The 288,358-nt window shown below is 42.3% G+C and overlaps 1 protein-coding gene across 1 annotated transcript; it reads left to right on the forward strand.

Annotated features, from left to right (window-relative positions):
- Window positions 1–35,872: 35,872 nt before the first annotated feature.
- LOC117046977 (uncharacterized protein K02A2.6-like) lies at window positions 35,873–40,396 on the forward strand. Its single transcript, XM_033149619.1, has 3 exons — window positions 35,873–37,154; window positions 37,239–39,092; window positions 40,376–40,396. The coding sequence occupies exons 1-3, from the start codon at window positions 35,898–35,900 to the stop codon at window positions 40,394–40,396; spliced, it is 3,132 nt and encodes a 1,043-aa protein (XP_033005510.1). The 5' UTR covers window positions 35,873–35,897.
- The last annotated feature ends 247,962 nt before the right edge of the window (window positions 40,397–288,358 follow it).

Below are 288,358 nucleotides of genomic sequence, written 5' to 3' on the forward strand. Positions count from 1 at the left end.
CACCCACAATAATGTAATTGTGGGGGCCGGGCACCCACAAAGTCAATGAAACAAAGCCAGCAGGCAGCAGCAGCCCTGCGTCTGAGAGAGAAGCATTTCAGCTCCACCCTCCTCAGCCAGCGTGTGAAGCACCCTTTTCCGTGGGGAGGGGCTCAGACTTGGAGGTAGTATCTCTCTATAAATAATACAGGTCCGGTGGATTCAACTTTGGCCTCTGCCTGTCCAGTGTTAAAGTACAGCCTGAGGATGTGTACAGGGTGTTCTTGGTGGCTGCCCCCAGACTCTGGAACTCTCTCCCTGGAGTAGCTAGTCTGACTCCCTCCTTGTTGTCCTGCTGGCAGGTGAAGACCTTCTGGTTCCAACAGCCTTTGGGGAATTGACTTCTTTTAATGAAAGGGCTGTCACTGTACTGTTTTTACTGTTTTTATTGTAACTGTTTGTATGTTTTAAGCAGATTTTATAGATGTATATACGTAGTTTTAATTCTATTAATATGTGATTGTCTTTAATGATAATTTTTCTTTATTTTTAGCAATGATTGCTTCCTTCAAGGAAAATGGCAGGGTATCTGCTGCTGCTGCTGCTGCTGTGAGTGTCTGGGAAGATCGCTCCCTCCTCTGGCCAACTCCATCGGGCCTAGGAGGCGGGCCTACACTCAACCGCCACAGCTTAAGAGGCTCCAGAGAACCCTCCGGAACACTTCTGCTGTTGCTGCTGCTGTGAGTGCCTGGGAAGACCGCTCCCTCCTCTGGCCAACTCCATCAGGCCTAGGAGGTGGGCCTACACTCAACCGCCACAGCTTAAGAGGCTCCAGAGAAGCCTCCGGAATACTTCTGCTGTTGCTGCTGCTGTGAGTGTCTGGGAAGATCGCTCCCTCCTCTGGCCAACTCCATCGGGCCTAGGAGGCGGGCCTACACTCACCAACACAGCTTAAGAGGCGCCGAGTAGGGCAGCCTCGGCTCTTGCTCTGTAAATTACTATTGTTTGTATAATGTATTTTACATTGTAATGTAGCCAAAGCAAATTCCGAGTATATTGAAAAATGTACTTGGCCAATAAATTATTATTCTATTCTATTCTATTCTATTCTATTCTATTCTATTCTATTCTATTCTATTCTAAATAACTATATAATAAAAATAACTTTTTCCAAAACCTGGGACTACCCCCCCCCCCAATATCTACATTGTGGTAGAGCTGCTCTTGCAAACCCTCCTGGATCAGCCTGTGACACAGTAGTGGATCCTGATTCACTAACCTATGGCTTAAGTTCATCTCCAAGGTCTCTAGTGGGGGTCTCTCTCCTTCTTACCTGGGGGTTTGAACCCATGACCTTTTGCATGCAAAGCAGATGCTCTACCACTGAGCTTACAGTACTTACCCAGGCAGGAACACAGGGTGTGACTATGAGGAGGAGGAAGAGAGCAGCAGGGCCAAGAAGTCCTGGAGATGGGGAGGGAGTTGGAATGTGAGCCATGGCAGGTACTCAGCAGCACCTATCCCTGAGCATTGAGCGCTACAGATTTTGGCATCACAGCTAGATTTTGCACACCCCTCAAAGAACGCTGAGAATGTGGAGCATGGTTACAGGAATGTTGAATTCTCTGTCCCCCCACCCCCTTCTCATATATTTCTCATTAGCCAAGGCTTCTTTTTCTGCCTGGAGCTATCTGGAATGTGTCTGACCCTCACAATCCACTTAAACGATAAAGAATCGCTTAACATTTACTGCCCTCAACTGTGTTGCTGCTCCAGGCAACTACCTGCATGGTCTCTCTGGAAGAATCAGCCTTCCCCCTTTGGGAACAAATAAGGTTGACTTTAGCCACCCCACCTCACCCCACATTTAGCATAATGTTTCATTTAAAAAAACAACCTATTACCTGATTTCTGTTTCCTCAGATTTTCTCATAAAGGCTGTGAAAATCCCTGCTGAAAATAATTTAACAAAGAGCATAGCCTTTACAATGTATTGAATGTACGTAAGACTGGAAGAAGGCGGGTAGAAAGTTAGTTTACTGGCTCACATTTTTACTCCTAAGGATGCATTTTGGGCAGAGTCTACTGTATTTACTTGAGTCTATATTTTAAAAAATGGCATTAGTGGTACTGGTGGAACACCCCCCTCCCCTTAGGTGGGGTCACAATCCAGTTGTGCATTACAACCCACAGCTGTTGTCTTCAGTACAATAGGCACCTGGCTAATGTTTTTGCGTTTATATTGTTACACTACTTTTGTTGCCTTTTTGTTTTTGCTTTTTGCGGGGAGCAAATTCATCTCTCCTCCCACTATTAGTTTATTCCTAGTCTTACCTGTCTGAAACCAAGTACACAAGAAGCAGAGGCTTGGGACGGGTGGGACTGCTAGGGAGAGTAATTCCTGTGTGATTTTTGCTGTGCTAGTTTCTGGAATGGAATGTTAACTGTTTTGTAAGTTACATTCTTTGTACATCTCTATAAAAAAGAGAGAGCTAAAGAAACAACCATAAAAAGGAAACATATTAGATGTGAGAGGAGAGGTGAGTGGCAGAGGTTTCCTGCATCAGAGACGTGGATAAGTCCATCATCACAGCTGAAGCCTAAAAAGCAAAACAAGCATTGGGTGCATCTTGAATTAAGGCAATGAAAGCATGTTGATTTACAGTGCAATCTCATGTCTACTAAAAACAGAAGTAAGTCCCATTGTGTTCAATGGGGATCATTCCTGGATACAATTAACAGCAGCCAAGTATTATTGGGTAAACATATTTAGAATTGCACTGATAATGGTCAATGTGTTAGAAAACAATAAGGCAAGGGAAAATGGTAGTTGGCTATTGCCAGAGGAGAAAAAAAAGCTAAACCATTTCCTGTTGTTGTTGTCCATGTTGTTCTGTTCTTGTTGTCACGTAAAATCTGTTGCGGAAAGGCACTTATTTGCCTGACAAGATTGTATATGCATGAAGATTCTAGTAGTGATTTTGGGGCAAAGCAGAAAATATAACTTTGGTGGTCTGTGCACATTGATTTGGCAAAATTGAATAAGAATAATAATAAAGTCTGAATGCAACCCCCTCCCCCAAACTACCCCCCCCCCGTAGTAGTATACTGGAATCTTTGGTCTGGCAATAAATTGCATACCTCATATTTTGGACCCTGTATCTGTGATTCAGTCAGAGTAGTTCAACACGTGCATGCATTTGGGACTTAACCTTGTGAATGTGATATTTCATCTGTAAGGTTTCAGCACTTTGCCTTCATAACTGTTTTCTGTGGTTTTCAATGTGGTCCCAAGCTCTTTTTCATGAAAGTGTATTGCATACTGCTTGCCTATAACCTTCAAACAGATTTACAAAGGGATGGAGGGTGGTTCAGTTGATGATGAATGATGAAAGTAGGCTGGCAACCCTGACATTCTCACCCCAGTTTGTCTGGGGCACTTGATTCTGATTTACTACAGAAAGCAATCTCTGGAAGCTTTTATTGGCCATCTACCACACCTCAAGCTGAGACATATAAACTGCTTCAGAAAGTTTGTTTCGCTTTCCTTAAAATGGCAGCCCCTGCTGTGCTCTGCCTTGGCGATAATCTCAACTAACAGTATGCACTTGGTAGCATGCTTGAGCTTTGTGCCTGACGTGGTGATGTTTTCTTGAAAAACAAATGTCCCCTTTTGTCAAGAGAAGTCAGGGGACGGGGAGAAAGTTTTTGGGACCTGTTGGGTTAGCTGGCATATATGAATAGCCCTTCTTATTTTTTATTTTTTAAATCACTCCTGAAATCTTGTGGCTTTGTGCAGGGCAGGCTCTCCCTATTGGAATCTCATTGAATAATGCAAGCAAGCCCAAGTTGGGCATTGAAGTGAATGTGTGAGGACTTAAACTGGGGAGGAGGAAGTTCAAGCTCAGCCCTCAATGTCTTCAGATGCATTGGTTCCACTTAGATCTTTGAATATGATCACAAGTTTCTGATGGTTGGCGCTTTTAAGGGAGGCTGGCTAGCAAATTCACCTGAATACATTTAGTAGAAGCCTCCTCTGAATTAGGGATGAATCTGCTTTGGTTTCTCACAGTTTCTAGTTTTTCCAGTCTTAAGTTCATTTCCTCATTGGTTTGCATTAAAAAAATTCTCATTGGTTTGCATTAAAAAAATTCTCAAGAAAATTCATCGGCAAGTTAGTGTGAATTTCTAATAGACACATGTCTGTATGCAATTTCGCAAAGGAAGTTTCTATAATGTACAATGGACCCTCTGGATACGAATTTAATTCATTCCGGCCAGGAGTCCGTACTTACCCTGAAAAGTCCGTAACTGGAGGTGCCGCTTCTGAACATGCGTGTGCGGCGAAACCCAGAATTATGCACTTCCAGGTTTGCGGGGTTTGTAACCTGAAAGTTATGTATCCAGAGTGGTACGTAACTGGAGGGTCCACTGTAATGCATTTTTGTATGTTATTTTCAAAAATATATGTATTTTTATTCACATTTGATGCCAGTATATTCATTTTTGTATGCAGTGCTTTGCTAGGGAACTGCGTTGCACAATTTGTAGAAGTGTGAATTTTGAAGGATGACTCTGTTTTGGTCCTTGAATTGGTCCTTGAATTGTAAAACATGAACTAAATCCTTGATCTGGTCCTTGAATTGTAAAGCGTGAAGTAAATCAAATTTCTCCCCAGCCCCTACTCTGCATGCGGAAAGGTCAGAAATAAACTTACTGTGGAGCCATTTGGGGCAGTGCTTCTGTACATGCTCACATCCACTCCCTGGTTAGACTCACACATTTGCTCAAATGCTTGAATGGGTCTTCACATTTATTTTATAAAACCAGATCTTGGATACAGTAACTTCTTGATTACAGTTCAGGAGATGTGGAGTCATGGTCTGGACAAAGCCAACTGAGACCTATTTAACAGAGAAGTTAATTCTCATTTTGATGTCAAAGTATGTGAAATGTGTAGGCCCTCAAAATAATCTACTGCACAGGAGTGTCATGTAGACAAAATAGAGCTCATGTACTTAGCTCTGAGCTCCAAGGAGGCAAGATACAAATGTGAGTTGATAACAATAGGAGGAGTAGAAATATTCTAACACAGGCATAGGCAAACTCAGCCCTCCAGATGTTTTGGGACTACAACTCCCATCATCCCTAGCTAACAGGACCAGTGGTCAGGGATGATGGGAATTGTAGTCCCAAAACATCTGGAGGGCCGAGTTTGCCTATGCCTGTTCTAACAATATATTTGGTAGTAAACAGAACAGAGAATAATATTGAATAACTTGAGTCAATGGGTTGTATCCAGTGCTAGTCATCCTCAAATAGAGTTAGTCAAGTCCATTAATTTCAGTAGGTCTGAGTAGCATTGGATACAACCCAACTATTTTGTATGTATTTGTTCACATCCTTGTATTATATCTATAGGGAATCTTATATTATATTTGATAAAGATATTATATGCATAACAAAATCTAATGAAAAAATAAAATTGTGAATAAAAAAGCAATAATGGGAGTCTGCAACTATTTTCTTTACTCTCTGCTCTTCAACACTCCTTTATGTGATGCAAACCAACTTGAGTCTCTCTCGCTACAGAAAGTATGGGATATAAACTATCCAAATAAAATAGCTCATCCTTTGATATCCTATTTATCCCTTCCCCATCAGAAACATAATTTTGAATTGCAGGAACCCAGTTTTAGTGGAAGGCTATATATATATATATATATATATATATATATATATATATATATATATATATATGGTTTCTCAGTCTTCTCAATTCTGATGATATTTTCTGAATTTTCTCATACTTTCCTGTTCATACAATGTGTCAATTAGGGGCAGAGAATCCCAGCCCTTCCCATAGCTCCGGCCAATGCTGCAGCTACCCAGACAAGAGCTACAATATAACTAAAATGCATGGTGGCCGATTCATTTGTCATGTCAGTTAATTTGCAATAGGGTGCTAGAGAGAGAGAGAGAGAGAGGAGGTGCAAAAGTCCTTGGTTATTTAAAGAAATGTTAATTATCACAACTTACAACACTCTCTCCTACTCACGAGATCTTGTCTGAAGGTGATACCTGACATGCTGAAAATTCTTCTGCAGATTTTTATTTCTTTTGAAAGACTAATACCAGTGATTTTTGAGGAAGTTTAGAAAGCCAGGTTTCAGAGAAGTCTGAATCCATGATGGTGTTTCCTGCTGGCATTGCAGAATATTAATGAAGCATCAGACATTACAGTGACATTGCTTAGGCACTGAGGGATCATTCTGGTACTCAGCATGCACTGTATCAGAAAACTTTATTATTATTATTGACATCTGTAGGAGGGCCTGACACTTGTGAAACTTAATCAGGATCATAGAGATGGCTTTTGTCTGTCTTTTGTGGTAGTGGAAAGCTTGTGGGCCGTACATTGTGTTTGACAACACATTAAATAGAGGAAGATGCATCGTGGGGATCATCTGTCAGCTTTCTGGCAGCTGAGCTGAATATATGATGGCCAAGGGGAAGTCGTTTTCGTTGGTACTCTGCAGAACTTGGGTGTGTGGAGTTTTGTTGGAATGGAATTGTTATTAATTATTGGGTTGCATCCAATTGTGTCCTTCTGTTGATCAAAGGCTCTTTGATCCAGCAGAAGCTTTTGCGAGCTGAAAGGGGGAAGGGAGGAGACTCTCACAAATTCCTCCTTTCTCCTGTGATCCCCTGCACCGCCTTTCACACTTTCCCAAAGCCCCGCTCTGAACCTTCTGGAACAGATTTTGAGGGACTGCAGAGAGAGTAGTTGAAAATCACCTTTACTCTTTCTGTGGTCGGAAGCATCTCCTGAATCCAAGAGTCTTTTCGTCAGCAGAAAGGTCAGTTGGATGCATAAAAAAGAGGCAACCTTAGTTTTTTAAAAAGTTTATGCATTCTGCCTTGGGTCTTGGAAAAGCAGTACACAAATGTTTTAGATTAATGGTGTGCAGTTTATATTCTCTCTAAACAATATTTACAAGAATAGTAAGCTATGGTACTAGGGAGGCAAGGTGAGGCAGCTACCTGAGGTTGCAGCTTGCTAGAGGGTAGCAGCCTCTTTGCTGTTTTTCCTATGTTTTGGCCATTCCTCTTGGTGAAGGACAGAACTCTGTATGTTATATGACATGACATGTTCTTGGCCCCATAAACTGGCCTGCTTCCTCAGGTGTGAGAGAAGATACTACCTCATCACCAGTGTTGAATTAAGATTCAACTGCCAATATAGTCGGTTTCTGAGGAGGGGCTTCAGGCAGCAAAATGTACTAGGCTGGCCCTCTTTGGAGGCCTGGCAAAACAAATCCTTTGAATTAAAAAGGGGAGAATTGTGAGGTGAGAATGTTGTGCGGTGAGAAAGTTGGTGGAGCAAATTATTTTAAAGAAAGCATTTTTATATTGTTAAGCTCACTATGAGGAAAAGGGGACTGTAGAGGCAAATGAGATTGTATGCACAAGCCCAGCATTGCTTCCCTGGGGAACAGAGCCTGCTGTGACAGGGCTACAACAGCCTCCCACCCCAAGACTGGGTAAGCAGCCATTTCCACATATATAACAAAAAGATCTAAAAAACCGTGCAACAACTCCCACAGCAAACTCCTCCAAACACCCCAGCCCAAAATGTGCAGCCGCTGGGATGGAACCAGCAAGTTTGAGCCTCCTCTCCATCCATGCATTCATCATATACACACGGGAAAGGCAAAAACAGGGCCAAACTGACCTAGGTGTGTCGGTGCCATAGCAGAAGAGAGGAGGGAACAATAGGAGTTTGACTGGTAGGAACTTATAATGGCAAACTGCTCAGTTCTTATCTGGCCACGAAATGTCACAAATGCCCTTAATATTCTATCTAATTCTAGCTTGTATTTTGTTTCAATCCGCCTCTAGGTACATTTCTTCTTTTTTGTAGAGAAAATAGATTGTGAAGGGTTTTCTTTTTTCTTTTTTAATAAAGAGGTAATGATATTTAAAACGAGCACTTTTCACACACCCTGTTTCAATATTTCCTTTGAGAAGCTATGCTGCTTTTATCCTACAAATGTCAAGATTCCTCTCAGGTGTTTTGAGCTGTACAGATGAGTTCCCTTATGACCTTCTAGCAGGAGGTAATGATTTTCAGTTTTGCGGTGGACAAGGTTGCTAATATTAAAAAATTGCTTGGGTAAGATCAAATTGCTATGCCAGGGAAGTGATAAATTGATTATCCATATTACTACTGATGACTGGTTTGCTTAATGCTATTTGAAGTCAACATTAACTTACTAAAAGTGTTGAGATCAAACCAGAACATTCCATGTGTTTTACTCATCACAGTTTTGTTATGTGATAGGGTTATCTACTTACTGGAATCTAGATCAGGTGTGGAGAACCTTTAGCTTTCCAGATGTTGCTGAACTACATCTCCTATCACCCTTGGCTGTTGGCCATGCTTGCTGGGGCAGGTAGGAGCGGTAGTTCAGCTACATCGGGGGGAGGGTCAAATGATCTAGACATCTGATCTAGACTTTCCTCCATTGAAATACTATTGTATGTAATAGTTTATAAACTACAGGCTGGCTAAAATGTGTATAATCTAAAATCTGTGCAGTCCAAAACAGAGCTGAAATGCTCATGGTTAGCAAAGCCTTCCTCAACCCAGTGCCCTACAGATGTTTTTCTCTACAACTCCTACCAAGGAGGATGCTAGGAGTTGTAGTCCAAAACATCTGGAGGGCACTAGGTTGGGGAAGATTTGTAGATAGCTTAATTTTTTTCTTTCTTTGTTATTTATGCTAAGAATGCAACTTACTTTTCTGGGAACAAATATAATTTACACTATGAATATGCCCAGCTGTATTGAACATTGTACCGTCTGCTAATGGAATACTGCTGTTTCTTGTCCATAAAAGGCAGAGGGGGTGAAATCGACCAAGCAATTGCAGTGTGTCACTTGTGCCATCAAGTAGCTTTCTTTATTGGCAGTTTAATGTGCTGAAATTATGCATGGATTATGTTGCTCTCTGCAAACAATTTATGCCTGAGTGACCACATTGGTTTCTGCCATTGGATGGAGTTAGATGGTGTGGCCTTTTGTTTTATTAAGACCACTGGAGCCTTGAACATTGCAGATGATGATGCTATGGGTTGGCATAACTTTGTATTGATTGTCAAATAATAAATTGGTTGAGGAGAAAGCCATTATTTAATTGAAGATTTCCTATTTTTGCTTCTTTAGAAAGAAATGGAAGCAGTGAATGTGTCTAAAACTATAGTTGCTGTTTGGCTGTTTTTTTTTACAACATTCTTCTGGGGGGTGTAAAACTCAATGAGGGGAGCTGTCAAGATCCACAGCCATTACAATTTATTTCTCCTACAGAACAGGAAATTTAAATTTGATTTGTAACATTCTGATTGGAAATTGTCATGAGAGTAATACCATGTTTGCTGCTACTTCTCCACTTTGAAAATAAGAGCATTTCAAATGGGTGACTTAAAATGGGCTGTGAGCCAGTCGAGTGGATAAAAGCATGAAATGATGAAATTCAGTGACCACCACTACTACAAAAAATCTCATTTGAAGTTGGTTCTCCTTAATTAAATTCTTAACCGTAGGCATGCACAGCACATTTCATTAGGGTGTGCACCCAGGAATTTTTTTAAGGCAAACATTTATTAAACACATAATCATAAAGAAAATTGTTTTTATCCATCAAACAAACAAGGGAAACTAAAACTAAACAACTAAACTTTCCTTAAAAAATACAAACTTTAAAAAAATGAGACACAAAATACCTATCCTCCCCCTGTAGAGATAACTAGGCTAATCCAAAAATACAGTTAGTTTTAATGATCTTTATCTTCAACCAGATAATGAACTAACCCAAACTGACCAAAGCATATTCAGGTTTTTTCATCTTCCTGTCCTAGAGAATGAGACATCGCTCATTAGGTATGAGCAAAAGTTGGTGATCCAAGCTTGGATGGAAACAGAGCCATGAGACAGAGACAGGCAGATGAAAAAGGCTGCAATGGATCTGCAGCTTTTGGCTGCGTTGCTTCCAGAAATAGACACAGGTGGAAGGTGCAGATGCATTCCAGCCTTTTTATGCTGCCTGCATCTGTCTCGGTTTGGTCCCCTCCTTCTCCCTTCCCATCTTGTATCTCCCTCACGAGTTCTGGCAGCTGAGGGAGCTGACTTGCTGATCTGTACTCTCCTCCTGACCACAATCCTCATATTTTAGAAAAGCATTATGGTGTGCCTGGGCATACCGGACACACCCTGTGCACATGCCTATGTTTTTAACCTAACAAGGTTATATGTTCTGCAACCTTGTTTTCTCAAATGCTTTTAATGACTCCTGATGATTATTTATCAGCACATACTATGCATATCTACTTATAACTAAGCTCCATTGATTTTAATACAGATCCTGAAGCTGAGGCTCCAATAATTTGGCCACCTCATGAGAAGAGAAGACTCCCTGGAAAAGACCCTGGTGTTGGGAAAGATTGAGGGCACAAGGAGAAGGGGACGACAGAGGACGAGATGGTTGGACGGTGTTCTCGAGGCTACCAACATGAGTCTGACCAAACTGCGGGAGGCAGTGGAATGCAGGAGTGCCTGGCATGCTCTGGTCCATGGGGTCGCAAAGAGTCGGACACGACTAAACGACTAAACAACAACAACTCATGAAAAAAAAATCTAGATTGGCTAGATTTTAATAATAAACCCTATTGTGGGCAGGTTCTTTTTTGCTTTGGAGCCATCCAGACATGGTTGTAGATGAGAGATACTTTATTTTTTTAAAAACCCAAAATAATTTCAAAGTGTTCTGGTATCATTGTCTATATGAACTTCATTGACCTACTATTTTACATAGGCATGCCTTTTATATTAATGGAAACTTCGTGATTCTAGGACAACTGCATATATGAGAAACTCTACAATTTGAACAAATACAAAGTTATTTAATTTTCAATAATAATTATAAACTGCATTTGTTCTTTGATTTTTTTTGTCTTAAAGTGCATTAAGCTGCAGATGGTTTTTTGTGGTTTAACATTAAAACCAGCAGCAGAAATGGATCTAGGATGTAGGCACACCCTCACGTTATATAAATATAGTGTGTGTGTGTGTGTGTGTGTGTGTGGAGTGATTTTCTAACCATCTTCAGATATCCCCCTCCCTGTAATTGCACATTTGTAAAATTAAATATTGGATTGGCTGCCAAGAGTAATCAGTGTGCTTACAGTGTTGCAGAACTGGGAATCTTTTGGTTGCAAGAAGCAGTCTTGTATAGATTTTCAAAATGGATCATTTTGCTCTAGAGCATGTATTCAACTGTCACAAAGCAATAGAGCTATCTGCAGTATCTGAAGGAAATTGCATGGTCCCTGCCAAGAAGATGATTTATTATCCCAGAATAAAAATTCTTACGTAGTTAAAGAAACATCTGGGCAAATGAAAATAGAGATTAAGGGACAGTATAATGATGAGATTAGACAGGTTTTATAGTGGGCTTTTGAGCCTCTCTCACCTCTCCCCTCCCCACAATTATGCCCCCCATGTGACTTTTCAATCAAGTGGCTATAAAAGCCTGATGATAAAGGAAAGGTTTAAGATGGAGTACAAGTCATGGGAGGCTTGCCTCCTGGAATAAGCAGACTCCAATATTTGCATATACACCTGAAAATTGCCACAGCTTGTTTCCCCTCATTGTTTTGTTAAGTTTCCCCAAATACAGCAGAGCACCCTCCTACCTTGCTTTTCTCTTTGAACCTCTAGCATCCATAGACAGCCAAGCCAGGCTGGACTGATCAGTAGGTTTATGAGCTCTGCAGAAAAGGGCCCAAATGAAACTGCATTCAGCTAAATGGTAAAATAAGCTGCTCACCAATATTTCCAGAAAAGCACTCCCTAGTTGAAAGCTCTGAAAAAAATACTTGTCTTCAGTACTGGAGAACTGCATTGAGGCCACACTGCCAACCATGGTTTACAGACCTAGGTAGACTTTTGGTATGACTCAAGCCCCTTTTCTGGGGGGTTTCATGGGAATATGTTTTAGTTGAGCAGTTACTGTAAAAACCATTAAAAACATCTAAGCACAATGAATACACATCTAAAGCAAATTCAAGAACAGAATATATGCATGTGGATTGAAACAGGTGATGCTCCTTCAGTCCTACCCATATGGTGCACTTGGACAAGAGATTTGTGACATTCTTCTTCCTTTGCTCTGTGATGTTCCTTGATTCACTTAAGGAATGATCTTTATCAGTTGGCTCTCCATTGCTCCCTTCTGGGGAACAATGGAGCTTTCGCCATATAGGTGGGTCCACCTGTAGGTGGTTCATGTATGGTAGTTCTTTGTAGGAGTGACTGGGAGGATATGGGAAGCAGTGAGAACATAAGAACAGTCTGCTAGATCAGGCCAATGGTCCATCTAATCCAGCATCCTGTCTTCACAGTGGCCAACCAGATGCCTGTGGAAAACCAGTGGGCAGAACATGAGGACCCTCCTGTGGTTTCTAGCAACTGGTACTCAGAAGCATTGCTTCCTCCAACTGTGGAAGTAGAGTATAGGCATCATGGCCAGTAGCCATCAATATCCCTCTCCTTCATGAATATGTCTAATCATCTTTTAAAGCTATCCATGTTGGTGGCCATCATCGCCTCCTGGGGGAGCAACTTCCATAGTTTGACTATGCACTGCATGAAGAAGTGGTATCTTTCACCTCTCCTAAATTTTCCAACATTCACCTTCATTGGATGTCCACAAATTCTAGTCTTAGTAGAGGAGAAAACTTTTCTCTACCCAATTTCTCCATGTCATGCATATTTTTTATAAAGTTATAAGTCCCAAATGATACACTCTTTCTTCATAGGGGAGTTCCTCTACCCACTGGTGGAGGAAGAGGAGTGCGGTGGGAGCACACCGCCCCCGCAGTGCGATTCCGGTGAGGTGCCATCGCGGCTGTCCCCCGCACGTGCTGAGCGCCATGTCCCTGCAGGCAGCATGCCATGACCCCAGGACACATGCCACGCCCCCAGGACGCACGCCATGCCCCTGCGGGCGGGTGGCACACCACGCCCCTGTGGGCGGCACGCCATGCCCCCAGGATGGATGCCACCGTCTGCGGGCCATGCCCCATGCCCTGGGACATGCGTCAGCCCCACCTGCTCTCTGCCCCCTGGTGCTGGAGCATGAAGCTCCACCACTGCATCGACCCCCTTGATCATTTTGGTCCCCTTGCTTGCCTTTGTCCCCTTTCAGCTTTTATGGATGCTAAATGACAGTACTTTGCCTCACTTGCAACTTTTCATTCTTTGTTGGGACCCTGCAATAACAGTTGCAACTTTCTATCCTTTCTCAGTGCAGCTCTTTTTGCCTGTGTCAATGACAGCCACGTGCGGTCTCACTTTCTGTTCCTCATCTCAGCCCCCCCCCCCCGTGTGTTTGTTGACATTTGGTATTAAAACTTAACCACACAGCACATAGTACAGGCATACTTCAGTTTATTGCAATTTGCTTTATTGTACTTCACAAATAAAGGGACCCAGGTGGCGCTGTGGGTTAAACCACAGAGTCTAGGGCTAGCTGATCAGAAGGTCGGCGGTTCGAATCCCTGCCACAGGGTGAGCTCCCGTTGCTCGGTCCCAGCTCCTGCCCACCTAGCAGTTCGAAAGCACGTCAAAGTGCAAGTAGATAAATAGGGACCGCTCCGGCGTGAAGGTAAACGGCGTTTCCGTGTGCTGCTCTGGTTTGCCAGAAGTGGCTTTGTCATGCTGGCCACATGACCCGGAAGCTGTCTGCGGACAAACGCCGGCTCCCTCGGCCTATAGAGCGAGATGAGCGCCGCAACCCAGAGTCGGACACGACTGGACCTGATGGTCAGGGGTCCCTTTACCTTTACCTTTTACTTCACAAATATTGCTCCTTATGAGGATGCAGGTGAAGCTGTAGGCAGCCCAGATGCTTCCAGAGGAAGGACGTCTCCCACCACTGCTCTTCCTCTGGCCATGGGAGTTGAGCTAGCTAGGGTTGGAGCTGGGTATAACATAGTGCAAACATAACTTATATGCACTGGGAAGCAAAAAATAAAATAAAATTTGTGACTCGCTTTATTGCAATATCCACTTTATTGTGGTGGTCTGGAACTGAACCCATGATACATCAGAAGTAGGCCTGTACTTAATGGCATCCTGATAACGAATATACTCTCTGGGGAGGTGCTAGATTAAAGTAGGTGAGCTGACGATATTCCACGTGGAACTAATTATTATCAACACGATGTCCAGTAGAGACATGGGGGCCTCACAGGTTGCCGTAGCAAACAAGATGATAACATCTCGCTCTCTGTTCACTGTTTTTTCATGCATACTCTCTTTTGACAGGCATCATGAGAATCACCAAGGCAGCAGATGGTCTATGCACAGTTCCCTCAAGCATAAAACAACATTTCTGTACTTGTTGTCAGGACCTTAAATTGCACACTGTTCTATTTGATTATTTTCAAACTCTAGGATTGGCCGTAGGGGCTCAGATGAGAACTATTTGCATATCATGGAGAGGGAGCAAAAGCTGAATTGAAGTGGCAAGCAACTGGGCTGAAACAAAATCCTAGGTAAAAGCCACAAAAAATTAATTCTTCACCTCAGTTTTGACTGTGGCGCATTTCCACAAAAGCGATGACCCCAGTACAGTCCCATGAAATCTGATTAGGTTGAGCTGTTTTCAACAAAATTTGAATAATTAAGGGATTTCTATAACATACGGACATCTTTTAAAAAACAAATAAAAAACGCTTCTATGAAGGTTTGAGTTCAATTGTGGGCTAAACAGTATAAATAGCAAATGCATTCATTATGCACAGCGTTACTGCATTGAATAGCAAATGAATGTAATATATTAGTTCCTTACAGAAAATGCTGTTTTCATTTTTTTTAAATTCCATTTGCTATGCAAGAAATTTTCCAAGACACAATTGATAATGTCAAGTTCAAATCTGCATTCAAGTATGGAGTAAACACTGTTCAGCTGGATCCACGCAATCCTTAAAAAGAAAGAAAGAAAAGATTTATAAACCCAGCGGGCTAACATATTTGTTTAATTTTGTATTTTCCCCTAAGCTTCACATTTCCACTGCTTACATATTCAGAGTTGCTGAGGGTAAAAGGGAACACACACACACACACACACACACACACAATGTTAAACATAAAGGAATTAGAATTACAGCTGGAACAAAAGGGGCCATCGTTTCCAGGGCGAAAGAAAATTGAGAAGAAAATGTTTTTAGGGGCGATGGCATCCAGTGTGTAATAGTGTTGTGAAAAACTAACGCACGACTTCTCATTACCACATGAATTTTAATCTTGCTCAGAATGGTTTTCCTCTGAGCGCTAATCCATACTCAATCAAAGTGCACAGCTTTTTCTGAGTCATCACCCCCGTACTGTAGCATGTGGGAATTACAGCAATAAAACATGCCATTTTATGCCCCTGGTTCAGTTTCCCTGCATCATAAGCAAGTTGAATGTCAGCACCAAACTTTCTAATTGCATTGCAGGAAGGAGCTAAAGATTTTGACTTCAGATAATACTTGGGATTTTATAGGGCACAGTTGTATTATTGACCACTGGTGGGAGTGTTAGTGGGTGTAAAGGGAAGTCCCTCTATAATTTTGGGTGGTAATTATCCTTAATTTAGAATTTAATGAGGATATTTAGAAGCTGCTTTGGCTGGGGCCTGTTGGGTATCTGCAGTTAATCATTAACACACATTAACTGCTTTTGATTTCCCCATCACCACCATTATTACCTTTTGTACATTTCTATTACCACAACCATAGAGAGCTTTCCAGGATCACAGAATAAATGTATTTGTGGGTGTACAAAGTAGCATCCAGGGAAGTCATGTAACAAACACAGACCAAAAGGAAAACAAAAACCCTCAATTAATGCTAGAGATCACAAAGGCCCTAAATTCTTCACGGAGGTCAAGTTTATGCTATCTGTTGTTATAAAGGGAATATTTACTCGTATTGCAGCAAAATGATGACTGAAACTGACAGGACTTTTGTCCGTCAGATTTTTAAAAGCATTCCTTTAGAAATGAATTAAAATGGCTTGCAGCCTCTGGTCAAGGATATTCGTACGCTGTGACTCTTCACATGAAGGCTTTTGCAAATAATCTGTAACTTCATATCTGTATGTCTTGGTGTATACATATAGCCCTTTGGCTTTGATGGTGTTGTTGCTGTCACATAATACTTGCTTTCAGGCACTTTACAATATGCAGGCTACATGGGCATGTCAAAAAGGAGAACATTTTCTCCAATTTTGATGTTAAAGAAGTTTACTCAGAAGTAAGACCCGCTGATTTCTGTTACTGATTTATTGGAGTCATTGCCCCACCTTTCCTCCAAATACATCATGGTTCTCTCCCCCATTTCTCTCTCGCAACAAGTCCGTGAGGGAAGTTGGACAGAAAGATAGTGGGTGACTGTTTCCCCATTTTCAGAGTGTAAGACGGGATTTAGTAACTTGCAATGATACTGTGGCAGGAACAGCTGGGGTGTGTGTGTGTGGATCGGTCACCTCCCAGCAGTGGTGTCACTGCAGCTTACCGGGGTTGGGGTGATGAGGTGGCAGGGAGCTTGGTGCTGTGCTGTGCTGTGCTGTGCTGTGCTGTGCGGACACACCAGTGGGAGCTGACCTCCACACCACACCTTTCTAGAGACTTACTTTTTTCAAAAGAAAAGAAAAAGCTAAGAGTTGGGGTCCCCTGTCTGGGGGCACCAGTGAAGGCCTTCACACACACTGGGCTGGCAACTCTTGGTATGTGGTACATATCAAAATATAAATGCATTTAATATCCAGTGTGTTTCATATATTTACTCCCTCACATTTGGCTAGAGGGTTAGCTACCAAGACACCTGTTGTTTATACACGGGAATACACTAAGCTACTTTATTATTGGTTGTCAAAACTACCATAATAGTAGAGGTCTCTTTTGTTTTTGTTATTCCTTAATAACAAAACTGGTTGCTCATCCAGTGTCTTTTGAGCTGTAGCCAGGACCTCCATGGGCATTTTGACACACGAAGCTTCATACTGTGCATGCTTACCTGTACCACCTTTCCACTTCATTCAAGGAGTACAGCTATGAGCTGTGTCATTACTGGACATTTCACTAAATGGTTCTGTTATTCCCACCTTTAGCTGACAAATTCACCCTTTACGTAAGCAAGAATGAGATATGCAGTGCAATGCAACAAATTTATTAAATATATACAGCAAACAAGGGTTTCAATATAACTTTGTGGACATAAACAAATGGCTTCTGTATTCTAGCACCTTATTTATTACTTTGCAGTTCCCATAATGCTAATCTAAGCAACCCTGCTTCACAACCCACTTTCCACAACTCTCCACAGTCAACGCTTTCTACCAAACTCCCAACTCAAATTGACCTTCAGCTGTCTCGCCACTACACATTCAAAAGCACCCGCTTTCATATTGTCAACCAATAACCTCTCCCATCAACATTTCAAATTCACTCCCTTCCCCTTCCAAATTCTCATTGCTTTAATTCTACTATTATACTTACCTTTATTACGTTATACCTTAAATACCTTAATACATGCGTATATAACTTAAATACAAAACACAGAACATCCCATGCACTTCTATGTCTCTCCTGCATATAATGGCCAAGCTACTGCAAATGTCTGGCTAATTTTCAGCCTTGCAATTTATATGGTTTTGTAGTATTGAAGCTATGGATTAAAGGGGCTGGGAACTGAGAGGGGCTTATTACAATTACTTGAATAACCAGCCCCAGCATGTGTTTCAATTTTACCGCATAAAGGAGAAAAGAAGTAGGCAAACAAATGAGCCCATTCAAATAGACTGTATTTTGCTTTGGGGCTGTTTTGCAAGTACTCAGAGGTGTTTGGAGAGATGACTTTTGAAGAAGCTAGCAATTTTGAAATGACTTTCTTATGTGGTGCTATGTACATTGTTGCCAGATTAGATATGATTTAATTGCTGCATTTTACCTTAGCAATTCCTAGATTCCCACCAGGAAGAAAGAAACCTCAGGGATATTGCACACCATATTCTTTCTTAATGTTGCAGGTAGCATGGTTAGCCTGTGGAAGCATTGTTTATCATATCTATTTTTCCTTCAACTTGCCACCTACAGAGCCCAATAGGACCTGTGGGCAGAGTACAAATAAACTATTGTTATTTATTTTATCTATGAACCACTTCCTAAGAGGCATCTCAAAGTGATTTACAATACAATAAAAACATATATAAGACAATTACGTTTATAAAAATAAAAATGAGAGACAATAAGGTATCGAACAAAGGAGCAAATGCATAGGTTGGAAATTGCATTTGAAATAGATTAAATCAATCTCTACTTAGAAAGCTTGTTGAAGGCAGACGTTTTCAACAAGCACCTAAAGAACAACAGTTGCCTGATTACACTTGGAGGGGAGTTCCAGATGGTTGGGTGCCACCACCCTAAAGGCCTGACTCTGACAATTTGCAGAATGGATCTCCTGATGATGTGGTATCTGATAGAGGCCCTCAGTGCTGAACACATTGATCAATTAGGTGTATAGGAAGTGAGGCAATATTTTAGGTAACTAGATAGAAGCAAATCATTAAAAGTTTAATCAAAACATACAAATGTTGTCTTGCAGGACAAACTGATGAATTGGAACAAGCTATTGAGCTAAAGCCTGATCCAAGGTGGGTTACAAAAGGGGCACTACCCACCATGCAAATATATGGTAAATAGATTGAGAAATTGGTATCCGAATGCATGTTTTGGTTAAAAGCGGATACCGTGGAAAAGATTGAAGATACCTACTACAAATACAACTTGTTAATTAAAGAATGAACCCAGTGTGCTTTGTTTTCCTACCAAAATCCCTTAGCAGAACATCTGGCCACTTCAGTGTATCATAGGCACTTTCTGCCCATGTGGTCCAAAAGTCAATTAGGATCCAGGGAGGAAAAAAAATCCTGTGCAGCTCCAAATTGAAAGGTAATCAATACAACCCCTTCTGAAGTAAAGGCAGCCCAATGTGACTGGAGGGAGGGATGGTGGAAATAGGCAGTATAGATGGCTCCCTCGCCAAACAACAAACCACCACACCCACATTGGCCCCATTTTGATGTCTCTTTAAATGAAGGAGTGGGAGAGAAAAAGCCTACCTTTGCAGTGGGAAAACTATCCAATTAACTGTGTGGTTGCAAGTTAGTTGCTGCTTTTATTATGTAAATAGCAGGAAAGCCTGCGCAGCATCAGGAGCTAGAGGATGGGGGAATGGAAGTGTGACTCCATCTTTCTCTGTCTTGGTCCTGAAGGGGAACCCCACCCCCTCTGAAGTTGCTTTATTTGCATTTCAAGGGATGCTCCCCTCCTGATTTACCAAAGTCCTGAGGCTGCTCAGCCTTTCCTGCAGTTGCTATCTGCATAACAAAAACATGCATTTTAATTGCAATCCTGAAATTAACATTGTCTGTAGTTTGGTCTAAGAGAGACAGAATTGGGGTTTCATAAATGATGTTTCCTCTCTTCACAAATGGGAGGGAGATGATGCAGGTTTGTCTTTTTTTTTTTAAATGATTTTTTATTATTATACTATACTACAACAAGAAAATCAAACATACATTCACATACATTTTCCAGTTTTGGCTAACATAGCCGTGACTTCCCTCAGACCTTCCACATGGCTTTCAGAATTATATCTTAGTATTATACTTCTTTAATCTACCATTGCTTACATTATCATAAATCTCATGCATACTCTAACTACCATACTTACAATAATATTTCTACACATTAACTACAAAACTTCTTGAAGTCCTATTAGCGTATTCAATTGCAAATTGTCTTTCAAATAGTTCGTAAACTTAAACCAGTCTTTGATGAATTTCTGGTCCCGCTGTTCCCGGATTCTTCCCGTCATTTTATCCAGTTCTGCATATTCCATCAGTTTCACTGTCCATTCTTCTTTTCGATGCAGGTTGTGTCTTAATACTTGCTCACTTGAAACATATTGGGTGAGATCCAGCTCTGCACATGACTACATAATATCACCTAAGGAAAGCTAAACCAAAAGGGAACAGTGTCTTAACATATTGATTAAAGTACCTTCACTGAAAAAACACAAAATGCCAAGATAGCTTTGGAGAGTCATAGAATGCTTCCTCAGGCTGGTTGTCAGACAACTACAACAAACCAGATAAGGATTCTAAAACATGCAAGGAGCCTCCACAAATCCTGCTGCTGTCGGCGGTCATGCTACAACATTCACTAATGGCAGCCTCCAGATCAGTGCAAGGGAAGCTCCACATAGAGCACATTGAAGTAATTGGTTTTTGCATGGCTGGGAATCTAGCCTACTGTACAAAAGTAAGAGTAATGTCTGTTGTCCCATTTTACTTCTAACCTCCCGCACCACTGGCATGTTTTTCTAGGAAGGAATGTAGCCCCCAGAGTAAAAAAGTTCCCTCACCCCATTTCTCCCTTTTGTTTCACAACTTACTTAGTATTTTCACTGCTTTTTATTTTATCAATGTTAGCCAACTAGACTAGAGAACTTCATGCTGTGGGATAGCAAACAAATGCCACAAAGGAAACAAATGTTATTGTTTTAAGAAGATAATGATTGCAGAGTTTGTTCCCTGTGGAAAATACTGTAAGTTATATACCCCAAATTACTGGGGTTACGGCTTCATATAATAAAATTATTATTGTCACTGCAAGAAATGACGTTACAGAGAACCAGGCAGAGGGCCTCCTCAGTAGTGGCTCCCACCTTGTTGAATGCCATTTCATTAGATGCCAAAGAGATAAACAACTATACAACTTTTAGAAGACATCTGAAGACAGCCCTGTATAGGGAAATTTTAATATTTGATGCTGCATTGTGTTTTTCTATTATGTTGGAAGCCGCCCAGAATGGCTGGGGCAACCGAGACAGATGGGTGGGGTAACAACCACCACCACCACCACCACCAGGGAACCTCATAAGCATAAGTTTATTTGCTGAGGAAACGGTTGCTGCAGGGAATATATCCCAGAATGCACCCAGCATGTTTTGAGAGAAGGCTAAATGATATTTATACACAGCTTAATATTTAGAAAATCTCTTGAGTGGTGATGATAAGCAAGCTGCCTTTGAGGAAGCTTGGCCCACCATTTACTGAAGTTGTCATGGTAGAGTCCTTGTTGCACTTTTGAGAGAATCCAAAGCTCCTTGCCGTTATACAGTTTGAAAAGCAAGGCAAAGATGATGATTGTGTTTCAACCTCAATTAACATAAATGTGTAGAAATAGCTCAGCTGTTATTTTCTACACTTAAAAAAACAACCTAGACCATTATTTGCAGGGTCTTAATGCATATCCCGAGACGAGGTGGTGCTGTGGTCTAAAATCACAGAGCCTAGGGCTTGCCGCTCAGAGGGTGGGCAGTTCGAATCCCTGCGACGAGGTGAGCTCCCGTTGCTCGGTCCCTGCTCCTGCCAACCTAGCACGTCAAAGAGCAAGTAGATAAATAGGTACTGCTCTGGCGGGAAGGTAAACGGTGTTTCCATGCACTGCTCTGGTTCGCCAGAAGCGGCTTAGTCATGCTGGACACATGCCGGCTCCCTTGGCCAGTAAAGCGAGATGAGCGCCGCAACCCTAGAGTCATCCGCGACTGGACCTAATGGTCAGGGGTCCCTTTACCTTTACCTTTAATGCATATCCCAGTGTACATCTTGGTACATGATTCTTCATTTGGGTGCTATAATTCCTGCAATGAACCATTCATCATCAGTGACTGCCACTTTATTTTGGTCACAGACCAGCATAAAATAGAACCATTCAGTATTATATGAAAAAATGAGCATTTATTGAGAATTATAATCCATCTTTGTACTGGAAGCTGAAACAACAGCAAAGAACAATGTTTCATGGAGTCCCCTGCATTATCTCATTGTGCTTTGATATTTTCTTCCTTGCATGCTGTTACCATGAGCAGTCTTGTGACGTCATTGTGTCCAGCTGTTTAGGAGATAAGCTGGTTGTCCACCATTAAAGCATTTTAGGAAAAGTCATTTTACTGGTTTGACTTTTAATATTGTATTTCTACAATGTACAAGGCTTTGTGCTTAGCACACAGTGAGGTAGTCTGTTGTCCCAAACTTGTTTCTGTTCGATTGTTTGAAAATAGATAAGTGTTTCTATTACTTTTTCATGGGAACACAGATACTGTGGAATCTCTCCCCCCTGTTTCATGTGCTCAAACAATGTTTTAAAATGCCTTAACAAGAGCTTGCCTGAAAAGCTTGGAACAAGCTTTTGCAACCGAAATAATGAAAGCTTAGCTTGTAGAGCACAGTTCAAGGCTTGGAAACTTCTAAAGGACACAGAAAGCAACTCCCTAAAAAGAATGGACTATCTGAAAAAAAATCTATATTTAGCTTCTAGTTCCCAGATCAGTGATTCTGTGGTCTCCAAATGACAGCCAAATCAATAAATGCCTCTTAAGACTTCCAAGAAATAAACTTTGAAATGAAAAAGTACAAAAATAATCTCCTTCAAGAACAGAAGTGACCCACATGGGGTAGACTGAGCCCAAGCTCTGGCATAAAATAAAATTATTTGTTAGCACCCGAGGCATTTGGTTTCTGGTGCTTGCTTATACACAGTAAATTCCCAGAGGGGGAGTATTTGCACAATTTTTTTGTTCATGTCCTGCAGTGAATGCATATCAATCATATACTCTATTTCCAAACTTCAAAGGAGAGTGCCTGCAGTTATGTAGCTAAGATGGCAGTTGCCACATGTAAGAGGAAGGGACTGGTGCACTCTAGAGAAACCTAAGCTTTGTAGAAGTACACAGAATTTTTAGAATGAAATGGGACATTGAGAGACCGATAAAGAAAAAAAAAGCTGACCAGTTAGGAGGGAGGAATTGAGGGTGGAGTGTAGCTGTAAAGAAGGAGTAAGGAGGAGGCAGAAAGCGATAAAAAGGAGAAAAACATATCATTTTCCGAATAGGTCATTTCCTGGTTCACACTTTTTTTGCAAATGTAAAAGGAATCAAGGGTGGACTTTGGTCTCCCACATTTCAGTGCTGCCCTGTGCGAGCCCAAAACCTGGCACCCCCTGCCTCTTGCCTTCTGTTCTGCTCAGTTCACTATATCATAGTTCTGACACTCTGCAGCACCCCCTAGGCTTGGCACCCAGTGCAGCAGAAATCCACTCCACTTAAATGTGGGGAGGAGTTGCGGTGGACCACGTGGCTACCCACTCCCCTCCGGGGGCGGGGGATGGAGTCTTGTGTTGCTTGGAGGATCCCGGCCACGTCATCGGCAAGCCAGCCAATCCGCTGGCTGGGAAGGTGTGGCCATTTAAATGGAGGCATGAGCCGGATGCCAATCCCATTGTCAAATGTAGCATCTAGGCTGGCTCCAAATATTGTTGGACTACTCATCTCTCACCATTGGCCAAGCTCACTGGGGTTAATGGAGTCCAATAACATCTGGAAGGCCACAGGTCTGCTGTGTAAGATAAAATGCTCTTATAATGGTTGTTCAGAAAGTGTTTCTGTGTGAATGTGATGTAAGTCCTATTGTATTTAAGTGAAGTTACGTTTTTGATAGTTTGACAAAGAAATACACTGGTATTTAAAGCTTATTGTCTGTCCCCCCTGCAGCAAGATAATTTCTTGGAAATTGCTATGTATACGTCACATCAAAGAAAGGAATCTATGTAATTATGCAGAGAAATGGTGGAGATGGCAGTCTAATTTTGGCAAAAAGTACTATACAAATGATTTTTTTAACAATGCTTTTTATGGTAGTCTTTAGTCCTAATTACTTATTTATCTTCTATGAAATAATTACAAAAAATTTAAGTAGCTAGTTAAGTGTTTGTCCTGTAATTACTTAAATCTTATATAATTATATGTTTTGAATTGTGCAGCATTGCTGAGTGGATGATTCTCTATTGTTGGAGGGAAATAACTCCACCATACAAAGAGAGCTCCCATGATTGTGAGATCTGATGTGGGGAAATTATCTTCAAAAAGTTAAATATATATATATATGCAAAGCAGGCTTGCTGTTCTGTTTTTTTTAAAAAAAATTACATATGCAAGGGACAGTGGTTTTTTAAAAATAATAATAATAATAATTATATGTTCAATATTGTACCTTTGTTCAAATTTCAATATGTTTTCCTACTTGGCTGGCAAATCTATTTCTTATTACATAGCTTTACCAATATGCAAGAGCCAAGTATGGGGTGGTGGTTAAGAGTGCTGGAATGGGACTGGTTGGACCATATCCCCCACTTCCCTGACAGCAGGGAAGCTTGCCATGTGACCTTGGGCCAGACCTTGGCAAGTACAAAATGGGGAGTAAGGGAAACCCTGCCCTGGACTCTGAAGGAATGCAAATGTAGTAATAAATAAATGGAATACAAATGTAGTAATATAATAAATAATGATAGAAGTGCAGTCTTACAGGTAGTTCTTCCTCAAAGGGTAGTGATGGACAACAACTTGGATGGCATTTGAAGAGGGTTAGACAAATTAACGGAGGACAAGCTATCAGTGTCTGCGAACCACGATGGTTGTGTTCTTTCTCCATTGTCAGAGTATGGCTCTGTGTATCAGTGGTCCCGCTGTAGTAGCACATCTCCTGCAGTGTACAAAACATGGCTTAATGCAAATTTTGAACTTTGTGGCTTAGAAGTGCCATGGAAAGCGATTTGGTGTACAGATGGTGTACTGAAATAGGGAGGGAAATGATTAAGTAGCCCTCGCCTTCCACAACTCTGCCAAAAATTCTTTCTCAAAGCTGACCTACCTTCCTTCCTTCCTTCCTTCCTTCCTTCCTTCCTTCCTTCCTTCCTTCCTTCCTTAGCAATATCCCTTAGAATACATCAGTGTTATGTGACACATTTGCTCAAAATGCATAGTTAGCCCCTACTAATGATGTGAACGCATGAAGGAAGGGTGAAAGAGCTGTCCCTTGGCCTTATTTCTAGAGACCGTATGGAAATGTCTGATTGCTGCAGTTAAATCCAGAGCAGTCCAAAGACAGTGAGCTTGAGCAACCTGGGTGTAGAATTCAACTTAGGAAATGTGCATACAGTATCTGCACTAAGCAATTAGCCTGCAGTAGTAAGTTTCTGCAGTGCATTGAGCAACAGCTCCAAGATATATGGGAGGAAATTACTGCTTAGACTGCAAAATCTCTTCAGAGCTCCTGTTAAGAGGGAGAGAAATCTCCTCCTTGCAGAGAGTCCTGTTTGTTAATGGGCTGACTTGCATACCATTATTTAACTGTGAGGCTTGCAAACTGCATAAGGGATCTGGGAGAGCCTTTTGGCAGCCAGCATATAGGATGAAATAAAGCAAGTGCTTTATCTTATTAAGACCCTTTTGTAAGGGTTCATTTGAAACAATTTAGATTGTCTAACATAATTAAGTGACTAAACAGCATAGTGCAGGGCACAGCAATACCTTAACAAGCAAGGATTTACAATGTCTCTAATCCATTTAGAAACATTGCAAGTCCTTGTTTGTTAAGGTGGCATAAGGTGCAAGGCGCTATGTGGCAACCCAAAGTGATGAATTATGATGGATGATGGATGATTTGCCCCAAGAGATAAGACTTCTGCGTCTTGGTAACCGGGATGACACCAAAATTGGTACCTTCATCTTCATAGCTCATTGAGGTGCACAAAATGTTTTTTAACAGTTTGATGCCTCCCCCCAACCATTTACCCATAATAGATTGTGACTAAAATAAGGAGGAGTCTGAGCTCTCAAAATAGCTTAAAGTCAGGTAGCACTGCAGCACCCATAGTAACAACATAGTCTAGAAATGATGTATCTTTCAGATTTTTCTACTGTGTTGAACAAAATCTCAACCCAGTTAAGATGTTGCTGTGTTGTAAGGATAGGTAGATCCATCGGCATAGCCAGGATTTATGTTGGGGGGGGGGGCTTTTTTACGGGGGGCAGAACCTCAGTTCATAAATATTTTTTATTGATGGGGGGCAGCTGCCCCCTGCCCCCTCTTATCTATGCCCATCAGTGGATCCATCTTAATTTGGTTCATGTCTATTTGCACATAGCCGAAAGAAAGTACATTCTATGCTGTTTTGCAGTGCTTGTATGTTTTTCTTTCTTAAAAAAAAAAAAAGTCTGGGCAAAATTTGCACGAATAGGTTGGAATTCAACGCCATGCTGTTTCAATCATTGCATTTGTGCAAGTCTTGCAGCTTGTCAGACGGAATGAGTCCCCCTGTCCCCTCACTATACACTGTTCTGGGGCTTCATTTGACTCCCCAGAACCAATTTGGGGGGAATAGGGGGGAGAGGGAGGAAAGCCCTGTTACACAAGTTGAATTCCACCATTGGTTTACAAATGTACAAGGACTGTCTTTCATTTCTTTCTTTCTTTATGCAGCTGTGTGAGGGCAGGCATAATCCTATGTATGTTTGTATGCACACACAACTTTCTAACTATTTTGAACAGCTACAAAATGCCGTACATGGGGGCATTCATTATTTTTCTATGCAATTACTCAGAAAGTGACAGCACATCATGGTGTGCAAGTACAGGAGGAGCCAAACTTTGTAGCTGCTTCAAACAGCAAGTAACAATGGGCAAATCTATCCATTTCAGTTTCTCATATTCCCAGCCTTAAATTCATTTTTCCGTGTTTCCACATCAGTTTGTGATTTATTTATTTTCAAAGCCCGCATAAAAACCAGCCAGTGTTTTGGTGTGAATTCCTCCTAATATAATTTTGTATGTTGTTTTCACTTGTATGTGCATTTTTAATGCACACACCATTGCAATATATGCACACAATATTTGGCTGGAGAACTTCATTGCAAAATTCTGGGAAGTGTGAATTTGCAGAGTGAACTAATCCATCAAGTGTCCCTACCTGCTGGTGGAGAGTTGATGAGTTCAACATGTTCTGGATAGGGATTGCACTCCCATTGGCATCTCATCATCTTTAGATAGAGTGGCCTTGCTTCTATATTCCTCACACAGATAATGCCCAAGTTAGACTACTGTATTGAGTTGTATGGGTGGGTGCCTTTGAAGATGGCATGGGAACTAAATATAAGAACCCTTGCTGGATTGGACAACACGTCTAACTAGTCCAGTGGCCAGCAAGATGTTTATGGGAAAACCACAGTTCAGGCATGAGGACAGTAGCCCACTTGCACAATTGTTCCTCTTCGAAGACAAGATGCATGTGATCCTCGAGGCACACAAACACACACTTCCACCCAGAGAAGCTCAGGGCAGCAGCAAGAAATAATAAAGCAATAAATACATATTAAAAACAATTCCAATGCAGATGTAGACTGGGAAAGATTTCAACAGGGTTGTAGAACCATCATGAAAATTAGCCATTGTGATTAGCTCAGAATATAGCTGCAAAGTGGGTATTTGGATTGGGTTTGTGTTTCCCTGGTGATTAAACAGTTGCACTGGGTCCTGGTCTAATTCTAAGCTCAATTCAAAGTACTGGTGATACCAAAAAACAGTTGCACTAGCAATAAAATGTAGCTTCTAAGGGATAGCACCACTTAGCTTCTTCTGATCACCTATAGTGAAACCTTTCCAGTAAACTTTCACAGATCTCAACATGTCTTGAAATAAGGAAAATTGAATGGGTATCTGACACTACATGTTGCCATTTGGGAATCCATGTGGCTTTGGAGTTATTCTTGAAACTATTTTTGTCTTAAATGAGATCAAAGGATACTGCACCAGGGAAAATCAGTTTTATTTAACACAGAAGTAGAGAAGTAGCTGTACCATAAACCCAATCCAAACCCCCCCCCCCCATCCTACCTAGAGACTGGGTGTGAAGATGTGACATTATATTTGTCTAAGCAAAGCAACTCAACTTGCAAATGATCACATTTAATTGCTTCCAAGACTACCAGGACCAAAAAATCATAAACGACACATTCATCGGAGGAAACTGCAATTTATTTTTCCACAAAGGACAAGAACCTGGAGAATATATATTTTAGTGCTGCTAAGCAACAAGGATCTGGCTAGCAGCTTCAGAAGAAATTGGTAATTTAAGCCTGCAGCCAGAAAACATGAAAAGAATAAAGTAATCAGTGTATCACTCACTGGAGAAAGATGTTTTAAATCTCACCTAATCTGTCTTAAGTAACCAGAGAGAGTTTACTCTTTTGGTTTGGCTTAGTTTTCCACCCAGGAATGGAATGAAGACCACAGATGTTGTTTTTCAATGTGTTTTTGGCTTAGACGGCTGTTAAAATGTCTCTTCATATTGTCTCTGTCACAGCAAATTTAATATTGCATCAAGGCAGTGTTAATGATGGAACTCTGCTGAATGTCTTTCAGCGACAAACTCCCAAACTTACAGCAATTGCCTTTTTGGCAGATGTGCTTAGAGGCAGAGCCAGGTAAAGGGCAACAGGAGTGTGTTTCAGCTGATGATACATCTATTTCACAGTAAGCAGTAAACTTTTGTTGTCCTTTTTGGATCGTGAGTGCAGCAGAATGAGAATTTATTCTGCAACAACACCATTCTCTTTGCCTCTCTTGCTACACAGGTTGTTTTTTTTTTAAAGACATGCAATTTCATGGGTTTTTGTGCTTTATTTTGTGGCACTTTCATTTATTTTGAAGCCCTGCTTTATCTGCCAGTCTCAGGTTTGCTTGTGTTATTGCTTAATATCATAATAGGTGGGAATGTTTATTCACAACAATGCAAAAACATGCAGAAATTGGGGAACCCAGGAAAGAAAACAGACATTTTTGTTTTTGGATGCATTCTGATGCCCTTAACATATCCAGATTTGAAGGTGTACTTAAAGATTGCTGAAGAAGAAACACATCACCCACAAAATATGACACAAATTTGCATAAAATATGGTATGCATAACAAATTTGTATGTGTTGATGCTCATTTAGAAATAATTATTATAAATTAAATAGAAATACAGTGCATCTCACCAAAGGGAGGAAGGATGAATTTTGTCAATTTTGGCTAATCTCAGTTTCTTATTTTTGCAACAAACAAACAAACAATTCTGCATAAACATTTCAGCAACAGAGAATAAACCAACACAGAAGAAAAAACAGTGCACCACCCCAGAGCCACCCACAACATCTTACTTTGTGGAGGCTCTGTAACATGGTCAAATTGTTCTGTCTCAGTTAACATTATTTCTGGCCTATTTTGGATGAACCAAAACTTCTGGAACTTTCTCAGAGAGCCCAATGAACAAATGTAAAGGAATAGGTATTCTAACATTTTGTGTTTTGTTTTTGGTTATAAAAATGGTTGCATACCCATCAACTGCCCCAGAAAAACTGGGACATCCCATCCCCCACCCCCAATGAGAGTGCGGCAGCCATTTTGGGCGCCTTGCTCTCGTGATTTTGGATCGAGGTATTGCCCTGAAAAAAACAATTTTTCCAGGTCCATGATCTGGTGCTGGTCACATTATTTGTATGGGAATGTGGAAGCTGGTGTCCCAGTTTGAAGGGTATGTGGTGGTTGTTTAGATGAGGGAGACAGGGGAAAAAAACACAAGATAGCCACTGGGTGGTAGCCAAACAAATTAAGAAAGATGAAGGGGTGGTTGACTGGTTTTGTTGCCTCTCTACTTTCTCACAGACACAGTGCATGCTGTAGCCCACAATAGCATGTTGCACTAATTTTATAGCAGCCCCTCCCTACTCCCAGTACTCCAACCCATATTTTCACTTGTGTTGTAAAGCATTACATTGGGAACATGGGAAGCTGAGTTAATACGAACATGTCACTGCTGATCTGGGTGCATTTCAAATAGTATAGTTCTTCTATTTTGATACCAAAAGACTCACTTCTCCCAGGCATTTCATTGTTAACATCTCTGTTATCTCTGACGCAGTTTAAGCGGTCTGATTTCCTGGTGATTGTGGTCATGTTCCTGCCTGTTGTGTTTAGAATTTATCTATTTTATTTTTCAGTGTTTATTGCTAATTTTAATCTTTTCCATATTTTGTATTGTCGTGTGCTTTTCTGTATTTTCTGTAATTTTGATACTCTTTTGTGGTAGGCACCTAACAAATGAAGATGGTGATATTATTTGTGCCTCTTCTACATATACTACAGTAGGCAAATCAAGGGAAAGGCAGGGCTCAATTTGTCAAGCACAGGACTTCGTTTGTTCTGTCCTTTTCAGCTGAGGCAGACACATTTCCCCTCCAGCCATTTGCATTTTTTTAAAAAAGGAAAACTTGTGAAATCTCCCCCCTCCCTGGCACAAAATTATCAGTGAAACATCAGCAAGAGCTGTCGCTTAACAAAACTGCCAGTTATATTTTGATTTGTCCTCAACTGTCCTCATTGCCTTGAAAGCAGATGATTCGTTCCTGTGGCTTGCAAACAGAAGACGCTAATGAACAGATGAAAAGCAATTTATGCAGAAAAGCCTGTCCTCTTTCTCTTGATCTCATATCCAACAACTTGTTTTCTCAACACGTAACTTTGAGGCTTTGTGGTTATCAGTCAGATGGAAGCCTCTAACGATATTTGTGATATTTGTGTTTGCCTCCTTGACCTTAGAGTGACCCTAATGTGTAGTGCACTGTGGTTTCCTGCATAAAACAATTGGATTCCTAATGGAGAGCATGATCATGAATGGGAAAAGGTGGTAGTTCAGCGATGAAACATCTGCTTTGCCTGCAGAAGATTCCAGGTTCAATCCCAGGCACCTCCAGGTAGGACAGGGAAAAATTCCCTACCTGAAACCCTGGAGAGCTACTGTCAGTCATTGTCGGCAGTACTGCACTAGATGGACCAGTGGTCTGACTCAGTATAAGGCAACTTACTGTTTTCCTAACTGTGCTCTTACTGTCTTATGCCCTGGTAAAATTGGCTAAACCCCACCATTGATAGTTGTGTGTGTTGGTTCATATGTACAGGCAGAGGGGCAGGATGCATCAGAAGGGGAAGCAAAATCTTTAATTTGCAAGTCACAGAGTTTCACTCTTTACAGTTCTACAGTATTAAGTATAATGGTTTAATTCACACAGAAATGAAAAATGTATATGTATCAATGAAGGCTTAAAATTGAAAATGACTAAATGTGTATTGCTAACACTGGGGTTTTTCCACGAGGACTCTGAGCTCTTGCTGAGTTAATGATTAACTAACTGTTGTTTTCTGGAAACTAACACGTGAGGGCTGTAAACCTGGGGTCATGTGAGAGGCATCAGGTTGCAGGCTCCATTTTGAAAAGAGTTGTCTTTGAGTTCTTTGCCTCCCAAACTCAGTTTAGTGAAGATGCAAGGAGTCATCTCTCTAAATGCCACAGGGAGAATAATGAAAGCAGGATGGAGAGAGAGGGAGAGAGAGACCTTTGCTTATGGGTCTGTTTTGATTATTTCATATTTTGTAAGATGCTGAGCCTGTGCTGGACAGCACAAGACATTGTATGTATATTTTTGATGCTTTAAGTCTGTTTTGAAGAAAGTTCTGCTAGTAAAAGTTTGAATAATATTTCTATGGGTCTGGACAATGCTTTCTTTCCAAAGGAGTCAGTTCTTATGCTTCTAGCGGCTTCAAAAAGTGCAATATTGAATATCTGAACATACAATCTATCCCAATACTTGACACAAGCACCAGCAGATACCAACAGTAGCTGCTTAGTGAAAGCGGAGAGAGAGGCCTGATTCAGAAGGCAGTATGGGGCAGGGGATAGAGGAAAACAGGAAAATTGGTGTCTGAATATTGTAGTAAGAAGACCCGCCCAGACTGGACATTTATAAGCGGGTGCATTCTGCAACATGTCATTGATACAACTGTACAGTAGTGCATTAGTGGTGGATTTACTGTATACTGGACCATAATAATAATAATAATAATAATAATAATAATAATAATAATAATATATTTATTTATTTATACCCCACCCATCTGGCTGGGTTTCCCCAGCCATTCTGGGCAGCTTCCAACAGAACATTAAAATGCAATAATCTATTAAAAATTAAAAGCCTCCCTAAACAGGGCTGCCTTCAGATGTCTTCTAAAAGTCTGGTAGTTGGTTTTCTCTTTGACATCTGGTGGGAGGGCATTCCACAGGGCAGGTGCCACTACCAAGAAGGCCCTCTGCCCGGTTCCCTGTAACTTGGCTTCTCATAGTGAGGGAACTGCCAGAAGGCCCTCGGCACTGGACCTCAGTGTCCGGGCAGAACAATGGGGGTGGAGACGCTCCTTCAGGTATACTGGACCGAGGCTGTTCAGGGCTTTAAAGGTCAGCACCAACACTTTGAATTCTGCTTGGAAATGTACTGGGAGCCAATGTAGGTCTTTCAAGGCTGGTGTTATGTGGTCTTGGCAGCTGCTCCCAGACCATCCACACACCATCCCACTTTCTTAGTTGTTCTTCAATGCTTCCCCAATGTTATTGCATTATTGTCATATGGAGCTGCACTCTTGAGCTATAGCACAACAAAAGCAGGACAACACCCACCCCCACATCAGAAAACCCCCAAACAAACCAGAACATTTATGGTGTAAAAAGATACAATTACGAGAACAAATAGTCATGAATGCATAATATAAAAGATGGCTGGAAGGGACCAAAGTGTTGGCCCTTCAGAGGGGAGAGGTATTGCTACTTGGGCTCTGCTTCAGCCAGCAAAATGTGCAGGGCTGGCTTTGATGCTCCTTCCAGAAAGTTAAAGGGACCCCTGACCATTAGGTCCAGTCGCGAATGACTCTGGGGTTGCGGTGCTCATCTCGCTTTACTGGCCGAGGGAGCCGGTGTACAGCTTCTGGGTCATGTGGCCAGCATGACTAAGCCGCTTCTGGCGAACCAGAGCAGTGCATGAAATCGCCGTTTACCTTCCTGCTGGAGCGGTACCTATTTATCTACTTGCACTTTGACGTGCTTTTGAACTGCTAGGTGGACAGGAGCAGGGACTGAGCAACGGGAGCTCACCCTGTCGCAGGGATTCGAACTGCCAACCTTCTGATCGGCAAGCCCTAGGCTCTGTGATTTAACCCACAGCGCCACCCGCGTCTCCCCTTTACCTTAATAAAGCTGTGCCCCATTTGATCCCAGCTATTAGTGTCTGCCTGTTTTATTTCCTTCCTCCAGCAAGCAACCAATTTTCTGCATTCAGTCTCATTTGAGAGGTGGATTAAACAAGGTTCTTCACTTCGTTGTACCCATTTTGTATTCAGTGTCAGCTGCAAAAAACCAAAGTCCTCCTTTGCATTAAGTGCTGTCCATGGTCCTTTTTTTTTTTTAAAGCACAATTTATATTGTGCTCCACCATTTAGCCTTTACCATATGGGATTGGTTTCATTTGTTGCCATTTGTTATGCTAGAAGAGTTTTAAAAGTTGTTGGATATTGATTCACCACAGAAAGTGCCTGAAAACCAGGCTGCTTCCAACACCAGCATTGATCAAATATCAATTATTTTTCCTCCGAGCCTACAGAACATCTTAAATTGATTCTGGATTTATCTGCTACGTGCTAAAGGCTTTGACCCCAATCTTTCTGTTGGGGGCATTTTATCTTGGGCCTTCAGAGTTATTTTGTTTGTTCCAAAATGTGCTGCTTTTCTGCCGCAAACATGCCCTCCCTTTCTAAAGACTGGGCTTATTTGCTGGGAAGTCTTATTTCAATGCTTTGGGTCCACACTATATTTAATGGACCTCAATGAGACAATTAAATATATACTTCTTCAAAATAATTTTAAGTGCTACCCGTAAACATGTATCAAGAACCTTTGTGTTTATTTTGGGGATACACTTTTGCTGTAGTAGGCTTTGTTCTTCAAAATGCAATGTTACTTATAATTAAGGGAAACTAAGCTGTTGGCAGAAATAGTTGTAAAGTTGAATTAATTTTTATCCAAGTCTTTTAGGCGGCAGGTTTTGAAATATTTCATCATGCCAGACCTCTCCCACATTTGAATCTATAGGTTGTATGCATCCACTCTCTTCTGGGGATTCCCCCAACCCCCTAGAGCAGATTTTTCTGGGGGAGGGCAGGGTCAGACAGAGAGAAGGGAAGGAGGGGAACTCAACCCAATATATTTTCTTGATTGGGAAGATATTATTGGGGGAGAGCTTACCTAGATTTTCAGGGGTGTAAAATTGTCTGCATTTATCACAATTTAGTAGCGTTGTCACTTTTCCCTAGGAAAACCCGCTGTTTACCATGGAATCAGAACAAACTTCAATCACTTTTTCTGTGGATTGATGTTTGCTCCAATTCATATAATAATTTATAATAATTTATTATTTATACCCCGCCCATCTGGCTGGTTTCCCCAGCCACTCTGGGCAGCTTCAGTAGTAAAGGATAGTAGATTCAGTAGTAAAGATTGTTTTTTTCCGGGGAAAGCGGTATGACAAATGAAAAACTGAAAACTGAAAAGCAAAAAACCTCTTGCACCTGTGCTTTCTAGCTGGAAGTTTGGACAATGCTGAATTTGATGGATCAGTGGTTTGATTTGGTATACGGCAGATTCCTGTATTTCAGTGTAAGATGACTGCCACTTTAAATCAGCTGCAAGGCTATAAATATACAATTGTATATATGACAGTTTAATTCTATGTATATTTATTCAGAAGTACGTACCACTTATGGTGTATGCTAATTTCTATCAAATATTCAATGGGTTTTGTTGTGTATTGAAGTGTAGGCACAACACAGGAGTGAGTAGTCAGCAATGGGTTAATGGGAGTGATTATTTTAAATTAGCTGCACCTGGGTTGGCTTGGAGCCCAGGTGCTTATATATAGCTGGAGAGCTGGGCTTTTCAGCGTCTTCTGTTAGTTACCTGATGAAATGAATAAAGATACTTTCGTACCACTGCTGGCTGGACGCACTATTTAACATTGGCGACGAAGGTTGGGATCCAGCCAGTGAAGTGCAGTCATGACGGAGGCCAGTAGCAGCAGCACCCGGGAGGGATCGGCTAGCGCTATGGCAACACGTGGCTCGATTGAGGAATTTAATATCAAAGAGCCAGAGGAATGGAGTGATTACAGAGATAGACTTAACTTTTATCTCCGTGCTAATAGGATTACCAGCACTGAGGAGAGACGGGGTACACTCCTCAGTGTGTGTGAAAAGGCTACTTTTAAACTTGTCATGAACCTTATTGCTCCAGCCACGCTTGAGTCAAAGACTTTTGAGGAGTTGACTGAGGTGCTTGGCAGCCATTTTGAGCCAGCGCCTTCACAATTGGCCCGCAGAGAGATGTTTTACCGACGGGACCAGCAGAGGGGAGAATCGGCGTCAGCGTTTGTGGCTGCCTTGAGGGAGCTCACTTGGTATTGTGAGTTCCATGACTTGGAAGAGATGCTGAGGGACCGTTTTGTGTGTGGCCTGCGTGATGAAAGGGTGCAGCGGGAACTGGTTGCAAAGAAGTCTTTGACTTTCCAGGAAGCTTATGATTATGTTATATCCCGGGAAGGGGCAGACCGCACAGTGTGAGAGCTCCATGGGGGACAGATGGCCGGTGCGCATGCAGTGGAGATCGACGACGCAGAGGAGGGCTCATTGGACGAAGTGGCGTTGAAGGTTTCTCAGTCCTCCTGGCAGCCCTCCCGTCGGCAGCAAGAGAGTCGACAGCTAACTGACCACCGATCGCTGGCCCAGTCAGCCCCCAGGAATTGTGACAGCTGCAGAAAGGCACACGATCGGCGGGGTTGCAGGTTCCGCGATGTCCAGTGTTGGAAGTGTAAGAGGATGGGTCATATTGCCTGAGTCTGTCGAGCCGGGGATCGAGCGCTGCGAGATGGAGAGAGGAGAGATCGAGGAACTGGAGATTGTTCAAGAGAGAGGCTGGGGCATTGGGGCTCAGAGACTGAGATGGTGGGTCAGTGTTCTTCGACCTGTGTCCAGCCCCAAAGTGAGAGAGTATGGCCACCACCAAGAATCACGAGAGTGGTTCATATAGAGGGGGTGCCCTGTGAGCTGGAAGTGGACTCTGGGTCAGGGTTCACGATCGTTTCAGAGGGCACTTTCCGTAGTTTTTGCCCCCAAGTGGGCCGTGATTGTCTTCGTCCCCTTGATTTCATCTTAAGAGACTTTAATCAGAACCCGGTGCCCATCCTAGGTGTTGGGAATTTCCGTATTCAGCACAGAAAATTTAAAGGCAAATTGCTAATTGTGGTTGCTGGGGGCCGGCGGCCAGACTTACTGGGGCGCGATTGGTTTGAGGCTTTCGGCATCCGCCTGGAGGGGGCCTACAAGATAGAGTCGGCACCGTCATCTTTTGATGCGCTGTGTCAGGAGTTCGCAGTTGTTTTTGACGGACAGTTGGGACGATACACAGGACCTCCAGTATCCTTTGATCTGGACCCGGCTGTTTGCCCTATCCGACTGAAGCCACGTCGTGTGCCCTTTGCATTGAAACCAAAAATTGATGAGGAGTTGGACAAACTCGTAGAGCAGGGGGTGCTGGAGCCCGTCTCGCATGCCCGCTGGGAGACCCCAATCGTGTGCCCTTTGAAGGCAAACGGCGCAGTACGGATCTGCACGGATTATAAGTGTACTTTGAACAAGGTGCTGCAGCAAAATGCCTACCCAGTGCCAGTGGTAAGTCATGTGCTCGCGTCCCTGGCAGGGGGGCAGATTTTGGCGAAATTAGACTTGCCGCAGGCCTACCAACAGCTCCCAGTAGATGACACCACAGCAGATGCGCAGACAATTATTACTCACCGGGGAGCATTTCGGGTTAAGCGTTTGCAATTTGGGGTCAGTGTGGCCCCAGGAATATTTCAGGGACTGGTGGAGCGGCTACTGAAGGGAGTTCCGGAGGTAATTCCCTATTTTGATGATATACTAGTAGCCGGAGCGTCCTCAGAGGAACTGATTTCCCACCTTCGTGAAGTGCTGGCCCGCCTTGCAAAGGCTGGTCTTAAGGTTAAGCGGGAGAAGTGTTTCTTGGGTGTTCCCCAAGTAGAGTTCCTGGGGTTCCTGGTGGATGCTAAGGGTATCCATCCTACTCCTGCGAAAGTGACTGCCATCAGGAGTGCACCGGCCCCACAGTCAAAGAAAGAGCTGCAGTCGTTTTTGGGGCTCCTCAATTTTTATCATGCCTTCCTCCCACATAAGGCGTCCATCGCAGAACCACTGCATCGGCTGCTGGAGGATCGGAGAACCTGGAAGTGGGGACAGAGGGAAGCCGCTGCTTTCTCCGCAGTAAAGGACTTACTATCGTCCGATAGTGTACTTACCCATTTCCGGGAAGATCTGCCCGTGTCGCTGGCTTGCGATGCATCTCCCTATGGGATTGGAGCCGTGCTGAGCCACTGGTTACCAGATGGATGGGAGGCTCCCATTGCTTATTTTTCTCGCACTTTGTCGTCGGCTGAAAGGAATTATGCTCAAATCGACCGAGAGGCCCTGGCGTTAGTCGCAGGAGTAAAAAAGTTTCATGATTATGTTTATGGGCGGCCGTTTGAGCTCGTGACTGATCACAAGCCATTGCTGGGATTGTTTGCACCGGGCCGTCAGACACCCCAGATCTTATCAGCCCGCATGTTGCGATGGGCCGTGTTTTTGTCAGCCTACACGTATGAACTGGTGCATCGAGCAGGTAAAGCTCTGGGCCATGCCGATGCCCTTAGTCGACTGCCGTTGCCAGAGCCGGCTGAGGATCCCTCGCCGGCGTATGGTGTGATGTCGTTGGAAGATCTGCCGCAACCCCCTGTTAGTGTTGCAGATGTGGCCACTTCTTCAGCAAAAGATCGCACTTTAGTGCGTGTTCTAGACTGGGTGTGGAAGGGGTGGCCGGAGGGCAGAGTTACAGAAGAATTCCGGCCATATGTGTCCCGACGAGATGAATTGTCAGCTCATAAAGGATGTCTATTGTGGGGGAGCCGAGTTGTGGTTCCTCCCAATTTGCGACAGCGAGTGTTGGAAGCGTTGCATGAGGGTCATCCGGGAATTGTGAGAATGAAGGCATTGGCTCGCAGCTATGTGTGGTGGCCGAAAATGGATGAGGCCATCGAAGAATGGGTGCGGAAATGCCATCCGTGCCAGGAATCAAGGCCGGCAATGCCTCAAGCCCCGGTACAGCCATGGGAAGTTACCAAGGAGCCATGGTCACGTTTACATGTGGATTTTGCGGGACCCTTCCAGGGACAGACATTCCTGATTGTGGTAGACTCACACTCCAAATGGTTGGAGGTTATACCGGTGACCCGCATGACTTCGGGTGTTGTTATACGGAATCTGCGAGCCTTGTTTGTGACCCATGGACTGCCCGATGTTGTTGTGTCAGATAATGGAGCACAGTTCACATCAATGGAGTTCAAGGATTTTATGAACGTTAATGGAATTCGCCATGTTACCTCGGCCCCGTTCCACCCATCTACAAATGGTCAAGCAGAAAGGATGGTGCGCACCACTAAAGATGCACTGCGGCGGATAGTCTATGGAGATTGGCATCAGCGACTATCATCGTTCCTACTATCACAGCATGTAACACCACACTCGACAACTGGGAGGAGCCCAGCAGAGCTATTGATGAGGAGGCGCCTGACGACCCGTTTAGACAGATTGCATCCGGATCGTGCGCTGGATCGGCCGCAGCCGCAGGAGGCTACAAAGGCACCTCGGATATTCCAACAGGGGGACCCTGTTTATACTAAGAACTATGGGGCAGGCCCTGTGTGGATTCCAGCCACAGTTTCCAGACCAACGGGCCCCGTTTCGTATGAGGTTGAGGGAGACGGCACAGGTAGCCTTCGCCGCCATGTCGACCAATTACGGCAGCGGTGGCCTGTCCGAGAGGACGGGTCGGCCACAAGGGAAGTGGAGCAATCGTCTGGGTTGGTCAGCAGAGAACTGGCAGCCACCCGTCCCCCTGAGGCAGTTGAGGTTCAAATGGAAGACAGTGAGGCCAGGCCGGTAGAGGTTGAGAGTGGAACCGAGCAACGGCTAGAAGTGGAAGAGACCCAGGTAGGGGGCAGCCCCCTGGAGTCTGAGCTGAGACGGTCCCAGAGGGTGCGAACCCGTCCACGATATCTGAAGGACTTTGACTGCGGGCTGGTACGGGTAAATGGGGGTCAGGTGTGTCAGTGTGTGTGTCACACTTGATGTTGTTTTATTTATAATTGGGGAGTACTTGTCTAAGAGGGGAGGGGTGTTGTGTATTGAAGTGTAGGCACAACACAGGAGTGAGTAGTCAGCAATGGGTTAATGGGAGTGATTATTTTTAATTAGTTGCACCTGGGTTGGCTTGGAGCCCAGGTGCTTATATATAGCTGGAGAGCTGGGCTTTTCGGCGTTTTCTGTTACTTACCTGATGAGATGAATAAAGATACTTTCGTACCACTGCTGGCTGGACGCACTATTTAACAGGTTTAGTTCCTAATAAGTGTGCTTAGCATTACAGAGATTTTAATTTTAACAGTGAAGAAAAAGCAAGACTCTTATTGTTTGGGGTCCCTGTTTGCAATTATATATACAGAGAGACACAATTTTATAAAAAGGAAAAATATGGGTTAGAGATCCTCAGACAAGAAGAATTAATGGACTGATGGGAACAGGAGGACTGGGGAAATGTAACCTGATTTTTAACCAGGGCAATAATGTTTAGGAAATGATTATAGGCTTGTAAGTGTCCATTTTAATTTCCATTTTTGTTGTGTTGGTATTGTCTACAGTACAGCGTCAGACTGAGGAGACAGAAACCAAATTATATAAAATGAGAAGGGGCTTTGACTGTATGAAGAAGTTTTTACTGCTTACTATATAACTTTGAGATAGGGTGGGGGCACCTGGAAAGGCATGGATACTGTTAATCTTTGCAAATTAAACCCATCAGAGTAAAACCAACTCTGGAAAATATTGTTTAACCTTGGCTTGGGTCGTTTTGCTCAGCAATAGCTGCAACCATTTAAAGCAAATTGTCCATTAAAGCACCATTCTGCCTTTTGACAAATTGCATCAAACCATTTTATTCCTCCAGGGAAACACAAACTTTACTGCTATTGTGTTTTTCTGCCTGACATACAGGCTGACTGAACCTGAGGTTTCAAATGCTTTTAGGCATGGTGCAGGAATGCCCATAGGGGCTAGGTATGGACAAGCTGAATTGAAGTCATGTCATCAAAAGCAAGTTGCTGCCTTTCTCTGATGAAAAGAAATTCAGATTGCTCCTTCACCCACATAATTCATTGTTTTAGAAACAAACCCCAGTCTTTGGAAAAAACAAGGCAAAAAGCTGCTAAAAGCTAGTCAAATATATTGGCAATTGATTGTAAATCTTCCGTTTGGTTAGAGAAGTGGTGAACTGTATACATGTATGATGATTCTGGTGAATTATTGATTCACAGAGAAGTGACATGGTAGAATAAAGCAGCCGCTGTCAACTGCATCAACATTCAGTAGGCAATATTTCACACAGGAAGAGATCAAGGTCTACACAGGGGTGGGAAACTTGTGCCCTGAAAGCTGCAAGTGGCCATATGGGTGGATGGAGCCCAAATGGAGAGAAGGAGGGCAGGTGGAGGAAAATGGAAGAAGGGGAAGCTGAACAAATGCCGTGGAAAGAGGAGGAGGAGAAGGGGAAAAAGCCCTCTGCATGCAATCCGTTCAGACCTGTGGCTAGAGCAGCCTGCCTTTGGTCACATGGCTCACCATTAATTTAAAGCACCATGATACCACTTTTAAAGCCGTGGCTTCCCCAAAAGAATCCTGGGAAGGAGGGGTGCACTTTGGTCTTTCAAATTAGAGTGTTGCCCTGTGTGAACCCAAAATTCAGTGCCCCCCACTTCTCGCCTTCTGTTCTGCTCAATTGTCATGAACCTAGCTGGATGCAGAGGAATGGTGGGAGGCACCAGCTGGGGAACCTCGAAGGCTCAGAGCCAGGGGATTGGTGGTGGGGTGACGATGAGTGTAAGAGGGAGAAGAGGGAGCACACTGGGAGGATAAAGTGTTGGAAGATGAAGACATAACAGGGTTTAGTGAGCAGGAAGAGTCTGTGGCAGAGAGCAGTCCAGAATTGGAGGCAGAAGTGGAGGCCGGAGAGAAGCAAGGCCAAGAGGCAGTGATGAGTAAGGCTGCTGAGGATGCCAAGCTGTCTCTCCCTCCTGCAGCGATCAGCTCCCCTCCCCATAGGTCTCCCAGAACCTGAAGAAGTATGAAGCAAGTGGAACAAAGACAGGCAAGATCAGGCATAGGCAAACTCGGCCCTCCAGATGTTTTGGGACTACAACTCCCATCATCCCTGACCACTGGTCCTGTTAGCTAGGGATGATGGGAGTTGTTGTCCAAAACATCTGGAGGGCCGAGTTTGCCTATGCCTGGGCAAGATGAAGGAGCCTCAGTTTCTTTGGGAAGGAACTGGGGGAGGAGACTTAGAGACCTGGGGGAAGGCAGAGACTTTAAGTCCTCACAACTTCCTCATTGGGGCAAGAGCTACCAGGAAGAAGAAGAAGAAGAGGAGGAGGAGGAGTTTGGATTTGATATCCCGCTTTTCACTACCCGAAGGAGTCTCAAAGCGGCTAACATTCTCCTTTCCCTTCCTCCCCCACAATAAACACTCTGTGAGGTGAGTGGGGCTGAGAGACTTCAAAGAAGTGTGACTAGCTCAAGGTCACCCAGCAGCTTCATGTGGAGGAGCGGGGACGCGAACCCGGTTCCCCAGATTACGAGTCTACCGCTCTTAACCACTACACCACACTGGCTTTCAAGAGTTGGTGCACTTAATAGGTCTGGCCTCCTGAGCTGTTTGTTTCTTTGAGCAAGGAGTTAACTTCACTGAGACTATGTGAGTTGATGCCCTGCGGCATCCCCTAGGATTGGCACCCAGTGCTGTGGAACTGGCTGTGCTCTCCTAAATCCTCCTCTGCTGGGAAGTGTAGTTTGTTAAGGGGGTAGGGAATTGTAGGTTTGTGTGGCATAAAGTACAGTTTGAAGGAAGCCATGACTGTAAAAGTGGTAGAAATGTGATTTAAATGGTGGGGATGATTCCTCTCTCTGTATCTCTCAGCAGCCCACTAGATCAGAGGAAAGAGGAAGAAAGGAGGAGGTTAAAGAGAGAGGGGCTGAGTTACAGTTTGTATATTGTTTGTGAAAGTGCAAATTAGATAAGTTCATGTTAAAATGTGAAATGAATTGAATTTCCAGCTGGAGTTAACTGAAGCGGGTAGGGAGAGTAGACAGCAGACTCGGGAGGGGAGAACCACTTGGGATTTCTCTCTGGGACTCAGACACAGGCTGCTTAGAGGAGTGCATATGCCACCACTATTCTCTGCTTGTATGTTTCTGAATAAAGTAAACCTTACCAAGGCACTGTAAGCCTCTTGTGCTCTCTCTCATCCAGAAGGAGCTAAATCTGATAGTGCTATTCCTAGAACTTTCACCACTCTGAGGAGTTGTAACAGCATTGCATTTCTACTGCACTTGGAACCCAGGCTCTCCTATCATGTGATAATAAGGGAACAGCCAGCAATTCATGAAATATTTACCCCTAGATCCAATTATTATACCATTGGGATATTTAAAAGAAATAACCTCTGGCTCTCCGACATATGTGATTCTGAATTGCTTACTTGCTGCAAAAATTCTGAATTACCAAGCTATTCACAGGTGGCTGGGGAAGGGTTGGAAGGTAGCCAAAATGTACAAACTGGCAATGTTTGTAAGATAAAGAGAAGGAGGTTTCATTTCAAAAAACTTTTGGCAAGATTTTTTTCCAGTGTGTGTTTGTGGGGGGAGGGGGAGGGGAGGGATATGTTCCGTATTCTGTGACTCCAGTTATAAATATTCAGTGGACAGCCTCCTTTTGAGATACAGAACTGATGCAGAAGCTTGAGAAGTTTATAGAATGTTATATGATATTAAAGTAGCAAAGGAAAATTGTGATTTAAATAATCTGCAGCAAGTGTGTGTGTGTGTGTGTGTGTGTGTGTGTGTGTATGTATGTACATGTATGTGCATGCATACACATGGTGGAATTCAATGTAGAACTGAGGTGAATATTCCACCTATGCAATAATTTCTGTTTGCACAATGGAATGCTGTCTCCACTTCCCCCTATAAATGTGTTCTAGAGGTTCTATTCTCATGTGTGCAGTGGGAGAAGAAAAGAGAAAGCCCCATTAAAGTGAAAATCTTTGTGCTACTGATAGTAGAATACCAGTCACACACACACATATGACTTCACATTCTGAGGATAAAGGTGCTCAACTTCAGAGTGACCATGGAGTCAGCTACATTAGTTTTGTTTTTTTTATAAATGCATTTAAATGCATTATACCACTGCCACACCAGATTGCGCTGTAGAGTTCGGTCTTTTGGCAATGTGATTTCCTATTATGAGGTTTACAACTTATTTTCATGAAACAGTTTTTTGAGCCAGCCCCTAACTCTACAGTTATTGCAGTTCCAGATGAAGCATCCAATGCCATAGTCAGTAATGTACTGTGGGAATGATTTTAGCTTATGCAGTCAAAGCAGACAAGGTGCAGGTGGCTATTTGCCTGACCACATGCCTTCTTGATCCCTTTCCGCCCTGGCTTATTAAATGTGGTGGAGAGGATGGCGGTTGGTTGGTTGATTAGGTCCAGACTGAGCTGGCCCAGACATTAGGGATGATGAGGCTGCTGCTGCAGGCAGCAGAAGACCCCCCCCCCCCCGGTGGCATGCTCACAGATGGCCCGGCCGCTGCCTCTGTTTTTGCACTTGAAGGATTTTTTTATTATTATTATGTTGGCCTAGACTTTCTGGTATGTTTTCATTTGGTATTGTTGATTGTAGTTATACTCACTGGAAATTGAGTATAAAGTCTATATACAAAATAAGGGGGTATGTTTTGCTGCTAGCAAAGGGGTGTGACTATACCACATTAAGCATTTATCCAGTATTTATCATGGATGCCTAAGGAATCTGCAAAGGATTAATGCTATTATCAATACTGAGAAGCCATACTGACTTAGTAGGTGGTTCTAGAGCCAAATGGTGCACATATGGGAGATTTCCAAGCTTGATGGATGAAGGAAACATGCTTCAGGGATGCTGTCATGTCTCTGGTGAAAGGCTGACCTGTGCCTCAACTTGATGCAAATCGCAGGAGATGGTTGGGGTGACATAAATGTGATTCTCTCTGAAGCAGGTCAGTAAGAGCCACTGTAGATTGGTGGCTATGAGCTGTGAACCGTAGTCTTCATTTCAGAGATTTCTTCTGTCATGGACTCATCGGGTGGCCTTAGGCTAGCCACTGTCTCTCAGCCTTAGTATTCCGTTTATAATACAGTGATAAAAATAACACTGAGGGACCAGGCATATGGGCTGCAATGAGACCTAAAACATGTGCCCTTAAATGGACTTAATATTAGCTCCTGGTCCATTTCTGGGTTCAGTTCAAAGTGCCTGGTTTAGTTACTAAAGGCAGTGGTAAAGAGGTCTGCAAGAGATGGGGTTTGCCTGATGTCCCGCGGAATCACAGCTGTTGGGTCACTGCAAAATTCATACTATCTATTTAAAAGTGAGAGGGGGGCTAGCAGGGGGGAACCAATGCCAGGCAAGTTTTTTTTTTTTTTAATTCACCCACTGGGCTTTTTTCAGCTGTTCACATGACTCGGGCAAACCTGTATTTATAGATGCAGGTCTGTTGACATCACATATCGCTGGGCCCCAGGTGAGCATCACAAAAGGAGGATCATGATTTCAGGAAATCAGAGGGCAGAAGACCCTAGCTACTGGATGAGAACCAAGGCCCATCTGATTCATCATTCCGTTCTAACCTCAGTTAGCTAATGCCTATGGGAAGCCTGCAAGCAGGACCTAAATTCAATGGCATTCTCGCTAGCTCTTGCTAGTTTTTGCATTGCACTTTCTTCTCCTCTTTCTGATGCTGGTTATGGGAGGTCAGGTAAGTAGTACCCCCATGTCTTATTGACAGCTACTGCATTGATAGCCTTATCCTCCATGAACTGCCACCCACCTATCGGTGTGTTTTAATGGCTATCACTAGCTGGATGCTAACAGGGGTGAAAACACTGTGAAATCCTTGCATTACATTGATGGATGGATTGGAATGAAAGCAGCTCAACAGTAAGCAATACAAATTCTTCACCAGGGTGAGATGCCCCATGTTAACAGTGGCTTATAAAATATTAAAATATTTGCCTGGTATAATATCTCTAGAGTGCAGAGAAAGTGTTTTACCCTGAGTGACAACATGGGGCCTCCTAACAAATTACACAAATAATGCACTTGTCTTCTGCAGGGATAGGAGCAAAAAATAATACTAATGCTTCTGCCAGGTTGTTTGTTTAAATACAGATTTTTTATGCTTCTCTGGGGAGGTTTTGGGTGGCTTTTTTTTTTTTTTTGCTCTGAACGAAATAATTTGTGTAACAGTGTTCAATCCATTGCATTGTACCAATTTGGCTATCGCATACTTGATTGATGAAATAAAACTTCCAGCATGCTGTAATCATTTGTTAGAGCTATCTTTTGAAAGGCCTTGGGGGTTTACTTGGAGTATGCTTGCCTCATTCTTTTTTAAAATAGCAATTAACATGTGCAGCAAGTATTCAGGCACCGCCTAGAGCAGTGTTTTTCAACCTTTTTTGGGCAAAGGCACACTTGTTTCATGAAAAAAATCACGAGGCACACCACCATTAGAAAATGTTAAAAAATTTAACTCTGTGCCTATATTGACTATATATAAAGTAATTCTCTTGAATTTTTCAATTTTTCTCACGGCACACCAGGCAACATCTCGCGGCACACTAGTGTGCCGCGGAACAGTGGTTGAAAAACACTGGCCTAGAGTGAGGAAAGTATATATGACAATGTATCTTCCTTTCATTCAACCAAAATGTGACCCTCCCCCCAGTTCCAATCCATTATGACTGACCTGTATTTGTGATCCTGCTGATGAATTTCGCACTCTCTCATTTCTTTTAATTTATTACCGAAGTGGCTTTTTCCGGTGACTTTTTGCCTCATGCAGAAAACCCAACATTTTTCTAATAATGCTTGTTAGTGAACTACACGAAACAGCTGTAAACCACTCTGTTAACACTGATGGAAACAGAGCTAATTACAACCTTTTCCATCACTAGGACCTTCTTTGTGATCTAGCATGAGTTCCATTCATTCCAGTGAGTCTTACTTGAGAGATGCTGCAAGGATCTTTGCCTTGGGAAATATACCAGCAACTACATCATCTCACATACTCACTGGGATAATACTGTGTCTGTGTCCAAAATCTTGCTGGGAGAATATGGTGTCTGTCCTCCTGTTGCTCGCTACTTTCAAGTGCACTGCGATAAATCCAGGTTAGATTTCAGACTTTGCTAATAATAATAATAATAATAATAATAATAATAATAATAATAATAATAATAATAATATACCACCCTTCATTCAAAGACCACAGAGAGGTTTAAAAAACAACAACCAATAACTTCCTCCCACTTTGCAAGGCCAAGCCATCCTGATTAATATGTAGGCCCCATAACTTCTCAGGAAGTGGCATCAGAGGCTATGCTAACATATCTGAACTGACTACTTGGTGAGGCACTAGGTAGGGAAGAAGCATTTCTTGGCTAAGCTATAAAAGAAAACTGATTTCTCCCAAGTGTTTCAATGGATGCTATGAGTTGGGAAAGAGATTTCGGCTCCTTTAAACCTGTTTTACAGCTCTCTTTTTGGAAAGGCAGCTGAAAGAAAGACAAACACAACATAAATTGGGGATAAAAATCCACAGCTTTATTAAGGGGAAGAGGCAAAACTGAGAAACTGGTGTGTGCAAGTCTCAATCGCCATCACCCTATTATAACTTCATATCATGAAGGCCAACACATGAATTGCATCAATGGATGGCTTCACAGTCTTCCAACCATAGCACATGTAACATTCGGTCCCTGGGGCCCAGCAGCCATTCTTGTTTAAATTGCCACAGCAGTAAGCTGTTTATCAAGTTAGTATATTGTCCAAAGAGCTTGTGACTGGTGGTTTTGGTGTACTGGCTTAAGACTGAGCTGTGACCCAGAGTGTCTGCCCAGTTCAAATCTCACCTCTTTGTTTCTTTTCCTTTGTTAAATCTGGCAAAAGAATATAGCCTTTGTGACTGTTTGCCTTATGCTCTGTGAATTTGTCTAATGCTCTTTTTAAAATGTTTGACGAAAGTGTTGATAATCTAATGGTGATGCTGAGTTTTGATGTATGGTTTTGTGTACACATCTGTATCCTACCCTTACTTTCAGTATGGTACAGTTTCACATCTTTAACAAATTATTAATAATAACTTCCCTTTCCTTAACTTAAGGGTTTTACATGGCTTATTTCATTAATATTTATAAACTCACTAGAAATCCTCTTAAAGAAAGCATTAAGAAAACACCAAGTATTATTATTGTTTTATTACTTTATCTATCTTCAAGAAACATTTAGGATTAGTGGATTAACTCACCCTTTTCTTGCAAACACAGCACCCAGTGCTTTCACTGTTTGAGGGTAAAAAAAGTGATATGAAATGTGTGTGTGGTATATTTTTCTTTTTCATTATCAAACAGAAACAGAACACAAATCCTTTGCCAATCATTGAACATATTTGAGGTAGTTATATAAGAATGTGATTCTTCTGAAACTGCAGGTGTGTTCAGCTAGGGAAGGTGGGAGGGGCATGCACTCACACTCTTCAGATCTTTGAGCAATTAGCCTGTAGATCTGGAGGAGTTCTTTAAGAGTTCTTGATAGAACACACGTAGAAGTTGTCCCTGCAATCGGAAGCTCCAGTTAGCCAAGCTTCCACACATAGGGAGGTTATGAAACATGTGCAGTTGAACATGCTTTTTTTAAAATTAAAAAAGTCATTCATACTTCATGCTAATCATGTGGAGATATTATAAGCATCTCACATGTCTGGGGATGTTATGGGTGGGGTTTGCATGTGCCCCCTTCCCCCCCGGTTTAATCCTTCATATGTTTAGGCAAACAGGTGAACACAGTTCGAGACTTTAACCACCACCCCTTATGCGTGTCTAGATCACTTCATTTTCATGTCTCCTCTAATTTGACTTATACTGATATCCAAGAGTAAGAAACTGTTGAGCAACTGTGTTGGCTATAAAATCTGTGCTGCTTGTTATCATCACCACCATCATTTTTATGCTAAGGGACAGCCAACTCCAAAGAGTGGTGATGTCAGCCATTTGCGTGGACAGGCGGAGTCCCCCAAACCCCAGGTGACCCCTAAGCAGAATAAAGACTCAAGACAACATGCTACGGGATTAAAATTGGCCACAACTTTATTAAGATTCAGATGTAGGGAGACCTTGGCTCAGGCTTTGGGCTTTTATCCTTCCCAGTCCCCAGCCAGGGATCTGGGAAACTTCAGGGTTATCCAGAATGTGTGGGGATTGGGCTGGCTCTGGAGAACATATGTTCAAGCAGAGAGCCCGCCCCCCGTTCGCCGCCGCTGGAGGGGGAGAGCGATGACAACCTATAGGCGTTTGGCCAATGCCTCCCCCCAAGACCCCTTTAATGGGGAACCCTGGTATCACCACCACAAAGGGGGTGTGGGTCACCACCTCACGCCCCACCCATTTAGGAAGATAGACTAAAGGATTCCTCCCAAGGCTTGAAACCACCAAAGTTGTGACATATTGCTATGGGAAAGGCGAAACCTGCCAATGCAGAAAAATTCCTTCCCGGCCCTTCAACAGTGGCCTTGACTTAGCAGCACCTGCATACCTGTGGAGAAGAGGTTAACCTGCAAAATAAGACTTAATTGAGGGAGTGGAGGGTAGGAGAAGCTCTGGAAGCCAACTGCTGCTTCACAGGTAAGCTACACCTTCTATTGTGTGGGCAGGGTGGTCCCTCCCCCTACCTGGCCAATCCCCTGGCAACGCCTCCCCAGGTGGGAGTTGGGCAGTTTTCTGGGGTAGGCAGAGACCCCAGGTATCCAGCATGGGGAGGATGAAGCCAGCCTGAACTACCAGGAGCCACTCTGGGATCCAGGGGGCTGCCCGTGACCACACAAAAGTCGCCACCCCATTTAATGTGGGGAGAGGTCATTGTTGGGGACAGGACAGCAGATGCTTGAGGAATTAATTCATAGAATTGTAGAGCTGGAAGGGATTCTGAGGGTCATCTACAACAGCCCCCTGCTATGCAGGAATCTGAACTAAAGCATCCATGACAGATGGCCAGCCAATCTCTGCTTAAAAACTGTCAATGAAAGAGAGTCTACCACCTTCCAAGGATGTCCATTCATTGCCAATGTTGATACAAACTGACTCAACCTGCACCTTCAAAACTAATTTATGACTCAGAACACATTTCACACTTCGGAATGTAAGCCTATTGGGGAATGTTACTTAGTTCTATTTGATCTTCTGCCTTGTTATTGTAATGCAATTATCCCCAAAGTTCATGATTACACAGATTAACAGAAATATGAGTAGATTACTAGAACACAAATCCAACATCCTAAAGGTTGCACATTACATCCCAAACTTAGATATGAATCATGCTACAAAATGCTTATCAGCAGCCATGAAAATCCCCTTAGGCCTTGCTCATAACTTTATGTAATCATTGTTGTTGTTGTTTAGTCGTTTAGTCATGTATGACTCTTCATGACCCCGTGGACCAGAGCACACCAGGCACTCCTGTCTTCCACTGCCTCCCGCAGTTTGGTGAGACTCATGTTGGTAGCTTTGAGAACACTGTCCAACCATCTCATCCTCTGTCGTCCCCTTCTCCTTATGCCCTCAATCTTTCCCAACACTAGGGTCTTTTCTAGGGAGTCTTCTCTTCTCATGAGGTGGCCAAAGTATTGGAGCCTCAGCTTCAGGATCTGTATTAAAATCAATGGAGCTTAGTTCTGAGTAGATATGCATAGGATGTGCTGATAAATAATCATCAGGAGTCATTAAAAGCATTGGAGAAAACAAGGTTGCAGAACATATAACCCTGTTAGGTTAAAAACATAGGCATGTGCACAGGGTGTGTCCAGTATGCCCAGGCACACCATAATGCTTTTCTAAAATATGAGGATTTTGGTCAGGAGGAAATTACAGATCAGCAAGTCAGCTCCCTCAGCTGCCAGAACTCATGAGGGAGATACAAGATAGGAAGGGAGAAGGAGGGGACCAAACTGAGACAGATGCAGGCAGAATAAAAAGGCTGGAATGGATCTGCACCTTCTACCTGTGTCTATTTCTGGAAGCAGTGCAGCCGAAAGCTGCAAATCCATTGCAGCCTTTTTCATCTGCCTGTCTCTGTCTCATTGCTCTGTTTCCATCCAAGCTTGGATCGCCAACTTTTGCTCATACCTGATGAGTGATGTCTCATTCTCTAGCACAGGAAGATGAAGAAACCTGAATCTGCTTTGGTCTGCAGCCTCAGCTTCAGGATCCGTCCTTCCAGTGAGCACTCAGGGCTGATTTCCTTAAGAATGGATAGGTTTGATTTTCTTGCAGTCCATGGGACTCACAAGAATCTCCTCCATAATTCAAAAGCATCAATTCTTCGGCAATCAGCTTTCTTTATGGTCCAGCTCTCACTTCCATACATCACTACTGGGAAAACCTTAGCTTTAACTATAGGGCTTTGTTGGCAAGGTGATATCTCTGCTTTTTAAGATGCTGTCTAGGTTTGTCATTGCGTTTCTCCCAAGAATTTTGTGACTGCTGTCACCATCTGCAGTGATCATGGAACCCAAGAAAGTAAAATCTCTCACTGCCTCCAGTGGCCATGATCTTAGTTTTTTTGATGTTGAGCTTCAGACCATATTTTGCACTCTCCTTTTTCATCCCCATTAAAAGGTTCTTTAATTCCTCCTCACTTTCTGCCATCAAGGTTGTATCATCAGCATATCTGAGGTTGTTGATATTTCTTCCGGCAATCTTAATTCTGGCTTGTGATTCATCCATTCCAGCCTTTCGCATGATGAATTCTGCATATAAGTTAAATAAGCAGGGAGACAATATACAACCTTGTCGTACTCCTTTCCCAATTTTGAACCAATCAGTTATTCCATATCCAGTTCTAATTGTAGCTTCTTGTCTCACATAGAGATTTCTCAGGAGACAGATGAGGTGATCAGGCACTCCCATTTCTTTAAGAACTTGCCATAGTTTGCTGTGGTCGACACAGTCAAATGCTTTTGCTTAGTCAATGAAGCAGAAGTAGATGTTTTTCTGGAACTCTCTAGCTTTCTGCATAATCCAGCGCATGTTTGCAATTTGGTCTCTGGTTCCTCTGCCCCTTCGAAATCCAGCTTGCACTTCTGGGAGTTCTCGGTCCACATACTACTTAAGCCTGCCTTGTAGAATTTTAAGCATAACCTTGCTAGTGTGTGAAATGAGCTCAATTGTGCGGTAGTTGGAGCATTCTTTGGCACTGCCCTTCTTTGGGATTGGGATGTAGACTGATCTTCTCCAATCCTCTGGCCACTGCTGAGTTTTCCAAACTTGCTGGCATATTGAGTGTAGCACCTTAGCAGCAGCATCTTTTAAAATTTTAAATAGTTCAGCTGGAATATCATCACTTCCACTGGCCTTGTTATTAGCAGTGCTTTCTAAGGCCCATTTGACTTCACTCTCCAGGATGTCTGGCTCAAGGTCAGCAACCACACTACCTGGGGTGTACGAGACCTTCATATCTTTCTGGTTTAATTCCTCTGTGTATTCTTGCCACCGCTTCTTGATGTCTTCTGCTTCTGTTAGGTCCTTTCCACTTTTGTCCTTAATTGTGGTAATCTTTGTATGAAATATTCCTTTCATATCTCCAATTTTCTTGAACCGATTTCTGGTTTTTCCCATTCTGTTGTTTCCCTCTATTTCTTTGCATTGCTCGTTTAAGAAGGCCCTCTTGTCTCTCCTTGCTATTTTTTGGAAATCTGCATTCAATTTCCTGTATCTTTCACTATCCCTCTCGCATTTTGCTTGTCTTCTCTCCCCCGATATTTGTAAGGCCTCATTGGACAGCCACTTTGCTTTCTTGCATTTCCTTTTCATTGGGATGGTTTTTGTTGCTGCCTCCTGTATAATGTTACGAACCTCCATCCATAGTTCTTCAGGCACTCTGTCCACCAAATCTAAATCCTTAAACTTGTTCCTCACTTCTACTGTGTATTCATAAGGGATTTGATTTAGATTGTGTCTTACTGGCCCAGTGGTTTTTCCTACTTTCTTCAGTTTAAGCTGGAATTTTGCTATAAGAAGCTGATGATCTGAGCCACAGTTAGCTCCAGGTCTTGTTTTTGCTGACTGTATAGAGCTTCTCCATCTTTGGCTGCAGAGAATATACCTGTACTTGTACTTGTTCCCTGCTCTTCCTCAGTAGTATGTTGGATGCCTTCCAACCTGAGGGGCTCATCTTCCAGCGTCATAACTTTTATATGCCTGTTGTCGTTGTCCATGGAGTTTTCTTGGCAGGGATACTGGAGCGGCTTGCCAGTTTCTGCTCCAGGTGGATCATGTTGAGTCAAAACTCTCTACTATGACCTGTCCATCTTTGGTGGCCCTGCATGGCATAGCTCATAGCTTCTCTGAGTTGTTTGGTGATGTCCCGACCCCCCCGCGACTCCGGGCTATGCAGGGGTCCTCTGCAGCAAACGGATTTGTGAAGTGCGAGGCTCCACAAAGGGGCCGGTACTGCAGCATGCAAACACTGGGCAGGCTCCCAAATGGGAGAGACGCTCCGTCACTCTTACCTGACCAGAGAGCGGCAGGGGTTGAGCATGGCATTGGAAATGCTGCAAGCGAAAAACCAGTGATAGTGATTTCAGCTCTGAGGAGACCTACGTCTCCAAAAGTAATACAGCTCAAAAGTAAAGCCAAAAATAAAACGAAGATCTGCAAAGTGATGATCCTAAAGTGTCTATAACCGGAGCAGCTGGAAGCAGGGAACAGAAAGATCTCCCGACTGCGCCCTGCCTTGGTCGGCCTGGTGAGTGATGCAGCTGGGATTCCCCCTATCACGCAGGGGCTGGGCACCCACCCCCGTGCATGTGGAGAGGTCATGAGAGCCAGTGTGGTGTAGTGGTTAAGAGCGGTAGACTCGTAATCTGGGGAACCGGGTTCGTGTCTCCACTCCTCCACATGCAGCTGCTGGGTGACCTTGGGCTAGTCACACTTCTTTGAAGTCTCTCAGCCCCACTTACCTCACAGAGTGTTTGTTGTGGGGGAGGAAGGAAAAGGAGAATGTTAACCACTTTGAGACTCCTTCGGGTAGTGATAAAGCGGGATATCAAATCCAAACTCCTCCTCCTCCTCCTCCTCCTCCTCCTCCTCCTCCTCCTCCTCCTCTTCTTCTTCTTCTGCAACAACACCTGCTCCTTAAGGCGGAAGTGGCTTTCTTCAAGCCCCTTCACCATGACAAGGCAGTGATCCATGAAGGAGATGTAATCATTACATCAAGCCAAAGTTTCCTTAGGCCAGAATCTTACCCCAAGTGGCCATTATATCAAATTATTGTGTAATAATTGTCAAGTCATTTTATTATTGACTCAAGCATTTAGTAGCCAATCTGTTATTATCACTACTAATAGAATTTATTTGGTGGATAGATGAACACAGATAGTATCCACAGGGCAGTCCATTGGGCCACTCTAGAGCCAATCATGGCAACCCAAGAGTAACCTGGACATCACAGGTGAATTGCAATCATTCCCTTAGGTGGCTGCTTTGTACACTCTGCAAACAGTGCTTTAAGAAACACAAAAGCATAACGAACAAGGTCTTCCTAGCCCATTGCACTTGAACGTGAACATTATAATTATCTTCCTTTTAATTAAGATCATTGATATTCCTGCTTCCTTTCAAAAATACTTATTTGCTGTTATGAAACCCTTTATTTTTAATTGCTTGCTAATTATGGTGGAAATGAGAGATGGAAGGTAAGAACACTGAGGCTAAAAATAGGCAATTTCCCTTGAAATCCCACTCTAACAAAAGCTTTCCAGTTAATATATTCAGTTCCCTCCTTTCCTCCCCCCACCTGCCACCCCATGTATAGTACCCAGCCTTTGAAGAGAAAATGTTCTTTCAGATTCTCCTTTTTATCTCAACTTAAGCTGGCTGGCGTGTTCCTCTGTGCAAAACAATTTTCTCACGAACAGTATTTCAAAAGTCCTGTAATGCCTGTAAATCACAGGGACCCCGTTATGCGAGACTCTTATTTTCTTGTTCTTTTTAATTCCTCCTCCAAACCATCATAGGATTTAAAGCACCTACAGAGAATTCTTATCTAATATTATCTGTGATCTCTTAAGTGTCACTAGTTCATCCTCTTGATGTTTTGCCGTTGAGGTATTATGGGTCCTCACCATGGGGCCTGCTGGCAGAAGCCAGTCATGTTGTTTGCTGTTGTGGATCATGGGTCAAAAAGAGAAATTTCCATAACCATTGTCAACAGAAAGAGATGTTTTATCAGAAGAGCTGGGCTTTATATAACGGGTAAGTGAATACTTTAAAAAAAAAAATCATTTGCAGTTCTTTAGTTTTTACTAACCCACAAGATACAGTGTCTAAATATGCATATAATAAATACTATGGTGAAACACTACCATTCCTTAAAATCACGTTAGAGAGAGTATATGTGAAGCTATATTCTTTGTTTTTTTTAAAAAACTTCTTGAATTTTACTGCTCCCTGTGAAGGTTGCATGTCTAATCTGCGCCAGTTCACACACAAACTTCTCTTCATATCTCTAGCATTTCTTTGTATAATTTTGTTACAGCTTCTTTTTCACAAAACAACCCTATGAGGGCGGTTTGTCAGAAAGCTGGATCACCAAGGGGTAGGGGTCAAGTCCATTGTTTCCTTCAACTACATTAAAATAATATTGTTACATGCAAACCCATGCTGTGAGTTCCTGTATTCTTGGGTTCCTGTATCTGTCAACCATTGTCTAGGCAATGGTTGTGGTTGGTTGGTTAAGCACCATGATTAGCATAACCAAAGAAGTTGCTCTGTAGAACAAATGAGTGTGCCTCCTCACATCTAGCTGCTAGGTAGAAGAACAATAGTGAGTGTGAGAGAGTTGAGCAGAAAGCAGACTAGATACCGGATCCAAAGCTGTGACTAATGGTGAAGCAAGATCTGTTGGATGTTAATGCTGTGAGCCCCTCCGTCTTGTGCTCAGGTTGCATGAATGTGCAAATTAAACCATATATCCTAAAGACAACTCAATCTTTGAGTGATGAGAGCATTCAGTGGTTCCAGGCACTTACCCAGGGTTCTTTTTCCTTGGAATGCAGGCCAATGGAGACTGTGTAGAAGTAGGAAGTAATTTTCTGAATGTTGCTGAACGCTGGAAGATTCAGGATAGGTACCTATTCACCCAGTGCATAGTTGAACTACAGGATTTGCTTCCGTGAGATGTAGTGATGGCCACCAACTTGGGTGGCTTTAAAAGAAGGTTGCATAAATTCATAAAGGATAAGGCTATCAAGCAGTTATGAACCTCCACTGTTGGATGCAGTATACTTTTGAATATCTGTTACTCAAAACCACAGGAGAGGGAGGTGCTGTTGCACTCAGGTTGTGGGTTTCTGACAGGTATCTTGCTATCCACTGTGAGAACACGATGCTAAACTAGACGAGCCATTGGCCTGTCCCAGTGGGCTCTTCTTATAGTTTCCCTTCCCCTTCCTCTCATAACACTAGAACTTGAGTCGTCTTATGAATCTGATGGGCAGTATAGTTAGGACAGGCAAAATAATGTCCTTCTTTGCACTACACAGAATTAAGTCACAGAATTCATTGACACCAAATGTGGTGGTGGTGGTGACATTACGGTGTTGCATTTTCTCTTCTGTTCAAAGAACCAACTAAATAGGGGGGTTTTCAGCCGCCTGCTAATCAGGTTGATTGATGCTGGATGAAATCAGTCTTTCCAGTTTAGCCTCCTGACTTGAGCATTACACAGAGCGATTGCTTTTTTTTTTTTTTTACTCTCATTTAGGATCCCTAATTGGAAGAAAGTCAGGATGACACATATTATCTAAGTCTGGTTGTACAAATAAGATGTCTCTTACCAGCTAATATCCTTCACTCTTTAAAGTCTGGTAATTATATTAGGCTAAGATGTGGCTTGCATGGTATAGCTGATTGTCCCTAATTGTCTTACTGGAGCTGTGTTGAAGAAGAAACATAGGTTAGTTAATCTTGACGAAATAATAATCTCAATAGAGTAATGGGTGTGAGAAGCAACAGTTTTGCAGACTCGAGCCTATTAAAATAATCGACCATGCACGGCAAAATGTCCCTCCCATCTGATAGAGCTCATTTGCCTTTAACTCCCTCCTTTCACAAACACCACCCACTTGGGGAATGGTGTTATATCTATTTTTTTTTAAATCAAGGTTATTACGGAAAAAAAAACAAAGCTCAGGCTTGGGTGTGCTCCTAGATATAATGGATAGCTGGTGGCAATGGTAATCCCTCCCCACTGGCTGCTCCTAGGTTACTGTTGTGTGCTCCATGTGGGTCAACTATAATGGCTTCAGAATGCTTCTACCAGGCTGGACAGGCATGGGCCATTTGGATTGTGCTAATTCAACCCACTTTCCTGGCTCCCGGTTGGTTTTGGAGTCCCATTCAAGGTGATGATCCTGACCTTTGAAGCCCCAAGTAGTGTGGGACAACCTCCTACCACATGATCCTACCCCACTAAGATCTGCTTTGGAGGCTCCACTTCTTACCAGCATGTGAACTGCAGTAGGTAATAATGTGATGTGAGGCAGAGACTTTTCAATCATGTCATCAAAATGACTCGCTAGTGAGACTCAGTTGGTTTATTCCTTGTTGGAGTTGAAGCATCTAGTACAAATGGTTATTTTTCAGGGAGCCCCTGTTTTAGTCAGTCGGCCAATCATGTAGCCTCCCAGTGTTCTCCATTCTGTTCCCACTCTCACTATGCGTTCTCTCAAAATTCTATTTCTATCACATTTAAATATTTTCCTTTAAAACTTAATTTCTCTCAAAATATACATTTTGATACATGTTCAACTCCAGAACTTCACCAGAACATTCAGGAAGTGCAAAAAGTTTCAATTTGCATATTTGTCTGGGTAGACTAGCTAAATTTATATTGAAATTTTTGAATATTAAATTCCTTCAGCGCCTCTAAATAAAACAGATAAAAATTCAAAACATTCCCTCCCTGCATACCTTCAGTCTAAGAAAACAAAAATGTATTTGCTATTTAAATATATGTGGATGGTTTTATTTAAGTGGTTCCCCATGTTCTGTATTAAAAATACTGCTTGAATTGAGACAGACTGTACTGGGCTGCAGAGCTGAAGTCTTTTTTAGCATCCCCACTCTAACAAAAAAAATACCCCTCCACCCGTTATTGTTATTTTCAATCAAGAACATAAAAATAGGGAATTGCATGTGTAAGAACATTGCTGTGTCTGAGTATGTTACATAGTAAAATCTAGAAACAAGAATGCATATTGAGCCCTGTAATAATGTGCTCCTGACAGTTCAGCTCTGCTAGAAAGTGACCTTCCCTGCTCTGTAACCATCTTGAAGTTATGAACACACACCGATCCTGATAGAATCTAAAACTGATCTGTTTTGGATTTTACTTTCTGTCTTAACAAAATAACAATTTCTTTCCAGTAGCACCTTAGAGACCAACTAAGTTTGTTCTTGGTATGAGCTTTCGTGTGCATGCACACTTGCTCATACCAAGAACAAACTTAGTTGGTCTCTAAGGTGCTACTGGAAAGAAATTGTTATTTTGTTTTGACTATGGCAGACCAACACGGCTACCCACCTGTAACTTTCTGTCTTTTTCATGTCAAATAATTTAAAAATGCACATAGCTTCCTGTTGGATGCTAGTCCAACTCAAGCTGTGCCCAATGCCCATATGGTTCCATTTAAAGTTGTCCATAATCAATGGAACTTTATAATGTTTTATTAATGTCATATTGGTGGCTACCATTTAATTCAGTGTAAAATGATCCACTGCAGTTACCTAGAATTTACATTAGCGTTGTTCAATTGATAATAAATCATGGGGACTCTTCTGCTTTATGATCTTAACATTTAAGAAGCTAACCTCTCTCTCAAACCAATTTGCTCTATTCTGAACATTGTAAAACTTTCGCATTAACCTTCCATTATATCCTTCCTCTCACAGAGCCATTTTGTTAATTTCTTTCATCACTCTGAACTTTTTCTTGTGCGTTTGCCACTGGGGAGCACTGAACGGCTGATTAGTCAGCTCAAGCTCCTCTGCTACCATACCTGGAGCTGTATATTTAGTTTTTGTGTCTGAATTAAATCACAGACTCTCCTTTCAGCCAAAAGGCAGATGATGACAATGTGTTATGCACAAGGTTTTCAACTGTAAGAAAACATGGGTGCAATCTTTTTTTTCCCCACTGGAAAAGAGAATAACCCACAACCCAACCCCAAGTATCACACCAAGGGAAGTCTCTTCTCTCCACAGCCGCTAATTCCTACTGAGGAAATGCTTCTCTCCTGACATCCATTAACTCCATAGATAAAACAGAAAAGTTAATGATCCGTGGAGGTAAGCTCCCCTCCAGCTAGGTTAAAAATGTACAGAGCTTCTTTTCCGCCAAAAATGCCACGTACTGTTTTGCCAGGTGCAGACTCTGCCTTCCGAATACCACATCTAATCAAGCAGGACTTGTAGGGTTGCCACCTGCCCTGTATAATACAGGATTGTCCCATATTTCAGTGTAAAATCCTACATTGATATTGATATAGTTTTGTCCTGTATTTCAGGCCTTCTCTCTCTACCAAGTTAGGGATCCTCTCCAAATGCATGTGTTTGAAAGGGTGTGTGACCACTTCAGTGCCAGATGAAAAATAATAATTTTCCCAACCACCCTGCCCCATGCTTTTGCCAGAACAAAGGTGGCAACCCTAACTTTGTGCCAAAAATCTCTGTTGGAATATTAACATGTCTGAAACAATAAATCAATAGCAAGCGACTGGCAAGCAGTACAAGAGCCCCGTAGGCAATAGTTTCCAATGTCGTGGGGCAGAACTGCCCTCTAAACATTAGCATCACCACAGCTTACCTGAAACAAAATAAAAATAAAAAAATTCCTTCCAGTAGCACCTTAGAGACCAACTAAGTTTGTTCTTAGTATGAGCTTTCGTGTGCATGCACACTTCTTCAGATACCTCATACCAAGAACAAACTTAGTTGGTCTCTAAGGTGCTACTGGAAATTTTTTTTATTTTATTTTGTTTTGACTATGGCAGACCAACACGGCTACCCACCTGTTACCGGAAAAGCTCTGTTGAACAGCACAGTGAGGATGCAATGGAGGAAGCAAAGTATGTTTTCTTTGCTGCCTTCACTGCCACTAGGTAGGCTCAATGATGAACCCTCTCCAGTGTTCAATTGCATTCATCTGGAGTTTTCCTCCACTCATGTTTGAGCTGTCTCCCAGCTTGTTTCCTCACCCTAATCTCTGGAGTATACTAGGGAGCCAAATGGGCTCCACAAAGTGGGAGAAGGTGCTTGGGGGCAGTCATGTCAACGGCCTGAGCTATTCGGGTGTTCCAGAGGTCAGTCAGTCATATCGGCTGGAAAATCCCTCAGAGACATCTGGAAACTGATGGGATCCATCAGCCTCCAAGGGTGGACCATCTTAATAGGTCCCCTGCCTCTGCAGAGGGGGAAAGGTGCTGAAAGCCTGAATCGGAACAGGGAAGTGATCTGAACCATGTCAATAGCCCCCACTTTCAGATCACTCTTAGAAGGAACAAAATAAAAAATAAAAAAAATTCCTTCCAGTAGCACCTTAGAGACCAACTAAGTTTGTTCTTGGTATGAGCTTTCGTGTGCATGGAGGTTATCTGAGGAAGTGTGCATGCACACGAAAGCTCATACCAAGAACAAACTTAGTTGGTCTCTAAGGTGCTACTGGAAGGAATTTTTTTTATTTTTTATTTTGTTTCGACCACAGCAGACCAACACGGCTACCTACCTGTAACCACAGCTCACCTGGATTGGGACAGGGCAGTATAGTGGTGAGGTCAGGGCTGAGTGGATGTACTGGCGGTGTCAATCCAGCATTCCTGTTGGTACATCTGCACAGCCCCGACCTTGCCACTGCTCGGCCATGTCCCAGCCTCATGCAGGTAAGTTGTAGCAATGCCAAAGCTGGTTGGATGACTCTGTTTCTCCCTCTGCTCTGCCACACTGGCTTGCTACTGAATATGAAACTAGGCGCCGAGTTGGGGGAAATGCTGCTTGGCTGAAAATATGATTTGGAAAGGCCCTCGTGAACTCCCGTGACTGTCAGCACTCGCAAAGGCTTTGCAAGGTCTGTTCTTTTGCCTGTTCAATTTGATTTTGAACCCATGACCCGTGGGGGGTGGGGTGGGGGAACATTTGCCCTGCCTACTGGATCCAGTTCCCCAACCATGTTGTAGCTGAATAAAAAGGTGAATAGTCAGTGCTTGATTGATGAGCTATTTATGTAAAAGCATTTCAGTATAAGAAGCATTATTGGGTATAAAACTTTAAATTCAGGATCATTTCCACTCCATTTCCTTGCTTGGGAGACAAGTTGGTCATTACCTTATGCTGTTGAGCCTATAGCAATTCAGTTGGATGTGCCCATCACTATCCAAATGATTTGGCTTTTGACACATCACTGATATGTGCCCAGCCACATTTAGGTTTGTTTGCAGTGGTGTACGCAAGCGACCATTTACTCTGTGGTTTGACTAGTTTGCCACAGGTTGGAAGCACTCTATATCTATTTAGACAGGCTTTCTTACATGCCTGGATGAACAGAAGAATATGTGAACATGGGTGTTTTCTTCTGTGATTCCTGCACTGAATGTTGCAAGATGGAGTATTAATCAGAAAATGTTGTCAGGTAGAAGACATCCTATCCAAGTTTTTATTTTATTTTAATCATTTTAGTGTTTACATAAACTGTGTTGAGAATTAATCTAATCAACAAAATTTGGTGTGTAAATTTAACTGACTATACAATGCATATGGACGGCTCCATAGTTGTCCCAACTCTATATCAAGTTGACTTGGAAAAGCAACTTGGTTTCTGTCTCTCTTGCAAAGACATTCGACAAATGGAAGAGAAATTATCTGCTCAGATTTCACTGAAGAGCCTCCTCTGTTTAATATGATCCCTGCTTTCTTGTATTTTCTGTCAGTTCTTTATGCATGACACCTGCATAAATATATTTCCTAGCTATTACAGCATCCCCATGCCGCTGAACAATTATCTCCTTTGTGGATGTTTGCTAGGAGGGAAGGTGGCTGATTTTATTGTCTAATGTTTCTTTCATCTTCTCATATAGAGTTCCAGGTGCGTGAAGACTCCACGAAATGCTTCAGAGCATTTCTGTTACCTCTGAATCAGGTTAAAGTATAGTCATTCAACACCACCCTCTGAAACTGACCATGCAGGTAGGAGTGGGAAGCCTGTTCTACAGTAATCTCCCCTCCCAACCCATGGAGCAGTCAAGCAAGCTACGATGGTTACTGGTGTCGAAAGCTACTGAGAGACTGAGCAAAAGTCCTAGGATTTCATTTCTTCTATACTTCCATGTGTTCCAGGAAATATATATCATTTCACCTTCTTTTGCATTTTAACCTTTATTTCAGAATCTCCCCTCTCTTGCATTTCCTAAGAAAAAGAATTAATTTGCAGTTTGCAGCCATTAGCAAGTCAACAACTTGGTTGCTGTGCCAAGATGGTAGCAATGAATAAATATCTCCTCACAACAGTATCTCCCTCCACCGCAACACAGTGAAAAATTACATTGTGAGAGAACATTACGTTAAGTGGTACATTGAAACTAAGTACTGTTGTACTCAGCATAGTCTCAGTAGCATGTGATTAAACCTAAGCTGTATCCACTGGCTAATTGTCATTGATAAAATATACATTACTCAGAACTTTAAAAACATTGGATCCAGATTTTTAAAATATATATGTATATTTAGGTGTTCCTTTATGTAGACTATATAAAGTGTTTCATTCGAGAAGTACATCTATACAAGTGGGAAAGTGCAAGGAATTGAGAGTGGGAATGAAAGGAGGTGAAATATTATTTTTATTCCTTTGACCCCTTCCTTTTAAATAGATCCTTGCCATCTTTCCTTGGTCATTTATGAAATGCTTTCCAGACAAGTAAATGAAAGAATGCTCACAATGGAAGCAGATCTGAGAATGACAATATCTATGGACACCCCCTCCCCCACGTATACCTAAATGGTTTATATTTTAGTGCTAATGTAAGTTGAGAAGTTAATATGATCTTTGTGCACATTCACCATTCCTCAATGAAATGGCCACCTCATCATCATCATCATCATCATCATCATCATCATCATTATAGTCATACCTTGGTTTTTGAACACGTTTTGGCTCCTGAACGCTGCAAATCCAGAAGTGACTGTTCCGGTTTGCAAACTATTTTTGGAAGCCGAATGTCCAACGGGGCTTCCGTGACTTCCGAACATACAAGTTTTCATGACCTTCTGTTATGTGTGTACTTTCCCACCATCCCTTCCTGGTCTCCTAATTTGTCCTTATCTTGCTGCATATGACTCTTAACCATCCTCTTCCACCTATTTTCACTATTCCAACTGTTTGCCACTGCTGCTTAGATTTTGGGCCTACCTGCAAATTAATCTGACTGTTATGCTTCTTCAAATAGACCCAGAGTTAGTGGGATGAAACTTCCATCTACATACCAGTGAATTACAGTTCCACACAATTGATTACATCACAGGGGGAATAAAGTGCAACTGTTCTGGCGTGATTAGTAGGTAGAAGCTCAAAATTCAACCTAGTGTGTTTTTGTAGCAACCTTTCCCAACCTGGTGCCCTCCAGACCTTGCTGGACTACAACACTCATCATCCATGACCATTGGCCATGCTGGGCACCAGGTTGGAGAACGCTGTTGGATATCAGCAGTGAGATCTGACAGGCACATACTACTTTCCCCAATTCCCCGAAACTCAATCAATTTAGTTTGGCAACATCTAGAATATGGTGGCATTAATTTTCTTCAGCAAGACATAAAGATTATGGGATAAACCTGCAGCTTGGCTCACTGGTGGAGGAAGGCGGGTGCAGTAGGTGTGGTCCGCCCCGGGTGTCATCCCTGAGGGGCGCTGACATTGCTGCGACGACCCCTGGGCCGCTCGCTGTGGGCAGCACCCCAGGACGCTCGCCCCGCCCCCACGGCCAGCTAGCACCACCCCTGGGTGCCGGAGCAACTAGCTCCGCCTCTGGCTTGGCCCCATGTTATCTGTGTCTGAGTGAGCCATATAATATGATGGTGTTCATATTTGATTGTCTACCATTGTGGATACAGAAGTTGTTCTGAGCAACAGCTAAAATGGGATTTCTTTTGTCTGTTTCTGTATCTGAAAAGCAGTGGCAATCACTTTTCATGTTACATAAAGGTTTTAATACATTAGATAATTGACCCCCCCATTGCTTTCCTGCTCTTTCGATCAGAGAAAGTCTAGTGTGAAATATTCTCTGGGAATGGCAGGCAAAAACGGTGTTCTGTACATCTCTATTAAAAATGATCATCCCATTTTTATAGCTGAATTGATGTCCAGAGGTCACTAAGCATTTTGCAGAAATGAAAGCATCACAATCTTAGCCATCTCCACTAACTGTTGTTTGAATTCCCACTCCTTGCTGAGAACTGAGATGTCCCTTTCTGGATTGGCACATCACAGAGAGTATTTGTATGGAGATCAAGTTTTCTCTCTCACACTCTCTCCAGGTAAAGCTCTTTTAAAAAAAATCAATCAAAATGATCTGTGTATAAAATATTAATTGAGTGTGACATTAGAAAAAGGCAGTTTCTTTCTTTAATAGATATTTTTGGCCTTGCCTTAGCAACTTTCAAGCTAAAAAAATCCAAGTAAAAGCATTGACTGCAAAACAGAAGAGCATTGATGATAATCTGAATTAGTGTTCATAACTGTTAGTCTTTCCTTTACAAACACTTGTTCTATTCTTTTTATATTCTATGGCCTTTTAGAGATTGCACTGCACATTGTTACTATGTGGATCACAAAGTAAAGAGGCCTGCTAATACACTTAATGTCAAGTCAGGTTCACTCTCACAGACCCATGTTTGGATATGTCTTACAGGACCTGCCCTACCATTAGGTAGAGTGGTAGAGTGAGGCGGGATTGTGGGAAATGTCACATTTTGGGTGAATAAAAAGAAGATACATTGGCAGAGTATAGTCATGACAGTCCAGAGCACCTGGATGGCACAACATTGGCTACCCCTGTTTTCTAGTTTAATATGACTTTAGGAGTCAATGTAGATCCAAACCTTTCTGACAACATGCATTAGAAATGCAATAATATTATTTGTGCATATTTTTGTATTACATATAAACTATGTATAACAAGTCTATTATATGGGATTTATAAGCCTATAAACTTTATTTTATGCACAATTATTGCATATAAAGTTTATAGGCCTATAATCCTACAGACTACATATTTCCATTATCGTTAATGATATCCTATGCATGTATACTTGGAAGTAACTCCAACTGTGTTCAGTGGGGCTTACTCCTAGGTAAATGTGTATGGTTGAGGCCTTAGAGGCTCCCCCCTCCCCTGCAAACGAAAAGAGATATTCTCAGATTCATCATCTATTTAGAGGTTAGCCATGTCACCTAAGATTGCCCTTCAGTGCCGGCTATAAAGTAGCAGATGTTCCCACTGTGAGGACATGTGGTTCCCCATTTATTTGCTTCCCTTCCAAAAGCCTATAAGGGGGGGGGGGCTGGGATTGTCCAAACACAAGAGTAGCCTCCAGAATGTAACCTTTCTTTTTGACAGTGCTTTCAATCTTTCTTCCATGCTGAGAATGCTGCAATGGGTCTCTTTAGTACTCCCGTGTTTACTTCAAACTCCTGCGGTTCATAAAATTAATTTCTGCTGGAATCAAAATGTCGTGATGAGACTGGTTATTTGATGGAAGCTTCTACCTTTTCCTTCACGGAAAGCCAAAGCCTGCTCTCTCTCTCTCCCCCTCCTGCTAATTATGTATCAACTACAGAGAATTCTCATGGTGTGTAGTCTGCGGAGGATTTTGCCATTAAAGACTCTCTGTTTTATTTTTTATTTTTTTATCTCTGCTGAAAAGGTGAACTTAATGCTCTTGTAAAATGCACAGTGGAAGGGAATGTACTAAATTTTAGCTAAGTACACTGCAGAAACTTCTGTTGTTGATGTTTTGTTTTTCACACTAGTACAGACAAGTTCAATCAACTCATGTTCCTCCTTATCCAATTATCAGCATTTCTACACAGAAGACTAATTTTCTGTTCTCTTCCTGGTGAGGCAAGAATCAGGAAACTGACCTAGAGGACTAGTTTATTGAACCATGAAAGATTGTTTAAAATTGCTTTCCTTTATGGCTTTGAATGTTAAGCAGGCATTTCACCAACTTTTATCTCAAAGGCTTTACACCACCAATGTACTTCTTAGGGCAGAGGTGGGCAGTTCTTTTAGCCCCAATGACCACATGTGAGTGCTGGAGTTCCCAGCCTTTGAGATTTTACCACGCTGGTGCACTTTGAGGTAGAAAGAAAAAGAAAGAAAGAAAGAAAGAAAGAAAGAAAGAAAGAAAGAAAGAAAGAAGGACAACTTTGTCAATTTCAGTTTCTCTCAGTTTCTCAATTTTCCAACATTAAATACAGTTCTGTACATTTCCATAGCTATTTGAGATTTTTTTAACAAGGCCTTATGAAAATTCATTAGCATTTTAGTGCAAATTTCTGCTAATCATCTTTTTCTATGGACTTAATGATACATATCTGCAAGCAATTTTCTCCCCAATAGAATGGATTTTGTATGTTGTTTTCGCGAATATATTCCTTTTCATGCACACTCTCCCTTTGAATATGCATTTTTGTACACAGTGTCTGGTGGAAGAACTGCATTGCGAAATTTGGAGTAGTGCATATTTTGAAGGATAGTTGAGTTTCAGTTTGCATATTGGTTTCAAGGACTGCAAATGAGTTTCTCATTGCAGACAAAATCAAGTCTTCAATTTCTGTGAATATGAAGTGTTAATTGTTCTTGCATAGCTAACTGTTGACCCCAAAGGGCTCTTTTGTTGCTGACTGCCGGAAAGCTAATGGGAGGTGTGTTGTGATTGTTGAAGGCTCATGCTGGCAAGTAAGCCAGGTGAGCCTGATTAGCCTCTGTCAGAAATGTAATAGATGGAGCATTTATACAATAAAGGGCCAACAGGAAGGGAGGTGCTTGCCACAAGGAGAAATTGCTAATCGCTGTTATTTTTTTTGTAAATGACTCTCTCAGTAGGACCTTTCGAGAATAGAAAGGTGTGCCATTTCAAGGTGCGCTTTCACAGGGAGGGTGGGATGGGGGTGGGGGGAGAGGAAGGAAGGAACTGGGTTATACTAAAAGACATTTACAGAGAAGCACCTAGTTGAAAGCCAGGCTACCTTTCCTTGCTGGTGCTTGAGTGATTATTACCACCATTGAATTATATTATTGACTTAATCATCTGTTTTCACTACTGCCAGGTTTTTACAAGCTGACGTGATTTCAGGTTTCTATGTTAGGGACAAAAACACCCTTCAGGTCAACAGATGGAAAATTAATGGAGTGTTGTCAAAGTGGTGATGGGAAGAAACATAGAATCACAGACAATGACTGGGAGGCCCCCAGGACCAAATAACACCAGTCTTAAAAGAACTACATTAGCTCCCAGTATGTTACTGAGGAAAATTCAAAGTGACCTTTAATCCCATTATCCAACCCAGAAACTGAGATCCAGCTCCAACGGCCTTCTGGTGGTTCCCTTATTGTGAGAGGTGAGATTACAGGGAACCAGGCAGAGGGCCTTTTTGGCAGTGGCGCCAGCATGGTGGAATGCCCTCCCATCAGAAGATAAACAGTGGTGAGATTTTTAAAAGACATCTGAAGGCAGCCCTGTTCAGGGAAGTTTTTAGTGTGTGTTGTATTTTGTTTTTACTATTTTTTGTTGGGAGCCACCCATAGTGGCTGGGACAACCCAGTCAGGTGGACAGCATATAAATATAAAAAGTATTATTTATTTATTTATTTGAAATGGAAATGATGATTCAAATAGTTCTGTACTGAAAGTGGTATCCTAATTTCTTAAAAGTTTTCTTCTTGTGCAAGAAAAAAGCTTCATTTTTTCTGCTGTATGCAAAATGAATTTCTGTGGGTGTGGGGTTTTGAGCTTACCTTATTGTTGCCTTACACTAAACATTTCTCAAGCACACTGCAGCCTTCCTGACAGCCTGAACTTCTTGATGTGGAAAAGGTCCATGGGGAGTATTTCACCAAAAAATTATATTCTCTTTGATAATTATCAAATCCAATTTCTTTTCTCATTAACTGATGGAGAATGGTCAGATAGATGCAGGATAAATGTTCAGCATGGTCCTAGATCTAACAAAGAATACTCTGAAAGCATGCTGAAAGGCTGGTGGAGTCTACTGGTCCAAAGGGAAAGCCAAGCAGGAATACGGTTAGAACCAAGGAACTTAGAATTCACCCTTCTACCTCAGTTCTCTGATGTTAACCACAATGGATGATGATTGGTGTGCTACATATTTAATGAAATCTGCATTGGCCCTTCTGCTTCAGCTTCCTGGACCTGGAAACAGGGATGGGATGGGATTTATTTCAAATGCAGGGCCAATTCTGTACAAGGGTTGCCGCTTGGCTAGAACATTTTCAAGCTGGTTGTCAGAATGGGAAGATCTAATAAGTTTGTATGCTCAAAAAATGAATGTTGATACTCTAACTTTCTATAAGACACATGTTTTTTTAAGAGAAGTAGATGGTACCATTGTGTGTGAGGAACTCTCTTCACATACTCTAAAGTCCCCTTCTCCTTGCCTTGATTTTCTAGAAATGAAAGGTAGCAGCCCTTCAGTGAAAGTTGGCATAACATCATCCTTTGAAGAGCATAACTTTGAAGAGCATCCTTGGCAAGGAACTGCATTGCCCCCCATCACTTTCTTGCAATAGCTGCATTAGAAATCACTACATTTTATGCTCAAAGTGTCTGGAGTGAGGGTGAGGTAAGGAGGAATGGCGGGGGGGGGGGGAAATCTCACAACTTTGGAATGCTTCTCCTGCATTTGGTCTTGCCATGACAGTGCTGGTGCAGTACCCCCCCCCCCAAATATGTCATACATTCCCCGGGCCTGCACCCCCAGTGTGGACTGTTTTGACCAACCCCTAGGTACGCCTCTGCTTCCACTAATAATACTCAGTGTACAGTAGAGCAGCCTGGGAAATTAATGTCAAGCATGTCTGTCTGTCTCTAAGCATATATGTATGTGTGTATGTGTGTTTGTATTCCTCACATATCACTTTGCAATGTCTATAGACATATTTTCTTCCCCCTCTGCCATAAAATGGGTGTGGGGGTTGAAATGGTCTTCAGTGCTAGTGAAAGATGTTGATTGAAGATCATGTTAGTGGAAGATGTGTATAATCTACCTGTATTGATGGCTCTGCAGCTGTAACCTAATCACGGTCTTCGGTTAACATCATAAAGGTTTCTTGGGTTTCCTCTGTGTGTGCTTCAGTTATATTAATGGAGCAGCAGTAGCCACCACACAATGCCTTTCAGAATGATATTAAACATTTTGCACTAAGCACAAACTGAGACGTCTATCCGGTTCTGGTTCTTTCTGTGGCAACTCTGGAAGGAACCCCTTCCAGCGATAAAGTTCAGGGTATGTGAGGGTAGTCTGAGAAATTAATGTCAAGTCTGCCTTGTCTGCCTTGTCTGTCTGTCTGCCTTGTCTGCCTTGTCTGTCTGTCTGCCTGTCTGCCTGCCTGCCTGCCTGAACACCGTACTTCAGAGATCACATTGCAATGTTTGTTGACATTGTTTCCTCTTTCTCTGCCATAGAGTGGATGTGGGGTTTGAGGTGCTCTTCAGTGCTAGGATTATGGCCATTAGATGTAGCCATTAGATACATTGTGATATCTCAGTGTTTGAAAGACATCACACATTACAATACCCAGTGTACTAACTTCTGTGAGGGGACTTCTTGTGGAACTCGGTATTGATGGCCCCATACATTTTGCTGTCTGAAGCAGAACCCAAATCCCTACCCCCCCCGGGGAACACAAGAAAACGTTTTGTTGCACCATTCAGATACCCATTTCTGTGTTTATTTCATGATGCTTCACCCTGCTGCATGGAAGTGGGCTGGTCCTGGAGATGGGCTTTCCTGCCTTTTCTTACCCACAACAGCTCCTTGTAACACACACACACACACACACACACACACACACACACCTCTGCTGTTATGAAAGGTTTGGTAACACTCTGGAATGGTATGGAATGTACTATGGTGGGCTGCAGTGAGGGGGGAAATAGATGAAAATTGGGTGCTCCCTTCATTCATGAGTGGAAAGGACAACTTCTCATGCTATTTTCATTGCATACAGTGCTGTTTCCATTCTGCTGCAGTTTGACTAAACATCAAGTGTGTTGTTTGTCTGGCTGTTCATTGTGGTGAACTTCTGCATCATCTATTACATAATTTATCATGTTGTTATTACATTATTCTGCACCATCTCAATGCAAAGGAAATGCAAAGCAAATTAGAAAAACAAACAAATCTATCATCAATTATGTATTGTTTGCTGGATTGATTTCTGTTATGGACATGGGACAAATAAGCGAACACCTGCAATTTCGTCTTTCATTTCAGTCAGAATTCTCTGACATTCCTAACTACAACTCCTATCACCTCTGGCAATTGACCATGCTGGCAGGGGCTGATGGGAGTTGTAGTTCAGCAACATATTGAAGGGCCACCAGTTAACTACAAGTTAACTTATGCTGTGGATCCTTTGGATCGAAGCCATTTTTTTGTTTTATTTTTTTGCTTATTCCTTTGAAGATGGGCATGGAGTTGAGCTGGTTTTTGAACCTGAAACATAAATCCTTTCATAGAATCCTTTCATAGAATCATAGAACTGGAAGGAGCCCTGAGGATCATCTATTCCAACGCCATGCAATGCAGGAATATGCAGCTGTCCCATATGAGGATCAAACCTGCAACCTTGGTGTCATCAGCACCACACACTAACCAACTGAGCTATCCAGGCCTTTCATAAATAATGCATTTGATTTCATTCCTCTAGCATAATGTTCAATGGTGTCCTTGCAATACAAACAGGCTCGCAAACTGGGAAGTATGAAATAGGTGAGTTAAACCATAGGCCTCATTTTCCTTGGCCAACAAAATTATAGGTATCTAGAGTGGTAGGTTGTTTTTTCATCTTAAACCCAAACTTACTTCAAAGGTTATGATTTACTGAGCTCAGTAAAATCAAGGCGTTAGCATCCCTGTAGTCTTTAATTATGATGCATTTCAAAGGGCAATGAAACCTGAATAAAATAGATTTAGCTCAAGTGTCTGATCAGCTTATAAGCTTTGGGTAAACTGGAACATATATGCACATTCCAGTAATCAGCACTGCTTTTGATCTGTTGCTTTATTTATAGTTATCATAAAAATATAATCTCAAAACCCACTTGTGTACCAATAAATGGAAAATCCACACTAGTTTGCAACTACAGGGAAAGCTAAACTATGTTGATTTATCAATATCAGCAAAGAGTCTGCTCTTATTAAGGGAGCTAGCAGTATCATTTACTAATAATATGCAACCAGGAATACTGACTTTATTTAATGTGGCGTAGAGGTGCTTTGGAAACAAATGCATGTTTTGGAAATTGAAATATTAAATTAGCACTGTAGAGCTAGACAGATCACTCTGTCTGTTGCTATGTGGTTTTATGTTCAGATATTTGCTGGCCATTGTTAGTGGAAGATGTGTATAATCTACCTGTATTGATGGGTCTGTGGTTGTAACATAATAATAGTCTTGTCTTAACATCATAAAAGTTTCTTGGGTTTCCTCAGTGTATGCTCCAATCACATTACCATATATGGATCAGCAATAGCCACAACATAGTGCCTTCTAGAATAGTACTAAACATTTTGTACTAAGCATTTTGTATTATGTGAATGTCTATTTCTGGTTCCATTTGTGCCAGCTCTGGAAGGACGCTATTTTACGCTGGATGGACTTAGACCAGGGATGGCGAGCCTGTGGCCCTCCAGATATTGTTGGACTCTCACCCCTCTCCAGTTTTTGGTGGGTAGGGATTTCTTTTCCTCCCTACTACAGATGGTTGAGAGAGAGAGAGAGAGAGAGAGAGAGAGAGAGAGAGAGAGAGAGAGAGAGAGAATAGGTTGGAAATATTAATTCAGTGGGGCAAACGGGAGTTTTCAGACTTGCAAAAAAGGTTGACAGTTGACTACTGCCAATGTGTAATATGCATAGTTAAAAAACAGCCTTTTGCTCATAATTCATTCCAGTATTTTTATTGCTATTCCACCTATCATAATTGTGGAAGTACATACACACAATACTTTTAATGGCTTGAATCACCCAGAATGCTGTAGGCCAGTGGTTTGATCAGTTCAAACACCACAATGATGATTTCACTTATGGTCTAACTATTCAGTCCCCAGAGTGCTGATTAAAAAGACCTTTTTAAGGTTCTGTAAGACTTATTCCTTTGCTCTTCTTTGGAGTCTTATCAGAATAATTAGACTTTCAGTCCTCAAGAGATACTGAAGCTATAAATGGTTACATTTCTGCTTTTTCTTCTGATCTTGTCAGAAAACAGCAGCCACTCTGCACTACAAGAACTCATAACTACTTAACGTGTTCATGCTATTGAAGATGGGAATGTGTTTCAAATTCTAAATGAATTCTGCTCCTATAAATGCTATACGTTTTGCAGCAAATTGCTTTCTTGGAGAAATGTCATTTCAAACCTGTTGCACTGCTAGTTGAATCATGATACATTAATTAATTTTATTATAAATTTATTATTCTCTGTTTCATGCTACATGAAGCTGCCTTTTAAATGTCTCAACCACCCAGTGTAAAATTATTTTGGGGAGTATCCATCTACTTTTGAATGATATGCATCAAATTAGTTGAATTGTCTAATGTTCTTGATTTCTTGTTAACTTTCTAATTTTATTAGGAATCTGTTCATCACTCTATTATTTTTAGCAATAATAACATTGAAAATTTAAACATTTGTTTAAGCTTAAGCATGATTCCACTATTGCAGCATGGCTGCATTGTTGGTCATAGTGTCGATCATGAATGCATCCAAAGGGTCCATCAGAAGACAGAGGTGTGTATGCATATACATACATATGCCTTGAATGCATATAAATAACTTCTTGATGGTTTTAATGTTTTTAGCAATGGGCTCCTTAAATTCTATTTTAGCATCCCTTACTGTCTGTTTGCACTGCCCCCATGAAGCTGGTGTTCCTTCCCCCCCCCTTCATTTGTAAAAGACCTGGTTTTTTAAAAAAAATAATACTGGAATAATTCAATGATTAGTAACATAAAGACCAATTATGAAACTATACCACCATTATAAGACAAGCATATCCCATATGAAAGTGGTTGGTAGAATTCCCACATGTTGATGTCCCCTGCTTTTGAAATAAATATACGAATTGGTTCAAAGAAATTAGGGCAAAGACTGACTGGCAGATGGCTACTAATGATAAGATAATGATAACAATAAGAAATCCCAGGATTTCTCTGTATGTTCCTGTATTTTACACTGCCTTAAAAACAAATTCTCCTCTTCCACTTTAGAAATCTCTCTTCCATTTGAACTGACTATAATTACCATGATGATCTGTCAGCTCCTTTTGTAGTTGGTTTATCACCGTCTCTTGCAAGTGTTGTCTAATTTGCTTTCAAATATATTTGTAATGGTGGATAAAACGATGTTACTCCATGGTTTGAACTTCCATTTGCAAGCTTATTTGTGCAGAGCAAATCCCCTCCCCAGATTTGAGATCCAGGCCTTTGACAAAGAGCTAGGAAGTCTTTGTATGCTATGAACTAGCCCTGTAGAACTACATTGACTTACTGCAACCCCATTGACTTCAGTGGGAGCTTGTTGTTGTTGTTCAGTCGTTCAGTTGTGTCCGACTCTTCGTTACCCCATGGACCAGAGCACGCCAGGCACGCCTATCCTTCACTGCCAAAAACTGCAGCAAAGATCTCTAAGGTCTGTTCAGTTCTTGCAGTGGCAGCCTCAGAACTTACAGGAGCCATGTACAATGTGAAAAAGAGATACGATGTGCATCTGTGTTCTCGGTAGTATGCTGAGAGTCTGTGCTGCTGAGAGGCATCTAGGATGGTTATATCTGTAAAGCTGAGGGTGGTGGGAAGGATGGGATATTTGAACCTGGACCATAAGCATGCTCATAGAATCATAGAGTTGGAAGAGACCACAAGGGCCATCCAGTCCAACCCCCTGCCAAGCAGGAAACACCATCAAAGCATTCCTGACAGATGGCTGTCAAGCCTCATGCTTTCTAGAGGGTGGTACCACACTCAGCACAGTGAACATGTTGAAAGGAATGACTGAAGCTTGCTTATCCCCTTTGAATCATCACCAAGTGGTGCTTCCTAAAATGAATTAATGCTATGATGCACTAGAAGGCACTGGGAAAATCTGAGTACCCACAACCCTTAGAGAAATATCAAGGCTCCCCCCCCATACCAGTATGATGCCCCTCATATGTTATTGACAACATCTGGAGGGCACCAATTTGGCTTCCCCTGATATACAGCTTATGTTGTATAAGCACATGCAGAGGCACAGCATGAAAATATTTTAATTTCTTTTACAGCCAGATTCCTGCAAATTAGTGCTCAAGGGGGCAACATCCATTGCCTTTTGTAAAGAAACCCACTTACCTAAGAGTTACCATCATTGAACTCAGCTGGACTTATTTCCATGTTGATATGTCTAGGACTGCAGTGTTAATGTTTTGGAAGGCACTTGGGGACATGATTTGGCCCAAACTGGGTGGTAGAACCACTAGGGAAAAGGGCCCTGTAAGCATTCTTACACATTCAGATTACTCTGATGCTTCACTGAGTCAGTATGTTCAGTACCTCAGCCAGTAGAGCCCATAGGAGCTGTCCAAGGTCCTGATATTCATTGACCTGGCTTTCCATGACTTGGCCTGATTGGAAAAGACTGTGATGATTGCTGCCACTTCCTCTACAAGCCTTAAGCTAAGAGCTAGCAGAAAAAAGATAGTGGGACATTATGTAAGTACAGCCATGCCACTGCAATAATATCCCAGTTGGATTTATTGATATGTGGTGAAAATCCAGGATCTGGATGGTGGGTCACCTCATCTGAACATTGTGCTGTTTGGAGTTGCTTCTAATCAGTTTTACACTGAGCATCCACTATCCAAACTGGATCTCTCTCCCCCTTCCTCGCCTTCCCCTCGTATTACAGTCAAAATGTTCAATACCTCAGTAGGGATGGACAGACCAATCTGTTTCATGTCAGTTTCACAACTGTTTCAATCAGAAGTCCTTTCCTTTCTGTCGCCACATAAATCTGCAAATTATCTGCATGAAAATTCATATATAAATGTTTATTTTATCCTAAAATACATATTTAAATATTTTATCTCAATATATTCACATTTTATCATAAGATACATGGTTAAAAAAATGAGTTTTGGTACAGGTGTACAAAGATCCAGTCAGTTCACACTGTAATTCATAGAAAATGAATTTCCCAAGCATGACTATATTTAAAGCATCTCTAGAAACTGAAAAACAAGGAAATGAACCCTTCTCTCATTGATGATCCTCCAGCACTGAAAAAATGGAATGCATTCACACCCTGCAGGCTTTTGCTTGCAGTATGGGAAAAGTATAATATAAAGCATTCGTTTTTCAAAACGTGGTGGCTGCAAGAAAGACAGTCTTTAATTCTGAGCTGGCAAAGGAGGAGTTGCCACAGTGGCGACAATCAGATTTCAATTGTTAGCAAATGAACTTCCTGCAGCTATTCTGGCAATCTTGATGGCCTAGCAAATTTAAATTCAATGACACGGAGCTGGCAGGACAAACTATAAAAGGGCTGCCAGGATGTAACAAAAAGAAAAAGGGAGAAAAGAACCCTTTAGGATGTTGCTTTGGATAGGGATGCAGATGACTGGATTAAAAGCTCTCCAAAGAGCAATTGAATAGCTCATGGTAGGAGGAGCTTGATGGACTGTTTATTCATTTTTAAAAGTGTAGTTTATGATAGTCACATATGGTGAATTTTAAAACACATCCTTTTGCAACCATAATTCAGTTGCACTTCAAAAATAAAAAGGATGTCCATGGTACACCCTAACATTATAGGGTCCATGGAAGCATCTTATTTTAATTATTATTTGCATTAAATATTTATAGTTATGTAAGTCCATGAGTGTGGTATATAGGCTGTTTGATTCTTCATTTCATTGTGAGTCGTCTACTTTGATGTGAGCTCCTCTTGTTCTTAGCAAGTGATTGACTGAATAAATGAACATATTCAGATGCTCTACTGCAATCAAGATTTGTGTCAGTCAACTAGTGCCGGCAAATTCTCAGACTGTAGATGGGATACAGTAGAATCCCACACAAAGTATGCAGTTCTGGTGAGGAGACTGGACTGAAGCATAGGTTATTGTATAGCCAAATCCAGTCTTAGTTTATCCCCAATTCTAACCTCCCCCCCTTTTTGCACTTGTGGCCATCCTCACATGGCAGAGGAGAGAATTCATCTCCACCCCATCAAATGGGACAAGGCCTTTTCAGTGGTAATACCAGCCCTGTGAAACTCACTTCCCAGGAAAAGCCTGCTCTCTTGGGCTGTGTGGGCATTTTTGTTCAGTTGAGAAAATTGAGAAAGGTTTCCTTTTAATGATACAGGTGGGTAGCCGTGTTGGTCTGCCATAGTCAAAACAAAACAGGAAATTCTTTCCAGTAGCACCTTAGAGACCAACTGAGTTTGTTCTTGGTATGAGCTTTCGTGTGCATGCACACTTCTAATCACCAAAACGTAAAACTAATCACCAAACTTAAAACCATGGAGAAACCTGGTTTGAACAAAGACATTGGATTCTTATCTCATTATACATAACTAAGCTATCTTTAGCCATCTCACCCCTTGCCTTTCCCTGCAAGACTAATTGCAGCCATTAAGAGTTGTCAACAGGTTTTCCACACCTATCAGCTGATCACCCATTCCCACCACCCCTCTGAGTAATACCCCTCCCCACTCCCTCACTATATTTAAGGATCTGGTGACTTCTGTTTCAGTGTATCTGAAGAAGTGTGCATGCACACGAAAGCTCATACCAAGAACAAACTCAGTTGGTCTCTAAGGTGCTACTGGAAAGAATTTCCTATTTTGTTCCTTTTAATGAGAGAGGCTTCTTTTCTATTACCACTTAAAAGACCGTCCCAATGCTATTGACTAGGGTTTCACTCTCCCTCTGCTGGGCAAGCCTTCATATGCTCTTTGCATCTCCCCATCTGCCAAGTGTCAAAAAGAAAAAGGAAAAAAAATGAGTCGATAAGTTTGCTCTACTCTCCTTAAGAGTGAGAAATGTTACAATCTCTTTTGACTTGTACTCATGCATATATTTATTCTTTTGACATTGCAATAAATGTCAAAATTACTGGGCAGGAGTTAAGAGCTGTGTGAATGGGCCCCTAAACACTTATGTTTCTCTTTGCCATTACTTGTCTGGGGCTGGACTCATTCAAAATGTATTTTATTATGAAGGTCATACCTTATTTATGAAGGTCATATCTTCAGCTGATGTAAATCTGTTGCTTTCCAGGGTAGCCAAAGGAGTTGTGCCAGTTTACAGTGGCTGTGAAACTGTCATATAAAGATATATGGACACACACACAGTCCTGAATTCAATAAATTTAGAATTCAGGTTCTTTTTCTTCTTCTTTCTTTCTTTTTTTGCTGGAGGAGCAATAACACAGAAATAGTTAGCTATTACCCTATAGGTGGCGCTGTTGTAACTAGAGACAGATTTAGAGTTCGGAAAGGCTGCAAAGTTTTATTTTGTGTTTCAACTTTTATTGTTCCTGAACTGATCAATTTTGTTGGTATTGCTAGATTATTTTAGTGTTCAGTTATGCTTTTTTGAAATGCGACCGGCTGGCTCGATATCCATGTCTAATTCTGAAGCATGTTTCTAGGTGACAATGTGCTTTTCCGTTCCCTTAATCATTTTGTTTGTCTTTCGAATGGCAGCTACTCGGCATTCAAAGCATTCCCAGTCATACAAATCATGTTTCAAAGACAACCTTATATGTATTTTCAGATGTATGTGCCTTTATGAAGGCTTCTGCAAATGAAGAGACACAGACTTGGAAGGAATTTGATGATAAATGAAGGATAAAGCTATTTGTTTTGAAATTGAATACTATTCTATAGCATCTGTTTCATCAGAGGCTATGGGTGGGATCCATCTAACCCTCTTCCACTGCCTCACCCACCATTCCCTCTGCAATTGGCTCTTGGAGGTTTGGGAGAATCTCCGGAAGAGTACACAGAGGGAGGAAAGGGAGATGGTTTCATTTGCCAAGATGATATGCTTGCAGAGATTGAATATTTTTAATAGCATGACATTTGAATTCTACCCATTGCGTTTTAAAAGATTCACAATGGATCACTTAAAAGGACAAATGGGATGATATGATTGGTGCAGGTGCCTAATCTGACCTGCCCACTTCCCCCTCCAAACCATCAACTTGGAGGGGAAGATAGTTGGCAAAGGCAGCCATGAGAGGGCTTCCTTGAGAATCAAGGAAGTGATGCCCAGAGCACCAAAAATAATGGGGCAGCAGCCAGTCATGTACCACTCTTAAGGGCACTCTTTCAAAATGGCTGATGAGACAGTATATGGAGTGAGGATCCAGGCGGGGGTGGAGGCAGTGGTAAGAAACATCCCATTGTCCAATCAATGTAAAACCTCAAAGGATAGAAGCAGTGCTATGTCAGATGAACACACACATGCCAGATAAGTGACTGATGGTAACTTCCAGGACTTCTACGTGTTGGTCATTTCTGCATGTCCCATTTCTGCATCCCTGCAGTACCTTTCATATTTGGAAGCCACATATTTTCCTACACATATGTGTGTTCAGCTTACTCCAGATCTAGCAGGTCTTTCTCTCAAGGGGAGAAGAGAAAGAGAAGAAGGACAGCTAGAGAGAAGAAACAATTGGCATTGAGTGTCAGACAAATGGGAAGTAGAGGTCAGATGCAGCCGGGGGGGGGGGGCATGATTGAAGAAAGGGACAGAACATCAGTAGATGAGCTGGGGAGTGTGGCAATGTGAGCAGCTTCACATATGCCCACATCAGCCAGATAAGGGCTTTGGAGAAAGTGGTGATGAAGCTTGCATCTCCCACTCCAAACATGTTGGGCCAGAGCAGCTAGCTGAATTCAGGGGAGTCTCTTTTATTTTTTTTTATAAGGAACAGAACAGTTTCCTTTCTAGTTCTTAACCTCTCATTTTTGATTTTCCATTTTTTATTCCCCCTGCCTTATGGTTAACACTTGGGTATCCTTAGTAAACCTGACTACTATGAGCGTTCATAAAGCAAGCGTTACAATTTGTGCTCTTAGCTATTTAAAACCAAGAGTTGTGGGTTCTTTTTAAAAAAAACAAAACAAAAACAAAAACAAAAAACAAAACAAAACAAAAAAAACATTTCTGCACCAAGCAGCTCAAAGGAAAGTTTCAGAATTGCTGTTTATATATACAATCGGTTAATTTTTTTTAATTAACATTGAATACTGCCAAGGCTAATATATATATAGCTCTCCCTCCACATGGGATTTTAAACTACTGAGAACTTTAAGATGCCAATTATAAAATGATGCTTGTACAATTCCTGTCATTTTAAAAAGGTTTTTTTTAAAATAAAAATACTAACACAACAATGAGCTTTATTTTCTTACATAAGCAAAAGGAAACACAGCATAAGGAACACTTTGCAAGTTTTCAAGCATTAAGTTCAGTATTAATAAACCTCCAGCATAGTTAGCCTATTTCCCCTAACCCATCTTTCATTTTTCTCTCAGTACAATAACTGCCCAATAAATATACATCATCCAATTTTAAGTGACTTTCTTAAAACAATTGGTTGACATTTGGTCTTACGTAGTTTCTTCAGTGTAGTTCAAGGTTCAAAAGATGCCAAAAACAGAACATGAAATTTATATAATGGAGTCTTGTTTATTAAGAACACAGCTCTGAACATTGCAAACACTATGAGCATCTAATTGAAAACTCCCATGCTTTTGGTGAATCCATTGCAGTGTTCATTCTGAATCATAATGTTTTTATTATGACCAAGATTACTACAATGAGCGTTAAACATTTTCAGGGTATCTGCACTCTTGAAATATGGAAATGTTACTAAACCATTATGTGATGGATCTATAACTATCTCCCTTTTGAACGTTACTGTTTTCTGTGATCAGGTGTGGCCAAGAATAAACTAGATATGCACAAGAAACAGCCTTAAGATCAAAAACTTGTAAGAATTGCTGTGGGTTATATCCAAATATATCTTTGTGCTTGCCTACCGTAAGTGCTTCTATAAAGTAGGGCAGCTGTTTTTTGTTGTTGTTGTTGTTCAGTCGTTCAGTCGTGTCCGACTCTTCGTGACCCCATGGACCAGAGCACGCCAGGCACGCCTATCCTTCACTGCCTCTCGCAGTTTGGCCATTTTTACTGACCCCCTAACCAGTGTACGCTCCCACCCACCACCCAAAAAATTCTGAGGACTGGGAAATTCTCTGGAACAGTATGGGATATGACATAGCATGCTGAAATTGGTAGGATGGTAGCTGAAAATGGGGTGTCTTGCCTTGGGCAAGTGTAAGCCCCTTCTGATACCGCAATGCCACTGTTAAATAAAAAGCTGTATGATTATGTAGCTTTAATACTATATAATGCATTGTACCCTTGCATGAAAATGTATGTATGAAAATATGTAAGGCCTTGAATTATACAGTTTATAAAATACTGAGCCAGGGAAAACATGACTAGAACTAGTGAAACTTGAGTCAACAGATGAACTGTGTACATGGAAAGGAAACAGAATTGGAAGTTGAATTACTTCCATGGAATTTACATATATGAATACAAGAAGCTGCCTAAAAGAAGAAGTGGCACAGGTCCGTCTTGCTTTGTATTGTCTATACACTCCCAAGCCCACATTCCCAGCATATTTGTACTCTTGTCTCAGTGACATCTACGCTGGCTTAGTCTTGTCTACAGAATGGAAGATGGCAAGATCCCCAAGGACATGCTCTAAGTTGGCTTCAGGCACCAGGCCCATTGGCCTTCCAACTCTTTGTTACAAAGATGTATGCAAATGAGGCATGAAGGCTGGCATAACAACCCCGCTCTGTGGGAATCCTTTGCAGATGACTACAGTGCCTGAAGACAGACAGTCAGGTCGTGTACTCATGGTAGTGACTAGAGGAGGAATGACCACTGGGAGGAGTGCAGAGAGAAGAAATTGTTAGAGATTTCAGAGTTGCCTACATGCAGAAATGCAGCTCTCTATCTTCAAGCAATTAGCAGTTGGCAGAAAGCCCAGATCTGCTCTCTCTAGACCCTTAGCAACGACCTGTGATTGGTCAATGAGTTCCTAAAGAGTGAGCTCTGTGTGAGAGCTTGTGGTTAGTGTTAGGTTGGTGTGGAGAAAGTGGTCAGTGTAGAGAGAGAGACAGAGAGGAAAGATTTTATGTTTTGTTTCTTTTATTTGTAAAGTCTGTAAATAGTAACTTATGGATACTAGTTGCTTCAATAAATACTGTATATAGTTATCCAAGGAGTTGCTGAGTTCCTGCGTTGTGCTGTCCAGTTAATTACACAACAGCCAGAAGCTTCCAGAAAAAGTCTGTGGTTAACTCTGCTGTGTCCAGGAATACGTTATACTCCTGACACTAAATCTTAAGAGAAATGCCATGGTGTATGTGTAGCAGCACAACTGGATGCCTTCATCTGCTCCAGCTGCAACAAAACATGTCTCTTCCGTATTGGTCTTTGCAGCCACTGCAGGTGCTTTAACTCTCCAATGGTTCAACTTCACCTCCAAAGGCGCACTCCTCCGTTGTTTCCCGAGACAGCTGCCAACATCAGGCAAACTTCACAAAGTAGTTAACATTTTAAAAAAATAACACGCACACCCAGTATTAAACATCAAAAAGTTGTGATGGACCAGTCCATGGTGGCCCATCACAAATATATATGAATGAATGATAGATTGTGTCTCTTTTCCCGGCAGTCCTGAATAGTTCTCTGGTGGCACGTGTGGAAGGAAGAACATTGCAGTTCACCAGGCTATTTGTATCACAGTCCTATGCATGTCTACTCAGAATCATGTTTAATGGAATGTACTCCCAGGCAAGGACAGAAGAAGAGCCTACTGGATCAAGCTAGTGGCCTATCTAGTCCAGCATCCTGGTTTCACAGTGGCCAATCAGATGTCAACAGAAAGCCCAATAGCAGGACCTGAATGCAGTAGCAGTTCTGTGGTTTTCAGTAACTGGTATTCTGAATCCTACTTCCCCTGACAGTGGAGATACATGTGTATGAGATTGCTTTACCCATTTCCTTTCTGCTTCCTGCAGGACAAGATGGTACTCAAGTTGCAAGTTTAAAGTGCATAAAGTGTTTAGTATATTTTCTATGGTGTTACTCAATGAAAAGTGTTATGAAATCTGTGCTAAATATAGCTGGAATTTGTTTTCCTGTGACATGAGAATATAGTGAACAAATGAGCCCCTCCCCTTCTCAGAAAAATGTACTACTTTCAGAAAACAAATTACATACAGCAACATTTCAAGATATTTAAAGATGCTGCTGCTGCTGACATTGAAATGTGTGCAACATCTGTGGAGGAAGAATGCAGAATAAGGAAAATCTTTTTACAAACTTGGGTGAGAAAGAAATTGCAGCTCCACGTTACTCTTTTCATAATGCATTAACAATGGAGTATTTGACTGTAGCAGTTATATTGCTGGCCCATTGAGTTGGAAGTTAAATATTTACCGGTAATGGAGCATCTAGTTCAATGTCTTACACCAAAGAAGCATACCCTGTACTTAAATCTGTCAATGTAGGTTTCTCTTAAACTTTTCAAAAGATATTATATAGAAACATAGGGAATTGCTTAATATGGAGTCAGAAAATAGGTCTATCTAGTTCAATGTTGTCTACTCTGACTGGCAGCGTCTCTCCAGGAAATCAGACAGACTTCTCTCCCAACCAGAACTGGAACTATTCAAGGTATAACACTAAATCACAAAGCTCACAATAATGTGTTATTTCTCACCCATAGGAATGCCAAGGAAAATTGGCTGTGTCTGGTAAGGTTTCAAGATTTTTAATTATTAGAAGTCCAACATTCCTGGCGGGAAGAAACATTTCGAGAATAATTGGCCATCTTGAAGGACCTCCTCTTTAATCCTTTCACAATAGGGACCTCACAACTTGTACTAGAATTCCAGACCCCCCACTGGAAAATGGCAGTGTTCCATTAATCAATGGGAGGGCCCAGTACCACCTACCTGTTTCCCACAATAAGGGTTTTTGCCTTTGTGGTGGTGGTGGGACTGCTAGAGAGGAATGAAATAGGATCTGGGTGGGGGCCTGCTTGTGTGCCTGCCTGGACTCTGCACATGGTCATTCAAGCAGAAGTCCTTCCATATTTAGGCACCCCTGCTTTAAATGTTCACCATATTCCTATTGGTGGCAATTAACCGGAAATCTGTAATCTTGCTGGCATTGTCATCTTGGACAATAAGATCTCAGATCATGTCACCATAAAGAAGGTTGCACAGCAATCAATACAAGTCAAAATATACGTTTTATGGGATTTATTGAGATGGAAACTCTCTGATCCTGCCCTTGGTACAACACAATAAAAATCTATTCATCCTTTTGATTGTACCATCCATAATATTTACCTTGTCATTGTTGAATTCCAACTTATATTTGCACAATGTTTCCCTTCTTTCCTTACCCTTTCCCCTTTAGTCCACCTCTCCCTGCTACTCGCTACGTTGTTATTTCCAGCTATGTATAAAACTGCAATAAGAAATCTTCTTCTAATCCAAGATAGCTTAAAAATAGAATGGGAAAAGCAAGCACACAGAGAATTCTTCCCAGCTCTTTTCTAATTTTGGATTCTTATTATCAGTTTCATTACAGGTGATATGCACTGTCTGTCTAACTAGCCTTCTGGTTTTTTTTGATCATTCAAAAACATACTAACCACAGCAGAAAAATTAGGTCTCTCATTCTAGAACATCAGATGGGCTTTTTGTAGATTCAAAAGACTCTTTGTTGCTTGACGATTGAAGCTATCAGAAATTCCACATAGGTCAATGATACAATTTGCAGCCGACTTTTCATGTGTCTCTTCATCTTGATTATAAGGGGCTTCACCATCAACATCAAGAGCTGTTTAAAATAAACCTGTAGGGACTTAAAAATGTGAACAAACATCAATTCCTAGCCCATTTTCGTATATTAGACTGTTTTCTTTATTAGTGCTGATTTCATGCACTTCTTTTAAGAGTGTAACATCAATGCAAACTCAAGCTATATATAGTTTGGGAGGTTTTTGCTGGTGTGTGTGTATGAATTTTTAGTACAGCTGGTTTTTTTGCCTTGGTGCTTATGTTACCGCTTGACAATAATGTATGTTAATTGCTATAGTTTAAATTTACTAAATCATTTCTGCTACACCAATGAAATTATTTTTATTTTTTGAAGTCTGTCAAACATATTTCAAAGAGTGATGTGGGTTGATTTCAACACTCAGTTTGTTTTAATGTATGGAACTGATCACTGACTTTGATTGAGCACTTTTTCAGAGAAACCTTTGCCGTTCTGAAGGTTAGACATGACAATTATATGGCCAGTATACTACTCCAAATATATTGCAGGAAATATTTTGATGTTTTCAATTGTGGGAATGGTGAGAACTCATAAGATGGCTTTATTATTTGTTTCTCTGACAGTTTATAGCTGTAACTAAGGACGTCCCTTTATAATATTAGAGATTTCAAAGAATAAAGAAAAACCGGAACAGCTTATATTGGTCTACTTCACTATTATTGTTATGTTTGGCTGTTTTTATATTGGTGCATGTCTGTATGCATCCACCGTGAAATCTATTTCAAGAGTGGATATAAGCTTAAGAATAGATAAAGCAAATAAATACTATTTACTCCATATGTCAAATAAGATTAATTGTGCTATCTCGCATGTCTACTCAGACGTTAGTCCCAGGTAACGTATCTGAAGAAGTGTACATGCACACAAAAGCTCCTACCAAGAACAAACTTAGTTGGTCTCTAAGGTGCTACTGGAAGGAATTTTTTATTTTGTTTTGACTATGGCAGATTTACCTGTAACTGGAACTATGGAAGGCACAACATTGAGCCGCATGAAATGGAAGTCCATCAACCTCACCAAGATATATAAGGGTCTGGTGACTTCTGTTTCAGTGTATCTAAAGAAGTGTGCATGCACACGAAAGCTCATACCAAGAACAAACTTAGTTGGTCTCTAAGGTGCTACGGGAAGGAATTTTTTATTTTGTTTTGACTATGGCAGACCGACACAGCTACCTACCTGTAACTAATCCCAGGTAAGTGTGTGTCAGGGACTGGTTGGATGCAGAGGAATGGTGGGAGGAACCAGCTGAGAAACATCCAAGGGAAGAAGGCTCAGAGCCTGGGGATTGGTGGTGGGACAATGGTGAGTGGTCAGAGGGAGAAGACTGGGAGGAGAAGGAGTTGGAAGCTGAAGAGGTAGCAGGGCTTAATGAGTGGGGAGAGTCTGTGGCAGAGAGAAGTCCAGAAACAGAAGCTGCAGCAGAGGAGTGGGAAGAGGGAGGCCAAGAGACAGAGATAAGTCAGGCTGGTGAAGAGGCACAGGTGCGCTCCCCTCCTACTGTGACAAACTCCCCCCCCCAATCTCCCAGAACCAGGAGAGGCATGAAGCGGGAGAAGCAATGACACATGCGGGCACAGTCTCAGGTTGCTTGGAAAAAATGCTGGAGAGGAGGGGACTTAGGCAGCTGTGCGGAGGTGGGACTTTCAGTCTCTACAAGTGCTTCATAGGGGCAAGACCTACCAAAGAAGAGTTGCTGTGCTCATTAGGCCGGATATTCATGTGCAGATCCTGTTTTCTTCTAATAAAAGTTAACTCCACTTTGTGTGATTTACTGCTATCTCATTCCTGACCGTTTATATAACAGGGATGGGGAAACTGGCTTTCCAGCTATTGCTGAACTCCCATCCCTGTCCATTGGCCATGCTGGCTGGAGCTGAAAATATCTGGAGAGCTACAGTTTCCCTACCATGCTGAAAAAGGTATCAGCTACCTGAGAAATATATATATATTTAGACCAGGAGCAGCCAACGTGTTTTCTCCAGGTAACTCTGCATTACCACCCCCATTATCCTTCACTATTGGCCTTACTGCCTGGGGCTCATGGAAGTTGGGTGTCTGGCAACATCCAGAAGACACTACAATGGCTGCCTGTGTCTAAGACTGGCATATGAATGCATTGTTTTGTGTCTCTTAAGGGATGTGGATACCCAGGTGTCTTTAGAGGAATAAGTCTGATTTGTATGCCTTCTGGCTGAAAGCCCATGCTACTTGTAGGTTCCAAGACTAGAATGCAATTGGAGCTACACTAAAATGTTAAGTAGTAGTTCTTAATTTCACAATGCTGTCTCATTCTTTGGTAGACTCTTCCCCTCCCCGGTTCCATAGGCACATGCTCAGTTTGACAACCTTCTAAAGCTAAGCGTGATGTATTTAGGATATATGAAAGATGGACATTCTTAATTAGAGGGCTATTACTTGGAAAGAGTGGGAGGACGTGTGGCTTTTAAACCTGTCAGCTGCCATTCACAGTGCCATTCTAAAGCCAAGAGCTATCGCTCAAGCAGAAAAGGGGAAGGTGGGCATAAGAAATGAGTGCTGAAAATAATCTGATCTGTCCTCTCATTTCTTATTGTTTTTAGTCCATGAACTGCCTTCATTTTTTCTCCCTGATCTCATTGAATGGCAGGTGTCACTCAATACCTCCCCCCACCCTTTTTGTTGTGTGCTGTTATTGGTACTATTGCTGCTGCCCCTCTCTCAGTAATCTGCAGCATCATTCAGTAAGGTTCATTTAAACAGCAAGCACATATGGTTATAGTCACACATAATCTGTGCTTTTAGTCTGTGGTTTTTAGCAAATGTTGAGGTAGAACTATTTATCAGAGTAAATGCTTCAATGGAAATGCCAAGGTCAGCTATTTCTAATATTGATCACGTGCCACGCCAATTTAATTATTCCCTGTATTCTGCATTATAGCACAAAACATTTCTAGTACAATCCTATACATGTCTGCTCAAAAGCAATTCACACTGAACTCAATGGGGCTTACTCCCAAGTAGGTGGATATAGGAAAAGTGAAAAAAAACCAACACCTTAATTACTTGGAAAAAATGGCCAGGTTTTAGGCACTTAAGCATTTTGAAATCTCAATGAGTACATGTCAAGGATTTCAAGCTAAAATCAGCAGGACTCAACATGCTTAAATCCCATTGATTTCAATGAGAAACTTATGCTTGTCCTAAAAACTGTCTCTCGTTCAAATCAATGAGACTTCAGAGAGTCTGACTTGAGTTTTATCAAAGCGCATTTGAAAAAGAATCTAGTTCAAATGCAACTCTAATATAAAAATAACTAATTCCAGTTCATATGCATTCCTTTACAAAACAAACTGGTTTGGTTCATGTTCAGCTCACAGTTCAGTTCAAGTTCATCCAAATGAGCCCCTGGGGGGGGGGGAAAATCAGCATTCAAAATATTATAAGTTGCTGTGCTGACATATAAAATATATTTAAGACCAGGGCATTTCCCCCAGCTGGAATTCACTGGAACTCAGTTCCTGCACCTCTCAGGTGGGTGTCATTGCCATTATAAGAGAACAAGGGAGGCATTCATGGTGACTTCTGATAATTCTTTTTCTAGAAAAATAGCACTGTTTACGACTAAGTGAACATCAAAACACACACATAGTGGAATGTGAATTGTTTAATTGACCCCCCCCCCCAATTTTTTGTGAAGTCCAAAGGTTCCCAAGAGTAGGGGGGGGGAATCCCATGTGTAGGAGAATGAAGATAAAATGGATTTCCCCCCTCCAAAATTCAACCCCCAAAGGAACGGAACTAACGTTCAGTTTACCCAGCAATTTTTTCAGGTGTAGTTTAGCGATTTTTGAACTACTTTAGTGAACTTTGTTAAAATGAACTAAATCATTTCAAGCGCTGTGTCAGAATAAGCTAGTCAGGACTAACGTCCATTCATTTCAGTGGCTTGGAAGCAAATGCTTGTATCTTTACCTATCTTCTGCCCAGTTGAATATTACTCCTCCTCCTCCTCAGAAAATGTAGGTGCATATTCATGTTAGCTAAATATTGCACCTCCTAACCTGATTGTATTGTGCTGTCTGAAGTGTACGAAGAGGATCCTGCCCATTTGTACTGGGAAGCTGTGCCAAGGGGATGGAGGGAGTCTTTACTGGAACTCTAAAACCCAGTTCCAAATTGTACTAATGGAGATGATGGCTTGGATCCTCAGCACTGATGCTAAGAAGTTCCCTGGCATGAAAGAAGAACTGTCCGTCTATCCAGAGGAGAAGTTTCTCTAAAACAAAGAGACTTAAGAAATGACCCATTAATAAACACACACAGGGACTCGGTTCTGTTGTCCGTTTCTTTTCTCGAGCAGCTGATACAAATTCCCAGAACTTTCAGTCCTGCAACTCATCGGTTCTTTTAATTTTTTGTCTTTGGGGAAAGAAAAAGCTCAGATCTATAATGTTCTTTAATATTACTTACAATGGGCTTGGGGAAGAAATGAGGATTTAATGGGCAGGGACTCAAACAGGCCAATACATCAACTCTGTATGAAAGGTTTTGGCTCCAGCACATCTGAAAGTGACGCCCTCCTGCAGCTTTCAATACAAAGGTTAGCATTAAAAAGCTTACTTGAAATGCATCAATTTCTGCAAAGGGATTAAGCTTGCAAGCTTTACCAAATGGGAATTGAAATTTAGGGCAGATTTATATCCTTTTTCTCTGCCTTCCCCCCCCCCCATACCTTTTTCTAAGTTTAGCACTGCTTCAACTTGGAAAGTTTGAATTAATCTTTCTGCCTTGGTACATTTAGGGATTTCCAGCTGTTTATTTATGACTGTATGATTCTACTGAAAAGGTTTTGCATCATGTCATATGAAGGATCCTCCCATTCCACCAATCTGGAATCTAACCCACTATGTACATTCTTAGGGCATTTTCAACTGCCAGTCATATATTATATCTCTCTTCCTCTTTATTTTCACCCATTGTTCTTCAAATTAGACACGGAATACCTTTTGAATAAAACAAGAAGAGTTAATGAGATGCCATCCAAATGTTGTGAAACTACAGTTTCCATTATCCCTTCCTCTGGCCATTGTAGACGAGGCTGAAAGGTATTGTAGCCCACCACCACTTGGGTAGCACTATGTTGGCCACCCCTGCCACAAAATGTTCCAAATTGCTATTCCTAACAGTTAGTTCATCCAGAAAACTTAATTTCATGAAGGGAGAGGGGAAACTATGAGTTGGCCTGAATGTTTTTGAAATATGCTTTCATTAAAAAAAAATCTGCCAGAAACAAAAAAACCAACCAACAAAAAAAGTGTGCATCATTTCATTATAATTAAGGAACCCACACTTTGCATTTAAAGCGTGGTTAAATTGTATAGGGCCTTTCTGATCAACAGCGTTTGCAATTTACATTGGGCGCATCGTAAGGAAGGCTACACTGGGTGCACTAACCTAACACAAGCAACCTTTACTCGTTCTGGCATAGTGATATTGACGTGATTAAGTGTACACTCTAGCATGAATAATTTAAGAACCACAGTTCAGCCCTCGGTTCGTAAGGTCTGAGAAGTTACAGTAAAAGTAATCAATGTTTCAATTCTCTGCAAATACATGTGTGGAAAAAGTGCATCTGAAAGCAATAAGGAAATTAAGGTCAGAAATGGATGCTAGTCCCCCACCCCCTGAGTGCTAAAGGCTTACTTAAAGTGTGCATGCCCAATCCACTGGCATCTCTGCTCATTGGCATTTCTGGGTTTGTTTGACCAAACAGAACACTAGCATATCAATGGCAAAATCTCTTTGAATGTTTGCCTTTCTCTAGACTCTGCTAGTAAGATAAGTTATTAATGCTTGCAGCATATATCGAGGTGGGTTGACTTACGTTTTGCATAGGCTCCTTTTTCGTTTTTCCATAATTTGTATGGTTGAGGTATGGGTCTAATTTACTTATCTGTGATCCTGAGCAAATGTTTTTCTTGAGAATCTTTTCATCTTGTTGGATGCAAGCAAATTCCATGTGGTTCAGCTTTCTTCACAAGAATTCAAGCACTAGGTGGTCCACCAGTGGTCTGTATTGTTGCTTGTGCCCATGCTAATTCTGGGTGGTGAAAGTGTATATGGATTACCTAAGACAACCACAGTGGAATGAAAAAAATGCCCATGTGTTTATTGTACTTATGTAAAAAGGTAATGTACATCTGTTTATTCCAAAGCAATATGAAAATTATCTCAAAGAGTCTCGGTAGTCTGTAGCTGAGAGGTGATTCCTTGCCCTTACTCAGGTTAAGTGTAGTGATGGCTCTTTGAGGACTTCTCAAACTCCAGTGCAGAATTACTAATAGAGAACCATTTGGCTTGTGTGTGTTAGGGATGGCCAAGTATGTCAGCTCCAGTTCTTCTTATAAGGTTTCTCATTTTCCAGTCTTAAAATCAGTTTGCATTTTTTAGAAAGTCTGTAGGAAAAGCTGTACGTGTTCGTGTGCATTTCTCCTAATGTACGCATTTTTGCAAGTGATCTCTCCCAAAAGAATGCAATTTGTATGCCATTTCCCCGCTATTTTGCACATTTTGTGAGTGTGTGTGCTCCCCTAACAGACACATTTTTGTAAGCATTGTTTGGAGAACCACATCACAAAACTCAGAAAGCTGTGAATTTCAAAGGATGGCTTTGTTTCAGTTCACATATTGGTTCTAGAAGTGCAAATTAGATAACTAAATTTCTTTCCCCTCTTGTGTGAGGGAGCTTGGCTGAAATAGAGAGCTGTTCTTGCCAAAGAAGTAAAACAGGTAATATGTGTACATAAGCAGCTCCACTTGAGTTTCCACTGTCATTGGACTAGAATATGCAATACTGTAGCCGGGTTCAGATACACCATTTCTTTCCCAAAAGTAACGGAATTAGAAAGTTGTTCAATGGGGTTTATTCCCCACTCCCTTTTGTCCTGTCAATACCAGAGTAAGAAAATAGGATAATTTGTAAATCAGAAGTACTAGTTATTTCACTAAGTTACTGGTACTTTAGACATTTCCAAGTTGATTTGCAAGTTTCTACATTGAGTGGTTTCTTGCATCAGTACTTGCAACATTTTGAGTGTGCACTTCCTATAGAAAATTAGCTCCTACAGCTGGTAATTTCAGCCACCTTTTCCTGAATTTGGCCTCATCTAATTTTCAGCTCTAGCAGCGAAGCTTTTGAGAGCAATACTGTTAATTGCTCAGAATGAATTAATGAGCATTAGATCTATCAGCCACCAGTAAATATTTCTGGCAGTTAAATGTGGTAGGTTCTGTGATTTAATTTCACTTCAGCAGATGCTTGAAAACTTTTCTTTCTTTTTTTAAAGCTGTTGGCTTGCATACCTCAAATCTGCTGTCTTCCCTGATTTCCATGGGTCAAATTGCCATCATTTTACAATTTAGGAGCATACGGGATCAAGATAGGCATGCAGTTTGCACAAACACAAACCTCCCCTAAATCACAAGGGTCTTGAGATGAAGTACACATTTCAAATACTATGAGAAAACAGAAAATTAAGAGAAACCAAACATTAGGGTGAGAGGAGATATGAATGACTAAAACTAAAGTGTCAGCTTACCAAAGTGTGTGATGAATGTTTATGAGGGTCCACTCCCCCAATTCACAAATTGATGTGGAAATTGGAAGAACTGAACTTAAAATTGTAAAAATGAGAAACAGAGACACAACAAAATTCACACATTCAGGCACCCCTGGGGGCTCTCGTCAGGCCCATTGCAATGGCCTTCTGTGTGCCATTCCCAGCCCCTCCTTCTGCCTGACCTTCATGAGTTCAGCACAAAGGTGTGTTGAGATGCAGTTAGAACCATCCCTTTGATCTGAAATATTTTGGTTTTCCATACATGAGGAGGATTCTAACTGTGTTCAGCTGAAAATGGTTAGAATCTACTAGGAGATCTTCATGCCTAAAAATTAAAGTTTGCGAGAGAAGGGAGCAGAAACAATGTGAATGCCCTCATGCCCCCCCTTCCTCTGAATGCTAGTACCATATTTTTCTGTCTATAAGACGCCCCCATGTATAAGACACCCCCTATTTTGGGGGACTCCAATTTAAGAAAATGGGGGGGGGGGTCTATCTGTGTATAAGATGCCCCCAAATTTTGGACATTATTTTTAGGGGGGGAAACTAGTCTTATTCACAGAAAAATTTGATATTTTATCTGAAGGATAACACTGCTGATTTATATGTGATTTAGGATCAAAGGCAATTCACAGAAAAGGAACTTGCAGTATAGAGAGCACTTGGATGTCACCCTCCTTTTCATGCCCACACAATGACTGGTGGTTTCATTTTATGCCTTCCATTTATTAAACTTACAGTAGTTATGAAATAAAATTGAAAGAGATTGGTGGGACCTCTTAGATTAGTTAATTCCTCTGTTCACACAGAGCTGATCTTGTAACATATTTTTAGCTGAATCTGGCTTCAAATGTAATGCGTTAATAACGGCAATTATGACTTAGACTTTTATGGACGTGAACTGTATGAAGGAAGACGGGGTGGGGGAGAAGAAAGGGATGTTAAGTGGGGGAGGTGGAGAAGAACTATAGTCAAATTAAGCTTTCAGTCATTCCACTTGCAATGTTTAACTGGTAATATCTGGAAATATTTAGGTGGTGTAACTGGTAAGATTAACCCATTATTCTTATATTATGCTCAGCAGACCAGCTGTGGAAGGAAGGCATGGACTGCTCATGCAAGATCTCATGGGAATTTGGATTGCTGCACAAGATCTTGTGAGAGGATCCCAGAGCTGGTGCACTGAGGGGGCTTTGTCCCACTCCCAAGCAAGGCAGACAGCTTAAAAGGAGTAACGCCAAGGAGACCTGGTGCAATAAGAGTTTTTAAGCTCTCTGCCTTGCTTGGATTTAACTTGCACAGTTTCAACCAGCCTGCCTTGAACCCTGCATAGTTGAAATTGTGCACATTAGATACACATAAGATGTGATCGTGTTGTATCTCTTCATGTTGTCCACCTTTATGACTCTGTGATCTGATTATTGTGGGAGACCCGGCCAGATGGGCGGGGTATAAATAATAAATAATAATAATAATAATAATAATAATAATAATAATAATAATAATAATAAGTATTCCATATTGGAGTGAGCTATCATACCTCCATGCTTCTCCCAGGTAGTGGCTAAAACCAGCAGCAAGAAGGAGTTCAGAATAGCCTTTTCATGACACAACAAATGTGAAGGCATCTCTTGCATTTCCTTTTGCACTATTTTGCTTGACACCCAGAGAGTCCCCCAAAATACAACATATGAACTACTTGTTGTTGTTCAGTCGTTCAGTCGTGTCCAACTCTTCGTGACCCCATGGACCAGAGCACGCCAGGCACGCCTATCCTTCACTGCCTCTCACAGTTTGGCCAAACTCATGTTAGTAGCTTCGAGAACACTGTCCAACCATCTCATCCTCTGTCGTCCCCTTCTCCTTGTGCCCTCCATCTTTCCCAACATCAGGGTCTTTTCTAGGGAGTCTTCTCTTCTCATGAGGTGGCCAAAGTACTGGAGCCTCAACTTTAGGATCTGTCCTTCTAGTGAGCACTCAGGGCTGATTTCTTTGAGAATGGATAGGTTTGATCTTCTTGCAGTCCATGGGACTCTCAAGAGTCTCCTCCAGCACCCTTCTCCTTGTGCCCTCCATCTTTCCCAACATCAGGGTCTTTTGGGGCTCACCTTCCAGCGTCATATCTTTTATATGCCTGTTGTCTTTGTGCACGGAGTTTTCTTGGCAGGGATACTGGAGTGGCTTGCCAGTTCCTCCTCCAGGTGGATCACGTTTGGTCCAAACTCTCCACTATGACCTGTCCATCTTGACCTGTCCATAGCTTCCCTGAGTAATTCAAGCCCCTTCGCCACGACAAGGCAGTGATCCATGAAGGGGATATGAACTACACACACCCAGTATTTCCAATAGGATCTAAGAAAGTTTATTCTAAGATTGAAATTTTGCTGAAATACCCCAGGAAAGAAGCGCAAAGTAGCACAAATGTCTTTGGGCTCTTTTGATACTCCCTGGAATAGAACTGATTAAATGGTGTGCAAAAATAGGATGCAGGCCAATGAACTTAGAAACAAAGTCCCTATAAATGTGCTTCCTTTAAAAGAAGATGTAGTTGTCATTCCTAGCGCTCTAACTACCAACCCTATAGAAGCAAGGAGTCTTTTTTCCTGCTGACTTCAGTATGATTTCATTTGTGCTGAATTTCTCAAAGAATCACTTGAGCCAGCAAATACTTAAAATGCTTAAGTTTATCCAAAGGAAAGTGACTTAATTCTTCACGAATCAGGTCAGTGACCACATTGTTGCAAAGCACCCATGGCTTCTGTTTTCTTACCCCAACTGAGTTTGCCGAAACTTTTCTTGGAGGATCAATTTCTGACATTTGCGGAGGATAAACTGCTGAAACCTTTAATAAAAGATAAGGAAGCACTAAGCTCTATCCGAAATTACATGAGGAGGAAGAGCAGAAGTAGCTGTCTTTGCCCACAATCCATCCTACTTACAATCACAACCAGGACACTGCTTCACAGAAAAATGCAGGATAGGACTACCTGTAGTTCTTCCCTGAGAAGGTTGCTGTCCCACGGGGCAGCCAAACACAGGTCCCAGTAGCTGCAGATATTCAGACTGACAGTGGCTGCCCAGGGTCTCAGAATAAGGTCTTTCCCACCACTTAATACCTGAGATGGCAAGAGGGGGCTGGCCATCTTCTAAATCCTAAACCAGCCCATCTCCTCCTCCTGGCCCCCAATGCTATGCTAGCTTGGAGCATCTGATGCAGCAGAAATCACTGCCCACCCCCTACTTTTTGAACAGTCCAATATAAGCAGAAGGGCTCTGCTACTTCCATTTTGCCCTGCTTCCTAACTGGGAGTTTGGATTCAGTCCTAAACTAGTAACCACAATCTTATCTTGTGTGTAATGGCCTTCTTTGTCTTCATCTTCTTGTCTATCCATGATCTCATACCATTCCATTTCATGGGATGACCCTGAGCTCTAGGATTATGATAGATTACAGCCATTCTCTCAACAACCAGTCTTCCCCAACCTCTATGGCCCAATAGTGATGATGGGAGCTGGGGTCCAAAACATTTGGATGGAGTTGGATTGGGGAAAGGCTGCTTTACACCATCAACATACCGGTATGTACTAGTCTAGGAGCTGGCAAGATATTGGAGCTGGAGGCACTCTAGAGGCATTGGTGTGGACTGAGATGGAACCTAAAATATATAAGTTGGAATATGAGGTGGAATATAAAAAATGCTGTGAAAATGTTTTTTTTTAAAATTTAAATATATATATTGAATTTGCCATGAGCTCACAATTGCCATCTAGTGTCACATTTGTATAATGCACTTAAAACATATTTGCAGCTGTATAGCTTGAATCCTTCTGCAGACCTCTGGTGGATGGTGCCCATTGTTCTGATAAGGTGTCACTTCAGTGTAACTCTGTCCAGAGGTAGTTGCTGATGTTAAATCAATACAAATAGTTGTCTTTTGCAGCTCTGTCTGATAAAAAAGCAAAAATACACCGAAATAATACTCCTGCTCATGGTGCCTTTTCATGGGGCTGTTTAACCATTCTGCTTTGCTTGTTACATCCTTTTAAAAAAATAAAAATCTTTGGGCAGGGCAGAGATGGGTGGGGAGGTCAGATGCGATTTGAGGTTGAGTTCTGACGTGAGGAGATAAAACCTGTAACAGAGTGCTAGTCATTTTCTTCCCCCATGACCACCTAAATGGCTTTATTAAAGCATCTGCCAGTTCATTCTGCCCCTGCTGCTAGCTGTCATTAGTGGGATAAAGCATCCATTTTGCAGCAGAGCCTCTGACAAAGAAAAGCTTTGCTTCAGTAGGTGCAGATTTAGTGCAGCTGATGAGCTGTTCTGCCACTAAATGGGTGCCCCACAAGGGAAGGAACGTGTTCAGAGAGCAGCTGAGGGGAGCGGCATGCTCATTTCAAAATGGGAGGTTAATTGAGAGGAAGGAAATGTGAATGTTCTCTTACACACCCTCACATATAGTCATGTTCCCATTGTTGGAAAGAAAACTCTGACCTATAGCCCTAATAGCTTAATCACAGGAGAAAAGGGATGAACTTGTAAGAGAGGTTGCCATCATATGAATATAATTCCTGCACAAACTAGTTATGCTAGATGTTTTATGCAAGCAACTAAAATCCATTCCCATCCGCTAACATCACAGGTAGCTTGGAAAACATTCCTTTTGATTAGCGGACTCCCCAACTGCACAAGTTTTATAGGCTCAGCATCATTGTCTTCACCTACATTTGAAAGGTTGGCTGATGTGTACAGAGTTTGCATCTAATACTGGAGCTCAGCTGCCACTTGTACCTATTCTGGGTGGCATTATGCTGCCTGCCTCCCTTAATGATTGGATCCAGCGATTCTGGCAGCACATCCTTCAGCTTGAGCCACAGCTGCTGGAGTGGTAGCATGGGATTAATTTATCTGTGTCCCTAATATCTTTTTTGTGCCTTGCTGATTTTTTTAAAAAAAATACTTTGTATTTCCAACCTCTTGACCTAGTATTAATATTCATTTACTTGGATTTGTACCCATCACCATTCCGAAGAGTTTATATCAGTCGCAAGGTTTTTTATATATGCAAAATGGGACTGATGGCTCCTTTGGACTGGCGATATTCTGTGGGAGGGATTCAAGTGCTTACTGACAAATTTAGATTTGCACAATTAAAGTGGGGATTAATGTTTTCTGTTGACATAGTGCAACAAATCCACTTTCAGAAAAAGAACCAGACTTTTGTTGTTAAGAAAGTGATTGGGAAATGTATTGAAAAGTGTAGCAGAAAGATGCATAAACACCCCATGAGCAAATAGAGGATGAATGCTCATTGTCGTATGATCTCCCCACAAACAGATTAGAATGAATGCTCAGTAAAAAAAACAAAAAACTAGCATAGTCTAACCTCTGTGTAAGCTTTTTGCAAGCAAATCAGGGTGAATGCTCAATAAATTATTCATCTGGAGGAGCCCTAAAATCTCAACAGAAACCAACTTAAACATTTATCCTATCTACCTGTGCTTTGTAGGATCTTGGACCAAGCAATCTTTCAAATGCATAGGCCCCTTAGGTACAACCTATTGGCAGCTATCCCTATGGCTACCAGGTTATATAGGATCTCTGTGCCAGCTGGGGAAATAAAATGTATTTCTTCAGCTTAGGGTATCTGCATTCTTAAGAGTTGCATTTGGTGTCCCCCCCCCTTTTAGCCTTTGAATTTAACAGCTGTTAGAAACTCAGAAGCAATCCAGCCTAACGCATTGTGAAATGGTATGTTTTATTTTTTTGCAGAAATATTATTTTCTGTGTGATGTTTATCTCATGGAAGATGATCAGAAGGAATATACAGCAGTAATTAAGGCTTCTGGTTTTGTATTAGAATCAGCATCTCATCAGCTGCTGCAAACATAACCAAACCCATCCATAAACATGCTGAGAATCAACATTAAGCATTCAATTTTTTAAGCTAGTATTTTTTTTTTAAAAAAAACCACAACAACATTAAAATATTGATTCACCCAGCAGAGTGTTTTTCTGATTTCTTTTCTCTGTGCATTACTTGGTGTTGGGGGTGGGGGGTCCGAAAGAGAGAAAGATCAGTTTGAAGGTTTTGGAGCTGTGAAAATTTTAGCAAATCAGAGTTTTTAAAACAGTTTCAGTTAATTGAACGGCAAGTTATTCACAGGTTATATTCTTCTTTTCCTTGTGGAGCACATGTACAGGAGAAATTATAAATCTTTTCAGGGAACAAAATATTGCAAGAGCAGAAACGTGGATTTTCAGGGAAGTTCATAGCTAATTGAAATGGTCTGAAATTATTATAGGTGCTTATTAAAAGCAATTATTAAAAGTTCACCACCCAAAAATAGTGGCCTAGACAAGATAGGGAAATGGACAAATAAAAGATTCTGAAATACATTTTTTGATGCTTTTTATGTGATTAGGCTATCAGATGGAATCTCATCAGGAAATAAAAGTGAAACAAAAAAAACACACACGCAAACAAACCCAAAACTAAATCTTTCAACTGGCTTGTACATACAAGGAATGTATGGCCGAGGACCAGGAATATGCTAGCACTTCATCCATCCTGCAACCCTTGCCCTCCACAGATGTATGAAATGTTTCTTTTACTGCACTTGTTGCTATTAGATATGTTGGCTGTGTTTCCTAGATATGCTGGGTGTGAATGCCAGTTGTTGGAGTCACAAGTGGGAAAGAACACTTGACTTTCTCTTCTTCGTCTCTCTCAGCAGGATGTAAGGGACCGACAGGACTCTGAAGGGTGTGTGGCAGAGGCAAGAGACCAGGGAAAAGACCAGTGGACTTTTTTCAGAGATGGGAACCTGGCCTTATGGTTCAACTTTGAACCTTTCTCAGTGCATTGGACCTGAACCTGTATTCAATCGTTGAATGCATAGACTGTCAGGCTCCTCTCTAGCGTTGCCCTTGGGACTGTGATCAATAGAACTTTCTGCTTGGACTACGTTGCTCGTCGTGTACAGTATCAGGACTTAACCTCAGAGTGCACCAGGGTTTAGGAGGTAAGCCAATCAGTAGTGTAGTTTTTCGATCCTCTCTTAGTTTTTAAAAGAACAGTTTTTCACAGACCGCACTTATGTGACTAAATATGTACATTATGTCTAAACCAAATCCTGTTCTTGTAAATGCACTGTAAAAGGTCCACACCATGGGTGGATCTACACACAGGAAAAAAAACGCTAAAAATAAGTCAGAAATTAAATCATTATAACAAAAATGTGTGTGTGTGTGGGGGGGGAACCTACGGTATGTAAAAACGTTATAGAAAGGTTTTGTGCTCTCCGACATCATCTGGTGTTGCATGTTTATAACACATTCAAATCACTGTTTTTGACTACTGTAGCTGAGTCTCATGTCTCAAACCATTTGTGAGCAGCTTTTCAAGATAATTAGTACTTTACTTTTTGGCTTTTCATAGAGTATTTGTGAACCCTGAGGACTTTACCAGTGTCTGAAGCAGATCATGTTTGGGCTATTAATGTAAAGGCCGTAAATTGAGTTGGAGCCTACAACGCGCTTCAAGAATCCCATTGACATGCTTGCTTTGTGATCACTTAAATTGGGGATGGGGAACCTTTTGTTGGGTTCCAAGTTCCATCTCCCCAAGCCAGCATGGCCAGTGGTCATGGAGTCCAGTGTCAACTGGAGGACCACAGCTTAGCTACTGACTTAAATATTGCTAGTCCTCCAATGGCTGCCCACACAGCCTTTACAAGGAGTTGCATTTTCAGCTCTCTTTAGCATTCCTTATCCAAAGCTGGCACTCTTCGCCCATCCCCGTAGGCTGGTTCTCTATAATAACTTTGTGTGGCTTGTCTTTTGGCAAATATCCTGTCCTTCAGAAAACCTTTTTTTTCTTCCCCCTCCCCCCTTTTTTGCTGTATGAAGGATTAATTGCTCTAAACATGGGCCATGCTTCTGTGAGTTCAGCAACATCAGTCAATTCCTGCCAAATTAATTTTCTGTTTGTAGTTGGCCCATTAACTGCAATATAAAGCCCCTGTCCCCAGGCTAAAGATGTGCACAACTTTTTAATCTCCCCCCCCCTCTACCGCCCCCAGTGATAGAGCAGGCAAAACAGAGAATAAATACTTCGGCTGTCAACTTCAGACTAGGTTGGTTAGAACTGGGCAATTTTCCAACCTTATTGTTTAGGTGATGGGCAGGCTGTAAATACTTCACTTTCACAAGTTAAGCTCATAAATTATTAGTTTCAGGCTTGTCTCTCTAAAATATTTGGTGTCAAACCTCTCCCGGAGAACAGAATAATATTACCATCCTCAGAATATGATATCTTTGTTTTTTGTTTTTGTTTTAAGATTGTAGGAACATACCGATTGTTCCTAGCCATGATGGGAGGTGGGGGTGGGAGCTGGAAGTTTTGTTTTTTACACAGCTATGGGGGGCGGATCCAGCTGAAGAAGGGTGCAGATGGTTTAGAATACATATAGTGCAATAACCCCTGATATATAGATGAAAATAGGGACACTTTCACTTCCTCTTAATGTCCCACTTGCAGATCAGATGCTGTTGCGGACATGGACATTTATAAGCAAGAAGCAGTAATCCAGTAACAGTTCTGCTAGGAAATATTATTAGGGAGAAGAATGGGAGAGAGAGAGAAAAAAACAACTATTGGTGCATGACTCAATTCGGAATGTGAATTATTCACACACAAAGCTTGGAAAATCAAAGAGATCAATTCAGAATTTGTTCACAAAAAAGGCCTTGTTTTTGTAGTTTTTAAAATGATGCATTCAGGGAGCAGAGTGTTAGGTTGTAGTCATTGGGTGTAATGGATGGTGAGAGGGAGAATGGGTGAGTAGTTGTATGAATAGCATGTTTTATGCTGTTTGGGATTTTACATTATGATTCATTGTAATGCTCTCTGGTGTTATTTATATTGATATCTTGGTTTTTTTATGTGATTAGGCTATCAGATACATATGGATCTTTTGGGTTTTATTTTTTACATTCTTTTGTTGTACTTACTGTGTGTGTGCCTTCAGCCTAAGGGTTAGAACCAGCCTCACTTAACCTCATCCTTCTAAGCATTCCATTCTTCAAAACTCTATGATTGTCACCTTGGAATTGTCATAAAAAGTCATAGTTAGTCCTGCCATTTACCTGAGCACCATTTTTATCAGAGCAACTGATGAAGGCAGAAGCCAAAATATTGATAGTGTGATGGCCTGGGAGTCAGACTCTGATGCTGAACCTGAGGGATCCCAGCCTGCACAGGATTCCCCGCCTCCAGAACCAGCTGAGCTGGGGCCAGGGCTTGAGCCTGAAGGATCCCCACCTGTGCTGGATCCCCAGGTGCAGGCATCAGCAGAGTCTGCTCTGGCTCCTGATGGGAGGGAGGACCCATTGCCTGCAAGTGCTCCACTCCCAGCCTCTTCAGAGGAAGCTGAGGCTGCCCCTGGGTCCTGTAACCCACCATCCTCTCCTGAGCTGCAGAGGCTCAGGGCAGAGAGGCGAAGGGAGTTAAGTGTCTGCAGGAGGAGTGCTCGCCTCCAGGCCCGGAGGAGAGGCGAGTCTCCGGAGGATCGGGACCGCCCTAAGCATAGGGCCAGATAAAAGCCAGCCAGACCCAGCCCAAGTTGCGTGAGCAACTTAGTTGCAAGCGTGTGCTCAACCTGCAACCTTGTGCCTGAACCTGCCTTGGACCTTGACCTGCTTCCTGCCTCGCTCCCCGCCGGACTGACCTCCTTTGGACCCCTAGACCCAGGACTGGACTTGGACCTCGCTTCATGGACAAACCCTTGGGGCCAGCACAGTTTGCTCACGCCACACCCGCACTCCCCCTTCGCTGGGGTGCGTTCGGGAGGAACTAGTAGCCATGGCCGACCAGGCGGCTGCGCTGGTGGCATTGGCCCAGGAGAACCAGGCCTTGACCCACATCGTGCAGCAGCTAAGCAATGCGGTTACGGCGCTTCAGCAGCGTTTGGATGCCTTACCGGCTCCTGGGGCCGCCGCCCCAGCTCCTGGCAAGTACCCAGTGGCCCTGCCAGAGAAATTTGATGGGTCCCCAGCCAGCTTTCCCATGTTTCTCGCCCAGGCCAAGCTGTATATTCAGGGGTGAGCTCGGGATTTCCCCGACGACCGCACCAAGGTGCACTTCCTGATCAGCTTGCTGAAGGACCAGGCGGCCAAGTGGGCGTTGCCGCTGCTCCGGCAAGACTCCCCCTTGCTGACAGACTATACGGGGTTTTGCAATCTTCTGGAAACCACGTTCGCCAACCCTCAGAAGGGGAGTCAAGCCAATCGGGCAATTCGGCGGTTGAAACAGGGCAAGTCCACAGTGGCCACCTACGCCACGGAATTTCGGCTGCTGGCGCAGGACTTGACCTGGAACGACTCTGCACTGCGGGACCAGTATCTCGAGGGACTTTCAGACGAGATACTGGATCAGCTGGCCACGTTGGATCGCCCTGCCACACTGGATGCCCTCATCCAACGGAGTCTGCAGATAGACGATCGGTTGGAGGACCGTCGCCAGGCCCGGGGCCGCCGGCACTCCGGGCTCCCGGCGCCGGTGCTTCCCTGCAGTTCCGTGGCCAGAGCTGAGTCATTGGAGGAGCCGATGCAGCTCGGGGCAGCGCGGCCTCGCCTCTCCCCCTCGGAAAAGACTCGGCGTCGAGAGGGGAACCTGTGTCTCTACTGCGGTGGGAGTGGACACTACACCCGAACCTGCCCTGAGAAACGCCAGCTGCAGGGAAAACGGCCAACCCCAGTAGCCGATGGCCCAGGCTACCTGGGGTCCCAAGCATTGCATGATGGGCCCTCACCAGTGGAATTGCAACACCTCATGATACCGGTGCGTCTATACCCCCCCGGTGGGCCCTGGATTCTCACCCACGCTCTGGTGGATTCGGGGGCAACCCGCTCCTATATGGACTCTGCCTTCGCCACTCAGCATCAGGTGCCGCTTCAGAACAAGCCGGAACCAGTACAGGTGGAAGCAATTGACGGACGGCTCCTACGCTCGGGCGCTGTTACTCGGGAGACCCAGCCCTTGGTCCTATGCTACCAGCAGCACCGGGAGGTGCGAACCCTGGACATTGCCACCATGCCCCGGTTTCCCCTGGTGCTTGGGATGGACTGGCTGGAGTCGCACAATGTTCAGATCGACTGGGTCAATCGGACTGTACGCTTCCCAGACCCGGGTTCCCATGCTCAGTCCGAGTTAGTAGCTGCTGCCCCCATGGGGCAGGCTGTGTCAACGCTCCCTGTCGTGTACCAGGACTATTTAGACGTGTTCGAGGAACAGGGAGCAGACCAGCTGCCGCCTCATCGGTCCTTCGACTGCGGCATAGACCTACAGCCTGGGGCGCCCCTGCCTGTGAGCCGCCTATATTCTCTTTCGGAGCCAGAGCGTGAAGCCTTGCAGGACTTCCTTCGCAAGAACCTGGAACGCGGGTTCATTAGGCCCTCTACCTCACCCACTGCCGCTCCTGTACTCTTCGTTAAGAAGAAGTGTGGGGAGCTTCGCCTCTGCCATGACTACCGGGCCCTGAATAAGATCACCATCCCAGACCGGTACCCCTTGCCCCTTATTGCAGAATTGCTGGAGCGGGTGCAGGGGGCGCAGATGTTCACCAAACTGGACCTCCGAGGGGCCTACAACTTGATTCGGATCCGTGCCGGGGACGAGTGGAAGACGGCATTCGGGACCCGGTATGGGCAGTTTGAATACCTGGTTATGCCGTTCGGATTATGCAACGCGCCCGCCGTGTTTCAACGGTACATCAACCACGTGTTCCAGGACTTGCTAGACAAATACGTGGTGGTGTACCTAGATGATATTCTGATTTATTCCCGTGACCCAGCCCGTCACGAGAGTCATGTTCGGTCCGTGTTGCAGCACTTGCGGGAGCACCGCCTGTACGCCAAGCTCAGCAAGTGCGAGTTCCACCAGCGGTCAGTGGACTTCCTTGGACACCGACTCTCCCCTGACGGGGTGCAGATGGACCCTGGGAAGGTGGCTGCGGTTCAAGAGTGGGCAGCGCCCCGGAACCGCAAGGACTTACAGCGGTTCCTAGGGTTCGCCAACTATTACCGGACCTTCATTGCAGATTATGCTCATCGCACCACCCCATTAACCCGACTGCTGCGCCCCAGGACGCCCTTCTCCTGGGATGAGGAGGCTGAAGTGGCATTTCAGGGGTTAAAAGCCTGTTTCCAGAGGGCGCCGATTTTACAGCATCCTGATCCCTCTCGTCCCTTCGTGGTGGAGACTGATGCCTCCAGTACGGCTCTCGGTGCCATCCTGTCTCAGCAACATGGACCTGATGCGCCGCTGTTACCCTGCGCTTACTACTCCCGGCAGCTCCTTCCGGCGGAGCGTAACTATACCGTGTGGGAGCGGGAACTACTGGCCATCAAGGTGGCCTTTGAGGTCTGGCGCCATCATCTTGAGGGGGCACGACACCCGGTGGAAGTGAGAACGGACCACCGGAATCTGGAGTACCTCCAGACCACCCGCAAGTTGAACCAAAGGCAGATCCGGTGGGCGCTGTTTTTCTCCCGGTTCCAGTTCCGGATCCGCTACATCCCTAGCTCCCAAAACCGGAAAGCGGATGCCCTGTCCCGGAAACCCGAGGACGTCGCGGACACTGTACAGCAGGCAGTACCGACGACTATCTTACCACCGGCCGCATTCCTGGCCACTCAGGAGGCCAAGCCGCTGCAGGCTCGGGTGCGAGAACAGCAACGGGTCGACGCTTGGGCTCAGGAACGGCTCCGGGAACTGTCTGATGGGTCATGCCCTCGATATCCGGGGCTGGCCCTGCACCAGGGCCTACTGCTGCACCAGGGTCGTCTATACATCCCACCAGGACCATTGCGGGCTGAGGTTCTCCAGTTGTCCCACGATGCCCCAGCAGCAGGGCACTTTGGGCGGTACCGGACCACCCATCTGGTAAGCCGGGAGTTCTGGTGGCCCCGCCTGAAGGCTGATGTGGCACGCTATGTTGCTGGTTGCGATGTCTGCCGGCGGGCCAAGGGTCCTACCGGGCGACCTCCCGGTCTGCTCCAGCCATTACCAGTCCCACCGCGTCCCTGGCACACGGTCTCGCTGGACTTTGTGGTGGACTTGCCCCCATCTCGTCACTGTACCTGCCTCCTGGTTTTCACGGACCATTTCACTAAGATGGTGCACTGTGCCCCCTGCCCGTCCATACCCACAGCTAAGGAAACGGCTCAACTGTACTTGCAGCACATCTTCCGCCTGCATGGCCTTCCCGAGCGTGTGGTTTCTGACCGCGGCGTCCAGTTCACATCCCACTTCTGGCGAGCCCTGCACCAGACCCTTGGGACGGAGGTCTGTCTATCTTCAGCCCACCACCCGCAGACCGATGGCCAGACGGAACGGGCAAATGCGGTGCTGGAGCAGTACCTCCGGTGTTACTGCAGCTTCCAGCAGGATGACTGGGTCGATCACTTGCCATTGGCGGAGTTCGCCTACAACAATGCCGTGAACGCCTCCACCCAGCAGACCCCGTTCCAGGCCTCCTATGGCTACCATCCACGTTTGTTCCCGGACGTGCTGCCAGCTTCCGCGGTCCCCGCAGTGACAGACTGGCTTCAGGAGCTTCAGTCCCAGCAACAATTATTGATGGAGCAACTGCGCCAGGCCAAGGACGCATACAAGGCCCAGGCTGACCGACATCGTCAGGAGGGGCCAGAACTCCATGTTGGCGATCGGGTGTGGCTCTCTACCCGTCACCTGCATCCTTCTCGGCCCTCACGAAAGCTGGATGCACGGTTTGCCGGCCCATTCACCATCACTGCGCAGGTGTCGCCGGTGGCGTTTCGCCTCCAGTTACCTCCATCGCTCAAGGTTCACCCAGTATTCCACCGGTCCCTACTTAGTCCAGTCGCCCCGCCCGACGAGTTCCACCCAGACAATCCACGACCGCAGCCAGTTTTGGTTGAGGGGGAGCCTGAGTACGAGGTGGAGCGCATTCTCGACTCACGATACCGCAGGGGGAAGCTCCAATACCTCATCGACTGGAAGGGGTATGGGCCTGAGGATCGTTCATGGGAACCAGCGGAAAACGTCCACGCACCTGCCTGCCTCCGTGATTTCCATGCAGCTTACCCCAGCAAGCCTGGTCCGGCCCCTCGGTTGAGGGGGAGGCCTGGGAGGGGGGATGGTGTGATGGCCTGGGAGTCAGACTCTGATGCTGAACCTGAGGGATCCCAGCCTGCACAGGATTCCCCGCCTCCAGAACCAGCTGAGCTGGGGCCAGGGCTTGAGCCTGAAGGATCCCCACCTGTGCTGGATCCCCAGGTGCAGGCATCAGCAGAGTCTGCTCTGGCTCCTGATGGGAGGGAGGACCCATTGCCTGCAAGTGCTCCACTCCCAGCCTCTTCAGAGGAAGCTGAGGCTTCCCCTGGGTCCTGTAACCCACCATCCTCTCCTGAGCTGCAGAGGCTCAGGGCAGAGAGGCGAAGGGAGTTAAGTGTCTGCAGGAGGAGTGCTCGCCTCCAGGCCCGGAGGAGAGGCGAGTCTCCGGAGGATCGGGACCGCCCTAAGCATAGGGCCAGATAAAAGCCAGCCAGACCCAGCCCAAGTTGCGTGAGCAACTTAGTTGCAAGCGTGTGCTCAACCTGCAACCTTGTGCCTGAACCTGCCTTGGACCTTGACCTGCTTCCTGCCTCGCTCCCCGCCGGACTGACCTCCTTTGGACCCCTAGACCCAGGACTGGACTTGGACCTCGCTTCATGGACAAACCCTTGGGGCCAGCACAGATAGAGGAATTAAGAAGTTCTCTTTTGCTCATCACTGTGTGTGTGTTGTATGTGTGTATTGCAAACTACTTCATGATCTCCAGATAGTAAAAGCATTCTATAAATAGAAATAATAAGATTTTACTAATTGTAATTCTCAGTTTCATTGTTTGACAAATATATAGATTGTCTTGTAGGTTAAAAACCATTAACACATGAATGCATACCACTAGATTTGTCACTGCTAGCTTACAGTTGTGTCTGTAGTTTAAACATGACTCTGTTGAAAATAATTGTGTTTGAGGTCGTAAGCTGACATAAAAGTTCTGTGTGTGGTATTTGATCCATATCTGTAATATCTCATTCATAGATGCAAGTGATGAATTCACACAATTGACCCAGTCACTAGTGTGATTCGTAAGTTGTAAGTTTATGGATAGTCTTGCCTTGATAGATAGTGAATTAAAATTAATTATTGAGCTAAAACTGGCTTAAAAAACCCAGATATATGCAATATTCAGCACATGGAACAGGGGCATGCAAAACTGGACGTCTTCCTCATAGGATTAATTCAGTTTACTGTAATAAAATAATGGCATAAACCTAGGGTTCCCAAACTGTAGTCCTTGGACCACTGATGATTCATGAGCTTCATTCAGATGACTGGAGGTATTTCTGGTTGAAGATTGGAGATGATACATCCATCACACTAAATATTCAAATTAATGTTTTGTTAATTTTTACTGCTTCTTTTCTTTCTTATATATTGCATTTTACGAAAACATGCAACTGAAAACCATACAGCATTGAGTACAGCACATTCCAATTGTTACAACAGGAAGAAAAATGATTAAGTGGTTCACCAAGACCCTCAGCAATTTTCAAGTGGTACATGGAGGGAAGGGTTCAGGAACCACCGGTATAAAATCATAAGGAAGAGGTAGAAGAACAAAATCTGCAATTTATTGCACATGCTTCAGCTGTGTACCTTGGATCTGAAGGATATGCATGCCTTTCTCCTATGTGAACACAGAAAAGAATTTATACATGTCCAATAAATATATTGTGAGTTCTCTGTGTTTCCAGCTCTATCTTATCACTTCTTGTAAAAGCTTTCACAGATTCCATTCCTTCTTTGCTGAAATTGGGATTATATTTAATTCATAGCAGGAGCTGCTAGTATAATAACAAGATTCAGTCTTTCAAAAATTCTAGTGGCTAGGGATGGCAGCTGGCACAATAATGTAGCACTGGAGCAAATGAGTGAGGAATTGCTGTGTTATATCAAAAGCAAACAATCCCACAGCATCACACAAGAATCTTCACACCGAAGCATTTATCGCCTTTCCAGTTTTTCAAAAACTGAGCTTTTCCGTTGTTGTACTCTTGTGGGCTACATGTGTCTACTAATGTTAAACCAAACAGAATTTGTGCATATATGGGGAGAGTTTACCACAGCACAAAAAGATAATTTGATCATGTAAATAATATCTTACACTAACTGATGGGGCAATTTTACACTTGCTGATAAATCACCTGATTGGGTTTTTTTTTTAAATTTTAACATAGAACCTTCTGAAAAGTAGACCATAATCCAGGTTGTATGGAGCTAGTGATTGTTTACAACATGCATATTACCGAGGCAAAATAAAAATAAGCTGCCCTATCAAGACAAAAAGGTATAGTGTGGGATGCATCCACCCACCACTCCCCATGCTGTGGGGAGTATGTGAATCTTCTGAAACAGAATGGGGAGGTGATATGGGAGAGGGCTTCAACATGGAGGGAGAAACTGGTGAAAATCCATTCATGGCAGCCTCCATCCTTTTATGGAACTTTACGATCTCCACACATTACCTCCTCCACTCAGCTTGACATCCCTCTCCACAGATAAGCTTTGCTCCCAAGGATGGCTCTGTCACTGGGTGCTAGGCTCCATGTCTCCTTTATCAATCTGTCTTGTTTATAGCAGCAGTCATATTTGCCAGACCATCCTGGGGAAGGATAGCTCAGCTCTATGACCTATTCACAGCCCACCCTGCTTTTCCAGGTAGGCAGAAAAAGCAAGAGATTTGTTTAAAAGGACCCCGCTAATACTGCACAAACTCCCCTATTTATCCTATGAACAAATCGAAAATTGTAGTTGTGATGGAGAACTATTGTTGAATCACTTTACTCTCACAATCCAGGCCACAAATGTTTGGGGAGTCTGAAATGTGCCACTTAGGTGTTCTCATATTAAGAGAATATAGTCCAGCAGATGAGAACTTGTGGACAAGTGAATATAAAAAAAAGACCTCTTTTGGTGGCCTTGTTGTACAAAGACAATGCAGCACCAGGATACCAACCCTGGAAGGTGCCACCTTCACCTGTGTGGTGAAATGGTTGTTCCTAAACACCTTCTGGTTCATCTGAAGCAGAGCTTTTACATTTCCCCTGATTCTGATCACACACACATATTTAAGCGGGGAACTGTGACCACTGTATTTAGAACAACAAAACAAAGTTAACTTTGTGCAAGTTATAATTGACTGTTTCTCTGAAAATCTAAAATGATGCAGAATGAAGTTTAGCCACCTCTCACTTTTCTATTATGAGCTTCTGATTTGTTTTGCTTTGATGTTAAAGGTTACCACCAGGTTATTTAGTGGCGATCGGAGTAACATTGTGGAAAAAGCAATCCAGCCCAAGCGTACGGTGGAATTTCAATCCTGCTATATATATTCGAGTTGTCACCTAGGGAAATCTAGACTACAGCCTCCAGTAAAGATCAATTTACCCTCATGGACTCGGTCTCTGGTATAGATTGCATGCATCATTTTTATTAACTACCAGACATGTCAGCAAAGGCATAGCAGCACATTACCCATAATCTTTATATTTAATTACATTTAAATTTTTAAGAAAGCAAATAAAACCGAGTGTGAAATGTGGATTTATGGTGTCTTCTGCACAATACCCTGGCTTTATTAAGCATGCATATAATAGCCTTCTAAGAATGTAGATTTCTATGAGATCTATATCTATAGGTAGTACTTAACATTTAAGGCACAGTTAGCACCTTGGGTTTTCACAGTAAAATCACCATGCCAAGCTGATCCAAGCTGCAGCTAGACATAGGGCACCGCAGAGCCATTTACACACGTCTTCCCCTCCTTTGCCATCCATCAGTGCCTTTATCTATGGCAGTGGTTTTGACCTCAGCTGATAGAGCGCAAATATATATTTGTTGACAATTCAGATGATTATAAGTCTGTGAAGGTCTGTCGAGGGAGAGAAGACAAATATGTGGGAATATACATACCTTTGTTCTTCAAAGAATAAAGTAAGGAGAGACCTTTAAAAAGAGAGACAGAAAATAGAGGTGAGGATTGTAAATGTGTGATTCATGTGAAGCTGCTTTTGTTGTTGATATTGTTTCATACATTAGTCTAGGCCGGGCATAGGCAACCTTCGGCTCTCCAGATGTTTTGGCCTACAACTCCCATGATCCCTAGCTAACAGGACCAGTGGTCAGGGATGATGGGAATTGTAGTCCGAAACATCTGGAGAGCCGAAGGTTGCCTATGCCTGGTCTAGGCTCTCCTGGAAGCAGAGTAGTTTGGACAATAACACCTACTAGAAATATCCACTACAATAAAACATACTAGGAATAATAAATATTCATAGTAGTAGCAATTACACATCTACCATAAACATATGACACAAATGACACAAAGCCCCATATAAACCATGGCTCACATAATATCACACACACACAAACACACACGGAGAGAGAGAAAGAATGTCAGCTGGGGGCATAACAATTGGAGTGCATAAAAATTGGCCATTGTGAACTTCCCCCAGACTTCATGGACACAATATTTATCCTGCTCCATTGCTATGTCTTGGCTTAGGGACACGGGTGGTGCTGTGGTCTAACCTACCAAGCCTCTTGGACTTGCCGATTGCAAGGTCGGCAGTTTGAATCCACACGCCGGGGTGAGCTCTCATTGCTCTGTCCCAGCTCCTGCCAACCTAGCATACCAGTGCAAGTAGATAAATAGGTACTGCTGCGGCAGGAAGGTAAACGGTGTTTCCATGTGCTCTGGCTTCCACCATGGTGTTCTGTTGTGCCAGAAGCGGCTTAGTCATGCTGGCCACATGACTTGGAAAGCTGTCTGTGGACAAACGCCGGTTCCCTCGGACTGAAGCAAGATGAGCGCCGCACCCCAAAGTTGAAATCGACTGAACTTAACTGTCCAGGGGTCCTTTACCTTTACCTTACCTTGGCTAATGTAGGGAAACTATATTCACCATCATCCTACATTTCCATGGCACTGGAGCTGCATCAGAAGCAGATTCAGAGCTTTGGTTCTGTGACCCAAAGAGGGCCAGATTTGCATCACATACATACCCCACTCCCATAGTTCAGTCTCAACATATTCCAATGGCAGGCACCTTTTTCTAAGGAAAGATAATATTGCTTTAATTATTATGTGGCTCTTGAATACAGTTTGAGAAATAGGTTTCTGGTTACATTAAAAACATCGCCGTTCTTCTTTCCTTATCTGGCATGAGCTCTCCCCACCCCACACACTTTGATTTACAATAAGCTTTCTCATAAGGTGAACTATGATCACACAAAGAAAACTTTAATCATTGCAGAGGCCCACAGCGCCTCTGAACATTGTGATGCTGTCATGGTAACAAGCAGATCCACACGAGGGACATGGCAGGCTCAAGTTCTGGATTGTGCTGTTTGAGTGAGAAAAGACAACAGCATGTTTAATCTTGGAACCCCAAATGGAGCGGGTTAGAGGTGGTTGGTTTTTTTTAGCACACTAATCCCAATGCACATTTTTTTTGTTTATAGGCTTCATCTGAAATGATTTAGCTTCCATCTCAGTTGGTGCGACTGCTGGAAAGAAGGCTGGAGGACAGCAAGAGCAGAAGAAAGCCTCAACCAGGCTGATTAAAGTCTTCCCACTGAACTACAATGCTGTTGACATCTCTAATGATTTGGGTGAGTTTAAAGCATGCAGCGCTGGAAGGAGACGGCTGTGCAAAAACGGAAGAAAAAGCTGGCCCAGACTGTAGAAGTAAAGGAAGGTGGGAAAGCTGGACTGTGGTGAGAGCAAGGAGAAGGAATGGAGTCACATAAGAATGGGCAAATCTGTCAATTTCATTTGCTCATTTTTCCAACTTTAAGTTCAGTTTTCCACATAAATTTTCATTTTAAAAAATCCTCATGAATATTCATCAGCATTTCAGTGCAAATTTCCCTTAATACACACATTTTCCAAGCAACCTTGCCCCAAATACATAATTCTGCAAAACAATTTTCCCACATGTAGTGCATTTTGTATATTACCCTTCCCTGCTATATGAGTTGTTATGCACTGTCAGGGATTTGCCTTCTCCTTGCAAGGAGAGCCCGGGGGGAGGTCCTACTCGTGAGGAGAGCCCGGGCAGGAGTACTCCTCGCGGGGAGAGCGGGGAAGGTGATCCTGCTAGTGGGAAGGATCAGGGTAGGGAACCTCCTCAAGAGGAGGTCTTGCTCAGGTACAGGGAGCCCCAGCCACTGCTGTTATCTGACTCTTCTCAAAGCCCATTGCCAGAGCTCTCTCCCTTGGAAGAGGAGGAGGAGCTGAGGGTCAGGGATGCTGGGCAGAGACCCAGGAACACCAGCCAGAGGCGATCAGAGGGGGAGTTGCAGCTTCCGGCGCCAGCACAGCATTGGGGGGTCAGGGGACACAGAAGACATCGTTTCAGGGTGCCAAGGCTTTGGTGCTGGGCGGGAAACAGGAGAGGGGCACTTATGAATTCTGCAAGTGACTGAGCGGTCATGTTTTTAGCTAGCTCTGCACTGTAAATAGTTATGCACAATAAAGTAATCTTTAGTGTAAGAGGACTCTGTTGTTACTCATGAGCAACACCGTGGTGTACCCTGACATGCACACTTGGCAATAATATATATATGTGTGTATGCAGTACTTGGATGGAGAACGGCACCACAAAATTTGGATAAGTGTTTCAGTCTATGTAGTGTTTCAGGAACAGCCAATAAGGTATGTTTGCCTTTAGGTGTGAACTCAATTGAATTCCCCCACCAATCCCTAGGTGGGGGTGGGGGTGGGGAGATGTCAATTTCAACAATAGGAAATATGTTTTCAGCAGTTTTTTTTATTATAAAAAACACACTCTTGAATACATTTAAAATACAGTTGTTAAAAAATCCCAAACACTAGTTGTTTCAAGACATTTGCTATAACTTTTATGTGCTTTGTAATAAACTATGGCAGGATCCCGTTTTTCTCAATGGCCAGCCAGATGCCCATGGGAAGTCCACAAGCAGGACATGAATGGAAGGGCATTAGATTGCAGATAATTCATATGTTTCTTCATCACTGCATGAAGCCTGGAATGGTTGAAAGTGCAGTGGTTTGACTAGTGGTCTCTCTGTGTTTCAGGAAATAACTGAAAAGGACCTTACTGTGGGCAGTAGCCAACTAATGAATCCAAGGATTTCTACTTGTGCAGCAGGACTCTCCCCTTCTCTGCCTGTGTGTGTCCTGAGCCCTCCCCAAAATCTGCTTTGGGGGGTTGGGAGAACCCCAAGATCAGATTTAGGTGAGTGTAGGGGGAGGAGAATACTCAGCACTAGTTTAGCTGCAAACCTGTATTTTGAACACTCTGGAGTGGCATATAATAACAGGAATAACTGGCCTATGGGCTAATCTCCCCACAAGCATGGCAGCATCAAAGTAGAGCTGAGTCATGAAAAAAAGCAGTAGGGGAGAAAGCATTCTCAAACAACAGCTCCCATCATCGTTGACTATTGGTCATGTTGGCTAGGACTGATGGGAGTTGGAATCCAACAACATGTTGAGGAAGCCTGCCTGCGTAAGAACATAAACGTTGGATTGCTTGATCAGCAATGAGATGATCCATCTCATTTGGCACTAACTAGGATTGCCATGTGTTGTGCTTTACAGAGAACAGGACTCTGTTTGAAGAAGGTCTCTATGTGAAGGGGTGTCCAGTTCAAAGAACCCTAAGAAGTGAGAATAGGGGCCTTGAAGTTGCCCATCGACCCTTAGCACCTGGGCAGACTGAGGAGCCCCAACAAAACCTGGTGGGCATCAGGTTGGGGAAGGCTGTTCTTATGAGTAAGGAAAGGTTGTTTTTCACTTTATATCAAAGAATCCAGTTTCTGTTAAAAGGGCAGGCCTAAAAGTCCAATTCAGAGTGCTCACTGGCAGCATCTCTCATAAAGCTCAACAAGCTGGAGGTGCCATTTATTTGTAACTGTGTGTACTCACCGTTGTAACTGATTCTCCAGCGAGCCATTCTGGTCAGCAGCAGTATAAATTGATTTCCCAGTTCGCACATAGCTTTGGAATAAATGCTGCTGGAACCCAGGTATACCCAGCTCCTGTTCTGTAGCGGCTGCCCAGCAGAAAAACTAATTAATTGTCGTGGCCATGGCAAACAGTGCACGCTTCTCAGGATGTTAAGATCTCTGACTGTGGGGGAAATGCTCCCCAACCTGTACTTTTAGGATATGCTGCCATTGGGCTTGCATAAACATTTGTGACAAATAATTTATAAATCTATATTTAAAAAATAAAACACACAGAGGCATTTCTATGTAAAGCCCCCGTTCTTAATTTTTATTTTAAATTTCAGCTGAACAGCAGGTGCTCCAGACAGCCACCACGCCTCATTTTATTCCTTCAGTACTGAACTACACAGTAGTTATTTCTCATATAAGCCTGTTCCAGACACAGAATTCTCAAGATAAATGCTCACTTTTCAGTGAGAGCCTCCATATTAACATGCTGCCATGTTGCTCCGCGTTATGTTGGTACGAGATACTTTCATGTAAAACAACCATCACCACCAGAAATATTGATGACTAGCTTGATTTGAAATGAGCATTTAATCTCCACAATGCATTTAAAGGAAATTGGCCATGAATTACTTCTGAACATCATAATCTCCCAAAACAAAAGCCCGCCTATCCTACAAACGTGAATCAAGTTTGTGCTTTGTATCTAATGCAGTTTCACCCACACACATTAGTGTGGGAGTGACTGATTGCTTCGGGTTCCATTTGCGGTGCCTCAGGAAACAAGTCAATGATAAAATAAAACGGAATCTGTGTGTTGATGAAATCCTGGCTGAAAGATAGAGGCGATGGAGGCCTGATCCTTATACGTTACTTTTCTGGTGGTGGTGGCGGCTGGATGTAGTGGTGCACTGTTGGAGAGTATGGAGTAATGCAACCATGAGCCATGGAGATAAGTAACTAAGCAACCTTCAGAAGGCAGCCTTGTATAGGGAGGTTTTTTAATGTTTCATGTTTTCTTCTGTTGTTATTTATGTTGGAAGCTGCCCAGAGTGGCTGGGGCAATCCAATCAGATGGACGGGGTACAAATAATAAAATTCTTATTCTTATTCTGGAATAAGGCATCCCTATTTTCATCGGAGAAATGATAGCGGGTGTGTTAGTGTGGTTTATAGCTGGGAAGCTTCAGCTAGTGCAGACTGCTCACAGGAGCAGATTACCGGCAGCATGTTACCCCACTGCTGAGAAAGTTGCACTGGTTGCTGATTTGCTACCATGCCTGCTTCAAGTTTCTTATGTTAATTCACAAAGCCCTGAACAACTTGTGCCCAACAACTTGGAGAACTGTCTGATCCCTTATGATCCACTTTGAACACTGAGATCCTCTGTCAGGGTACTTGTGGTGGTTTTCCACACCCCTGAGGTTCAGTTGGTCTTCACTGCAGAGCGAGCCTTTAGTGTGGTAGGCCCTACCCTGTGGAACTCCCTACCACAAGGAGTTTGGCAGAAACCATCCCTCCCTTCCTTCAGATGTCTTTTGAAAACTTCTTTGTTTAGACAGGCCTTTAACAGCATGAATTTTCCTTCTTTAATCCAATCAGTATTGATGCTTGCCATGATGTTTTTATAGATATTTTTTACATATTTTATTCTATTCTGCTTTGCTTTATTCATGTAAGTACAGATTATAAATTCATTTGTAAATAATTGAGTATTACAAGCTATTTTGAGCATTACTCTTTGATAATCTTTTGCAAGGAATTGAACTCCCTTGATATTAATATCAGGGAATCACTTTGTGTATATGGTTTTAGAACCTGCAAAAGCCAGTTGGATAGAGCCTGGTCCTGATAACACCAAGGTTGCAGGTTCGATCCCCATAAGGGACAGCTGCATATTCCTGCATTGCAGAGGGTTGGACCAGATTATCCTTGGGATCCCTTCCAACTCTATGATTCTATGATATGCCAGTGCTGGATGGAGTCATAATATCTAATGCGAATTTCACCTATGTACTGTAAGCTAGTTTCTACTCAACACTCCTTTCTATCTGGACAAGGAAAAGGCCTTGTCAGAGTTCAATGACACATTCTGGCTAGGCAGGGCCAGTGAGGGCTGTGGCCTGGGGACAGGTCTGAGGGCCAGATACAAAGGATTGAAGGGCCACATCTGCCCCCTGGGCCTGAGGTTCCCCACCCTTGAATGACAGTCTTAGAGTTGCACTTCAGCTTTTCATAAAGTTGCCTTTTCATTCCGAGCAAGCCACAGACTACTACTGCTTGTCCAGTTGCTCCTACATTTCTGTCAAAGTGAATATATTTCACAGTTCATCAAGGGTTAACTATTCAGTTGGCTGGAGAAGGACGAGGGGCAAAACAACTCCATATGTGGACCATGAAGGAAGAGGTGAAATTATATGTACTGTTCCCTACAGCTCCTCTGTTATATTATTCTCCACAGCCCTTACCCAAATTTATTGAGCTATTTCACTCGGCACATAAAAATCCCTCTTTCGGCTGTGCGCTGAGGTCTGCAAATAAAATAGAGCCTGAATCGGGAGAGAAAAGCACTTGGTCCCCCCCCCCCCCACTCAAAAAAAAAAACGGTGCAAGCACAGCAATCCCACACATAGAATAAGTTTGTGAATATTTTCTAAAGGCAGGACCATGCTTGGGGCTATATCTGAACTCATCATTGCCAACCGCCCAGCTCACAGACCTGCTGGAGTATTCATGGGGTGCCCAAAAGCCACCATAACAGTGTGACTGCCAATCTATCATTCTACTAACTCAAAGTTGCAGTTTTACGGTCATGCAGTAGGTTAATTTAGCTCTGCAAAGGGGAGAGCCTGTGGTTCTTCTGTCATGGGCAGTGAAAGGATTGAGCCAACATTTAAGCATCCTGCCTTGGTCCTCTGTCAAAACAAAACAGCAGGGGAAGGTGAGGTGGGCCTCTGCTTCCCCTGGAGAAAGAGTGATTTAAGAGTAGATTTGTTACCTTTTATATGTGTACACATGGGTATCAGACACCATTCTCTTTGGTTCCGATCCTGCCTAAGACCAGGCCTTTGGTGAAATGAATGAGAGACTTGTTTCACTAAGGGGCTGAGGTTTCTGACCCCAGCGACAGTAGGTTTGAGATATTTGTGACACTCTTGATCCTTGGAGAAAACACTTCTCGCTGTGCTGCCATACAGGTGTGAGCAATTGACCCTGGACAGCCATTCTTTATTGGTTTTTATTTTGTCAGATGCTCTTTCACTTTAGCTATTACAAGGAGTAATCGCTTCAGGCAGGCAGGGCTGAGATGATTGGCTGTTGCCTCTTTTCCCCCCAGACTATCACAATCATGCACTGGTTGGAATTGGCTTTGCAGCACAACAGCTGTCTTACGTTTTCTGAAACTAAAAATCTGAATGCTTCAGTTTCTTTAAACACATTACTTATTCCATTCATAAAATTAAGATTCAGCTTTCATTTATGTGTAACTTTCATTTTTTTAAAATTAATTTGATATTAATGTAAACAATACTGAGCTATACAGACCATTGGTGCAACTCAATACAAGGCTGCTTCTTATGTTCCTAATGTTGGTGAGTGTAACTAACAAGGTGATCTGTGTGTGAATTCAGGAGATAACCACCATTGGTATTTAGGGAGCAAATTAATATTCTGTTGGGTAACACACCTTGAGCTTGTTTGGAGGTTCTAGCAGGGGAGCGCAGCTATCGTATACCCTTGACCGAAGAACGGTACACTCCTTCTATCTGGGATGGTCGTCCTCTTCCACCGAGCGCGCAGCTTCGGGAGGGACGCACATGGAGTGGTGAGGGAGGAAGGGGACACCCGCCTAGCCAGCCAGATCAGCCGAATCAACCCTGGCGATCAATGGGGTGACAGATGTCGCAGCCAGATTGCCCTCACATCCTGGGTAACACACACAAAGCAAGAACTAAACTTAGTTTGAATTTCTACTAGTCCACTAATGTTGCTTCAGTGATAATATTTAATAATTTATTTTTATTTCTGTTTATATTGATTTAAGAGTTTTCTTGTCCATGGAGTTTTCTTGGCAGGGATACTGGAGTGGGTTGCCAATTCCTCCTCCAGGTGGATCACGTTTGGTCCAAACTCTCCACTATGACCTGTCCATCTTGACCTGTCCATAGCTTCCCTGAGTAATTCAAGCCCCTTCGCCACGACAAGACAGTGATCCATGAAGGGGATGGATCAATTATGGTGCTGGAGGAGACTCTTGAGAGTCCCATGGACTGCAAGAAGATCAAACCTATCCATTCTCAAGGAAATCGGCCCTGAGTGCTCACTAGAAGGACAGATCCTGAAGTTGAGGCTCCAGTACTTTGGCCACCTCATGAGAAGAGAAGACTCCCTAGAAAAGACCCTGATGTTGGGAAAGATGGAAGGCACAAGGAGAAGGGGACGACAGAGGATGAGATGGTTGGACAGTATTCTCGAAGCTGCTAACATGAGTTTGGCCAAACTGCGGGAGGCAGTGAAGGATAGGCGTGCCTGGCGTGCTCTGGTCCATGGGGTCACGAAGAGTCGGACACAACTGAACGACTGAACAACAACAACAACAACAAAGAGTTTTCTTATTCTATAGTTATTAAAACATTCAAGATTAGGCAGGCTGGTGGGAGTTCAAAGGTGAACCATAAATAGCTTGTTGGATTTTTTTTTTTTAAGAATAACGTTACAGAAATCTCTGTATTCACAAGACTGTTACCTGCAATTATCCTGTCTTTGATTCAGCAGTGAGAGAATGAATTGTACAGAACTATATGCACAGAATTCTAGCTAGCACCTTCTTTTGCTTCCTTTGTCTTGAGTGACCCAGAGTGAAATGAGCTTATGGCTTTCTTCTTCTTTGTGATGAGTCGTGTGCTTCAGAGACAATATTAGTAACCAAATACCAGTAGGGGTTGAGCCAAAACTGTGGTACAACAGAGGCTAGGTTGGGAAAGGTTTCTGCCTGCCAGAATAGACTATTGGCATTGCTGAATCAATGACCTGACTCAGTATAAGGCAGCTTCATAGGTTCTTAAAAGACTCTGTGAATTTTGAGAAAGCCATTTGTTAAAATACAAAGAATCAAGAAACAACCTTCCCAATACTAAACTTGCATATGCACTGGCTCTATTCACACATTACACTAAACAATGGTTTCATGGTATGTCCATGAGCTGGAACAAGTCCAAACAAGTTTTGTGTTCCCCCCTCAGCCTCCCACATGGTTGAAAGGAGGACTTTGGAACCACGTACATTGTGGTTCAACTTTCATTGTGTCCAATCCTGGGACCATGGTTTAGCATTAACTTTGGTTTATCAAAAGAAAGTCAGGTTCAAACTTTGAATTGTGAAGTTGGCTTGTTTAAATTAAACATAGTATATAAACCACAGTCCACAGATTGAATGAAATTACAAGCTGTATTGAAGGGAGACTGAAAATAAATTTGTCTGAAGTTGTAATCCAGAGTGGCTGGGGCAACCTTGTCAGGTGGGCGGAGTATAAGTAATATACCACCATCACCATCACCATCATCCTCTCCACTATGTGGGAAGAGAAGGCACAAGGAGGAGCAGGTGAGCCTAGGACTTGCTTGACCTTATTCCCATTTGTGCATGTTCCACTAAACTGTGGTTCAGCTTGACATGTTGACATGGCTATTGAGTATATACATAAGTGTATGGTTCAAATTTCATCCCAGCCATGAACTCACTGAGTAGTCTTTGGCAAACTCCTCTCTTTCAGCCTCCATCTGCAATAGGGAGATGAAGACGATACCAGTCTACATATTTGTTGGAGGGACTTCTCAGTTAAAGAAATGTGGAGCATGTGTTGTATAAATTAGTGCTGTGCCTAAACCTGTTCTCCAGTTTCTCAAAAGTTTTCTTCCCCAGCCAAGGAGGATTCTGGTTCCCTGTCTTATTTCCATGGTACATTAGACTTAAAAAAAAAAAACTTGGTTTGGGATGTAGCTTACCTTATGCTTGTGAGATGGCTGGCAGTGGTGTACAACCCTCACCCTGACTAAACATTTATCTGGCATTTTTCAGCCTCCCTGGCTGTCCCTTTTTCCTGATCTGAAAAAAAAAAAGTTCTACAGTTTAGTGTGAGGTGTGAACACATGCGTTGCCATATGAAATATTCCTGGTCTTTTATGTGAAATGCTCAAAGATGAGTGGTAATACACTTTCCAAAAGACATCCTTGGCTTTTGGATGAGAGAGAAATGTAGGGAAATGGTTGTTGTGTCGTGTTAGTGGAATGTTTTTGAAGCAAACTGAGTCATATAGCCTTTTATTTTTCTTTGGAATTTCACTCCCACAATATGTTGCAAGGGAAATTAAAAGGTGTTGGAAATCATCTACAAAACTACCCTAATACGAGTGTGTAATGCTAGTGGTGAAGTTGGAAACTGAACCAAATAAAGTCATGTATGTTCTGGTACACTTGCTTGAGAGTCAGCCTCATTACACTTGATGGGATTTACTTCTATATAAACATACATTGTGCTGCATGGCTCCAACCCTACGTATGCTTCCTTGGGCTCATGCCCACTGCGCAAATTGGCTCATCCTTCAGAGTAAACATTCATGGACTTGAGCTGCCCAATTTGCCCGCCTTCCTCCTAGAGCGCAGGTTGACAAATTATGCTATGTCTGATGATCATTAGGTGGCAGATGGCAGGTGATCAAGATTTCATTATCAAACACCGATTTTCTTCTAAAGGTGAAAAGATGACCAGCTGTTCTCTGCTGCAGTGCCTAAGGGAGCTAATAGCTCTGGTTTAGCCAGTTACAAAATATAATAACAAACGTCCCTTAATTAATTTACATACAGCATTCAACTTGGATTATTGCCATTCTGATATCATTTCAAACGAACTGAGGTGAAACTAATTATGGCCCGCATAATGCAAATAATGACATTTCCTATGTACTATGAGCAACTGAGGAACATTCTTATTTGTTCATTCTTCCTCTTGAAGGAAGCGTTGCCCATTATATTAAAAGGTGACAGATATAAAGACCAGATTGCATCAGCCTGACTTCTAAAATGCCATTGTGATAATTTACTTAGGAGATTTACAGCTGCTGCTTCTCAATTGCTCTTACCAGAGAGTTTGCTACGTCTTAAGATTCTCAGAGTCAGTACTATGTGATGCTGGCCACAGCAGTATTTGCCAAACTACAGTGGTGCCTCAGGTTACAAACACTTCGGGTTACAGACTCCACTAACCCCTACCTCGGTTTAAGAACTTTACCTCAGGATGAGAACAGAAATCACAAGCCAGTGGCACGGCGGCAGCGGGAGGCCCCATTAGCTAAAGTGGTACCTCAGGTTGAGAACGGTTTCAGGTTAAGAACGGACCTACGGAACGAATTAAGTTCATAACCAGAGGTACCACTGTACCAGGGCCGAGCTAGATGCTATTTGAAATGCTACCGATATCATCAAGAAACTAAAGCTTTCCTATGTATACTACATGTAGATTGTATACTTGCTATCCAGTTGTAGCAGCTAGCTTGTGTGATGGCCATTTCACTAACAGGGACCATTCTTAGCATAGCACAACAGATAAATCTGCTTGCGCAAAATATTGTACAACTCTTAGTGGAACTGCTATTGGTGACAAGCTTTGTGCATTACCTCCTCTGCTACTGCTTGCACCCCCTGCCAACGAGAGAGCAAAAATCTCAAGATGCTGCAAATTCCTGTATTGTCATGTGCATTAGTGAAAGACCTTGATGCCTTATCATGATTTCTTACAGTTTATATAATTGGGTGCCTTTTAGATAGTATTTTTTAGTCATTAGTGAATTAACTATGATCAGAGAGCTCTTCAGACTGTTTCTACATTTTATTCTGATCAAGAAGATATAGACGTATAATTAGTCTTTAGTTATTGAGAATTTATGTGATATATTGTCCCCTCTACAGCCCCTGATGAAGGCCTAAAATAACCACGGACTGAAACATGTTTTTCTTTTGTTTTACTAATATATTTCATTTGCAGTATCTTGAGATTTTCTCTCTCTCTTGGTCATTTTGCACACATAACATTCCCCCCCCTCTATTTTTAGAATCATTAGCACAGCAACATCAACTCTCAAACTTCTTGTGCTAGCATTATGTTGGATCTCATCCTATGAGCTTAACAGGAGAATTCATCGGGTCTTTCCCCCTGTTACAGAGGAGGATAAATCAGTATAAGCTATGCAGGACAGTGGCAGGCAATCAGGAAGGGCAGGATGATAAGACGATGATAAGGCTGAGGCTTGTTGGAAGTGCTACTATGCCCTTTAGTTTAGTACCAAGTCATGAGTGTGGCTGATGTTCACGCAGTGCAGCCCTAATCAGGTTGACTCAGAAGCCAGTCCCATTATGTGAAATGGGCCTTACTCCCAAGTAGGTATATGCAGAATCGCGGCCTATGGCTGTGATCTTAAAGACCAACAAAGTATAACACAAAATCATCCACTCACAATTAGGTAGTTATGCTATCATCAGTTGATCTCCTGCAAAAGCAAGAGCTATTGTCAGGTGTATAAATAGCCACTCCCCTGACCATTCTGCATTGAATATTAACAGCTAGGATGGTAACCAGGTCTCATAATTGAGATAAGGCTTCGCAACAAAACTGTGATCATTAATTTTTCTTTTCTGATTTTTCCGGGTTTTGATGTTCTGCCAAAGCTTTGTCCCAGATTATTGCCTGAGGCACCACTCAGGGAAATGGTAGCTCACTGAACTACAAAAAAAAAAACAGACACCAGAGTAATTTTTTACAACCTCTTTGCCAGTTCCTTTGCTGCATGAGAGACAAAAGTAAAACATAGTATACTTTCCCATAACAGTAGAAGTAGACAGGGGAATTGGAATTCGAAAATATGAAGCAAAAGCTTTAAACTTTCATTGCAATTTGCAAGCAGAGATAAGCATAAACTAATAACTTGCTTACTTTTATGCTTATTCCGATGAGGATAAGAAAGACCTAGAGCTTAAACAAATGCATTCCATAAACTTTCCTCAAGAATCTCTCTTGTAAAACTTGAATATTCAACACCAATATTTTAGACCCACTAATATTTAATACAACATTTTTCCATTTCACTGTAATAAGTGTATAGGATTTGACAGTTTCTGATGGGTAGCCTGCAGTGGTAGATAGTATTTCACAGTATTTGATAGTTTTATGTTGGGGGAAATGGGGGACAATTGCTACATTGTGTGGGCAAAATCTGGCCTAAGGAAAATTGCTAGAATGACACAATGATTAAGCTGGGAGTGTTGCTGTTTCTGTCTTGGTCAATACTATAAATTAAGACAACACATTGTTCCTGCTAATAGTGAACTTAAGTAGTGAGTGCAGATGGCTATACAACTAAAACAGGGGACACAGCTACACTAGTAAAAAAGTAAAAAAAACAAACCCACAGCACTTTGTTATAAACATGCAACATCAGTTGGCTCTAGAGAGCAAAAAATTATTCATGATTTCCCATAGTTTTTTCTTTCTTTTATTATAACGATTTAATTTCTGACTTACTTATAGCGGCTTTCCCCCCGTGTATAGATCCACCCCAGGTTTCTGAAAAGCAACAGAAGAGATGCCTGGAAAACACCGCTTAGAGGGTTTGGTTGGCTAGTCCCCTTGAAGCTCTCTTGTCAAAAAGGACTATATACACTTGTTTGATGTTGGTTTGATGGCCAAATGGATGGAATGATGCAAAGATTACACTGTCAAAGGAGAGGAAGGAAAAACAGGATGAAATATTTGTGTATGTGTAGGGCCCAGTGCTTCCTGTTGATCTGGACGGTATAGTGTTTTGTTTCATACATTTGCTTGGTTGGGAGGAGTGTGGGAAGCTGTATGCACATATTCTTTCATTGCATTTGGGGCACATGAGGATGTCTCCAGTCTAGAATAGAAAGTAGAATACGCCTTCAAGCAAACAAAATGACTTGCTAAAATTGCCATCTTGAAATACGTACTATGAAAGTAGAGGGCAAATGAAAATGATAGAAAGGAAACCGCACGTCATCTTAAATTATGCATACCAAAGCAAGTTAATGAATTACTATTAATTCTAGTTCATTTAAATTAGATTTTTGATGTCACGTGTCTATTAAAAATACACACAGTAGCAGCAGCAGCAATTAACAACAGCAACAACAAATAAAGCACCAGAGAGCCATTCCTTTCCTTGGAGGTTTTTAAGCAGAAGTTGGATGGCAATCTGTCATGGATGCTTTAGCTGAGATTTCTGCATTGCAGAGGGTTGGTCTAGATGACTCTTGGTGTCCCTTTCATCTCTACAATTCTATGAGTCTATGGTTCTAGGAAAAACATCAGCCAGGAACACTATCATTAGCAGCTGGGAAAGATTGGCAGAACCGTTTTCAGGGTGTATAAACAACATGATCTTGTTTCAGATCTGCACCCACAAGACCACTTATTAGAACACACACACACAAACAACCCCCAGTAACTTAATATATTGAAATGTTTCTTTTGCTTTTTATTTATTTAGGACAGGTGTGTGGAACTCCAGACCTACAACTCCCATCAACCCTTGCCGTTGGCCATGCTTGCTGAGGCTGTTGAGTTGTAGTTGAGCAACATCTGGAGGAGCAAAGGTTCCCGTACAAAGTTCAGGGCATAGGAGAAAGCCACTTCCGCCTATCGGCAGGAGGTGGTGTTGCGGGCATCACGACCCGAGCACGCGTGCGGGGGCTGATGCTCAGCCCCTGCACGGTTGGTGCATTCCAGAGGCTTTCCCCGATGGCTGACCAATCCGGTCAGCCAAGGGGAGGGGCCAACAGTCCCTTTAAACTGAGACGGCGGGAATCCTTCCCCCTCTCTTTTTCCTGCTCCCAGCCGCATCGGTTCCTTCAGGCTCGATTGGCGGTTAGGCATTGGATAACATCAAAAGAGGTTCAAAGGGGAGGTAGCGCCATCACCTGGCCCTCATGGGAAGGGTATTCCTGTAAAAGGTTTCCGGGGGCGTGGCCCCATCCGAAGCCTAGGGAGGTTAGGGCCTAAGCCACGCCCCAACGGTGATCACGGGGGCAGTTCCCCTTGATACGCTTCAGGGGTTCTGCCCTTGGTGGTTAACCCTTCACGGACCCCCAACACCCGGGTTGGGGGTCAGATATAGTGGTTAGGATCCAATGCCTAAGCCAATACTGCTCAACATCCGTAACCAATAAAGTTGTGGCCTTTACGCCCATTTAATTCGATTTAACGTGTCCTGTGTCTTTATTCACCTGGGAGGGAGGGATATAGCCACACAACTTCTTTCTACAAACGGGCTAGCCTCCACTCAAAGGGCTTTGCTTGATTTACTAGATCTGGTACCATTGTTGAACACTCGGCTTGGTGTGACTTTGGGCAGTGTTGCTGCACCTGTTTGAGAGAGGAAGGGGGAGGGGAAGCAGGATTCCGTCTCCCTCGCCCTCCTCCCCCTCCAACAGGTGATTGGCGCTGTCATCTTTGACGGTGCCAACCATCTGCTCTGCACAGAGCACAGCGCTGCATGCAGTGTTATCTGGACAGGAGCCAATGAAGATGATGGATATGATCCATGTTGCCAAGTTTTGGCTGCTTTCTCGAATATGGGGTCAGAAGGGGGAAAGCCTGAGGGAGAAGCAGTCCATTTAAAGCTTGCATATCCATCTCTGCTAATTACTTATACATTTGGGGGATAGGAATTATTTTTAGACGAAAGAAAAAGTGTTTTCCTTCTAGATCTAGCTATATATCTATAAAGAAAGATGATGATGATAATGTGTGGTGAAACAGATATTATTTGGCATTTTATCCTCCCTTCTTCACCTGCAAGCTCAATGCCTGTTACTATAACTTCCTTATTTCAAGCTACATGGCCTCCATGCTGTGAAAGAAAAATTGCTATGTGTAGGGGTGCCTTTTTGCCGTAATTGTCTACTGAGACCTTGAAAGCGTCAGAATAGAAGACATTGCAGTGGTAATGGATCAGAGAGGGTGGGTGGGGGGATTGGTTGCAGGCCTAAAATGCTTACTCTGAGGAAATGATGTAGAAGACTCCTCTTTACTTATGAGTAGGAAAGAAAGGTAAGGTATATTACATTTTACAAAAAAAAATAATGAGTCACAATGATTAAATATTTTGCATATATTAGGGCTGCCATATTTCAAAAAGTAAAAACCCGGACACCCCAAATAAATTATTATTATTATTATTACTGCAATTTCATTACAGCCTGGCATACACCTGCCAGCATCTTGACATGCTGTTGGTGCTCTGCCTCCAACCGTGGGAACATTAGAAGCTGCCTTCTACTGAGCCAAACCATTGGTCCATCAAGCTCAGGGTTTCCCAAGCTTGGGACTCCAGCTATTTTTGGACTACAACTCCCATCATCCCTAGCTAGCAGGACCAGTGGTCAGGGATGATGGGAACTGTAGTACAGCTGGACACCCAAGTTTGGGAAACACTGGTCTAGCTCCATAGTGTCTATGCTGAGCAGCAGTGGCTCTCCAGGATTTCAGACAGGAGACTTTCTGAGTCTGACTTGGAGATACTTGGAACCAGTGCTTTTTTCTGGGGGTACACAGAGGTACACATACCCCTAAACATTTTGTGAATCTAAGTCTGGCCGCACTGAGGGGCAATATTTCAAAATGAGTAGGAAAATGAGAGTACCCCTAAACATTTTTTTAGGGGGAAAAAAGCACTGATTGAAACCAAACCTTTCTTTTCTGCATGCAAAGCACAGAGCCCTTTACCACAGAGCTATGGCCCTTCCACATTCAACCTGGCTGTTCTTGGGTCTGTTAAAACACCAGCTGCATATTATGCGTCCATGTTCTTTGTGTGAGACGGCTGTGGGAGTGGGGCACGATAAGCATCTCATTTCTGCAGAGGTTAATATGAGAAGCAGCTCTGATTAAAGCATAATGTGACCCTCCGAAGTTCACGCCACTGGTCTCTCACTGGTCCTGTAGGGAGTGCCAGCGAAGGATTAGAGAATTAGCTGCATTCCTAGTGTCTAGTTTCTTTAGCTGAGAATCTAATAATGCAAAATGAACTGGCTGCGGTAGACATCACAGGCTGATGTGCTCCCAAAGGTACTGTGCTCAGCAAAGGCTATCAGGATTTTAAACAGCTGCACGGGCGAGATACTGCTTTACAGAACCTGTAAACACATTACTGCAGCTGTCCCTCACGGTATTCTTTGCTCTCACCCTCCATTCCAAGCTCAGCTGTTCTGTGCATTTAGATAAAGCCATGCTGCAGGCGACTGTGGCAGGTAGCGGGACCCTGAAATTAAGGTGATGCCTAACACACACTGTTATTTGCATATCCCACACTGCGCTGCTAAGTCATCCCCATGGTGAAATTCTCGTTGGCCCCGTTATCCTCCTTTGTTATAGAAAAGTAACTATTAAAATGAGTTCCATTTCTCTCTGCACCCAATCGTTCCGAGTTTGTACCACGGGCTTATTAGAGGCAATATTCACAGATGGATTGCTGGCTTTACTTAGAGACCTGCAAGCACTTGTCCTGAATCTTCAATGAGAACAAGCATTTTCTCTTTCTTTCCATGTGTACTTTTGTTTGTTTTGTTTTGACCATTTTTTTTAATCCAATCTTTTTCAAACACTTGAGTTAAATAGTTGTTGCCAGGGCTCCAGGCAGCGTGAGTCAAATTCACTGCACTTTTCAATTACCCAGGTTTCTCTTGCGACGCACATTCTGGGATAAGAATGCAAAATGGTGCAGAACCTTGTCTGAAGAAACATTTCTTTCATTTGTCAAGACATCATTAATGAATGGAATCCACTACCATGAAATGTTGTGATGTCCACTAGCTTGAGTTGTTGTTGTTGTTGTTGTTGTTGTTGTTGTTGTTGTTGTTGTTGTTCTTCTTCTTCTTCTTCTTCTTCTTCTTCTTCTTCTTCTTCTTCTTCTTCTTCTTCTCCTTCTTCTTCTTCTTCTTCTTCTTCTTCTTCTTCTTCTTCTTCAAAATGGTGTTAGTTCAGGGGTGGGGAAGCTGTGGCCCCTCCAGATGTTATTGGACCCCAACTCCCATCAGCCCCAGCCAGTGTGGCCAATGGTCAGGGAGGATCTGTAGTCCAGCCACATCTAGAGGGCCACAGCTTTCCCATCCATTGGCTAGATAAAACCATGGAATACAGGTCTATGGATGCTCACAAGTCATTGAAACTAGGTGGAACCTTCTTGTTCCAAATGAGGAAGGGAACAAAACAATGTTACCCCTTCCTGCCCAACCGGTCTGTATTCATTTGTGGTGCTGGCTCAGGAACCTCTAGAAAACAAAGTTCTGGGTCCATTCTGTAAATTTTAATACCCAATGTCCTGCTTTAAATGATGGTTCTGATCTGGATTCCCGAAAAGGTGAATAGGATAGGGTTGCCATATTTCAAAAAGTGAAAATCTGAACACACTTCTGACATGGGTTGCCATACATTTGGGTTTTCCCCAACATTTAAGTGATTTCTGCCTGGACAATGTTTTTGACAGCCAAATCCTAGCAGTGTCCTGGAAATTCCAGATGTATGGCAACCCTAGAATAGGATTGCATATTCTTAAGAATGAGAATTAGGCTGCCTACACACTATACCTGTAAAGCGCATTCAAAGCACATTTGCTCCCTCAGAGAATTCTGGGTAGTGTAGTTTGTTAAGGAAATTTTAACTCTTTGAGGGATAAAGCTACAGTGCTCAGAATTCTCTGAGGGAAGGAATGTGCTTCGAATGCACTTTAAAAGTATATAGTGTGTAGGTAGCCCAGTCCTCATCTTTAAGAATAAGCACACCTATTCAGTTTTTAAAAAAAATCAACTTAAGTGGTGGTGCAGGAGTGCTAGTGCATCCCCACATTTCTAGCCTCACTGGCTTTACTTCTAACTGAAGCTCTGAAGAGGACTTTGAAGTGAATTCATTGGAGTGCTTAGAGAAACATCTGTCTGACTGGAAACCCTGATAATATGGATTTACCAGTTGTCGGGGAGGCTTCCAAGTGTGTGTGCACCCCACCCCACGCTGTGTGAGTTTTCAGAGGTTCCAGGCTCTTCCCTAGGAATGATGAACAGTGGAGACTGGTGTCTTTATGATATATGATTTATTTACACATGTAGGCAACCTGAACCTACAATGGAGCGGCTCACAGAATTAGCACACCAAGAGGATATTGCATTTCCCATAGCCACAGCCTTGGATTGAAGCAGAAATCAGGCATGCTTCTGTCTCTCTGGCTTCCCAGCCTGCTTCTAGCTTCTAGCTCACACCTCAGCTCTGCTCTTTGTCTTTCTAACTGTCAGGTAGTTGAGGAAGCAGGAGAAAACAAGCTTGTTCCCTCTTCCATGAGACAGCTGTTGGCTATCATGCCTCCTCTCAGTCTCCTCTTTCCCAGGTTAAACATACCCAACTCCCTCATAAGGCTTGGTTTCCAGACCCTTGGTCATCTTGGTTGCCCTCCTCTGCACACGTTCCAGCTTGTCAACATCCTTCTTAAATTGTGGTGCCCAGAATTGGACACAGTATTCCAGGTGTAGTCTTACCGAAGCAGAATAGAGTGATACTATTACTTCTCTTGATCAGGACACTATACTTCTGTTGATGCAGCCTAGAATAGCATTTTCTTCTTCTTCTTCTTCTTCTTCTTCTTCTTCTTCTTCTTCTTCTTCTTCTTCTTCTTTTGCTGATGACTCACGTTAAGCTTGTGGTCCACCAAGACCCCCAGATCCTTTTCACATGTACTGCTAGTAAGCTAGTAAACAATCAACAATATAGATTTTGAAGCAGGCAGAGAGAATTTTCTCTGCGAGCTGGTCTTTGACCGTAATAATTTTTTATCTATCTATCACTGCTAAGTGAGGGGGAAAAGAACCTCTGAACATTTTTCTCTATTTCCAAAAAGCTTCCTTGTGCAGATGTGGAGCACAGCTGTTTTCAAAGCCATTGTTTCACCCCATTGTTTCTGTTTGTTAATTCTCATCCCAAAATATCAAGCCCAAGTAGGGCTCCATTTCCATTTGTCACCAAGGAAGAGTTTATAGAGTGTTAACTATAATAAATAAGAGATTAACAATGCCCTCTTGTTCTCATGTAAAAAATTCTATTTTGCTGAAATATTTATAGTTAATCTTTTTTTTTCCTGAGCTGCAATGAACATTTAATGAGCTCTGAGCAACACTGCTAACCATATTGATTAATAGATCAAGTGAAAATGTTTCAATTTTGCCATGATATAATCAACGTGATTATAGCAGCATGTTTGTCATCTCCCTTTGTATACGATTAATAATTAGATTCTGCAAGAGATGAGATGCAGTTGACAATTTGGAAGCAAAATGATTAGTGGTTACAAATCAATTCTTACTGTTAAATTATAGAAACCACTTAATAAAAGGCATCCAAAGCAAGATTGCCAACTGTAATCGAGTTTTTCTGGTACTTGCTATACTTTTAAACTTTAAAACTATGATACATTTATTGTTTCAGTGTAAGATGTTCTTTAGGCACTTACAAGAGGGACTAGCAACTAAATATTGCAGTGTGTGACCGTCACACCTAACAGGACTACTCCTGCTGGGCAGACAGATATACTTTCCCCTGGCATATAAACTGGAACAGTCCAAAGCTGAACTGGACCTTGTCAGAGGCTCCTACCTGAGAGTTAGCCATCCCCCCAGAAGGTGGGAATCCAGAAATATTATGAAGCCTCAAAATCAGTGCCAGATTACCAGATAGGCAGATTAGGCAACAGCCTATGGGCACCATGCCTTTTAAGGGTTCCGTGACAATGGATCAAAATAATATTGATTTGATCTTGAAATAAAATTACAAAAAAATGTTTTAGGGAATAATTTGCTAGCTGCCCTCCCCCAAGATTTTGACTCCACAGGGGCCTCCACAGGGTTTAATCTGACACTGCTCAAAATTTCCTGGTTTCTGAATGATATAGTCTCAATTGACAGAGTCATAGTTATCAGTTCCATTTCCTTACTCAACAGTGACTTGGACCAAAAAGAACCAAATGTGAATTCTTGCTCAGATATGGAACTTTCTGGGGTTACCTATCTCACCATCTCACAGCCTAACTTTTCTGACAGGGTTAGATTGGGCAAGCTGGGGTTCAAATCCCTACCAGAAGGCTCACTAGTGGTCTCAGGTCAGTTCCTATCTCTCATCATAATCTTCCTTCCAGAGCTGTTGAGGGTATAATTTGCGGAGGATGGGACTGATTTTGTTGACTCTAGTTCCATGGAGGAAGGATGGGAAAGAAATGCAGTAGTGTGTATTTGTGTGTGTGTGTGTGTGTGTGTGTGTGTGTGTGTGTGTGTGTGTGCGCACACACACACACACTATGCAAAATGAGCCAGATAATAGTGTGCCATTATCAGATTATAGCATGCCACTTTCAAAATGAAGGAACAATGTTTCCCATGTCAAAGGATGCCTCGTAGGCAAGGAATATGTTTATCAAAACAAATCCAAATTACTGATGGGAAAACTCTTCTCAGCTTGATTTGAAAATGGGTAATCAATTGCAAGTATTACTTTTTGCTGAGAACTCTCAGAACAATCTTGCTTTCTGCTCTCTGTCCTCCCCCACCGAGGGTTCCAGATTGACTCATTATGTTGGTTGCGCTAAATCATGTTGACTTAACATGCCACTTATTTGGTTGTCTTTTTCTCTCAGGTCCTGGGTGTTAACCTCAGCTCAAACAGACCTGCTGAGGGATTTGTATTTCCATGCTAGAAAGCATGAAACTCAGAAAAGGGTCTTAAAGCACAGTTTTCCTGTTGCACTTTTGGAACCAAGCATGCCAACTTGCCCCTCCACCCCGTGACGTGAGCACGCCACATGCTGGGTGTGAGTATGTTGCAAGGCACATGCACATGGCTGCCGTGGAATTTTGAAGGGGCCAGGCCCCCTCCTTGAAAATTTTGTTGAGGCCCTTGGCCCCCAGCCCCCCCTAATTTGGCACCTCTGTTTGGAATTGAAGCCATAGTTTGGGGTTGCTAAACTGTGGTTAGGACAAACCATGGTTTGGTGTCACAGCCACATGCCTGCCGTATACGACAGGAAAAAAGGTTTATCCTGATTTTGAACATTATGATGATTGGATAAAGCACTACAGTGCAAATATAAGTGTTAGACAATTACCACTGGCTGGGTGAATACAGACAACAATTTAATGGCACATTCTGCTACATCTTTTATTGAAATCAACTTTTCAAGTATGGCAAAATACATCATGTGGTATAGTGATGGCAAATCTACGGTAAAGTGAGAGAGCTGTTGCTGAAGTAGTTTGGTTCTCTGATCAAGTGAAGTGGGAAGAACTTTACCAATCTAGATGCAGATAAATGTTTGAATAAATACAAGCATGTGATTAATCTCTCTTCAACTCTGCGGAAAACCTTGCAGACATCACACTGCGGTAAACAATAACCATGCTATTTCACCTACTGGTGATTCTGTTCACATCTTCACTTTGAGTCTAGCTGCCATTTTGCCAGTTTAGAAAACAAGGAAGGCTGAGTTTAGTTGCTGGTTCAGAGGGTCCTGGTCTTAGTACTGATTGTGGTTTTTGCCAAGGCATTAAAACTGCAACCTCTATGCACACTTATCTGGGAGCAAGCCCCATTGCGCTCAGTGGGATTTACATCTGAGTAGACATCACTACTTTTGCACCGTAAGGTTGTAATCCTATGCATGCTTCTTAGGAAGCAACATTGAAATCACTTGAATTTATTACTGCATGCATACATAGCACTGCTTTGGAGGTCTTTTTGTGACTTTCCCGGAATTCAATCAGATGAAGGATTGACATCTCTAGAAAAGTTCTGTTTCCTGCTTGTTGTTATTTTGAAGGGCTTCAATCCAAATAATGATTGCATTGTAGGAAATTGTAATTAGTGCATAGATAATATTCCCCAAGCAGAAAAAAAAACAGATTAAATATAATGAGTTGGTAGAAATTGCTCATTCAGCTGCAGAGACAACTTAGTGAAAATTTGCAAACCAGAAAGTTTCTGTTCGCGTAGAAACTGAGTTGCATTAAGAGGTTTTTAAAAGCTTTATCATGGTGCATATTCCACACTCTGGACTCTACCATCAGCCAGGGACCAGGGGCCACTGGAAGAATGGTTTTTCCTGTCTCCCTGGAAGGAGCATCATGGCAAAGGGCAGATCAATCTGATCCCATCCATTGGCCAAAGAGGAGCAGATGAAGCGACTTTGCTTAAAGAAAGAACACACTGCTCATTAGATGGGGCAGAGCTGCTAATCCAGCTTCCAGGTAGGTGGGTTGCTGTTCAGTTCTGGGAAGGATGAAGTGGTGGGGACAGTGATGTAGCATACAGGGGCCAGGGAGGTTGTGGCCCCGAGCACAAATTTCTGAGGGCTTCAACCAGGCACCCCCACAAAAAGTTCCCTCACCAAAGCCAGAGTTGTGGGAAGGAAAGTCACTCCTGGGCTGGGCCTTCGGGGCTGGAGCAGTGGCAGCACCCACTTCTCCTTGTGGTTCTTGAAGGGACACCCTCATGCCTGGGCTGGTTGAGAGGAAAGGAGGGTGAGAGGCACTGCCGCCATCCACCGAGGGTCAAAGAGGAAAGCAAGAAAGCATGGCTAGAGCCATGCTTTGCTGCCAGGACAGTGCCTTGCTGCCAGGACAGGAGGGCGAGGAGACACAGCAGCACTCCTGGTTTCGCGTTTCTCTGCCTTATATCTGCTCCCAGGTTGGGGCTAGCTTGCAAAGAGAGATTTCCTTTTATGCTGGTCGACGAAGGGACTGTCCACTGCCCAGTCCATGGGGGCGGCGGCGCAAAACCTGCCCCTCCCCAGGTGCCACCAACCCACCCTACACCCCCGGATGAGGAGGTCACTGCTGTGCAAACCCACACGCAGAATCAATCTGGCACCCCTGCTGTTGCATTTGCACTATGCCAACCTCCTCACCACCTGACCCCCTTCTCAGTCCTAGCAAGCAGCAGAGATCCACCTTCTAGTAAGCTAGTGTAGTGACTCCACCCCACTTCTGCAATCTGCTCCATAAGCCAGTTGCGCTGGCCCTGCAGAAGCAAGGGGGAAAAGGGGCCCAGACCCCCATTCATTTGTCAAAAGGAAGAGAGCGACTAACCAATTTAAAAGCAAAAATGCTAGCAAGGGAAGGAACAGCAGCCTGGCCTGAACTGGATACAAATGCCTGTTTATAGTTCAGCCCTTCGTTCTGCGCTTCAATAACTAATCTCCTAAAACACTGTTTCCAATGTGGCATCTAACCTTGGACAAAAGCCATCAAACTGGATAAAAAAGTCTGCCCCTACAAAAAAAAGGTGGCAACTGAATAGTAAACTTCTTCAAGCCTCTGGTGCTGATATGTCCACAGATGCCCCATATTCCCCTTTTGGATTGTGCTATTTTTATTGATAGAGAAATCAGTCGACTGACACAGATGCTCTTTGTTCGAGAACGACAATGTGAAGTTTATTTCGCGTGCACACAAAAAATGCAACCCCAAGCTCATGAGCAGAACAATGCTTACAGCAGAGCAATAAGCTCAGTGCATTAAAAGGCTTGTATGAATTATTTAAATCGGATCTGAAGGATTTATTATTTTAATAATTATCTGAACAATTATGCAGTTATTAAGGCACTCTGCACTCATCTGTTCAACAGGCTTTCAATTTTTAAAAAGGTTACAGTCAGAAAATGAAGGTGATTGATGAGGATATAATGATTAAGAGAGAGAAGGGGAGTGGGTCTGCGCGTTCTACACTGCAGAAGAAACACACGCACACACACACACACACACACACAAAACCAAATACCCAGGAGTCATTAAGTTGCTAGGACTGCAGGGGCCCTGATGCAGTTGACACAATTTCAAAAGGCCCTCCCTCCACCTTCTGAATTAGCAAATCCTTGGAGTCTAAAGTATGAAGGATCATGGTTTGTTTGTTAAGTTCATCTGTAATTCTACAGCATATTGCAAAAGGATCCCTTCCCATACTTAGCAGTGGGTCTGGAGTCGAAGCCTAGCAATCCTCACCCCCCTAATCTCCCTCACAAGCTGTCTCTTGTAGATGCTGCGAGAGCAGCTGTCTTTTCCACTGACACATATTGCAAGAACATACAGGGTGAAGCGTTGCTTGGATCTTTTCCAGTTTTCATCCATGGTTCCAGAAGGATTCATGTCTGGTAACTTGCTTTTACTCGCCTCCATCATTAACCCTTTTGTGGCCATTTGAAATTGTTTTTAGTATTTCCAGAAATGTGCAGGCGTTGGAAGGTGTCTCACTCATGCAGCTGGCTAGAGCCAATCTGTACTTAGAATAGGGATCATTTCGGTTTCTCAATTTTACAGTCTTCTCCACATTTCTCCATCAGTTTTTTTTAAAAAAAGAATTCCTCACAAACATTCACTTACATTGTAGGCACACCTCCTCCATTATACGTATGTATTTTCCCATGCAATTTCTCTTACTTTGTTGCATTTTTTTTTGGGGGGGGGACATTATTTTCGTAACATAGTCAATTTTATGTAGACTGTACCTGGAGTGCTTTGTATGTAGATGGTTCCAGTTTCAATCCCTGACATCCCTAGGTAGGGCTAGGAATGCCCCCATTCTGAAACCTTGGAGAGCTTCTGCCAGTCAGTGTAGAAAATATTGAGCTAGTATGAGGCTGACTCACTATGAGGCTGCTTCATGTTTTCCTATATTGCAATTAGACCATTGTACATTCTTATGTTTATGCAAGCATGAGCGAGATTTGCAGGTGAGTCTGCAAAGCAGAAGAGGCAAACAGTTTTCAGAGGTGGAGGACTAAGGTGATGGAACGCTGAAAATCCATCATCTTTATCACTTGCAGTGTGGCACTTTAAGCTCACTATGTGGCAGTACTGGCATTTGTTGAAAAAATGAGATGAAGAGGTAGGAAGGAATCTACCTGAGAGTCTTTCAAGACATTGCTTGTTTTTTTGGAGTCTATCGATTTTGATGGGTATTTTGTCACTGACTTTAATGAAGTTAAGACTCTGTCCAAGACATCTATTGAAATGCATTGCCCAATTCTCCCAATCAGTCTTCTGGTTCTCTTAAATCCATCACTGTTCCTTCATAGCCAGGGGTGTTTCGCTACCAACTCTGCCTCATAAAATGGCAATGGCTTTTTCTTTGTTTGTTTGTACCTATCACACTATTGTCCAAGTTTTTGTAACCCTAAGGCAAAGCTCCTGTAATGTAAACTACATCTTTGAAAAAATATATGGAACCTTTGGTTGGTGTTCAATATTGTGCCCAGTCCACTGATGGGAGAGGGAGCATACAAGCAGTAGCTTCCTCCCTAAGATATGCTTCTCTGTGTCCTATCCAGTGCTCTTTCAAAACTTGTCCTCAACAGCTTTCTCTCGCTATGAAAGAGGCTAACATTTTCCTCCCATGTCATCAGGGTGGTTCAGCACTTTAGCAGCTATGGCCCCTTTTTTATTTATTAAAAAAGCTGCATCCTGCTGTCTCCTAAAACACACACACACACACACACACACACACACACACAGCAGTTTACAAGAACCACAGAACAAACCATGTTATAAAAACTGCACACAAAAAATAAAATCTGAGATCATCAACTACCTCTTATGTAATTGTCTGCATAAGTTTGGTAGGATAGATTTGATTTTCAGTCAAATGCTGAATATCTGTTGAAAGAGCATTTCACAGGATTGGGCCAATGACAATAAAGGTTCGGTTTCATGTTATGGAGGAGGTGTATACACAAGTAATCAGCAGTCACTGGGGAAAGGTCAGGAGGGCCAAAGGTTAGAATGAGCTCATGGACCTCCAGCAAATGGACTTCCAGTGACTTCTTCCATTCTTTCAATAGCTGCATGCAAACATGCAAAGCTACAGAGATGTAGTGATGTGAGAGAGACTCACCTATTGAATTTAAGCCTCTTGGGGCACAGGGGTACTGCCAGGGGGAAGGAGGGTGGAAAGTATTGAGAGTAAGCAGTGGGCAGACATACCAGTAAGGAACTTGCGGTAAGATTGCTTCTCAAGTCTCTTTTTCTGCTGCTTATTTAACCTTTGGTCATGGGCAACTTGTCACATGCATAATTTGATAGGCCTATTTTCCCTCAGATGCTATAATAGCAATATCTCAAAGATTCCTTGGATATCTACAGCCCCTTGTTGAAATGCCATTGTCTGGATTTGGTACCTTGTCTTTCATATAAAAGCATTCCTCCTACCCCGCGTTTCTAATATTCACAGTTGCTGTTTCCCATTATTTCCATCATTCGCTTTTCATTCTCATTGTCTCTGCTTTATTAAGTTGTCATATTATTATTTGATCAAGTGTGCTCCCTTCTTTTGCACTCCAATTATTGTAACACTTAAATTCCCCTTGCAACTCAAAGGATATTAGTCATGAAACAAATTGATGGCCCAGCTCACTATTCTGGTCTTACTATTGTGTGAGACAACTTTCATCTCTGTGTGCTTCTGGCATGACCCACACCTATGAAATTCTTACCCCCCATTTCAAATGTGGCCAACAAGATTGTTTTGAAAGGATCAAAACAGACCCCTCAGGTGTTGCTGGACCACAGACCCTATCAATTCTGACCATTGACCATCCTCTCTGGGGCTGTTGGGAGTTGAGGTCCAATAACATCTAGATGCCCATAGGTTATCCATCCAACATCTAGAAGTTCCCATAGCAGAATCTGGTGTTGACGGTGTGGGGGTGGCTTAAATAAAGTGGAGATTTTCCTTTGATGAATTGGTCCAAACAATAGTGGCAACAATTTGAATAGAGCAGCAAAGAATCATGTGTGTGATTGGTATAATTTCTGCAGAAATAATTTTCAATAAAATGTTAGCCTTTAATGACCTAGCCAACTTGGTTTTCACCTGAATTTAAACGCTTTTAATAGTCAGACCATTGATTATGTACCAAGACACTAATTTTACTGATTGAACCTTTTACAGGTCCCTTTCATCCTAGGCTATTTCCCCCTTCATTTTTGTTAAGAACATGTTCACATATTAGGGTGCAAGGTGCTTTAACTCCTATGTACAGCATAGGCTTGTGAGAGCAGGGCAGAGGCAGCTGTGTCTTCTTGGTGGAGCCAGGTTTCCTGGTGGAGCCAGCTCTCCTGGTTTCATTGTCTCATCCCATCCCTCACCCAAAGAGCACAACTCCAGTAAATTGGCACTGAGCTCCCCATTTACTTTCTCCTCCTACTGTCCCTCCTGGTAAGAGCCTTTGCCTTAGAATGGTAAGATTCTGAAGAAAAGTATGCCAGATATTCTACTCGGACTGCTGATTGACCAAAACAATAATGGATCTAGCTGGCTCTTTGGAGTTTGTTTTGCCAGAATTCTGTTGCCAGATTTATTTATCAGAACCAGATGCCTGCTGCTTGTTTTTAGAAGCAAATATAGATACGTTGTTAAGTAAAAGTATACATGTTTGAATAGTATAATAAGCACCTGTACCAGGGTTTCCCAAACTTGGGTCTCCAGCTGTTGTTGGACTACAACTCCCATCATCTCAAGCTAGCTGGGCCACTGGTCAGGGATGATGGGAATTGTAGTCCAAAAGCAGCAAGAGACCCAAGTTTGGGAAACCCTGACCTATACAGTAGTAGAGCATGAAAAGGGATCCTGTGACCCTGAAGATGATGATATGGACTACAGCTCCCATCAGCCCCAAGCAGCATGACCAGTCATCAAGGAAGATGAGAGTTGAGGTCCAACAACATCTGGAGGCTTCCATGGGAGCCATTCCTGCACTAGAGTGCTAGGTGGTTGTGCTCAGTTTCCATGCACCACTTCACAATGTAGCAAATTCACTGCTTACAGCATCCCTGGTGGGTGAACATCATGCCTCTGCTCAAGAACCTCTAATGAAGGAGATCTTGCCACCTACCAAGGCAGTCTGTTCCACCGTCTTGTGCAGCTTGTACTGTCAGGAAATCAAGGATTCTCAACGGGAGAATCAGTCATAATGGACAAACTTTTCTGGAGGACAGTTTGCCTGCCACTACATCTTTTCCTCTGTAATCCATAGCAAGAAAGGAGGGTCCGGCAAGTTCCAGTGTGGGCTTGCAGTCCATGTGGGTTGATGGTCTGGTACAACAGGCCAGGCCTGTGTCATGTATGGGACAGCTGCTTCCTACCAAGTCAGACCATCTAGAAAAGTATTCCATAGTGACTGGAAGCTTCAGACAGGAATTTTCCACTCTACCTGGAGATGTGATGGGTTGAACCTTCTATGTGTAAAGCAGATGCTCTCCCATTGAGCTACAACCCTTCCCAAACTTCGGAGCATGCTTCGGAGCATATCCCAGAATCCTCTGAAAGGATCCATAGTAGACATACATGTTTCTCAACAGATGGGTTGAGAAAGTGTTCCTGAATGTAAAAAGTTGAAAACCACTGCCTCAAATCTACCATGCAGGACAGGTATTTGTTCCCCTCCCCCTAAAATTATGAAAAAATATATATTCTAACATAGTGTATTTATGGAATGTTAACAAATGATAAGTGGGCAGAGGAGTTAAAAATAAGCAAGCTTTCTACTATAACATAATAAGCAGTAATGCAATGAATTTGTCATCATGCAAACTCTGAAACTTAAGGACATAATTATTTCTCCTTGTCTTCCTAATAAGTGGTAGGCATGGATAAATTCCCTTCTGAGTGTGCACTTAATCAGGGCAGCCGTAATTGCTGCTTTACAGCAGAAAATGCAGGAAACTCGAATACCATATATTTCTGTGAAAAGACATCATTCTGATTTCTACTAACTAAATAAATAGTGGAACGAAGATAAAGCACTCATCCATCTACCCAAATTCACTGTACTTCATGACTCCTTTGAGTGCATTTGAATGGTTTTGTTCAGTTTCTCCTTAGAAAAAAAAAACTCCTGTAATAAAATTACTGGGTATAAAAAGACATGAGAAAAACATTAGGTTTCAGGCAAACAGAATGCTTAAAGCAAGGAATATGAAGTGTGTGTGTGTGTGTGTGTGACTCCTTGATCATGAAGACAGCTGCATCAAAGTATTGAGCTCCACTTTTTTACTTCAGTGGCGCCGTTTTCCTGCAGTGTACAAAGTGATATTACAAAATATAGATAATACCCAAGTGATGAACAGATCGGTCTATTTCCAGTCTGTGTTTATTTCATATGTGTTCTTTCATAATTCCAAACTGTCCAGTTTCTGCATTCCCCCCCCCCAAAAAAAAAACCCAGTACCAGTAGTTTTCTTTCCCTTAAACTAATGTTTATTTATTGGCCTCTTAACATAGTGCTCAATTTTCTGACCTCCTCTCAGATCCAACAAGCCTCCACTGTGCCTCATTCCAAAAGGTTTGGGGGAGAATATGATAAGCTCCCTGGTGAGAGGGTCTACTTTTCTGTGTATGGAAAAAATGAATTGTAAGAAGAAGAAAAAAGAGGTCTTTTGTATTCATTTTTTTCTTTGTGTTTGTTCTTCTGCCTCTCTACTTTCCTTTTTTATTATTATTTAGGTTTTACTTTTTTTCTTTTTCTTTAGACGATTTTGGCTTTTATTGTATGCTGTGTTGAAAACTTTCAATAAAAATATTTACAAATGAGAACCTACACCATAAAATCCAGAGAAATGTGAATTTCAAGAATGACTGGGCTGCGTTGTTTTGGAAGGTGCAAATTAGGTGGGTTTCTCTTTAAGGGCAAACAATCAAATTTCTCCCCCATTCCAAGTTGTAAACAGGACTCAGTGGCTCGATGCAGTCTAAGTCCCACATTCCTTCCTACACATAACCTTCATATCTGTATCTACACATCCGTGAAAAATTAAAATAGAAGTGGAGCCTTTCAGAAACATACAACAACTTTCATTTCTGACCCACCCTCCAGGAGGTACAATATTTGTAGTGGAGATGAGCTCCTTGAGACATCTTCAAGGCTTTGTTTGTGAAAAGCATCGTTGTGTTAATGTTTCTTCGCAGAACTTAGCCCATCTGGACCTACTGCTTTCATGCTTCCAGTCAAGTGATTTCCCCCTCCTCCTTTCCCTGCCACCAGGATAATATGAACAGACATCTGTGCCAACTTTGAAAACAAACAAGCATATGTTCCATCCCGAACAAGGATGCATGGAAGCATTCAAATGTACAATTGCTTCATTTATGGCTGAGTGAAAGATTCATATCAAGTAACTAATAATAAACAATAATGTAGCACTGGGTTCTGCATGGATAGCTCCTGGAACAAACTGGATGCATTTGGAGGCAAAACCTGAACATCTTCCTTCCTGCAGAGAAGCAGGAAGTACAAACAGTGTTCCAGGATACCCTGTGGTCCCTTTGAATGTTAATGGGTTCCTTCACAGAAAATAGTAGCAGTGGCAAACAAGCTTCCCTGCAACTCGGGTCTTCTTCTCTTGCAGTCTGCATCCACCAAGGCATGCAAGGAGTGTGGGAAGAATTCTCGGAACAACTTCCAACTCAAGCAGCTCAGTGGTGAAACTCGACACACTTTACATGGAACGAGTTGTGTAACCCTTTTGGAGCATGCCTCAGAGTCCTTTGCAAATGTGTCGTGGTTCTGTGCCAGACATGCAAGGATTCCTTGTCAGCAGTAGCAGACAGTGGGGTGGAGTGAGGCTGCTCACCTGACCTATGGTCATTTGGACTGCTGCTGCTTATGGGGAGGCAAAGGGGAACAGGTGAGGGAGCTGTGGGGCAAATGCACCAGCGGCCAAAATGAGTGGCTTCACCCCACTGTGCCATCCACTCCTCCTTGTCAGATTCACTGGTGAAGAACAGGCTCTTGACAATAGGAAAGTTGAAAACCATGCCACTTTAACAATTGGCTTGCTTTCTCCCTTCTGTCCCCTCCCGATACCTTATTGATTTTGTGCTGTCTTTTAGATTGTAAACCCAAGGGCAAGGGATTATCTTGTAGACCACTTTGTCTTTTTGATAAGGAGTGGAATAAAATGCTTTATATTAAACCACTGATATGCCCTAATGAATGAAACCACACTGAACCACCCCACATATGCCATTAACATGGAATAAATGAATGGTCATTTAAATGTTAGTTCCCAATTATCCCCACACTAAATATAAGCACCTGGATGAAGATTTACCTGCTTATATTATATTATATCTGCTCATGAACTTGCTCCAAGCACCAAGGACTAAAGTGACCCAGGGTCAGTTTCATGATATACACAGTAATATTTTACTTTTCAATTTACTTTTCAGCATGCACAAAATGATAGGAGGACTGAATTTAAGAAATATGCTTCTTTGTATTTGGGGATTCATAGCCTTAATTTGCTAATATTTGGACAGCTGGTAGGCTATTCAGGGAGATATTTGCAAACTGTGAAGCTACAATGTTATTTAGCACCATTAATGATTTATATGAAATTTCACAGATTTGGCTACTTGTTACTTATTAACTCATTAGATGATAAAACAATGGTTCCTTAATTGGGTTTAAAATTGCAAACCTTGGACAGCTGATGAAACGTTCCCCCAGAAGTGGGGGGGGGGGAAGCAGTCACAGAAATATAAATAGGCACGGTTTGAGGAACAGAGGGTTGTAAATTCATTGTGCAGTGATTTCAAAACAGATATAGATATAGATATAGATAGATATATGCTATAATCATCCAGTGCTTTCTTAGTGCAAATAACCATTCTGAATCCCTATGATACATAGCATGATGTCTATACATGCATGCGAAGCTTTCCAGCTGGAAATGGGTAGTGAGGTTGGATTTTTCCAAGACAGCATGAAATGCCAGTTTACCAGTGACTTAGGTGTGTGTGTGTGTGTGTGTGTGTGTGTGTGTGTACAGAGGGGGGAGCTCCTTGGGGTTCTGCTGCAGGAAAGGATGCTTTGGATAATTCTAAGCATTGCATCTTGCACACACACATCTGCACACACAAATCACACCACACCAAACCCAAGTCGTGGCATCTAACAATAGCTCCACTTTAACCATTTAAAACTATCATACATTTCCTCTTATTTTCTTAATACAGCACTAACATGTTGCCTGTTACTATCTATAATGCTTTTACAAAGGAGTTTTTCTCTAATCTTCCAGTGTGACAAGGAAAAAGGATGGGAATATGTAAATAGGCAGAAAGAGAAAGATCTATTCATGCAATTGCTACATTTTTTATCCACCTTATCTTTGCAAACCCCATGTACGAGTTTTCCAATTTCAGGTGCTTTCTCATTCAGGACCAGTTGCTGGAAGCCATAAGTAGGAGACTACTACTGACTCATGTTCACTTCTACCAGGCACACCGACATGGGTAGGAGAGAACAGGGCTGGTGTCAAGCACGATGCCACAGTATCATGACGTTGTATCTGAGTGCTGCATACAACGTCATGATGCCCGGATGTTGGACACAGCGTTGTTGCACACAACATCTGGGTGTTGTGCTGGAGCTCGGCTTTCATGACTGGCAACGCTGGTGCCTCCTCCTCTTCCTGCTTCCACCAAAAGGAAAAGGATGTGAAAGGGTAAATGGCTAAGGTCAATAAAGGTAAAGGAGATAGAGTAAGTAGCTGCTGTCATTTCAAAGCAATGGTAATGAGCGTTCCCCACATCAAATGGGGTGTGGATGTTGTGAGGTTGCGGGGAAACCCGTTGAATCACGGTGGCAGCTCCTGGCAGTTGGTCTGGCTTCGCCTTCCCAGGTTGGGATACCTGTGGACTCCACCTATGCTAGCAGCCGCCCAATCCCGTCTGGGGAGGTGTTGCCAGGGAGATTGGCCAGGTAGAAGGAGGGATTATACAGTACACACAATAGAACTTGAGTCATACCTGGGAAGCGGCCATTGGATTCAGAGCTTCCCCACCCTCCACTCCCTCAATTGATGCTTACTTTGCAGGTTTAACCACCTTTTTCCACAGCCACACAGCCACGCAGGCGCTGCTATGACAAGGTCGCTGTTGAAGGGTCGGAAAGGAATTTCCCTGCATTGGCAGGTTTCGCCTTTCCCGTAGCAATTCGTCACAACTTTGGCGGTTGCAGGCCTTGGGCGGAATCCTTTAGTCATTTACAGGTTTGGGGGGGTGTGGGGCGGTGTCCCCCACCCCCATTGCGGCGGCAATAACAGGGTTCCCGTTAAAGGGGTCTCAGGGGGAGGCATTGACCAAACACCCAGGGTCGTCACTGCCCTCCCCTTCCAGCGGCAGCGAACATAGCGGGGGGTGGGCTATCTGCTTGAACATATGTTCTCCAGACTAGCCCACTTCCCAATCATGCTGGATAACCCTGAAGTTAGCCAGAACCCCAGCTGGGGGGCTGGGAAGGATAAACGCCCAGTGCCTGAGCCAAGGACTTCCTACATCTGAAATATTAATAAAGTTGTAGCCAATTTAATCCCATAGAACGTTGTCCTGAGTCGTTATTTCCCGCAGGGGCTGCCCTGGGGTACGGGGGGACTTCGCCTGGCCGTGCAACAATAGTAACCTCTCTTTAAAACAACAGTAACACATTACTTAAGTTTACATGCAAGTTGCATATTGTCTTTTAAAGTAATAACAACATATTGTTTCTAAGAGTAAGCCAAATTTATTTTACAACTTACTTGCAAGTAAACCTGTTATGTTTTGTTCATAAAAGGCTTTAATAAAGCTTGACATCATTGCTGAGCAGGAAACTCCAGTTTTGTTTTGCCCCATGCCTATAGCCAGCCACTGTATTTGGGGGGAAAGGTTAAGATGTAAATAAAAGAGTCTTAAAATAAATGGTGGTAGGGGAGCAGAAACTGATAAAGAAACCAAGTGTTTGGTTTAGCTGAAGGTTTAAAGCGGTGGCAAAATTAGTTGGGTCAGAAAGCACCAGGGCCACAGTTCTCGATAAAGTCCAGGCACTAATGCGATAGAAACTCCCTGTTGTCCCACCAGAGCCTCCGCAGGCTGCTATGCACTTATGTGCAAGCCATCCATCAGAATCCCTAATTCTTTTGCTTCTCAGTTTCTTAGACATTCCACTCGAGCACGCCATATGTTTCCTCTGTTCAGTTCCTCTCTTTTCATGCATATTTTTAGCATTTGTGCAACATGCTCTCAAGTACAGCAAGTGGCTGTGTGTGTGTGTGTGGCAGGCTATGTCTTTCATGTGATGCTACCAGTATTAAATACTCCCTAATTTCTACCCTGCCAAGAAACAAAACTTGGCACACCTGAAATGTGCAGCTGGCCACCCTGTTTCTTTGAGTTACCTTTTCAATTCACTTCTTCAATTCTGCCTTGTGCTTTCTCATCTCTTTATTTAATTGTGTCTGCTGGAGACATCTGTGTGGTGGACTAGGGAGTGTTTGGCATTTAAGAAGACGCTGGATAGTTAGATTTTTTTTTTAAAAGAAAATATTGCCTGGATTCACAGGCAAAAGAAAATCCCCAGAGGCTAAATATGTCCCTCCAAGCCTCTGTATCTGACCCACAGGACTCTTCCCATACCATATACTTTCCACATTCACCTCTGTCTCCCTCACCAGCCTGTTTACTTGCAGAAATTTGGGTACAAAAACAATAAATCTGTTACATTTGTCTTAGTCTTACAAAATCCATGTACTGTACACTGATCACAGTGTGGTGATTTCAAAAATCTTTACAGAAGGAAATATAGCTATCCAGATAAAATACCAGCTCCATGGAATCATAGAATCAAAGAATTTTTGAGTTGAAGGGTGACCTAGTCCAACCCCTTGCAATGCAGGAATTTAAACTAAAGCATCCATGACAGATGGCCACCCAACCTCTGCTTAAAAACCTCCAAGGAGAGAGAGTCCACAGCCTCCTGAGGGAGACCAATACCAATAATGTATTAAATGTATTTAAAATACTGATAATGTATTTAAACATTATTTACAGTAACTTGGATACAATGCATTTAAAATATACAGCATTTTATGTAATATTAAACATAATTTCATCATAGGAGGGGGGAGAATCTCGGGATGAGTCAATCTGTTCAAATGTGAGATGCATTCTATTAGGGGATCCAAGGACCCTTTTCTAGGATGCAACACACATCCCATTTTGTCGCCAAAGTCCCACACGTAGTAGCCAACCTCATTCACAATAGTATTCAAAAATGATCAGGATGATGATGATATAATATCTAGAACATGCTTAAACATGTTTTCAACAGGGAAGAAAACCCTGCTTCCTACATAAAAAAGAACCATTGTATGTTGACTCTTAATGTTTCAGCTGACATGAGAGCTATAACAGATCACAGTGGAAGAGAGCAAAACTCAAATGCATCTCTATGAAACACACATAAGAAAAACGTTAGTAAGCAAAATAAAGTCTAAAATAAAAGGAGAATAGATAATAGGAAAAATAATGTGATACTAAACCATCCTTCTTTTGCAGCAGCCGCAGCTTCTAGTTTGGAAAATTATATATATATATATATATGTGTGTGTGTGTGTGTGTGTGTGTGTGTGTGATATTAAACTTGTAAACCCAGTTTCTGGATGCTATGGAGAGCCACAAAACTGCTGCCATTGTGCGTCCCTTTCTCATTTCTTGCTGGCAATGAATGACTAAGCATAGTGTTATCTAGGGATAGGTGAATCTGTCGCTTTCAATTTCTCTGTTATTCATTTTCTCCCCAATATTTTCTTTCAACTTTTATCGTCAGTGTCTGCTACCTTCAAGGTTAGATTACTGCAATGTGTTATATGTAGGGCAGCGTCTAGGGTTGGTTTGAAAACTTCAGCTGAAGCAGAATTTGGCGGTCAGGTTGCTCACTGGGCCAAGGCGGGTTGGGCATGTTACACTGACCCTGGCAGCCAATTAGTTTCTGGACCCAATTCAAAGTGCTGGTTTGAACCTATAAAGCCTTAAACAGCTCAGCACTGCAATACCTCAAGGACCTCCTCTCCCCATCATCCAAGGCCCTCCTTTGTATGCCATCTCCATGAGAAGTCAGTGGCCTTTTGTGTGATGGCTGTCTGCTTGGGGAATGCTCGCCCCAGAGAGGCTCGTCTGGCAGCTTTATTGCATACCTTCAGGTGCCACGCAAAAATGTTTTTCTTTTAACCAGGCCTTTGGCTGATTAACATTCTCTGTCCTTTTAAATGTGTTTGTGGGAGGAGGGTTATTGGATTGTTTCTGTTCTTGTTTTTTTATTTATTTTGTGTTATCATTTTGTATTTTTATGTTGTGGACCACACTGTAGTCTTTAGATGAAAGGCAGTACAGTATACAAATGTCAATAATAATAATAATAATAATAATAATAAAAATAAAAATAATAATAATAAAAATAATAAGTACCTCCAGAATGAATTAAGTACGTAACCAGAGGTACCACTGTATACAAATTTCAATAATAATAATAATAATAATAATAATAATAATAATAAGTAGTAGTAGTAGTAGTAGTAGTCGTCGTCTTATTACACATATGACGTTATTACATGGTACATTTCTTCAACACAGTTCTCTAGGAGGGAATAATACAGAGGGCAAGCATGTTGCATCATACTTGGTGTGATACTAGATATTTTGTCCTCTCTTGTGACTGCTGCTGGCTGAAATTACTCTTTACATGGCAAAATTCATTTCCTACAACATCCGTTTTCTCTCTTTTGTTTCATTTGGTGGGGTTTTCACATCTGCTGCATCTCTTCAACAAGCTGGTGAAACAACCTTCCATGGCCTTGTTATATAACTAGCAAAAGTTACTATATCTGGAATTACATTTGTCCACAACATTTGCTGAAGAGAGGGCAAAGTTATGTGTTTTTATTATTTCATGCAGTTTATTTATACTCCTGCCAAGTGCCTTGGTATCTTTTTGCATATACTATCTTAATCTAGCCTGTAAGCAATGAATAATCTTGTGCTCGGCAAGTTTCAGCATAGAGGCCTTAGCAATTCGATAACATGCCTTTAATATACAATGTGTTGGGTTGTTATACATGTTACTTTGAAGTTCTACACATTTCAGTTATTCTTACTGATATTCAAGCATGCTTCCTTTAATGAAGCGTTATGGAATCTAGATAGTAAACATGTACTTGTGGTAATTTTGGAAGCAAAACTGAGAGCGAGAGAGAGAAGGAGCGCAGAGGTAGCATTATAAATGTTAGAAATTGACTATTCAGCAAATATTGTTTCAGTGTATTGTTTACCATTTATGAGAGCTGGGCCTTGTGCAGTATATCTTGCATATTAGTAGAGTAAAGGTCAAGCAATTTTCATTTTGCAAGGAATTTTGTAGATAAGCAGGGTTCCTAATGGTTTCCAAGAAGGTCATTTAATAATTGGGCTGTCTTCGAGACTTATCTTGCAAAGCTCAAGGAGGGGAGGAGGCGGTGGTGAATTTCTGAAGAGAGATGCCGGGGTTCCAAGCAACCTTTAAGCCACATCCTCTGACTTGCCACACCTGACCCGAATCTCAGGTGCCTATATAGGTGCCCAGGTTTATTTGTGAAAAGCAAAAGACATTCCCATTCAGAGGCATTCCTATCTTCGTCTAACCCGCCTCACAGGGTTGTTGTGAGGATACAATGAAAACAGAGAACATAGAATCATAGAGTTGGAAGAGACCACAAGGGCCACCCAGTCCAACCCCCTGCCAAGCAGGAAACACCATCAAAGCATTCCTGACAGATGGCTGTCAAGCCTCCTCTTAAAGACCTCCAAAGAAGGAGACTCCACCACACTCCTTGGTAGCAAATTCTACTGCTGAACAGCTCTCACTGTCAGGAGGTTCTTCCTAATGTTTAGGTGGTATCTTCTTTCTTGTAGTTTTAACATTCCACATTTAGATCATGAGGGGAATGGTGGCATATAAATATGATAAATTAAAATCTCAAGGCTAATGTGGCATGCCCCACCCAAAATAACCTAGTTAAGACTTCAAGAGGGGGAGCTTGCATGTGGTAGGGAAGTAGGTAATTCTATGCGTAATCAGGAACCATTGACCTGAGAGCCACAGTATCTTTGTAGAAAGAGCTAATTTTTTTTCCTTATTAGCATACTGCCACAAGTTAACAATTTCTGGAGCACCCTTTACATAAAAGACACCTGCTGAAAAGAGAAAAAAATAATAATGAAAATAACGACAGCACATCGCCTAATTATAAAACGAGAAGTCTTTCTTGTAGGAAGTAATTAATGCTGGTTAATTATCTGATGAGGCTTACTCAGATTTTAGGTGTTCTAAAATAAAAGAGAAAAACAACAAATCACCTCCAAAGCTAACAAGATCACTGCCTTATTAAAAATGCATTCGTTACTGAATTTTAATGGTAACATTTGTCATCTGAAAACTTCCCGTTCTGACTTGTTCTCAAAACTAGAGCTATTAATATGAATAATGCCTATTCAAATTACTTTTAAATATTTAAAACACTCTGCTGTTTAAACCCTTGCCATATTTTATTTCTTTGCTGTGCACAGGTACTGTAGCTGCAAAAGGTGAAAAATCAATGGATGAAGTCAAGTATTAAGAGAACTCCGGAAGTAACACAGGTAATTCAAAGTTCACAATTCCATTATAATTCTAATGGGCATTAGATTTAAAAAGATCAGCTTGTTTTCTGAGTTTGGATAAGAACTGATAAAGCTTTCTGCTACTGTGGAAAGGTAGCAGAAAGGTGGAATACAGTGGTACCCCGCAAGACGAATGCCTCGCACAACGAAAAACTCGCAAAACGAAAGGGTTTTGCGAGTTTTTAGTTGACTCGCGAGACGAATTCGTCTATGGCTCTTTTTCGCAAGACGAATTCGTCTGGCGAGGTACCACTGTAAGCACCGGAGCCTTGCCCCGCCGTGTTTTAAAGCTGCAGGGAGTGCTGTTGTTCGCTCCTTGCAGCTTTAAAACGCGGCGCGGCACGGATCCGGTGCGCGGGGGGCGGCGTCGGATCGCGCACGGCCATCCAAAATGGCGGCGCGATCCCCCCCGCCCCCCGGAGCCTTGCCCCGCCGTGTTTTAAAGCTGCAGGGAGTGCTGCTGTTCGCTCCTTGCAGCTTTAAAACGCGGCGCGACGCGGATCCGGTGCGCGGGGGGGCGGCGTCGGATCGCGCACGGCCATCCAAAATGGCGGCGCGATCCCACTCCGCCCCCCCCCCGCGCACCGGAGCCTCGTCGCGCCGTGTTTTAAAGCTGCAGGGAGCCAACAGCAGCACTCCTGTTCGCTCCCTGCAGCTTTAAAACGCGGTGCCGCGCCATTACAGGGAGCTGTAAAGGCTTACCTTTTTCTCCGGTCGGGAGGGGTGTTGTGCATCGCGTCCATCTTGGATCGACTGTGCATGTCTGCGATCTCCAGACATGCACAGTCGATCCAAGATGGATGCGATGCACAACACCCCTCCCGACCGGAGAAAAAGGTAAGCCTTTACAGCTCCCTGTAATGGCGCGGCACCGCGTTTTAAAGCTGCAGGGAGCGAACAGGAGTGCTGCTGTTGGCTCCCTGCAGCTTTAAAACACGGCGCGACGAGGCTCCGGTGCGCAGGGGGGGCAGAGTGGGATCGCGCCGCCATTTTGGATGGCCGTGCGCGATCCGACGCCGCCCCCCGCGCACCGGAGCCTCATCGCGCCGCGTTTTAAAGCTGCAGGGAGCCAACAGCAATGCTTCTGTTCGCTCCCTGTAGCTTTAAAACACGGCGCGGCGAGGCTCCGGTGCGCGGGGGGGCGGAGTGGGATCGCGCCGCCATTTTGGATGGCCGTGCGCGATCCGACGCCGCCTCTCCCCACCGGAGCCTCATCGCGCCACGTTTTAAAGCTGCAAGGAGCGAACAGCAGTGCTGCTGTTCGCTCCCTGTAGCTTTAAAACACGGCGCGGCGAGGCTCCGGTGCGCGGGGGGGCGGAGTGGGATCGCGCCGCCATTTTGGATGGCCGTGCGCGATCCGACGCCGCCTCTCCCCACCGGAGCCTCATCGCGCCACGTTTTAAAGCTGCAAGGAGCGAACAGCAGTGCTGCTGTTCGCTCCCTGTAGCTTTAAAACACGGCGCGGCGAGGCTCCGGTGACGGTCGGAAGGGGCCCCCGGACTTTTTTCCCCATAGGAACGCATTAATTAAATTTTAATGCGTTCCTATGGGAAACGGTGCCTCGCAAGACGAAATTTCCGCAAGACGAAAAGTCTTGCGGAACGAATTAATTTCGTCTTGCGGGGTACCACTGTACATATGTTTTGCTTGTCCTGCCTGGAGTATAGCTTTGAGAGATGCTGTGGGGGAAGGTGCTTAGCTCAGTAGTAGAACATCTGCTTTGCATGCAGAACATACCAGAAATGGGATTAGGAAAGTGAAAAGTGAGCTTAGTAGTAGTTGCATGAAGGGGAAGTTCTAGGGACTTGATATTAGGGAATGGCAGGGGAGTTGACGAGTGCCCTAGACAGGGACACAGTCTCTAGGAATATATATTTTCTCTCTTTTATTTTTTATGGTCACCCATGTTCATTAAGATAACATCTACATTGCACACCTCTTCATTTTGAGGAGTACAGTGATGTTGTTCTAAATTATCCTTCTTGTGCCTCAGATCTATCAAAGAAAGTAGGTAATTCTTAATTTCTGATGTCTCTGTGCTACCAAGATATCTAGGATTCCATTTAGAACCAGGGACTCAGCTCCATTAGGAAATAAACAGTGATTTGAATGCGCTATAAACATGCAACACGAGATGGCGCCAAGGAGCAGGAAATTTTAAAACACGGTTTTCCATAGGGATTTCTTTCTGACTTATTTATAGCCTGTTTCCCCTCTGTGTCTAGATCTACCCCAGGTGACCAATTTCACTGATGCTTATATGTTAATGTTTTCAGTTCAGAATTCCACTTCATTTTCACCATTATGTTCTTACGGTTGCTTTCTGTTTTGTGTTCCAGGGAGTAACATCTGTGGCTGAGCTTTACCATGTGATATTTGTGCTGATTGGAGCTCTGCTGTGTTGAATTAAGCTAATGCATAGACAACTGTCCTAAGTCTGTAGATATGAGAAACTTGAACTTTATCTGTTAAATCTCTGGTTCCTCACTGGGAAAGTAGAAAATGCCATTTTAGATGAGACCAGTGATTCAGATACAGTTACGCTGAAATTAGTGGCAGATGCTTCAGTAACTAGGTGTAAAAAATGATATAAGGGACAGATTTTTGGAACTAACTTTCTGTGGGGGATTCGTCCTCCAATCCTATTCCCACCCAAACAGATTTGATTGATTCCCCCCCCCCCTGAAATCTTTTGTGGGTTTTAGTATCATTTACAGTAAGTCCAAAAAAATAGTATCATAGATTTGTGGAGGGGCAGGAGTAGAATACAGGTGGACTGGCATGAGGGCAGGTGATAGGAGACCATTCAAGAACAACAGAAGAATCTCCAGGTGGTAAGAGCATTGTTTGCCTGAATGACTACAGTGAATTGTTATGAGGTTTGGGGATGAGGGAGAAAGCAAGCAGGAATGGCATGGCTCTTTATTAGGAACCAGTAGTTTTGCAATAGGATAGAATCCCTGAGGGGTCTCTTCTGATGAAAAGGAGATTCCAGGCAGCTGGAGGAGGATGAATGCCCTCTCTCTAGATCAGCGAGGGGGAAGCTGTGGCCCTCTGGCAGTTGTTGGACTTCCACCAGTCCCTGCCAGCATTCTTAATGATAGAGATGGTGGAAATTATGCTGCAGAAGTACCCCTGCTCCTGCCATTGCTGCCTGGTTCATGGGCCAAGTTAATGGTGTTGCACTATTAAAATGAAGACAGATCCTTCTTAGAGTTTAAGCACTGCTTCCCTCCATTTCTACTTCAGCATGGGGGAAGGGGGGGGGGAAGCAACCTTTGTTGATTTCCATCTGTGGATATACACATAACATAGCCTACTGAAATACTAAGGGCTCGGATTTATTTATTTATTTATTTATTTATTTTTGAGATTGTATTGGAAAACAAACACAAGAGAAAGTGGTTAGGTATGTGAGCTGCAAACTACTTGGAATTTCATAGGTCAAAGCCAATGTCCAGAGGAGGGCAACCAAAATGGTCAAAGGCCTGGAAACGATGCCTTATGAGGAATGGCTTAGGGAGCTGGGTATGTTTAGCCTGGAGAAGAGAAGGTTAAGGGGTGATCTGATAGCCATGTTCAAATATATCAAAGGATGTCATATAGAGGAGGGTGAAAGGTTGTTTTCTGCTGCTCCAGAGAAGCGGACACGGGGCAATGGATTCAAACTACAAGAAAGAAGATTCCACCTAAACATTAGGAAGAACTTCCTGACAGTAAGAGCTGTCCGACAGTGGAATTTGCTGCCAAGGAGTGTGGTGGAGTCTCCTTTTTTGGAGGTCTTTAAGCGGAGGCTTGACAGCCATCTGTCAGGAATGCTTTGATGGTGTTTCCTGCTTGGCAGGGGGTTGGACTGGATGGCCCTTGTGGTCTCTTCCAACTCTGTGATTCTATGATTCTATGAAATTGTGGCCAGAAAGCTATTGGAATCCATTTGAAGTGCAGACCCTGGAGTCAAGGAGAAATGTGCTCCAGAAATCATTCCTGTTAAGAGATGGGCAGCCAATTCCCCCCACTCCTCAAATCATGTGCAACTTCCAGCAAGTTATCAAGAGCAGCCTGAAGCATGGCTTATTAACACTAGTCCAGCCTAAGGCTTCAAAGGAGATGGTATGTAAGTTGCCACAACAAAATCTCAAAGGAAAGAGCCAGAGTCTTCTCATCATACATACGGCAGTGTAAAGTGCTTCTGGCCTCTGCTGATGCCTAAAGCTCCACAAGATTTAGAAGAACCTAAAAGCTCTGATCTTGCGCACGGGTACATGAGAGAAAAAGTTCCATTGAACTCAGCTGCAATTTACTCCTGAGTAACCACATACAGTATTGCATATAAGCACATACCGGCATAGAGTATCGGCAGCAACCACGCAAACAAAACCTTCTTTTGTTTGGATTGACGCTGTCCTCTGGAACATTAGGGTTTACCATTGTTGGCTGGGGAAGCTCAGCCAGATGGGCGGGGTACAAATAAATTATTATTATTATTATTATTGTTATTATTATTATTTATTACAAACCAACTAGGAAATTCTATTTACACTTTTACTGCTTGGGAATGGACAACCAGATTGCGATTGATCAAGACCCTTTCTAGAAGAGTGGCTTGAAATTGCCTCCATGAACAAATGCAAAAGGGTCACAGACTCACCTAGTCTGCTGAATTTAATCAAGCAAACTTGTATTCCAATGCCTGGTGTGTGTGTGTGGGGGGGGGCTGCTGTCAATGCATATATGTCACTATGCAGACACCACTATGATGGCCTGAAGGTGGCTCAGTTGGTTAGAGCATTGTTCTGATAACGGCAAGTTTGTGGGTTCAATCCAGCTGCATTTTCCTGCATTGCAGGGGGTTGGACTCGATGATTCTCTGGGGCCCTTTCAACTCTACAGTTCTATGATTAATTCGATGATTCTATAATACCAGAAGCTGCTATGATTCCTTGTATTCTATAAAAAAAGAAATAAAAGAAAAGAAAAAGAAAGAAAGAAAAGATAAGAAAGGAAAAGAAAAGAAAAGAAAATGGTTGAGGCACTAACTTTGCACAGTTAGTTAAGGAGCTTGCAGTATTTCTGGCACATTGTTAATTTCCAGTCCAAAGTCTAGTTTTCCCGTATTCTTAGAATTTTCGCACTATGCCAAAATAACTAATAATTAGCACACTAAACCCATTACAAACCTCTTAACACCAGGCAGAGAATGCTTACGAATTCTCTGCAACAAAATACAAAACCTACTCATTAGCAATTATATTGAACGATTTGCTTCCAAGATGCCACAATGCAGGCATAATTAGCCAATTAAGGAACAAAATAAATAATTATCAAATATAAAAGTGAAAGGGAGAGTGTGAGCAATTTCCCTCTGGGAACATAAATACATTTCCAAAAGTCCAGGCGACATTGGCAGCCCCTTTCATTGTGTGAAGCATCATGCTGATTTTTAATAATAATAATAATAATAATAATAATAATAATAATAATAATACAGATAATTCTGCAGATGCATGAGAATTTTCTCTGCTGCTATGGGGCAGGAATATTTGTGCATGCAAATAGCCAAATGCACCAAGATCGGGCATGTATAATTTATTGGACTGGATCCAAACTAAACATGAACACTGATTTCCATGGATCTACTCTTAAGCATGACTAAATCTGGATCCAATCTATTACTGTTGCTATTCCTTCTTAAACATGTTACCAATCACATGGCACCGAAGGCAACATACAATCCCTTTAAAAAAAAAACAAAAAAACCCCAACAGATAAGCCAATGTTTGCATTTTGCTCTCCACCCTGGAGACTAGAACTGCATTCCCATGGCAGTTTATTCCTTTTCTCTGATGTTTCCCTGACTGTAAATTTCCACATTATGTTTGAGCTTTCACATGACATACTGTAAGAACTTCTGAAAAACTAATGGAATAATAGCTCATGTTTAGTGCTCATTGCCCTGTTATTTGATTCCAGGAAAAAAAAAAAGTGGATGCCCAGACCTTAACACTGCCCCATCCCCTGCCCAGGTGTTGATCTTGGAGAAGTCACCCTGATTTGACAGATGTCATAAGCTGAACCTTAACCCAGGATTGACCCTGCCAAGCAATCAACCAGCCCATGGGTTAGATGATTCAAGATACACACCCAATACCTACGCCAAAGCCTACTGACATCTGTAATCAACCAAGTTGTAGGTTTATTAATCCCAAGATGTTTGTCCTGTGTTTCTCACATCTCTCATGCCTGAGCCCCCACAGCTGGTTGGCTCACTGGGCCTGGGACTGCAAATCACAAGTGGGAAGGGGGGTAGTTCTATGAAAGAGCACCCACCTTGCATCCTAAGGCACCCAGGGTTTATACCCCTGGCATGCCCAGGTAGGCATGGGAAAGGCTCTGTCTGAAGCCCTGAAATAATAATAATAATAATAATAATAATAATAATAATAATAATAATAATAATATATTATTCATACCCTGCCCCTCTGGCTAAGTTTCCCAATCCACTCTGGGAGGCTCCAAATTGAGTGTTAAAAACAATACAGCATTAAATATTAAAAACTTCCCTAAACAGGGCTGCCTTCAGATGTCTTTTAAAAATAGGATAGCTGCTGATTTCCTTGACATCTGATGTGAGGGCGTTCCACAGGGCGGGTGCCACTACTGAGAAGGCCCTCTGCCTGGTTCCCTGTAACCTCACTTCTCACAATGGGGGAACTGCCAGAAGGCCCTCGGCACTGGATCTCAGTGTCCAGGCTGAACAATGGGGGTGGAGACGTTCCTTCAGTGTAGACAATGAAAGTGTAGACTATACAGAGCCATATGCACCAATGGTTCTGCTCAGCCCAAGGCAGCTTCCTATGTTGCATTCTTACAGAGAGGCAAGGTGACCAAAACAGAAGCTTTGCTTTGTACCCTCACAACATTTCTCCGATGAAAATAGGAATGTCCTATACAATAATAACAATAACAATACAGTTGTACCTCGGGTTAAGTACGCTTCAGGTTAACTACTCCGCTTAAGAACAGAAATCGTGCTCTGGCGGCGCGGCGGCAGCAGGAGGTCCCATTAGCTAAAGTGGTGTTTCAGGCTAAGTACGCTTCAGGTTAAGAACGGACCTCCAGAACGAATTAAGTACTTAACCCGAGGTACCACTGTAATTTGATTTATACCCCACCCCATTTGACTGAATTGCCCCAGCCTGGGTAGCTTCCAACATATATATAAAAACATAACAAAACATTAAGCATTTAAAAACTTTCCCTATACAGGGCTGCCTTCAGATGTCTTCTAAGGGTTGCATAGTTACTTATCTCCTTGGCTCGGGGATCCCATAACTCCATACCCGCCAACATTTCTTCAATGAAAATAGGGGTGTCCTGAGGAAAAGTGGGGCTTTTTGAGAAGAACTGGGGTGGCTTCTGTAAATCCGGGACTGTCCCTGGAAAATAGGGACACAGAGAGGGTGTGTTGCTTGGGTAAAGGTAAAGGTAAAGGGACCCCTGACCATCAGGTCCAGTCGTGTCCGACTCTGGGGTTGCGGCGCTCATCTCGCTCTATAGGCCGAGGGAGCCGGCGTTTGTCCGCAGACAGCTTCCGGGTCATGTGGCCAGCATGACAAAGCCACTTCTGGCGAACCAGAGCAGCGCACGGAAACGCCGTTTACCTTCTCGCTGGAGCGGTCCCTATTTATCTACTTGCACTTTTTTGGAGTGCTTTCGAACTGCTAGGTGGGCAGGAGCTGGGACCGAGCAACGGGAGCTCACACCGTGGCAGGGATTCGAACCGCCGACCTTCTGATCAGCAAGCCCTTGACTCTGTGGTTTAACCCACAGCGCCACCTGGGTATGCACCATTAAAACCCATTTAGAGGGTTAGGATGGTTGAAGTGTAAGCCAGCCACACAGTGTCTTATTCTTACATCTTTTTAGTACTAGGCAGATTTAGCAGATGATATTTTGATTTAGCTGTGGGTGTAAGAGATTTCCCCCAGGCTATATATATATATATATATATATATATATATATATATATGGTGGTTATAGCTCCCCCCCCTTTTTTTGTTGGAAAACATGCTGCTTTGGGGAACAGGCAGGAAAGCTCTTAAAATGCATGAGGATTATTTCTATGACACATTCTATACAATAGACAGCCTCAAAATATGGTAATGCTCCTAACTTCCAATGTTTTTACAAAAGCCTCACTGTTGTCAAGCGGAAAAACGACAGTTTTTAAAAGAACAAGAAAGCGGATTATGTACAGACTGCCAGCATTCATCTGTGATTTGTGTGAAGGATTTATAATGGCAATCCTCGGATCGCTCGCTCTGGAGAAATGAGGCTGCACATGGGACAGGGGGTTTGAGGGCTGCCGTGTTTCTAATCTAAGTTACAACTGGATTTTCAAAAGTGAAGATGGCCTTTGGGTCTTGATCAATCCTGTAGAATAGGATAGTGGTTTTTTTTTTTTTTTTAAGGGCTTTCAAGTTTTAGTTCTGGTGAGAGAACTGGACTAAAATTAACAGGCATCCAACTGGATAATAGAAATTAGTTTTCTTCTCTGGCTCTGCACTCTTTTAGTAAAATGATTAGGAATGGCAGAGAAATTCAATTCAGTTCACATTTAAAGGCACATCTAACCAATCTGCACTTTCTGAAACAATATGCAAAGGGGAGCACAGCCATCCTTCAAAATCCACACTTCTCTGTATCTTGCAATGAAGTTATCCAGCCAAGGAACATGTACAGAATGCACCTACAAGGATAAAGCGTGCATAAAAATGCATATATTTGGAAATTTGCTTTGTAAAAAACGTGTGTAGCAGGAGAAATCCGTAGTAAAATGTGGATGAATCTTGATAGAAACTTTTTTTTTCTATCAAACAGATGTGGAAATGCGGATAACTGAATTTATGATTTGAAAAATGAGATTCTTTGCAGTGTGGACCTCAAGTGCTTTTTTAGATCTGACCTTGGTAGATCTCTGGGCATTCTCCAAGCTGTTGACAGATATCCTTATGTCAACCGTTTGCTTTTGCTTACCTTTGCATTACTAAATAGGTCAGGGATACTTGTGCATTTGTTGAATGTATTGCTGTGGAGGCGATGACTTGGCAGGGAGCATCACTGATGAGGCAATATTGTTGCGCTCCTGAAATAGTTTAAAGGGCCAATACAAGAAAAGTATAGACACATCTAAGGTTGCAATTAGAAGCATACTTACCACTAAGCAAAAAACCCTTGATGAAATTGATTCCCGAAATGATGTGTTCAGGACCGTGTGGTAAGAAAGCAATATTCCTTTAATCGGTTAACATTCACCTCCAGTAGACATGCCTGTTCAGATGTTGCCGTCCTTGAGAATGCGACCACCAAATGAAAGCTGGACATGTACAAGAGGTTTGAACAGTGTAGCAGCGAAAGCGGCAAATTAGTCACCCTTTGGATATTTTATCATTTTTCTGCAGCCTTTGACCTCTGCTTGAATGAAATAATTTAAATGGAAATGGACCCTTTAGCACAATATAGCAGCTGGCTCTAAATGAAAGGAGGGAAAACCTTACATTTTTGGTGTTTTCTTTATCTTGCAGTGACATTTGGGGATTGAACAAAAATGGCCAATTCAAGTAATCCCTAAGGAAACCTTACGAGAAAGACAATGTTGTGCAAAGCATCTAACCAAAGTCACATGATAGTGGGCTTGTTTACTGAAAAATGACACAGGGTTGTTAACTTTTTAAAGTGGTTTTTGTAGCTGTGCCTTCAACAGTATATATATTTTTAATACCCCCCCCCCCAAATTTAGCAGGGTCTAATGTTTATTTACCTGCTAGTTTCCCTAATCAAGCAACTTTTAAAGGGAAAGGAGTGGATTGAGCTTCAACCCCACACCCGAGTCAGCTGACAATCTGACCCTAACAGAATATTTAGGGTGGAATTCAACAAATGTACCCATACAGAATATTTGTGCGTTCTATCAGCACAAGCATTTTTGCTTGGCAGACAGAACAGATGTTGTCCCCCCAGTGTCCCCCTGTTCTGGGGGTTCTCCTATCCCAAAGAGATTTGGGAAGGGCACAGTGGGTGCATGCATGGGGGAAGAGGAGGGGAGAACGCCCCACTGCACTCGTAGGGACTCATTGCACTGGCTCCTGCTATTGAAATGATTTAGCTGCATCTGACCAAATAGGCAATAAGGTATTGACTTACAATTGCAAGGTTCTCAAATGAACGGCTGGAGCATCAGTATGTGCGCATGCATGAGGGGGCTATCTACAAGTATCAGTTAAGCCCAGAGGCATCTTACCCATAGAGGCTAGCGGCACAGGGCGCCAAGTTCTGGAGGGTGCCAGGGAAGAGGTGGAGGCCTCCCAGCATCAGCTCCCTGCCCTTGCCCGCCTCCGCCATGCCGCGCCGAAGCAGCACCGTGCCTGAAGTCTTTGCCTGCTGTGGCCACCACGGCATGAAGAGGCCAGCTGAGTTGGGAGCCGCCACGTCCAGCCTCTGCCTCTTCCCCGCCAGAGGAGCTGCCCTCCAGCCGCTGCCCACCTCCTCCAGCCCCGCAAAGCTGGGCGCGTCACCAGCAGTGCCGTCCTCCCTAAAAAAAGGTCGGCAACTCTGGGAAATTGGGGGGGTGCGCAGCGGATGGATCTTTGCACCATGGCGCCGGATATGCTTAAGACAGCCCTGGTTAAGCCACATAAGTTTGGGTGGGACTTGCCACTGTGATGTCACCACTCATGCCCATATATGCACGTTCACTGAATACATTCTGATTGATTAGAGCTAACTCATCATCAGAGGAGTCCTATGCAAATTTAGACTGCTATTAAATGGAATAGGATTGCAAAGGGCGCAAGGCCATTTGAACCCTGAACAGGTTTGAAAAATCGCACACTTTCAAAATCCCTTGCAAAATAGGAGGCCTACCTGCCTTTGTCAGGATCACAAAAGCCTAGAATGTGAGGGGACACATAGACTGCAGAGTTGTAAAACACCTCCTTTAGTGAACACTCAGGCTTGGGATGAAGTTATGTGCAAATGCACACTTTCCCTACCAACTGCTTCTGAAGGCTCATTTCACACTTAGAAAGCCAGGGCTCTGAAACAATCCCCAGTTTACCTGCCATGAAAATTAAAACAGCTTTACAGTGAGCAGCAGCTATTGAATCTGTGCTGCAAGCAAAACACAGAAGGTCACAATTCTGTTTTGCAGACAGTTCTAAATTGGCATTCAGGAGACCCGTCTTCCTCACATCCACTGCGACATTTAACCCTGTGCAAACAAGGTCTGGAGTCTGACTGACAATTGCATTGAAGGTGACAGAAAAACGTTTTGACCACAGGTACTGTCTCTCCCTGCCCCCACCCAATATGGAACTGAGTGAAATAATTCTCCCTTAGCTTTCATTTTTGAAAAAGACTGCATTGCTAGTCCTGAGAATTGATGCCTATACCTATATATGTTCCTCTCAAGGGCCGCTTGCAAATCAGTGAACTGCTGGAGGCAGCTTCTCAGGGGAGGTACCTTCAGGCCTTAGACTGACCTTCTCCAATCAAAGTGGCCATTGGATCGTCCAGACAACTCCAAGCTGTCCTGGTTTCTGATTTGATCCTGGAATGTCTCAGTTTTCCTTAGGATGTCCCTAATTTCATCGGAGAAATGTTGGAGGGTATGGAGTTATCCGGCCCCCGAGCCATCTGCAGGCAGCCCTGTATAGAGAAGTTTTAAAATGTTTAATGTTTTAGTATGTTTTTTTATGTATGTTCAACACTTCGCTGAGTGGCTGGGGCAACCCAGTCAGATGGGTGGGTTATAAATAGTAGAATGATGTTGATGATGGAATAGGACATCCCTATTTGAAGGGTATGATCTTCCTGAGCAGCAAGGAGTATTAACTATTTTCTATTTCAATTCAACCTTGCATGAACAACAAGGTCTTCCTGAGCTCTGGTGTGTTCCTGTATCCTTGGCTGTTCTTCGCTCATACCTCCTGGTTTGTCCCTTGGTCCTGACTACTGTCTTGGCCTGTGACTCTGCGTCAGCCCAGAATGCTGACAGAAGCAGCAGCTTGGTGGCGGTCATTGTGCTTACTGGGAAGAGGCAGCAGGGAGGCTGGCTGGTGCAAATGTACTGACAGGAGTGCTGGGTTGGCTTTGCCTGTGCACTGGGTGCTTGGAGCAAAAAAAGGCACACAGTACACCTTTCCGAAGTTTACCATTTCAGAATACAGTTTTGAAATGGTGAGATAAGTGACACACTTAGTTACAGGCTGCACGCCAAACTAAATCACCATTGATCTATTACAATATTTGCTTGGTGTGGGAGAAAAAGCATGGAATCGTGAGGATAGTTAGATCCACCTGATTTCCTATTTGTCAGAATGCAACTTCCTGGAGCGAAAGTTTACTAACTCCCCCCTGCACTCCCCCTTTCTTCTTAAAATGAGCTTTACCTGATCTTGAAACTTTTTTTTTTTAAAAAAGAATCTGGATAACTTGAAAGTAAGTAGAAAGAGAGGTGTCATGCTGAATGTAACTTAAATTGATCGCATTGACCTTTATTTGAGTTCTCTACTCCAGCCAGGGGAAGCACTGTGAGAGTTTAACAATACAACAAAACCAGCAGGGTTTTCTGTTTTGTTTTGTTTTGATTTTTTTTTAAAAAAACGTTTTTATTTCATATATATGTGCCACTTTCCCAGCAACTAGGCTGAGCTCCAAGCAACGCATCAAAAACTTAACAAGTAATAGCATTCGATGTATATAACAATATCAACCGGTAGTGATGTTCATACAAGGATGGAGTAGTGTCCAAACATCCTCCTCTTCCATCAGCTTAGGTAAACACCGACATTACTTGCATTTTGGCACTTAATAAAAAGATTTCCCCAGTTTTTTTCTGTATATCTGATACTAATGGTTTGCTCGTGATTTTAACCTTGCTCAGGGCTAATAGCTCTGTTTAACTTATATAGCATTTCCATTGTTTGAAATCAATATTTTAAATGCTGTTCTATAGCACCTCAACATCCGATGTGAAAGGCAGCACAGAAATGTTTCAATAAACACAAATAACTAATAAATAAAATCCCAGGTTTTGTTACTGGTTTTTCTCTCTGCTACCCCCACCCAAGAATTCAAAAATACTGTATCTGCTTAAAGAAGTAAAAGCCTTTGCAGAACAGAGTCCTGTTTCCCCCTTTGACCCTCTCTCTAGCTTGCTGCATTTTACAGACTCCCACTTTCCCTCTCTAGCTCACATCCCAGCAAAACTCTAAAACTCTACTTCAAAGGCTTTTGTATTTCTAACAGATTCTGAGTTGAGGGAGGGGCTCCTCCCATTTGCCCTCTGCCACAGAGCCACTCTCTTTGTGCCCCTAGCAGCCCATCTTTAGTGGGTCATTACCAGGGCAGCCTGGCTATTTCAGCAACCGAATTCCTGGATCCAGGAAATAGAAGTAGGGAGAGGGTAATCATTCAGCCTAAACCTTTCCTTGGTCACAAGATGCCAGCCTGGCTTGTGTTTTAACATGCTAAATCCAGTGTCTGGAACACAGGAATTAGAAGGGAGGTCCAGGCACCCCACAAACTCATAACAGTACATTTTTGCTCTAAGCATTTAAATTACGACAAATAAACAGACATAATCAATTATACTCACAGCCTCACCTTTTTTTGTTCGTCAAGAAAAAAAAAAGACTGCAGTAGATCAATGATGAGTATGTTTGGCAGCTGACATTTAACTAAGCAGATGGCTCATCTGATAATTTGTTAGACCTTCTTTGACTTGGGCCTTCGTGTGAGACCTTGAGAGACCTCCACAGGCAAGGATCAATCCTTCTCATATAATTACTGTTTCCCACTCCAAGTCCTTGGCATCTTTAGATTTAAATGTATTGTTATAGTTTCAGACATCCAATTTAGGCTCACTGGCCTAAACTTGTAAATAACAGGAGAGCCATGTTATATGTGGCAATGTGAAGTAGTGCATGCAAATATAGCATTTGTGTATCGAGGACCTCAAGCCACCCCCCATTGACTTGACACAGGAGACATCATTTTTGGTTTGGGTTTTTGGCAAATAATTTAGGGCCACAACTTTATTTAAATACAAATTCAGTGAGTGGTTGCGTAGGCATTGGTTCAGACTACTGTCCAACCGGGACAGAGGCTGGCCTAAAACCAGCGATTGGGAGAATGCTGCTGAGGAGAGTTAAGGAGCGGGGGGAAGCAACGCTTCCCTCTCCCCATGGTCCCGGGGACTCGGCCACGGCCCTAACCCCTACTGGGGGCTTCGGACAAAGCATAAGAGTCGCCGGATTCCTTTAACGGAATTCCCAGCATCATCATGATTCTGGATGGGCACCGCCCAATCCAGCAATCCACACAGGAACCAATGCCTAACCGCCAACCTTACAAGTTGTGACAAGTTGCTACTGCAGTAGGCAAAACCAAAAGGCAACAGCCAATCAGCCAGATGGACAAATTCCTACTGGGCCCCTGCTACAAAGCAGACGACCCCATGACAGGCAGTTGCAAGGTCAAAGCAGAGGCCTAAGAAAAAAGGGGGGGATGGGTGATCAGCAGCCGAAGCCAAGAGAAGGATCACCCTGCGTGCGGAGGAATAAATAGGACGCTAAGCTGTCCATCACAAGTTGCAACATTTACTTTTGCCCAGTAACTCCTAACTGACCTATAGCTACTAAGGTTGGCTACCGGCCCCACCCCCACAGGAAGGGAATGTGTCTTGCCAGGTCCCGATCGTAACACGTGCTCTTACTCATGGTAGAACCCGATTTGCAGTTTTCTCTTGATGATGCCGGGCTCTGTTGGTTGGAGCAGTTAAACTAAAGATGAATGGACAGGAGAACACTCACCAGACTCCTGAAGGAATGTCACATAACACAGTTCACAAGCTGTCTCTAAACATGTACAAGTGTTTTTGATTTGTGCAGCTTAGCTACTGTGTACACAGGCTGTGCACTCATTGAACATTACATGTGAACAGCTGTACAAGGGTGTATACAGGTACAGACTGTTACGTTTGTTGAATATCATTTATGAACTTGCATATAGAAAAGGGCAAAGACATTTTCCCTGCTGACTTAGGGGCCATGTCTGGATCTAATCTAAGTTACAGGAAGATAGACTTCAGCTGAACGTTAGGAGCAATACACTGTGAGAGCAGTTTTACAATTCAACCAGGTTCCAGAGGTTAGAGATGGACAGAGGAGCCTATTTCTAGCCTCTGTTTGTTTTGCATATGTTTATTTATATGTCCTTTCCATCTATCTGTGTCATGAACTGGCAGGACGATAGGGAGGAGGAAGAGGATCCCTGCAAAGGGTGTAGCTGGAACTGGGACACTGTCGGGGTTTGGGTGCTGGAGCTCCTCGTGCACAAACTTGGACTGCTCATGCACGAGGTACCAGTAGCGGGGAAAGCGGCCAGCGTTCCGCGTGCTTTTGAGCACGGGCGCCGGCCAGGTCTCACGATCTGAAGGTTGAGTAAGCCGGGTGATGACTCCGAAGGTTCATGAGTTCTTAATTGCCTTTTAAAGAAGAGTGTTGCCTCGAGAAATAGAATATGCCCTGACTCTGAATAGATAGACCAACTTAAGGAAATTAAAATTTTTACTCTAAACCTTTTACTCCCTCTTTTACCCCAAAGAAAGACAGACACCGGTTATATCTTTAGTGGCCTTGGCAGAACCCGCGTAGGCTCGTCCCCTAAGCTAAGTTCTCCTAAGCTCAAAGTCCCTGCGCGCCCAATCTTCCGCGAGGCTAACTAAATAAACTAAAACCGAAATATCTTCCGCAAACCTAGCCCTAGGCTAAACCTAAAGAAACCTAACTAAAGCTAAACCGAATGATCTTCCGCCATCTAACTCTAACTAAAGGAAAAACCCATCCAACCCATCCAGCCCGCTCCCAATACCCTTAAACAAGACCCTGACTTCAACTGAAAGAACTAAAGAAGAACGAACGAACGTGCCTAAGCGGGGAGCCTCAGCCTTTTATTTAGGAACAAACGTGACATCATGATCAATGCCTCAACCAATAAAATCACTGTTGCTGCCCTCCAAAAAGGCGGGAAGCAAGTTTAACGCTCATTAATAACTTTGAACATGACCGGAACTACAAAATAAAGGCGGATTAATCTCATTGGTGAACCAAACTATTCATTCTTACTTTTGCTTTCGCTTTTGCGCGTAGTAATACCAAAAGTAGTTCCTGAAAACTGTATTAAACAAACAAATAAATGTGGATCCTATAGCGGATCCGTGCAGCGTATTCCGACAGGACACACTGGAGCAAACTGGGGATGGGGAAGGAAGTACTCACAGGGTGATGGAGGATGACAAGGGGATGGGGGTCAATGCACAGGAACCAGAGCAGCAGGCCCCATTACCAGAAGGGCCCCAGTCTCCACGAACACAGTGGACTGTGAGGCATAGGGACTGGGAGCAGTGGGAGGGGTGCTTTAGGAGGCTGAGGCAGGCAAGGGCCCACAGCCCAGCTCACTAGCTGGCCAGGTGGGGCTCACTAGCTCTAGGAAGAGGTGTGTGATTACTCAGCTGGAGTAGGCTTGGACAGGGGTGTAGCAAGGTAAATTGGTACCTGGGGGCAAATTTTTTTGTCACCCCCCCCCAAGAGGCATGGGGAGGTCAGGTGGTACCTGGTGCGGAAAATTTCTTGTCAACCCCCCCCCCATTGATTCCCCCCCATGGTTTTACGTTATTTCATATTTTCTTACAAAGGCATAATAACAAGTAATAAAAAAACTTTTATTTATATCCCACGCTCCCCGGCCGAAGTCGGGCTCAGGGTGGCTAACATCAGATACATAACATTGGTATAAAATCAAACAATAATTAAATTACCTGCTAAAAACATCTCAAAATCAAAGTCTAATTAGATGGCTTTCCACAGGGTTAGGGTTGGGAACAGTAAGTGTTCTCTGAAATGAAATTTCAGCCTTCATGACATAGGAAAACAGCCAAGTGAACAGCTATTTTGGTGGAGGAGGGTCAAGATATTAACCAATATGCATGAAATTTCATATATAGCTATATAATCCCTAGTATAGTAAGATAAGACCTTCAGAGCAGGCATTTTCTTGAAAAAAAATTGTTCCTTGATAATTTGTCACCCCCTCCATTATGGAACCCGGGGCAGACCGCCCCCGCCCCCTTGCTACGCCCCTGGGCTTGGAGCAAGTAAGGGTCACCTGCCTCGTCAAGCCTGGATGCTGCAGTCAGCATACAAAGTACAAAAGGAAGCAGAGCTGGGGTGCTGTGTCTACTTAGTTGCCCATGTTGATGGACCTTGACTTGGATGCTCCTGGACCTCTACGGGACTGTGCTTTGGATTGGACTGTGCACTGTATGCTGACTGCTGGACTTCAGACTTGGCTATTTGGATTGGCCTTGTACTGCATTTCCTGACCTCCAGACTTTGGATTTTGGACTTTGCTTAAATGGATTGACCCCTGGACTTTGAACTTTGGATTTGGCATAGTGTCTTGATGCCAGGTAGGCCAGGGGTTCAGGACAACCTTTCTTTAAAAAAAAAACTGCATTGAAATTAGTATTACTTTTAATGTATTTTCCCTCTGGGGTAGATTCAGCTAATTAGTTGCACTAGATCACCTCTCCATCCCCTGTGCCACCCCAAAATTGGCTCTGGAGTGGGGGGTGGTAGGAGAATCCCCAGAACACCACACGGAGAGGAGAGGGGAGAATGTTTCATCAGCCAAGCTGAAATGCTTATGTTGGTGGAACCTTCATCTTAGAGCAGCATTAAATTCCTCCAGGAGCAGGAGGCTCTTAGGGGCACGAAAGCTACCCAAGGCTGGCTCAGCTCCTACTGGGTGTTTTCCCATCCATCTCGAACCTCTGTTATCATTAGACTCATGTTTACTGCTGTTGGGCAGCATTATAGGACAGAGGTAATAAATAAATATGGCTATGAGTTATAACTGCCAAGTCAGAATGGTATGAAAGCTCATCCAAATGAAAAAGGGATCTGTAGTCAAATAGCCCAATGATTTATGGGCCACTGAATGGGCTTTAGTGTATATCAACATTTGATTCCCAAGGTTTATTTTAGTCAAATGCAGTTTGATGTGACAGCTCTGAAATGAAAAAGGTGTTCAGGCTGGCCAATGGATGATATATAACAAGAAAACATTATGCACTTTCAGAGGGATTTGTCAAATAAAGCATCTCATGAATATATTGCCTGTGTTCCCTTTTAAACTCTCTCATTGTGCAGCATTTAAATAAGGGCAAGCCTTAAAGAGTTTGCACTTTTCTCGTGCTGACACCACTGGGGAAGAATCCTGTCCTGTTGATGAATTGCCAGCACAATTGGGAACAATGGGGGAAGAATAAAATCAGGGGCCTTAGAAATATCTAACCTCCACTGAGCTAAGCGATCATAGATTTTAGTGATACAAAGACTACAATAGGAGAAGAAAAATCCCCCTCTTTTCTCTTATGCTTTACATTTCTAGCTTAGGATCAGAAAAAAAGGAAGTGAGGGAGAATCTGCCTATAGGAAAAGCAATGTTCAGTTTCTTCTCTTCCATGCTGAAATCTCATCCTAGTTTCAGTGCCCATGGCATCGTTTTAGGGGGTAGCCTGAGTCTTTTCTACTGTACCAAAACCCAATAAGTAAAATGTCTCTTGGAAATTTGAGTGGGACAGAAATATAAAATCTTTTTTTTTGTCTCCACAACCTGGAATTGAGAATAAGAGAAGTGTTACAATCTTTCAGGTTGTTTTTTGGTGTTTATTTTTTAACCAAACAAGCATCTCACAAGCTTCTGATCCCTAAAATGGACATGTTTGCTGACAATTCTGCATGCTTATTTTTTTGATAATGCATATCATGTGTGTGTTGACTACGGTAACTTGCTTGAGTTTTCTGCTCTGCACACAGGAGAGTTTCTTCTTTTCCATTTGTTGTACAGATTGTGTTGTTCTTTGGTTGCTGGGTATAGTGTGTGGATGGTATTGACTGGTGACAAGGGGCTTGTGAGTATATGCAATACTGTAGCTTCGGGTTGCCATATTTCAAGAAGTAAGAATCTGGACACAAATAGTTGTTGAGCTTTTTTTTGAAAAATCGTCCTAAGACATTCTGGATCCAGAAAATTCTATTTCCATACCACAGTTTCATAGTAAACTCCCAACAACAAACACCAGGTTTGTATTTGTCCATTTTGGAAGTGACCCTAAAGTTGTATCTACACATACAAATTAGCATATGCCTATTTTGTGCAAATTTATGTCACTCATGGGTCTGTGCCCAAATTCTTTTAAGCATCTAGAAACACCCCTGCTTAGTGCAATACCTCATCTATAGTTAAAATATCTTATTTTGCTCAGCTTGAACTCTCTTGTGGATTTACATTGTGTAATTGTACATTTTTCTCTGCATTGTGTGGAAGGGGGCATCAATTATGGGACCAAAAAATTGAGCTTTCTTTTTCATAAACCGCCAAGATGTTGGTTAACAATGGAGAAACAAGATGGATCCCTCCCCAAACTTACTTGCCCTCTCTTAACTTTCCTTCTCCTCCATGTGCTGGAAATGTAAAGGATTACTGCAGAGGCTCCTACTGCGTTGAAGGATGGGTAAATTCTATATAGGGAGCTGTGCTGACAAGATAAGCAAAACTGACTCCTATGACCGCCTTGACTCAGCAGCACCCCAAACACGATTGTCATGGTGAGTCATTTACAAGCCAAGGACAGTCAGCTGAATTCCAAATGAAATATAACTTAAAACTACATGCCTTTCTAACACTTGGACATTTAACACTGTTTTAAAGTTTTGTCTATTAGTACACAGTATATCTTTGCAAACTTTGATCTGCATAGTGATAAATTAGAAGGAATATTGACAACCACCTTTTGATATATATATATATATTTCTAAAGGTGAGTTAGGGTGGAACTAAACATGCTCTCATTTCCATTTCTGTTGAAATTCTCTGATGTTACTACACAGGAGAACTGATATATATGGGAACTCCTCAAAAGTTGTGCATGTCAAGTTCACAGACGCAAGGTAAATTTAGGATTGGAAGGAAATTCTCTCTCCTTGCTATCAGGAAGAATCTTTGGAGAACAGAAGCAATAGAATCTTCCTTGCTGACTTTTCAAAGCAGGGAGAGCATGTTCTGGAAATGGGCCATGGACCAAATGTGCCCCCCAGGCTCTTTACAGGCCTTGCATTCTCCTCAGGCCATACACCCCACAGGACTTACTCCTTGACTTCTTGCATGACTTGAATGTAGTGACATCTGTTCCCACCCACTTGCCCCTCATCCCACCCACCACCAGCATGTGGCCACCATGTGACCCTTGAACTAAAAAAAAACCTTGGTCCCCTCCTAGTATGAAGGGAATAATACCAAGTAACTCTCACTCTGCCTCAATCGCTAACATTTTATGATTTTTCTCTTTATTCCTTTTAATTATGGGGTGTGAACAAGTAATCAAGTGTATTCCCAGTGGAACAGAAATTGTGTGGGTTACTTCTCAGTTCCATGCTATCTCCAAAGTGCTATTGCGACTTTGCTGATATATTTTGAAAGCTATGATAAATATGCATCATAGTGACTGACAGACAACATACTAGTCTCTCATGTATGATTGCCTTTTAAAAAGACTGTTGGCTCCATCAGGTCTGTGTTAAAACCCAGCCTACCAACAGTGACTTGATTGGGAGAGGGCTAACTAAGTCAGTAGTGCCACCAGACCTTAGACCAGGGATATGAGACTTCTCACTTAAGTCCAGAAGTCAAGGCCCCCAGAGACTTCAGCATCTGGGTATGACTGTACTGTTAGAGCAGATGAATCTTGAGAGGTGTCCAGAGCACTGTCTAGTCCTGTTATGCTGGTTGAGTTTCAGTAAGGCTTGAGGATGTGGACAAAGTGCTTGGATTGGTTAAGGCAATCACTTGCCCCTCTTGGCTGATAAAAACTAGCAGGTGGGGGACGACTGGCTGGGCCAGGGAGGTGATTAATGCCTCTTTGCAAGAGGGGGGTGGTCACTGCCTGATTGAAGGAGGCAGTGGTAAGACCACTCCTCAAGAAATCTTCCTTGGACTCAGAAAATCTAAATAACTACCGGTCAGTTGTCAACCATGTGAAGGGAATGAGCCTACAATGGAGTCTGCATGAAGCAGATTCATAGGATTGTCACTCATGCGAGTGAGAACTCTGAAACAGAGCTTTGATGAGAGCTACTTCTGTTCCCAGGAAATACTGAATCACCTACACTTTTGCTTGACCTGAACTTTTGATTACATTGTATACAGATTAAGCCACCCAGGTACAAGTTCTTTCTTCATTGTTCTTTGGCTGTGCCTTGTGACAATCCAGTCTTACCTGCTGTTGATGTCCTGTTAAGCAAAATATTTCCTGCGCATCTTATAGATCCAATTCAGTGGGTAAGATCGGAGTTTCACTGGCCACAGCTGCAGAACAACAAGAGATGCTCTCAGACCTGGGGGAATTAATTGGTACACAAAATACGGGTCAAGCGAAAGTGTGGATGAGCTCTTACACAGTTCTTCACGAGGTCTTAAGTCTGACTATATTCCACCTCAGTGTTTTTGTTGGTTTTAAAGTTTTGTGGGATAGTTATGGGTTGCTTTCCCAGTAGGCATTTAGTATGGAGTTGCAGTGCTTTGTTCATTTACTATTTCAATGGCAACACCCTCAAATTCTCCTGTGTTACCCTCTATCCTTCTGTTTGTTTCAGATAAACTTGTGCTTGGGATGGTAAAGCTGTTCAGGACAGGTAAATTTGATTGCTTGCAGATAAGTGGGGTGGCTATTACTATAGAATATGCTTCTGTTTGGGGTGGATTTTGCTACCCAGTTGAGCTTTTAAATGGATGTGAGATTTGAGCATCTGTTTTTTTATTTTATCTAATTTTAACTACTCAGTTCAGTGTGATTCTAAATGATATGTGTCTGAGTCCCATGCAAAGGGAAGGGAGTAGTGGGGCTATACAAATTGAAGGGGGTGATCAGAACACATGAGGCATTTTCATATTAGCTTTCAGAGTTAAGTAAATGGTGCGCTGATTAAGAAACAGCTAAATACTGTTATGCAGTTGTCAGCCGAGACAATATAAGCTGTTTGAAAGGTCAGGAGGGTGAATTAATGTAATTTAAGTAAATAAATTGGATGAACTTTAGTGTCAGAAAATTAGTTTGTACAAATTAATTTGCATGCTAGGTTGAAAGGTTCTGAGCAGCTTTTGCATTCTTTGTGGTAAATCTCCTCCCTGTACAGAGCTTGGCAGTGAGTATATGAAAGCAAAAGGACGAGAATTCTCCCTTCAGTATCGTTACTACAATACTTCACGTTCTGTCAATTCTCAACATGTGCTGATTCTGTTTTTCGGTAGAATACAGAAGTTTTCAGGAGGCTTTCCAAGTTGGTACATAAGGGAGGACAGGGGTTCCAACTTGAATAAAATATTTGGAAGGGGCCAAGTAGGCCCTGCCCCACATAATCAATCTCATGACACGGGACACACATACCATTTGAATGGCAATGCCCATCAACTTTGTAGGAGTGGGGGGGTCCCTGCAAATATTTTATTGGGGGGAGTGCGGAGACACATCAGTCCCTAGGAGGTGACTCCTATGAGGGAGGATATGGAAGCATTGTTGCAGAGGAAGGACAATAGCTGCTCTCTACATACACACTCAAGATTCTTCCACAAGTGGGGAATGTTCAGGTGGCTTTCTTACTGATCTGAGAAATGTGATGTTTGGATTTAATCCTCCTAACAATACAACCAGACAAAGAGTATCATGGGACAAGTTGACAAAGTCTCTGAGAGTGGATCCACACTGGGAAAAAACAACACTATAAATAAGACAGAAATTAAACCGTTATAACAAAAGGGGGGGGGCGGAAACGCTATGGAAAATCACATAGATATTTTTTTTGCTCCCCAGTGCCATCTGGTGTTGCATGTTTATAACTCATTCAAAATTCTGTTTTTTTTACTAACATAGCTAAGTCCCATATGTCCCTGAGGGGTTACCGGTAAGTTATAAACAATGGTGAAAAGCAAAGTAATGTTAATTTGAGAAAACAAGAGACTTGTGTACTGCCTGTGTAGTGTTTCATATTCACACAGAACTGTACAAATATCATTCCTCATGGCAACCCTCAGTGATAGTAAATATTGTTATGAGTTGTGTGTGTGTGTGTGTGTGTGTGTGTGTGTGGCTGAATGCTTGGCCCCCATTCTAATTCTTGGAATAGCCAGGCTAGCTTCCTGGTGAGGTGATAGCCTAGGTAACGAGCCATTACTGGGACAAATGAAGCAGCTAGGCATCAGAGGCAAAATGGGTGGACCCCCTCCATCAACTGGCTGATAGAAAGACAAATGTCAGAGAGGAAAGGGTGGGGGGATGAGTTAGAAGTAGGAAACAACAGGCTGGAAAGCCATAGTGACAGAGCCATACCTGATTTCTGCTTGAATCCAAGGCTATGGGAGAAACAATACCCCTTTGGGTTGTTGATGCTGTGAACCCCTCTGTCATAGGCTCAGGTTGCATATAAATAAACCATGTGTCATAAAGACACCACGGTCTCTGCTGTGCCTCATTCCAAAGGGAAATACGAACCCCTGGAATCTCACACCACTCAGAGATTGGGGTGGCATGCAGCAATATAATCCATTTAATGAGTGGGGAAATTTTGAGCAGAGAGGGCTTGTTCTTCCCATCTTTGTGCTTCTTCAGAATTGGAGCTTCCCACAGGGGCCATGTGTGAGCCTCCATTTCAGACATGTCAAAGCAGCATGAAAACAGGGAGCATGACTCAGTTTTACTTTCTGCCCAGGTGTCTAATTACTCTTTTTATAAGCAGTTCAATAATAAAATCTTCTAAAATGACAAAATTGCTGATCTTGTTGTTGTTGTTGTTCAGTCGTTCAGTCGTGTCCGACTCTTCGTGACCCCATGGACCAGAGCACGCCAGGCACGCCTATCCTTCACTGCCTCCCGCAGTTTGGCCAAACTCATGTTAGTAGCTTCGAGAACACTGTCCAACCATCTCATCCTCTGTCGTCCCCTTCTCCTTGTGCCCTCCATCTTTCCCAACATCAGGGTCTTTTCTAGGGAGTCTTCTCTTCTCATGAGGTGGCCAAAGTACTGGAGCCTCAACTTCAGGATCTGTCCTTCTAGTGAGCACTCAGGGCTGATTTCTTTGAGAATGGATAGGTTTGATCTTCTTGCAGTCCATGGGACTCTCAAGAGTCTCCTCCAGCACCATAATTCAAAAGCATCAATTCTTCGGCGATCAGCCTTCTTTATGGTCCAGCTCTCACTTCCGTACATTGCTGATCTTAAAATGCCTCAAAATACCATCTGGTGAGTGAGTGATTTAGTTATATTTTTACAGGAAAGCAGTTATAAGGGATAGCTCAGTTAGCTAGAGTGTGCTGCTGATAACGCCAAGGTTGCAGGTTCGATCCCCGTAAGGGATAGCTGCATATTCCTGCATTGCAGGGAGTTGGGCTAGATGATCCTCAATGTTCCTTCCAGAATATTTGGAGCCCTCCTATTGTTGTGGACTACATTTCCCATCACCCTGGGCTACTGGCTAACTTCACTGGGGCTGATGGGAGCTATAGTCCACAACCTTCCTCTTTTAATGTGACCTTTATGTGGAAATCTTTCCCAGTCTGTTTTTGTGTTAGAGCTGTTGCGTACCCAGCTGCAGAGTAAGTAGGAAAGGACCAGATACTTTGCATTCACTGGGCAGGATCCAGAGAGCCTTTTATATGTATGAAAGCCACTCCAACTCACACTTGGAGTCTCCTCCTCCTGCTGCTGCTTCTCACGGGGAAGGTGGTGGAGCATGTGACTTGTATGCAGTGCTTTTTTCAAGAAAAATAGGTGCCAGAACTCACCACGAAGCTTACAGTAAGTCACCAGGAGACCCGGGGCAGCCCTGAACAGTGATGATAGCTGTGTTCACCACTCATGGAGGTGCTAAAAACCATGGCAAGCTGGTTTGGGGGGTTGCCCCCTGGTTCTGGTGCAGGTCAAATAAATGCGCCTCCCGCCTCCCTCTTTCTTAGATTCAGGTGGATGGCGAGGGCAGTTTGGAAGGGTCCTTACACAGACTTGCTTTTTTTTTTTTTTATAAGATTTTATTATTTTCTATTAAGACAAAGGGAAAACATAACATAAACAACAACATTCACAATATAAGAATACAAAATACAATACAAAAACACAACACAAAAACATAATCAAACAATCACAATAAAAAGAAAACATATACAAACCTTTAAACTAACACTTGTCCTCTTACTTTTCTTGTTACTAACTTCTCTATTTTGAGGGACTTCCCCCATTCCCTCCACTGTCTTCAAAATCATATATATCTTCAAGGTAGCTTTGTATCTTGTTCTATTCACATTAGCTCAATTTCTAATACACTTTACTTTGCTTAATCATATCTTAACTTTGACTCCAAATCTTAACACAATTCCTAACAATTAAGTTTTTCACGCAAAAATATCTTACCAACAATTTTATCTAACATATATCTACTGAAGCCGCTATTCTATTTAATTCTGCTCAAATATCCAATTTTACTGTTTTGACTAAATAATCCTTAAATTTCTTCCAATCCCTTGACACCTTCTCCTCCCTCTGGTCCCGGATTCTGGCGGTCAGCTCTGCGAGTTCCATATATTCCATCATCTTCATCTGCCATTCTTCCACCGTTGGTATCTCTTCTCCTTTCCATGTTCTTGCCAATAATATTCTAGCTGCTGTTGTGGCATACATAAAAAACACTCTATCCTGACTGGGTATCTCTTCATTGGTCATGCTCAGAAGAAATGCCTCTGGTTTCTTACAAAAGGTAACTTTCATTACCTTCTTGAGCTCATTATAAATCTTATCCCAGAAAGCATTTACCGCTGGGCACAGCCACCACATATGATAAAAGGTACCTTTCGCATGTTTACATTTCCAACATACATCTGACATTTTGGTATTCATCTTAGCAATCTTAACTGGTGTCAAATACCATCTGTAAACCATTTTCATTATGTTTTCTCTTAAACTATGACAAGCAGTAAATTTGATACCTTTCTGCCACAATCTCTCCCAGTCATCCATCATAATATTATGTCCTACATCTTTCGCCCAATCTATCATTGACGATTTAACCAGTTCATCTTTCGTATGCCACTCTAGCAAAAGATTATACATTTTGGAAAGGTTCTTAAAGTTCGATTCTATCAGTTCTGTTTCCAGTTTTGATTTTTCTACTTGAAAACCAACTTTTTTGTCCATTTTGAATGTTTCATATACCTGATGATAATGCAGCCAGTCGGGGACCTGACTTTTCACTTGATCGTAGCTTTTTAGCTTAAAAGAGTCCCCTTCCTGCTGCAATATGTCCATATATCTTAACCAATTTGCAGACATGTTCGGTCTCTTGTAGGCCTTGGCCTCCACTGGAGAGATCCATCTAGGGGTCTTTCTCTCTAACAAGTCTTTATATCTAGACCAAACCTGGTATAAGGATTTTCTAACTATATGAGACTTAAAAGTTCTGTGGATCTTAGCCTTGTCGTACCAAAGGTATGCATGCCAACCGAACATATTATCATACCCTTCCAAGTCCAATACATCAACATTTTCTAGTTTGAACCAGTCCTTTAACCAGCAAAAGGCCGCTGCTTCGAAGTAGAGTCTTAAGTCCGGCAGGGCAAAGCCTCCTCTCTCTTTAGAGTCTGTTAAAATCTTAAACTTAATTCTTGGCTTTTTGCCCTGCCATATGAACTTTGATAAGTCCTTTTGCCATTTCTTAAAACAATCCAATTTGTCCAGAATTGGTATGGCTTGGAATAAAAACAGCATCCTTGGTAGGACATTCATTTTTATCACGGCAATTCTTCCCATTAACGACAATTTCAATCTTGTCCATATTTCCATGTCTTTCTTTATTTCCATCCACAGTTTTTCGTAGTTGTCCTTATACAGGTTCAAATTCTTGGTTGTGAGGTTGATACCTAGATATTTTACTGTTTTAACAAAATTGAGGCCAGTGCCTTCCTGTATTCTTTGAATTTGTTCTGCACTCATATTTTTTCCTAAAACTTTGGTTTTCTGCTTGTTTAACTTGAAACCAGCTACAAGTCCAAATTGTTCGATTATTCCCAAAGCTCTGGGGACACTGCTTTCCGGTTCTTGCAGGGATAACATCAAATCGTCTGCGAAGGCGCGTAGTTTGTATTCCTTCTCTCCCACACGAATTCCTTTTATCTGTTTGTCCTTTCGTATCATATTTAGGAGGACTTCCAGGACCGTAATGAAAAGTAAAGGGGAGATAGGGCACCCTTGTCTTGTTCCCTTTTCAACTTCAAACTCCTCCGATATCACACTGTTTACTATTACTTTAGCTCTTTGCTCTGTATAGATGGCATTGATGCCATTCAAAAATTTTTGACCAACTCCCATCCTTTCCAAATTCTTTTTCATGAATGTCCAAGAGACTTTATCAAATGCTTTCTCTGCATCAACAAACAATAGTGCCGCATCTGTATTTATGTTTCTCTCCAGTTTTTCTAAAATGTCCACAATAATTCTCGTATTATTACTAATTTGTCTTCCTGGCAAGAAACCTGCTTGGTCTCTATGTATATAATCTTTCAACACTCTTTTCAATCTTGTAGCCAATATATTTGCAAAAATTTTGTAATCCACATTCAAAAGGGATATTGGGCGATAATTTTTCATTTGAGTCTTATCAGTATCTGGTTTTGGAATCAGTGTGATAAAGGCTTCCTTCCACGTCTCTGGTGCCCTATCTCCTTCTAGTATCTTGTTGCATACTTCTCTTAGTGGCTGCGATAGCCAGTCTTTCAATGTCTTATAATATTTTGCTGTTAAACCGTCCGGTCCTGGAGCCTTCCCCAATTGCATGTTGTTTATCGCATCTTCTATCTCCTGTGTCGTTATTGGGTGGTTGAGAGTAACTAGTTTTTCCTCTGGGACCTTTTGCAATCCATTCTTTTCCAGAAATCGGTCAATTTCTGCTTCATCTATCTTCTCCTCCTTGTACAGTTGCTTGTAAAATCTTTGAAAACACCATCTGATTTCCTCAGGTTTCTCCACGTTTTTTCCGTTTACTACCAAGGTATTGATGACATTTGCCTTTTGTCTTTTCTTCAATTGCCAAGCTAGTAATTTTCCACATTTATTAGCCGATTCAAATGTTCTTTGCTTCATCATTTTCACTTTCCATTCGATGTCCTGATTCATTATGTTGGCATATTGGGATTGCAAGTATTTAATTTCTTTTTGGATTTTGACACATCTGGGATGTCCTCTTAATTCTTTTTCCTTTTCTTTGATTGATTTCAACAGTCTCTCCATCTCTACATTTTGTTGTCTCTTCTTTTTTGCTTTTTCACTAATGAGAAATCCTCTCATTACAGCTTTACTTGCATCCCAAGCAATTCTTTTCTCCACTTCGGAGCTCCAATTTATCTGAAAATATTCTTTCATCTTTTTCGCCGCTCTTTCCACTAGCTTGGTGTCTCTCATCAAAGCGTCATCCATTCTCCATCTAAAAGAGTCCTTGGAAATCATTTTTAAATTTAACTGTACAGGGTTATGGTCTGAAAGAGTTTTAGGGCCAATTTCTGCCTTTTGTATTTTTGGAGCCAATTCATTCGATATCCAAATATAATCTATCCTCGACCATGACTGCTGAGGTTCGCTGAAGTATGTTGCCTCTGTATCTGTGGGATTTTTTAATCTCCAAGAGTCCACCAAATTCAAATTATCCACCATTTCGAAAAAAGTCTTTGGGAGTTTCCCATCATTCGTTAATTTGGTTCTTTGAGATCTATCCATTAGTGTGGAAACTGCACCATTAAAGTCTCCAAGGCAAACTAATTTGTAATCCAAATAGTCCAACAGCAGATCATGTATTTTCTTATAAAAAATTGACTTTCCATCATTTGGTGCATAAAGTCCCAGGATCAAGAATTTTTCGCCTTGTATGTTAATTTCAATTGCGATGTATCTCCCTTCTTCATCTTTAAAAAGCTGTCTTGGGCTATATTTCTCCTTTGCGTATATCACTACTCCTCTCTTCTTGGCCTTGTCCGATGATATAAACTCTTGGCCTAATTTTTTATTCTGTAGTAATCTTCGATGACGTCGGGCTATGTGGGTTTCCTGTAAGCATATTATATCCAAATTCTTCTTTTCTATGCTATAAAACACTCTGCGTCTCTTTGGTCTCTGATTCAATCCCCGGACATTCCATGTCATTAACTTGAGCGCCATTTTCCTTTCTCTAGCCTTCTCCTCCAGTTGCTTCTCCTATCTTGTCTTCCTCTGGGTCCTTGCCTGGACTGGGTAGGCTTGGTGGTGGTCCCGGCGGTGGAGGAAATACCTCTGGAAACCTGTAGAATTGTGCTGGGTCGAGTGGTGTGCCTTTAAATTGTTCCAGGTGCTTGTCCAAGAACTTCTGCTTCTCCGCCAGGGACCTTATTCTTATCTTTTTTCCTTCAAACGTAAATGCCAGGCCTTCTGGAAATTCCCAACTGAAGGGGATTTTCCTTTTTCTAAGCTCAGTTGTCAAATCGTTGTAGGGAACTCTTTTGTCAAGGAAAAATCTGGGGATGTCCTTATAAAAAATTACTTTATTCTGCTCCACCACCAGGTTGTTTCTATAATGCAAGTCCAGAAAATAGTCTCTGTCGTGTCGATCGTGTAGCACAATCAAACAGTCACTGACTGTTTTACTGCTTTTCTTTCCTCTGGAGCCTCTTGGACCAAATCTGAAGGCCTTCACTATGCGTGCTGAGACGTTGATTTCTTCTATCTCCCAAAATCCTGAGAATAACTTCACTATGTAGTCTTTTAGGTCTTCCCCTTCCAGTTCTGGAAGATTTCTTAGGCGGATGTTGCCCTCTCTTTGATGAAGTTGCAGAAACGCGAGGGACTCTTCAACAGACCTCTGTCGTGATCCAATACTCTCTATCTGTTCCAAATCTAAATTATCCAATTTTTCCTCTACCTTTTTTATTTTTTCCTTGACCACTTTAATTTCCTCTGAGTCCTTTTTCAAGGTGGTCACCTCTTGCCCAATCCTATTGATCTCTTCTCTGTTCTTCCTTACGTTCTCCTCAATTTGTCCAATGGATTTTTCTAGGGTCTGCGTAGAATTTTTAATGTCAGCTTTTATATCAGCTTGTAATTTTTCTATTGCTGAATTCACTGCTGTATTTCCTGATGAAACTTGATCTTGTGTTTGCTTCAACCCGTCAGTCACGCTTTTCAGTCCTGCTGCAATTTCTGCAACACTAACAACTAATTTCTCCATTTGTTCCTGTAGAGTTAGGGAAACAGAGCCTTTTCTTTTTTCAGAGCCAGTTCCTTTTGATCTAAGTTCCATTCCTTGTGGGCTCTGTAACTGTAATCTCAAGGTCACTCCAGTTTCTGTAGTAACAATCTCAGACATTCACAGCAGAAGGCCAACAGTCCCAAAAGTAAACACCAGGTGGCCAGCAGCTCAGTCCTGAGAACAAAGAGGCTGCTGAGCCAGGAGCCCACACCAGTCCCGAAAATCCAACTTTTAGGCAAAGAGTTTTAATTTTCCAAAATATAAGTTCCTTAAAGCCAAGAAGGGCCCATTTCATGTAGCCCAAGTCAGTCACAGTTCCTAACTTGCAGTGTTACCACCAAAGTCCACAAAATAACTTGTATCTGGTTACAAAGAAATCAGAATGTCTCCACTGGTAAACAGTCACTGAAACACCAACAAAGGAAAAAAAAATGGCAACAATATATCACAGCCCGCTACTGACCCGGAATCCTAATCCAGAGGGTGAGGGGCGTCTTCTTTTGCCATATCAACTGTTTTTAAGTCTTTAAACATCCTTTAAACAACTTTTAATCAACTTTTAAAAAGTTCGCAAAACTTTTCCGTTAGTCGCGGCTTTGATCTTTTAGCGCTACCAAGCTCGCGCAAACAGTTTAAAGGGAACAGGCTTCCTTTTGCAGTTCCTCTGTAAGCAGTGCTCTTAAAACTTGTAAAAATAATCCAATTCTTTAACTTACAGAGTTTCTTTGGAGATTTCTATGCAGGAAGTGCCGGGTGCTCGAGTCTGGCGGGGTCGCTGCTTTGATCCTCCTCAGGCAGACGCTTCTTCAGTCCCGTGCCGGCGCTCCGCTCGCCCGATTTTCCCCCTTACGAGGGTCAATCGGGAACGGAGACGGCACGTCTGGGACCCACGAAGCTCAGGTCCACGGGACGCTCTTCCCGTGGCTTTAAGGGACCCGTGGCGCAGGCACGGAAGTCCCTAAAGCCTGGCGGAGGACGGAGCCGTCGGACTCCCGTCCGCCATTGACCGGCACCTAACCGGAAGTCCCTTACACAGACTTGCATGTGTGCAGTGGTAGAGGCCTGGCTGGAAAGTTTAGTCTGCTGCTGCTACATGAGAAAAACCACACCCTGTGTCATTGTGCATGTGTGTCCTAACCCTCAGGAGCAACTGCTTTGGGTGATCACAATAGGCTGCAGGGTGGAAGGAGAAGGCAGGAAATCCCCATCACAAAAGCATATCTTGGCTCTTAATTCTTTTTGTTCTTTTATTGAAGCAAATGAGTTTGGAAGTGTGACAGTCGTAAGGTTATCTTCCCCTGTTAGAGATCCTATTTCCACACTTCTGCGTCTCAGGCACAGCAACATTTTTTTTCCTTTGCACTTAATTCTTCATGAAAATAATTGCATGTAAATGGATGTTCTAATAATATGTTGATTAAAAATGCATTAATTTTACATCACCAAATCATCATCATTAGTTGAAGCCCAATACACTACAAAATGCCTAATTTTTCTTCAGCCGTTTTGCATTTGTTGGTAACTGAGATTAACACGGCACTGAAAAAGCTCATTACGCATTCCTAGAGATTTTCTTTTGCTAATTTGTCCCCCAAAAAAGACTATACATTTAATCAATTTTCCACAAAAAGCTATGCTAAAGTGATGCTAAACTATCACTAATTAAACCAGCTGTATCGAAAAAGGGAAGAGTTTGTTTCTGTAACGAGATAGATTTCATGAGCACAGCGTTTCATTTCTGCTTTGGGTTTCCTCTTGCAGCTGGAGAGGACAGAAGTACAACATGGGAAGTGCTGATGGCAATTGTAAATGCTGCTCCATTTATTGAAATCTCACCATTTGAGAGGTCACCTTCTTTAGAGCTTCAAATTGCATAAGAACATCAGAAGAGCCTGCTGAATTGAGCCAAAGGCCCAACTAGGTCAGCATCTGAGTCTCACAATGACCAACCAGATGCCTCTAGGAAACCTGCAAGCAGGACCTGAGCACAAGAGCACTCTATCTTTCTTTGGGAAATTGTCAAGGGGATGAAGCTACTTTTTCACACTGAAGTTGCTTCTTCCCTTTATAATTTTGGTTGCCCTTTTATTGTAACTCTACAATTTCGTTTTTAAGGGAAGGCGACCAGAACTGTACACAGTATTCCAAAGGTGGTTGTAGCATAGGTTTAACAGTATTATGATATTGGTTTAATTTTCCATTCCTTTCCTAATGATCCCTAGCGTGGAATTCGTCTTTTTCACAGTTGTCATACACCGAGTTGACATCTTCATTGAGCTAACTACCAGAACCCCAATATCTCATTGCTAGTTAGTCAATTTTTTTTCCCCTTGACATGCATCATTCAATTGCTTCTGTCGTTTTACTACCCTTTCCTCAGTTTGGTTAGGTTCTTTTGGAGCTCTTTGCCATCTCTTTTTGTTTTAAACATCAATAACTATTGAGTATTAAAAAACTGGGCCACCTCACTGCTCACCCCTAACTAGTTAATTTAGTAACCAGTTAAAAAGCACAGGTCCCAATATTCATCTTTGTTGGTCCACTTTCTACATACCTCCATTTGAAGAAGAATGGTCCATTTATTTCTACTGTTTTCTGCTACTTAACTAATATCCCATATGTCTCTGCTTACTGTGTTTGTAAGTCACTTTGAGTCATTTTTGAGTCACTTTGAATAAAATGGCAAATAAATAAGTTACTACTGGAAATATGAGAAGAAGCATAACTCACACTTCTCTCAAGGCAAGCTGTACATTGATAAGCTTATCTTATTGCATGTAGCAACAATTTCTTTCCACTTTCCTAAAATAACTGTACACACTTTCCCTCCCAGTCCTATTGTGTCTGCGTCTATATCATGAATGGCCACTTCAATGTAACATCTTTCCTCTTTAAAGAAAAATGGGCATCTCATTCAAATTGACTTTGCTGAAGTGTCCTCCTATTGTGTCTCTTTTTGGTTATTATTGTACGGCAGACAATTGTTGAAATTTGTATTCAAACATGTACCCATTGTGCACTCCTGTAGATAGTTGAGAATGGTTTTGCATCTATTCAGAATATACCATCTGAACAATGAGAGATTTCAGTTTGCTTTAATATATATTGGGTGTCATTTGATAGGTCAGACTGTAGACGCCATACTAAATACTGTGCTTTGGAAGATTTTCTAAATGACTTGGGGGAGGGGGTTGCTTTCAAAATGGCATTGCCATTCAAAACCTGAAGACATGCTCAGTCTCTTATCTCTGTTTTGGAAGAATGTGAGCCTGGTGTATTATTTTGGAGCAGGTGAAAGGCTGCACCATCCTAAGTCAATGAAGATGTTTTTGGCACTTAGAGTTCATGATATCATAGAGGGTAAATGGATGATGAGGTTCTCTAATAGAGATGAACAAGCATCTCTTTTGAAGATGAATGTGCAGGGTAAGAATTTGAAATTCATAGGGTGGGGATGGGCTTAAATTACTTAGGATGTAGCTCAGTTGGTAGCATTTGCTATTTTCAGGTGGAATCCAGTTCCATGCTGGGAAATTCATATTGCACAATTATAGATGATTAAGAGGTCTTGTGCAAGAAGCCCGCATCCACAAAATCTCAGAGTTTTTGTGATAAGGAGAGGATGGTGCCAATTCACTGTAAAGTGTGGGTTAACACTTGTTTTGACGTGGTGTCATCTAACCTCCCCACAAACAAATGAGGCCAAAAGATAATTAAATAGCCAACATCATCTTATCTCCCTGCAAACATATCATATGGAGCAAGGTTGTCTGTATTATGGATGTGACCCTCTCTTGTCCCCCTCAGCCTAACTAGAATTTAGATAAGGTCTCTTAAGGAGCAGGCATGGTGGAATTGGGACAGTAAGGTATCTAAGGTATCTTAGACCTAAGCCATATAGGAATTTTAAAGGTAAACACCTACAAATTGCAGTAAGTGCTACATATTTTGTGATTTAAATATATTACCCTTTTCCTCTGGGATGTGATGGACTGAAACTCAAATCAATGCACATGAAACTGTCCCAAGTTACTATTAAAAATCATATTTTGACTGAGAACATTTGTTTTACATAAATGTACAGCACTCATTACTGTTGTCCCAGTTGGTTGGGGAAAAATTAGTTGTACATCCCAATGTGGCAGTTAGAAATCCCTGTGGGGGAGAGTTAATTTGGGCTGTTTATACTGACAGAATAGACAAGCATATTCCAAGAAATCTAAATGGCCTTTGATGCTTCCAACAACACGTTGGGTAGTTTACTTGCCTCTGGTGGAGCAGCCAATGTAAGAAATGCTGGTTTCCAGTTATAGGGAAGGGCCCTCCTCATGGGCATGGACTTTGATATAGAAGGTGGTTTTGTTAAAGGCAATGCTGGGTGGGTAAATACCACACAACAGAAGATGGATAGTGAGCTGTAATTTGTCATAGCACCTAAGTTTTCTTGTTGCAGAACTGACACAGAATGTCTAAGGGTGATGGGTGTCTTTTGCTAAGACTTGCTAAGACACAACCAATCTTGGCTGTTAGTCCTGGGAGACCTGCTGTTGTTTATGTTGATTTTTTGGATCTTTCTTTTGGATCTTCTGATTTATGTGGTTTGGTTGTGTACAATTCGACGGTTGGTTTCTTGTTTATTACTACTTTTTGTCATGTTTGTAGTTTTGCAATTTTTTTTAATATGTTGTAAGCTGACTTGGGCGTGGTTTTAACTTTGGAAAGGTGGCATGCAAATAAAATGACTGATGATTAATAGGGACGAAACATGCTTACTGGAGGAAATTCATTACGTTCAAGGGGTAATACCTGGATGAGAGGTGTCACCTGCATTAGGTTTTGGCATTTGTTCTGGGAGATTAATTAGGCATGCATTAAATGTCATGGCCCATGTGAAGGTCTGGGTTTTAGGTCAGTATAGGGAAATCCCCCAATACAACCACCAATATGATGGGGTGCGGTGAGGGTTGGCAGGAACTTTGGGGACTTTCCCTGAATATATGATACATAGCTTCCTCTGATTACTAATGCAATCTTGGCTCAGAGAAAATCCAGACCCATCATCTCAGGGCACGTGCATCCAGCCAAACTGAGCTGCTTGAGAACAGCAGGCTGCCCATGAAGGATATATGAATGGTGGAACAGGAAATGTAAGGGAGTTTTCAAGTGTGAAACTTAAAGGGTTACACAACATTGTTACCAGTTTGCAAACACACAATGCACACACAGCAACAATGTACATTCATTACATGCACATGTGTGTGTATCTGAATTGCCCATGCGCATGCGCACACACATGCACACACAGAGTGCTAGAATGTTTGGGACTTCCGGTGAAGCGCCATTCCGTTCAGTTGGGAGCTCTCTCAGCTCCGAGGGGGCTCCGGTGTTTTTGGGCTAGGAGTCACCGCAACCGTGCTGCGGGCTCCGTTAAAACTTCAGGAGGAGCGTCCTGAAGACCTGGGATCCAGCGGGTACAAGAAGCGCTGTCCTTGCTCTTGAGTAGACCTAGTAAGGTCTGTTCAAGCGAGCGGGGCTCCGGTGTAGTACTGAGGATCTACCACTTTCCCGACTACGCGAAGCAGTGGCTGCTGGCGGTTTATGAGCGCTTTGCTTTTCCTTGATTTGGATTTAAAAGAAGGACTCTGTAAGTACTGAGCAAAATTGGCTTTTAAAATTAATGGAAATTTGGCTTATGGAGAGAGATCAAAAGAGGAAGTCCATCTCTCTCTGACAGTGGCAAGATCAAAGTAACATCTAAGAGCTGCAGCCACGAAAGACTTGCTTTTAAGTGGATCGCTGATTTCGTAAACTGTAGAAAACCCTGCTTGGGGGTAAGACTGAGTACTATGACTTATTTCTTCCTGTGGATTATAAATTTAAAAGGAGAAGATACCGCTAACCCTCTGGGTTAAGGAGTTTGGGTCAGATAGTGAATGGCCGCCATTGGGCTGGACGGTATTGCGTATTAGGAAAGTTACTGAGACCCCACCATTTCCTGTTTTTCAAACCTCACAGTGTCCTTGAAGCTGAGAGGATGAGAGAGACAACATTGACAGCTTTCCAGCAGATGGTGTTAGCAGAGTGTGAAGTTCTTCAACAGAAATGTGAAGCTCTTGAGCAGAGGGTTACAGAAAAGTTTGCCCAGATTGGAACTGTTCTTGTGAACAATACTATGAATTTACCGGATGAAAAGGTTGCAAAACTGTGTAAAACTACTGTAGAAGAGGTGGACTACAAAGATGTACAAACAGCAAAACAAGAACGGCTCTTTAAGTGTGAGAGACTTGGAGCCCAGAAATTGGACAGATTAGAGAGCTCTTGGAGTGAGAGACCAAGAGTTCAAGGACAACAACATGGAAAAATGCAACAAGTAACAGAGTACAAAGAGGAGATACTTTATGGCTATTTCAGAGTAGTAGCCCACGAAGAAGAAAAGAGAAACAACCCGGAAAAGAAGAATGTACAAATAAGAATGTTAAGTCCAGAATTGGGCATGGTGGAAACAACAAAAGAAGATGAAGGAGCTGGAAAGAGAGGACTTTTGGGGGGAGATCTGTGGGGGATGGGAAGGAAAAAGGGAAGGGTTAGAATGGTCAGGAAAGGTATGGGGTGAAGGAAGATTATTTAAAGGGGAAATAAAAATAGCTGACCACGTAACTTCGAAACCAGAGGGGGGGGGGAAACGGTGTAAGAGAACTGGAAGAAATGTAAAATTATTTGAAATGATGTGAATAGATAAACATTTGAAATTGGAATCAGAGGATAGTGTAAGGCTACAGTAATCTGAAGTTAAGTTAAGATAGGATATAAGAAGTTAGAGTTGTGTAATGTTTAGTTTATTATGAACAAGATTATAGGTATATGATGATTATGATTAAGATTAAGATTAGTTGTGAGAAGGAAGATTTTACAATGTTATAAAGTTACTAAAGAAGAATAGAAATGAACGCAGAAGAGAGGATGCGAGGAAGTCCCAAAATAATGATTATCAAGAGGATAAGGATAGTTAAATAAGTGTGTGTTAGTCTTTTTTTTGTATTGTTTTGTAGTTTTTTGTAGTGTGTGTTGTATTTTGTGTGTTTTTATTGTTAAAATTTAATAAATTCTTATTAAAAAATAGAATGTTTGTTCCTCTTTGAAAATGCTAATTTAAAACTTTGCTGCACGCTTTAAGTATAAACTGGATTGACAGTAGTTGCACCATCTGGTAGCCCTTCAGGGATTTTCTTTTCCTTTTTTATTTAAATATGCACTACCAAATACTGGAAGAAGCAAATCAGATGGAAATGCAATAAAAGGCAATTCAAAACAATGTGATCTCTTTATCAAATATGGCAAAAATTAGAAGACAAACATCTCCAGGGCACAACAGTAAATGAACCATAACTGGAACAGAAAAAGATAAAATTTAAACTCACTACTGAATATTACTGAATTTAAACTTGGTATAAATATGTTGCTAAAGCTGCAAACAATGTCTGGTTTCATTACAACTAGAAATGTGTGTTGTTTTACAGTTAGTATGGAAGCAGACCCTCTTGAACAATCTTCCTTAAACTCATTATTCTCTGTTAGCATCATATTTATTACAGGAACATTTTCAGATGTCCTCTTTCTCACATTCAGGGCCCTGTGGTATGTTTACACTGTTCTCTGTTTAGCCCGTTTTCCAGCTGTTTTGTATGTGAAGCCCCCAGTGAATTTAGAAGCCCTACTCTTTACTTGAAAATCCATTAGCATGTAATTTATTGAGAAATAAATTTTGTAATAATTAAGAGCAGAATTATACACAGAACGACAAACCCTGAGAATTGCAGGTGAACTGGATTACTTTTAAATACACAGTTGGAAAATACTAAGCATGATTAACAAAGGGATATTAGCTTGTAAACATTTCTCAGATAGCTTTATAAACTTAGGTTCCAGGTCCTAGAATCTTCCCTTCTCTTCCCACACCCTCATTTCATCCTTCTCAGGTGTAACACTTGGAATGCTAAGACTGTTAAAGGAAAAATGACATATTGTACTTTACTGGGTTTTAGTAACAGACAAGATGCAATCATTCTGTTTAGTGATATGCTTCTTCTGAAGAAGACCATGACACTCAGAAGTGTCACATTTTAAATCTAGGCACTCGGCGTTGATGCCATATTGTATCTGTACCTGTATCAGTGTTAGTTTCGAGATTCAGTACTCTGATAGTCAATTCTTAAAGCACTACTGAGGAGTGTTCCATATCTTTCCATAGACTTTATCATAGAATCATAGAATTGTAGAGTTGGAAGGGACAACGAGGACCGTCTAGTCCAGCCACCTGCAATGCAGGAATCTTTCACTCAACCTGGGGCTTGAACCCATGACCTTGAAATTAAGAGTCATGCTGTAATGAGTGAGCTATTGCAGTTCAAACCATATGACATGCAGCAAGTGTAATTCATTTGCTGCGTCCTAAACAGACATTGATTTACAAAATGCAACTGAGTGCTGCTGAGTTGGGTAGGGGCTTTGAGTGCATAAGCGAGGAAACCTTGGACAACTGAAGTTGCAGAAGAGACTCCTTCATGACAATTAACAATTGTCACATTAGGAGCCCTAATGGCAGTTGTATGTATTCAGATGAACATGATTATCCAGAGCTCTGTGTTAAAATCAGATGTATTGTGTTGCTGCTGGTACAATTGTTGGCATCTCAACTTAAAGTAGGGATGGGGCATCTGTGATTTCACAGATCTTGCTGGACCACAACCCCCAACACCACTGATTGTTGGCCATACTGTCTGGGGCTGAGTCCATCAACATCCAGAAAGTGACATGTTTCCTATCCCTGAATCAAAGGTGCTTCAGACTTGCTCTCTAAAACCTTCTTTGAAGGGGAAGGCTCCGTGGTGATAGGAGGCAGCATCAGAGGTGGCTCCATGGTTGAAAGCATTGGACAAGGGTGTCAGGTGTCATAGGGTTGGGACTCTTGACAGCCCATTTGGTCCTTCCTGGGATCCAGATCTCCAGTCCCCAGCCAGCTAAGTCTCTCTTGCAGTCTCAATTCCACCTCCCCTCCCTTGTTGGGACCTTCCCCCTTGCTGTCCCCTTGTTGTTGTTCTTGGCAAATCCTCTGTTCACTCTGGTGTCCTGTGAGAATAGGACAGTCTGGGTTATTATCTTGAACTAGGATGGTGTTGCCAATACAAAGGCGCTGTCTTCTGAGTGTTCTGCAGTTTCCAGTGCCTACATGTAGCCATGGTTTGTCATTGACTTGCTGCAGAGCCTAGTTTGGGATTAATGAAGTGATCCTTCATCTCATTTACTACATTGAGTCAATATTCCAGTGTCTATGGAATTACTTTTGCATGTTCTACCATTTTTTGTTTTGTCTTGTTTTTACAGTTTGCCTTCTTATTTTCATTTGTCTATTCTATATATCATCATTACTACAATCTCTTCATTAGTGTGTTAATCCTTTGGTCTTTCAGTTTCAGGCCTATACGTTACCATTAATTTTAAACACACAAATGTCTCCAGGTGGCATTTCCACTACTGGTGGCTGCCTTAATTCACACTTTAAAAGCTGTTAAAAAAACCCCCTTTCCTCCTGTTGGTAATCATTTACAATTGGAATCTTGTACTAATGACTGCAGACTTCAAAATCTGTTTTTTCTTTTGCTTAAACCATTTGCAAGCTTGAAAGGATCACAGAAATGTGTGTGGGAAGCTCTTGATTGCATCAGAGAGCCAAGGCATTGCTCTTTCTGCAAAGAGCAAATGACCTGATCACTGCATCTCACATATCTTTTGGTTCAGCATAAAGAAAATGAAATAATACAATAAGAACAACACTTGGTCACTTGCTGCAGAAGCACATTGCCATTTGATTCTATTGTTTCCTCTACCTATGAGGCTATTTTGAGCTTCTCCCACCCCAACTAAAAATTGCCTATTGAAATCCAAATAAGGTTTTTAATTGGAGGGCTGCTTCACCTTTAAGAGTTGCAGAAATGCAGCTTCATACAAGTGAAGGGTTCTTCACATTATATTTTCGCTAACCATGCAGATTTTTTCATCTTATCAGTGCAACAGAAGTGCTGACACTCGTGTACACACATGTTTATATTGTTATAGTTTTTTTTTGGGGGGGGGGAATTAATAAATGGCAGGATTTTGATTATTTGGATGAGAAGGGAGAAATACCAGCTGCAGAGGAATTCCTGAGCTAGCCTATGCAAAACGACCTGGCCAAGCTAGGACCATTAAGAAACAATATGGGGCCATTGAGAACCATTGACAATGCAGGAGAACTGTCTTTCCCCATTTCCCTGAGGTATGAACAGAGTCTGGGGGGTTGGAAGCTTGCCGGGGTAACTAGGTGTGAGGTGACAGAAAGAGTTTTTTAGCAAAATGTTCTGGGAAGAAGAACAAGGAAGAAAGACTGGGATCCATCTTGGGCAGGCTGGCTGCTTGCTGATTGGGGGAGATGTCTTGGAGTCCAGGGCTACAGCACTACTGTGCTGTAAGATCTGGACTCCCTCCATACAGACTGAAGATGTAAATAGATGAATACATTGTATTTCTTAAAGCTACGGTCTCTGTCATGTCTCAATTCTCCAAAGCAGGCATAGGCAAACTCAGCCCTCTAGATGTTTTGGGACTACAGCTCCCATCATCCCTAGCTAACAGGACCAGTGGTCAGGGATGATGGGACTTGTAGTCCCAAAACATCTGGAGGGCCAAGTTTGCCTGTGCCTGGTCCAAAGGAACACAGATCCTGGGTGAGTGCCTGGAACCCCATAGGCTCTTGCCACTGCTAGGCAGAGAGAGAGTGGGAGACACCCAACTTTTATAACAATATAATCATCAGATCTGTGTGGTGAATGAATGGCTAACCAAATGGAGGGGGTCTCCTGTTAGAAATTCTAAAACAACAGCAGGAAGACGGTCAAGCACATGGTTCTTGGGCTTCACAAGTTTGTCCTCAGAAAAATATACCCACTGAGCACTTTTAAAGTTAGCACAAAGGGTAATGCAAAACATCATTTATTTGTTAAAACTATTTCTATACCACCTGTCATGTAAACAACACAAGGCAGTGTACAAAAATAGATTTAAAATTAGGTTAAACCTTATTTATCAAATAAATAAGGTAATTTTTAACTGAAAATAATATTTCTTTTTACTGACTGCTCCCATATGTAGCCATCATGCCAAAAGTTTTTTGTGTCTCCAGCAAACCCCCCCCCCCACATTTGTCCTTGACAGTGGGTCACAACCATATTTTCACTCTGACCCTGCCCACCTGTATTTAGTGGGGTTGCCATACGTCTGGAACATAGCTGGCAATTGGCCATCAGAAGCAGTGTCCAGGTGGAAATCTCTGAAATCAGGATGTATGGCAACCCAAGTTGAGGTTTTTCTTAGATTTTGCAAAAGAAAAAAATAGCTCAAACCCTACCTTGACATGTGGTCCCCTCCACCCAACAAACATCACCACCTCTGATGTATACAGTAGGCAGTATATGTTCTAGCAGAATCAAAAGGTAGGTTTGGCCATTTTTGGGATTTATACACAATACCACAGAGCCTAAGGCTTGCTGATCAGAAGGTCGGTGGTTCGAATCCCCACGATGGGGAGAGCTCCCGTTGCTCGGTCCCAGCTCCTGCCCACCTAGCAGCTCGAAAGCACGTCAAAGTGCAACTAGATAAATAGTTACCACTCCGGCGGGAAGGTAAATGGCGTTTCCGTGCGCTGCTCTGGTTTTCCAGAAGCGGCTTAGTCATGCTGGCCACATAACCCGGAAGCTGTACGCCGGCTCCCTCGGCCACTAAAGCGAGATGAGCGCTGCAACCCCAGAGTCAGACACGACTGGACCTAATGGTCAGGGGTCCCTTGACCTTTACCTTTTACATATTGGAAGCAGGGAAGCTGATATATATATTATACTTCTCTGCTCCCTCCAAGTGGCTAATAGCAGATGTGGGGGAGAAGACAATTTAAATTGAAGGGGAAAGATTGGAATGAAAGGCTGAACCACTTCTCCTCAGTGCCATGACTCTGATTCAGTTTGCCTTTAAGTCTAAAAAAGAAAAAAGAAGAACAAAGCCATTAACTGACCTGTGATCAGATTTTCTATGTTATGCCTAGGATGGCCCAACTGCAAGAAGAAATAATCATGTTTTATGTCTGCAGTGTGAAAATACAAGCCAGGTGAGATTTTTACCTTGAACTTGTCAGCTCTATAGTGATGTTACTTCTGGGGCAAAGCAAGCTGTAGATTTCATCTACGTGTGTGTAGCAGTACATGAGAAGCTTCTGCAGTTTACTTTACGCACCAGTGTTGTCAATTCCACTTATTCCGATTATTCAGTTTAAATGAGAGAGACATATCATTCAAATATACAGCTATGTGTGCTGAAGTATGGCAGCCATAATGTTCATGTTGCTTCAGCTGGGTTTGAGGTCCTATGTTGTTTTTTGTGGAAACAGTGCAGTGTATTGATTGCATATTTTCACCTTGCTCCAAAGCCTGTTTACTCGTAAGAAAGTGCCATTGATGTCAGCAGGACCTACTTAAAGTAAATAGATTGTATCTCCTTTAATACCCTTGGGTGCAGCTCATCAGGCCCTGGAGATATGAATTCATTTAAAGTAGCTAGGTGTTCCCTCACCGCCTCATTTCCTATCTTGGGCTGCATCTCACTCTATGCATCATTTACTCTGTTATCACCAGGTTGAACACTGCTTTCGTTTTGGGTGAAGACAGAGGCAAAGTAGAGGTGGAGCAGTTCTTCCTTCTCTGTCACCCAATAGCATTTATCCATCTTCTCCACACAGAGGACCTACTGGTACTATTTGTTTGTTTTTCCTCTTGCTTCAAACATACCTGAAGAAACCTTTTAGAAATTATTTTTAACCTCTCTCACCATTCTGAGCTCATGCTGAACTTTGGTCCGCCTAACCTTCTCCCTGTAATTGTTGACTACTTGTGTAACCATATAAGCTTAAAATACAATGAAAAGAGACTTTCCCCTAAGATTTGAATCCTGGCCAAGTTGATAGATTGAAAGCTAAAGAGTGCCAGAGCCTACCAAAATTCCTATTTGATCATTACTATGGAGAGGAACAGAAAGCTCTGCAATTTCATTTCGCTGATCCTCTTCCAGTTGTTGGTTACGGAGAAAGCTGCCACATCTAATTTTGTTTGTGTAGTCCTTCCATTTGCATGAAAGGAGATAATGTAAACGAAGAGGAGGGAAAAACACTCTGGAGGATGACAAGTTCAGATTACTAGCAGAAGCAAGCTAATTTGTTATTCATTAAATGCTAATGAACTCAGCACCCATGTTTTATTTGTTGTACCTCGCTTCAGACTATGATGGTCATGAATCACAGTCAAAGTCCATGATAAACAAATGTGTCAAAACAAGGCTTCCCTATAGCACAATGTGTCAGTCCTCAAATTCTAGGGAGCAGAGAGAGGCACATCCTTGGAACCCATTGTGATGTTACCCATAGCTGCTGCTCTTAGGAGACTACTGTGGAATGATTTGGCTAAAATGGGAATAAATGAGGAGGGTGCGTATAGGGCTCCCTGCCTTCCACGAATTCCAATGGGTACCAGCCACCACTGTAGATAAGATTTCTTTATTGTCATTGTACAAGTGCAACGTTGTAGAAGTGCAATGAAACTGAATGCCATCCCATAAAAAACAAGACAAAAAACAGATATGTTATAACCATGGGGTAGAAAATTGTCTACATAAAAAGAATAAATAAGCACCCTATCCCTGGGGTGGGCTTTCTCCTTCAGAGCCTCAATGCCAGCCCTAGATAGCAGCTGTAAGCTATGTCTGATGGGCAAATGGGCCTCTGCAAGGGCAAAAAATTCCACTTTTTCTTCTGTGTGGGGATTGCCTTCATGTGCCTCCCTAAGTGATATTTGTTCCTTTTTTGTTAAAGAGTCAGGGCCATTTCTGGCCCATTGGCTCCTCTGAGTACAGTTCGCCGTCTTTTTATATGGCCGTCCCTATTTAGGGTAATAAGCATAATTGTATTGCTAGTAAGCAACCTAATGTTAAACCATTTAGCTTCTCCTAGATTACATCAGTGAAACGAGGACTAATATGGGAAATTAATAATACAGCAAAGCTTTCATGTTATGCTAATATAGGTATGTCATTCATGCCAGCTGGCTCTCATTTAGTCTTGTTGTGAAAATGAACAGGATGGAATGCTTCAGAAACAGGAAGGCTTTGGATATCCTTCTCAGTCACTTAACAAACACATCATTTTTTAATTCAGTAGCCTACCCAGACTGCAAACAATAATTGACAATTAATAATGAATTATTAATATATCATTACTGTTATTATTATTTCTGTTCTCATCTTGAATCTAATCACTGAGTTGGGTTTTGCTTTTCTATATTTCATTGAAGGAGGATTAAGTGATCCAAAACAGAAATCATTTATAAGGGTTGAATGTTTAGTCCAGAGAAAGGAAGAGAGGAATATATTTTTTAAACATGTAAATGGGGCATCTAAAGATGAGGGTCAATTGTTCACCTTGTCGATCAAGGACAGGAAGCAATGGGTTTTAGCCTTCTTTCCTATTACAAGGATTATGTAGATTGCAAATCTGAAAGACTAATTTATGCATGAAATAATGGTTCTCTAATTTGCATTTGTGAAAACTGAATATGTTCCATTCATAATTGTTATTTATATAAGTTTGAAAGTTAATCATGCAATGATGTGATAATTTCATATTTCCTATATTTATGGAATGCTTGTAGTTCATAAATATAAATGGTGATATTATCTGCATATCAACTGCAAAATTCAGTGGATGCCTGCATTAAAATTCATATGTAGATACATAAGAAATGGTGTTTGTTCATTCACTTTTTGCAAATGAATTTCCCCCCGATTACTTATCATGGTAATAGCACTGGCCCACAACATGTTTGTAAATGACCCCCTAAATGTTTCGAACATTAGTAGGCAGTATCTAATATTTTCTCATTGTGCTAAATGATATTATTAAAAACTAACAAAAATCAAATTTTTAGGACAACGTTTTCGTAAAAGTTCTACAAAAGCAAGTTTCTTACCCAGGGCCCCTAGCTTTCAAACTGTTTGCTCACAAAATGGGGAGGGAATGCCATTTCTATTTTCCCACCCCAAAAGGGTAAAATCTGTCCTTGTGGCAGAACTTTTGCTCTTATCTTTTTGAAATTTGGCAGGCTTTATCTTCTCAGAAGGGGCAACCGTAATAACAATTTACATCCAATTCTTGCAGAAAATAAAGAGACTTAAGAAACACACACATTAAATGTTTCCTACATGAAAACTCCTCAATAGATCTAACTAAAATTTTGCTGGCTTAATCTATTCTGCAGCAATTCCTTTGCCTGCAAATTTCATTCGCTTTTGTGCAAACAAAGTTATATTTTTAGATTCTCCATTATAGGCAATAAGGATGAAACAAATCTTTGGATTTTCATTATTTGGACCTGAATAATGAATCAAATCTGAATGATATAGAATAGATCCAAAAGAAATTGGGCTGCTTCTGGATGCTGCATATCAGGCCAGTGCAGAGCTTGTCTGAGGCCCAGGTCTTGTTAGCATAAAGTTATAAACTGAAACAAAAAAAGCAGCTAGTCCCTGTTGGGCCCCACCACTCGGCTTAGCCCTCCGGGGCCCAGGGCAAATGTATCCAGCTGCCCCTACCCTCTGCACAGGCCTGCTGCAGATAGAAATACAAGGTGACTCATATGGTTGCTGAACACTCATCATAAATAAATAAAAAGGGGAATGCAAAAAGGACAGGGAAAGAGAACCGTAGGAAGGGAGAAGTGTTGATGCAATACTTCTGTTAACAATTGAAGTTATGCTGTTTGCCTAAGCATTTAACAGACTGATCAGCTGGTTCATACCATCAGGTTAATAGATACAAATTGCCATATATTTAACAGTCTCTCCATAGGGTATTCTTCACTACTGACAAATGTCAGGAACAAAGATCAGCCAAACTGAAAGTCATATTTTGTTGTTTATGAAACAACAACCTTTCATCAATTAAAACCATTGTCATATACTTTAAAAGGCCTTTGAAATAATAAATATAAAATAATGTGTGATTTATTGTTGCATTATACTTTCATAAAGCTCTTGGTGGAATGTATACTGTTTTTATCCACTTTGCTTTTATAATTACTGTGCTGCTTACCACAGCCAGTCTTTCTTAATGGCCTGTGGGCATTTAGGACTCGTTCGGCACAGGCTTTTTAAACCGGGGGGGGGGGGAGAGAGAGAGAGAGAGAGAGAGAGAGAGAGAGAGATTCTGTCATGAAGAACTCAGTTCGTCCAATTTAGCTTATTCCCTACTGTACCTTGCTCAACCTGGTGTCCTTCAGATAGTTTGGTCTTCAGAATTCCCATTAGATGTGCCGGCTTATAGTTCAAAACATTTGGAGGGCACCAGATTGAGAAGGCTGCCTTAAATCAAAACTCTAATGATAGATAGTAAAATTGAGATTCTCTGTTTCCTTCTTTTGCTCCACGATACATAGGTACATAGAAAGCTGTCTTATACTAGGTCTCTCTGGCTCTGAATTTTCTACACTGACTGCCACCAGCTACCCAGGGTTTTTAGACAAAGGACAATCACTGTAGAGATGCCAGGGATTGAACCCAGGACTACGCGCTAACATGTGTTTTGTCACTGAGTTATATGATAGTTTCTCAGGAGAAACAACTAAAGAATTCTGTTTCTTACCAGAACATAGCTTACTTTAAAGAAATGTTTCCACGTGCAATTACTGTTGGGATATGTGACTGTAATAAAAAGAGAGATAAAGAAAGATACAAAAGGGGAAAGATGCAACAATGGTGGTGGCAGGGTCAGGATGCTATTCCTGAGCACCTAGCCCACATGCCAAATCCCTGGTTCTGCCTTACATTTCTTTGATGGAGTCACAGTCTAATAGATGCCGAGGTGCATAAAGACTCAAGCAATGCAATTGTTGCTCCAGAAATGGTGGTGATTGTGTGGATCAGGCCTAAGCACATTGGACACAACATACCTAGATCCCTATTCTACTGTGACATTTCAATGTGCAGTTGTCAGGTGTGGTCTAAGGGGGGTGAGAAGCATTAGAGACAACACAATCTGGATATCCTGCTGCCCATAGGTTTTACAGAGAGCTGTGTTTGCAGGAGCTGGGGCTGTAAAACTTCTCTGACTTCCCTGTGGCCTAGTCACAGGTGCATATTGGGATGGAGAGGAGGAGAGGTGAGGTCGGAGTCCTGCAGACATGCTGGCAGGGTCACTGCATTGGCTCTCTGGTGCATTTGCAATGTGCCTCCTCTCCCCTTATCCATCCCAGTATGCAGTCGCAGCATTGACTTGGCAGGGGTGCGTGTGTGTCAAGTAAGCAGCACAACCCCACCATGCCACCCCCTGCCACATGTTTGCAATCCGCTCTGGATTCAGTGATCCTGATATTGGGTTATTTTCACTACTTTTGTCCCCAAATAAAACTTATTGAAAAGCAGGGTGGGGGAATCGCAGCCCGCAATCAATATTGCCTCCATCTCAAAGACACCAAATTGCACATAAATAGTTTGTTTGTAGCTTGAACTGAGCTGAGCTGAAGCATCGGCCTCAGATTTCCCTTTAGCAGCCCCAGCCAGCTTTTCGCCATGACCTGAGTGTTATTTAAACACTGTTGTTCTGTTTCATGTATTATTATTTCTTCTAGCCGTGTTTTGGTCTGTGTTGGCTGTTCCTTTCCTGACCTCATTTGCTCTCTTGGCTGCCTACATTGTCGACTGCTGTGCTTGCTGGTTGGAAAGTCTGTTGTTGCAGTGACAGATTTCCCAAACAGATTTCTGACTGACTACTTTGCCCTCCTGGATGCCTTTCTACGATGCTCTCTCTGGATTCAGAATCTTCAGTACTGAACTGATGTAATCATTGCTGTACTTAATTCCCCCAGCATCCTTCACTGCAATGTATCTTGCTCATGGAATGAGAACATATAAGCACATTTATTGCTTTTGACTAAATGTATCACACACAATTATTCCACAACAGCACTTACTTGATTGTATCCAATGTTGCAGCCCCTCCAGATGTGTTTTTTTATTTATTGTTTGTGCTCATGATGGTTTGGAGGTGGTGATACTGCATTCAGGATTGCTTTCATCTGCAAAAGTTTCAGGCTGAGAATACTGCTCCATTTGCAGTCAATGCATGTCCTGTAACTTTCTGTTGATATCCTGTAACTTTTTATACCACAAATGGAAGGTGTTCGGAAATTCAATTTCCCCTGGAAGAAGAGAGGGCTTTAGATGTGGATGTGGGACAAGAACAATGTAACATGTTTGCTCCACAACAAAAAACACAAACAGAGAAGATGCTCACCAATGCTGGTTGGTCAGGTGGTCTAGTCACATGGTTCACAGGAAACGACGATAGTTTAATGGAGAGTAAGCATTTACCTACAAAGTGATTAGATTTGCAGTCCATGCAGTTTCACAGCAATTAACAAGCGGGTTAATTCTGCACATATGGCTTCTACAGATTTACTAGCCTCGATTACCTGTTCTACTTAGTGCTCATGTGCAGAAAGTCTTTTAGCTTTCCGAGCCATGTACGAGCTACATGGGAAGAATGTTGCTCTAATTATCATACAATCAAGCTCTGTAAGATGGACTAATTCATATACTGACTGCCATGTGAGTATTGCGCCACCCCAATCTCCAAGCAGTACAAGATTCCAGGGGTTCCATGTGCTTACCCAGGATTGTGTTTCCTTTTAGATATGAGACACAGTGGTGACTATGAGTTATTAGTTGGTCTCTAAGGTGCTACTGAAAGGAATATTTTTATTTTTATTTTTTATTTTGTTTTGACTATGGCAGACCAACATGGCTACCTACCTGTAACTGTGAGTATACAGTTTATTTACATATACAAACAAACAAACAAACAAACAAAAACAAACAAACAAACTGAGCTTATGAGGGATGGGTTCACAGCATTAACGTTCCAGAAAAGTCTTGTTCCCCCCAGCCTTGAATTCAAACAGAAATTAGACATTGCTCTCAAATGTTGCTCTGACTCTCTGTCCAGCTTGTCACATCACTGCAACCCAACTCTAAACTCTGCTCCGTCCTTCTAACTAACTGCATGCTGCCCCACCCATTTGCCATCTCACACAGAGCCTGTTACCTTTGTTTCCCTTAATGGCCCATTGCCCAGGCTATCACTTCAACATAGGAAGCTAGCCTGGCTTATATTTTAACACTTGCCAGATTCAGGGATCTCATAGAGCCTACTTCCTTTGCCCCCACAAACTCATAACAGTATAAAGTTCAGCAACCTTACCAACCATGGCTGCTTTTTTAAGGCTTCTATGGGAAGACAAAAGTACTAAGACATGGGCCCATTCAGGGTTAAATCACAAAAGAGGTGTTCTTTAAGAATGCTACGGCAATACGGCACACTTGATTCCTGATGCAGATAATGTCACGTTATCATAAATCAATGAAATTCAGTGAACTGCCTCTGTGTAGAATCCTAAAGGCTGCAGTTCTATACTCACTTGTCTGGGAGTTACCCATTTTAGGAAACATGCATAGTATGCATAGAATAGCCAAGTTCACAGGTAGGAGAAAAATGGTTTTCATGGTGTGTGTGTGTTTATAAAGAAGGTTACTATTATCCATACCAATAGGTAAATAAAATACTCATGTTCTTTGCTATAAGAAGAAGGAATCCGAATGAGGGTAGTGTTGTGGAAGGAGACAGGGAGATTTATATTCCAAGTTGTTTTGAGAAAATTCTAAAATAGGTTTGTGGCCAGCAAAAAGTCTCAGTTTATAGATTTGAGCAAAACCACCATACGATTTTGCCATGAGATGGCAGTATTATGTTGTTGCTTCCTTAATTATGCAACTTATGACTTGATTGCTCCATGTGTAATTTAGCTTGTAAACATCTGGTTTTGCCGTTATTGTTAGACCTTGTAGTTACTGACCAATCTACAGAAGCTGTCCAAGACCCCTATAAAGAGCAATGCTGCATGCACCAGGATTCACCCTCGCACTCAGGAAACATTCTTCAATTGCTCAGAGCACAGAATGGGGAAAAAAACAACCCCTCTGCATGCAGATCAGGCCAGCAGCATTTGGGTCTATGAAACTGTTGACGCACACCCCAGCTTTTATAGGGGTGACTATGTTGGTAGAGACATGCAAGCTTTCCAGTCTAAAGAAGACCCCCTAACACTCTCCCGACAGTGGTGTTACTTTTTGAATCGGATCACACAAGCACAAATTATGTGTTGCATACAAAATACGATTTAAAAGCTGAGCTCTACTTTAGTTTTCATATTTAATGCACGATAGTGCTTGTTTCTTCAATGCTCAAAAGTTTATGGATCTGTAGCAGTTTTTAGATTATTAACTTTTAATGATTGCATTTTTTAAATTTAAAAAACCCCTATATTTAGGGAAATATCCAGGAAGTTAAAAGCTAGCAAAAATAAAAGTAAAAATCTGAGTCAACTCTAGGTGAAGATCCATGTTACATGGGTATTTCCGCCCCCCCTTTTTTATAAAAAAGCAGGCATGTAGATGAGACAATTCATTGCTCTCACAGCATAGGAAGAGGTGATGAAATTCCCTCTTCTCACACCGATTCTCTAGTGCAAATTCCTCCCCCAGAGCTGCTGATACAGCAGAGGTAGTCCTTTGGCCCAGCTAGCTGGGGCTGATTGGAGTTTGACTCCAACAACAATTGGAGGGCCTCTATCCCTGAGGTGGAGACACGACGAGTGACCCCCTCCTTCTGCAGTTGTCTTCAATTCCCCCACTTCAGCTTTTAAGAAAATAAAAAACACACTGGGAGGCTCAATGGATTCCCCATGTAATAGGAAATTCAGTCCCCACTCTGTGTCATTAAAAGAAGAAGAGTGATTCTGGTGACTTTAAACAGCAACACAAGAGTTTCTAGGCTGTAAACTACCATCCAGACATGAAATAGAACTAATAACAGATTAGTATTTGAAAGCAGTTGCCAGAATGTTTTCTATATAGGAACATAGGAATAGCCCTGCAGGAGAAGGCCAGTGGCCCATCTAGTCCAACACTGTGTTCTCGCAGTGACCCGCCAAATGCCCATGGCCAGCCTATAAGCAAGACCTGAGCACAACAGCATCGTCACCTTCTGAGGTCCAGTAGCTGTTTTTCAGAAGCATACTGTCTCCACAGTCCGTGAAGGCAGAACATAGCCACTGATAGACTTGTCCTCCATGAATTTGTCTGAACCTCTTCTAAAAGCATCCAGATTGGATGCCAACATTGCTTTTTGTGGGAGCAAATCCCATAGTTTAATTATGTGCTGTGTGAAGAAGTACTTTATTTTATCAGTCATGAATGTTCCAAGATTCATCTTCATTCAGTGTCTCCAAGCTCTGCTATTGTGAGAACGGTATGACGTCTGTTTCTAAGGCCTGTACATTTTGAGCCCAAATTATTCATTGCACATCAAGAGTGGAATGCTAGGCAGGCTCTGGCCCTTCACCGGAAACCATCAGTTCCTTATTGCCATAGGCAATAAGCAGGCAAGACTATGTGTAACCCTTGCCTTAGACTTTCACTGAACTTGACAGCAATCATAGAATCATATGGGTAGAGGTATTCATTTGGCTTTAACAGCCAACTCTCATTAAGCAACAGATCTGAGGTGAAATTCTTCCAGAGAAGAACTTCCTGTCAAACATTTTGAGTATTTTCTCTTTTTTAACTCTTCCTGAATTAGTGGAAGAGTTTGGCAAGATGGCCTCCCTAATTTCACCACCCATGAAATGGGGCCCCAACAGTCAATCCTGCTTTAACATTGCTTAATATAGGGTTGTCATACACCCGGAATTTCCCAGATACTGCTGGGATTTGCCTGTCGGAAGCAGTGTCCGGGCAGAAATCGCTTAAATGTCTGGAAAAAGCCAGACATATGGCAACCCATGTCAGAAGTGTAGGTTTTGGCAAATTTTCTTAAAAATAGCTCAAAAATAGCTTTCTTAATTAATTAATTAATTAATTAATTAATTAATTCATGGTTAAGAGTGGTAGACTCATAATCTGGGGAACCGGGTTCGTGTCTCCACTCCTCCACATGCAGCTGCTGGGTGACCTTGGGCTAGTCACACCTCTCTGAAGTCTCTCAGCCCCACTCACCTCACAGAGTGTTTGTTGTGGGGGAGGAAGGGAAAGGAGAATGTTAGCCGCTTTGAGACTCCTTCGGGTAGTGAAAAGCGGGATATCAAATCCAAACTACTACTCCTCCTCCTCCTCCTCCTCCTCCTCCTCCTCCTCCTCCTCCTCCTCTTCTTCTTCTTCTTCTTCTTCTTCTTCTTCTTCTTCTTCTTCTTCTTCTTCTTCCTCTTCTTGCAAATCTCAACAACTTTTGTGTTTGGATTTTCACTTTTTGAAATATGGCAACTCTACCTAATCATATTTTCAATGGGCTTGGCTCCTGCTCCTTCCACTCTTCCTCTCTTAACCCATCATTTCCCTATATGAGGTAATGACAATAGGGTTTCATATCAAGTGAGTCAAAATTTCTCAGGGGAGAATTTGGCAAAATGACAAATAGCATGCAGAAATCGGAGAAGCCATTTTCGTTTGGTCCTATTTAGCAATAATAATGAAGATGCCAACTTTATAACTGAAAGTCAATGCTGTTCTCAACTGTTTAACACAGAAGTGGTTTTCTTTGTGTAACTGTGACTAATTTGCCCTTTTCTCTGTGTGACTAGAAAGGAAGATAACACATTTTATACAACTCAGTTTTTAATTAGTCTGTTTTGCTGTATTGAGGATTCTGTTTTCTTCCCTCAGCTGATTGCATTCGGTCATTCTACAAGGGGTAATTGTATTCCAGCATCTCCTGTCCTGTCCCCAATTTATTATGTATCTTCAGTGAATGTCTAGACTTCTGATGGGCAAAGGTACTAATCTGATGAGTCAATGGTACTGTGGCAGGTGGGCTAACTCTCCCACTTCCCGGTCTAAATCCCCCCAACCGTAAAATGCCGTTTTCCCCACAAAGAAAGACATGCAGGTGCTTATAGAAGCCAGGAGTAGGAATTTAGATGGGAAAAATGATATGGGGGATTTTTTACAGCAGAGTTCTATGAATGTTTGCTCAGAAGTAAGTACCTTTGTGTACCTTTCCTGCAACTTACTCCCAGGAAAGTGTGCATATGATTAAACCCTTATACTCTGTTCCCTTCAGTACTGTGGCCCTGATCCAATTCAGGACTCCCTGCCCACCAACCCTCAAGAACTTGTACAAAACTTTAGTGACTTTATGGTATGAAGTGGTCTATAAATTAAATTAAATTAAATTAAAAATTGCAACAACTTTTAACATGGATCCCCTGACATCCTGTCTAGTTTGGTGCTTAGGTTATTTTAGAAGTGGTGGGTATGTATGTATGTAGTTCTTGCAGTGCATTGAAGCTGGCTCTGCAATGGACAGAAAAGTGTAGGACTGAGCTGCTGACCTCAGAAGGTAGCGTAGGCTGAGCAGCACCAATTTACTGAAACCTATCTGGTGACCCATAGTGTCCTGCAATGCACACAAATCTAAGCATGGGTTCAATAAGTTGTTCTCTCCTTGTGATAATTGATTATGTAAGCAAGTGATTGAGTCATAACTATTAAAACACTCCCCCTATTTAAAAAGAAGCAAATAGTGTAAATTAATATTCGTGTTCCTTAAAAAGGAAACAATACTACACATAACATTATAGGTGTGCTGGAGTATATGTAATTTGTCGTTCATTAACACTCATTTTCCACCTATTTCATTGCTTTTAAGCGGACTCAAAGGCCTATTGAAGTTATTCTGTTTTTTTCCCTTTTTTGCAATATTGTAGAGTTTCACCCACATGTTTCCGCCTTGCTGTTTGCTGTGTTCATAATGCAGATTACGAAGCCCACGTTCTCAAGCCCTAGCATCTGTGTATAATAATAACTTTCACAGTAGACAGGGGTGGGTGGGGGTGAGGGTGGAATCTATATTTCCTCTCTACTAAAGCTTTATTCAAAGGTAAACATTAAACAGTATGGCCATAACAGTGAAGTGCTGTTGAAATCTCCTTTTGAAGGCTACAGAAGGGGGGGGGGATCCTTATTAAAATCTTTGTGTGCCTGCTGGCTATTGATTTTTATAGTTTTTTGTATGCACCTTTGGCAATTTCTTTTGCATTTGATTAAAAATGATAGTCTTCCATCAGGCAGTTTTATTGCTTTTCATTAAGTTTCTTTAATAAAATGTGAGATGCTCAAAACCAGGGCAAAGCGTCTAGGCTTGCATGCAAAATTTGGAACTGAAGATAAGAAGCTGCTTTGAGTGGGGTGGGATTCGCAGAATGGCAAGGTTCAGTCCAGTGCTCAGGGGTGCCATCTCCTAGGGGCTGAGACCTTTTGAGGGGATTCAATATTTTTGGGAGGGGGAAAAGCCCCACCCAATGTTCAAAGGGGTGGACGAGGCCAAGGGTGGAATTGAGCATGGCATTGGTTCAGTGGCCGTCTCCATCTCCTCCTGCTGCTGCTGCAGACGGGAAGGAGTAGGAAAGCAGCCCCTGACTGCTGCTGGTGGTGGTAGCAGCAGGAAGCCCCACGGCCATTGAAGCCATGCTGCCACCATACTGCTGCTGCGTTAGGCTCTGCCCCAGCTCCTTCCAATGTCCCGACATCACTTATTCATAATAAATGGCAGGGTGCTTAGTGTGAAAAACAGGAAGCTGAGGCCCAATGCGGACAACAATTTTTCACAAGCCTCCCTACCAACTTGGGGGGACTTAAATATTTGTTCTTGTAGGCCATGAGTGAGGAACCTGTGCTCCTCCATTTGTTGAGCTACAACTCCCACCGGCCCCTGCCAGCATGGCCAATGGCTAGGAATGATGGGAGTTGTAGTCTAGAAATACCTGGAGGGCTACACACTCCCCATCCCCATTGTAGGCTTTCAAGAAAATTGATCTGATACCTCTGAAAAGCACCCATGCTTCAACATGGTGTTAATAAGAAATGAAATTAAGTTTGTGGCATCAAGAGGATAAATAACCTTAAAGAAATGACACCAAATAGACTCCTTATTCCATGATATCTAATCCACTGTTTTCAATGTCTAGACCCGATTATTGCTCATAATTAAGTTCATTAGTACCTCAGAGCCCTATAAGACATTTGAATCATACTTGTTCTAATTAATATTTCTTCTTGAAAGCTGTTTAGAGTCCCCCAAACTTTCTGAAATGGACTGGTAATTGCCGCTTTAAATTTGCCAGCTGTGCAAACACATAGCTACGAGGACACACGAGGGCTTTCGGAGATGCAGTGCCACATTGGATTGGTTAATTAACTATTTGCATGCTGCTGAGACATTTAACCAAACAGGTGCTCTCAGACAATCATCCCCTTTCATTTTATATTTATTCCATGAGGGATACCATTTGAGGTTTCGGCAGGAGAGTTGGGACTACAGAGAAGCTGCTGTCAAATGACAAGATATTTTAGACTAACATGTTACTGAAGATTTCATTTTTTAATAACACATACCCACACCCTTTCCCACCTCCGCTTTCATTGACCCATTGCTATAAAATATAAGGAACTCATCTGTTAACAATCATTCTGATTTTGGGAGGGGGGGAATGGCACCCACCACAAAAAAGTCCAGCCACCATTGGGGTCTGCAATTATAGAATTCTCTGGAATGAAGCAAAGTTTGGAGCATTGGAGGTGGGTTAGGTTGTGGCCATCAGGAACAGCCACAGAAATCAGCTGTGCTGCTGTTAGCAAAAGTACCCGCAGAATCAATAAAAAGCCCAGGAAAAAATGAATGTAACACAACCAATGCCTAAAAAGTGAAGAACAAAATGAAAGATGAACTTTATAAGAAAAACTAATGGAATAACAAATTGAAACAAGATTCCTTGCATGCCACTAATATATGTATCTGTGAAATTGTTTTTAATTTTGCAGCATCTGGATCGTACATAGGAAATATACCGTACTTGCTATGCTGCTGGATTCAGAGCTCCCATTAGTACTTGCTGTTTCCTACTCCCAATCATCCCCTTGGTCACTCTTTTTAGTATTAATCAGTGTGGAGTTTGGCATGTTTACTTCAGTCTGCATGTTGTTTTTAAGTGGCTAAGTGTTTCCTCCCTCCAGCTTTCCAAAATATCTAGCTGTGAATTGTTACCTTGCATTTGGCTTGGCAGCTGACTTCACAATACTCTGTGCAGCTTCCCCCCCCCCCTCAAAAAAAGAATGTTCCTTGAGTCTCCCAAGTCATCTCCTTCCTTCCTCCATATTATTTTTAAGGTCAAGGCAGGTTATAGTTTCATGTTATAGTAGGGAAGTACATCTTGAGATTTCCACATGTTCTATATTGAAAGCTGCACTTCCTTGGCATAGACCTAATCTGTACAGTCGGCTGGAGTTTTCCCTCTAGAGTTTAAGCTCTCTCTCTCTCTCTCTCTCTCTCTCTCTCTCTCTCTCTCACACACACACACACACACTACAACAGTTGATTGGTAGGGTAGTTTGCTGTTTACTGATATGACACCACATCCATGAGAGGCAGGGTATTAGCTGATAAATAAGTATAGCAAATTTCTCTTCCCCATGTTATCCATTATTAATCTGTGGGGTTGCCACCCGAAAAAGAATGACTTTAAGCTGTAATCCCACAAACCAGAATCAACAAGAAGCAATGAAATTCAACAAACATGCAAACTGTAAAGCTTTCGTAGCAGTTATGAACTAAAGCTATGAAACATGTCGGAGGATTTTGACCATGGGGCATTGCTGAATAGTAAGAAAATAAGAAGTCCCATCTAACCCAGCATCCTGTTCTCAAAGTAGTCAACCAGATCCATATGGGAGGCCTGCAAGCAGGACCTGAGCAAAACAGCACTTTAATTTAATTTGCTCATTTAATTATCTACTTTAAATATACAGTGGTACCTCGCAAGACGAATGCCTCGCACAATGAAAAACTCGCTAGGAGAAAGGGTTTTGCGGTTTTTTTAGGTGAACTGCAAGACAAATTTTTCTATGGTCGTGCTCCGCAAGACGAAAACGTTTTGCGATTTTTTTTGCTGCACAATGCATTCCTATGGGAAACCGCGCTTCGCAAGACGAAATTTTCACAATACGAAACGACTCACGGAATGAATTAATTTCGTCTTGCAAGGCACCACTGTATACTCTTATGAAACTGCAGGTTATTACAATAATCCTGCTAATGTTTTTATCTGTTTGCAATTTATCTGTAAATATTAAATAAACCATTCCATTCTTTTATAAAAGACTTATAAAAAGTTTGTTATTTGATTTCTTATTATTCTGGTAAGTTTCACCATTTCTGCATATTCCATAAGTTTTTGTATCTATTCTTCCTTTGCTGGGACTTCTGCTTCTTTCCACTTTGGGGCAAGTAGTAGCATACATAAATAAATTTCTATACAATTTAGGTAGTTCTGTCCCTGTAATTCCAAAAAGAAAAGCTTCTGGGTTTTTTTCTTTTAAAAAAATAAGTGTTATTTTGAACATCCTTTTCAATTCATTGTATATCATTTCCCAGTAAGCTTTAACCTTACTACAAGACCACCACATATGATGAAAAGAACCTTTCTCTTTACATTTCCATTACTTGTTTGATTTAGATTTATACATTTTTGCCAGTATACTCAGTGTTAGATACCAACGAATTATCTTTTTCATACAATCAATAAAACAAGCCAGCCTTTTGCATTGGAAAATAAATATTTGTTCAGAACCAGCGATAGGCAAGTGAGGTTCCACTTGCACAATGGGGTTTCTCTGACCATCATTGCAGCCACCTGTGCCCTTCAACTCACTGCCAAGATCAAGGGATCCTCTGGAATGGCAAGTAATTTTTCACCAACACAAAATATCTCTGGATCCAAGTCACTATTTAGAAATATATTATTCAGAGCATGACTATTTAATACGCTTTACTCAAGCCCAGTGCAATGGTTTCCAGAGTGCATCCATTTTGTGTGCAATAAATTGAAGCTGGGACAGCAACAGCCCCTACAGTTTAAGTCTGTAGATGACCAACAGCATGGGATCAACTGGGAACTTGAAGAGGTTGACCTACTGTCACACACTTACGATGCATCTTTGCATACTAGCTAAAGAATTACTACCAGCACCCCTTAAAACAGTATCATTGATCATTTTCCTGTTTGAACTACCTACCTAGGCTTTATGAGACACAGACAGAATTCTGCAATCACAAGGCTCCAAGGCAGGAATACATTTATTGTGTATGCTATCTGTCTCATGTCCTGTGGGAGATTCCTTTGCAGATTTTTTTTTTTTAAGTCATCCTGCAAGACTCAAAGGGATGAGTGCATATATCTATGGTGCTTTTAAGCAGCTGTTACGTTTCAGATCTGTTACAGAATTCTTATGACAATTCAACTTGAAATTTAAATCCAGCAGGTGGCCGGCTAGTACTTTTTATATGGATATTTGCTGTGCTGATTACTGTGTGCTCCACCAGCACTCTGGAGGCAGGAGGGTTGATTCGAAAACTTATTGCTATTAGCAAAACACTAAAACTAAGGTAAGATTTTACTGAAGGTGGAGAAACCATCATGGCCCAGAGCTAGGATATTCTTTTCTGTATAAAGTCTCCTCCACCTGTCTCTGGCAGTGTCTCCCTTATATATTCTTTTGTCTGAAACTGGGCTGAAATGGTACCCCTGTCCTACCAGCACCAACATTTTAAATAGTTTTGCTGCCCCATTCAGACCCCAGTTCAGCTCTCCCACTCTCACGCTGCCACTTGAATCAGGTTACTTCAACCTTATGAAAACAACATGCACGAATTAATCACATTAGACAAAACCACTTTGCAAAAAATATGTAAAGGTAAAGGACCCCTGACAGTTAACTCCAGTCTCGAATGACTCTGGGGTTGTGGCGCTCATCTCGCTTTACTGGCCGAGGGAGCCGACGTTTGTCCACAGACAGTTCTTCCAGGTCATGTGGCCAGCATGCCTAAGCCACTTCTGGCGAAACCAGAGCAGCACACGGAAACACCATTTACCTTCCCGCCACAGCGATACCTATTTATCTACTTGCACTTTGACGTGCTCTCGAACTGCTGGGACCGAACAACAGAAGCTCACCACGTCATGGGGATCCAAACCACCGACCTTCTGATCAGCAAGTCCAAGGCTCAGTGGTTTACACCACAGCGCCACCCGTGTATATGATGATAAATTCACACTAAAATGTGGATGAATTTTCATGAAGGCTTAAAAAAAACAAACCCACACCACAAACTGGGAAAATGTGGTGACCTGACCATAATATTGGAGAAATGAGAAAATGAGAGAAATTGTCAGGTTTTCCCATTCCTGCTCCTGGTTCATCAGGATGACACTCTTCTGTGCTGCATACTTGTCTCCCAGCCCCACAGGTGAGATGAGCTCCTCTTGGGTCAGGAGGAGACAGAAAAGGGGCGGCCAACTTGAATAAAATATTGAGGGGTCCCAGATAAGTCCTGCCTTGTGTAATCAACCACAAGCACACACACCTTTTGAATGGCAATGCCCATCAATGTGGAGCCCCCCTCAAATGCTTAAATTGGGGTGTGTGTGAAGTGACCTTGGCCCCTAGGAGCCGGCTCCTATGGACAGAAGGGAGGGAAATGGAGGCAACTATATATGAAAATGGAGTATGAAAGAGGGAAGATGGAGAGAGGCACAGAAAAAGAACAGGAAGACATGCAGGGAAGAGAAAAGAAATCAGGAGGAGACAATCTTTGCTATTAGCAGAGGTTTTCAGATGTAGGGAGAAACAGCTTTCCCAGAGATCACTGGTCAGTTTCCCCAACCTCCTCGGTGACTACAGGAAATGTGAGATGGGCCTCTAGCACCACTTACTTGACAAGAGGGTTTGGGTCTGTACTAGACTCTGTGCTTGGAAGTCAAGGGAGGAAGCTACACCTTCCTTTGTGGTAGGAACAGATTAGGAGAGCTTCTAGAGGACCTGCTTTCCGACCAGGTTCAACCAGGTTATGTTTGCACTAAGTTTGTGGCAAAGTTAGATGCCAGCTATTTAATGAGCATTCATTCTGGCTTATTTGCTGGGAGATTAGATGATCTGTCAATATGGGTGTGGCCTGTCCTGTTTTGTCACCTGATGTGAAATGGGAAGGTGATGTCCTTGCTGCCCCCCAAAAACGCTTACTGGGGTTGCGTGTCTGCTGTGGCATTGGTGGCTTCTGGTGAACTCTCGTGAGATCATGTGAGATATCACTGGAAGCCAACGCATGACCCCAGCGGTGGTGGGCGGGGTGACTGCAGGGGCAAAGCAAGTGTTATCTCACACTTTTCAGTTGATTTCCCCACTGCTTTTCTTATCACAGTATGATATTTGGGGGGGGGGAAGCTGGGTTTGTTTTTTAAGTACTGCAAATCAGCTTTAATTGCACAGCTGGAATTTGAGATTTAATCCCAACCCAAAAACATTTTGGAAGGGCATTTGGGTTAACTGTGATCAATAGAGAGGGAGTCTTGGATCATTCTCAACCTTTAGTAGTTTGTGTATCTGGAATGAAGATGCTGGCAGCCAGGCAATCCTGCTCACTTTGATTGTAAATGAGAGAAGACTGATACAGAACTAATAGGGGAAAGTGCTTTTTCAAGGCCTAAGAGAATTACTGGAGGAGGGGGAGGAATACCTACCTAAATTACCTGCTTAACACCCCTTTTTGACTGTGGCATAATTCTAGGCAACATCCTTCATCTATGCATGTGAACTGGAGCCTTAAAAAATGCTATAAGACTTGACTTCCCAGGCAGCTGTTAATTTAGGGCATATCATCAAATTACTGCTCACTGAATATTTATGGTGTTGCTTGTAAGGGAATGTCTCTAAATTATTAACTCTCTCTTTCCACACACTCTTTCTTCCTTATCAGTGTTCACTGGCTCTTATATATATATATAAAGCTAAGGCAAGGCTCTATGTGACTGCAAGTTCTTCTTAGCATTCATATCCCCCTTGCCTAGATCCATATAGAAGAAAGGAGTTTGCAAATGCTGCAAGAGGGATGGAAGCTTTCACTCTATTATCATAAACTCCCATTCTTGGTACAGTCTAAAGTGTACACAGATAAGGGGGTGGGGAAAAATATATCTGTGCAAGTTCCTTGCTTTCTGGAGTCAATACAGTGTGCTAGTCTAGCTGTTATCACAGACTTTCACTGCATGTACTAATTTCATGTACTCTGATATGTAAGGAGGGGAAGGGATGTAATGGCTTTTTCTTGAATTTTAATTCTCACAAGTAAATAACCAAATTAGCAATGAATATGCAGCTACAATAGTGAACCATAGGTAGTTTGCATGAGAAATGATCAATACTAGATTATAAAACAACTAAATGTTGAGTAGTAACAAATAAGTTTGCTTTACTCTAGCGAGGAACTTTTAATCTCAAGGCTGCACATTGTGTATAATATTCAAATTAATGCAGTCATGCTTCTTCTCTTATTGGAAAATCCCCCCCCCCTCAATTGCAGATTGGTCAGTTACAAGCAAATGCAAGGCAGCCATTTCATGGGTGAGTAATACCACTGAATTACCATGTGGCTCAAAGCCCCAAACCTAATTTTGGCAGTTTAATAACAAGTGTATTACAAACCATCTTGCATATGCAATCAAAAAATATATGTTTAAAATATGATGTGCCTGATTCCCACTGGTGGAAAGTAGCAGGCAACCCTGATTAAGTCTCCCAATTAATGGAGCTCTATCCTCATGCATATTATACCCATGTATTACACATAGAAATATACTGTATGCTGAGGGGGGGGGAAACCCTATTTTAGGTATCCATGTTAGAAGAATGCATTCATATGTGCACGGACACCAAACTACTCCACTTGCAATTATTCCTCATTGTGATGCTGCCACTTTAAAATGTGGTAGATGACATAATAGTGTTGTTGTTTTTTTTAAGCTACAGTTCCCTGTTATTTGTGAAACTCTGCCTTCCTATCTTGAATCTGCTATGGCAAAGCTCTTCCCTAAGAAGACAGTTTTTATTTATTTATTTAACATTTCTAACCCCTTACTATTTTAAAAGTCTCTTTGTGGTGTACACTATGTCTGAGTATATAATAAGATTGTAAGGTTGTTGTCATGCTGCAGTTTGCATGGCAAAAAAAGAAGAAGCTGGCAGGCAGCCCAGGTAGGCAGGATGGAGCAAACAGTGGGCAGCCTAGGCAAGCTGCAGAGGACCAGACAGACCAGGCTGTGACAGCTCACCAGCAGCCATTTTGCTCTGCTGCTGCTTCCCACCTCACATCTCCCATTCATTCTGCTTCCTGCTTGTAGTGGGTGGTGGCAGTGGCAGAAGTAGTGAGATGAAGGGTAGAAACAACTTATCTCCTTCACTTCCCTTTCTGTTGCTGCTGCCACCACTACTATTGTCATTGGTGATGATGGCAGAGGCAGATTTAGGGCAGCATGACTGGTTCCCTCGCACAGGGTGCAGGAGCCAAGGGGCCCACTTCCCAATTCATTCCCAAAGCCTAGGAAACACTGGGATTTGGGAAGAAGACATGAAAGCTTTGATAGGGTCCTAGAGTCCTCCTTTCTGCTTCCCAAAGCCTAGTTGGAACTTGGCCAGCTTTGGAAAGGATGCGAAATACCAAATACAGTGGTTGAAAGAGACATAATGCCGTATGCATAAAAAAGGGGAAAACCTAGGTGTGCATGTTCAGAACATTTTTTTAAGTTGAAATATTTTGTGTTTTTATGTTTCCCAACTGTTGCTGTTAACACCTAATCCTGCTGAGGAATGTGTAGTCTGACAGCTTGTTTTTAAATGTTGCTTTGTTTTTGTTTTTAAAATGTATTCTCTCTTTCTCTGTGATTCTCACTTTTTCTTTGACACTCTATTACATTAAGTTTAGGATTCTAAACAAAATAAAATAAAAAATTCCTTCCAGTAGCACCTTAGAGACCAACTAAGTTTGTTCTTGGTATGAGCTTTCGTGTGCATGCACACTTCTTCAGTTATGTATGCTACAGTAATTCTTGGAAAATCTCATGTCTGAATGACATCTGATAGTGGCTGAATGACAGAGAAGTGACTGTGCAAAGGCCCCCTTGACCTTTCCACCAAGCTCAACTATTAGTGCCCCACTGAACCGTAAAGAAGCTAGAGAGTTCCAGAAAAACATCTACTTCTGCTTCATTGACTACGCAAAAGCATTTGACTGTGTCGACCACAGCAAACTATGGCAAGTTCTTAAAGAAATGGGAGTGCCTGATCACCTCATCCATCTCCTGAGAAATCTGTATGTGGGACAAGAAGCTACAGTTAGAACTGGATGTGGAATAACTGATTGGTTCAAAATTGGGAAAGGAGTACGACAAGGCTGTATATTGTCCCCCTGCTTATTTAACTTATATGCAGAATTCATCATGCGAAAGGCTGGGCTGGATGAATCCCAAACCGGAATTAAGATTGCCGGAAAAAATATCAACAACCTCAGATATGCTGATGATACAACCTTGATGGCAGAAAGTGAGGAGGAATTGAAGAACCTTTTAATGAGGGTGAAAGAGGAAAGCGCAAAATATGGTCTGAAGCTCAACATCAAAAAAACTAAGATCATGGCCACTGGTCCCATCACCTCCTGGCAAATAGAAGGGGAAGAAATGGAGGCAGTGAGAGATTTCACTTTCTTGGGTTCCATGATCACTGCAGATGGTGACAGCAGTCACGAAATTAGAAGACGCCTGCTTCTTGGGAGAAAAGCAATGACAAACCTAGACAGCATCTTAAAAAGCAAAGACATCACCTTGCCGACAAAGGTCCGTATAGTTAAAGCTATGGTTTTTCCAGTAGTAATGTACGGAAGTGAGAGCTGGACCATCAAGAAGGCTGATCGCCGAAGAATTGATGCTTTTGAATTATGGTGCTGGAGGAGACTCTTGAGAGTCCCATGGACTGCAAGAAGATCAAACCTATCCATTCTCAAGGAAATCGGCCCTGAGTGCTCACTAGAAGGACAGATCCTGAAGTTGAGGCTCCAGTACTTTGGCCACCTCATGAGAAGAGAAGACTCCTTAGAAAAGACCCTGATGTTGGGAAAGATTGAGGGCACAAGGAGAAGGGGACGACAGAGGATGAGATGGTTGGACAGTATTCTCGAAGCTACTAACATGAGTTTGGCCAAACTGCGGGAGGCAGTGAAGGATAGGCGTGCCTGGCGTGCTCTGGTCCATGGGGTCACGAAGAGTCGGACACGACTGAACGACTGAACAACAACAACAACAACGAACCGTAAAGCACATCTGCAGTCATGAAACTGGTGGATCAAATTGGTGGAGAGTGCTCTAAAATAGAGCATCTGACTTAGAGCAATCCTGTCTCTTCCCCAGCCCCTTCCGGAAACCTCTCCTTGTGTTAAACCTACTCAAGTAATCTCTGTCAGCTGCATTTCTGTGACGCAGAGTTAGTACAAGTGTTTTGCCACTCTCTTTGGCATTATGTAGCACAAGAAGGTGATCTGGGAGTGCCGGATCACCTCATTTGTCTCCTGAGAAATCTCTATGGGGGACAAGAAGCTACAGTTAGAACTGGATATGGAACAACTGATTGGTTCAAAATTGGGAAAGGAGTACGACAAGGCTGTATATTGTCTCCTTGCTTATTTAACTTATATGCAGAATTCATCATGCGAAAGGCTGGACTGGATGAATCCCAAACCGGAATTAAGATTGCCGGAAAAAATATCAACAACCTCAGATATGCTGATGATACTACCTTGATGGCAGAAAGTGAGGAGGAATTAAAGAACCTTTTAATGAGGGTGAAAGAGGAAAGCGCAAGATATGGTCTGAAGCTCAACATCAAAAAAACTAAGATCATGGCCACTGGTCCCATCACCTCCTGGCAAATAGAAGGGGAAGACCAAACTGCGAGAGGCAGAGTTTGGCCAAACTGCGAGAGGCAGTGAAGGATAGGCGTGCCTGGCGTGCTCTGGTCCATGGGGTCACGAAGAGTCGGACACGACTGAACGACTGAACAACAACAACAAGCACAAGAAGACCTTAGGATAACCTGAGATCTGTATGCTTAGTTTCTCTGATAAGAAAATAGCAAATGAGTCTGAAAGCAAGAAGGGTCCCTGCATCAGAAAAAGGTGACACTTAGAACATACCATTTTAACATCAAGGATTGAATGCTACAATTCGTTTTTGTGTGTGTGGTGCTACTCTTCAAGTCTTCATAGTTTCATAATGTTGCAGTCCATCTTCCTGTTACTACTTGACTGTGCAGGCATTCCTGCTCAAATTCTGACAAGCAATGGTGCTATTAGGCTTTAGGACCCAAATGCATATAGCACAGCCCCCCCCCCTCTAAATGATGCCAGTCAACAGAAGTCATGGTGTTGGGAGGCAGAATGGGAGTAAACCACAGCAGTATTTGGAAGGGAAACACTATTCTGGCAGCCTGTCATGTTCCCTGATTGTTTGATTGACTTGAAATATTTCCCCAAAATGAGAGGGGCATTGAGCTGAGCCAAACACCACCATCCAGGGACATGATTCTGTTTCTTCCCATGTCTGCATTATTTGTGATTTTTTGTTAAATGAAAATTTGCAGTACTTTGAATATATTTCTTTAGGAATCTCTTGTTCTTTTTCTGAATTTATTTCTCTCTCTCTCCAGGCACCCATTTGTTTCTGCATTTTGTTCTAAAAATCCACATTTTTGCACAGTTTACTCCCAAATATACATTTTGGCAGCATTTTGAGCCAATAAATGTATCGCAAAATTCAGAGACGTGTGAAAGTTGAAGGACAACTGTTTTTCAATCTGTGTATTAGACCTGGAAGTGTGAACCATATTGGTTCGGTTAAAAATGTAGATGAAAAGAAATCCTCAAGTCTCCCTGGTGTGTGCTGGTGCAGAGTAGATTAGGGAATTGTGATTTCATGCCCAATTCCCCAAATGGCAACCATGGCAGTTTTGCCTCCCTGCACAGATGGCCTCTAGTTGGATTAGAGTGAAAGTCTAGAAACATTTGGTAAATTCAGAGTCTCCCTTTTGCTCCCTGCTCTCAAATTCATTCGTGCAGCTTTTGCTGGGGATGGCAAATTTATAGCTTTAGCATTCACTGCTTGGAGAAACAGGCCAAAAAGTTTGAAGCACCAAAGCCTGAAATCTCTAGTGAAATATCAGAACAGTTGAAAGATTAAGTTTCTGTGCTTCTTTCTTGGCCACTTCTCAAATGTATTTTCTCCTGTCAGGAGAAAACCCATCATGGAATGTTAAAACACATTTCTTTTTACGTCAGGGAATCAGCTTTTAAAATGTTTCTCATCCACCTTATCTGCTGTCCCCCACCCTCCCTTCTCTGGCTGCAAGTCACTGAAAAATGAATATAATCTGAGTTGGCCACACTTTTGTTCCCTGTTCCTCTCTCCTCCCCACCCCCACCCCATTTGTCACTCATCACTCAGTGAACAAGAAATGTATGAATATTATTAAATCCCTGCTTCAGTCATTATGGATCTGAAGGAACAACTGCTTGAAATATTTGGGCAAAGGTTTTCTCTTATTCAGAATGACTAAGAAGGATTTCAGAGATTAGCCCAAGAAGCATCTTAGAAAATCTAACGTTCAGATATGGTAATGCCTTCTTTTCTATCATCATTATTCTCATCTCTGGGACTAGTTTTGACAAACTTTTCAAGTTTTTCCTCCTGGCTGAAAGACGTATCAAAGAGACAAACAAAACCCTATTTGCATGCAACTGGCAGCCTAAATGGTGTACAGGAATCAATCATGGGGATGTCTTTCATAAGTTTGCTAGGGCATGTATTACAATGCACAGGCTTGTATTACATTTGAAGTGGCAAGATATCGCTGCAATAATCGTGATGGATCTAGAGGTGGATAAAATGGTCTATCTCTGCTCTTTGTCACTTTCATATACTCATTAAACTGTTCCTTCTCATCTATGCATTAACCTGCAGGAATGTGTGCATTTTTGCACAAAACTGCCAGCTGGAAGCAGCATTTGTGGCCAGCAGGGTGTGTGATGCGGTATGTACCTGGGGTGTGTGGCTTAGAGGGCTGTTTAAACCCATGCCTGCTTTCTCTCCTCCTCCTTGGATTTCTAGCACTGACCTGGACCACTCTAGGCTGTTGTGCCTATCTTTGTGGGGCTGAGTAGTATTTTTTGTTGTTGTTCCTCCTCAAATTGGCTTGGTCACACTGGTTTTTTTCACCTACTGCATGCAGTGGCTGTTAGGGTAATGTAGGTAATGACTGTGGCCAAATTGGTAACATTGTCGGCTTTGGAGTTGTGGGGCATTTTTAGAGGCAGGCTCTTCCTGGCTGTGTGACCTGTGGTGCTGGACGCAGGATTCCTTGGGGGCTCAACCACCAGGAGTTGCATGGCCCTGTGGTGGGTCTGAGAGGTCTCCCAGCGTGGGCTCAGATAAGGAGTTATGCCCTTGTCAGAAGCAGAGTGGCTCACTCAAGTTTGGCTGAGTTATGGTTGCTCCCACACTCCATTTATCCTCTGCTGAGATCTACAATAGTGTTGCCATATTTCAAAAAGTGAAAATCTGGACACAAAAGTTGTTGAGTATTCCCCCCCTTGCAAAATTGAAGTTTTTTAAAAAAAAACTTTAAAAAAAAGGGAAATAGGGCTACCATACGCCCAGGTTTTCCTGGACCTTTTAGCCGCTTTTGGAAAAATCTGCCCAGATACCATTTTTGACGGATGAATCCTGGCTATATCTGGGAAATTCTGGACGTATGGCAGCCCTAATCTGGAATGATTTAAATGTGCCCTAGTTCAACACAACATGTTGCCTCTTTTTTATTCACTCAGGTCTCAAAAATACCTATTTCTGCATGTTTTGCACTCAAAGTACATTTGCACATTTTCAATTATTTGTTTTTAACCAAGAACTCTATTGGAACTAAATATGTTGTGATCTTGATAGTTTTCAATCCTTTTCCTGATGATTCCGAACATGAAGCAGTCAAACTCTGGGTCGACATTTTCATGAAATTATCTGCTATAACCCTAAATTCCCTTTCCTGGTCACTCACTGCCAGCTGAGTCTACAACACAGTAAATGTGAAATTGCGGGGGAGGGTGCCTCGTAGCGCATCATTTTACATTTGTTTTCATTGAACTTCATTTGCCATTTTAATGTCCTCTCATCTAGTTTGGATAGATCCCTTTTGAATTCTTTTATATTCCTTTTGTATGTCTATCTCACATACCTAAGGTATAAGAATTCCCAGATTGATATATCTGGAAGAAGAGAAGACTATACTGAGCCAGCCCTGAACAGGGATGGGGTAATCTCTCAATTTACGTTTCTCTCAGTTTGTGAACTTATTTCAAAAAGTCCTCATGAAGATTCATCTTCAGCTGCTCTTGCTCTCATGCCTGATATCTTGCTTCATCTTATTTACTGTTCTTAGTCTGTCTAAATGCCTGTTGTTTTGATTTTATGTTACATTTGTTGTATCATTGAAAATAAATAAAAATAGTGTCAAAATAAGCCACGAGCATCTTAATGCCAGTGTCTCCTAACATATGTAGTTATATGCACACTTTACCCATGTTTATGCATTTTTGTACACATCACTTTGCTGGAGAACTGCATTGCAAAATTCAGAGAAATGCAAATTTTGAAAGGTGACTTTGTTTCTGTTTGAGAATTGTTTTGGAAAGTGCAAATTAGGTAAGTTTGCCTCTAAATGCAAACTGAATTGAAATTCTCTCCATCCCTAACTCCAAAGGACCTAGCTCAAGGGAAGCAACAACAAAACATCCCCTTTATGTACCCTTTATAAGCTTCCAGGGCATAGAGAGAAAGCTCTCAGCTGACTTTTCACAGGGCACTTCTGAAACTGTGGAGAAAATGGAATAGAGTATTTGAGAACCTCTTCTAGGACACATCTGGTGCATTAAGTGAGAGTTCATTCCAGTCTCACTGGAACTATGCACTGCATTTTAAATACATTTCAATCAAGTGAGGCCATATGTTTTCATATTTGGTTAGATGAACTTTTCTGTATTCAATGGCTCCTTTCCCCAGCATTTCAACTGTATTTTTAGCTAAGGACAACTGAATTTTCAGGAAACACCAAAGCATTTTACTACAGTACTTTTTTTAAAAAGTGCTTAAATGAGTCATTTATTTGATTGGAACCTATCAAGCAAAAAAAGTTTTAAAAAAGTGGAATGATAAATTGTACTTAATAAACTCAAAGGGGAAATAGAAAGGGATGAAAAGCAGGCTTGGGTTTTACCGTGTTCTTTAGATTCTTATTCTTTAAACAACTTTATTTTACAATGCATGGTTTGCCGTGTAATCCTTAAACCTAAAATGGATTAAGGTATATTCTGCCACATGTTTTAAAAAGGTCTGATTTTATGCTTCCTGCAGCACGATATGCTGAGAACTGAGAGTACTGTCAGTAATCTTTGCATTTTAGAAAAGTGGGCTGTGAAGCCAGATTGTGCTGTATCAATGCAGGTTATAATGACAGGCGAGGTTAGTGAGAAAGGTTGTAGACTGAATGGAGTCACAATACAGCAGGTATAAGGAACCATTGGCCTTCCTGGTGTTGCTGGATTGCAACTCTGGCCATCATCTCTGGCCATTGGCCATGCTTGCTGGGGCTGATGGGAGCTGCAATTCAGCAACATATCAGTGCCATGGATTCCCCACACCAGCCATACATACTCTGTCCATGAAGTCCCTACAAGGGCAATTGCTCTCTGTTCCATGAGTATCAGAGGAGCACAACCACTAGAGCTCTTTCCTCTCCGCAGAACACCACCTTTCATCCATACAATCCCATCATTGGTTCAATTTCGTTGTTGGTGCTCTTTGGGCTGTTTTTGGAATGTTTCCACCCCTTTCCTTTTGGCTTTGTTTTTTTTTATGGCGGCAGAGGTTGCATGGACACCCTTGTGCACAATCCCAGCTACACTGCAATATTGGATTTCTTCTTTGACATCTAGAGATAGCTCTCTACTGGGTCTGGCTGACATTTTAAAATAGCCTCTTAGCAGGAATCAGTCAAAAAGTGACCTCTTCAGCCAATCGGATGGTTCTTTCTACACTTTTTCATATATCTCTGTGTCTCTTCCTTCCTTCCTTCCTTCCTTCCTTCCTTCCTTCCTTCCTTCCTTCCTTCCTTCCTTCCTTCCTTCCTTCCTTCCTTCCTTCCCAGCCACTCAATTCCATGCACCTTCTGACCTATGTTCAGTTTTTTTTTTCTCCTATCAAGGGACATCCACACCGTACATTTAAAGAACTATGATACCACCTTAAACAACCATGGTTCTCTCTCCCCCCCCCCAAATATGGGAGCTGTGGTTTGTTAAGGATGCTGAGAGTTGTTAAGAGGTGCTTATTCCCCTCCCAGAGGTACAATTTCCAGAGTGGTTTAACAATCCATACCTCTTCAGAATGTCAGAGACCTTTTTATAAGAGAAAGGCATACTTCCTTAAATATCAACCATTCACTAAATGATACTGGTCTTTGGAAGGTTGGAGTATCCCATCTGAATATTGTTCACAACCTATATATTATTAACTTTTGCAACTTTCCTAAAGAAAGATAAAAGCTCATTTCAGGACAAGGTATGGGCGGATGGTCATTGCTCTCTCATCTGAATTTGCTATTCATGAAATCACATTGATTTGGATCTCAGGATATTCCTTGATGTGGAGATGCAAAGATGACAGAAAATTATTGACGCAGTTTTGTATGAGAGCTGAAATTCAGCAGTACATTTTAAAAGGCAGAGTGGAGATGCAGAAAGTCAAGTTATGCTGAGCAATTGTCTGAAATTCAGGGATAAGGACAGCCAATGCGCGCTTCTTTTTTCCTGAATATCTTGTACATTGCTGAATCAATATGGATGAGTCTTGATTTACTACACCATGGTGATTTTCCTGACAAAAATCAAGACAGGCCTATAAGAAGCATATTGCTTCATGCCTCCTTCCCCTGTGCAAAAGGGGAATGTTATTTACTTTCACTGATGTTCCTGTGAAACATTTTACTAAGGAGTAGACCCAGCTGAACAGTGGAACTTAGTTCTGAGTAAGCCTGGATAAGAACTTAGGAATTCAGTTCAAGCTACCATGTCTGAAGCCCAGCATGATGCATTGTAAGAGACAGAGCAGTGGCTGGGTCTCCCTTTAATCAACTGAATAATCCATCACACATTTCTGTGACATCCATCCTAAGAGACATGGCTTTTTAATAAATATTTTTGCTCAGGTTCAAAGGTCTGTGAGCGCAGATTCTCATTCCCATTGCTAAAAGGGGGGGGAGTGGGTTGATGGAAGTGGTTTTTTCCATGATGATTTTAAAACATTATAACGTTCATATAACCAAACTGAGTTAATAGCATTCTTTTCTTGCACTTTTGGAACTATATATATATATATTTCTACTTCCTTCACCTTCACCTTCTAATCCTGAATTCTGGCTGATGAATATACAAGCTCAGGATTATCACGCAATGTACATTCATGTGTAAAATGAAATTCCTATTAAAAGTCCATTGCTTCAAATGAAATATGCTTTGTAGCATTTCCTGTAGCGATCCCTGCTGAGTTCTGTCATGATACGCTCACATTTGGTCTTCCTCCTCTCATCCTTCTACTTAACACTGTGAGATTTTGACATCATTTTGTATACGATACTTTGCGGAAAAAAGAAAAAGAAAAAGACAGCACAGGCCAGAAGCTGTTGCATTATTCAACAAGTGCATTTGAGAGCAATAGGAAATGAGCAATGAATGACATTTATTGAAAGGGAAACATTTCTTGAGAACCTTAACCGTGGGTCCTTCGATAATTAACGTGCCTTAGCCTTTGGTTAAATAAATACAAAGATCCTAATCTTGTTACTCTTTGGAACCATTCTTAGGACAAATTTAAACATTCTGGCTGTCAGGTAGGTGCCACTTACAAAATGGTCCACATACCGTCAACTTTTGCAGTGTATCATGGGAACAAAGGAAGCTGTCTTATGCCGAGTCAGACCACAGGCCCATTGAGTTCAGTACTGTCTACAGTGACGGATAGTGGCTCTGTGGGCCAGGGGGCGGTACTCCCATTCTGCTGCCTGAGGCAAAATTGGAAGTGCCGTTCTGCTACTGCCACCATTGCCACCAGCACCATACCTGCCCCTGCTGCCACTGCGGCTTGCACCACACCATCTGCCGCATAGGTAATAGCGGCAAATGTGGCTATTTAAACTTTCTTGAGTGGGCAGTTTAAATGATTATTTTGCATTGTTTCATCATATTTTTGTGTTCGTATATACTTTTGCGTACAATCTTGATAGTTTATGCAAGTAGGCGGTATATAAATAGGTTTATAACTAAACAAATATGTGAACTTTTGCACTAAAAAAATGGACACCCACTGACACCCTGCCTCCATGTCAGGTTTGGATTTATCTCAAAGAAATATGCAAACCCATGAGCGAAAACTATGTGCCTTACCATAAGTTGTGCTGTGAGAATGCTTCTCCTTTACAGGCAAAAGGTGTCATTAGGCGCGATACGATATTCACTTGAATGACCAGCACATGACGGCATGCCACTCACTTCCATTAAATTTCCTTCAGCAGCTTGAGATTGTGCCGAACATATTATTTTCATATGAAGTGAAATCATCCATTATCCTTTTGCAACTCAGCTACTGTAGCCAATTATATGCCTCAGTTAAATTAGCTGCACTGTTAAAAAAAAAAAGGGAAAAAGCCAGTGAACACAATCCTCCAGCAACACAAATTAGAATGAGTTGTGAAGGCAAACATTGTGGAATTAAGCACCAAGTGCTATCGCCATATACTGTGTTAGGCCCTTGGAACATACATGTGACAATAAAGACCGCTCCCTCCTCCAGCCAACTCCATTGGGCCTAGGAGGCGGGCCTACACTCAACCGCCACAGCTTAAGAGGCTCCAGAGAAGCCTCCGGAACACTGCTGCTGCTGCTGCTGCTGTGAGTGTCTGGGAAGACCGCTCCCTCCTCCGGCCAACTCCATTGGGCCTAGGAGGTGGGCCTACACTCACCAACACAGCTTAAGAGGCACCGAGAAGGGCAGCCTCGGCTCTTGCTCTGTAAATTACTATTGTTTGTATAATGTATTTTACATTGTAATGTAGCCAAAGCAAATTCCAAGTATATTGAAAAATGTACTTGGCCAATAAATTATTATTCTATTCTATTCTAAAGGCAATTCTGAACACTCAGACATCTGGCAGGTGAGAGAAGCACTAAGTAGGTTTACATCACTGTGGGAAACAACTACCAAAAGTTTTGGCAGAGTGGACCATTTTCTCAGTATTTTTTTTTATTTAAAAAAACACCTTTGGATACTGACTTGAGTCTTCATCCTGACATTTGTGGCACATACTTGCCCAAAAATGTCAGGAACGCGCCACACTTTCCCCAGTTATAGAGATGTTTATTTCATTCCTCCTGGACACAAGGAGGAATGAGTGTTATGCCTGCAGCTGACTCACCTGGGAGAAATTCCTCTTTGCCGCTGAGCAAGCGAGGGAAAGACTAACCACAAGGCAGTTAATGATGTGCAGAATGCCAGAAGTTCGTTCCCAAAGTGACAATGGCTTCATTCTTAGCACTTAGGAAAGCCACACTGAAACAAACTCTATTTGTGCAATCCTTGCTCCTGTGCTCAACAGCCCGGGAGCACGGAGTGAGCTTAATGTTGCTTGCTACTTTCTCATCATCTGCGTGCATGGTGCCTCTGTCGGTAGGTTTATACCTTTGTGCATACAAGTTGCATATACAAAGACTTCCATGGAATTCAGCGCTGGAGAGCTTCTCCATTTGCCTCTTTGACTCAAATGTGTTGATTGGGCAGGCCTTGGACGCCTGTGATTAAGACTCTCTCCTTTACTGGCCAAGCTCTGTTGCCTTTTAGCAATCTCTAGAAATGCAAAAATTAATCCTGTAAAACTGTTTGCACTACTGCACACCTATGCCAAGGAGAAGGAGAGTTGTGCACCAGGCTTTTGTTAAAAGCACAGGGCCATACCTAGTGTAGAATATGGACACTTTACCATGCCTCTTCCCTTTCCTGGTGAAGCATGAAACACTGAGCATGGTTGCTTCAAAATGCATAGAACAGAGAATTTTTCAGGAAATATAGGCTTTTCCTTGTCATGACTGGAATAATTTTGTGGTTGTTTTTTTAACAAAATATTTTACTTCCTTGCTATAAAGAATACAGGCCCTTGAGGAAAATATTTTGCTGACCATGACTGGCTTTTGTTGCTGAGACATATTGCTAGCTTACAAACTTATATGAAGGATTTCAAATTCAATAGGGCTGAATAATTTATTTCCTCTCCTGCATGAGGGTAGAGGATTTTTCACTTGGACTAGGCAAGTAGACAGGGATGCTGGCATCACTGAGAGTAAGCAGAGCTTCATCTTTGAATACATGATAGACATGCGAACATCCTTAGCTGAGTTTCTGCCTACAGATGGTTGTGGACACACCAACTCAAAACTGAACTGCCCTGCAGCAACAGAATTAGAATAGTTGTGATTTCTCCAACCTTTCCACCTTATGCTAAATAACCTGTTGTTAGTTTTGTTTGTTTTTTTTAAAAGTAAAGGACCCCTGACTGTTAAGTCCAGTCGCAAACGACTCTGAGGTTGTGGCGCTCATCTCGCTTTACTGGCTGAGGGAGCCGACGTTTGTGCGCAGACAGTTTTTCCAGGTCATGTGGCCAGCATGACAAAGCCGCTTCTGGAGAAACCAGAGCAGCGCACGGAAACGCCATTTACCTTCCCACCGGAGCAGTACCTATTTATTTACTTGTACTTTGACATGTTTTTGAACTGTTAGGTTGGCAGGAGCTGGAACTGAGCAACAGGAGCTCACCCTGTTGCGGGGACTCGAACCGCCGACCTTCCCATCGGCAAGCCCTAGGCTCAGTGGTTTACACCACAGCGCCACCCGCATCCCTGTTTGTTTAGTCTTTATTTATTATTTCTGTACACCACCTTCCCCCCATTATTCTCCAGCTCCCCATTTTATCCTCAGAACAATATTGCAAGGTAGGTCCTAGTCCAACACCCCACTGGTTATAGTGCTGTTTACACAGAAACTACAGTATAGTAGCACCTAGAGGCATCACACGACACAACAAATAACACATGTTTAAAGATAAAGCACCACATGATACAACAAATGATGAAACATCTCTTGGAAAATGGTAGGCCTACATGTTGTCCAACTGTCCAGAGAGCTGGTGCATTTGGGCAACCATGATAAGGCCTTCTCAGTAGGGGCACCAATAGGCCTACTGTAGAGCACTTATCCCGATGAAGCATGGATACAGGTATATTTTGTCCACTGATAATTGAAACATTTTTATTTCTGTGGGCCAGAGCTTTCCAAACTGTGTTGTGACACGTTAGTGTGTCGGCTGCAATGTGTAGGTGTGTTGCATGAATGCTCCCTGTACTCCTCCTGGGACTGGAAAGGGGTTAGTTTAACCCCTGGTTTGCTAGTAAAACTGAATTACTATGTCGCGAAATGATGCATGTCTAAAACGTTTGTCACCGACGTGAAAAGTTGGGGGAAGCTATGCTGTGGGCTTTCACCAGTATCTACAGCAAATGTTACTTTTCATCTGTGATCTCTGCCTTTGTTGTAGTTCAATGTGACATTAATGTTGTTGTTTTATGCTATTTCTAACACATTTTTTCCTAACATAGTTTTTTTGAAAATAGTATTTTATGACCCTATCCCATTTTCAATATGGGAATAATAATGCTACTCTACTTAGAGGGGTACTCCGAGGATTACTGAGATAATGTATGTGAAGTTTTGCAGACTTTCAAATAGCACTATCCCAGCCTGTTCACAGGTCCTTATATGATCAGTGAAAACAGTTGGTCCTGGCAAGTATTAACCGCTCTCAGTCTTAACCTGATAACTGCCATTTGTCTGAATTAATTTTAAGATGTATTTTAATTAATTGATGCCTGTATTTATGTATACTGTGTTATTTATATGATGTTTGCCGCTCTGAGTCCAGCTCCGGCTGTGGAGGGCGGGGTACAAATAAATTTATTATTATTTTTATTATTACCTTCATTCTCGATGGGAGGTAGGAATGGGGAGTATATTCAATTCATTTTGCATTTAAAGGTGAACTTTCTGAATTCGTACCCTGTGGAACAATACACAGATAGAAATGCAGCCATCCTTTGAAATTTGCACTCTCAAAATTTTGAAATGGAGTTCTCCAGCCAAATAATGTGAACAGAATGCATAGAAAAATGTTTGCATTAGATACAATACGAGGTGTGTGCATGTGTGATTTAGTAAAATGTTTTGGAAAATATCATTATGTTTCCCCTCTTATTTCAGACCCTCCAAGTGTTTTTATTTTCCAGGGACATTCCTGATTTAGAGAAGACGTCTTGGATTCTGATTTGATTCCAGAATGTCCCACTTTTCCTTAGGATGTCCCTATTGGAGAGATGTTGGAAGGTATGGAGTTATCTGACCCCTGAGCAGTCTGAAAGCAATCCTGTATAAGGAAGTTTTTAAATGTTAATTTTTTATATATATGTTGGAAGCTTCCCAGTGTGGCTGGGCAACCCAGTAAGATGTGTGGGGTATAAATAGTAAAATTATCGTAATGGAATGGGATGTCACTATTTTCATTGGAGAAATGTCGGAGGGTATATTATTTTACATTGCTTGTGGCCCAGAGTGAGAGAAGGTTGTCTTAAGATATCAGTGTATGAGAGACTGGCAAGCTGAATGACTTGCTTTTAGTGTTCTAAACCTTTAGAGGAACACATTTTATTCCTCCTGCCCCTTGCAGGAAGACAGGTTCAGTATTCACCTTGATACAAATGACACAAAGGGCTAATTGTGTGAAACCTTTGCAGCAGCATCAGATTCTGGTGGACGTGTGTGTGTGTGTGAAAATTTCGCAGCTCCTTCTCTGTGCCAGCCACGCTGTTATCCTCGGCAGTGTTGTCATTCCCCTCAACAGGATGGCTGCCCTCGTTTATCACAATCAGAAGGCATGTGGAGATGAAGAAAAGAGCAGCTTCGAAGACGTGAAGTCACATGGATAGCTAGGCCTGCAATCCTAAATATTCTGTCAGTGGCGACAGGCAGCCATTCCAAGGCTGGAATGCATTTACGTAGGCCAAGCGCATCTCCGTGAACTGATACTAATGCTCAGTGGTCATGCTAACTTTTATTCTACAGTTACAGGTAGGTAGGTATTCTATAGCAAGACTTTTAAAAAAAAATGCAAATGAAGTTAATGATTTCTTTAAAATATAATAAGTCTCAGAAATACCTACTACAGGCACGCTGACAATCTACCTAAGACAATTAAAACTATAGAAGAAGCCACTTTTGCAGTGGGGGCTGCATATTCTCCAACTTTTATCTGATGAAAATAGGGACGTCCCATTCCATAATGATAATTTTATTCTTTATACCCCACATATCTTACTGTGTTGCCCCAGTGACTCTGGGCGGCTTCCAACATATATAAAAACATAATAAAACACTAAACATTAAAAAAACTTCCCTATACAGGATTGCCTTCAGACGGCTCGGGGGTTGGATAACTCCACACACTCCAACATTTCTCTAATGAAAATAGGGACGTCCTAAGGAAAAGCAGGATATTCTGGGATCAAATCAGAAACCGGGATGGCTTCTCTAAATCGGGGACATCCCTGAAATATAGGGACACTTGGAGGGTCTGTGACTGGTGACCCTTGGGACTGGTAGGGTGGAAGGCAAAGAGGCCAACTGTAGGTAGAATCTGGGCTAATGACAGGCAGAACTGACTAATTCTAGTTCTGTCCTTATCTTCCTTCCTGTTAGGTTATACAAGGGCTACTTGAGATGAAGGAGGTGAAGGTGACAGCGAGGGCCACCCTCTGGGCTGGGTGTAAGTAAGAAGGCAGGCAGGTGGGGGTTGGCGGAGGGCAGATTGGGGCTGGTGGGGCAGCACCCCATTCCACTTGAATGAACCAGCTTTCACTGATCTTTTGTTTCTAACACCATCCTATAATAAAGAAAATTCCCAACACCCCCCACCTTTGAATATTCTGCCTCAAGGAAAATAGTTTTGATAAAATAGCACAGTTTGTCAAGCAGGGATTCTACCTTCCCCTAGCTTGTCATTTGCTTTTTACCTAAAGCAAGTGTGGAGTTTTGTCCTTTGATGAAAGAACAGACTTTCATGAGTTTTGTCCTGTGATGAAACAACAGTGCGAATTCCACCGAATTCAAATTGTTAGGCAGCAAAATGCAATATAACGAAATAAAAGAAACAATTAAAATGCAATTAAAAAAACCACTCTGCCTATTTAGTGGCGGCACACCACAAACCACGTGGGTGAAGCTACTGGACCACTGGTGGCCCACAGACCACAGTTTGGGAACCCCAGGTGAATAGTTTATGCCTTGCTGGCACATGGATGCCAGTGGATTCAAAATCAAGACATGGATTTCTGTTTTTACGGATGTAGCCACAATGAGAGTTCTTTATGTGGCATGTGTTTTCTTTTTCATACCCTCAACTACATCACCCTTAGATGCTTTTCATGGAATGTGAGAACTGAAGTATTCTGTTTGCCACAACACAGAGTTGCATAGATAGTGTTTTGAGTTGCTTGAAGGAAGACTGTCATTTTTTAAAAAAAATGTTTGTGGTGTTGTTTTTAAAACTACTGTAACATGGAAAAAAGACATTCCCTTTACCTGCGATTGCAGTGCTAGAGATGTCAGGTCGATGGATGAAATAAAGCATGTAAGGGCGACTCGTGCCATTCAAATAGAAGCCCCAGACAAATGAGTGGAACAGAACTACATAAATATGCATTTGCTGCTTACTCTAAACTTCAAGGACAATGTGAAATGCAAATCTAGGGAAAGGCAGATATATGGATCATATCTCGTGTGGATTTTACTCCCCACATTTCTCTTTGTCTTGTTAGATAATGCAATGTTCAATTGTTTCAAGCAATATGCCCCCAAACATTGTAAAATGGTCTAATTTTTATTTTATTTTTTGCCTTCAGCTTATTGTCAGCTGTTCATTTAGAAAATCCTCCTTTGGATAATTTTATTTTCTTTGTGCAGCGCAGTTGTGATCTGCAAAGAGGATTAGCCATTTGTGTATTCTGTTGCGGTGCCAATCCAATATAGTGTGTCTTATGAACTGGTCTTAGTTGTAGATTTCATAGATCCCGGCTTCATCTGATACATTAGGCAGGCAATCTCCATATGTTCTGTGTCAGCAAACATTTTAAACTGTACAAGTAAGCTCACATTTCTGTTTAGGGGTATATGATAGCCAGTAGGAAAGAGCTGCTAGATTTTTGTTTTGGGGTGGGTGGGAGGTGGAGTTACAAATCTTTGTGAAGGTTGTTATCATTGGCCGGCAGTCCAGTGATGGTGAGGAGCATGGTGGACGAGTAAGTAGCAGGAAGTACAGGATGGATGTGGTCTCTTAGCAGGGGAATGCCTGCTTCATGCCCCCTCAAAAATCCACAGCCCCTCTGGAACCCCCCCCCCCATGTTACACCCCTGCAAGTAATTAAGCATTTGTGCTATGATTTTAAAAAATATTTTTGAACAATTATGTGTCTTGCTATTTTTTAGCCTTGCAGCTTCCTCTTTTTCTTAAAAGAGTGAAATTCAACATTTTTAGAGGAATACTTCTTTTTTCACGTGAACACTTAAATAGCACAATGTCTGGAAGACAGTTTATTGGAAGCAAAAGCAAAGATGAAATTGAACTCCTGAGATTTGAAGAGAATATGCAATCTATTATCATTTCTGTATTATTAATGCACTTGTTGAGATGGGAATAAAAAAAAACTTACCCCATTTTTTATTGGTTTTAGCATCAATTCTGTGTGATTTTCTTCCCTCTCCCTTAGTAATTTACCCTTTCCTAATTATTTAGGTGACATTTCCTTCAGGAACTTTCCAATCAAACCAACATGGCTAGAAGATTTAATTCACCTCTGTTCTGCATGGTGTTATTTTCAATCACACTGTCAATATGTGCACTTTCATAATATGCCAAGATTGTTCCCTCAGTGATTTCTCCCCCTGCCCCTGAGCCTCAGATGATGTTGGAGCCGTGTTACTGCTACTCTCCCACTCCTTCCTTGAGACATTTGCAGAAGGTTTTCAGTGCAAAACATCTGGAATGCTTACTGATTGAAATATGCAATAAAAAGGTAGATATTGGTGTGTGCATGCTGTGGTGGTAATTCTGAATGTAATTTGTCTGCCACATGAACTGTTTTTGTAGCAAAACCCAGTTGTGCTATTTATTTGAGGGTGTTGAGAAACTGGCTGTAAAAAGTTATATACTACCCACCACAACCCCAGAAGCAATAGAGCAATAGTTTTTTCTCTCTCTCTCAACTTAGTTTTTATTAAGGATATTTTTTAACAGATAAACAGGGAAAGGTACATCTATCATCTCCACTTTCAATTCATAGAATCTTTTAGGCAGTTCCTTGTTGACTCAATGTACGGACAGGGCACCCTTTACACCCTTTTCAAAATTTCCTCTGCCCATGTATCACACCCAAAACTATTTTTGAAGCAGAGCATCAAAAGCACATTGGGTCCTCTGCTGTGCTAAGCTGAGAATTTACCAGACAACGGTTAGGATTTCGGAATGCTTTGCCAGGCACCGCAAATGGATTTCCAGTCGAAGCCTAGAGCTTTTCAAAGGACACATTACCCAAGAATATAAGGGGATAAGTTGTTTTGAAGATGGCACATGCGTCATCAGATCTGTCTGCTCTCGCTTTCCCCCTTCCTTCCCGTGCATATTCGGAAAGACGATAGTACTACAGAACTCAAAGAACAGCTTGACTTTCTGACAGAAAAAGTCAAACTGCGGAGGCTCATTTCTTCCTTTGAAAATGACACACATGAATCATTAGCACCTTTAACAAGTTGGAAGAGCTCCAATTTTATTTGGTCAATAACTCTCTTGACTTCAAATGGGAAACTGCAGCAACCCCTCCCCTCCTTTGCAAGTTTTTGATGAGGCGACTTCTGCAAAACTGATGAGCAGCGAGTTCAAGGAAACACCGAAGAAAGGGGGACACACACACACAACATATGGCACATTTCCTATTTCCTGAATTTCTTTGCTATTAACACTTCCTGACAGATTTTGAACAGTCTTTGAAAGTAGGGTGTGGGTTTCTTCTTTTTGGCGTGTGGGAAGATCAGTTGATGATGAACGCATCTGAAGATATGCTGCCCTTGAGCAATCATTACAGGTGTTTAAACCCCATAGACTCGTGTACATGTTAGTAAAGACGGATAATTATAACTCCACCATAATTAAAGGCATACAATTTTGCAAAGAAATGAGACTGATAGCTTGCACGTCTCTAGATATAGACTCACTTAACCTTTCCCACCCCCCTGGGGTAGCTTCATCTGATTCTGTTCCCATGGTAATTTCCATGGCAACTACTTTGTTTGTGTTGTGTCTGTACTTGATAATCACTTTTGCATTTGCATCAGTGTTTTGTCTCCCTCCTACAGTTCATTACCCCTTGTAATGAGCAAGGAGGCATTTGATTCTTAGCGAGGACACACTGAATTCATACAGCTATCTGTACTACTATCTCTGTAATACTGCAGTGTGCAGAACTGCTATTGGGTGGTTCATTTATTAATTAAATTGAATCTAACATGAAGCACTGAGACTGTTCGTCCTGCAACAGCAGGCACCATCACTGTCATTGCAAGTGCAAGAACATCTTCAGTTTAGCATGATGATTTTCACGGAGGGAATTTATTTCCTTTGCATTACTTCAGTGTCATCTATTGGTTGGTGTTCTCCTCTCTCTCTCTCTCTCGTGTGTGTGCAAGGGCATGCATGATTATCCCAGGTAGAAATGCTCAAATATAAAATAGGTGTCTCATATCCAGACTGAAAAGGTATAAGAATGTAAAATCTGGCAGATGTCCACTGAAAATCATAGGGGCTTGATAATTTCCCAGTTGCTGATCCTGAATATTTTAAAGAAGACACACATTGAATTTCATAAGGTTATGCACATCAGATTTATTGAGTTATATATGTATAAGCAAATATTTGACTATGACATAACCAAGGTATTAGACAAGATAGCATTTAGGTCTCCTTCAGGCCTATGTTTCAATCTTTTTGTTTTCTTTTTTAAAAAATAGAACAGACTTGTACAACCTTGTGGTCTCTGGAGTCAAACACAGCCCACATACATGTATTGAGGTTTTCCATTTGCTGAAGATTGCTTTTGTTTTTGTAGTCTGAGAGAAAAAAAAACCCAAGATCCTATGTCATAGAAGCCTGGTAGGTGGCACTTGGCTTGGTGGATACCAAATTCAAAATCCCAGATTCCACATAAGAAAAATAATATCCCCTTCTTCTGAGAGACCAAACATACAAAATTTGACAACAGTTACTACATTGCTACTGAAGATAACTAGCAGACAAATTGTTTATGGACTGTCTTTTAGAAATGGAAAGTCACATGTTGATTTTAAAGTTTAATTTCCTTCCATTTTTGTTAAGTTTTATGTTCCTTGTGTGACTTGGTTGTGCTTCTTTCATTTGAAAGTCCAGAGAAATGATTCAGATTAAAGTACTTTAATGTTGGCTAATTTTGGATTGCTCAGGAATTGTGCACTGTTTCTTTTTAAAATGTTGTTTTTAAATGAAATGATGTCTCTAAAGTCCACATGTTCATCTACAACATATAATTTTGTTGCGTGTGTGTGTGTGTGTGTGCGCGCGCACCTACACACACACAGTTACAGCTTTTTCTGCTACATTTTCCAAAAGGATCAAAAATCAAAATGATAAACAGTCTTAACTAGCCACAAATACACTTTTGGTAGGAAATTTAAATTATTTGATGTACAAAGATATCTCTGGCAGGCCAAAAATAAGTACAGTGGTGCCCCGCTAGACAAATGCCTCGCTAGACGAAAAACTCGCTAGATGAAGGGGATCTATTTGTTGATCGCGGTCGACTGGTTGGACAACCCTGCTCTATAGTATATTGTTAAGAATAGCACAGTGACAAGAATAATAAATGTTGATTAAAAAAATACTGTAGCTCAATGTTTTGATCTGAGCTAGAACTTGAAGAAGTTCACTGGCATCTGTAAATGAAACCAAATGTTCTGGGGAAAGGGCAGTTTGTGTTGCCCCAATCATGACCACCATGATCTTAATGTGTGGGGTGCCCTTGCCCTCTCATGTTTTGGATTGGTGAAAGAAGAAGAAAAATTATTATCACCATAAGACTTCTGCAGCAGTTCTAAGACCAACCCCATCTTCCTTCCACAATATGAGAAGAGGGCCATCTCTGTACACAAATCATTAAGAGAAAAGGGGACTTGTCCATTGCTCGAGAGGACTTTCTGCCTGTCCACTGAAGCTGCAGTCCTCAAAAACATATGTTGATAACTCATTTGAGCACTATCTTCTCTATGCACTTGTGCTTGAGGGATGACTTCCAATAGTCATTGTGTGAGCTCAAAATATTACACAAGGAAATACCCAGATTTTATAGTGTACGAAATACATCATTGATCTTCCAGAGTTGATTTTGTAATAACAAAGGCTTCTGCACAGTGCCTGCTGTTGATGTGGCTATGAAAATAGCTTAGATGAACTGCCTTGTCTCCACTGCTTACTGCTGATCATCAGTCAAACTGAAGTGACTTTGGCCTGTTAGCCAACACTGAATTACAGCACTGAACATTTTTATATACCATCCCCCAACATCCTATTTTACATGTTTGGCTTAACATGAAACTCAAACAAGACATTAAAAAAGAAAAAGAAAAAAAAGAAAAACCTACAAAGATTGAAAGGCGAATAGAAAGAATTATAAAACCAGCCACTCCTCCTTCCAAGGAAGACAAGAAATGAAAATGGAAACAGTGACTTTGAGCTATAATTGCCTCTATAAAAACACAGTTTCGGGGAAGCACTGACATACAGATAAATCTCATTGCTTAGAACAAAGGAAGTTGGAGGTTCCAATGCGAGTCTCAAGGAAGGAACCAGAGTGGACTGCTACCATGGGGAATGAATCAAGAAGAACTGGGTCAGATTTTTGTCAACTCTAAAATAAGACGAAAATTTATTGGTAATGGAAGAGGGAAAGATAGTAGGTGGAAGAAATGCACAAACTAATGGAATCATCTGGTTTTTAAATCCAGGCACCCTCCACACATCCTTTTTATTGTGCATTCCTGATGATTTGTGATTGTGATGGGTTGGGGTGGTTATACACAATCTCACTTTTCAATACTGTTTTACCGCTTGCAGGAGTGGCATATTGTTTCATTTCCAATCAGTGTTCTCCAATGGTTTGACTTCAATTCCCTTGTCTCCTGAGATGGATGCCATCAACATGTCCTGTACCTTCCTACAGAGCTCCTGTAACTTTTTATAGCACACATGCTGGGGTTTAATTTTTTGTCCCACTTCGTTGCACTATAGCACAACAATGCCCCTCCAGAGGGTAATAATGTAATAACTTTGGGGAAGCATCATAGAAGAACTAATAAAGTTGAAGTCCAGGATGCACCCACAAAAAACCCACTACTAGTCTGGCCCCCAGTATCTCATACATGCTATATCTCAAAAGGCTTCCCAAATTCCTCCTTGGTTGCTGCTTCCTTCTCCTCTCTCCTTCAACTCCATGTGTTTTCCTTGATAAAACTATCTATTTTTCATACAGAATCATGGTACTCTGTCCCCCTAGTTGTTGTTTTTTTAAAAACATATTCCAATATTACCTGCTGCATGGTCCAATATTACCTACTGTGTTTGCAAAACACTAAAAAAGGTACTTTGATTGTTTTCCATGAAGCAAGATCATGCATTTCCTTGAGACATCAGTGCCTGCTAAGTTAATATCTGAAATGAATGAGAGCCGTTCATTTTAAATGGAGGAAGTTTCTAAAGCAATGGATAGATGGAACATGGTTTCAAAAAAAAAAAAGGAGAGATTGTCAGTATAAAAGGCCGAAACCCTTCAAAGAGCTCAACATGTCTAAATAATTGATGTATCATTTAAAATTTTCATGGACATAATTTTCATATCAAATAATGTCTGTTGGTGTGGAAGACTGAATATTCTTGCATTACTCTTTTTGTCAAACATACTAATGGTCTGCTGGAGGGATGAGGAATGTTTTTCAGCCCAGGACAACCTTCCAAAGGCTGCATTCCAGTGCTGGATAAAGCCAGAAGCTAAAGTGGGTGGAGCAATGGATGTAAACTTCAGCCATCTTTGTATAGAATAGTGAGAAGTTAGGCTTGGGGAAAGGGTTGTGGCCTGTGGAGAGTTCCAAGGGTGACATAGAGCCACCTAGAAGGTCACCATTTCCTAGGGCTGCCATACACCTGGGATTTCAAAGGCAGAATTGACTTCCAGCGGGAACTTCTGAAAGATGGCACTTTGTCCTGGATCCTGGGTTTTCATAAAAGAAAGCTCAGCAATTTTGGTGCCCTCCTAAAAAAAGCTCTTTTGGAGTGTCCTGGTTTCTACTTTTTGATATATGGAAACCCTACCATTTCCCCCCAGTTGAACCCTGTTCAATTGTTATGTAATGTTTTCATATCTATGGCAAGTGATTTCCAGATTAACAGCATTTTCTGAGTGTGTATTTGCAGTTGTTATATAACAGCAGCTTCCCACCACCAGAGTCTGTGCAATGAGTTTATATACTCTTTAAACCACTTAGAAGCCTATTTTGACATTAAGATAATAATAATATCAGCAGAACAGTCATCCCAGGGCTGAAGTTCACACGGGATCAAACAACTGTGACATGAGCACCTGGAATGTGTCTGCACCCATTCCTATTCCTCATCTGGGTCAGTATGTATTCAATGAACAGTTCTGGGACCACATTAACTGAAAAAGTAATAATTCTATCACAAATTTTGCATGCTTTTGGTGAATCATTGTACAGTCTTCACAGGGATCAAAGAGTACCAGCTCCTACACCACCAACAGTGAGTAAAATATGGGTTGGGTTGAGGTGAGTTTGTAACAGAGAGAGAGAGAGAGAGAGAGAGAGTTTGTGAAGATGAAGATATATCATGATGTAGTCTTTCAGGTCATAAGACTTTAAGAGGTGGTTCCAAAACCATGTATCGATTATCACTAGATTTCACTCTTTAAAACAGATTTTTCCTTAGAGAGTATGGTTTGTTAGAGGTCAGAGGCAAATGCCAATCCTTTTTGTTGTAATAAATATCATTTCTCACCCACTATAGTCAATATTCTGTCTGCACCAGCCGTGCAACAAAGGCATTAGCTTGAAACTTTCATTCCCAAATGAAGCACAAAGCTCATCAGATTTCTAATTACCTCGCTTAGTTGAAAACATGAGCTGAGAAAGTAGGATCTGAAAGCTTTCTTCAATCAATAGTGGAAGATCAAATTCCCATTCCCATGTCTCAGGCTGCAACACTAGCAATATGTCCTTCATATTTTGCCCTTCCATCCTACCCTGGTGCTTTTAGACACTTTGTTTTGGAATGTTAAGTACACTTTTTGATTCGCACTTGGTTGGTTTTTTGTTTTGTTTTTGCCTTTCCCTCCATGAAATTATCGTCTTCCTTTGTTAGGCAAAGAACCTTGTTTGTATGAGGGTGGAAACGGCACTGGATCAGGAACAACATAATATAGGGGAGCCCCCAATATGGGCCTGAGGGGAGTATTGACCACAGCATCTCCAAGCTTGGGGTTTTTGCCTGGTAGGAATCTGCACCCTGGTCACCCAGTGAGACCTTGCTTGCTTGGCTTGCACCATGGCAAGGTTCAACACTGGCCGGCTCCCATGGAACAGGTTTGGAGTGATCCAAACCTGACAGATCCATTCCATCAACATGTGGCTTGTGGAATGATCAACTGATAGTGGGACCCAATGCCATGCCAATCCTTGCCCTGCCTGCAGCCGTCAACAGAGCTTTGGTCTGATTTTATTCCCATCACCATTGTCATTTTGCTACTCTCATGGGTCACATAATGAGCCTGCCTTGGCAATAGCCTGATGCATTTCAGCTCAAGTGAGCCTTCATCGGGGACTTAGCTCTTTGTAAGCTTTCCAAATACTATCTATTTTAAGGGAGCTTACAGAGAAAAGCTCACATGATGGCAGCAGGGCTGGCTCACAATCCCATAGACCTTGAAATGTCTTGTTGGGGGAGGAGTTCTGTTGGCCCCTGCCCTAGAGACCACTATTTGGGGTGGTCCACTGGGGTGCTTATTGTTAGTGTGCTTCCCCTGCTAGCAGTGTAGCTCCTTTGCTGCTAGAGGCTAGGTGATCCAGGCTGGGCTGGGCAGAGGAATATTTCTGCCTCATTCAAATTCCCTCTAGCACAACATCTTGAGGTTTTGGATTGCTCTGCTAGACTTTGATGCAGAAAGTTTTGCTTGTGAATGAATCTTCATATGTTGTTTACTTCCTGGGGCAAGCTACTTCTATGTAGGAGCTTTACTTGCCCTACTGTAATTGGAGATGGGCAAATCTGCCCATTTTTATATGCTTTGTGCATGAAACATTTTTGGAATTTTGAAGCAGACAACAACAACAACAACAGTGTTGTTCATAGGACTAGCAAATTTATCTGTGGGAATTACATATGATGCCCACATCAAACATCAAGAGAGATTATTTGTTAGTCAAGCTATGCCACTGTGGGGATCATTTGCTTATCACCATCACTGCAGGTTCTGTTAAGAAGATTTGCACTAGTCAAGAAACTGTCCACATTTTGGGCAGAGTTCTTAAGACCCAGGACTAGAGTTGCCTAAAGCGGAAGCGTGAAGCAAATGAGGATGTTACTGCAGAAGGAAAAATCTAAAGAATTAAAATTGTGAAAATTCCCATGTAGTTCTACACCTATCTACCCCAGAGATTCATGCATATGTTCAGTGAAAATAACATGATGGCAGTAATTTTGAGTTACAAGAAGTTACTTCATGGCTTTTAAACTGTGTTTTATAGTAATCATGATCACTTCTCCCTAAAACTATTATCTTCCTCATTCCCAGTGTGTCTCATTTGTCTTTAGCTAGCTAAATCAATTACGCATGTCTTAAACTTTGACATAATCTATGAAGATACCATTTCCCCAGGTACAACATATTTATTTTCATTTCAGAAAGGCGCGCCTCAAATTTACACCCATCCTGGCTTTTCAGACTGTGCTTTTTAACCATTTTATTACTAGGCATCCAGTTGAGCAACTGTGAGGACACAATGCTGGACTAGATTGGCCACTGGCCTGATTTACAAGGGCTACTTATCTGTTCTTATGAGCCTATATTTTTTGGTCTTGGCCCCAGCTTCACAGGAATGTGACAACAGAATTTCAGGATTCAAGAAATGAAAGATATTCAGTGTAGAAAGAGACAGCAAGTTGATTTGGTGAGGCAGATTCCCATGTGCAATCAGGAATACTCTGATGGCAGGTTTCCTGGGCTGGCCTAGGGAGACATCCACCATAGGAAAAGGCAGTTTCATTTAAATGCAGGAATAAGACCATGCCCACCACCTTTTACTGGGCTTATTTTAGCTTCTTTAATCTCCGCCCCCCTATTAAGCTTTTTATTAAATTTTCTAATTTTACAAATTCTTTTAAAAACTAATCAAAACATATCTCTCATATCCGTTGACTTCCCATTCAGCCTTCCATGATGTTCTTTTCTTGCCATTTAAAGCTGCTTGTTGTTGTTGTTGTTGTTGTTCAGTCGTTCAGTTGTGTCCGACTCTTTGTGACCTCGTGGACCAGAGCATGCCAGGCACCCCTATCCTCCACTGCCTCCCGCAGTTTGGCCAAACTCATGCCAGTTGCTTCGAGAACACTGTCCAACCATCTCATCCTCTGTCGTCCCCTTCTCCTTGTGCCCTCCATCTTTCCCAACATCAGGGTCTGCTATATTACTTATATTTTATCCATTATATACATTAATTTTAACTTACTCAACTACCAATTCTCAACTGTTGCTATACTTCAAATCCTGCATACGTTTTAACATAACCATGATATATATTTTTCAAATATTCCACAAAATATCTCCATTCTGCAAGACGTTTTTCCTCACCTTGCCCTATAATTCCAACAGCCTAGCCATCTCAGCATATTCCATCATCTTCATAAGCCAATCTTCTTTCGTTGGGACTTCTTCTTTCCATTATTGCGTGTAGATAATTCTTGCCGTTGTTGTAGCATGCATAAACAAATTGATTTACCAGTAGCTTTTTAAATCTAATGTAACTAGGGTGGGGTTGCCCTATTTGATGGCACAAGAGCACAATACGAAGCCTGGCTCCTGAGCTATGTTCAGTTTACAGTGTGTGTGTGGGAGAACAGACGTGTCAGCAAGACATTCTCATGTAGGAACCCTGAAAAAAACTCTCAGCACAGTACTTTAAAATGGGACAGAGATGTGGACAATCTGCCTGAGAGATTTTATTGCTAGTTCCTTTCCTGTCTTTAGCAGCTGAGGAATTTGGTAGATTTGATCAAAATTCCCGACGATTCAACTGCACTTTCATTACTGACTCCAGCTCTTTGAGGAAATTAATTTAAAAAATCATGGAAACAAGGTTGGCATCTTGGCTACAGTCATAGGTGCCTTACAAAATGATTTAGCCACTGGTGAAGGTGGCAGTGTGCACCACCCCAGTTAGAATATTGCTGCAAAAGGATGGTAACCTGAGCAGATGAAAGCTATATATATATAAAAAGCATAGCACTGCAAAGATTTCAATCTTGACTGTCTAAAACAGTCATTTTTAAGCTTAGGAGCAAAGTTCAGCAAATTCCCCCTTACATATGTGCCTCTGCACATATCAGCAATTCAAAATGTCCCCAACCTCTGCATTTACAGTCCCCCTTTAAAAACAGCAATTATGCTCGTCTCAATCATTTAAGCAAAATGACAAGAGCACCATTGCTTGGCGTCCAGGCAGTTTGACACAGCAACAGATTACGCGTTGTTATTAGGAGCATTTCGCAGTGCTATCTGGAAGAAGCAGAAGCCTGAGCTACAATAATACTCATTGGTAAATTGCATGGCAAAAATATAGTTTCAGCACTTGCTCAAGTTAAAGTAGGTCAGGCCATCGACTCGCTGCTGAAATTTAGGGAACAAAATATGCCAGACTTTATAAAAGTGCATTTTGTTCAGTCTGGCCTGTTGTCACGACAATAATAACCATGGCCTAAAATGGTTATTGGGGAGTTTTTTTTAAAAAAGAAGTTTATGATGGTGAAACTACAGTGTTGCAGAATGAGTACTGCCTCCTCCATGTCCTGCCATCATCGCATCAAGCTTTTCTGCCCTGCTTGATATTGTTGGCTGTTTGCTGGTAGACAAACCCACAGCATTGCAATGTCGCAGCAGGGCGATGGAGACACTGCACATAGGGAGGGAGGGTTAATTGGCAGCCCTGAGTCATTTGCAACGTGCAACTTCATTGTAATACATAATAAATTCTGATACAGTGTATTGTGCAGCAAGCCATGAGCAAAACCTATCTAAAAGCCTTATGACTACCCAGGAGAGAGCTGTTGTACTCATGTTTTCCTTGTGGGCATTCCATAGACATCTAGCTGGCTACTACTCCAGCAGCCTGGTTTCACAGTGGCCAACAAGATGCCTTTGGGAAGACCCCAAGCAAGACATGACCTCAACAGCACTCTGCAAAACTGTGATTCTCAGCAGCTGATTTTCAGAGGTATACTCCCTTGTATTGGGAATAGTAAACTGGCACACCAGCTCCAGGTGTCTATTGTCACATGTTTTGAGCGGGACCAGAGAATGAGAAGCCTTTGGCTTTGGTGGATCTGAATCATCCCCTGATTCTACCCATGATTCATATAATTAATAAAATGATGGTGATGGTGTGACAACATACTCCTAACATTTTTTGTCCCATCTGTCATTGGAACACCTCTCTGAGAAGATAGACCTCCTTCTCCATCCACAGAGAGGTGTACATGTTCTATCTATGGCCCATATGATGCCCAGGGAATGCACCCTAAGTAAATGTGAATTGCATGTTGTGAAAACCAACAAACGTACACAGCACTTGTGTCACTGTGGGGCATAAAAATAAAATATCCACCATCTCAAGGTCCACTCTTTTCTTGCTGCTTATCCTTGAGTGCACCCAATAGCAAAACTTGCTAAACTCTGCGCTATCCTCTGCTAAAATTTATTTGCCCCCCCCTCCCATAATGAAGTGGCATCCCTAAACGTAGGTTAAACTCTGTTCTGTTAACTAACTAGCTTGCCCATTTTTATGGGATGAAGAAATGCATCAAAATATGAGATCCGGTGTGGCAAAATTAATATGGCAGAATTCACAAGAGTTAAGTTGCCAAATTTTGATATTCATTGAAGAAGACAAGCACTCAAATTCAATTTGTCAATGCAAAAGAGCCAGTTCATTTTGGCTCTATTTTTTTTATGATGATGATTAACTCTGCTGTTTAGGGTAAACTTTTGTATTTAGACCATGAGGATCATGACACCTAATGATGAAATTATTGTTATTACTTCTCATCTAAGATGCATGCTAAGGGACCCAGGTGGCGCTGTGGGTTAAACCACAGAGTCTAGGGCTTGCTGATCAGAAGGTCGGCGGTTCGAATCCCTGCCACGGGGTGAGCTCCCGTTGCTCGGTCCCAGCTCCTGCCCACCTAGCAGTTCGAAAGCACATCAAAGTGCAAGTAGATAAATAGGGACCGCTCCGGCGGGAAGGTAAACGGCGTTTCCGTGCGCTGCTCTGGTTCGCCAGAAGCGGCTTTGTCATGCTGGCCACATGACCCGGAAGCTGTCTGCGGACAAACGCCGGCTCCCTTGGCCTATAAAGCGAGATGAGCGCCGCAACCCCAGAGTCGGACACGACTGGACCTGATGGTCAGGGGTCCCTTTACCTTTAAGATGCATGCTGAATGAATTTAATGCTTAAAAAACACAAACACCACTTGCAAACATCTTCCATGGCTGTTTGTGGCCATGGAATACCATTCCCACCTGATTTGGGCTTGAATGATCTGGGCTGAATGTCAACAAACCAGATTCACATCCCTGCAGGTGCTCATTACATCTCCCTGGTTACTTCACCTCTGTCAGGCTAACACACCTGAGATGTTAGTATAAGCCAATGATGCCGCCCTAAGCTGCCTAGGAACAGATTGGGACACAAATACTATAACAAACCACATTTTGGGCTCAAGCGGCAATTGCTTCCAAGACAAAATCGTCACTGCTATTCGACATCCTCTGAGGTACATTCTCAGATCTTGCAGTAAGTAAAGTCCTATCTCTTTGCATAAAAATGCCTCAGAATCCTTGTCCACCTCCAATTTCAGACAATAAGCTAGTCCCCCACCCAGCCCTCTGTAGAGACCATGGTTTTTAAACCATCAAATACTTTAATAACTTTACGTTCATTCCATGCCATCAATCAAAAGTGTAAACTGCACTCAGGGTATCTGTTTCATTTTCATCTTTACACTGGTATTCCATTTCCGATGTTCCACCAGAGGCAGTCAGCTTTAGACTGAATTCATCTCTTCCTCCCTAGCTACCCTTCGCTCTCATCTTTCAGTGTCAAAAGTCCTCCCCCCTCTAATCAGCTTTCTCAGTAAGCTGTGTTCTGGGGTGTTTTGGGGTTTTTTTTTGTATTTAAAGACAAAGCGAAACTCAGCTTGGACAAGTAAAGTTTCTGGTCGTGGTTTTCCATCTTGGAAAGCTATTACACTAGAAAAGATGTTCTGACCTTCCCGCTGCTTCAAAGAAAGTTCTGTTTGAGATTACTTTTAGTCCCTGGGTCCCGGTACAATAATTGATACCCGGTGTTCAGCAATTAATGACATTTCACAACTTTGGCCTTCCTAATCTTTAAGAGGAAGATACTCTGAAATAACTTGGGGGAGACACTTTGCTCTCTAATGTCACCATCACAATACCATCACTCTATTATTCTAGATTGTTATTAGAATTTGGATACGGTTTAGGCATTGATCTTTGCGACTTTCACCTGCGATCACCCTGAAGTTCATTCTGTCTTATTTTCACATTAATTAGTAGGTCACTTAAAAAAAAAATCCACACAAAAGTTCACATTTCAGTTCATATTTTTAATATGTTTTCCCTCAAAACGCATCAAAAATATGTGGGAGTTTTTCTTCTTCTTGAGCCATTTCTGTTTATGGAATTTGGGTAAAAATAAGATGGAGCATGCACCTTAGATGAGAATGAAAATGGTATTGCTTCTGCTATTACAGAGTAGTAATTTATTGTTTTTAGCTTTTGCGCCTAGCCGAGTTACCCTCCCACCCACGCTTTTGTCCCAAATAGATTTTGTTTTGTCATGAAATTAAGTAGAACTTCAAACCTTAAATTCATTTTCATCCACATACTTCCCTGTGTTGTTTCCTGCAAGCAATGGCAAGAGAATAAATTGAACAACCTTTCCCATTATTTTCCCACTTGTAGCAGGAAGATCGTATATGACTCAGGAGCTGTCTGGAGTTGTAGTCAACACACGAGCCTCCTGTTGACAAACCGAGCTATGTATAATTCCTCAGGCTAATGGAAATATAGTGTGCTCTTGTTATGTAGGAAATGTGTTTTTATTCTCCCTGCAAAAAAGTGGGAGTGTATAATTTACTGTTGCCTCACATCCCATCTAGTTTTTGACCCAGTAGGGTTTGAGGAAATGGTGAGGCCCCCATATACCAGTGAGTAGTTTTGAAGCTCTAGGACAGGCAGGCAAAGATCGAAAGGAACCTAAGGCAAGTTTGGTGGTCATGTTCTGGAGCAAGTAGGAGATGCTTGAGTCTAAGATAAGGGAAATATCTGGTGCACTCAGTTTCTAAAGCAGATTAAGTTTGTCCAATCTGCTCCATCGAGACAAATGTGCAGATTGGATCATGGACCTGCCTCACAATCAACAGTCCTCTTGGAGACCATGACTGGGTGGTCTGACTGCCCACTTTATATATTTCTATTTAAAAACAAGCAAGCAAGCAAGCAAGCAGACAATACCAACCACCTAGAGTAGCAGCTAGTGTGCAGGGCTCCACAAAACATATTTTAATGTATGAAATGCAAGGTGGATTCCCCCCTTTCCCCAGTGAACTCACAGTGCTCCCCTTGAAGTGTCCTAGCGATTCTGCTCGCAGAGGCAGATTCAAGTGAGCATGACCAGTTTGCCTGTACTGGGCACTGAGCCAAGGGGGTGCCGCAACAATGATGTAGAGCAGAAGGCAAGGGGTGGGTGGGGCACTGGAATGTGAAGGCCCAAAGGTCGCCATCGCTGCTGGGTTCCCAGTTTACATTTGGTGAAATCAAAATGTGACAGATGCTATTCTCATCTAGACTGTTGTCATTCAGGATTTACCATCCTGCTTTAAGCAAAACCTGTGCCTATGTAACTCATATGGCTTAATTAGATCTGTTACTTTAAGGAGATTCAACGCTTCCAAGTGCTTTTCTGCGGAATATAACATGTGTGGGGAGCCTCAGACCTGGGTTCCATATGTGGCCCTCCAGGCCTCTGTATCTGGCTCTTGAGACTCTCCTCAGCTACACCAGTCGCTATCCCTCACTTGCACCCTACTTCATTGTTTTTGCCTGGCTGGAATGTGTACTTGGATGCTGATAGGGAAGAGGGGAGGCACATGGGAAGAGGCACATGGGTTTCTAGGGCATTGGAAGCCATTTGGAGCTGCAGGAGGGGAATTCTGGGCAGGTCTGGCCTACCGAAGAAACATACATACATACATACATACATACATACATACATACTGAATTATTATCATGGGGGTCTCTCAAATCCAAATCAAGGGAGGAGCACACTTGAAACACACACACACACACACACACACACACACACACACTCCTGCTGTTTCTGACTTGGCAGGAAGTGTAGAATCTTGCTAGAATTAGGTGGAGCAGTTCAAGTCCTTGAGTGAAGCATTGCATTGAGGTTTCTTACTTATAGGAAGTGTAGTTGCTTTGATGGGTGCAAAGGTCAATAGACAGTTAATTAAGGTTGACCAGATTAGTAGCAATGTTGGTTCCAAGACTTCTGAGAAACCAGCTGAGAAGCCACCAAGGGCCAAAGGAAGATGCCTTATGCTGAGTCTGACCACTGGACCATCTTGCTCTTCACTTGTGGGATATTTACAATGCAGTCAAACCAACAATGCATGCTTGATAGACAGGCACAAACAGGAGATGAAGCTAAGAGTCTTGTAAGTTTCTTAGAGAGGACTCTGAGAGACACGCCCACTGTGCCCACTGATTGGCAGTGGATCTCCAGGGTTTTAGGTAGGGAGTCTCTCAGAAATGCAGGGGATTGAACCTAGGATCTTCTGCAGGAAAAGGAGATGCTATACCCCTGATTTGTGGCCCTATCTATTTTCCTGGATATAGGAAGATTTCATATGGTCCACCTGTTGCAGCAGACTTCCCCATACTGATGCTTAGGAACCTGCCTGAAGATCAGAATGTGTGTATTTTACTGATGAATGCATTGAGAAGTACAAGCTTTACATAAAACTGTGTCCTTTACATGACAAATGTGTGCAAAACACTTACAAAAAGTGTGCAATTTAAATGTGGAAACTGTTATAAAAGGAAGTAGGAGGGGCTAAACAATATTTTTAACTTTCCACATAGAGAACAATATAGAAAGCTGAGAAATGACATATATATTGAATATGTGACATTTTTAAAATTCCAACTGAACCAGTACCAACTGAGAGACTAAAATGCAACGTTGAATTTTACCCAGTTTTCTTTCTAGGGACAAATAGTAAGCAGCAATGATCACTGTATTAAGTTCTCTCTTTTGATTTCTTATGCATCATGTGTTCACACCATTTGCCTACTGAGCTTGTTTTATACATGCACTAGGAAGGAATGAAAATTGGTATGTCACCGTACAATGATTTATATACAATATAGCTGCCTGCCACAAACCAGGAAATCAGATGAATAAAGAGCAAATGTTATTTCTATATATAGTAATATTAATACTGTTATTGTTATTCATGAAGCAGAGTATGCACCAACAGGCTAATATATCAATAAAGTGGAGATATTGGAAATTTAATTCCCCCTCCCCCTGTTCCCTCACCTCCAAACACATCAATAATTAAATTATTATAGGACATTAAATTATTAATATGTCTCAAATATCAGAATTCTGCATTCATAATTGGGTCCCCCCCAGGAGATTTGTTTTTGAAAACTTTGAAAGTCAATTTAGAACAGTTTAAACTAAGTAGCTCTGACTACATTCTTTTATCATGTACACAACTTTTAAATTTACATATACGTGTGTGTGTGTGTGTGTGTGTGTGTGCAGTTCCTGTTGGGATTGGCCCCCCTTTAATGTCATATTTTGCTCAGGAAAAGGAAATAAATTGACTGGTATTCATGCAAACCAGGAAGTGACCTCTCCAGACAACTACACAACTATTCTTTTCTAATCTCCATGGCTGTCATCTCCTGGGTAGCACGGACAATGTTAGACAGTTGAATGTACATGTGTACTCTGTTTCCCATCCTTCCGCTCTGCATGGCCCCGGGCCCTGGCTACCCAGGCTATGCCACTGGGAGGTCAAGGGGGGAGCAAGGAGGTTGGTGCACCAGCACGAGATCTGGATTGGTTCCACAGGTGTGTTTGCCCTGCTTTGCCCTGCTTCCCCCTTTTGCTCTGCTTCCCCCTGCTTTGCCCCGCGCCCCCAGCCCGGTAAGCAACAGCAACCCAATTGCAGGGACGGTGACTCCATCCCAGCCGGAGAGCTGCTTCTGGTGCCAGAGAATAGGCAATGCAAGCTAATGCAAGTAAATTTGCAGTAGGTATATCAGCCGAAGCTGGTAAAAGGCACTGATAAAAATGCCACCTTCAAAGGGATGGGTTTTTTAATGTCACAAACTTAAACATAAAGCGATACGAAATTAAAGTCTTCATAACGCTGCATAGAAACATTAGAGTTGCAATGTGATATTTGCTTTAACATGCTGTTTAAACCTCTTTGGTATTTCATGTGTTGAAAAATATTGGCACTGGTAAAAAAAAAACTGACTTAAACCATTGAGCTTGCTGCTATGGCAGCCTAAAATCTTCTATTTTCATTCTCCCATGTTGTCAGGGCAACAGCTATTTGTAGGGAAGCTATAGAAGTTGGGAAACTCTTGGCGCTACAAGAAGGATGTACTTTTCTGTTGGTTTCAGTAAATAAAGGAATTGCTCCTCTGGTGACCTATGTGTGAAAAACATTCTGTGAGAGAAAAGACAGGTTATCATGTACCGTGCAACTGACAACCAAAGTGTGTGATTTTTATTTTATTTTAAGAAAGGTACTTATGGTACCTATGTTTTTGGCCTTTTTTAATAAGTTATATAGAGTGCCTATCCAACAATATCTCTTAACATATACCAATATTTATTGATGAATTGTCTTAAAGAGATAGGCAAACAGCTCGCCGTTTTCTCATCTAAAGTCTTTTGTTTTGTTGTGAGAAGGGATTCTCTGTTCAATTTATCCACCCTTTTTTTGGGTGGGAGGTATTTTTTGCAATAATTTTCCTGGATATCCCCTCATGTTGTGGCTTGATGCAATTTTTCAGACTCAGTTTTATAATCAGTATCACTTGAACCATTAATTTTTTAAAAAAATTGAGGCTCCCATAATTAATGTTTCCTCTAATATGTTTGGGGTGTGAGCTATCACAACTTAGAAGTGTATTGCAATCTCTACGTTTCTTATACTGAGTGTTGCTTAGCCACTTCCTTTTAAAGTTACAATAGCCCACCTAGCAGTTCAAAAGCACATCAAGGTGCAAGTAGATAAATAGGGACCGCTCCGGCGGGAAGGTAAATGGCATTTCTGTGCGCTGCTCTGGTTTGCCAGAAGCAGCTTAGTCATGCTGGCCACATGACTTGGAAGCTGTACGGCGGCTCCCTCGGCCAGTAAAGCGAGATGAGCGCCGCAACCCCAGAGTCATCCGCGAGTGGACCTAATTGGTCAGGGGTCCCTTTACCTTTACCTATCTCAAATTTAACATTCTCAGTCCTATTGTTCACCCATATATTAAACTCAACAAGGTCCTCCCATGTTGTCGTGCCAGACAAGAAATCCATCCTCAATATATCAACCCCCAAAATTAATAAAATTAGATAATGAATTTGCTGATGGACATATATGTAGAGTTTCAGATTGTTCCCTATATAACATATAGAACATAGCTACCATGGCTTATGATGAGCATGCTGCTCATTTAGCAGTAATCAAAAATCATGGAAACTGTACCGTTATGAAATTCCCAGAAGAACCCAGAAGTGCTATTAACACTGAGAGTTTATACATAGTTTTTTGAAATTCCATTGGACGGTTATTAAGGAGTTGTTTGCACCCTGTGAAGTTATCTTCCAGTTGCAGCCTTTGTCTCCTGCGGTCTTCTTCGAAAACTTCAAAATTGCACTGAATTTCTGCCAGACTTTGCATCTCAAAAAAGCAGGGGTAGTTGGGGGGGGGGGGAAGACCCCATCGCAGCCTGTATTACAGAAGTTCTGTTTCTAAGGAGCGGAAAAGCATAAATGGGGAATTGGTGGGAAGAACTGAGGAAACAGCTGCCTTTTTGTTGTTTCCCAATACACATTACTTGAATTGCTTTTGCATCAGGCTAACATTTGGTGTGTCTGAGTCCATTGAAAAATAAAAATCCCCACGGTTAAAAATAAACCCCAACATGCATATTTTCATCAATGCACTTTCCGTGGTATCGAGAAGATGAAAGCTACAGTATCAAACAGAAACCCAATGGGGACCAGTTTGAGGTTGTGTTGCAACATCTAAATAAACACCCTGCTTTGCTGACTTCAGGAGTCTGGATTTTGTTGGCCATCCAGGCTAAACCCAACCTATTCTGGGAAATCTTGCAGTGCAGGGTTTGCCTTCCCGAGTCATCTAGCATTATTGTTTTGTAAGCCCTATATTGGCTGGGGCAGTTGTTGCATGATGGCACTAGCCTTCTTGAGGCATTCACACTGCGTGCAAAGTCAACTTACACAGGAAAGGCCCAGCGTTCAGTGTACGTCCCATTCCTCCATCACTATTCATGTCACCTTCCACAAGCTGTTTATTATTAATTAATTAATTAATTAATTAATTAATTAATTAAATTTGTATACCTCCTGTCAGGTAATGGTTGGAACAGGAAGACGGGGAAGTGTGCACTCAGTCTGATCAGCTTCCCTCTGAAGAGGAGGAGGAGGGGGAAACTTAACTCTCTCCAGGAGGAGAGAGACAAAGAGAGAGATGCTATACTGTTTGAGGAAGAATTGGCGAGTTACGAGATAATGGAGGAGGAAGGGGAGGTGAGAATGCAGCCGGCAGAGACCTCCCTGAAGAGTATGGGGGACCCTCCATCTCCACGGGCCCATCGGTCCCTCCACATTCCAGAACAGAGAAGGCAGAGGGGTACGACTCCTGGGACTTCCCGTTGGCTCTCAGGATGTTGTTGGGGAAGGAAGTGGCGGGGCTCAGAGTAGCCAACATCTCTCTTTGTGTGGAGACATGGATTCTTGCCTTGCAACCAGATGACTGAATAGAAAAGACTATAAAATACGAACTGCTTGCTATTCTTGCCTTTGATGCTACCTGAGGGGGAGAGGACTCTCCACGCCTGACACCACCCTTCACCTGCAGATCTCAGGGCAGTTCACAACATGAAAATATAATGACCAGTGGAAGGGCACCTGTTTTGTGGAGCCTCCCTAAACTGAGGCCATGAGGCCTCTGCTTCAGACAGTCTCCCACCGACTTGTGAAGTGCAGCAAGGGCAGTGATGGTGGGCAGAACTAAGCCACACATCCTCTTCCCCCCCCCGCCATGTATATGCATGCACTGCATTTGGATAGCTCAGTTGGTTAGAGCACGGTGCTGGCAAGGTTGCAGGGTCAGTCCCCGTATCGGACAGCTGCATTGCAGGAGGGTGGAGTAAGTAGACGATTGTCATGGTTCCTTCCAACTCTACAATTCTATGAATCTTAAGTCAAGCACCCATGATTGCAGATGTTTGAGGAGGCCCTCCTAGAGGGCTGTTGTGCCATCTGGATTACGTGGGCTGGTTCCACTGTTGTTTATGGAAGGCAGTGTGCTTGGATAGTCTTGCCTTGGGCCAAGGGAGCTGAACGAGATGCCCTCTCACATCTCAGTGTTTTTGGGATACCCAGCTTGGTTTCTATGGAAGCTTTGTTCAATAAAATATCATGAAGATGACATCAGAATCTTTGGTGCTCCTAATTATTTATGCTGACTCACCGTTCCCAACTACGATGCACCCATTGACAGCAAACGGGAGAACAAATTATGCCTGCCTGTGGAATTTGGAAGTATTCTGTTATTGTCTGTGTTAAGCTGCTGGAGTCCCTTAGGCACCCCAAAATAAAACACTTAATCAGCTTTCAGTAAGTACTTGCCTCGATTAATAATAAACTGTAGGCAAAAATCTGAGCTTACAAAATTTGTATCCTTTATTGTTGTTCCATGTTAATGACTTTGATTTCTTCTCTCTCTCTCCCCCCTCTTGTCTTGTTTTTACTCCCTCAGCAACTATGTTGCACAGATGGCTAAAATCCCTAGCAGGAAGCTAATCAGACACTGTGAATAAGATGTGCTGAAAATAAATGAAAGATTGTGTGTGGTGGTGCTGGGATTGCTGAATTACTAGAAAAAAACAGGAAACGGGATTGATGGTACTGCATGCGAGCAGCACGAGTAAATGGCATAAAGCAACAACAAGGATCCACACAAGGAAAACACAATCAAAACCTGGGTAGATGGAAATATCTACCCCCTCCCCGCTCCCAAAATGGACCAATGCACACACTATTAACTATCCCGAATAACTCTGGATCTTTATTTATTAAAGCTATATAGCTGCCCATCAGGAAATATGCCCTTGGTGGCTTGCAAGGAAAACAGTGTTAAAAATACAATAGGCCTAAAATAAAAGAAATCTTGGTAACTGTCAATATTTGTCTACTAGGCCTTGTACCAAGCCAAGTTCTTGATAGGTTTCTTAAACAAAACAAAACAAAACAAAACAAAACAAAACAAAACAAAACAAAACAAAACAAAACAGGATCTTAAGAGAGTACAGGATGGGTTGTATAAACATGTGCACCACAAGAAATCTCATCATTCAGGAATTGCTTAGTTCTTAAGAACAATAAAATTTAAAAAGGGGGCTGTGAGCTCTATTCTGCTTCCCCCACAGTAGAGTAAGCCCTTAGGGGAGGCTAACTGCACCTATCTTTCTGCAATCTGTCAGTTTTCATCCCCTCAGAAGGGGTGGTCATGCCTGCAATTTGCATCTAATTCTCTCAGGAAAAACAAAAATAGAAATACTTTTTTCTGTTTCTTTTAAATAAAATGTCATCGTTCCTTGTATGAAAACCCCTGGATGGATCTGCCTGAACTTCAGCAGGCTTCATGCACTTGAGGATCCTCTCTGCCTGGAAATGTCATCCAGTTACATGAAAAGATAAAAATCCAGGACTTTTTTTCCAGCTGGAACTCCCCAGAACTCAGTTCCGGCCCCTCTCAGGCAGGCACCATTGCCACTGCAAGAGAACAAGGGTTCATGGTGAGTTCTAGCACCTCTTTTTCTAGAAAAAAAAATAGCACTGGATTTAACCATTTCTAGATTCTCTTTTATAATGAATAGGGGTGAAATAAAGCTTCAGATTTACTGTAACAGAGCAGATTTGGGCTGAACAATGATTTGAATTTGCATTCCACAGTAGGGTTCTGGAACAGAATGGGCTGCTTCTAAGTGCTACAGAGACAAGCTGGATCTTGTGGTCACTGTACACCCCTACTATATATGGTTAAGAAGTATGTGTGAACTCACCTTTAGACTACCTGGTTGGATTTTCTGGGAATACAGTGGTACCTCAGGTAACAGACACTTCAGGTTACAGACGCTTCAGGTTACAGACTCCGCTAACCCAGAAATAGGACCTCAGGTTAAGAACTTTACCTCAGGATGAGAACAGAAATCACAAGCCAGTGGCACAGCAGTAGCGGGAGGCCCCATTAGCTAAAGTGGTACCTCAGGTTAAGAACAGTTTCAGGTTAAGAACGGACCTCTAGAACGAATTAAGTTCTTAACCCGAGGTACCACTGTAGTTGGTAGCTGAAAGTCCAGCTGAAGAAAGATGGTGTCATCAAAATAAAATATGTCAGTATGATCCTATACATCTTTATTCCGAAGTCACACTGAGTTCAATAGGGCTTACTTCCAGGTACTTCCGTTGCAGTCTAAATGATTCTGAGGTGGCCATGGTTGTTTCCTCTACATCTTCTCAGATTCCTGTTACGTTAATGCAAACTACTTTAAATATGCAACTTGATGTATTTAGGGCATAAGGATAGGACCAAAATAAATCACCTCTGAAATTTAAATACAACACCAATTAGGGAATAAGCAGGCCTTGTCTTCACAATAACAGTGTTTGGTAATTGAACCGAATGTTGCTTTTGTTCCCCAATCTAGCATGCTCTCTTATCTAGTGTGATTAAAATGAGACTCTCTGTGTTCCTTAAAAAAAAATAAAACAAATTAAGTCACATATCCTGTAACATTTCACAGTGGAAAATAGGAACACTCTTGTATACTTGTAACACCATATTTTCTCATCCCTCTCCCACCACACACAGAGAGCTGAAAGCTTTTCTCTTCCCATATTTACTTATCTAAAAAGCACCCTTATTTTTGCTGGCTTTGGAAGCTGTTGGGCTATTTCACTGCTAAGAACAGATTCCTTTGTTTAATATATTGGGAATGCTTGATGTTAATATTTAATTGCATGGTCGGTATTTTTGTGCTTCCTATAGAATAACTGCAGTTTGCCTTTTTTTAAAAAAGTATTGATAGGCATGCAGAAGATATGACACTTCGGGCTTTCGAAACGCTCAGAAAGAATTATTTATTTATCACTTGAGACATTTAGAAACCACTTAATAATTTGCATTTCTGAGCAGTGTGCATACAAAGGAACCTGGCAGTGAACAATAACAATGAATAAATAAATCATAAAATCGAACATAAACCCAAGCAAACATAAACCTTAACAGAAAATCTCTGTTGTGTGCCTGAGGTTCGGCATGGAGGGTGCATAGCTAACCTCTGTTTTGGGAGGGAGTTCCACGGGCTTTGCCCAAGTGACTTGCATGTGTTTTTGTCTGTTTTATTCAACACGAATTACATGCCACTTAATAATAATAATAAAAATATATTGATGGTTTACATAAAGCAGTATAAAATATTCCTTGGAAAACAGTGGTTAAAAGCAGACATTAAAGAGTGGTTATTGGTAGCAAATGATAATTGGCCCCATCTTCCCTTGAAGAGTTCCAGTTATCAGATTCTAACCACAAAAAGTCATTGTAATTACAAGCTCTGAGTTGCATTTGTCATCTCAAGACCCTTCCTTTGAGAAGCCTGTGTGTGGTATTAATTGGAATGATCACAGATTTGGCATGTAAACTTGCCTTATAAAGCTGACCTCTTAATATACTGTCCTCAGTGGTGACAGAGTGAAAAAAAGAATCTGTGTGTGTGTGTGTGCGTTTGTGTGTGCGTGCGTACACACACACACAAACACACACTTCAACACCCTCCATAATACTTATCAGTAACTAAGTCATTTGTGGATAATTACCTTGAATTGCAAGGCACTTGTTGCTAAAGATAATTCCTGAATGATTAAATTAATTGTGTCTTGACTTCTTTTATCCTTCCATGATTACCCTATTCACAGTCTAATTAAGTAGGAAGCAAAAGTGCAAGCCCCAAAGCTTTAAGTCTTGATTCAGAGAGCAAACATGAAAAAAAGAGTGTTGCCTGCCCAGACTATTCTTAACCCAGTCATCCCATCTTAGTCCTCTTCTGAACACAGAACCTTAAGCCCAGTTATAAGAGCAGTTGAGCAAGTAGCATGTCTGTCTATGAACTAGGCTTGGTGTGCAAGCATGAAATTTACACTTACCTGCGAAATAACGTTATGCAATGGTAAGAATGTGCCATGGAAGTGTTTTAAAAGTTTTGAAGAGGGTTTCCTGAAACCGATCAGCTAATTTACTTCATCAGTAGTGAGAAGTGTTCGTTTTAAGCTGAATTTTGGATGCTTTCTAAGCATATGTTGAAACTTTCATCTTTCACTTTATTCCTATAAATGGCTGTAAGTTGACTGTTTTGAAGTTGGTCTTGGAAACATCATAAGCTCTATTTTGAGACCTCCTTTGAGCTTTTCCCTGTGTAAATAGCTTGCATACAGTTTGTCATCATGCAAATTAGAACAGGCATGGGCACGATACAGTCTTTACCTAGGCAGGGAGAGAGAGGCTCCCTACTGTGAGATGGTGGTAGTGGTGAACTGCACAGAAGATTCTAATCATTAACAAACTTGCAATAATTTACCCTTAAGAAACACAATCCTAGACACATCCGAGTCTACAGAGGTGTACTGGCAACACGCCCCAATTTGTTACTTCCAAATATGTCTGCCTAGGACTGCAGCTTTATGCTTTTCAGTTGTCTTGTGGAACAAACTCTTGTTTTAACAACAACAACAACAACAACAATTCTGGATTACTCCCAACAAAATATTTAAAACACAGTAAAACATCAATCATTAAAAACTTGCCCGAAGAGGGCTGCTATCAGATGTCTTCTAAAAGGCAAATAGTTTATCTGTTTGACATCTGATGGGAGGACGTTCCACAGGGCAGGGGCCACTATCGAGAAGGCCCTCTGCTAGGTTCCCTGTAACATCACTTCTCACAGTGAGAGAATTGCCAGAAGGCCCTCGGAGCTGGACTTCAGTGTCTGGGCTGAATGATGGGGGTGGAGACGCTCCTTCAGGCCAAGGCCATTTAGGACTTTAAAGGCCAGCACCAACACTTTGAATTGTGCTCAGAAACGTACAGCTGCCACCATTCTTTGCCCTAAAACAAAGGCAGCAGAAGTGAGGTAAGCAAAAGGACGTGATTAGTTTTGCACCCCTTGCATCTTGAACCCCTTTGCAGTTTACATTCCCCAAGCTGAAAGTGTTCACAGTTTCTGCCCCTTTCATACACTTTCATGCAGCACAACGAGTAAAGTTGATCGGACCTGGAACTAGAGTCCAGACTTTGCCTCAGGCACAAAATCCAGGAGATGGCAGAATAGTTCTGAGGAATACAAAAGGATGTTTGATAGGACTAGCAGGGAAGACAAAGCTTTTGATAGTAAGGTCACGAATGAAGCCGGCCAGAAAAAAAGACATTTAAGTTGCTAACATGGAAGATTTGGGTCCCAAGGTTAAGGAAAGGAGTGTGTTTACTCAGATGATGTAGAAGGAAAGCTTTCTGACTGAGGGAAATTAGGTTGTGGGTAAAGAAGGGCATGAAGAACACAGCACTTGGAGACAGAAGGATCTCCAAATGATATGAAGCAAGTGCAGCTCCTCATCTGGAAGAACTCCCCCCCCCCCAACTCTGAAATAAATGTTCCTGAGCTTCTACAATACTTTAACTGGGGTATGGCTTAGTTTAAACCCACTGCCTAAAGAAGAAGCGTTAATAAATTGCTGGCCTTATTAGAACAAAACATAATGAAATGCATTGGGAAAAGGTGATGGGGAAAGTTCAAAATACCTATACCAGAAGAGTGCAATAAGTACTAGGCTGCAACGAGCTTCATAAGATGGGAGGAAGCTCCCGGTGTTAAGATCACAGCAGTAATGAATTGTAGGCAGAGGTTAAAGGGCCACTGAAGCAAAGACAATGATCTGTTCCCAGAATCCACTTTTGTGGAGCTGAGATCCTTGAAGTGCTCCACTCCCGCCCCCAGAAGTCTGCAGGTATGAAACGGGCGCAAAACTGTGAAGTGCTTGGGTGATAAGTTGTTAGTGGCAACTCTTTTAGGAATTGTAAGAAAGACTCCAATATGAGAGGCTGCAAGACCAAAGGATTTTTGTCAAGCTAAAAAGAACAAGCAACTCTGGTTGGAAGGGAGTGCTAACCAACAGAAGCGAAATAAGAATCCCGAGTCAAAGCAGATTAGGAGTGTGAGGCCGACCAAGCAAATAAAAAGACGAGCTAGACATCTGTGCACAATGGCTTGGATCCTAAGGTATGGAAATTCATAGAAGAAAATTTTGCTTAAATCCCTGTCCTCATGGCTCTCCAGTCTCCCACATTCTTCAGGAGGCCGCCTGATCCTCCAGCAGGGATAGGACCCCCCCCCCCCCATTTAAAGGCAACCTTACCTAATTCACACTCCCTGAAATGATATAGGAACCGAAACACACCAGTCCTTTCACATTTTGCAGTGTAGTTCTGGAGCCAAGTAAGGTGTACAAGAATGCATATACTCTAGGGTAAATTGTTAGCTGCAAATAAATGCAAATAAATACATACAGAAATATGAGTGAGAATTAGTTTGCAGATACGTGTATATTGGATAGAAACATGTTGCGTGTTTAGACCTTTAACCTCCCCCTTAAATAAATCCAGACAAGACTCAAATTTTTGGTTTGGTTTTTGGCAGAATTTAGGCCACAAGTTTATTGATTACAGCAAGTGAGTGGTTGCATAGGCTCTGGTTTGACTAGCTCCCTGCACCGTGGCAGTTAACGCTGACCCAGAGCACCGGCATAGGTCAGCCTAGGGTGAACACCTGGAACAGCGGAAAGCTGGGTTCAGGCTAGTCCACCACCCAGATGTCCCCCTGGACCGAGGCAGAGGCACAACCCCTCTCCGGGTTGACCAAACCTTTGAGTCCCTGGATTCCTTTAACAGAATACCCTTCACTTAGGGATGGCGAGAGCGTTCCCCCATCCCTATCACCTGAACCAGAGCCTATCCGCAACCTTACAAGTTGTTACAATTTGCTACGCGGCAGGTGAAACAGCCAATCAGAAAAAAGTGGGGGAAATTCCTGCCGTGCCCCTGTCCCAACGACAAGATGACACATGACGGCATAGCAAGGTCAAGTGCAAGCCCTAAATACAGGGAGAGGTGGGGGGGGGTGTTCCGATGCACTAGCACAAAGAGGAAGCTCAGGGACACACGTGCATGGGCTTATGTAGGTCCCTCGATCCGTTTGGCTAGCGTCCCATTGGTCTGATTACACCCAGCATTGAGGGACCCACCAATAGGGTGTTGTGGCTATCCAAACATTCCCACCCACAACACAAGGGTTGGTTGCCAGGTCTTTGAGGGAGGACCCAATTTGCACTGAGAAAAAAAAAGTCACACTAAAATGCTGATGAATTTTCATGAGGACTACTCTTTTTTTAAAAAAAAAAAAAAAATGCAAACTGGAGTGGAAATACTTATAACTGACCAGAAAAATGAGAAACTGAGAGATTCACCTAACCCTACCCTCCAAAGAGACTTTTTGGGTGGATGGCTCAGGAAACTTCAAGGTGAGGAAATAATGGAAAACTTTCTTCCATTAAAACAAAATAAAAAAATAAAAAAATCCTTCCAGTAGCACCTTAGAGACCAACTAAGTTTGTTCTTGGTATGAGCTGCATGCACACTTCTTCAGATAACAAGTTTCAACTTATCTTAGGCAATGAATGAGTAACTTTTCTGAGTGAGATGTTTCTCTGTGGCTCTGTGAATATTGTTTATGTTTTTCTGATCCTGTTTTTAGAGACTGAGAGTTAAACCTATTCAGCAGATGAAAAACATTGCCACATGTGATTCAGTCTCTACTGGCAATTTCTAAAGTGTATTTTCTTTAAAACTAGTTCCTGTCTCCAACATTACCAAATGTCTCCCTATTTTATGATGCTTTACCTGCAAAGGGTGCATGAAGATTGTGTTTTGGTGCTTTTTTGCAGTTCCTTCCTTGTTTTCCCTATTCTATTTACAACCTTCCCTGTATTAATACACAGCAGGTACACATAAAGTCTTGCATTGCAGAGAACAATTCAGCTAAGAATAAAACAAGGAGTGTTGCTAAAGAACAAAAGATGGGACTGCATTTCAACATTTTTCTCAAAATAGCTCTTGTGTAAGTGAATGCCAAAGTTTGACTAGAGGCTCAGTGAATAACAACAGATTGTTAGTATCAGGACAAAACAATTAGGAACCAAATATAGGATGGAGGGGGTGGGGAGGAGTACAAAATGGATATAAAACTATCAAAGGCTTTTAAAATCTGATAAACTTAGACCCATCAGATACTTGCATCTACACCTGAATTATAGAGACAACCCACCTGTATTAAATGTCCAATAATATCCACAAAATTTGAAATGGAAGACCCTTGAGAATATGTGGTCCACAAGAACTTGAGGGTTTTTATTCTTCTTCTGGCTGGTGGTGTACCTAGGTTCCCTTGCACCCTTGGCAATGAGCTGTATCAGCGGCTTCCCTGAGAGAGAAAAATCACTTTACTGCAATAGCTGCATTAGAAATTGCTACATTTTACGCAGCCCAGGTACTCAAAGCAAGGTGAGGAGGGAAGGGTGGAAAAATTCACATGCCTTGGTACCACAGTGCAAGAAAGACAGGAAGTTTCTGCTGCTTATAATCTCACCATGACAGCAGCGGTGCAGCACCACACACATATGCACCATACACTCATGCTTCTTTTTTTTCTAGAAAAATAGGTGCCGGTACTCACCATGAAGTTGCTACACTAAGTTCCACGCTTACAAAAAAAAAGGGGTGCCAGTACTGTGTGCCCTTGAGTACCCCCTGGCCCTGAAAAAACACTGCATACACTCCATAGTCTTCCATAACCTTCAAACTGCCTTGCCATTACTCCTACTGCTCAGCTCCCAGTTCTTGTCTAAACTCATGAAGTAACACATATAACTGGAAACAAATTTCTGAGGTGGTTTTTGTTCCCCCATTAGGCCTGAGCACCTAGCAGAGGCTGGTTTCACCAACCTGTAGATATGCCTGTTCATACTGAATCTTCCACACATCATTCTGCTTTATTGTTCTGCAATGCCTCCCTAATAGCGCCACATTTTTGCTGTCTGTAGGGGTTGTTGTTGTTGTTGTTGTTGTTGTTGTTGTTATATTATTATTATTATTATTATTATTATTATTATTATTATTATTATTATTATTATTATTTTATTTGTGTGTTGCCCATCTGACTAGGTTGTCCCAGCCATTCTGGGCAGCTCCAAACGGAATATTAAAAACATGGTAAAACACCAGACATTAAAAAATTCCCTAAACAGGGCTGCCTTCAGATGTCTTCTAAAAGTCAGATAGTTGTTTATTTCCTTGACATCTGATGGGAGGGTGCCACTACCGAGAAGGCCCTCTGCCTGCTTCCCTGTAGCCTCACTTCAAGCAGTGAGGGAACCGTCAGAAGGCCCTTGAAGCTGGACCTCAGTGTCCAGGTTTTTGTGCTATTGCACAGTAAAAGCAGGACAAAAAATAGCCTGGGTCATTTCAGGTATAAACAGTTGCATGATTTCAGCAGGAAATGATGTGGTATATCCACCCAAAAAATGCTTACAGGAGCAAACAGTATTAAAAGTGGGATTGTGTATAACCATGGGTGTGTATTTTCATGTATGCGCAATTAAAAGGATGTTTGGAAAGACCTTGCATTTTGTTTTCTATGTAGCAAAAAAAAAAAGACATCTAGAAGAATAATTGTTAGCAATAATAATTAGGGATGCATTCTTTTGTTCGCTTATGCGTTTATTACTATTCTCTGGTATTCCACTAATCAGTCCAAAGAGACTCCCAGAGCAGTTAACAATAGATTAAAAATATATATAAAGTAATCTATAAAATGATACAATAAAAGTTTACTACTAGAGCAGCCAGAAATATCAGAATTAAAACAGAATTAAATGACTAGAAAAGAAATAAAAGTTCTTAAAAGGAGGAGAAGGGCCTGTGTGGAAGAAACTAATATTTGGGCAGTCCAGTTCCTGTGGATATACAGTATTAGTTAGTCAAGTCCATTTATATCAATGGGCCTACTCTGAGCATTTTAATTTTTTTTGTCGGCAAGGTGAAGCAGAGACATCACCTTGCCGACAAAGGTCCGTATAGTTAAAGCTATGGTTTTCCCATAAAGAAGATGGATTGCAGAAAAATTGATGCTTTTGAATTATGGTGCTGGAGGAGATTCTTGAGAGTCCCATGGACTGCAAGAAGATCAAACCTATCCATTCTTAAGGAAATCAGCCCTGAGTGCTCCCTGGAAGGACAGATCTTGAAGTTGAGGCTCCAGTACTTTGGCCACCTCATGAGAAGAGAAGACTCCCTGGAAAAGACCCTAAAGTTGGGAAAGATGGAGGGCACAAGGAGAAGGGGATGACAGAGGATGAGATGGTTGGACAGTGTTTTCGAAGCGACTAGCCTGAGTTTGGCCAAACTGCGGGAGGCAGTGAAAGATAGGCGTGCCTGGCGTGCTCTGGTCCATGGGGTCACGAAGAGTCGGACACGACTGAACGACTGAACAACAACAACACTCTGAGCATGGCTTACTCAAGTGAACCCCACTAAAATGCTGAATGAAGGAAAAGAACGGCAAGAACTGCATTATTGCTATTACTAGTACTACTACTACTACCACCACCACAACCACTACTACTATTCTCTTTTGCTATCAGCTTTGTGCCCCATGCTGAAACTTATTTTGACATCCCCCCCCCCCCCGGTCTGAAACAGTTCCAATTTCAGTTCTGACAAAGGAGCGAGAGGTGTGTGTTCCTTCAGGCAGCATTCAACAAACAAAACAAAGCAAAGCATCCTCAGGTGTCAAGTTGCTGCTGCTGTACTCTTCCTCTCTGCCTTTGCCCTTTGGTGTATGTAACACAAGGACGACATCGGGGGACCACTCAAGGACGTGTCTGTCTTCTCTCGCTTGACCTGGAATAGGCATGGGTCACCAACTGCAAGGGAGAGCAGGGAGGGGGGCTGTCAGAGATGCTCTGGCCTAGGCTGCTGCCAAGTATTTAACGTGTTATGTGACAGAGAGAAATGGAATGCTTGTGTGTGTGTGTGTGTGTGTTTTAAAAAAAACCCTGTAAAATTGTAAGTAAAAGGTGTAACATTGGTATCCATTTAGCCATTATAGGTTGTTTCCTGTTACTGTATGACAGTGAAATACTCTCCAGGTGCTTTTAATGAGGGCTATTAATTCTGCATCTTCAGATGACATTAATTGTCTCAGTGCAGGGCACAAATGATGCATCCTCTGAGATGAATTTTCTTAGCTTCATTCTTCACTGAATCCCAAATACATGTGCAGACACAGCAGGTGATGTGTAACATTCTGAGGAGATTAAATCTCTGAAGAGAGAACAGAGCAAATCGCCTCCTGCCCTTATTTCCCACACAAAATGTGGCACATTGCTCCTCCACAGGTTTCGTTAAATCTCCTGTTATGTGTGCAATAGTGAGGTGCTGGGGATTAATAAAGAGTTACATTTGTTGTTTGCCTTAAGTGGAGTTCAGGTACACAAGAGCTGGGGGCTTTCAGAGCTGGATCCAGAGTCCACGGGGCTTTCGGGAAAATGGGCTTCATTTCAGAAATCTCATTTGCCTGGTGTCTTGAGGTTTTCTGATAAACTGACAAGAAAATACACATTGCTGGATACTCAGGAATGTTGACCAGATGGTGTTATTTCATGTGACAGTTTTCTCCCACCACAGAGCAATCAGAGATCAATTTCTGAAAAAGAGAGATGTTCAGTTTCTCATAACTGTCTGACACCTCTGACCTGGAAGTACATTTTCCCTCATCCCTAGCTAGCTGCCCGTGGGGGCGGGATGAGCATCCCAGGGGGGTGGGGCGGCAATGTCACCCCCCCTCAGGGATGACATCCAGGGTGGACCGCACCCCCACACCCCCTTCCTCCGCCAGTGCTAAGGCCACGCATGAGTAGGGAATCTTTGGTCCTCCAGAGGTTGCTGAATGACAGCTTCCATCATCCCTGGTCAATGGACATACTGATCGTGGTTGCAGTTCAGCAATATACAGTTCCCCACTCCTGCTGTACTTTAACATGGTGATATTTAAACTACAGCCACATCGCTGGCCTTGGGGAAACCTGCAAATCCCAAAGGCCATTCTAGGGCAAAACAGAAGCGGGGGAGTGAGGAAGGCCATTTGGTCTGGGCCTCAAGTTCAGAGTGTGCCCTGCTCACATTTAGACAATTGTTCAGTTTGCTAAGTTCCGCAACTTTCATTTATGCACATCGGACCAAAATGCCCCACGCTCTTTCAGCTGAGAGCTGCAGATTTAAGTAAATAAGAGCTCTGATTTGCCCCCACCCCTTGCTATGTCATATTAAAGAATTTTGCTTTGTCATATTAAAGAGTAAAAATATATTTGTTCTGATGGCACAAAATTAGACCATGATGAATATGTCCTCTCAGATCAGCTGATTATATCAACAAAATTCTCTCTCTCTCTCTCTCTCTCTCTCTCTCTCTCTCTCTCTCTCTCTCTCTCTGTCGGATCCTTTTATATGTGTTGTGATTTTTGCATTTTTAATATGGCTAGGATGTTCAAAAGCTGGAAGGAGCCCATGCCTCTCTGAACCTGTGAGGTGGCCTGGGCCACTCCACCTTTCCTCCTGGCATGTTACTCTACTAACACATTCCATGCCTCACAAATGTATAAGTGTTTGGGGCCGTATTCTACTCTCTCATTTCCCAAAGACAAGATTAGCAATGATGCCCCCCCCCCCCGCCCCGGGTAGGAGATTTTCCTCCTGGAAGAGCTGCAAGCACACAGAAAAAGAATTGACCATAAATATAATGGATGGAGCACAACAGGAAAACATTAATCCCATTAGGATTATTCAAATCTGATGATGTGACAACTTTAAAGCCGAACAGCAGTCATTAAATACTGCTTCTTCATTTCTTCTCCTCCTTGGTACTGAAAGGAGAAAATACCAATTAGAACGCTTACTGCTGATTCTGTTAGAATCAATCAAGCTTCCAAAGGAAACTGCACTTACAAGGAACCAAGGAGGCAACTATACCAGTTCAAGCATCCAGAATTTCTCTCAGGCAGAGAGAGGGGAGGCAGGCAGTAACCTCAGCCAGCCTATAGCAGCGTCTATAAAGGGCTTATAAAAAACTTTAAAAATAACACGCCGTATCTGACATCTTATAGTCTAAGCAGAGCTGTTACATAAACAGAAAGGGCCATTATCCTACCCCTTGCAAACCTAGCCCTAGCAGTCCTGTAAATAAAGTATCAACTGCAGTTAGAATGGCAAAGAATGGCAAAGCTAGCCCAGTTATGCTAGCTTTCCCGACTCATGCATTTTTTCATTTAAATGACCATTCATATGTGCTGCACCCCTCACCCCTTCAAACTGAAGTGGAGCATTCCAGGAAGGACTGTACCACATGCTATTTCTGAAAAAACAAGTTAGGTCTTAGGTTTTGACATTTACTACAGATCACTGTGGGCGGTATTCAGTTTTACTCAGAGTAAATCCGTTGAAATTAGTGAACCTGACTGAGCTAGGTCCATTAATTTCCATGGGTCTACTCTGAATAAAAACCTGTTTTGAATACTACCTTGTCATTTTTTTGCCTAATATAAACTGTAATCTGTAGTAAGCACATATGGTCCATATGCAAACAGTTTGAGTCAGCCTTAGTGTTTAAGTTATAAGGACGTTTTGTGCCTCATTTTCTGTGCAGAACCTCTGTCTCCTCTAGTGTAATTTGTTTCACATTTTGGGCTCATTTTGAAGGATTTAAAATTAATTGCTTTGTTACAACATTAACGGTTGTAAATATGGATGTGCACAGCATTACTGCAGACTCAGTCTTTTGAAATCATTACATTTAATTTTATAAGGCAGATACAACACTAATGTAATAAGGATGAATCTTCAGCTTCAGGGCAGATCTTTAAAAATAATTACAGTGATATAACTTCTCCAAATAAGGCTTCCCATGAAAGCTTCCTACTTTTACCTCCCAGATATTATGATCCCATGGACAGCCTAATCTTGAAAGCACTTTGTGTTGGCAAAAGGAGACCGTGAAATGTATGCAGTTTGCACCTGTGGAATGCTTTGAAGATCAGGCCTAAAGTCTCTCATGCTGGAGAATCAGCTCACTCATAATAATTGCCATAATTAGAAAGATTTAACTAGCTGAAGGGCAGCATACATTAGTTCAGAATTCAGAGGTTGTGGCTGAAAAGCACACATAGGAATAGGAATGCTATTATCAAAATGCAGAGAAGTGGAAAAATTCTTTTGGAATAATCTGCACAGGAAAATTACACACTTTTGTCTTGTTGATTTCAGTGGGAGAATGATGCTAAAAGAGCATCATTCTCCCACTGTAATCAACAAGGTGGGCTCACCCCTTCCTTTTTTCAAGATATAATAGTGAGACATGCAGGCATCTGATGTCTTAACGCTGGTTGATTGGCTGGGTGGGAGAGGGCAAGATGCTTATCTGACCCAACCCCACCTTCTCCCCAGTGTCTTTCTTTCTGGTGTAGCTTCCTTCCCTCCCTCCCTGTGAAATAGCATGGATTCTGATTCCAGTTGGCCGTTATGGGAGTACCCCTGGTCCGTGGAGGCATCAGATAATTCAACACTGACCAGCGGGCTTGGGCTGGAGCAGGGACAGCTCCCTCGGTATGCTATTGTGGTGAGTAGGCAATATAAACATTGGAGCAGCATCTAGCAGACCTGCCTCTTGGGCCAGGGTTGTTCCACCTAGCTGCCAGTCAAGGTGATGGTAACACTGACATCTCCAGATGTTACAAGGTCTCCACACACAAATGTTTGAGCTTAGTTTGCTTTGATACAGCTTCCTGCTGTTGATCGCCAAAAAAAAAAAAAAAAAATGAAAAGAAAAGAAAAAGAAAAAGTCATGACTTTCTTCCCAAGCTGTTGTCTGGTGTGGCCATTCCAGTGCATCAACAGTGCTTGTGAAACAGCCACTTTCTAATACATGAACTCATGGACCCAATGGCACTCACATAGTTCACACTGTGGACATGTTTGTACTCAACAAAGATCTCTATGCTGGGAGATAATGAAGAGGCCCTTCTTCCAGTGGGTGGCATGTGTGTGTGTGTGTGTGTGTGTGTGTGTATATATATATATATATATATATATATATATATATATATATATTCAACATACTCAGCAATATGACTAATACTGCTTTCGGAGTTAACTGAATGTTGGAGCATTGTTTTTCTGATTTGAATTCTTTTACTGATTTTTGAATGTTCTCTGTTTCCCATGAAGCTCAAAAAAATGTACCATAGCTCTAATATGGATGCTTTAGGAAATACGATTTCGGATCCCACTGTGCTTTTTTGGTGGGAGGGTGGGGGAATGCTGTAATTAGCACCCTCAGGTTTTCTTTCTGTCCTCCCTCTACAGGAGATGTTTAACAAAGCTACTGCACATTTATCAAACTTCTTTATAGAGTGCATCAAAAGAACTAAACTTTTTATGGGTGAGGAATCCTTTCTCTCCCCTCTTCATTCACTAGCTCATCTCTGTAACTCATTCTGCCACCATTGCAGAAATATGATGGAGGAAAGGGAATCCAAAAGGAACCAAATACCTTAGGAAACAAATATTTTTATAGGACTGGGTTGGAATTAAGTTGATTTGAATTACATATTTGGATCATAATCAAGCCTGTGATTTCATATCTGTAATATTGTAGTTTTTAATAGAAGGTACTGCTGAAATGTTCAAATCTGTCTTTTGTTTGTTAATGGTCCTATCCAGGCCTGTAAAAATCCTATTTACATGTCTAAAGTGTTGGTCAAGAACAGATGTGTTATCATAGAAACAACTAAGTAGTGATGCTTCCCTTGAATGCCACATCATCCTAGGGATAGAAGAACAATACATCAGGAGCTAGCCTGTCTGTCTAAACCTGCTCTGAGAAAAGATGCAAATTTGTTATATTAGGAAACAAATGTACTAAAATACTGATTTTATTTTTTTAAAATTGCAAACTGCTGTGAAAATGTGGAGAGCTGAACTTAACACTGGAAATAGATAAACGGGAGAAGCTGAAATCAACAAATTGACTCATCCCTGCCAGTAGCATCACTGATTTAGCCTTAGAAAACTGCTCCTCTAGTCTAGCCCTGACGAGATGAATTGCCCCTGTCATTAGTTGTGCTGTATCCTCCTTACAACCCCCCCCCCATAGCTCTTCATTTTCTTTTCTTCCAAGTACTTGCTTGTAACGGTTGAAGGAAATGCTGTTATGTTCATAATTGTTCGTATGTTTTACTAAGACATTATTAGGTAATTACTTAGGACAAAATGAAAGAAAATAGCTTCTGTGGAAGGAATGATAACGAGTATAAAAGTTTCCGCTGATGATTCACAACTGTTCTTACAGTTCATAAACATCAAGTGTGTTTACAAGCTGACTAGACAGCATTAGAAAGAACACCCAGCCTCCCAGGCTGTGTTATTTTTTGTTGGGGTGGGCGGGCTCTGATTATTCTCAAATTGTTAATATTCTCAAATTGTTAATATTCTTCTATACTTTTTAAGATTGTATCTTCCACCTTTATTCTATTCATTGTTAAAGGTAGAATAGATCTGGGGCAACCTGCCCATCTGACTGGGTTGCCCCAGCCACTCTGGGTGGCTCCTAACATATAGAAATGCATTAAAAAGCCTATACAGGGTTGCCTTCAGTACAGCTTGTGGGTTGGATAACTCCATATCCTCCAACATCGATCTAATGAAAATAGAGACTTCCTACCATACCCACCAACAGGGCTTTTTTCCAGCCAGAACTCACTGGAACTCAGTTCCAGCATGGCTCAGGTGAGTGCCATTGCCAATATAAGAGAACATGGTAAGTTCCAACACCTCTTTTTGCGTGGCAAGTTCCCGACCCCCCCAGGTAGAAATAATGACACATGGCACAATTATTTAAGGTTAATGAGCTAAAAAAGGCCACATCTTTATTGGTTACAGGTGATGAGCAGTATTGGCTTAGGCATTGGATCTAACCAACTATATCTGACTCCAGCCCGTCTGCTGGAAGTCCGGGAAGGGTTAACCACCAGTAGGGGGAGTCGTGCTGATGCACATCAACTAGGAGCTCCCCCGGGGTCACCAATAGGGGGCGTGCCTTAGGCCCTAACCTCCCTAGGCTTCGGATAGGGCCACATCCCCTGGAATCCTTTAACGGACTACCCTTCAATATACGGGGCAGGTGATGGCACTACCTCCCCTCTTTCCATCTACAGAACTATTCTAATGCCTAATCGCCAATACTCAGAAAGTTGTGACAAATTGCTACGAGGTAGGCAAAAACCAAGTGGCTGGTGCCAATTTGCCATTGGAAAAATTCCTATTAGGCCCCTCAATGGCGACCAACCGAAATCCATAGCAAGGTCAAAGAAAGCAGACCTTATAGGGTGGGAAAACTGGAGCAGCTGGGAGCCAAAAACAGGGAGATCCCCCGGCTGTGTCCTGCCTTTATGGGGCAGGCCACACACCCTGTCCGGCCGGCTTGGCCAGCTAGGGAGTGACGCAGCCAGGGATCTCCCAGTTGCACAGGGCTGGCCTCCCACCCCCTGCACACGTGGGAGGGTCGTGATCGCCCGCAACACCACCTCCTCCTTTAGGCGAAAGTGGCTTTCTAGAAAAATAGCACTGCCTTCCAACATTTTTTCAATGAAAATAGGGACGTCCTAAGGAAAAGCAGGACGTTCCGGGATCAAATCAGAGACTAGGGTGGCTTCTGTAAATCTGGGACTGTCCCTGGAAAATAGGGACACTTGAGGGTCTGGAATGCACATATCAAATGTGAACTGGCTATGCCTTTACAGCTGATAAAATCTGGGTAACTTGGTACACTAGACCCTCCAGAGAAGTGGGCGTTCCGTAGCTCTCGTTGTACAACCTACTTCAAACTCATCAGAAAGTTGTTGTAGTCTGCCAGTCACAATAATATTATTCTTGTCTAGCATTCAGCTGCTTGCCCCAGTATATTTAATGAGTATAAAATGAGAAAAAAATAACCAGCTGCAAAACTTATTTTTTTTTAAAAAAACCTCTTCCACATATAATGTCCTCTAGTGGGCTTAACAACCCGTCATATAGCTATATCTAGGCAGAAGTATTTGTTATAATGCCAGAGTTGTCCAGAATACAAGCTGTCTCTCTCCAAATGCAGACATGGCATCGCTTGTTTCCAATAGCATTGTGATATATCTGTCACTAGGCAGCAGCCATCCCATTAGGCTGTAATAGAGGAGGGAGGGGGAGAGAAGCAGGCCCATCATCAACTCTGCCGAGAAGACAGGCAGCTCCTCCCATCACATGTCACCTGGTAGCAACCATTGCATCAGATTATTTCAAAAAGTAAAATTCCTGGCACCCACAAAGAAAGTTGTTGAACCTTTCTTGGGAAGACCCCAAAATCAATGAGCTTTTTTGAAATTGTTCCGCTGCTTTTTCCATCACGTTGCCATACGTCTGGGTTTCCCCTGACATTTTGCCAATTCGGAACCCCCGCCCCCCCGCCCCAATGCCATTTTTACACCCGAAAACCAGGACATCTCAGAAATTGTCCTGATGTGTGGCAAGCCTACATCAGATTGTAGCAGAGGAGGGAAAAGAAGTGCAGCTGAGAGACCAGCACAGCTGAGAGACCAGCAGCTGACTCCTGGCAGGAGTCTCTTGCAGCCTCCTTGGAGATTCCAGAGGCTGAACCTGGGACCATCTTCATGAGAAGAGAATACTGTACCACTGAGATACGACAATTTTCCTTCCCACCCTTCCCCGCAAGCAAAGAGCTTTTGCCTAAACCACAATAAAATCCTCAAGATCTGCTATCTGCCTGTCACCAAAATATCTCCCTTTTGCACCCTACTCCATGAAACCTGCAGAGCCAGAAATCCTGATCGCTGTAATCAACCGAGCACGTACAACTCCTTGGGAAGAGATGAAGAGCCGGAGCATGCTTTATGGTCAACGTGGGGGTGATGCCAAAGAAACCAGGGAGCTCCCCGGGGCAAGCAATTCTCATGGCAGACATACCATTAGGACAAAACATCACCGCATGACTTGTCCTCATTGCTGTTGCGAAGTCTCCACGGCATCGTGCAATCTTGCTGGTGGCCCCAGAGGGGAGTCTGGGGACTTATGACAAGACGGAAGCAAGTCGGCGCTTTAGAACATTCCGAGCAGGACAGGGATGGCTTGCAACACGGAGGAAGTTTTCAGCGCCGTTCTTGCGGTGACAGAATGCAATGTGTGCTGCGGTGTATAACTTGAGAGGGTAAAAACAGAGGCAATCCAGAAGAGGAGGAGCTGCTTGTGATCTACACCACGCTTCCCTATGCAATGTATACTTTTGTAAGGCTACACCTTTGTTGAAATATATTCTGTGCCTCAGTTACCTGACACAATAATAGGCCTTGATTTGCATACTGGGACTTACTGCCTATTAAGCGCACTATGAAATGCAAGCGTAAGCTATCCAGCAGCTTACTGGAGGATTTCTACTGACACAGTAAAACACACAATAGAGATTTCGGTTCTTAATGGCAATATTAGGTGAACACAAAAACCTTATTATGCAGGAATTCAGACGTCACCAACAGAGACGGAAGAAGAACAGTGAATTTCTAGATCTAACGAGGCTTTGCTACAACATAATGCTATGCGGAGAACTAGTCAAGTGACATTTTTCAAAAGTTGAATTCAAGCATACACACTTGAAAGCAAATTTAGAAGTCACACGTCACATTAAGAATAAAGTCTATGCTTCCGCAGAGAGTGCTGGATTGGCAAAGATGGCTGACTGCAAGGATGACTGCTTTAGAAGTGATGCAGACATTGCTATGGACGGCCTATTGTTCACCCCAACATTCTACACACACACACACACACACACACACACACACACCAGTGTTAAACACACCTACGGTTTTGTTAACTTGCTGATTTTATTCTGAAGAACTGACAACAAAAGACTGGGGAGGGGGAGGGAGGACTCCGCTAAAAAGTCAGTTTGTTCCCTCTTGTTAACAAGCATGATATTATTCATGGCAAGAGCAAAATTTAGTGCTGAGTGTCATCTCCGCAGAGTCTAAAATCTGAGGAGACCAACTCCAAAAGAAACTGCAGTTTTGCAGCTGTCAACAAACTCAACAGGGTTGCTAGCCACACACTCTTTTATCTAGCTGGAGATATAAATTTTATTGGGAAGCGCAAGTTCTAAAGTTTGATCTCTGTCCAACAAGTCCATTGTAAATATGAATACCAGTGTCAAACTGAAAATTGCATTTTGCAAGAAGGAAAAAAAAAACTTATTGTAAATTGAGATCATGCCAAAACATCAAAGAAATTCTTCTTCTGCAGAACCACTGGAAAATGAAAATATTTTCATTATCCTAATAGCCCTCTTTTAAGAAATTAGAATTGTTTAGAAAAAAGAACCATAAAGCTGGAGGAGGGGGATATAATCTGTCCTTTGGAGTTAACAGTGAATGAAATCTCTTTTCTTTTGCAGTACTTGGGTTGGATCCAAACTTGTCAACAACAGAGCACCACTGGTGCTGCAAGGAGGGAGCAGGCATGTTTTACTGATTCCACTGTTGCTACTTTAATAATAATAATAATAATATATTTGTACCCCGCCCATCTGGCTCTGGGTGGCTTCCAACATATATAAAAACATAATAAAACATAAAACATTAAAAAGCTTCCCTATACAGGGCTGCCTTCAGATGTTTTCTCAAGGTTATATAGTTATTCCTCTCCTTGACATCTGATGGCAGGGTGTTCCACAGGGCGGGTGCCACTACCAAGAAGGCCCTCTGCTTGCTTCCCTTTAGCTTCACTCCTTGCAGTGAGGGAACTACCAGAAGGCTCTCGAAGCTAGACCTCAGTGTCGGGGCTGAACGATGGGGGTGGAGACGGGTATTAACCAGTCTGACTCCTTAGCTGGTGACTCTGCCATCTCCAATTCTGTGTCTTCATTGACACTTGACTAGAGGGTCATGATGCTCCTCCTCCTCCTCCTCCTCCACATTCCAGCTGGGGAATGTTAATAAAGCCCCACACCACCAGGTTCCTAAGGATGGAAAAGGTTATATCAATTCAGCTACAGGAAACTTTTTTAAAAAAATCCCAAAACTTTCCCAAGACAGAGCTGAAGGAGAAGGAGATGTCAGAAGTAAAAGATGCAAGGCACAATTTGCTGGCTTGCTGCTGTTTCATCAGCTGAGCTGTGAAGGTGGCTCATGGTACTTGTGAACATGCTGTGAGCCTCCTTAGAGTGCATCTGTTTCCAAACTAAAAGTCCACATAGATGTGACAGCTATTTGGAAACGACAGGCAAATTATATTATTAGCCCCCCCACACCTTTTTCTTTTCTTTTTTTTTAGAATACACTGCAGCAGACAGTGCACGGTATTTTGTTTACCGTAAACAAGCCATGGATAAAAGATGTAACCTACAGCTTTTTGCACTGAGCTTATTAACTATATGATTCCGTTAGAAACGTGTCTCTGGGTAACCAGCTTAACACAGTGCATTGTGGTTATGTCCAGTGAGCAAAGTGAAAGACATTTTGTTGTTGTTGTTAAAAGCCTTTGTACTGACTCTCAAAAGCGTTATGTCTCCGATGTAAAAATACAGCTACAATATAGTTTTGGTATTGATTTTGCTTTCACAAAGAGGAGGGAGGGAAGGGAGAATAAAGTACATGTTTGCACATAGGTACTTCCATTGTGACATCTCCGAAATAGATGTTTGCTATCAATATCAACATCTCTGTAACCACACAACAGATATGAAAGACCTGTGTAGGCATTCTCGCACTCCCTTCAATTGCTCCATGTGCTGGGCTTTCAGTCTTTTAGAATTCACCTGAAATACAGACAGAAGCGAGAGATGTAAAAAAAAAAACAGAGAAAGGGGTAGGAATGAAAAACAAAGAGAAAATGACAAAGATGGCCTATAGCAGGAGTGGGGGAACTTGTTAGACTCCAACTCCTATCATACCTAGTAAAAACATGGGAATTGTAGTCCAACAACATCTGGAGAGTCACAGGCTCCTCACCCCTAGATCTTTCTTGAAATGCTTGGTTTCCCCAAAGTAGAATGCATATGGACACAAATGGTTTCAGGGGCCATTGCAACCAAACATTCCAACTTGAGCTTGCTCAAATTATCTTTTAAAATAAGTATAGCTTCCACTTAAATTTGTTGGTGTTTGTAATTTGGTCCATGTAGTATTGGGATCCCAAGAAACATATGGCTTTATAAAGAAAAAAACAGCACTTTGACTTGGGTTCAGACACTAATACACTAAGTGTAGCACAGATGGAAAGAGAGAAGGTTCTTCTTTTCTATGCTAATTAATGTTAATCAAGGGATTGACAATTGGATAAGTAACCTCACTTGTTGAAACTGAAATGTTAACTTAATAAATGTGCAGGAATTGGTTGGTGGATAGTTGTCTGAAAAGGAGTTAAGTTTAAAAAAAGCAAGTATATTGTAATGTAAGGTTATTTGTAATGTTTGAAGTTAAACTAGAGTTAACTAGGGAATATGATGCAACATCAAGGAGAACCATAGACACATTCAGGAGGGCGTGTAGGAAGTCAGATTTGGGAATATGTTATTTTGTTTTAATTTAATTTAATATGTTTTAATTAGTGATCAATTTGGAAAAAATGAAAATCAATAAAAAAAGATTTCCAAAAAACACACATAGAGGTCAGTGGTATGTGTTTAGATCACCTTGCCCCAGTGAGCAACCTGGCTACTAAATCCTGCAGCAGCTGCTGTTTCCAAACTACCTTCAAAGGCACCCCAGCATATAACACACTGCAGTAACACAGTTGAGTCTTACTTCAACAGTGGCAATGTGGTAACATAACCGGCATGGGCCACACATAGAACTTATCTCCAACAGAATGAAATGGCCCAAGAGGCTCATGGAAAATGGCATAGGGGGCATCATGGCTGCCTTGAGAGGTGATTGTTTCACTGTCTAATGGTAGGGTCGCCTTGTTATTGGAACAGGTTCACACCATAATGCTCCACTCCTGGGTCTACCTTGCCTCTGTCAGCCCAGTCCCTCTGTCTCCTTCATCTCATGTTAATCGTGGCATGCAACTGGCACATTCACTCGATAATGGACAACAGTTTCTCAGGCTTTTATGCATTTTGGGCATGGGGCAAAAATGATAGGGAGGGTGGAAAGGTGCTTTGAGAAGATATAGGCTACAATGAAAAATATGACCACAATATCCTAAAACATACTTAAGGAATTTCCAATAATAAAATCCTTACTGGTTTCCTTAGTATGAGCTTGCAGTCTTTTCTGTAATGTTTCCAGGGCTGTTGTTGTTTTTCAAATCCTCTTTCTCTTGAATCCAGGCCACTTCTGAAATAAGCATTATTAATGCCACTGATTTAGCGTCAACTGAACCGCATTTCTGATTTCGTTGGCTATTTCTTCCTTTGTATGAAATTTATCACGAATCAAAGTCCTGACAATCCCCTGTATGCATATGCTTTGGGGCCCATGGAGCGTCTAGGGTAAACACTGTTGGTAGGCAGGCGGCATGTGAGCCATATTTATGTGACTGAGAGAAGGAGAAAGATATTCTTTGATCCTGACTTAGCCTGAAAAATGAATGCCATCCTCTTTTTAAGCTCCAAAGGTGTGTGAAATCCTAATGCTGCACAGTAGAGGTTTGGATTAGTAGCAAAGTGACGGCCATGACAGTCTAAAGAATTTAAGTGCTAGGCTTTTCACAAGGAAGATTTCTCTCTCTCTCTCCACCCCCCCCCTTTCAGCATCTTCTTAAGAAGGAGGTATTTTAAAGATTTGCTTTGCTGGATGGAGTGTGCCACAGAAAATCTCTAGCAGAAATGCCTTGCAAATCAGAGGAGCACATTTTTGTTTTTGTGTCTATTGCATGGTGGGAACTAAACAGGTAAAGTTCTGGAGAGTGGCCAGCCTTTGCCTACCTCATGATCTCCTGATGTTTTGATCTACAACTCCCATCAGCCTCAGCCAACCCCTGCTGGAGGGCACCAGGTAAAAGATGACCTGTAGGATGCAGCACCCAAGGGTGTGGCATAGGGAAGAGAGCTTCCCCCACTGTTTCAAGCCAGAAGTGATTCTTTATAAGGGACATCTTCAGTCCTGGCCAATTCCTTGGTTCTGCACACTGATCAAACTACACATTGTATACCAGCACATGTAATCTAACAAGCTTTTTAATACTCTGGCTTCTCCTCAGATCGTGAAAGGCAGCTTTGGGAGACATGACATATAAATATCAGAGATAGCAAAATGTGATCTTCACAGATGATGGGAAAACTTGTCAGGAGGAAAAACATTAATGAAAATATCAGCGGCACATATCACATTTCATTTGCCAGTCTGTGTTTATCTGATTTCCCTGTTTATTCCTATCTCTTTTAGACAGACTTTATATCTCTTCAAATCAGCATAATCCCCACAGGGCTTCTGGAGTGCAAGTTTTGAATCTGAAGTTCATTAAGGTGCTGAATTTAATTACTTTGATATGCAGTTTACTGAGACCAATGCTGAAATCTATTTTTGATGGCATTGGTTTCAGAGATAATTTCTTTCTCAAGGTAGAAATAAACATTAGCAACGTTTTAGTTTGGCACATAAAACACACACACATGGAAACTATTAAGCTAGTGCAGAAATTCAATTAAACAATAAGATGCCACGTAAAGATAAATGAAGTTGCAAGCTTTTTAGAGAAAGCACTTAACAAAAGACAGCTTATGCTTTCACAGATCATTAAAAAAAATTCCCTGAATTGACTCAGCGGTACCTGGCTGCCACAAAGGTGTATAAATTCATTGAAACACCTGGAAGGGAAACCTAGACATCAGTTATTATTTACCATCTTGAATTATTCCCACACAGCCAATGGTTTCCCCTCACATAGTAAATACTAGCATCTCTTGCCACATGAGGGCTCATGCAAATTAAACCATCATCTCCAAATGAAATTGGTGTAGAACTGTCACTCTTTCACACAGGAAAAGGAATGATACCTAAGGAGGGAGATTGTGAAGCCTTTTAAAAAAAATAGCATGGGTGATCTGGTAAGCTGGTCTTGAATTTGCTCCACCACGGATCAAATTAATCATTTATTATCCTGTTGTGTCATGGGCCAATGCTTCCCTAGTTTAAGCATTTATAATAAAAATTACCATATTTTTTCATCAATAAGACTCCCCCATGTATAAGACGTCCCCTATTTTTGGGGAATCAAATTTGAGAAAATGGGAGGAGATGTATTTGTGTATAGGACGTCCCCTAATTTTTGACATTATTTTTAAGGGGGGAAACCTAGTCTTATACATGGACAAATACGGTACTTTAAAAAAAAATCAGCTGTGATTGGTGTTGTGTATGGGGGTGGCACTCACCTAACATCCAAGTCAGTCACATCACTGCTGCTTACCAGAAGGCTTGTGGGGGGGGGGCAGTGAGAGCGGCATAATGCAAACTCAGTGGCAGGAGCCGTGGATTGGTTCTGTTGGTGTGGTTTGCCCCAAGCTTACCCCAGCCTCCCCCCTCCTTTCCTCGCTCCCAGTAAGCTGCAGTGACTATCTGAAGATCCAGTGAATGTTGAAGCTCCACCGTGACATATGCTACTGTTTCTGACACCTCACCTTTCCTTAAAGCAATTCACGGTGGTGAATATTTTGTCTACACAACAATTCTGTGAGGGAGGCAAAGCTGAGAGCAGGTAGTGACTGCCCAAAATCACCCGGTGAGCTCCACTGGTGAGTGAAGATTTGCACGTGGGTTCCCCCATTCCTATAAGAGGGTTTATCCTTGGCATGTATCAAAAGAACTGTTTAGTGGGCCAAAACCCCATCTCCTAAGAAGACAGAGGGCTCTCTCTTCCATGTAAATTGATAGAGGACTTAGCCTGAAGAAGCTGTGGGATGAAATGATTTAGTAGGAATTTGCCTGCATGCTGATAAATCATTACACAGCCCAATCCCATACCATTCCTTTCTCTCATCCCAATAAAGGTTAAAAAAAGGTAAAGGACCCATGGATGGTTAAGTCCAGTCAAAGGCGACTATGGGGTTGCGATGCTCATCTCACTTTCCGGCTGAAGGAGCCAGCGTTTGTCCACAGACAGTTTTCCAGGTCATGTGGCCAGCATGACTGAAGTGCTTCTGGCGCAACGGGACACCATGATGGAAAACAGAGCACACGAAAATGTCGTTTACTTTCCTACCACAGCGGTACCTATTTATCTACTTGCACTGGCATGCTTTCGAACTGCTAGGTTGGCAGGAGCTGGGACAGAGCAATGGGTGCTTACTCCATCACGGGGATTCGAACCGCCAACCTTCTGATCAGCAAGCCCAGAAGGCTCTGTGGTTTAGACCACAGTGCCACCCGCATCCCATTCCCAATATTAAAAACCAACATCAATGCAAGTGAATAGGAAGAATACACACACCTTTGTCAACAACAAAAATACTCTGAACTGAACTTACCTCTTGATCCAGCGCAACAACGGCGGCATTCTCCACCTGTGAACAGTTTTGCAAAGTAAATCTTTTCATCTCCTGTTAGAAATCATTTCTGCAAGTGCATCGCGATGTACTTTATGAAGCAGATGGGCTAATAAGTTGCACCAGAGCCAGCCCCCCTGCAGTTTCCGTCACACGCTTGGCTGCCTGGCACAGGCTATACCTCTTTAAAGCAATTATATGCCCTGACAGGACAAGGGGATGCTGCCAACTCCATATAGCTTACCTATACAGTAGAAAGTCACCTAATTAACAAGTCACTTTGATTAATTAACCCTGAGAAAGGCATCTGGCATCTGTGCTAAAGGTAAAAGCAAACACCTTGATGTGACAGTTACTGAAGGATGTCACTGGGCAGATTTTTTCTTTGGAAAGGGTATATATAAAGATTAATTGCAGCTGAAAAGCATGAGCTTCCCTCCTGGTCTGCTTGTCAGCAATTTCAGCATTGCGCAGAGCCAAAGCTTCTTGCCTTGCCGTTATTGGCTGAACTGCTCTGATGTCATCCACAGTTTGATTTCAAAAGGCAGTGAGCCAAAGGAAGGCTGGGTAGAGGAAGCAAATGGCCTTCAAGCTGAAAAAAGGTTCCTCACCCTTGTTTTAGACATTTACTGAAAAACAGTCCCTCATGCAGGCCCAGTTGAATCATATGATCAATTCATAGGCAAAGATCAGTTTGTCATTCTACTCAGCCACCTGTCTGAACCCTATTGTGGAGCAAGCCAAGATTGCAGGATATCATGACTGGGGTGAGGATTTCAGCCAAGCAGAGATCCCAACCTGAGCTTAGGACATGGCACGATCAATCTTCCCCACAGACCCCTTATGGGGCCCCCTACACTATGTTGATCCTGCCCAATCCCATTTCTCCCTTCTACATAACAGACATTATTAATGCCTTCATTTCATTAAAGGAAAGGTGAAACCATCCCAACCAAGGGACAATTGAGAGCCAGTGTGGTGTGGTGGTTAAGAGCGGTAGACTAGTAATCTGGGGAACCGGGTTCGCGTCTCCGCTCCTCCACATGCAGCTGCTGGGTGACCTTGGGCTAGTCACACTTCTTTGAAGTCTCTCAGCCCCACTCACCTCACAGAGTGTTTGTTGTAGGGGAGGAAGGGAAAGGAGAATGTTAGCTGCTTTGAGACTCCTTCGGGTAGTGATAAAGCGGGATATCAAATCCAAACTCCTCCTCCCCCTCCTCCTCCTCCTCCTCCTCCTCCTCCTCCTCCTCCTCTTCTTCTTCTTCTTCTTCTTCTTCTTCTTCTTCTTCTTCTTCTTCTTCTTCTTCTTCTTCTTCTTCTTCAATTAAATTCATTTCTGGATCCATTAACCAGCAACCCAAGTAGCTTGGTGAAGGCTTTAAGATGAGGGTGGGCACATGGGAAGTTTGTGGGGTAAAATGGCCCCGTACCCTGGTGGGTGAGGCCTTTTGTAGCTTCTGCCCACCTTCCCTCTCTCCTCTCATGAGATCCTGTAGTAGGATCCTTCCATGGGACCCCATGAGAGCCCTAATCTTGAGGCAGAACTCCGACTCCCCTTCACTGTTCTCTGGGTCATGTGCCACTGTATATCTTATCTTAGCTCAGCTGAACCACTTACTTTTACCTACTCTACATGATTGAAGTAATTAGCTGTTTAATTTTAGGAAAAGCAATCTTTTGACTTCAAGAAGATGAATGGTGTTCTTTTGTGCATGGGGGTGGCTTGACTGCAACAAGGAACAAATATTTCCCCCGAAATCAAAAGCTACTTTGATACAGGCAATGATTGCACATCTGCATCTTTAAAAAGCCAGTAATTTTAAAACAACAACAACAACAACAACAACAACAGCAACAACAACAAAAGTCACGAGAGGTGACAGGGCTTAGTCTAGTTTGTAAGCCACTCCCTATAAAAGGCTATAGTATATGCTTGGCTATAGTAAATTGTTGACATTTCTCAGTGGAGTTTCCATGGAACTCTACACATGGTGCTGTTTCCTTTTTGATGCTGCGCAAGCTCCTGTGTCAGGAAAGGGATTTAAAAAATGCAGCCCTACCAACCCTGAAGATCATCATACATTAGTGGTATGTATTCTGATCAGATTCATCTTATGACATGGCCATCACAATCCACTAACTAGCCATATTAATGATTGAAAGTCTGTATATAGTTTCTTCTTCTTCTTCCTCTTCTTCTTCTTCTTCTTCTTCTTCTTCTTCTTCTTCTTCTTCTTCTTCTTCTTCTTCTTGACAGAACACCACATGTAGCTTGGCCTTCAGAGGATTGTTTCTGGTAGAAAATGGAATCTGCAGTGCTAAGACAATAACTTACTCACTCTGCTTTTCATCTGAACAATGGCCTGCCTCTGTCCTCTTGTTTAATTCAAGTGCTATTCCTGCTACAGATTACAGTGGTACCTCGGGTTACAGACGCTTCAGGTTACAGACTCCACCAACCCAGAAATAGCACCTCGGGTTAAGAACTTTGCTTCAGGATGAGAACAGAAATTGTGTGGTGGCGGCGTGGTGGCAGCGGGAGGCCCCATTAGCTAAAGTGGTGCTTCAGGTTAAGAACAGTTTCAGGTTAAGAACGGACCTCCAGAACAAATTAAGTTCTTAACCCGAGGTACCACTGTATTCATTGACAAATGTAGGCATCCAGTCCCTCACTCAGGAATGAAACCAGCAGGATAATGTGCTTTGGACACCTGAAGTGATACTCTTTGTCTTTTCAAACTAAGACAAAAGGATGGCCTAAATGACTTGAAAATTAATTCCTTGTTTCTTCTTTGTTAAAGAGATTCAGGATCCCTTTAACAAGCATTAGACAAGTTTTCATATTAAAGAGTTATGGCTCCCCTTTCCCTGACAGTGTCGGAGTTCCCCGGAGCTGGAGAATCTCCCTGCCGGCCGGTATGGCGCTTCACCAGAAGAGTAAGGAACTGGAAAGTACCACTCATGCATACTCACAATCCATAGGGAAGAGTGACTATCATGTTGGAGTACTCCTGTTCAGTGTTTTATCCTTCTTCCAGGATGCTCCATTCCATCCTCCCCACTTTCTTTCCCATTGTTTTCTTTCCAGCAGACAGGAAGTGAGTGTTCTGTGTACACTGAAAATGTTTCATCCAGATTGAATTTATTCCTCCTCCCTACAGAGCTTTTTGTATTTCTGTATACCTTGGGGTTCTTGTCACCCTCTTCTGTGCAAGTGGTGCCATTCTGGCTACATAAGGAGTGGCATTCAGGAAATGGAGGTTGCTAGTCTAAATATTGAGCTGTAAAATAATATTCACTGCTGCCTATCCCCTTCTTTCTATGTATATATGATGACACTTTGACTCTGATCCAGCTGTAGTCAATGCATAAGCAAGCTGATAAGGCATGCCTAGTAGAATGTGGTTGACTGCACTTCCTTTTTTAAGCAATGCATTGCCAACAGAACATATCAGGGTTGGGAAAACTGTGGCCCTGCAGATGCTGGACTACAACTCCCATAATCTCTTACCCTTGGTCATGCTGATTGGGGGCGCTGATGGGAGTTGGTTTCCAATCACCTCTGGGGGTTACACGAGCTTTATCTACACTTGGCAGTGTATTCTGTGCCTCTTATTTACACCAGTGGTTCTGATCCAGCTAGCGACATGTGCGCCTAAATCTGGTTATGTGTATGAGTCTTCCTTAGCTGAATTGTGTTGTTTGCCTGTATCCTTTAGCAGAGAAAGAGAATTAATCATTTTTGCATGTTCTGGTTTGCGCTACCTCATAAAAGAGTAAACAATTACAGCGATGGCAATTATGTGACTAGCAGAAAACGCGCTCTTGGATTATGAGTATGAATCATTTAGTTTCAAATCTTGCTTCTTCTCTAGAGATTGTGTATCTTTTACATTTTACAGAAATCTGAGATGTTTTCCCAATTAAAATGTGTTTTTTGCATTAATTGGCCCAACTCTGCTATGGTTCTAGAAAACAGTCTGTTTTTGTGTTGTGAATGATTTTCCAAACTCTCAGTTGTTGTTGTTTTTTTTAAAAAAATTAATATATTGTCATCAAATGAAAGACACCTCAGATCGCATGTTAGCTAAGATCAGTTTAAAACATTTCGTAGCTGGGGTAAACATGTTTTTGCTTCTGGCGGAAGGTAAGCAGCTCCAGGTGCACCAGCAGAGACTCAATCGCATGATACTTTTCTCTGCTCTAAATCAGGGTTGCTTCACCAAAAAAGAAAAAGTCAGTTGGCCATTCATTGGGTATGTTACCTACCCCCCAACAAACAAATATATTGTTCAACAGAAAATCCAGAGGGCTGTAGACAGAAGGTCTATACCAAGGATGGGCCACCAGATGTCATTGGGCTACAATTCTTATTAACTCTGACTATTGCCCATGCTTCCTGGGGCTGGTGGGAATTGGAGTCCAACAACACATAGGCTGCCACATATTCCCCACCAGTTGTCTGCATTAACCCGGAACTGGAGTCTTTCATATGTAGGGCCAACTTGAAGGGTGCATGGCCAACGGTGACCAGAATGAGTTGCGTCTTTGTTATATAATAACAAAGATACTTGGGGTAAAGAGACAAAAAGGTAAACATATACATTGAACGTACTATTTCAGGTTGCAAATTGAATTTTCACAAGGCCTTTAAAAATAATTAAATCAAAATCTGATCTGGAAATATGGCACAGAGCCTAGGGCCTGCCGATCAGAAGGTCAGCAGTTCAAATCCCTGTGATGGGGTGAGCTCCTGTTGCTCGGTCCCAGCTCCTGCCCACCTAGCAGTTCGAAAGCACGTCAAAGTGCAAGTAGATAAATAGGTACCACTCTGGCGGGAAGGTAAACGGCGTTTCCATGTGCTGCTCTGGTTTGCCAGAAGTGGCTTTGTCATGCTGGCCACATGACCCGGAAGCTGTACGCCGGCTCCCTCAGCCAGTAAAGCGAGATGAGCGCTGCAACCCTAGAGTCAGACACGACTGGGGTCCCTTTACCTTTATACTTAACATTAGAAAAATGTTACAGGTGGGTAGCCGTGTTGGTCTGCCATAGTTGAAACAAAATAGAAAATTCTTTTCAGTAGCACCTTAGAGACCAACTGTGTTTGTTCTTGGTATGAGCTTTCGTGTGCATGCACACTTCTTCAGATACACTGAAACAGAAGTCACCAGATCCTTAAATATAGTGAGGGAGTGGGGAGGGGTATTACTCAGAAGGGTGGGGGGAATGGGTGATCAACAGGTTTTCCACACCTATCAGTAGTGATGTATGGAAGTGAGAGCTGGACCATAAAGAAGGCTGATCACCGAAGAATTGATGCTTCTTGAATTATGGTGCTGGAGGAAACTCTTGAGAGTCCCATGGACTGCAAGAAGATCAAACCTATCCATTCTGAAGGAAATCAACCCTGAGTGCTCACTGGAAGGACAGATCCTGAAGCTGAGGCTCCAATACTTTGGCCACCTCATGAGAAGAGAAGACTCCCTGGAAAAGACCCTGATGTTGGGAAAGATGGAGGGCACAAGGAGAAGGGGATGACAGAAGACGAGATGGTTGGACAGTGTTCTCGAAGCTACCAACATGAGTTTGGCCAAACTGCGGGAGGCAGTGGAAGACAGGAGTGCATGGCGTACTCTGGTCCATGGGGTCACGAAGAGTCGGACACGACTGAACAACTGAACAACAACAACAAATATAAGAAATCAGTGTGATTATATGAAATAACCCATGGACTACATCCACCCACACAGCTTTGAAACCAAATGCTGAAAGTCACGAAGAGTCGGACATGACTAAACGACTAAACAACAACAGAAGTGAAAACTTCCAGTTTCTTTTCTGTGGCTGCATTGGAGGGGGAGAGGTAAGGAAAGAGTGCAGGAGTCTAAGGCTATTGCTTATCATTATGTCTAAACTATGCTAGAATGTGCCAATTCATTTCCAATTTGTGCTCATTTAGTTGCCACAGTCACTATGGCTACCACATCTAGAGGTTCTGATTCTTTCCATTCATTTTAAATCCCAACCTCTCACGGGAATCTGGGAGTCTATATGAGTAATATACTGACCATTTCCCTTTCCCTCATTTCCTTCGGTTTTCTGTCTGTATGAGGTTCTTTTCTCTTTGTTTGGCAGTAGTGTTTATTGTCTTTCAGTTAAACCCTACATGGAGCCAAATTAGAAGCTGCATTTGTAACTTGTAAATCTCTCTTCCCTTCCTTTTCCTGGAATCTTGCCATACACATTTATCCACACACAAACCTTTCTCTCCCTCTTTCCCAAAAGGATTTGTGAAAGGCTTCCTAATCAAAATCACTCTGTGTAAATACTTATTAGTTATGGGCTTTGCGATGAAGTCCTCAGAGACCTATTGTCTTTTTAGCCAGAGACATTTTTGCCTGCTCATCTGTTTTATTGGCCTGCAGAGCTACCCTCATGCCAAAATTGTTATTGCTGCATAAATTAATGAGTACAAGTTATTGCTCAAACTTTGCAAAACTCCATAATTGCAAACACTAGAGACATAATTGCAGCATCATTTTTTTTTAACGTGGGTGTTCCTCCCACCCCACTGAAATCTCTCATTCATGACTAAGTATCTCAGATTCATTTCATAGAATCACAACCCTAATGGTGAGGGTAACAGAAGCAGCTGGGAGTATACATGCGTGTTGATGGCAGAATTTAGCCCAAGTTCACTCTTGACTTTGGGGTCCATTTCAACAAAACAGCCAACAGTGACTGTGTATACATGCTGCACCATTTCATGGTTTTAGAAGAGGGATGAGTGGCATAAAAACATAAGACTCTGCTAGATCAGCCCAGAATCCTGCTCCCACAGTGGCCAACCAGATACTTGTGGGAAACCAGCGAGCAGAACCTGAACACAATAGTACTCTCTGCTCCTGTGGTTTCCAGCAACTGGTATTCAGAAGCATCCTGACTCTGGCCATGACCTAGACGTTGTTAGACCAAGTCCCCTTCATCCAAAGCCAAGATGGCCAATGGTAATTGATCATGGATGCTGAGAGTTGCAACCCAACCACATCTGGAGGCCACAAACTTTCCAATACTGCTTTAGAACAAGGGTTTTAAGATCTCTTTCTTGTCTTCTTTGACAGAGATACAAGTACCTAGCAAAGACTTTGATCTGAAACCGATGGAGAGACGCCTGATGTTTCCTAGTGTTGTTGCGAAAGTGTTTTTCAGCAACACCAAAGAACAGAACACTCTGTACTAGAACACAATCCAATCGAAGCTAAGCCCAATAAATCCTTCTGTTTTCAAAGGGAGAGTTAAGTACAGGCGCAAGTCAATCTTGCAGTGAAATCGATGGGAATTAAAAGTGCTTCATATAAACATCTGGCAATTAAAAATGAACCTGCAGGAAACTCCCCCTCCCTTCCAAAAGGAGAAAAGCCTGGAACCTTACAGATCAGCCTTCAAGTGTTCCAAATCTTCCCTGCATACCACTTGAAAAGGAGAAAAAGAAACAGTTGAAGGAACTGAGATGAGTTAATTACAAACAAAGGTAAACTTTGGGGAGGAACTTGGTTTACCTTCTGCTTGGCTCAGGGTATCCAAACTTGGGAAGTTTGTTTTTATACAAAAGGTGAAGGAAACACAAGGGACAGCAGTATATCACACTTCTAGTTTTGGAAGAAGAAAAATTCAATATCCTGTCAGAATACATAACATTCTTTTCTTTAAGCCACTCCCAACTGTTACTAGATTTGCTTGTGTGTCTATACACATAATATATCTGAATCCATATCTTACACACATATTCATGGAAGTATCACTTTGGGGGTCTTGACTGGAGACATTTGTGTACCGTGGACATGGTTGCAATGGACACATTTACCATTGAAAACACCAATATCACCTTGTTTCTTTTGAGTTAAATTAGGAATGACCAATAAACACCAATATTACTTTGCTAGCTTAGAGGAATAAGCAAGGACAACACTGCATGCATGTAGTAGAATGATAAAACATGCCGGGGAATAATTCATTTTATTTTGTGATGTTCAAAGTATGGCCTGGCAAAGAATTGGTTAATGCCTCATCTCTTGGATTTCTCAGCTTCCTTAATATTTCAGGTTCATTTATGAGCTCTGTTAATATACTGAAGGAAATTAACCCGCATCCAGTAGTATGCTGTCAATAAAATTTAAGGGTAGCATTTAACCAAACTCGCAGAGCCAGCAGACTAATTAGAGTTGTTTACCGAAATTGGTGGGAAGAACTCTGCCGTTTTTCTGTGATTCTTTTTTAAAAACATCTCAACTTTATTGCAGATTAATAAATGTCAGTCGCCTCTATCCCACAAGAATTGCCCATACATGCAACCAAGTGGAGATTGTGCAGATCCCCTTTATGGATGTCATGTCAATCATGTAAATGAATGTGGCATAACTGTGTGTGTGTGTGTGTTTGGGGGTGGAGTTTGCTAAACTGCATATTGTAGGGGATAAGCTGAAGAGGTCTGGGAGGCCGACCCTTCCAGGCAAAGTGTGACAACTGCTTCAGGTTGCAGATGCTGCAAGGCAACAACAGCAACCTACTGGCTGTTCCTCCTAAGTACTCCCATATGTTAGAGGACAGAGCCATGAATGAATCATGATCTGTTGGCACAGTGGACAATACTATCCCTTCTCCAGTGTTGAACTAATATCCAACAGCCAGTCCCATGGGCATATATGCATAGAATAGGGAGGGATGCCACTTTGTCCTTTGACTCAGGCAACAAAGTGTATTGAACCAGACTTGATAGAGTGGTGTAACTCGCTCAAGCCCCGTATTGTCCTCCTGAGTGATTCTCCCCCCCCCCAATTTTTTTTTGAACCTATAGAATTTTTCCTATCATTCTTCATGCTTCCTGAAATAGAGCTGCACATGCCCTATATGGCCTCCCTATGCCAATGTAGTGTTACACATGCTACCAAAATAGTCATATGAGATATGCATATATAGACAATATATACATCTCCTCTGGCACAAGAGCCAACTCCTGGGGACCAAGGTCCCTTATCACCACAATAAAATATTTGAGGGGGCCAGGCCTCCCCAAAATTGACGGGCATCACCATTCAAATGGTGTTCATGTGCCGCGTCTTGTGATGGATGATGCAGAGTGAGGCTTACCTGTGCCCCCCGATATTTTATATTCAAGTTGGCACCCCTGTCTTCTGGCCTCCCAATACCAGTGGGAAGCCAATTATTCCCCAAGTTCTATGAGAGACATTACTACCACTGACCCAAGTAAGTGTGGTCTTCATTGCCTTATGTTTATGTGACATTGTGGCAGCAGTTCTCTCATAGCACACACCGAGCTTCCCACTTCCACTTGTGCACACCAGTTACTATATGGTCAGCATCTTCAGCCTGGCAGTGCCACTCACCTGTTCAGGAGGCAGAGGACTTGCTTCCAGACATCCCTCCTCGTCTTTGCCCCAAACAGGTGATCAGTAATAGTGCCAACCATCTGTTCAGCAGGAGAAATCCTTTCCAGGGACTTGTGTGTGTGTACGTGTGTGACCAATGCTAAGCTTGCTTGCAACATCTCTAGCCAACTTCACTTTTAAGATGTATGTAGACGCAGCATGACTAATCTTAAATTGTGCCAGAAAAAAACCCTATAGGCTTATTCCATACCTTAAAAAAAAAACCAACCACTTTAAACTTAGGAGAAATTTGAAAAAAATATAAAGACACAAGGCATAGTAATCAATTATTTTTGACAATGGAAAAGATGATTGGCTGTTTCAGTAATTAAATGCTTTGTCTGGGATTTACTGACTGGCACAGCAGAGCAGCATTACAAATATTCACGTGGAGTTGCAGGCAGTTACCTGAGCACAAATCCTTAAGGGTCTTTTGCATTAGGTGGCTGCTGAAATCATTTCCATGGGTGCATATGCGAGAAAAAGTTTTTGTAAGAATGTGTCATTCATACAACTGGTTCAAGGACTTGTGTGTGTGTGTGTGTGTGTGTGTATGTGTGTGTGTCTAATGCTGGATTCCTCTTAGTGCCAACTCACTGTGGGATAAGTTTAAGAATTAACATTCTGTCAAGATAGTATATTCCTTTACAATTATTCCCACACTCCCCCCAAAGATTTCTTTCAAGAAAAAGTCAATTACAGGGAGTCATATTGCCATATCAAAACCCATGTATTAAGCTAGACGAAATTGTCTGCTGGAAATGGGAAGACTTATCGTTCCAGATATTGAGAGATACTGTAAAACAGTTCCTATTAGACCATTAATTGATAAGCTTTCAAATGGCAACCTTGGGGTTAAATACTCAGAAATATGATCTGTAATACCGGTTACTTGAACTATCATCATGAAGCTGTTGTTATGGTAAATCTAGATTTATTTGGTTTTTACATTATTTGGTTGTCCAGTGATCTTCTTAGCTCGATACTTCCTTTCTTTTGGAATTATTTTCAGTATTCACTCAGACTATATGGAGTGTATTGAGGAACATACCTCAATACACCACATATAGTCAACATACTTAACAGATCACTGGAACATTAAAGAAGATGGCAGATCTGAAGTACATTTTATATGGCCCTCATTTCTGTTTCCTACCTGCTAAATCTTCCTTCCCATTACAGTACAATACTTTTGCAAGTGTTTTTGCTCATTCAAGATAGGCAATAATATATCTCTGTTTTATAACTAATCAAAAACTCAATAAAAGAATTAAAAATAAAGAAGATATCAGATACCAAAATGGATTCCATTTTGTTTCAATTTTATCCCTTAAAACAACACACTAAACATTGCTGCTGCTGCTGCTGCTGCTGCTGCTGCTGCTGCTGCTGCTGTTCCCTACTGCACACAGAAATTAAGAAGAGACCTGGTCCATCTAGTCCAACATTTTGCTGGGAAACACAGGAAGCTGCCCTGGTTCATCCAGGTCACTACTGACTACACTAACTGTCATTGACTCTCCAAGGTTTCAGGCAAGAGTCTCTCCTAGCCCTCCCTGGGGATGCCAGGGATTGAACTTGAGATCTTCTTCAAGCAAGGCCACTTCCCTGCCACTGTGCTACAATCCTCTCCAGTTTTCAGGGGCCAACTATATGCCTGTAGGAATCCTGCTAGCAGGACCTGAGTGCAACAGTGCTCTCTGCCCACTTGGGATTCCCTGTAATTGGTACTCAGAGACATAATTGTGCCAGCAGTGAGTAGGCCACTGGTATCACAGATGATTTCCAATGGTAGCACATGATTCATCTGGCAACTATGCATGTTCTCCAAAGCCAGGCTTCTTCTGATACAGCCAAAGCCCAAATTGCTGGGACATAATCCAAGATTGCTTGTATTTAAAGGTGGAATTGCTTGCTCGTAATTGAAAAAGGATCAATGACTAAGCAGTTCTATAATTTGTGTGTGAGAGCGTAATTTATTTTGCTTCCCCAACAGAAGCCCACACCAAGGGTTTTCCTTTTGCTGGTTTCCCTTAGTCTGGAAACCATTAAGCTCTGAGGTGTACCTTCAGCTGGATCCGAAGCAAATAGGTATCTAGTGACACCTGTGGTTTTCCATAGATTTGAACAAACATCAGTAGCATGCCTTGTGAAATGGGGTACCGTTTCACAGCAGAGGCAACTTTAAGAGCTTTGTAAACAAATAGACGTGGGTGGCGCTGTGGGTTAAACCACAGAGCCTAGGGCTTGCTGATCAGAAGGTCGGTGGTTCGAATCCCCGTGACGGGATGAGCTCCCGTTGCTCGGTCCCAGCTCCTGCCCACCTAGCAGTTCGAAAGCACCTCAAAGTGAAAGTAGATAAATAGGTACTGCTCCGGCGGGAAGGTAAACGGCATTTCCGTGTGCTGCTCTGGTTCACCAGAAGTGGCTTAGTCATTCTGGCCACATGACCCAGAAGCTGTATGCCGGCCCCCTCGGCCAGTAACGCGAGATGAGCGCCGCAACTCCAGAGTCGGACACGACTGGACCTAATGGTCAGGGGTGCCTTTACCTTTACCTAAACAAATAGTATACAGTACCTTTATTCAAAGTGCTTGCTTTCTGAAGGAATGGTATATGGGAGGGGCAACAGAGCATGTGTAAGGGCTATAAAGATTAGTTAATTGTTGTATCCGTTGCAAATACAGTATTTCTGGGGTAAAAATGCTCTGTTAACCAACCACATTGACTTGTCAAGGGGCAAGGGGTTCTTTTAGATTCACCAAGAAACAACATGTTGCACTTTAACGGGTTTTATTTCTTGGAAGATAATATGAAGCACAAAGCA

This window comes from Lacerta agilis, chromosome 1 (assembly GCF_009819535.1).
Source record: "Lacerta agilis isolate rLacAgi1 chromosome 1, rLacAgi1.pri, whole genome shotgun sequence".
Taxonomy (NCBI): Eukaryota; Metazoa; Chordata; class Lepidosauria; order Squamata; family Lacertidae; genus Lacerta; species Lacerta agilis.

Bases quoted from the DNA above. Each gene is read 5' to 3' on its own strand.
- LOC117046977 (XM_033149619.1), top strand. From the start codon at position 35,898: ATGGTGGGTCAGTGTTCTTCGACCTGTGTCCAGCCCCAAAGTGAGAGA. The intron at 37,155-37,238 runs GCAGAACCACTG...TCCGCAGTAAAG, and splicing joins TCCCACATAAGGCGTCCATC to GACTTACTATCGTCCGATAG. The intron at 39,093-40,375 runs GTAAATGGGGGT...ATTGATTCACAG, and splicing joins TTGACTGCGGGCTGGTACGG to AGAAGTGACATGGTAGAATA.